The sequence below is a fragment of the Mastigoproctus giganteus genome, chromosome 9 (assembly GCF_048544385.1).
Source record: "Mastigoproctus giganteus isolate SK-2022 chromosome 9, ASM4854438v1, whole genome shotgun sequence".
NCBI classification, from domain to species: Eukaryota; Metazoa; Arthropoda; class Arachnida; order Uropygi; family Thelyphonidae; genus Mastigoproctus; species Mastigoproctus giganteus.
The window spans coordinates 178,800,772-179,089,129 of record NC_143583.1 but is presented as its reverse complement, the minus strand read 5'-3'; the positions used below and the strand labels follow the sequence as shown (position 1 = coordinate 179,089,129).

The 288,358-nt window shown below is 38.1% G+C and overlaps 1 protein-coding gene and 1 long non-coding RNA gene across 2 annotated transcripts; one reads left to right on the top strand and one right to left on the bottom strand.

Moving 5' to 3' along the window:
* Nucleotides 1–18,084: 18,084 nt before the first annotated feature.
* Nucleotides 18,085–38,724, bottom strand: LOC150080912 (uncharacterized). The gene is made up of 3 exons (XR_016547397.1): nt 38,639–38,724; nt 19,462–19,596; nt 18,085–18,194 (listed from the first exon to the last, which is right to left on the bottom strand). It is a non-coding gene; the product is annotated as an uncharacterized LOC150080912 (long non-coding RNA).
* Nucleotides 38,725–47,384: 8,660 nt separating this feature from the next.
* Nucleotides 47,385–268,238, top strand: LOC150080911 (protein spire homolog 2-like). The gene is made up of 15 exons (XM_090382155.1): nt 47,385–47,650; nt 127,928–127,962; nt 135,297–135,569; nt 153,252–153,377; nt 165,233–165,301; nt 175,057–175,218; nt 175,320–175,406; nt 183,797–183,911; nt 195,508–195,611; nt 199,787–199,883; nt 212,525–212,712; nt 232,584–232,730; nt 239,630–239,731; nt 258,962–259,098; nt 267,702–268,238. The coding sequence occupies exons 1-15, from the start codon at nt 47,389–47,391 to the stop codon at nt 267,997–267,999; spliced, it is 2,202 nt and encodes a 733-aa protein (XP_090238281.1). The 5' UTR covers nt 47,385–47,388; the 3' UTR covers nt 268,000–268,238.
* Nucleotides 268,239–288,358: the final 20,120 nt, after the last annotated feature.

The window sequence follows — 288,358 nt, the reverse complement described above, 5'->3', positions numbered from 1 at the left end:
ATAAAGAAAGCTTGGGGAGAATGATACGATGTGGCATTAACACATTTCAGTTCCTTCTCTTTTATGCATACTTAAGATCCAGTACCCCTGACGTTGGATTTCGAGGAAAAGAATTCCTTCTAACCAGCGAGATGGAGATAGCACAGTCAGGTTGATTGTTGTTCGGCAAGGTTTTGACAAGCAGGTCATATCCATTTGCGATAGGAGTAATTGCTCAGGGTTGTCTACAGTAACTTGTTTCCTGATATTTTGGTAAAAGATGTATAACCAGGTGACAGAAGATACTAACGAGTAATGACCAAATGCCACGTTTTCTTGCAAGTCCAGTTCTCTCTGGTGGTAATTGTTGTTTGGATTTTCATGCATTAGTCTAGTTGACGGAAGCGTTTTGAAACGGGAGGTCAATTCTATTATTTTTGTGGGTGGATCGGCTCGATGAATCTTGCCTTGTTTTGTTCACACTCCTTCCCAGAATGTTGAAAGTATTTGGTCATTATTACAGTCATATTGAAGGCGATATGGAATTCTTCATGGGATCCAATTTCTGTTGTGAAGTTTGTTGTCTGCTTGTATGGTCTAATTAATGGTCCGAATTCTTGCGAACCACAATCTGTTTTGAGGGAATGAACAACTGATAATCAAAAGTATCTGCCCAGCTTACCAATCTTATTTTTCTTCTTTGTGTTTTCTGTATTCCATTGTTTACGTTCTTTAGCCTTATCTCGGAGTGAATGCTGGAAATTGCCGACTGTTGTACATCGATGCCATAGACATTAGTGTTGTTGTACCACCCCAAAAGATTCGAGGAAATATATTTTTAATCGATTTCGAAATCGTTCCAACGTTGATGTCTTCTCTTGGAGTATTAGCGGGACAGACTGTAGCAAATCAGTCTAATGAAGTGGATGATTCTGAGTACGTTAACTGCATGTCTCAATTTACAATTCAGTGGATGGAAGATGAATCGCGGCTCCAAAGGACATTAATGGCGTCATCGGTGTAATCTGCTGACCACATCGCATCCTTTGGTTTCAATAATAAAGACCGCTAAATATATGATGAAGAAATGAGTTCATCGTTCGGCTTTCATTTTGGAGGTTTACGGCAAGAGAGAGAGATTGGGAAGCACGGAGTGGGGGGAGCGGGGGAACAGTGTGCAAACTGGAAATTTTTTTCCCTCTGAGGGATAAAATGAAGCCCGCGATTATGAACCGTACCTGTAACAATAAGTGACACATCTTCACGAACCACGCCCAACTAACAGCTCACCATAAAGTGTGGTCAAACGAGGGTGTTGTTTCGCAGGTGTCTCTAAATAAGTATTTCCATTAGCAACTCCACCCAGGGTCTCATTTGCCCTGATGGGATCCTCCGTGTAAAAACAGTTGCCTTTTTTTTTTTTCTCGCTCTGATGATTTCAATTATCCACAGTTCACGGTATTCATACAGTGACCACCTTGGAGTGAAATAACAGGGTACACTCCACTTGTCCCCCCCCATCTTTTAGGGCGGTAGAGTTTCTTGTCTTCCTTACCTTGGTGTGATCGACTGGCTGCACCTCCGCAAGAACGATTTACGCATGCCCTTAAGTAATATGGTAACAACGCCACCACCTTTTTTTTTTTGCAAGTGCTGCGCGTTGCTTTTCCTCCATCTCTCTCTCTCTCTCTCTCTGCCCATGCGACAGGATTGAAATCTGCCAGTAATGTGAAGAATTGCGGCTCACAATAGCTATTTGAATAATTCCAATTTCGCACGCATTCACGAGACCTGTCTATATTCGCTGACTTCTTTTTTCTTTCTCTTTTTATGTGCGCTGCTTTTGCGCTGTGGTCTTATGTTAAGGAGGAGGATGAGGAGGAGGCAAAGAATAAAATATAAAAATGCGATGCTCTTTGGATTTCAGCGACGTCACACACTTTGCCTGTGACCACAACAAATCTTTTAGCGCCTGCAGCGGCGTAGGGGAAAATGATTAAACCTGCGTCATGCTACGAACAGATGAGGGGTACTAGAAGTGGAAACAGACGCGGGCGGTGTCGGAATGTCTCCTTTGATATATTGCCAGGATGACAAGGGTGAAATATTGTGGGAGTGTGGACGAAAGGACGGATAATGAAAGACGTACACGCGCCTCGGCGTAACTCCCCTTTAGGTGCCAGATTACTCGTAGGGTACGGCGGAAGAATGGCCGAGATTTCTTTACCCTTTGCAACCGATAATTTTCCTAAAATGCCCCTTTGTGAGGAAATTGAGGTGTTTGGGACCGGACTCCTCTGTCTTGGCTTTACTGGTGTCGTCAAAGGCTGACAAGGACATTCTTTTGAGAAGGTGCCACAGGAAGCGGGATCGTGCGTGAGGAGGATAAGGAATCATCTACCACTGCGATGCCTTCCTCGTGTGTTCGTGCAAAAAATGTATCTCTGATAACTGAGGTCAGCTGGACGCTGATAGTTCAGATTGTACGTTCTGTATGTTCCTTCTTCAAAATATTTCTTTTGGCTGTTGCCAAAACCATTCTTGGATGGATTTTTTCGCCGATTCGAATATCCTTTAAATCTTTTTTCAACGGACCAAAAACATAACGTCACATGGTGACAAATCTGGATGGTGTTTAATACTCCAGAGAGCATATTTTAAAAAATAATAACGACATTCTTTATTAACTAGATACAACTTACGAACAATTTACACACTGAATAAAAATCTCAAGTTTTGAATTGGATTGGGGAACGTGTGGGCATTCGTTAAATGTTATGAAGCAATATAACTCCTTCTATCAGTTTTTTGGTCGCTTATATTTGATGCTGAAGCGCAGGCTGTTCAAAGTTTATGTACCATTCAGAATTAACATTGGCATTCAGTTTTTCAATGTATTAAAAAGTCTTAGGCTTTTAAGCGTAGCTACTCTTTATTTGGCCGGCCCTGCTGAGAATTGTAACGCGTGGACTGTGCTGTAATTGAACAACTCTCTTATTTGCTGGTACATGTCCTCTTATCTCGTTCCATCCCATCTGATTTTCTTGTAGCCACAACAAATAGTCCTTTCTCATTTTAAGAAACATTGTAGTATTCACTGATACCTTCCGAATCCATGGATATATCTGATGTAATGACATATTGAGAGAAGGCATCCTGGAGGACAGTGCAGAAGCTGGTTCACTAGTAGTTCATTGTATTGACAAACGCGTGTAAATTTTGAACCAATCAACAGTTGCATATAACTATTGTCTTTTCGATAAATGCACAGTTTTTAAAAATAATTGCGTACTGCGTAAAAAAATGGCAGCTGTTACCAATAATAAAGTGAATTCATCGTTGAAGACAGTCGCATTGCTGCTAACAAAAACAAGTCCATTATTGGCATGCGTCATCAATATATATTCCTGCATTTTCCTTTTCTGATAATCAAGGAAGAGTAGTGGTAGATGGCTTAAGTAATAAGAATGAGTTCATCAAGAAAACATTCCTCTGGGCTGAGATTAAGTAAACTTGTAGCCCTAAGATGGAGATACCAAAGTACTTTTCCGAGCCTTTCTTAACTTAAGTATGGCAAACGCTTGTTGCATTTCTTCGACACTTTCCATTAATTCCTTAATCTCGTGAAACGCCTACAGCGCTGAACAGCCTTTGCCATCCGCATTAATCACTACGGAGAATTAAAACAAACAAACAAAGAAGAAGAAAAAAAATCTTTGGCGCGTGCATGTGGGCAGCCTGGATTAGCTGCCGAACTTTTCCATTTTGTAAATGTATTTGCGAAGAAAATGGCTTGTCACAATGCGCTTCAATGAAAGCTGCACGAGGGTGGGAGGGAAGATAAAAAAAAAAAAAAGAGATCTATGTAAGCCTGCGGTTACCATGACGACATCTACAAGAAAACAACCATCTTTCTCTGACAAGATGACAGCATTAGATTCATTTTTGCGCAAAATAAACAGCAGCGTTGTTAAAGCCACAGGACGAGTTTCTGTTAGCTCTACTCTGTGGTTCGGTCTGCTTTCCGTTCTTTTGCAGACTTACAAAAAAGCTCTTTGCGTTATGCGGATAATCGAGCCAGAAGACTGGAGAAAATCACAACCATTCATTCAGATTTTATTTGCCCGAGACTTTAGAAATATGTGTTACAGAGCTTTTGGTTGTAAATCGTAACAGCACCAATAATATTAGCGATCGACGATGCTTTTTACTCATAAAAAGCGTCGTGGAAGACGCACTAGTCGACGTGTGTCTTGAAAAGATCAGTTCTATTCTTAGAAAGAAGTTGCTTCCTCTGCCACTCATTTTACTGCTGCTGACAACATTCAGCACAAGAAGACTTGAAACTTCGAGTGGTTTCTCTCTTTTTTTTATGCAGAAAACAACAAAGTTTTCTTCTGTAGTTTTTGGAATCCCTCAAGGTTCTCTTCCATCTACTTTTTTCTTCTACTCTTTGGAATCCTCTGTAACGATAAATTGGGTTTTTCCTCTTATGTACACCGAACCAGCCCAGGATATGTGCAGTTCACAGACATGGTGTACTAGTTCCTCACCATGTTGGTTACCTGAATACTCTTAAACAACCCAACCCCTTGGCATGGCATCGCAACCATGTTTTGCAAATGAAAGTTGCTGCATTTTTCTTTTTTTTGTTTGTAGGACCATGAGCTACACGAATAACAAAATATTCTCGAATGTCCTCTACCTGCTCCATAAATGCGCAGTAACATCCCTGAAAACCGAGTTCTATCTTATTTTTTGGAAACAAATCTTCTCCACCTGAGCTACTATTCAACAATATTAAGATTTCGAGATAAGAATGCATTTTTTTACTTAGATCATCTTTAACTTCTGAATTTTCTTGTCATCGCCAATCACAAATATCGCTTTCTCTGCATCCACCTACGTAGCCTAATATTTTCATTTCTCCATTATTTTTCTTCTGAGCAGCGACTAACTCTGTAAAAATCATAGACTGCTGTACCACTCCAAAAACCTCTGGAAAACTTCGAGTCTGTCCTAAGATAATTCAATGATTCTTCTCACACACCGACCTCGAAGTAGCACAGAAATCACCGTCCTTCCACACCGGGTGGAAAATGCCTGGGTTTGAAGCAATCGCGGATGGCATAGTTGGTATAATCACCATCCTCTCCACACCGGGTAAAAAAGACCTCAGTTCGAATCCTGTCAATGACATGAAGAATTTTTATGGACTTTTTTCACAACATACTTGAGTTAGTTGGGCTCAGTTGAGAGTTGGATGGCTTTTCTCCCAGAACACGCAGTTACAGACACAATATACTGACACCTATTAGTCTTAGTTGCTTTGGCGCTTAATGCACATCTTACCTAACCACACACACCCTTCCATCCTTTGTTCTCTTTCTGCTTTTTTGTAGGAGCTCAATAAAAGTGAAGTCAATTGTGGATTTCTTTAAAGACTTATTACTGGGATCTGACAGCGATGAGGAATCTGAAATAAAGAAAAAAATATAATTAATCCTGAGAATAACGCAGATGATCATGATGATAAACCTGTTTTCCAGTCCATCATCCTTGATCAGAGCCTGATAATTCTTACTTAGAGGGCAGTTCTGTGGACTGGACAAACACCCTATTCACTCTTAGAGACATAACCTCCCTCCTGGACCTAAAACTCCTAAGGGCTTTATAAAATGTTTCAGATGCCTTTTGACAAAGAAATAAGAGAAAACTCCGTGCATTTTGACTGAGTACCGTGACCCATCTAAATCAGCCAATTTTAGTGACAAAGAAATTGAATGGATGGATTTGTTTTTGTATGTCCAGGATGTATTTGAAAGACAAGACGCTTGTTCTTGAAGCGGTAATTCTATATTGGGCCAAAAACCTTTTCAAAATTAGGCTAGTTTTGGAGTCACTTGTGGTTATCTTCCAAAAAATTCCTCCGGACGCAAAGTGATGTGTAGGTGAAGAAACTGTACCTTTCATGGATAACTAGCACATGGAAACAAAAGGCAAAGAAATGAGGCGAAAAAAACAAAAAAAGTAACCAGAATACGGAACGGTACTGCCCAATGCAACCTGAGAGTCGCAAATTTTGGAAATCCAAAATTTCTTATATCACTGTATTTATTGAATCCGATGTCATTTAAAACCACATCTACTCATTCAACATAAAAAAAAAAAAACAAAACAATAATTTGGGCAGTAAAGGATATCCTGAAATTTAAGATGTACACATAGTCTGGTTTCACAGATTGGTGTCGACTTTAAACTCATCCATCAACTCGTCCATCACTTGCACGGGTGGATTGGCTGTAGATGACCAACGATTTTGGTCCATCTAGCCGCCGGACCAGTTCGCCTCTGACCACTAGAGTAGTATAGGTATCGATAACCTTTCTCGTGGAGGAAAGGGGGGGAATTATGTCCCCGCTGAACTAATATTTTTCTTCCTGTCACAAATAATACAATCACATTAAAGGAAAAAAGTTCCTATTCACGAACACCACTATCGATATTTATAGCTCACTGATTTCACTTCTGATCATTAATGAAACTAACAATCAAAAGAGAGGGAGTGATCCCTGTATTTCATCTCCCCTACTTCTAATCCCTCCCGTGCTCTAAACTCCCTTTGCCAGCCACATGTCAAAGCTGGAACCACATCTTGTCCATTTATGATTGAACAGCCACGGGACAAGCATCAGTTAATTTAATTTTGCCACCCGAAAGAAGAACGAGGGTCGGTCGCATTTCTCCCCCACCCTCGTGCTCTCCCATCATCCTGTCCCCTTTTCTCGGCCTTCTTATCTCATTTAATCCGCGCCGTAAATCCCCTACTGCTCGTCTTGATTTCCTGAGCGCTCTCTAGAGGAGATTACGCTGGCCAGCTCCATCGCTTCCTGCTTTCTGAATTATTGCCATGGTAACAAAGCAGTTGTTTCAACCGCATGATACGATACTTGAGGCGCCACGGGCGAAGTGGTCACGGATGAACCTTTCTGTGTCTCAGTGGAGTCTGCCTGCCATCATGAGATTGGTTGCTGATCGATCAATTTGTATCGAAGTGATTTCGGTACTTGCCACTGGGCGGGATTCTTCGTGGAAAAACCATAAATTCGAGTATTTGGCACGTTCCGAATTCGCAGAAGGTAAGGTGATCTAATGTGGCACTCGCATAAATAGAAAGGTCCCCATTTTCTTTGGGTAGTAACTCTAAGGAGCGTGAATGTAGAGACATAAGTCACAGAAGTGATTTAACTGCATCTAGAATGTTGTATTCCTAGACCTAGATGGAGTTCGAATTTTGTCCCTCCCAAAACGAAGATGGGAACCCTCAAGAACCCCTCATTGTAGGGCTTAGTAAACAGCGATATAACTCCACGATTTCTGTTAAAAACACAGCAATGGCGACTCTGAATAGCGAGGATTTATGAATTGGAATGTCTTTAAAGCTGAACATGTTTTCTTTCAGTTTCATTTTCCCGGCTATAAGTGCAGACTCTAATTCTACTGCGTTGGCATTTTTCTGCGTCTGTAGCTGCACTTTGGTCGCATACATTCAGAAGAAATGATGGGTCTTCCGGGCACGTGTTCATTAATTATTCGAAATCCCTTAAAGTGTCGGTTTTCGACTTAAAATCAAGAACGAGTGCTGTTTAATATACTCGAGGCATTTCGAATAATTGAATTAGTGCAGGATTAGCGCATGCAGCTTGCTTGGAAGTTGTTTGAAGCATCTCTTTGGAGCATTTTGCGAAAATCGCCAAGAAAAGGTTACCGGATCCTCATGGAGAAGAAAACACCGCTTAGAAAGAAGACTTGTTCCTTTGGCTTGAGGGGGAGATGCTGCGTTTGGGATGTCAGACAATGAATAGCTCGTGAACGCAGCGTTTGTATAAAGTAAACAACGCCAGTAACAGATAAATATTTGCTGTCCACTTAAAACTTTTTAACTTCTTTTTCCGGGAGCAGTTAAAGTGAACAGCACAAGGCTTCGGGCGTAGAGCGAATAGTTTGGTGTACGTTAAACTCTCTCTCCCTCGACGTGTTTTTATCTGGGATTTGAGAGAGAAGATGATAGAACGTCTTTTGTTGTCAAGACGTTAGTTAACTATTGTAAAGCCAGTACGCCCTCTTCGGGCCATCTAATCTTTAAGAGTTATATTTGTAATGCTGGTTGGTTGTTGTGGGGAATGTTTGGCACATCGATTACTTATATTACGCTCTACAAAATTCACGAAATATTGAACAAAATACAAGATGGACAAATGTTAAGCAATAATCGATATGTGCCTTATGATGGCGTGGTGTGATTTATTTACATCCGAAATGACACGTGGCAGTCGAGGGCTACAAAGTAAATCGTGTTTATAGGCGTAACTGATGACTACCACTGAATTCCAATGCTTATGAAGCAGTCGTTACCTGTTGACAAGTCATTGGTGTCATGGCCTGGGCGTGTGTGCCTAATTCTTCTCGACACTGGCAGCGCACGAACCTCCTATTCGACCAACGTGATATGCTCGTGGCGACTGCATTGTCACCGCACATAGGTCGTTGAGAAAGAGAGGTCAAAGGGAAATATTTCTTCATTTTTTTGTCCTTTACGTACAACAGGAAAAACCCTGATCCCAGTGTACAATAGCGCGAACCCACAAGTAGGCTTGTAAGATTCAAACAGCACAAATTTATCACTGGAAATATGAGTAACTTTAAATTAATCTCCATCGATATCGAATCAGAACTTCAGGCGCTGTCAACAATCATATCTCTTCATGTTCAGCCATCATAGAATTCAGCCAAATCCGCAGAAATCGACTTCTCTCGATCCGTCGTGACCTCCCTGAGCGGATTCCCCCCCCCCACCTTGTGGATCATCATTCTGACAAGAAGATGCCCTTCTAATACTGCTTCAAAAGAGTTCTAATAAAGTTTTGTTCCTTAAAACGGGCCAGCAGACAACACCTTCTCCAAGTGAAGATCGCGCATTATGGAGATGAAGTTTGGCCATCAGCAGCCCGAATAAACAGAAACTCTCCAGACTGCAGAATTCAGTTACCTGAACTGGGCAGCTCATAGACTTCATCTCCTCATTCGAACCACTGATATGGCAACCTGGCTTAAATTACACAGCCTTATTTAGGACCAGCGGTTTTCCTTTGTGCTGCAGATGGAGATGGGACGGATCTCAGACCCAAACCTTAGAGCATCCTAACCGTAGGAGATCGAGCGTGCAATACAGAACCTGCCTGATCCTAGGAGATCGATTTGTACAGAAGCAGATAGTGTCCATTATAAACTCAATGGATGATTACCCCACGAGGAATTAAGGACAAGACGACGTGACGTCAGCTGTTGGCCTTTCCCCTGTATCCGATCTAAACAGCAGACCCAGGGCATTGTTATCACCGATTATATTCCCGTTTTTTGATCATGATGACGGATGGGTTCCCCAGAGAAATCTGGCCCAGAGTCTCGAATTGAGACAGTACGAGGTCTACTGGAACTGGCCCACCTTCCCGTGGTGTGGACGAGCACCCCCAGAACCATCTCTCCAGGTGACTGATGCTTTTGGATAGTGGCCATAGCAACACAACAAAAGAACCACACATATCTGGCCCTTTTGCGGTGGTACTGTTCTTCACAGTGAAAGGAGCCGTCCTTTGCAAAAAAACATGTGTCCACATGCCGTTCTTGATCGGTCTTATCTGCATCCGCTTGTTTGCTTTTTAGAATTGCAATCCCAAGCATTTCCTTCGCTGGAACATTGTATATATTTTTGCGCAATGAAGCTGATTTATTTCTATAATATATTTGGAAATCACATTTTTATTTCAAAATGAATACTCTCGTGTTCATCAAAACTGCGTTGAATCAATAATCTCGATGTGTTTAGTGTGAATGTTTCGATTTACCAATCAATTCTCGTGACAGAAAGTACAGGCAATAAAAACTGCAACATAAGCAAGGCCGGTTTTACTGAGGCGCAGTTTGTCCAGGGACTCAGAAACGTTGTAATTACTGTTGGCTCAGGACTCACGCGATCTTATTTTAGGGTCTTTAAAAATCTACTAAACAGTTCCTGAGTGCCTGGATCCGGCACTGAATATAAGATAAATTGAATAGATTTGTTGTTGTTGTTTAATTAAGGGGTTTTGAGGTTGGTATTGCGTTTCTGTATGTAAGCTCAGTACCAACCTGTCAACCCAGCCCGTTTCCTCAGCAACTTCTGTGTGTTTTGCAATTACTTTAAATGTCTTTTTGGCCGGTGGTCACATAATAATGCTGGCATTAACAAGAATTCATAACACAGATTGCACACAACGTCTGGGGCAAACCATAATTCCTGAAATCGAGAACGCAACGTTGATTTAAAAAAAAAAAAAAAAAAAAAAAAAAGACGCTAGCGATCGTTTATGTTGGAATCAAACGATGTCCAAAACCTGAATTAACAGTCCCCGCATTCATCCCGCGTGACACAAAGTAATGATCCCACACGTGCCACGCCTTTGTCAGAAATTCGTTCTCCAAACCACTTGCGAAGAGATGGGAGGAAAGTGCCAAGATCGCCTTACTGTTTTTAGGGAAAGTCCACGCGAATATATCCAAAATGGAGGCGCGGGCTCTTTCTTGCCCCACGCCTTAACACAATTCCCAAAGAAACGTGGTTACTTATTGGAAAACGTACATTGTATTTGAGGCAGTTAACCTTCTGCAATGGCATCATTAAAAAAAACAGGAAAACTTAAAAAAAAAAAAAAAACACGCGAAGCATTCTGCTGCTGCGAGAATAGGTTGCAAGATGGCGCGGTTGAGCAGAAGTCGATGCGCAATATAAGTCACATATACACTAAGCTATCAAAAGTTTAGGGACACTAAGAAAAAAGAACAAGGGTTTACAGAAGATTTTAATAGGACGCGGGGCCTCCTGTAGCGGGTCTTCAAAGCACTTCGCTCTCACGTGATCTACCGAAGAAGCTTATTACTTCGTAAAGACTTAATTATTGTCAACACGGTTTGGTATTGCCCTCTAACGGCTGACTAAAGAATTACTGGGAGTCATTCATTAACGTGGATCTTCGTTGCTTGATGAAGAAACCTCGCAACGTACCCTCGCTTGTTTATTGTGAATCAATCGCCTTCCCCGTTGATACGCGAGCTGCCGACAGTCGAACTACGATCGTCTGCTCTGCCCTGCCCTCCGAACCGCTGTGGAAACGCTGTATGGGGATGGTCGTCGCTGTGACTGGGCGAACAGTGATCTACTGTCACGAGCGAGCATGGAGAGTACGAAGAGTGCAATCGCGTGCGTCTAATTATCCTTTTACGCTGTCAGATGGAAGGTGGACGTTTGAGACGCTCTTCTTCCGCGTTTGTTCGTTGGCGCCGAATGCTGACAACTCAATACGGCGTTTGGATCAGATTAAAGACGCTAACAGTGCGGGGTGTTGATCCCTCAGATTACTAGGGTGGGGTTGATTAATGATCGGGCTCATTTCTCCTAATGGCGCCTGCCATTGGCGCAAAGTTTGTCACGCGTTTTGATCGATGGAAGAAGTTGGGAATGTCGAGGTGTTGAACGATGACGGGCAGGAGGAACGCGGCGGGAGGGAGGGAGGGACGGAGCTGCGCTAAGTAAATGCACGAGGCGGTCACGTGATCGAAATTGTATAAGCCACCTCGGCGATGGAACCGAAGTGACCTCGGAGGGGCCCACTTTGTAAAGAGCCCGTCTGCTTTTATAAATTTCGTAAAAATATTCATTTTTAGTTAATTAAATAAAGAATTTCATCGCTTTAAAACAATCCAAAGGAAATAAAATGACGCGAATGCAATTCCCCACTTCGCTGTCAAAAAAAGTCGCGTGACCTTTCAATGTGTAACCCACCCTCCCGATTACGCTAAACAAACTCCGCCATTTTGCACGATCTCGTCTATTGTTGGCTTATTAGGTATCGCCCTCTAGCGGCTTACCGAACAATTATTCGTCTCATGAGTCACCGCAGTGAACCCTTTAATCAGCGCGTAAAAATGTTTTTCCTCTTCTGACAATCGTTTAAGAAATGACAGGAAGGGGTGGGGGGGGATATCCCTTTAACTTTTGTTTGCTCTTAGCGAAGGGATCCTCCGTACAGCGCAGAGTGTCCCTCTTTCTCGCTCCCCCCCATCTTTTTAGGGTGGTACAGATGATAATTATAGCGTCCGTCAGTTACAACTGTCAAAACGAATAAGGATCTGTCATCACATCGCGTGCTTCGTATCGCGGCAATAGCGAGGTGGGCGCCCATTGTTGGAACACGCGATTTGTTGCAGGGATGCACCGCGTGCCACTCACCACAATATGAAATATGCATGCGCCCATCATTTACGACGAAAGCCACAAGGCAGACGATTGGCGAAGGTGTGGTGGTGTGAGAGGGAAAGATAGAACGAGAATGTTCTCGTGGAAAATAAATTAGATTGACGAATGTACGTATCTATTTGAGTTAAGGGCCGTCTTAAGGTCCCAAAGCGTGATTTCCACGATTTTCTGTGGGGATGACCCACCGGTGTCTCAAATCTTAACCTTCTTGAACCCGTAGAAAGAACCCATCGATGATTTGAACTTAATTAAGGGGGATAAAGGGTGCAATCCACTCCAACGTTGATATTCCAAGTGCAGATTGCCCAGGCGGGTCCCTTTTGCGAGCGTGGATCATTCTACGAGTGAATGCGTTGTCAATCGATTTAAGGCAACACAGCGGGAGCTTCCACGTCCGATGTTCGTTTGGGAGTGTCGACTGCTAGGTATTTTCATCGGTCAAAAGAATAAATAAATAAATAAAAATAAAAGAATATCCCTACGCAGTTCCGGGACATTGATCTCAATCTCATTGCGGGTCCGAAAGCTGAGAGTACACGCTGCTTCAACGAGCTTATTAACATTTGTCAGACCCGATGGGACTCGTCCTCTCTTGGAGCAGTCACTCGTAGTCTGTCCAGAAATGGTCCTCTCCAATATTAGAAACATCATTCCTGATCGCGGGGCATGGGTGGATGAGTAAAAAGCTGCACCAACTGGGCCTGAGCCCTACAGACCTTTGCTACTGTGGTGCCAGAAAAAACTGGAAGCGTCTGCCCTTTGAGTGTGCCCTCTACGAAGACCTCCGAGAAAATCTCATCAACAGCACCCCAATCTCGGACGAACACTTAGAACTTATATTACAGAATCCACATTACATTCCAGCAATACAGAACTTTGCAACTAGCCTCTTCAAAAGAAGAAGAACAATGAATAGAACCCCACCGACCGCTGTTGGAGGAATGACATCAGCATTGACATAGATTTCTTTTCTGGAGCAGGCCCTCAGAGGAATCTGGCCCATCTTTTGGCAACATCAGGTAGGCTAGAGTCTCGAATCGAGACAGTACGAGCCCTATTGGAACTGGCCAACCTTCCTGTGGTGTGGACGAGTACTCAGAATCATCTGTCCAGGTGACTGATACTTCTGGGTACCCAAGTGGCCCGAACACACCCATCTACACTTCTCACATGTGTGGCCCTTTCGCAGTTCTTCACAGAGATACGAGGGATGCAGCTGGGAGTTGCCGTGAACACACTGATTGCAGGTCCTCTGTGATGGAACATTGTCTTCGTATGAAATATAGCGTGTGTCTGCTTGGACCATTATCCAAAGGGTTAAGTGACGAATTAATTTGATTTCACGCTTTGTTCAGCGCCACTATTGGCGATATCAGGAACTAATATCGCCGGCAGGTCCACACTTTTACTATTTGCAATAATCTGCGGTTGAAATTTTAATGTTATTAAAAGCACAAGAGTTTAATAATATTAAAAATCCCACAATGCACTGCGCTACGTTTCGAAGGAGTTTTTGCCGGATTACGGTAAACTTTTAACGCACGTGAAATAATTCCTTAACTAACCTTACTTAACAACCCCTCTCTACAGTTGACGCGCTAATTCTGCTGGTCTAAAAAAGGATTTCTTCATTTCTGCAGTTCCCTTTGTGTGTCTTATGATCCGAGCCACTTCTCCCCCTCACTCGCCCACCCCTCATCAGTAATTGCGCATCTTCGTTTTGTTTGCACGTGGCTTCAGTGTTTACATCTCGTTAAGGAGACACGAAGAAGTGACCGTTTCGGTCTTCCTGATTCCTTGTTTACTCTTTCCGCTAGGAGGAGGAGTGTCGGGGCTCACGGCAAATAATCACCGTGTCCAGCGTTCAGTAAACAAACACGACTCCATTTAACTTCGCACGCCTTCCTTCAAAATTGTTCCACGTTCTTTTCAAGAAAGAGAAGTTTTCCTTTTTTTTTTTTCCACAAAACATCAGAAGTATGGCACAAACACGTCGACTGCTTCTGCAGGACTCCGTGGGATTGAGGGACATCCCCCCTCCAACACGAAAGCACTTCAAAAACACTCCTTACTTGCCCAGCTGAGTACCCAGCAGTGGGCATCTTCTTTTTTCTTCTTCTTCTAGCCTTAAGAAATATTCCATTTCGTTTAGGGAAACAATGCAGTAAATACCTGAAGAAGTTCAGTGTATTTAATCCCGATAGCTGGGAAGTATTTCGTTTGATTAATGGCCACAAAAAGTGCCCACATTCCCCTCTTGATTGTAAAATCTAACAAACGATATGCTTCTTGGGCGTTTACACCTCATTACATAACGAAAGGGGAAAATATTCATGCACGTCCAAATGTTCCCATCATGCACTGCTCTAATTATCACGTGAATAAATAATGAGCGTTTATCGTATTGTGATAATACTACATAGAACAGACCACAGAGAACACATCACATCCGAATTAAGCAAAATAGACTATTAATGAAATGCAGTTGATGAATCTTGGTACCACCACTAAGACCTAGAGGCCGAATACACGATTTGAGTCCATGCAGACCACTGCTACTTGCCTGCTACCACAATTGGTGCGCATCAGAGTGGAGTAGTTTAATGAGGTCCAGAAAGTCCACGCAGCTTAACGCGTGTCATTATTCTAAGACAATGCGTAACCTTACAGTGGAAAAGATCTACAACACCCAGCCAACAGCCCTGATCTGTCGTCCCGCATCTCCCACATTTTTGGCCAGATGAAGGAGAAGGATTTTGGCCAGATGAAGGAGAAGGATTTTGGCAAGATGAAGGAGACTGCGCACATGTGTTTCCCCGTCAACCACAGGAATAATCTGGCAGGATCTAGATGGCACACGTTATTACCGTTCGTAGTGCGACTGGAGGCAGTTTCTTCCCTGGATAAATGTCCTCCTCTTCTCCGCGCACACGCCTTGGGTTCAAAGCTGGCCATGGCACCAAACAAGTTTCACAACCACTCGTTTAAATTTGAAATTTTATGTTTTCGAAGCGAGTGTGCAGTACGCGGAAGTCCTCTCTTGTTTGTTTTCCAACCACCAAACTAAACTCATCCACGCGTGTCACAAATCCTGAACAACACGCAGATGTCATTCGTTAATTTATATTTGCCTCGTATAATACAAAGAACGCCATTACTTTTAAAGTTGGAAAAATGGTCGCTGGCAGCGCTGTTTGGCACGAACAATTCTGGTGACATCGAGCAAAATTATCCCCGGTATGATTCGAAAAGCAAACAGAAATGGAGTCAGCCGAGAGGGGAAACACGGCCAGCACTCTTCTCGAATTTCCTCCTTCGTCCTCTCTTCCTTAAACATTAATCAAAATAAGTGATGACGCTTCCAAGCTTTGGTAAACATCAGAGCAAGTTTCTGCTTCGGCAAGATGACGCAGTGAAATAAAAATAAATTTGTTTATATTTCGGGACAGGGCAAGGACAGTTGACTACCGCACTAATCTACAGCAGCCAAACGCACTGTTAATAATGGACCGCGTATTTTGTGAGATCGTGCACGCTCGCACACGCGATACAAGAAATTCTGTACCTGCACTGACCACTCAGTAATCTCCTGGTCTTGCGCAACAATGTTTTTTGTGCGGTAGACTATTTATTTATTTAATACGTGCAAAATGCGCGCATGTTCTTCAGGTTTCCTAATATTTTGGTTGGTGAGTGTATACAAATATTAAAATCGTATTGATTTAAACAAAATGGAGGTATCAGCTCACTTTCCTGTTAAAAAAGGGAAGAGGATTATTTCTTCCTCCGACGATTTGATACCAAAAGAAGGAACGCCGATATATTTTCGGAGTTCTCATCTTCTCTCCGAAAGATGTCGGTCGCCGGTCGCGTGCGTTCGACTCGCTCAAATAAGCCGGCTTCCATTTACGTCGAGCGGCGGTGGTCATCACTTAGCCAAAAGTGTTTTGACCGTCTGTACGATTCTTTGGTCAAATATTGAATTTTGCTCTTGTAGAATGAGCGCGTGCCGCTGCACGAACCGCTAATGAAAAAGTTTCTTCGAGTCCATCGCACACTCCCGATAGCGTCCACATATCGAGGAAATCCTGAAAATGACGACGTTTGTTTACAGCAAATAACCTTTACTTATTAAGAAGTAGAAAAAATAAAATAAAATAAAAGAAATAGTGCGCGCGTGATTTGTTGGATTTTTCTTCATCCGCGCGCAGATTTAGTGGTAAAAGAGAGCCAAAATGACGCATTTGTGGTAAATAATTAGCTTCTTTTAATCTCCTCATCTTCCTCCCTACCTTGCGCTGCATAAAAAGAAGAAGTGGCAGCACGGAGAAGGCATTAGTTCGATCACGTAAGACGTGACACGACCAGTAGGAACGCATAAAAATTAGCGGTCGTGCGCATTCGCAGATACGCGGCATTGTCGACAGTGTATTAACTGGAATTTAGTGCCAATTAAGCAATTGGTGTATGCGGAAGAATGTGACCGGCGATGTCAGTTGCAGGCATTTCGAGACACGTTCTTCAACATCCGCGCCAGTCACGTGACCGCGCGCGAGCTCACGCCGAAACAATGAAAGTGGCGTACGGAGCGGCATAACAATTTTGTGCCGAATGTCACACTGCGAACCCACTTTTATTGAAAGCGATACTCGCTTTATGCGCGTACGCCGGGGCTTTTTATGTCGATATCAGTGGCGACACTGCGGACTGCGCCGGACGGATTTCTATCTTTTTTTTTTTGCGATCGCCAACTTGGCGCTTTCCCATAAACAACGGTTCCATAAAAGAAGGTTAACTTTTTTTTGTTGTTGTTGGTTTTTATTACGCCCAGAAGAGAAGATTTCGTAGAAACTGTTAAATATAGCTGATGGGTGCTCCGGCCCTGAGGGATGCCCGAAGCTCGGTTACATAACGTGGAGCCAAAACGATGGCTTCACCTCTAAGGGGAAGAAAAATAAACAATTTAAGTACGCTCGATATTTGATTATCGCGCCATCTGGCGTAGAAAAAGGAAAAAGTTTTATTTATATTTATTAATTATTTATTTATATTTATTTATCATTATATAAATATTTATTTATATAATGATAATATATTTATTATCATTATATGATAATAAAAAAACTAATTATTTATAATTATTATATAATGATAATAAACAATTAATGATAATAAATAATTTATAATAATTAATGATAATAAATAATAAATTATTTATTATCATTATTTATTTCTCATTAATTATTAAGTTTCAGCGAGAGCTTACGCTTTTATTTATTTATCGTTTTATTTTATTTGAAAAATGAAGACAAAAATTCAGTAAATTCAAAGTTGGTTGTAGTCGCGTTCCGCGATAATAATTAACGAAGACTAACTTTGTTTCAAGAATATGTAAAATTTTAGCGTGTCGCTGTGCTGCCATCTAGTTGTGATTATTGAAACTTTTCCACCCGAACAAATCCTGTTCTATTATTCACGAAATAATTTGATAAATTTTTATATATTTATATTGGTATGTAATTTATTATGTACATTGATATATAAATGTTTCATTTAATTAATGACTCGGTAGATTTATTGTATCCTTTTTTATTAATACATTATTTGTGAATTTAATTAACAGTGGCTTTTTTAACTGAATTTATTAAACTTTTCGAATTTTTCTATTTTAAAACGGAAATTAAAAATGGTTGCGTTTTTCTATCGGCATACCATCACGATCATTCGTCTCTGTCTTATAGAAATACACAGCACACCGTTCCTTCCGAGCATTTTCCTTTTATCTGTCTGGGGGCTCGCCCACACACTGCAGTACTTGTGCATTCTCCACCCAGTTCATTACAGTCCGTGCTCTTCTCAGGTACTGCGTGAAAAGTAAAAAAATACAATAATGTAATAATAAATAAGCGAATAAACATTTTTCTTTCCATCCACATTTAAGTTTAAAAATGAACTACTAATATCTTACATTTTGTGTCTTAAGAGTTTTGTTTAGAAAAGAATTCCTCGAAATCAGATCTCAAGAATATCCTTTTAATATATGTGAAAGAACAAATAATGTTTCGTGTTGAGGATGCACTGCTAAACATGTTAAGGGCATTATAGTCCCTTTTAAAAAGTTGCCCTCTTCATACGTATATAGTTGAAAGCAATATCCAGTCACAGCAGAATGTCCGGTGTTCACAACTGTTCTTGAAATGGGTCTGCATAAATGTCAGAAATTAGGTCACGTGATATGCCAAACACTGGGCTACTTACTCCTAAGGATCTTTTAACACATCCGTTCATGGGGATGATTGAGTTGCAATGGCACCTTTTGAGAGCTTATCTGAAGTCCACACCAGATACGTTGGCCATTTTCTGGAGGCTGTTGGTCCTGGAAATTTTGTCGGTGGAGAGGGTTTCGCTGTCAGTTCCGAGACTATCTAAAAAGGCGATGGTGTTAGCGGAAAACAACCCGTGTTGAGTTCGCTTCAGCTGCAAAGTCTGCAGGAGAATCCTGTAAGAGATCCAGGTGAATTCTCAATCATATTAATAGAATGTTTTCAGGTGTGTCTCTCCATTAGATGATATGTCCATCGAATCTACTCTGGCAGTGGGAGTTTAACTAGAGTTGCCATATTGGTGTTATTTAGAATCAGCTTCCATCGCGTCCAGAAATGGTTTTTGAAGTACTTTGCCCAACTGATGTAAGAGTGAGTATTGGATATTGAGTTGATGACAGATTCCAACAGTGCAACCGGAGAGACACACCTGGAAATATTCTGCAGGTGCACTTGAGAATTCACCTAAATTCTCAGTTTTAAATATGCAGATTATTTATTATTTTCTTAATTCGGCGAGTATTGATATGATGCAGATCATCTTTTAAAAATAATAAATTGGAGTAAATCTCTCGATCATGTTTCTCTCGTGTACCTCATTAATCATATTTATCAAACGTATCTAATTTTAACACTCCGAATATAGATCCGTGATGAATAATATTATTTCTATGCTGCGTACTTCTTGTACCCTGATCAGCAACAGTAAAGATTAAGCAGTTGAAAGCGCAGATTCTGTTTCGTGAGGCTGGACTGTCCTAAAATATTAACTGAACTGAAATATTTTATTTTGAATTTAGGACTTACCGTCATGACAGCACACCTCTTCTCCCAGACATAGAGTTGCGTTGCTGTTGGACATGGACCACGAACAGGAATACTTTGGCACACAAGTTCCCCCAATTCTTAAACATGGGTTGTCTCCATGCACGGACCTGTCACCTGAAAAAAGAAATTCGCAATGATTTTTAGCCCAACTATTTTTAGAGTTGAACGTCTTAAAGTGGTTTATAAAGACAGTTTAGTACAGTACTACGTTATTACTTTATAACTAACATTTACGTGGGTAGATGGATTTCAGGATATTCAGGGTTCCAAATCCATCTCAAACTTCCTATCAGGAAGTCTGAAACTTATTCAGTAACGAACAATTAGGGTTATTTACGCGCTGTTGGAATGTGTCTTAATGTGTCTAAACATTTTATGTTTTTCTTAATTAACGGCAATAATCAAAGGCAGATATTGTTGGGATTTCAGAGACGTGGTGTCACACAGATATAAGGAATGCAGAATTGGAATTTGGGAAGCACGATGTGTACAGAAAGGATAGACAGGACAGGAAGGGGGACGGGTTATGCTGTTAGTTAAAAAACACACAAAATCTAAGGAAGTGCATCCAATTGATGTGGGTGGACAATGCAATGTTGAGTCTGTTTGGTGTGACATAAGCACTGGGAAAGGAAAAATGAGAGTAGGTGTGTGTTATAGGCCTAATGAATCTGATGAGTATAATGAGCAAGTGTGCAGAGAAATAGAGTGGGCCAGTAAATTAGAGTGTCTTATAATGGGGGATTAATATTTCCCCGATATTGACTGGAATTTGTGAGTTGGTCACTCACACACTAGCAAGGCTTTTGTGGATTTATTGGATGATTGTTTTCTACATCAGCATGTTCGGGAGGCAACTAGAGGGAGTAATACTCTTGACCTGATACCAGTAATGATTATTCATGCATTAAGAATCTGCAGATAAAGGAACCACTAGGTGGCAGTGATTACAGTGGGATTTACTCAAAGAGGTAACTACCATCAGGGGTAAAGGGAAGGGTTTTTTCTTTCGTAAAGGCGACTACGGTGGTCTGAATCAGTACTTAAATTCTATACAGTGGGACCAATTGATGATGTTACCAACAGCAAATTCAAAATGGGAAGCATTCAAAGAACTAATCTTGGAAGCTACTAGGCTTTACATACCAACTAAGAAATATTGTTCAAGGTTTAGGCCTCAATGTATGTCAGATGAACTGATGAGGCATATGGCAGAGAAGAAACAAGCATGGGATACATACAAATTAACACATGACACAGAAGTCTATGATAGATACAGTTGATCTGTAACCAAGTTACAAAGGAGGTTAGGCAGGCGAAGGCAGATTACGAGAAATATTTGGCAAAGGATGCAAAGAAAAACAACAACAGAGTTAAAAGGAAGGAGATGAATCAGATTGGTCCATTTGATATCGATGGTTCAACTGTTGATAATCCTGCTCAGATAGCAAACAAACTGAATGAGTATTTTGCATCTACATTCACACATGAGGAGTTATTCAAGGAGGAGAGAGCCAGATGTTTATCAAATTCTAACAGGGAGTTAAATGATTTTGTAATAACTGAGAGGAAAGTGGAGGAGAAATTGTTGAAGATAAACTTAAAAAAAGGCTCCTGGGGCAGATGGAATCTATCCAGTTATATTAAAGAAGCGGCAAACGAAGTAAGCAAACCCTTAGCCATAATTATGAGAGCATCCTCGGACTCGGGGGAAGTCCTCACGGACTGGAGATGTGTAAATGTATCTCCAATTCACAAAGGGTAACACAAGTAATTACAGACCTGTTAGTTTAACTTCTCTTCCAGGGAAAATAATAGAGGCACTGGACACAGCATGGGTTTGTTAAGGAGAAGTCTTGTTTGACCAATTTGATTGGATACTATGATGTAGTCACAAAGGAACTGGATGCAAAGAATAACTTTGATATCATATATTTGGATCTTATAAAAGCCTTTGATACTGTTGCACATGGAAGACTGCTGCACAAATTGGAGAGGTATGGTATTAAGGGTAAGTTGCTGCTATGGATAAAAGGGTGGTTGAGTGGAAGAAGACAGAGTGGTAATCAATGGATACTGCTCTTCGTGGACTAATGTTATTAGTGGAGTTCCCCAGGGTTCGGTGTTGGACCCATTTGTTTTGTATATATATATCAATGATATTGATGAAAGTATATCAGGCTTAATGTCCAAGTTTGCAGATGATACAAAGGTTGGCAGGATTGTTAATGACACTAATGACAATACACTGCTGCAACAGGATCTAGAAAAGTTGAGCAGATGGGCTGAGAGGTGGCAACTGAAGTTTAACATTGACAAATGTAAAGTACTGCTATGGGTAGAAGTAACCCCAAAGAAACGTACCAACTGTGTGGTACTACACTTAGGGTGGTAGAAAATGAAAAGGACCTGGGGGTAATTGTGCAGGCAGATATGAAGTTTTCTGAGCAGGTCATGGGGTATTCTCAACGATATACAGGAATTTTGCTACCAGGGAAAAGGAGGTGATTGTCCCTCTGTATAAGGCAATGGTCAGGCGGCGCCTTGAGTACTGCATACAGGTCTGGAGGCCTCATTTTAGGAAGGATGCAGATTTGCTTGAACGTGTACAGAGAAGGGCAACAAGATTGGTGAGGGGAATGAAGGGATCCTCTTACCAAGAGAGGCTTAAGTTCTGCAAATTACAGTGGCTGGAGACTAGGCACCTGCGAGGTGATTTGATTGAGGTGTATAAGGCCTTGAATGGGTTGAGCACGTTGAATTCTGATGGGATCCTTCCACTTGTTCAGATTACGAACCTAAGGGGGCATAAATTCAAATTAAAGAAAGACAATTGTAGAATAGATGTGCAGAAATTTGCCTTTAGCCAGCGGGTGGTTAATTGCTGGAACAAACTTCCATCTGTGGTTGTGGAGGTTGATAGGTTGAATAAATTAAACGAGGAACCGGACAAACGTTTAGAGGGAATGGTTGTGTGAATTTTTTTTTTTTTTGGCTGATGCTACATAAGCTTATACGCTTGCTTTCTTCCATCACATGCTTCTATTACTATTAATATTTCCTTCCAAGTGGTCTCCTTTCGACTAAACAGCCTAATTGCAGCGATGCTCTTGCTTTTTGAAATGAGCGTAGCACTCTTCTTTCCGAATGGCTGTCAGTATCATCGTGTTTTCAGTGTGTTCCTGTCAAATAGTTTTCCTTTGAGTTGAACTTTTAGTTTAGGAAAGAAGAAGAAATGATAAGGAGCCAAATCGAGCGAGCAGTGAGGATGTGATGCTACAGGAATGCGGCATCGTTATTTTCTTATTTCCAAGCGCTATTTCCTTTTGGTATTAATCGTCTTAGCCGGAAAGGTATGATTTTAAACCGGCAACTCCAATTTTGTCCCACAGAAGAGATTAACCAAACCTTTACAACAAGCGCAATATACAGAAGACAGAAACCTTTATGCAAATAGAGAACAGACCATATCTACCGTAAACCCGCTGACAGGGTATGTACACAGGACTTCATGTTATAGACCTAGGTCTCGATTTGATATTTACTGGGAAAAGTGTCTTGGCCATCCCTTTTCCAAGTCAGGAGTGAAATCTTTGTACTACTAAGACAGTCATAATTGTCTTCGTATGTAGTGAGGAGTTGTTTCAGTCCTGTAAGGCTGTGATCCAGTATTTTGACGCAGTTGCCAAATTATCAAGATCTTTTATTACTGTGAAACGCGTGGACACTCTGCAACGTCCCTTCATTAACCATTTAGGCTATGAAGTGTACATTGTAAAGTCCTTTCAGTGTATATTATTTCTGTCCTTTCAATAATGCATTTAGAATTATGGCGCAGAATTCCTTTCCAGTGGACTATTTCTTCTCAATGTCACGTGAAAAACCAGTTGGGGACACCTGTAGTCATACAAAAAATAAAAAGTGAGGTCCGCGCTTAGCTGCACCCACGGGGGAGGATAAAATACCCCCTAGAACATTTCTTTGTATTATATAATTATGCTGTTACGTGTTGACGCCTTCGAAACCTACCAATGAGGAACGCACGAGCTCCACGCCTCAAAAACAAAATTTCTGAGTGGGTCACTGAAGCCCCCCTTTTAATAACCAATCCGCTCCTGTCACTGAGCGCATGTTCTTCGTAATCCGCAACATTTTAGGCGTCTCAGGCTACGAGGAGCCGAAGTGCCTAAGTTTATTCAAAATTAAAGTAAGTTGAACTTACAAACTTTGTAAACCATTTCAGGGAATGAATTTATTTTTGTCTGAGATATGACGAATACATTTCTACAAGTTGTAGGCTGATTTCTGCAGTGAGGAACGTGCATTGATGCCGCACGTGAAGTCACCAGTTTTTACATATACAACCATCTCACCAACTTTGAATTTAAAAGATTTCGCTGCTCAAGAGAGCCCAACAAGAGCTACAGATTTCTTATTAAAGAAGGATTCCTTCCAATAATTAAAAATATACATTTAGATATCTTCAGGTTGGTTGCAGAAACTTAACAGCTTCATTCAGTCCATTAGGCCAGCGACCTGACAGTTTATATCTTATTGTAAACATCGATACTCACCCACCGATTTTTATCGATAGTCAACCCGACTTCTTTTGAGGGAAAGGTTTAAATACGTCGATTATATTTACCTGTACGTACGTAGTAAGCCGTTGCCGCGGTAACCAGAAAAACAATCCAGAATGCAACGATCCTCCAGCGATCCGTCCTGTCCATTGCGGTTGGATGTGCACTAGAAACGCTATCAGTTGCACGAGAAACTGAATATCACCGCGCGAGCATCGCCGACCCACAAGATTAGTGTTATCGGCAAAAATTTCCTGCGATTTTCTCGGCAACTCCGTGACGCGCCTTCGCACGTTCAAAACTCCCCAGTGACGTTTGCTGGGAGTCAAAGAACCCGGGTGACTGGTAATGACACCGCTGCTCTCTAGGTGGGGCGAGGTCACAGCCTACTTCGCTCACCTTTTCCGGAATAGCAACCAGCCGAGTCGTGTCACAGATATTGAGATGCTGAGTCACACCCCAGTCGTTAACCGCGGTTCCATGGAAACGGACGCACGAGCGTAAGCATGGGTCTGGATACTTCTTCGGTTTGGTCTGGAAAGGGGCGGTCCACTCCCCCTCCTTCCCTTTAATGAAGTGACCATAAAACTTAATGAATTAAGCGTAACTCACGTCTCCCTTCACCCTCTAAGTGCGATGTCAGTTAAACGCATCATCTGATCAAAACACACCCATTTTTCATTCTTCCAGTTTTCTTACTTTCTTTCTATACCTTTCCTGTTTTCGGTGGAAAAATGGTGGATTATCTCTGTCTCCTTGTGAAAATACAAGCAGTTCTCTGAATATTACTATTAGTCTTTTCATCGTAGAAAACGTAATTGGCTCTTTCTCTGGACTCTGGTTACTGGTCCAACACTTGAGCAAATGTGTTCTTTCCAGTTCTGCAAAAATCCACCACCGGAAAATAAATAACTGTTACATATAATTGTGGTTTTATTACAAAAAAATGACTTTACAGAAGTTGGAAAAAGGTTTGGACTCATTTGGAATTTCCTATTGAGGTTCTCCGGGAGCATTGACCTTATACTTGGGTTTTACCGTACGTCTGACGAGTTCATTCACACAGTGATCACACTGATCACCACGCATACTGATCACTGTGATCAGTATGCGCGGAAATATTTTCAACGCTCGTATTGAAATCAGTTACTAGTAGTGGTGATGGATGCTGGGTTTGATAAAGGCACACTTGAGAGAGAGTATCTTTATGGAGCGTTTAATTTCAACATTTTGTGCTAGGCATTTAATAACCAACAGCGTATGTCCAGTTTTTCTTATCAAATATTTTTCGTTATTCATCTTTAATGACATTATGGTAAAGACGCTTCCGATAAAAGTCATTTTAGATAGGCTGACCATCTAGAATAATAGCATGCGCAAATTCGTTGCTGGTTGTCATGGATACAGCGTCTTCTTATTATTCTTCCAGGAGCGGTTCTTCTTACTGAGGCGGACCTTGTGTTGCTGTAGATGGAAATCCCAGCGATTATATGGGGAGTCCTAGAAAAGGAAGAGAAAATCAAGTGGAAGGATATGGGATTCCAATTACGATGTTATAAAACCGTGGTACCGTAAGCCAACTCTATAATTTTAATACGTTTTCCTTTATTGGTTTGGAAACTGTATATAATTGTAGTTTTGTAGTAGTGGGATTTTAGGGGCATCGGTGACTAATATTGCTCCATGGATACCGTCTGTAAATTGCGTGTTCTGTGGAAGATTTGCTGGATGAAAAGCCCTTTTCTTGGGTCAAAACTATGCTGCCTTCGCCTGAAACCGACTAACTCAGCTACGTTGTGAAAAAGGCCCATAAAATTCCCCAACCAACTGTTCTACTCACGATTCTACCAACTGTTCTACCCACGAGGGTGTCTAATTGGTGTTGTTGAGGGCTATTGTGTAACATAGGAGAGAAAAGTATGCTTTTTACTTGCAGCTAAGTAGTTGGGGGTTTGAAGCAGGGGTCTTATAAACGTACTATGAACTTCTCTGTGAATGGAATTTATTGCATGGAGGAGACATCCTCGTTTTAACGAAGTGTTCTTAATCTTAATTCAGAATTTAAATTTTTAACTCGAGTAGAAAACTTAAATATCGTAAGAAATTGGGAATTGATCTTTTTATAAGTGAAAGGATGTCTCTCTCGCCTGAGTTCGATTAACTCGGCTGCAGTGCGTAAAAAGGCGCGTATGACTTTGCTCGAATATGGATTCGGTTCCACTGGCGAGAGTTGGATAAGTTTTTCATCCCACAAATAGAAAAACCAGTTCAATAGTAGAACGCACGCAGTTTGGAGACACAATACACGGACATCACGATCCCAGTTGCCTTAGCAATGTTCCAAACAGAGCAACTCGCTTGTCAAAATCTTCATTTTGTTGATGTGACCTGCGTTGTTCGTCACTGGTGCTGCTCCAAACGCTCTTAAAGTCTTTTGACCTATTGGTCTTAATCAACAAAAGCTTCAAAACAGTTTCAAATCAAAGTCTGTTTTCACGAATCAGGTGCCCAGTACTGTATTTATAATCGTTCTCTTGGAGCCCTCGGCTGTTTATTTTTCCAACCACGTGCTGACATCTGGCGACGGAATATGTAACTAGATACCAAGGTCACGTGTGTTAATTAAAACCGAAGTATGAAATGAATCTAAAGCGCTTCAAAGCAATTTTTAACTGAAGTCTAAAAACCATATTATATAATATACGAGAAGAATCTTATTATAACGAACCGTATTAGAAAGGTTTTATTTATTCTTTCGGTTAGATTGGATCACCAAGGTGTGGATAGTGGTGCCCTCTAGAGCACACTTGCGCAATTAAAGTATTTCGTTTCAGCGGTAATATTTTGACAATAGTTTGTTTTCTGTTATTGAAGTGTCACGCGGTTGTATTTGTGGGAATGGAGACAAATAATTCGCGCAAGGCTTTAAATTTAGTAGATTTTCACCATTTTTGATATTTAAAATTAAAGATGCTTTATTAACCGAATTTTGAAAGTCACCAAGTTCCTCTCGCTGCTTCTATTTTTAATTACCTCAAATACTTTAACTGCTCAGGTGTGGAATAATAAATTTAAAACTTTATAATTATTGCTATCCGCCTTTAAATAACGCCTACAGCCATTTCAGAAAGTAAATAAGAGCTAATATAGGGCGCTTTTAATGTCACCCAACCAATATAATTGTATACGTCTTCAGTTATACTTGCGGGAACACCTGTGATTTCATTGACGTGTAGTTCGGAAAATTAACGACAGATGGCACCACACATCCAGCAAACTCCTTATCCAAAGGCATAGAATATCGGCGAAGGACCGTGTGGCCAAAAAGTGTCGTCGGGTTGTCTGTTTAATAGGGAATGGGGACACTTCTAGCATCTCTTTTAACGCATTATGATGTCCGCTAGTTTAACATTTTCTGTTTATTCTTTGGTGCTGCCTGGGAAGATCATAGATGTGGTGATTACTATTAAAGAAGGGGCGCAAGTTCGACCCTGAATTGCAGCGTATTTGTTGACATCGTGGAGTTTTGGCATCACAAAAACACTGAGAATTAATGGCTGGAGAGTAATTGAATTAGCTACAAACGCTTGGATGTGCAGTAACGTGTTTTGTGATTGTAAGAGGCGTCAACCGTATGCGTTGCAATATCCATTCATTCCCGATACTTTTTCCATCCACCCTCGCAATGACAAACATTGCGGAGTTGAGTATTGAAATAATAATGTTGTTCAGAATGGAGAAAACATTTGCTTTGTTTGCTACAAAGAAAAAAAAATTGCTTTCGACCGAAGAAAAAAGTGTAGAACCAACTTTTTATCTGTGTGACTATTAGCCTTAAAACAACGAACATGCCTGTCCTTAAACTATTTATTTTGAACACCCGAAAAAGTGTTTGCGCACAATTCTGTGGGTGGCCGTTCAACCCACTGACGGCTGGTCGTCTGTTATGCACTGCTGCCATCTGTCGGAAGAAGTGACAACTAGATTTGTTAGAATTAAACATTGTGGTGCTGTAAAAAGGAAATAGAAATGTTTCTAAAAGATAAAACATGGTTTAACACTTGTACATCGTAAAAATAATTTTTGGATTTTAGCTGACAGGTATTTTAAGTAGGGGTGGAAGGATAAGTTGGCATGTAGATACAGACCCAGATACTTGATTTCTGTATAGAGACGAATCGGAGTGTTGCTAATTTTCATCACTGGTGGCCTTTGGATTTGGAGCTTTCCTTTTAGAAGGACTGACTTTGTTTTTTCACTGGACATTGTTAGTTTGTGCATGGCAGCCCAGTCTTGCAGTTTTCCCAGTCCAAAGTTGACTTATACTTCCAATGTGGCTGTTGTACCAGAATGAACAACCAGTACGAGATGAAGGCCGCCGTAGCCTAGTGGTCAGGCGCGCGGGTGCATAAGTACACGTGCCTTGAATGACCGGGGTTCAAGCCCGTGACTGCTGAATACGGTGCTGTTTCTTGTATTCTGTCTATCTTGTTAACTCCTCTGACTGTTTGGTCGTCCCGGAGTATAAACAGAAAATTTATTTATTTATTTATCATCGGCAACGGCCAGGGGCTTGACCTCAGATCCATTCCCAGGAACTCGTCCAAGACAATGGACCAAAGGAATGGCCTGAGGACAGCCTCGCAGTATATTCCTGGTGACTGTTTGGTATTTGGTGGTTACCTGCACTGTTCTATTGCCAAGGAATATACTGTTATAAACTTTATACTGTTATAAAGACTGCTGGACGTCTTGGCTTGCCGAAGTCTTCGAAGTATCCTGGGCCACCATAGTCGATTGGAGGCCCAGAAAAGTCCACCATTATGGCTACAGAGTATTTAGATTCCATCTGGGTAGCTAGGGATATTAATCTGTTGATAGCATCTTCTGTATTGAAGCCTGTTTTAAATCCAATTTGATGAGGAGATGGTAATTGTTGCTTTGTGTAGTAGTTGGTGAGACGGGAGAGCAAAAGTCGTTCTTGGAGTTTAGCCAAAACAGAAAGCAGGGCTATTAGTCTATAAGAAGTCGGGATTTTAGGTGTTTTTTTCGGTTGTTTTAGGGTTAACTTAAGTGTTGCAACTTTCCAGAAGTCAGCAAGGCATCTATTAAATAAACTTAAGAGAGTTACAGAATAGTGTTCTGTGAACATTTTTACTATGTCGAACTCCAGCAAGTCCAAGCCTGGGGTTTTCTCTCTTCGTTTTGGCCAGGGCCAAATTTGTCTCCAGGGATATGAAGGGCGGTTCACTAGTATCTGATATGTATCCCCTGTTTCTGTCAATGATATCTTGTTGCTTCAGTGTCGGTGTCAACAGTTGGGTAGATATTGTCCAGTATGTTGTTGAGAGAATCAGACCAAGAGTATGTTGAGGTTCCATCCGGCCTGAGTGTGGTGTCCAAAACCTAATCTCTGGGGAGCCTGTTTATAATGATCCAGAATACAATGCCCATGGATCGCCATTTGCCACTGTGGAAACTAGAGTTTGCCATGACTTCGTACATCTGCATATTTCTTTGGAGTATGCATTTCTTATCACATGGTAAGCCTTCCGTGCTGCAGCTACCTCTCTGGGGGAAAGGTGTACTTGGACTTGTTGAAATGTCTTCCTGGTTAGGTGGACTCTTCTTCTCAGATCTTGCAAATTTGCATTCCGCCATGGGACATCGTACCTGTATTGTCTTCTACACGGGATGGAAGCATCACAGGCATTCCTGATGGCAGTTGTTACCTTGGATGTTTTAGGATTAACTTGAGTGTTGCAACTTTCCAGACGTCGGGAAGAGTTCCTTCAGCAAGGCATCTATTAAATAAACTTATAGGATAGTGAGTTATAGATAGAGAGTTATAGGATAGTGTTCTGCGAACTTTTTTGCTATGTCAACCTCCAGCAAGTCCAAGCCTGGGGTTTTACCCTCCTTCGTTTTGGCCAGGGCCAAATTCTTCATTCGTGAGTGTAATAAGGTAGTGGGATGTCTTTCGGGAGAAACTTGGCCAATTCCTTTGGAATCGGCGCCAATCTGCTTTTTTTTTTGGTGTTATATCTCACTATGTCCCTAGGAATTGTTGGTCCGTGTTCCACAGAACGAACAAGAGAGAAGGTGATAGTTCTGTGGTCTGACATTGTCCATGACTCTTGAACAGCCCGGTTGATCAGTTTACATTCAATGTCAGATTTTGCTATCATGACATCAATTGTGCTCTCCAGAGGGAACTGCTGGATGTGGAGAGGTGACCTGGACGATTCAGGATCTGCAAACCAGATGAAATGATGTAATCTTCAAGTCTAGTACCATTTCTGGTTGGCGTTCTGTCTGGAGTTAGGCTGTGCCAGAGTGCTGAGAGGCACTTAGTATTCATGCCAATCAGCAAATACCCACCTGGGAGGTGATGGAGTGCTTCCTGGATGACAGAGATTACAGTAGTAATATCCTCACCTGGGTGAGAATATAGTGAAAGAAGATATAGGGACCCGAGAGATGTCAGAATCTATGCACAGGCCCTAATGAAGGTGCATAATGGCGCGATTTTGGTTACCGTTATTTCTGGACTCCTCACAGCAATAGCTGCCCATGGATAGTCTTCAGTGCAGTGAATCATTTTATATGAAGTGGGATATCCCACGACGTTCCCAGAGTGGACGTAGGGTTCCTGCAACATCATTGCATTAGTTTGGCTTTCCTGAGCTCTGATCTTTAGCTGGTCTGCGGCTACTGTCGCTCTCTGCGCATTTAATTGCAGTAACTTGATCTCTTGCTGCCTATTTCTTGTGGGGCATCTATCCATAATTTACTCTCATTTGGTAAAGATTCTTCACTTTTTTGTATATTGAGCAGTTTGTGTCACGAATCGAATGATCGTGTGGTGCCCTAACAGCCTTGCAGTTTGTGCAGGTTGGTGACTGTTCCTTGTTGGGGCAGTCCTTAAAAACATGCCACTTTTGAGCACAGTGGCCGCAGGTGGTTTCACGCTGGTTGCAAGTATGGGACGTATGCCCAACGCAGAGACACCTGTAGCACTTAGGGACTGATATGTCTTTAAACCTATGGCTGCCCCAGCCAATATAAATTCTATTTTGCGTTTCAACAAGCTGCCACACTCTTGGGGATAGTTCAATTATCCAATCAACCATTGTCGGTGATTTTATTTTAGCTCTGTATTTGGGTTTGATGTCTTCTGCCGCAGTCTCGTCCAGTAAATACATACGCAGGTTTTTATGGTAGAGCTCTTCTTTGAGTTCCTCTGGGGTCATGTTCTGGTCTATATCGAAAAGCATAATCGATAGCCCATATTTTGGGGAGTTTCAGCTCTTAATCCATAGTTGGTCATTTCTGTGTTATTTAAGATGGTTAATAACTCATCCCTGGTACCAGTTTCAATTATGACTCCAGGGTGTCTGGTTTTCCTGATGCTCTTAATTCTGATTGTTATCATCTGGTTCTTCATATTTTTTGTTAAGGCGTATTTAACTGCATCCCTAGTTTCCAGTTGTGCATCCTCGGCTGGTTTAATTAGGATTACATGCGACTCAGGCTTCTTGGCTATCCTTTTACCTTGTACTTTTTCAGATAAACTGGTGGTTGATCGTGTTGCACCGTTCCGCAACGCCTCTGCAAGGAGCGGGGACATTGTTGCATTTGATTTTCCCGCCCCTGTGTAAGGACGTCAATTTTGGCTTGTAACCTTTCATGATCTACGTGGGGGTTTAAAACCAGTCTCCATTTTGCTGAAGATACCAATTAAATCAGACTTGATGGAAGCAGTGATCCTGCTCGAGTGCTTTGCTATATATTTCTCTAAGGATCCTCTGATTGTCCTGATCTGATCAACCGGAGAACCCGTTAATGGGGGAACTTGACGCTTGACTTTTAGGTTCTTCGCATTCTGAATTGCTGCAGGACTCATTTCCGCACTCTTCAGGTATGTCTTTAGGTGTTGGAGAATCTGTAGTCGATATCCTTCTGCTTCTCTCCTTTTTCTTGAAATTAGCCTTAGTGGGCTTGTTTATTTCTTCCCCAGCAGAGGGTGCTTCGCTCTAAAATCGTTCAATATCTTGAAAATGAACGCTTACGCGTTCATTTTCAAGATACTGTATTGAACTTCGTTATCACTCATATTGATTTCGATAGTTGCCCGGATAATTTTGGAGAGAAGCAGTCAGTTTTTCCGAATATGAGAATTTAATTTTTAATTAAAACAGGACAGAAAACGAGAATCACAAGTGCTTCAGTAACTGAAGAAAAGTGCGTTGATAATCTAAGCTGTATGGAAATAAATGGTCTATTCTTTTTCCAACCCCGTGAGCACAATCTAAATTTAACCCTTTGCTTTAGACAGGACTGACCGCAAACCGAGGGCAAAACAGATGGAAGGTGAACCGTGTAGTAGCTTTGACCTTGGCTGGAGGTTTAATTGACCAGCTATGGTCTTTGTCCTTCTGCAGGAATATACAGAATAAACACAGCACGAAGAGTTAAAAAGAGTTACTGTATGATCAATCAAAAATTGAATAAAAGTAAATTACCTTTTCACTTTTAGGCAAGCTGATTTAATCAGCATAGAGATAAGATCTTGACCGTCTTGATGATATAAAATATAACGACTGTTATTTTATTATGAACACTAAAATTTCATTAGAGGACGGAGCTAAGAAACACTGAACGTTCAACAAGCCGCGCACGCGCACGCGCACTCCCCCCCTTCCCCGAATAATTCGGACAACTCCATTTCCAATGACAGTGACACACTAGTGGAGAGAAGGTTCTGTCGAAGATATAGGTATTGATGGCAGTGGTATGCAGGGGTGGGCAGAGAGGGCATATGCCCCTCCTTAACCAAAAAGTTGAAATTAAAGGAACAGAAGGCAGGAGGCGTTCTAAAAAAAACCTCAAAAGCCTGGTAGCCATGCCTCCCCCTTTACGATGATACCTGGATACACCACTGGTGGTATGAAATATGTTCACAGCCTTCTGGGGCGCCACAAGAACAGAGTGGTGATTCAGCAAGGTTGAAAGTTGCAAGTTTGGCATTAAGGGAGCCATAACCAGAGAGTGTACAGACCATGGTGAAATTATTTCTGAGTGGACTCTAACGTGGCAATGGCGACGTTGGGGATGAACTTTAAAGTAACAAGACCTTTAGAGATAGCGGACCATCTGTCTTGCATCAAAATATTTCAACATGATTTCTCTGCCTTGGGATCCACAGTGACATTGATAGTAATACCCAGGAAGGTCACAGGGACATCGTGCCTAAAGCACAGGCCTCGGTACAGAAGAAAGAGATCGAGGGGCAGACAGCCATTAAGGACCTGCAAGGCAGGAGCAGACACAGTCCTACAGGCCCTGCACATTGCTAAAAGCATTTTACGTTGAATGCTATGAAGTTTATTCTGGACTGAAACCTTCTTAACATGCCAGAACCAGGGGGCTGCACCATAGGAAAAAATTGGTAGAAACACAGCTTTGTAATATAACCGTAGAGAGCGATAATTAAAACCCCAAGACTGTTTAGAGAGATGCAGAAGTGAGAAGGTAATTTTTTTTTTACTTTCTCTGAGAGATGTTCCAAGTGTTTAGTAAAAAGTTTACTATCAATGATCAGATCAAGAAATTTTAGAGAAGAAACCATGGACAGTGATTTGTTTTGAAGTTTTACAACAGGTGGCCATGAAATATTAAGTGAACCCTTAACTAGCATCATTTTAGTTTTCATGGAGGATATGGATATATGGATAATTTATTTATGGTGGACCATTGAGACAGATCTGACATGACTAAATTGGCAGTACTTTCAAGAGAGGCATGGGAATTGTGCTGGATCAGCAGGGTGAGATAGTCTGCGTAAGCCAATTTGGAAGTAGAAGAAATAGTTTTAAGGAGCCAATCGTCAAGAACGATGTTTCAGACGAGTGGTCCAATAACAGGGCCCTGGGGACAACCCCTAGTGACAGAGCGGGAGACGGAGTTAGACCCATAAATAATAGAAACTGCACGATTTTCAAAATAACTTCTTAGAAGGTTATAAAGAGGAAGAGGACAATCGGCAACATGTAAGCCAGCAAACAAACTAGACCACCATAACAGATCAAAGGCCGCAGAGAAATCAACAAAAATGACAAGAAAATATTTAGAGTTTGCAGAGTTAACTCAAGAAAGGAATTCAATGACTGCTTCTTCAGTGCCTCGTCCAGGTCGGAAAACATATTGATAATCCGATACAAGAGCGGTGTTAGTGAAAAGAGAAATGAGTCTTATAGCAATCAATCTTTCAAGTCTTTTGGCCAAATGTGATAACAGAGCAATAGGATGAGAGGACTTGCCACTCGGGGTGTTTAAAGGTTTAGGAATTAGTTTAAGAAGAGATGTCTCCCAGATAACAGGGAAAGAGCTTTCATTCAGACATTTGTTGAATAGAGTCAGAAGAACTGTTGGATGGAGCTTGTGGAATTGTTTGATAAAGATGCCCTGACAACCAGATTTGTTAATTTTTAGGACAGCTGTGTCCACCTCCAGCTGCATAAATGGCTGAGATTCAGAAGTAGTAGTGTAGGAGTAATTGAACTGTCTTATTTGTAGATGAGTAGTCAAGTCATCCTCTGGACAATCAGAAGGAAGTAGATTGTCCAAGATAGTGTTGATGGTGCCCTCCCAGGTGAGAGTTTCGGTGTTGTTTGCAGATACCGAACAATAAACAGCAGGAAAATATGATTTGTTCCTTGTAAGGCGATAAACGAGGCCCCATGGGTCCTGATTGCCAGTAGAAGTAATTAAGTTCTGCCAAGATTTTAATTTTACAGGTGGTGATGGTCTTGACGTATTTTCTTTTGAGAACCTAATATTCTGTTTTAAGACTTTCGACGTCAGGAGGTGGCCAGCTCCTCTGATGTCGTTGGTAAGTATGCCTAACCCAATGCACTTGCTGAGGAAGCAAAGTAAATTCCCAGTTCCACCGTGGAGTGGGATGGGAGGACTGAATTTTCTTTTTGGCTGCTTTATAACAGGCACCGCTGAGAGCATCATTAACATAGGAAGCTAATTCAGAAGCTGTCAATTGGTGGATGAAGTTTATGGTTTCAAGTGGGAAGTCACTGTTGATTGAGTCATCAAACCAGCTCCACATGATGAGTCGAAAAGAAAATCTTCTAAGGTCCTGTAGTGGAGGATTATGTTTGGGCAGAACAAGTCACAGAGAAGGTAACCTCACAATGGTCACTTGATTTACTCTCCAGTCATTAATGTTTGAAAAAACAGTGTAAGAATTAGCAGCCATGTCTACAGGGTGTCTCAAAAATATTAGTACAAATGTTTAGGGGAGGTAGGTAACATCTAAAGGAATGTGAATCCCCTAAACGTTTCTACCAATATTTTTGAGACACCCTGTATATTTGATTCGCCATTTAGTGGGCTGAAGGTATAAGGTGAGTTGGGTTTATTTAGAACAGTCATCTCATGTAAAAGGAGAAAGTCTTCTATGAGTGAACCCTTGTTATCATATCAGTATGATCAGAGTGCCATAGACTGCATTTAGCATTAACGTCTGACATTATAATAAGTTTGGCAGTACCTACCAAAGAAATAACTTGATCGACATTACACTCCAAGATGGAGTGTAAATTACTTTGACTATGTCCAATTTGGGATTGACTATGATGAAGGCTGCACATGGTTCAGCATGTTCTGGCTGAATAACCCTAAAAGAGATAGGGTTTCGGTTATTTTACCATGGAAATGGTATGGTTCTTGCAAGGCTATAATATGATATTTAATTTCATCGGTTACCTTTCGGACTTCATCGGCCAACTGTCGTGACCGCTGAGAATTCAGTTGAAGCAGGCTAAGTTCAGAGACTGATTCATCTGCAGGTGAAGAACTGGTAAAAGACAATGTATCCATAATACATTGTCTTATGACATACCTGGCTCGCAAAAGTTATGGCCATTTGGAATTGACGAAATACACCTGTAAATTTTTTGGGGATAAACTGATTACCCAATGTACTATTGACAAGGACCTTGACTTAGTTGTAAATCTGAACGACGTTTCTCCATTGTAAAGTCGTAGTAAGCCAGATTTTTATTATACAATTCTTCTATTATGTCCTCCTTACTTAGATCCCCGAGTACGTCATAGATAATTATGGAAGGGTTACCTTTTTTAGGAACACCCATAGAGATTCCTGCAGAGGACAAGGAATCAGATGTAGAGATACTAATTAAGTCCGACTTAGAGGCCGTTTCCAGAATTACGCTTTTGTTGCCTGCTAATTTGATTGATTTTATTTTGACTGTTTTAAAATTCTGTCTTCAGAGTATTAGTTACCAAGGTTTTTACATCAGTGCTGGTTTTAAACTTGCTATTCTCTAACACTGTAAGTACCATTACATTCTCGCTAGGTTTAGCTATTTGTTCCTTCAGTGTGGGTGTATTTCGGGCTACATCAGCATAAAATCTAACAGGAGGGTCTCCCTATAACAGGAGGTCCTCGTGTTGCACTTTCCTATCAGCAGGGGCCCAAACTTCTGGCTTCTGTATCTGATCTGTTTTATTTGGAGTCATTGCGGAAAAGGTTTGTATTATTTTGTCTCGAAGATTAGCTCTCATATTTATTTCATGATTCGTGGCCATCAACTTTTCATTTTCTATCAGGAGGTCTGTTGCTACTGTCTCAAGTTTGGCCCAATTGTCCATAATAGCATCTCCTGCCTTTCTAGTTACTTTGTTGGTCTCTCCCAAAACAAAGCTCTTCATATCTTTACACATTTTTGAAATCCCCTCATAAATCGAAGATGCGTCCTGAGTAATATCTAATTCTTCAACCGTTTTGTTATCTTCAGAATTTGTGGTTGTCCCAGCTTTTTGATCGGTAGATAACCACCACCAATATCTTTCTCAGGGGACGATTGTGGCATTTTGGGAGGCAATAAGGGAGAGCTGTCGTTTCCTCCCTCAGACATATCTGTAGGTTTTCTCACACCAGTATTCTTTCCATCCATACTGATTCCCTATCCAACACAAATTCAACATTTAAATAAGATATCCTGTCCTGAGAAAGAAACTTAAGTAACGGCACAGTAAAGGTGGCAGTTTGGTGTAGGGATCACACAGTATGGGATTAGACAAAAAAAAACCTGTCAATCTCATTTGTTTATTTTCAGAGCTCAAGGTCCACTTGCTGTTATCCTACGATGTGCAGGGGTGAGGATAAATGGGACGCTTTACAGACTATTGACGTCCGGTCAAGGTCACACAGCTTTGTCTGAGACGACCAATGGACAATGGCCGAACACGCTGGTAAAGCAGTTGTGGCAAAGAACATGCAGAAATTTAAACGGTACTTATCTTTTGTCCACGCTTATAATTAAATGGAAATGGTCGCATCTGGCATTTGCAGGAGTCCTTCTTGATGTAGTAGCGTTGAAAAGTAACTAAATACTGCTTCCTTAATACACAAAACGAAAAAAATAATACTGAGCACAGGTACATATAAACGTTCACATTCGTCCCCCTGGTGGGTCTCCAGTTGGTACTTGCTGATTGAAGCCTTTGTTACCCCGTAGAAGTCTCAGCCTCCGTTGGCTGAGAACGCGTCAACGAGCTTAATTCCAATCCAACAGCATCGCCGTTCCTGGATGCTATTGGACAATCTCGAGACACAATCATACACGAAAACTCCAGAACTTTCTGAGATACTCGTACTGACGCGTCTGTGACCGAGTACTGTGCCGTTCAAGTCATTAAATCTTTCGTCTTGCGCATTGATGACCTCAGTTACCGTTTGATTCAAAATCTAAGACGCTTTATAAACTGGCCACTCACTGTAAAATTATGAATTATTTTGTGTTTATTATTATTATTTTATTTTATTATTTGCACGTTTTTGTGAACCAACGAAAGCGCCTAGAATTTCATAAAATATACGAAGCTACTGACACTGGTTGCCAGCAAGACATCTGCTTTTTGACTTTTATGCATCCTAACAAAATAAAACATTATACTTAGTGCGAAGAGCAAAGAAGACAACAGAAATTATTTATTCATTCATTGAAATAATTTGTTTTTGTGTTCGATACATTAGGGTGTGCCCGGGCACAACCTATGACTGAGGAATCATAAATCCGAAAGGCAAGACAAGGTGTGTATGTCACGTGCTATCCATTTGGAAGGGTTCAAGTTCAAATCCTGTCTACCATTTAAGCGACGTTGACTACTTTAAGAACTGCTAACTCAATTATTGGTTTCTGGTAAACCTGTAGTATATTCGTGTGTTTTCATCCCTGTTTTTTAATACCCCACAAACTTATGAACTGGTTTTAGAACACAAGCAGTTTATAAATACGACATATTGATGCCCCAAACCGGGGTTACCTTGGAATTATCTCCGAAACTTTCAGAACGATAGATGGAAATGGAGAGGGCATGGAGGCGGGATGAACCCCTAATTCCAACAATCGAAAGAAGAAGAAGAAGAAGAGAGAGAGAGAGAGAGAGAGAGAGAGAGAGAGAGAGAGAGGAGAGACAGAGAGAAATACTAAAAAGAATTGATACGCGATTGTTAAAATAAAATGGTACCTTACCTTCAGTTCCACAATCCTTCTTAGTTCTAAAACTTCGTTCACGTTACTGTCAACCGTACAAGTATTTGCAAGTTAGTCGTGTTTTGAACTGAATCCATGTTTCAGTCAAAACATTTCCTTTTGCTAACGTCAGATGGTGCCACAGTCAGTCACTTCACCATGTCGGCCAGCACGAGGACAACACTTCACACCTGTCGTATCTGGGATGAAGAAGTCACACCTGTTTCGTCATGAGTACAATACTCGTATTTCGGAGAGTCATCCGTTACCGATAGTTGAATGTAGGTTAAGTGTCGCTGTTAGTGATGTTTGTGTTTATGTAGGACTTGGTATTGTTTTCCAGCCGTGTAACCCGAGGGGCAGATAAAATTCTGAGCAGTCCTGTGAAATAAGATGGCCACTATGAAAAAAGAAAAAGAAAAACAATCAAATAGTGATAATTGATTTAACATAAGCCCACACGCAGAATAATGATTTGGCTTAAACGTAATCCAACGCATTTATAAAATAAATAAATAAATAAATATATATATATATATATATATATATATATATATATCACTACAAGGAGCCAAGGGCGTACTGGCAGGTTTTGGCCCCATCCTTTTTTTTCCCAAGTCGTTTGATAATGGAAGAGAAACTAGAACAGTGGTTCTTAATCTTTTCCTGGAACACTAAATCTCATCCAGTCTTCATACGACACACCTGTCCACCCTCCCTCCTGTATTCAATGCTCATTACAGTTTTCATATTTGGTGAATTTTTTTAAGTGTAAGTCGACAATATCTCTGTTAACACCAAAACTCTTATCTGATGCTTTTTATTTCATTTGTTCTAAGGAACACTGTAATTACTAAAAATTTTAAATTGTATTATCGAAAAACAATGATATTAAGCGAGTCAGAATTATTCAATCTGAGCTTGACAATATTATCAACAGAGGTGTCCTGTTTGTGACATTTGTCTTCCCACACTTTTTGTTTACGCTGCATAGAAAATTTTATTACAAACTGAATCGTAATCTCTAAGCCTTTTTCGTCTTGAAATACTCTCAACTCTCCCCCAAGATTTTAATTGGGGAGAGTTAAGAGTATTTCAGGACGAGAGTATTAAAGTTCGGTCGCCATTTTTTTCAGATTACTTGTGCAACCGATTTATGTCATTTTGAAACAAAATGGCCCGGTTCTGGTCATTAACCAAAACCAAGCCATTTTGCTACTTCCTTCCCACCCTTTCTATCTTGAAATCATCAGCAAACTCTGTCAACTTTCCCTGTGCTCCCTAGTCAATGTCATTCAGAAAGATAAGAAACGGAATTGTTCACAGCACTGATCCTTTTAAAAGAGACTCCAATTGCTACACTGGTCCACCCTGAGAAATGTCCATAAATGGACATTTCTCAGGGTGGACGAGTGTAGCAATTGGAGTCTCTTAACGAAAGGGTTTGGAGATAACTAGACGGCTACAGTTTGAGGCTCTGTCGAGATCTTTTTGAGTAAGATCAGCGTGAGTACCCAGTTTTTGGGTGGTAGTGACCCATAGTGTTTCTATTTCATGGACTGTTTTGTTTCCGAATTCCATTGATGAATCCACGTTCCTCACAGTTACAATTCTTGAAAGAACTCCTTTGTGGATCTGCATCTTGTACATATTAATTTCCCTCACAGATTTGAGCCATGCACTGTTTCTAAAGAGGAGAGACCATTCTTGGCACCGAGAGATGAACTTCGACACGGCCTTGTTCATAGAGGACAGTCATTATGTTCTCTGGCAATCATAAACACTTTAATACGTCTATTGTACATAAGTCTTCAATTTTTTGCATATTTCTGGAATTGTCACTTCCGTTGGTCTTCTTGAGCGGGAGTCGTCTTCTGCTGATTCTCAACCCTATTTAAGCTGATAATAAATTTTATCTGCCCCTTCTGAATAGCAAAATTTTATCTGGTATTCAGACGGGGCAGAATCATCATATTCAGCTTTCACGCATTCATAAATAACTTTTGGTCCATTCCCTTCTTTAATCAAATATCTGACAATTGGCCCGATACTCCAGTTTCTTTATTTCAACGTTTTTCTTTGAGTTTACTGCTTTAAATCTTTTCTTTCTACCATGCTTCATTGTATTCAGCGGAAGACAAATAAGACAGAGACTTATACGAGAGGGATAAAACTATTTTTTAAAATAAATTAAGCATATTTATAGCTAAGGTAGATAAAACACATTTTCATATCCATTTTCTGTTCGTCGTGAGATACTATTAGTCCTTTCCCGAGACTTCTACGTGATTTCTGTTTACATAAATGAGTTGAGTTGTACCTTTGTTGGATTGTGAGCCACATTACTAACTTATGAGGATGACATTAAAATAAAGGGTTAAATGTTTTACCAAATATTTCACTATAAAGTTGGATTACTCCTGAAGATACGTTTATATCTGGATAGATATATCAGAAATAGCCTAATTGAAGCCCGAATACATGATCCCACATAAATTGTATGAGATGCATCCCGCACTGACTTTTCTAAGTATATTACAAACCCCTCCCGATAAAATCATTCAAAAGGAAACAAAAAATGCAAATGAAAACATTGAAGTATAAAGGACGAATAAAGTAGCCGAGTGGTTATTTGCTAGGTTGTATAAGTACCCCTGCTTTGAGTGACCTGAGTTCAAGTCCGTGACTGCTAAATACGGTGCTGTTTCTTGCATTTCTATCTTGTGAACTCCTCTGACAGTCTTTCCGGAGTACAAACAGAAAGTTTATTTATTTTATTGTATACGCACTCAAAAACATGAACCTTTCCTCGTCCAATGACATTTGCTAGTTTATTTCTTCAATTTATTTTGTTTGAACCAGAGATTTGTATCTGTAAATGGAAACAGGGTCAATCTCATAGATGTATCGGCACAACTTGTATACAAGTGCCGATACATGTATCTGGATATAAGTATAAGGATTTTAGAAGATAAGTTAGCATCCGTTAGCTTATCATCTAACGGATGCTAATCTGATCCTGCTAATATGATGTTTCCGGCTGTGCTGTGCAATCCAAGGTTGCACAATTTATGGGTAGGAACCTGACGGTGTTTTCCTACCTCCAAACAAGATGTGTATAATTTATTGTAAATAAATCATAATACCTTAAAATACATTTTGATTTTCTGTCGAAGAAATTTCAGCAACCGGAAAAGCATTCCGGTTGCTGAAATTCCCAAGAAAAGGTGTATAAAATGTTGAGATGGTCATTGCGGATTAAAAGTTCAAACACATTCGTAATTAACTCCTCTGACCCTATGTGATCGTCCCAGAGTATAACTAGGAAATTTAATTTTGTCTTGGATAAACTTTTGACAAAAAAGAGAGCCCAATATTGTTAATAAAAAGTGGTTCCTTAGGTCACTAAAATTTCGGCACCACTGACCTAATCCATGAATCATCATTAGTCAACCGCAGGAATTTAGAGATACTTCGATAAACGACCAAAGTACTTTTTCAAGGGTCACCGTGCGAGGGAGATTTTTTCTATAATAATTTCTTCTATAAGTAATTGATTATTTTTGCTAAAATATAGCTTCTACAACAAATTTTTGGACATTATGATATATATAACCTCTTTTATTAGTAATAATTTTTGGATATTAATGGTTGTGGACTAGTCAGACGCTGTAAAAATTTTAATCCAAAGAAAAAACATTAATGGGCTTTGCATTATGGTACAACGACCATATTACTGATTTAAATTCACATCGATTTCGAATACTGTCTCGTGTGCGTAAATGTTTAACAGCTTTTCTGACAGTTGTTCGCCCACCTTCGAGAACAGTTGCACGAGCTGTCACAATCGTGACATTTATGATCGACGCGAAAGGGCATCTGGATTTAGGCAGCGCTCTAGGTTAGTCTTCCCATCTGTAAGGATCTAGCGTAACCGAGAAACTCTTTGGTCTTGGCATGCAGAATCATCTTAAACGTTCGTAAGTTTCCTTGGCTGTTATCATTAATATAGGAGATCGAAACGAGTACAATACAACTTAATAAATTATTCCAGTTTATTTTCTCACTCTAACAGTGATTGGATGCGCACAGGATGGAACTGTGGTCCCTTAAACTAAATTATGGGCGTAGGGATATGCGAAATAATGAAACTAGGGAATAAACTTCAATCGCTTTTTATTTTATTTTAAAATAACAACGTTACCAACTTGTTAAGTATTCAAGGGATAAAACACAGAGCCTATATCTAAATTAAGTACATGATTTGATTTCATATTCATAAAAAAATATTACTGTTTACTAAAATTTGCAATATAGTTTCGTGCTTTAGATGAATATCAGGTGTACTGTTGAATAATTGCTTTATAGTCTCGGTTGAAGCAAAGCGATCAATCATTTTCTTTGTGTCAAGCCTCCATGCACGATCTTGTTCTATGGAAATTGCAGCGAAGGCGTTGGTGGGACATTGCACTTTTTAATGATCTTTCGGTCATTGCGACAAGCGCAAGTGGTCTGTGCTTATGGAGCGAATTTCTTCTTTTATATGTGATGTGGGAACATTCATTTAGTTAGAGGGAAAGTTGGTGATTACCCAAAATAATTGCTGATTGACCATTTCGGATAATCGATTTGTTCGTATAATCGGGTACAATTTGACTCTTTTTGTGTATTGATTTTCCTACTCTGTATGCTCACATTACTTTTTTTTTTTCACTAACAGTTTTGTCACTTATTAGTAATAAATAGATTTTAAATCCTACCTGGATGAAATGCTTTTATTTCAAGTACTTTAAGCGATGCTCATTTGCATGACGGAATGAACAGTGTACAGAACCAATCAACAAAATAATGTTCAATTTAGAGGGTCAGGAAATTGACAAATAACAAACCACAGTTCAATGGAGAAAATAAACAGGAGCACGAAATAAATCATGAATTGATAATCTAGAGAAAAATCATTTTTCATTGCCCTTAATAACGGCATCAGTTCAAATCCCAGAAGATGTTTTGTTCGTGAAGCTCATTCGGTTGTCCAATGACGCTCACGTTCAGCTGGATGATCAAATGTGGGGCGGCCTATTATCTGGTAAGAAACGGATAATAATGATCGCTAAGCGTTAATATTCGGCTTCAGATGGGAAACATAAATGCTAAAGAAGGGGATAATAAAATTCTCCAAGACCATGAATTATATCAAACGAGAACGGGTGACAGGTCGGGAAGAAACGAATTAAGTATAACCGTGTGGACAGTTTGAAAGTAAAAATTTAAAAAGAAAATTGATTATCGCGTGTACTGTGCTCTCACTCTTTTTTATACCACAACGTTGTTAATTGCTACAAACAAACACACTCTTCCCTCTTCTCCCCTCTAGCAATTTCCCTGAATCACTTCGCCTGCAGGACTTTAATGGCCATCGAGTCGGTGATTGTCTGAAATTTTATTTCTCCATCGCGCAGAAATAAAATGGAGATAAGAATAAGTGTGATAGATTTGAAAATGCTCATCTTTCTGGAGTATAAAAGAAAGCTACTCGCAATCACCAGCTTTGGACACGAAGAAAATTCGTGGGTCATCAAAAACATGGTCCATCCCTTTCCATAAAACGGGAGGCTGCTAGAGCACGTGGACCTCTTCAGTGTCTCAGATAAGTTGCAAAAGATGCTTCTCACTTGTCGTGGGGGTTCCAATTCTAACATAACCCCTTGGATTAATCTCCGAAAGCATTCCTGAATTGACAAGCGATGACAGTGCGCGAAGAATGTGAATATGCTGGCGTTAATGTACGATTTTTTCTCGTAGCTAAAAGGAATTTCATGTGCTTCTCTAAGACGCTTAAGGAGATAAAAAGTTGGCAGTAAAATGCATCGATCGCCATTATTACAAGTCACGTGAATTTTTTTTTTTTCCTCTCTCTGTCCAAACTTTAAGAAGAGTTGTCTAATGGCTTGAAAGAGACCCCTTTTTAATTACAGCTAAGCATCGATTAAGGCGCCTTCGAAATAGAGAAACAGATACAATTATAACTGTACTTTTGTAAAAGCTGTCTTATGTTTTGAGTCTGTAAACTTCTAAATAATATTGGAAACAGGAAATAGATTTAAATATCTTCGGCTGGGAAGTGCTTTTCTCGTTAGCCATTATGGGGGCGTTATCGAATCCTTTCCCCTTCACGAAATCGGATTCATCCCTCTTGCGTTTTGGTTGCTACGCAAATCAAGGAAGATGGCTGTCACAGTGCGGTGCTATTACGAAACATCGCTGAGTGGGCGCGCCCGTAAACCAGCCCTTGCTGACGGATCGGTGATTTTTGATGGTTGAGTTAATTGCTGATGACTGAATTGATGATTAAGCTGTTTCCAGACGAAGGATCTCCGAGGAAAACAACGAGCATTATTACACAAGAATCTGCTGATTTTGAACATCCTGCGTACAGAAACTAAAGAGAAAGAGGGGTGTTTTCAGACTTTGGACCGCTCCTTACACCACATATATTTACTTTTATTGCTCAGCAAATGTACGTCATTACTTGTTTCTTCTGTTAAAGCGATTAGGCCGGCCATTTATTTTGTGTGTGTGTTCAAAGAGGTTTTGAACTAAATTATAAATAAGCTTTAGAACGAAATTCTTAAGAGTATGTTAAAAATAATATTTGCAAAATTATACATGAATCAAAAGTCTGAAAACGTTTTTGAGGGTAGAAGGGCTAAATCAGCACTTATTGAGGGTTGGGTGAATAATTCTAAAAGAAGAAAAAAGCGAGACCAACTTGAATACCTACTCAATATTTCATCAGATATGAGAAACCAAACGAGGTGTATTATCATACGTCCCCTCCCCCGCAAGATAAAAAAAAAACATATTGTACTTTGTCTGTATTAGTCTGTGTGTGGTGGGCATCTTATACGGAGTGAAACACTTGGAATAACTCATGGGAGGGGAAGGGTAGTCTAGGCTTCCAGCTGGGGGTAAATTCACAGATACTGTAGTTTTATTTTTGGCTGCTTCAGCAAAGGCTGGGGCTACCTTGTTAATATTAATACAAGTACAATCCCTGTTAAAGAGACTTTTAAGAATTCCTCCGGTCTATGAGAGATTTGAATCCAGATTTCTCCGCTGGGTATATCCCAAAATAATGGTAGGAAAAATGAGTACATATTTCAGTTATTTCAACTTGGTTTTGCTATCACGAAGTAGTGTAATATTTACGTCGATAATTTTAATAATATTTATCAACCATAAAATTCAATTCAATTTGGCTAATCGAGAAGAAGTTCATTGAACTGACTGTATGGCAAAGCGTTGAGGATCAATGAAGAGATAGTTCAATTCACCTAAATAATCGACAGCTTTAAAATAGGATTCTTCTTGGCCAACAGAAATGCTATTGTCCAAATAGGAGTATTTCTCAGTTTGACTAGTGCCTCTAATATTTGATAATTAAACTGTTATTTTTTAGGGGAACTCAGGAAGATGACCCTCCCGAAATTTAGAAAGTTATTTTGTATCCTTCCACTACTAACCCCAAATTAAACTTCTGCATACGCCTCTTATTGATATTCTCTAAAAAAAATCTATGTTTGAGTATTTTAACACATTCATTGGAATGAAAATTTAATATTTAATCAGATTTAAACAGCGACAGATTACTTTCTTTTAACTGTCTTAAGAAGGGTGATTTTTTTGTTTGATTGAGAAATTCACGGTGGAACTGAAAACTTAAAAGCTGGCAAAATAAACGAAATGAAAATCTTTTCTTACTAAAGTTAGCGTAACGTACGCATAATTATACTTAATGTGAATTTATATTTAAGAAAAACTTGATCTTACTCCCATTTCTTTCCTATCTTTAAGGTATCGTGTCAGGAAACGTTCAAAATACCTTAATTTGTCAGTTGGAAAGTGACCATTATCGAAAGGGGTAATGGCTCAAAAATTTGCTTTTTTCTACGCAGTGTATTTTGAATGTAGGTTGAGAACCCTATCGAAGGTGCTTCCAAGTAATCTGATACACGTGTAAGGGGTGGGAGGAGACAAAACGGATTAAGCCTTCATTTCAGAGTTCGGTAATACTTCGTGAGACCCATGTAAGGGTCGAAGTTTGTATTCATTCTTCGAAACAAAACTTTAAATTCACGGTTAGTTCAGAATTTATTACAAATTGTTGTTTTTTGAATTGAGATTAAGTTGTAATTAAAAATGAGTCCAGCAATTAAGACAACACTAATTATAGTGTTTATCCCTTTGTTATTTATGTTTGCTGGAGGGTGTATAACAAGCAAATATTACGGACAGCGTATTTATCGAGCCATTTACAAAATACGCTGTAAATATCCGAAGTTGACAGTGATCGAGTCCCAGCTAAACGAACACACTTCCACGTGTGTCATCGTGATATCCCCGACACGAATTCAGACGTGTTTTGCGTTATCTGCCAAACTCGGCCAGACGCGTGTTGGTGTACAGTATCTGCGCGATATTTGCAACCAGTAGCCATTACTGCCACCCATACGCCGAACTATCGTTCCTTGGACACGAACTCTGTTCTGTCAGCTTCCAGCAAACTCATTCTGATAAGAAAATAATGAATAAATCGCCCTCCGGGGGTAGCCGTAAAGACAAGCGTATGACTAACACCGCGATAATCCGTCCCATTTCCCAGTCATCCCCACCTGCGTCATGCCGCTGCGCATTGCACCGCCGCTCTAGCTGGCGACCGTCATTTACTTTCTAGATCGCAGACGGAAGACATGGCGGACGAGGAGGAGCGGAGTGCTCCGCGTTGTGAGATTGACAGCAACGGATGTGTTCAACTTTTGTCCATTTTGCAGTCCTTCAACGCTCCGATCAGCGAAGAGCAGGCGTGGGCCGTGTGTTACCAAACCTCGAAATGTTTGCTGAAAGAATGGTACGGCGACAGCTCCTTCTGCTACACCATCACCGACACCTCTCAGATACGGATCCTCAAGGATGGAACAGTGCACAGCTCAACAGTTCGGGATGCCGATACAGGTAAGACCTTTGACCTTCACTGTACGTGGACTACCTTCCACTAGCGACAGTTTTGTGTTTCTTCGATGATATCGTTTTCAACCTTCGCTGCCTGGTTAAATAACTGGCCTTCGATCCCTTTAGCATGCACGTGTGTGCCACCTTTAGGTTTATTTTTAACGTGTCGCGAGGTTTGCGTTATATTTTTCCCCTTCTAATATCTGCAGGTGAAGACTGGAGGATTTATGTTGGTGTGACTAAATAATTACGGCGAACTGGACGAAGTACCATGACTCCAGTGTTTGTATACACACCGTGTGGATGTGCGTGATCGTACTTATGGTCTCATTTCGCTAGTATTGATCGAATTCTTCTGTTAGTGGAGATTCATTAGACTCCAAACGTCATGTTTGGCTATTACCATTTGGCCGACTGTTCTTAAAATCGGCTTGCGTGTTTTTTTCTCTAGTTCTGATGAGAACTAAAAGCAGAACTCGTTCTTAAAACTAGCAGGCGTTTTTTTTTCTGCTTTGTTTTAATAACCAGTTTGGGTTTTCCGTTTTGATATTTTAGTTGGATCGATTTCGATTAAATACGAAACTGTCTCTACCTATAAACGTAATATTGAGGAGGGTTATTGACGTCACGTGGTTTATCCCGTTTTATTTTTAAATGGTAGTAGGAGCGTGTTGTTTTTTTTTTATTTTTTTAAATAGCAATTGCTCGCTGAATCAGCTGGAACAGTCATCTTACCAAACACTATCCGCATATCGGAAGTGTGATTGCGATAAGGACTTCCTTGATAATTAACTGATCGAAATACGCACTCGGCCTTTGGAACTGCAATATTTGTTTTTATGGTGAGCAACAAGCGGAAATTCCGTAGACTGCGACACCTATGACAAGTCACAAAAAGCCGACTGAGTTTTCAGGGCTGTTCCGGATCCATCGATTGTCCTTCATATCGTGATCTGAGATTTTCATTATAATCAAGCTATGGACACTAATGCTACAAATTCTTGCCTCTCCCACCTGTACTCTATAATACCATTTAAAAAAAAAAAAAGGGTCGGGTATCCCCCTCCCTCCCCTCAGTAGCGATATGGTAGCTTGAGATATTATTTTGACAACTGAATGCTCAGATGTAGCATTTTAAATGTATTAGTAACGTTAAGTTCTCGGTTAAATGTATAAAACTGATATAGCTGGGCACTGTTCGGTTGATACCAGCTCTCACGTGTTTGATTACGTCACGTGAGCATTCTGTGATTACTGAATCCGATATTGGCTTTATGGTATCTTTTCGAATCGAAGAAGGCCAGCCACAATGTTTGGCACATTCTACCTCCATTCCTTTCCCGGTTAGCGTGTTGTGCTTTGTAAAAAAACTGTCCACGACTCATATGTGCGAAAAATTTCTCTTGGTTGTTTCTGGTAGCTTGCCAATCTTCGATCGGCCAGTCCTTTCACTTAGCTCTGATGTCACACGTACTGAACCTTTTAATAAAAATGCCTCGAAGCAAATAATGGTCTTTCTGTACGCGAACGTGACCATATTTTTGAATATCGCTGTTCAAAAGTCGGCTCATTTCTAGCAATAAACATCCCCACAGTTGAAGGCCAAGTTCAATATATTCAGGGCAACATTGTGCAATCGTCATTCACACTTCTGGTGTATAATACCTGCCATATGAGCCGCGCAAAAGGTTTGACAAGTTTAATTTCTTCCATCTCCCTCCCCATTGCAGCTTTAGAGTGCTATTAACTGGGGATGCTGTTTTAGTGTGAATGACCTCTATTACACTGACCGCCGTTCGCTTAATCCCGTTGGATGAGTGAAATAAAAACTTCGGCCGTTTCCTTATGCGTCATAAGACGTTTAATGGCTGTTAATCCTTCTAATCCGTCCATCTTCCTCCAGGTGGAGGTATAGAGGGTACACGCGTTAGGGGGGTTGTTTGGGTCTGCCGTGGGACCACCGGAAGCAGAATAACAGGAAGCGTTATTGTTTTGTCGCCAGATCTGTTACAACATCGAGCGTGAGATCGGCGGACCCGTCACCTAAAATGTGGAAGTGGCCGTGGCTAGGAATTGTCGTAAGAAACTGGTTTCGTACTCACGCGCGCACATGCACACCTGCCCGATGAACGGAGAAGGAAGCTATGAAACTGGCGGCAGGTGTGGAGGGGAGCAGTTTAAGATGTGAACTGGTCTCCGCAGATCCTTTCGGTGCCAAACTTGTTACACCACAATGGGCCAATCGGCTTGCACCGTTACGTGGTCAGAAGCATCTCGGGAAGACCAATACATCGACTCTGTTTGCCCGAAACACAATGACCTCACAGTCCTAGACTGTCACCCTTTTGAAAACACCTCCGGCTTCTTTAATTTTCTGTAGAGAAAGCAAATAAAGAAATTGCACGTTTGGATACGCTGCTTATGATACTTTAGATTCGTTCCTCCACCGTATTGACCACGCAAAGTCTTTACGATTTCAATAAGCCTCTTACGTATTTGTTAACGTTGGACTTGGATTTCTGCGGATTATAATTTTCAGGAAATACAGAGGAAGGAAGGTTGTTCCAAAGTACGGAAGTAGAAGGGATAACTGAGGGAAAAATTTGTGGTGAGTTGGAAGTGGAGCTGTGAATGGATTGTTGACAAGTTGCGGTACGGAATGACACGAAAACGTGTACCTTTTCTGTAGCATGATAATAACTACAGAGAAATATTCAGGTTTATAGCACGCTGAACATTTTCGCTGAATCTGCTCACGCAACATAATAATAATATTCAATATAGGGCATTCACATAACTGAACACCAGGAAAACAGCATTCAAGAAGGATTCTCATATCTAACATAAGACAAACTTCTCGAGTGATGTTTATAAGGAATTCTTCTGCATGCCTATCCAAGAAATAAAGGCCAGACACGCGATTTATTGCATAATTACTATTCTGGGAAGTACACAGAGAGGAGGAGTTATCCCTTCCCCCTGAATAACATTGCTGCATCCCTTTTGGTAACATACATACAGCTCTATGCTAATAGACAAGAGATGCACGCAGAGAGAGTGATGAAGATGAGTCCCATCTCTCCCGAAAATTTGAAAAGAAGTTCGTGTGTTATTTGTGATGTGCCTGGTTGCTATCGAAGCAACCATGATAGGCTCTAAAGTCGAAGTAGCCACTGAATGGGACAGTGTATTGGTTTCGTCACTGATTTAGAGATGTCTAGGTTCGAGTTCCTAGAAATTTCTTTCAATTAAGTCTTTAATTAGCCTATTTAAGGAGGGAGCTTGTTTTGAAGGTTTTTCAGCCCGCATAATATGCAGATCAGCCTATGAACACACTTATCAGCGTCTGCGTTTCGGGAAGACAATTGATTAGGGGATCATTCTGTACGCTAGTCAGGAGCCATCCATGAGACAGCTATTGTCTATCAACCTGCATGTAATATTAGACTCTTCGGCAAATTTCCCTAACGAAGCTAGAAACATTGCACCCGATTGAACGGACAGCAGTTGAAAACAGACTAAGGGAAAGAAGCATATTGAAATTTCTTTTATTCGTAATCGATAAGAAAGGCATAATAATAAAAAAAAAATAATAATCATAACTGTTTTATACTGCGTATTAGCGACGAATCTAGTTTTAGAAAACCAACACACAAATTTCCACTAACCTAATCTTTTGACAAACGAGTAATATTTGTTTTTAAAAGAAGGTTGGCTTACCTAAAATTTGAAAGAGTGTTGGCTTTCTAAAGTTGAAGTTACACTATGGCTTAACATTCTAAAATGTTAAAATTTGGTTCTAATTGCCGTTCAATTGTCAACGAGCCATTCAATAAAAATAACATAACTCTGATATCGGCAACCACGAAGCTTTGGGTAGGAAAAACAAAGGGATAAATAGCAGATCTGATTTTTCACCTCCATATTTCAGGGTTTCTTCCCTTTTGACTACATTGGACCTAATTATCTAACATTTCGCTAAACATTGTCGATCCCAATGACCCCAACCTTAGATTCCATACAAACCTGTATTCCGAAATCTGTTCTACCGACAAACTGTTCCATTCGCGAAGGCGAATGGAACAGTTTGTCGGTGGACATTTCATTGGATAATGAGGAACAACTTGTAGGTGGACATTTCATTGGATAATGAGGAGGCATATTTTCCGTTGCCACATCATCTCCAGGAGTATAAACAGAAATAATTAAATCCTATATGGCATCCAATGAATATATTTGCCTTTGGTATTTCCTTCAATTTGTTAGTGGTGATGCTACTTCAGTTCTCTCCGTGTTCTTGCTCGGCTATTCTAATTTCACACGCGCCACAGTCGCCTCTTTTGCTTCATTTCCACGGAATATTTCACTCGAGACTTCATCAATACGATTAAACAAGATGAGGGGTTGGAGGTGGTGCTGGCAAGCGCAGTTTCGCTAAATGAAGGCCGTGGCTGAGGTTTAGAGCATTCTACGAACGACGTCTTAGATTCGCGTGAGAAAGTAAATTGTTAAAGCAAACAAATCTCGGCAAGTTCTGCTCACACAAATTAAGACTTCGGAAAAAGGAATAAAGAATAAAAATGAACCTTGAGAAAATTGGTTACACAACCTAATTCGAAAGAGTGACGTTGGAATGCGTTACTTGTAGAACGTGCTGCAGAAATTTCATTAACTATTTCTTAATAAACCTAATTTGCAGTAATTCTCTCTCTCGTCATCATCAAGGGGATCTTGGAAGGAAGGAAGGGTCCAGTATTTCTTGGTTACATAACCGTAATTATAAACGGAAGGTGGAAACTTGCTCACTAATCGGATAAATTGTCAGAAACAGTACTGAAATGATGTGTCAGTGCAGATGGGATCTGTATCTAATTTTCCGCTTGGGGAAGAAACCTTATCTTGTGAAGTCTGAAGAAACTTGTTTAACATTAAAAGTAGGGTTGTTAAATGTAATTTAAATGATTATACAAAAGTATAAAAAGTAGTTTTTAATAATTATGGAGTAACTGCCCTTTGCATGAGATCAGAAGCACTTTGAAAGGTGTTTAGTATCTTGATGTGATACTTCAGTCTTATAGCTAATTATTATGACCCGTTCATCTCTTGTCATCTGTTTTAATGGGGTATTTATTCTTCCCTTCCGTCAGCAGTCCCATAAAGGTAGGTGGCAGTTTCTTCCAACAGCTAATGGGTTTTTTTTTTTATATGAAAATCCCAAGCACGAAAGGTATTAGAACCTATAGTATCACGAATGAGTTGATGGCTGAGAAGATGAAAGAAGATATTTGTTGACCTTAGACTTGAATTTTGCTGATTATAATTTTCAGGAAATACGTATGAAGGAAGGTTGTTCCAAAAAAGGGAAGTTGAAAGAATAAATGAGGAAGATAAGTTGGTTCTGTGAGTTCGAAGTTGGACAGTAAATGGATGTTGAGTGGTTGCGACACGTTTTAGGACTCCTTTGGCAGAGAGAGCGGAAATTATAGAAGCCAATTCAGAAGAACAGCGCCCATGGCAGTATCTAGAGATAGGGCATTATAGAAACAGCACGTCTATGAGACAGCGAGTGGAGAGACTCTGTTAGAGAGGAGTCTTTAATTAACCTAACTGCCCTCATTTGAATGGAATCGAGAAACCTGAGAGAGAGATTTTGGACACCATCGAAGATGTGAGATCAATATTGTATGGTAGGGCGGTTAATGAGGGCGTGTGTGTGTGTAAACGCTAAATACACATTCCCACGCTTTAGTTTATGTAGTTGCATGGTTTCCACAATTCACAAAACTGCTGGTTTTGATACAAAACTGGAGTCTCAACCTGATTATATCTGCAGGGGTATCGCTTGGAAAGACATAATAAATAGTTTGAATAATTATGCAATTTTTCTAGGACATGGCGGGAACTACTATGCATCAGGATCGGCAGCATTATAGGCACTTCATTGCCATGGAAATATATTAGAATAACTGATAGTAGGATGCGATGACAGCGAGAGAAAGCGCAGCTGGTGTTGTTAGTTGTCGGTCCAGTGGTTTCGCCACTTCTAACTAGTTTAGAGAGGCCTGGGTTCGACTCCTATCGGCTGGAGGAATTTCTGAAGTCCCCTCTTATCGAGGCTGTAGTTTAGCCAATCTCAAGCGGAGGAAATAGTTTTCAGTCCACACAACGTGCAGATCGGCCAAGACCACACCACTTCTACAGACAAAAATACAGTACAGATATGAGCTCTGGTGTCGTTGAAATAATAATTTGGATTTGTAGAGTTAGAGTAGTTTGATGAGGACATCAGGAGGAGATGGGTCAGAGTATTTTGGCGAGAACGTCAGAGAAGATGGATAGGACGTCGTTGTGCAGTTGAGCGGCCACATGGAAGCTCCGATTTATCGAACCACGATTTATTTTATGAAAGCACACGAAGTTGGCAATTTACCAAAACAGTCAACCACTTGAAAGATAATGTTTGTATCGCCTCCATGTCAGGCTAGTCTTCTTCATCAGTGATGATGCGAAGGCCTCTATTTTTTGCCTTTCTTCAAAAATATTTGCGCTTCGTGGGCTCGTGTTACATTGCTGCTAAATTTTCACACCCGAAACTAAGTTTATATTGCATAGAAATAGTTTACAGTGCTTGAATTTTTTCCTTTATTTCAGCTTAATCCACTATAAAATAGTTTTAATTTATCTAAATCTTCTTTTTTCCTCTCAGGATACTAATGTCGATTACTTCCTCATCCTAAAGTGGGAGGTTAAAACTACAACGGGACATTTTGCCAAAGATAGTCACGCACAGCCATAAAGATGCTTTGTAGTTGTCTTCATCAGCAGTGACATTTATAGTGTGCGAGTCAAAAGAAAGCCCCCCCCCCGCAAGATTTATTACAAAAATCACCGGACTCCAAGATATGGGACAGGACACTGGGGCAAACGTATTGCGGGATTAAGAACGTGTGCTCCAACACGCGCGGTAGGTGATCATTCGAAATGCTCGTGTGCGACACATGGTCTGTTCTTGTTTCATCTCGATGTCTGTGGTTGGTTGGGTATTCGATTAATATTCTCCGCTCGCAGAGGTGCCCGATGACACTTTGCTGTTGTGTCTTGGCATTGCAGTTATGGATGGAGTGTACATGTTGATTCGGACCGCTCCATTATGGAGCGCAATCCAAGATGGGCCACAAATTTGATTATTGGGTCCCTCTCCGTAGCAAAAGAGTGCAATCGTTGAACAAGTAGGCACGGTGGAAGATCATCAATTTTTCATTGTTACTTTGAGCGCGTGTTCTATCTCTGTAACGTGACTGGCATTTGCTGTTGTTGGCATCATGCCACGTGGGATCAGCCATGTTGTTTCGTTTCTCCACGATGCTCCTCTCTGTTATAAATACTTAAAATGAATGCGCGCAGTATTCTGCTGTGGCTGCAATTATGTTTGCCGCATTTCTATTAACACTGGGGTGCTGGTAGTCTCTAATTCATTCTTTGCAAAAAAAAATTCTGACAAGCGTGAAAGAATAAAGTTTTTATCCATCTTGTCTGGTCGTGTCTTTCAATATTCTGTACAGTAAACTGAGGCTGTGGTACTTTTATTTCTATTATAACTGTTAAGGTGGATTTAAACAATTATTTGTGCAAATATTTAAAAAAATTATCACGCCTAAACGTCTCTATTTTTTTAAACATCCATTGCGATTCAACTGTCAATTAAAGTGAACATTGGCAGTGTAAGGTCAATGTCTGTCAAGTGTGGAAATATTAAACCGTGTTGAGAGCTGCACCCAGAAACACAATTAATTTATTTTCGAGGTCTTCAGGTGAATCGGATGATAACGATTTGCATTTGTTACAAATACCTGATTACAAACTCCACGTCCTTTCGCGAGACGAGCTATTTCTGGAACATTAGATCAAAAATAATTCGGGGGCAATCTATCCCTTCCCCTCCCTCCCTCCACGTACAAACATCAGTTGCATTCCAAAACACTGACAAGTTAAACGATTATGTAATTCCAATCACGTTCCGTGACGTCATTACCTAAATACCTGATGATGACGTGGCCTATTATAGTAGGGTCAGAGGACAAGTGCAAGCCTCGGCCACAGCACCTGCTAGGCAGACTAGTAGTGTGGTTAGAGGGCAAAGCAGCTGGCTTGTTGCGCTCACAACTTGTCCCCGTATGGCGTGATACAAATGTTGTGTGTGTTGGTCTGTCTGTCTGTCTGTCATGGCGGTCTCCTTTATCGATACCAGTCAGGTAGGGTGGGAATATTCATCACGCCGTGCCTATCTGATCGTTTAGTTATCCCATTTATAAACTTAATTTTACACTCAGAGTACTAAAAATAAAAAAATCACGTGTACTGCTTCGAGAAGGAAACCTTTTCTTTATTAAAAATAAGTTCAGTAAAACTGATCTTTGGAATTTGTTTCTATCATATAATCCATATATGTTCCTTCCAGAAGACTCTGCAATACGAAATTGTTTTTTTTTTTTAAATTATAAGCGTTTAAAATCTGTATTGTAAATTTATTCGTATAAATCACGTGTTCGGGTAATTATTCAGTATTCATCGGTATTGTAAGCAAATAGTACACCAACACTGGAATTTAGTCACCTTAAGAAGACATAAGTTTCATAGTGAAAAAAATGCAAATGGACAGCATTCTTCAAGAAAATAAGAGGCGCCTCAACAAAAAAGATTGTCAACTCCTGTTCTTCGTTATTGCTAAGGGACAGACTTAAAACACGCAGATGTATTTATGATTTTATTATCCTAACATTTCATACAATACGTATTTACAGTGATTGCGATGAATACTTTAGCCTTCTTTTTATATTTATTGTGTGAGGGAGGGTTTTGAACAAACCCTCCCTCACACAATATCGAATTCAATTTGTAAATGGTGCCTTCGACTATTGCATCGTAATAGGACTGATAATGCCAAGTTTTCAATTCCAGCTTTAGTCAGCAAAGATGAGATGGACACAGAGCAGAAACTTACAATGCTTTTGATCTCAGGATTAGTGTTTATGCGGTTATTTACTTTGGAGCAATGACCAGAATCTTTGTTGGGACCATCAATAAATAAGTAGAGGATGTCAGAGAGAGAGAGAACTTTTGTGGAATTCACTAAGGATTTCTTTTTACTTTTGTGTGTTTATAAAATATAGATATTTCGAGTGCTGGAACAGCTGTGCTTCGACCTGGATGCAATTTATTTGAAAATGTAGTTACTGGCTTGTTTTGGAGTTTGCTGTGGCGTTGCAAATCAGTTGACACCGGAAGATCGGTTTGGGGAAAGTGTTATATGCTCTGAGTAGTTATCAGACGCTGTTAAGACTTGATTGGGGCAGAGAGCGTCCCTGGAGATAGTGATCGACTGTCTTGTTAAGCTCTTCGATTCCAGCCTGCGATTAGTTTAATTAACATCGGAGTAGAGGAGAAATAGGGTAAAGACATTGCAAGCAATTGTTAGACCTGTTTCTGCTTGACATCTTATGGGAGGTTACACTTTGGTAGCTTTGAAGTGTTTGATTATTAGGGCTTTGTTTTTGTTTAGAGCATTTCATTAGATGTGGCTTGGTGTGAAATCCTAAAATTGATTTTTGATTTTTTTTTCTTTCCTTAGATGATACCCACGGGGTATTATGAGAAATTCTTTGGTCTAGTCTTCTGTTGAATACTTGTAATTTCCAATATTGTTGGGGCTTAGTTTATTACTAAATATCATTTGAAATGACTTGTCTTTTTTGTTGTTGTTATCATTGAGCGAGAGTAGTCCTTACACCCAGGATTGTAGATTTGCTATGGTTGTCATTATAATTAGTCACTGGGTCGAAAAGATTAAAGTTCAAATATCCAGGACTGGAGAAATTGTCGAAGGTTTCTGCAACCTTGACTGTAGTTAGCCAATCTCAGGCATAGAGATTTTTTTCCCACTCTGCACAACATCGTCTGATGAATAGACTTGTATAATCATAATGACCATATGAACTGGGACAAAATTAGACGATGCACCAAAAACAGAAGTTTTACTAAAATTCATTTTCTTTCCCTCATATCCTCTCTCACACACACAAACATGGATGAGTAACCCGCAACTACACTGACCATGCCTAGAGAAATAGTGGTATCAATAAATTCAGTCACTGTTCCTCGATGGCTGAACACAGAGGGATGCGGAAGGAACTGCTGATACGTTCACGGAATAGTACGGTGAGCGTCATTTTCGTCTATTATTAGTGGAGATTTTAATGGAATCCTGAGAGGTAAGTGCAGCCTCTGTGAGATTTAAAGACTCCGGGTTAATCTTCCAATTTAGAAGTTTTGAAATGCAATTAGAACTCGTGTGCGCCTTTAAGTTTACTAAATTAGGCACCTCAGAAGTTTACTGTGCAGGGCAGCGAGCGCCGCGTATTTACAAACACCTGAGCTGCCCAATATCCATCAAATCCGTCGGTATATCCTCCTAACAAACTAACTTCCCAAAATTTCGTGCATCTCTTCTGTCGGGGTTAATCAGAAAGGTGTCTTAAGATGTTCCCTGGCGTCTGCTTCAGACAACCCGTGAAATAGAAAGCGTTCCCAGAGAACGTACTACATCGATCGTCGGAAGAGGGTACATGCCAAGAATCGTCGCTCTGCAAAGTCGACAGGGTCTCCTAGGAGACGCCGTAATTGACAATGTTTCGTTTAATCTAATACTGCACACTGTACTCTTGCGAGGCAAAGAACTCCTCATCTTCCCAGCAGGCTTCTCGCTGGTGTTCTCGTGCCATAACGCCTTACTCCAGGGTCATTGCCATCGGCAGTACACATTACGTCTTTATTGAGGAAGTTATTTCCCCCCAGCAGTTACTGAATATTCCTGCAGCATTCACAACATGCAAAGTGTAGTGGGTGCTCTTTATGCACGTGTTTCGGTAGCGGAGCTTGTCGAAACAGGAAGTGCAGACTGAGATGAAGGAAGTAGTAATAGTTTGTTATTAAGAAAAGGTAAATTGTTCGCTAACATTCAAGGCACGTCTTACGGAAACGCTTCGTGGTGCATTCCTATAGGATGCATGAAGAACGAGTGGGGCAATTTCTCTTTGACGCCAAGAAACCATTATGCAGTACTGAAATCTACTGCCTTCTTCATGTCTGTTGTTTAGCCTACAAGGAGCGATGTCCTAATAACCTCTTGTGATTAACATTGCTTCCCAGACAAAAATCCAATCTTGGTCTGACCAGTAACATTTGTCTTTTTTTTTTTTTTTTTAATATATATAATGAAACTTCGCTTTTAATTTCACATGGTACCAAAAGCGCGATTTAAAATTGAGGAAATGATAATTCTGTTCCAAAAATGACAAGTTATGTATTAGCCATATAGTAAAGTGAAGCCCAGGATTTTTTGGTCCGGGATACCAAGCGATTTCTCTGAGCTTTCATTGCGATTTCCTAAAAAGCCAATTCTAGTTCTTTTACGTTCTTGCCCTTAAGAAACCTGTTATTTAATATCAGCTCTTGTTTCAAAAGTACTGGCAGAAAGCAAAAAGAAAAGTAATCTTTCTTTGTTTTTCATAATTTTATTATTAACGCCTACCAATCTTTGCTTGATCACCCTACACACTGCTCCTGTCTCCCCAGAGCGGGGCCGGAAGCTTTGTCAAAAAGGTTAATCTACTAAGGCTGAAAGGAGCTAACATAGTTCACGACGGAAGTTATCCATCACTTGAGCCTCACGGCTCAACTTCTTCAAGGACCCACCAAACCGACTTGGCCATTGTTCCTAATAACACATTCTCAAACAAGCAGATCGACAGGTGTACTTTCTCCGTTTCTTAATCAGAAATGGAGAATGCCTGGATCACCTGAAATGGTGAAAAGACTCTGCTCTTCAGATTCTCTTGTCATCAGCCATTTTCAATCCAATGCAGGATGAAGGCCTCTCCAGCAACTTCCCAGTTCCTTCTGTTTTGTGCAATGGCCATCAATTTTACTACCCATAAACTCATGGATTTCATCTGTCCATCTCCGTTGTTGTCTTCCAGGTTTTCTTCTAGCTCCTCTTGCGTACCATTCTGTTATTTTCTTAGTCCATCTGTCATGTCTTCGAGGTATGTTTCCTGGCAAAGTCCATTTCAGTTCTTTAGTTTTGATAAGAATGTCCTTTACTTGAGTTTGCTGCCTAATCCATGTGTTTCTCTTCTTATCTAACAGTCTGATTTCCAATATAATTCGTTCCATTCTTCGCTGTGTAGTTCTCAGCTTCTCTTCCATTCTTTTTGTGAGTGCCCAAGTTTCACTTCCATAAGTCATGAGGGGAGTATACATTGGTTCATTATTTTACGTTTCAGACAAACTAGGATATTGCTCTTCAGTATGTGACTATATTTCCTGAATGCTATCCTTCCAAAATTTATTCTTCTCTTTACTTCCAGCCATTTATCATTATTACAGGTAATAACTTGTCCCAGATAAGTATATGACTCCACCTTTTCAATTACTGCTCCTTCAATCATTATTTCCCTTTCTGTGGCATACTTGCTCATAATTACTTTTGTTTTAGCCATATTCATATTTAGTCCAAAATCCTTACTAACTGTGCATAACTGATTTAAGATTTTCCTCTAATTCTTTGGGATCGTGGCTTATGACCACAATGTCATCTGCAAATCGTAAATGGTTTAGATACTCTCCATTCACATTGACTCCTTTCTGCCACCAGTCCAATCTTCTGAAAGCTTCCTCAAGGACAACAGTAAACAGCTTCGGAGATATTGTGTCTCCTTGTCGAACTCCTTTCTCGATTTTAAATTTGCTACTGTCTTTGTGTAGTCTAATAAAGGAGGTAGCACTCTCATATATTTTCTTCAAAATCATAATATATGGGGTATCTATGCCTTGTATTTCCAGTGCCCGAAACCTTGCCTTATGCTGTATGGAGTCAAATGCCCTTTCATAATCCACAAATGCCTGGCATAATAGTGTTTTATATTCATTTGCTTTCTCCATTAGCTGTGATATTACGTGAAGGTGATCCATAGTTGACAAGGTTGTCAACTATGGATTTAGAAAGAATTCTTGATTCTCATCAAGAATTCTTTCTAATCTGTTAGTAATGATCCTTGTGAACAACTTGTAGATGTGGGATAACAAGCTAATTGGTCTATAATTTCCAATTTCTGATTTATCTCCTTTCTTATGCAGCAAAACTATGATTACATTATTCCACTCCTTCGGCATCACACCTTTTCTAATGCATTTTGTGAAGAGTCTTGCCAGTTTTTGTGTCATGTCTCTTCCTCTCAATTTTAACAACTCTATGAAGAATCAGAAAGCCTAGGGCTTTCTGATTCATTTTCTTCAATGCATGTTTTACCTCATCAGGAAGGATATCGGGTATGTTGTATGTGTTACAAATTTGCGATCCATCTTCCCCACTGCTGGCATCATCTCCTCGCTCCTTGTATAATTCTCTATAGTAGTCTTCTGCTATTTGAATTATGCCTTCTCTGCTGTTTATAAGTACACCATCGCTGTTCTTCAGTTTCAGTATCATTTGTCTTTCTGTATTACTGCTCATGGCTGCTGATTTAAATCCTTTGTTTTCCTTTAATGCTTGTTCCACTTTTCTTGTGTTAAATCTTCTTATGTCCTCTCTGAGTCTCTTTCTAATGGCTTTGCATAACTCAGTGTACTCAATTTTCTCCTTGTCAGTGTTTTTCTTGATCTTCATTTGTGACCTTCGGTTCATCATGACAAGTATTTCTTGACTAAATTTTTCTTCTTTGGATTTCTTTTTCCCCTATAGGTTTCTTGGGCTTTCTGAAAGTGATAAAGTTGTAATATTCCTCGTCGATATCTTGGTCCTGAGCAGTCTGCAGAAATTCAAACTTGTTTTTAAGTTCCAGTACATACTGCTTTTACTCCTCTTCTGTTATCTCAAAGACCTTCGTATTATTTACTCGAGTCAGTTTTTTTTCCCTTTCTTTTCTTACATCAATATCGTGTGCATCTTACCATTCTGTGATAACTTCAAACATTTACCTTGTTCAGGACAGTAACATTATTCACAATATATCTTCTGTTAGTGTGGATGAAGTCGATTTCATTAGTTGTTAATCCATTTGGACTCTTCTATGTCCACTTTCTGTTCACCATTTTCTTGAAAAAAGTGTTTCTTACTGACATTCCTCGAGATCCTACAATCTTTCATTTCTTTCACCAATTCCAAAATTTCCTATAGTTTTCTCCTTTTGTCTTTTTCCAACCTTGGCATTGAAGTCCCCCATAATAATAGTGTAGTGGGTTTTCTGCTCATCTAGAAGACTCAATTTCGGTGTACATTTCTTCAACCTCTTCATCATCACGGCTCGATGTTGGTGCATAAATCATAACCGCAACTTGTACCTCTTAGAAATCCTGAGTATTAGTCTTGACACACACCCTTGGTGACGTACTTTTAAATTTCAAAATGCTGTTTTTTATATCTTTATGGACCAGAAAGCCAACTCCACCTTCGCTCCTTTCACTGTTTCCATTGGTGTACAGCAAATTTCCACTTTATAAATGGTTAATTTCTTCTTGTTTCAGCCAAACCGGTGATATTCCAATTCACATTTTCTAATTCCTTTTCCAGCTCTAATATCCTATCTTCACCGATGAGTGATCTTACATTTTAACAGGCCAAGTTCAGTTTCCGTGCATGGCAGCCTGGTTGTCCTCAGAGATTCTTAGCACCCTCTGCTTCCACTCTGATCCTCTCGCTGCCGTAAGAGGGAGAGTGAAAGCTGCTGGGGACTGAGGGCCATTTGTATTGTTGTGCTCTCATGCTGGAGGGTTTGGTCTTTTCCTCTTCACGCTGACCAGGCGTCTTGAAGAGAACCACTCTACACGTTCGTTGCCACCTAAGTTAAGTAACAGGGCTTACTATCGAGGTGTGCATGAGTGGATTTTAGGGAGGCAGGCCAACCGGACTTTCCTAAATCATTCTGAAATAGAATGATATTGTATCCATCAATGTTTTAGACTGAACGTCTGATAACACACAGAATACCTGTTCCCCTCTAAGCCATGATTCTCTTATAGAGACTATGAACTACAGACACTCTGAAGCCTTAGAATTTTCAAACCTGCAGGTATTTCTGTCAGAGTTACTCCACATGCCACTCTAAAGGCGTCGTGTCTGAATGGCACTTTTCCGTTAACGTTTCCGAAGAAGAAGAAGAATTAGGCTAAGAACTACAAGAACAGAAAGTTTTACAGGTAAAACTTTCTGTTCAAAAATCAAGGAAGCCGGTGATCTAGTACCTACATGTAGTGTTATATTGATCTTTTCTACACCAATCCTTCCAACTACAGTTAACTCTGTATACCTGAACTGCCATATACGACCTTATGTCCTTAATCCTGACCAGACTAGAAAAAGCAAAACTTTGAAAGGTGCAATATGGCATCAGAAGCCGATGTTTGATACTTAGTGTGCTCTAACTGGATCAGAAGACACACGGACAGCCTACACGACACAAACACCCTAAGGGTAGTTTCCAAACTGTAAGGGTAACTTCCAGCTTATTCGAAAGTCTACGAAACATGGGAAACAAAATGCAAAAGTATAAAATGGTTTCCAAAGAATCAAGGAAACAAGTTTTACTCCTTGTAGCCAAATACATATCGGAAAGAACTCAAATTAAAGTATCTATACCACCAGACACATCTATCTTCGATTGGGTTCGGGTTGTTCTGGCAACTCCGCAGTAATCCTTCAAAGAAACGTCAAAGATCAAGAAAATAAAACCGCAGTCATGGTACCATCAATTACTACTCCAACCCTTTCAGATACGGAGAGATTGAAAAACACCCTAGGTCGCGTAAGACTTTAACCACAGACATCGAAATCGATGACACCACCAAAGTTGACGAAATCATCTTAGAAATAAATGCAGGGGGGGGATATGAATACTCCAAGTCCCATATTTCCGAGAAAGGATAAACCAAAATTGGAACGCTATAAACAGAACGGCCCAAAAAAAAAAAAAAAAAACAAGTCAGATACACCTTTCCCCTCCTAAGCGAATAATAGACCAGTTCATTCAATGGATCTGGATCTGTAGAGTAGCAATATTGACGCAATATAGTAATATTAAACTGAAATGTAGCAGTATTCACGATTTGATAAATCAGTAGTATTCAAACGAATCTCTCCACACAAGTAACGCTTTCAATTGGAAACTACACTGTACAGGCATCTTAGGATCTCCACCCATAGTTCACACGGTGGCGTAGCTATATTGGTTGACGCTGAAACCCCTTCCAGATGTATTTGGAAGCAGCTGCAGAACGCCTTGCTTTTGGAATAACACCTATTCTTGTGTCCATTTATATCTCACTAAATCAGACGTATTCACTGACTGAAGTGAATAATGTTATCCTACAACTGCCAACTCCTTTCTGTGTGTTGGGTGATTTTAATCAGCATCACCAGTATTGGGGGTCATTACAGACAGACAACCGGGGACGCATAATAGAGTTCTTTATTGAAAAGCATAATCCACGCTGCTCAACACATGCTCCCACATACATACATTTTTCGACAGTTTCAACCTCTGCTATACACCCCGATATGCACCGCACATTATTTCCAGACTTTGATTGGAGAATTTTAGACAATCCATTAAACAATGACCATTTCCTATAATCTGTAAGCTATGCACACGGCGAAACTTACCAAGAAGCGGTCGAACAAAATGGAAATTCTCTGAAACTGACGGGTATAAAATGATGCATCGAGCATTACACTGAAATGATCAATATCATCCAGCATCAATCTGTAGATGACGCCGTTGAACACATTACGAAATAGATATTAGCGGCGGCTGCTACGGAATCCTTCGATTATTCTTCGCGATGTCATGGGAGTTGACCGATACTCCTTTCTTCACCTGTACACCGAACCATAATCTAATCCCGACTGGACTGCGACCTGTATACAACTCAGCTCGAAAATTAGCATTGCAATAGCTCAATCCAAATGCCCTTAGAATAGCTTTAAGTGCTTTCCGAACGTCACCAGTTCAGAGTTTATATATCGTTGCACACGAACCTCCATTAGGAGACAGATACGTTCGGACTCTGCCCTCTCATCCTATTTGGCTTTAGTTCTTTATTCTGGCTTTGGTGAACCACTACAGGAATAAAACAAATGAAAATAAACCCTCTAGAATTAGATTGAAAAATCTAATGCAGAATTTGAGTGTCCCACTAGACAATATCCGCCCAGACATCGTCTCCAAATAAGTACTGATGGATCGAAATCTGATACGCGTGTAGGCGCCGCAATGGCTCTACAAACCTGAATTATGGCCGAATCTCTTTCATCTAGTTGCAGGGTTTACATCATCGAACATAATTCAATCAAAATGGCTGTTGAACATGTCAGCAACATGCCTAATCAAGGGATAATACATACTGATTCATTGGATGCAGTAACTGCGTTACAACACAAATACTACTACTACTTTTACCCATTTTGAAAGAAATCAGAACACAGTTGATAAATCTCACAAAATGAAAAAGAGCAGTAAGGTTCTACTGGATTCCTGGGCATCCTGGAACCTAGGGAAACAAGAAGGCAGATCGAGCAGCAAAAAAAATCCACTCAGCCCTTAGTTCCTTATATAGAGTATTATACCCATTATACAACAGGGGTATATTGACCAATTGACAGCAATTAACTCGTAACTTCTATGAAATAAAGAAAATGCCACAAAACGAACTCTAGGTCCCGGTTAAATTGACGAGAGGAGGTTGACCTTGCAAGGAGACGCGTTGGGCATACTTATCACCCAACTTCACAGTTGACAGGTTCGCCGTTCTCATTGTCCCTACGTACTGACAGTGAAATACATCCTTCTTGGCTGTCTCCACAATCAAGCTGCTCGACTCCCCAATTTTAGGTCTCTTCTAACCCAGCGTAATTCTTGGGTGCTGAATCATTCTCAGTGATGAAGAAAACCTGTCCGACTTATTTAGTTTTCTAAAGTAGATTTGTTTATATCAACATCTAGTCTTTAGCTGAGCCTTCTTGCGTATCTTATACTCCTTATGGATAATCCGACTGACCTTTAAATTTCCCCAAGCTGTCAGCCTCAATCATCCATGAAGCAACTTATGATCCAATAATCAACAACTCACCGGCTAAAAGAAAACTTTCTACAATCCAGTCTAAATCTCTTTTCCGTAATTTGAATTTTTGTGGCCTTTATTCTGGAATATTTATAATTTAGTTCCCATTCATTTTACTACCCCATTTGGAGCATTATATACCCATCAGATCCTCCCCTCCCCCAAGTGATCAAACTCTGTAGCCCACATTCAACGTTTTTATGAACTCCCTTTTGCAGATCTTACTAAGCGCATCGTCCGTCTTTGAACTTTTACAAGAAACTCGATGTCTTATTGATTTTTGGCGGTATCTTCATATTTGGACACGTATTCCAAGTGCAGTGCCCCGTACAGTAGGAATATGACCACCTTATTTGTACCCTATATTCGATAAATCATTAGTAGGAGGACCCCATGGACTCTTTTTGTGGCTCGCTGCGTGGAGGCCTTCACGTCTACCGGAATCGTAATTCCCAGAGGTGAAAAAAGATTTTTTCCTCCTCTGCTGTCTCTAACTCAACTTCTCATTAGATCCTTAAGAGTTATTTTTGGCTATTTCCCAAGTCACTTTGCAGCATTGAAACGTAGATTTCACTTCTATGAACCATCTCTGAAGTCTATCCAAGGCATTGGTCATTAACCACTCTCTCGATCTTTATCTTTTTTAAAATTGTGCGCTACATTTTGGGCACTTTTGAAATTAAATTTTTTTGTAAGTATTTTTACGTATCATTCTAAATGGATGCATTATGAAATTGAGGATCGAAAGAGAATAGATATTTTTAGGGAGGGATTGTAAAAGCAGATGGAATAAAGGGGCAGGAGATCCTGCCCTTCCTTTGAATTTGTGATCCCTTGGCGAAACATTTCCCAACTTCGATAATTAATAAATGCGATGGAAAGTAATTTACAACCACTTTATTAAGGAGTGCTGAACACATGACAATGTAGTGTTTTTTTGGATGTTTTTTCAGGTACCAAAATTTAAGCAGCATCATTATGGCATTGTAGGTCATTATAGAAGCCACTGGCGGTCATTTCATTTCTATTCAATCGTCTCCATGACAACACATCCATGCACGCACCATCGGACGGATTGGATGAGTAGATTATAAAAACGATTGAAAGGGAAATACAAAAGGTGGAGGGGGAAAAAACGAGGAACGATGCAGCAGCAGCAACAACAACAAAAAAAAAAAAAGAGTAAGACTAGTGAAAATCGATTTTCATAAGCTAGGTTAAGAAAGTCATAAGGCAGCGGGAAATTCTCCACCGGAAAAAAGTATCACAAATTCGATCCGAGGTTTCTTTCCGAAGCACAACAAAAGCTGTCCTGCTCGGCATTTGCAGAAGCTGGGGGACATAAATTCGATGTTTTCTGATCTGCGGAGACGATACTTCTGTCGGGCTGAGCACTGCTTTAAACGCAGCTGTGTTTGCGATGTGCTTCCGCCCCTTTGATCTGAGGCCGCACGAATGTCCATCAAGCGGAGACGAAATGTGTTTTCAATTACTGCAGTACGTTTCACCCTGGGAAGCCTGACCCGTTTACCGTTGTATTGTCTCATTGTAACCTCGTAGATAGCGGAGTACAGCGACTGATAAAGCCTCGTGCTGCACTTCTGCCTCTGTAAAACACTCGCTCGTATTTGGCGTTGAGAAATGACCATGTTTGCCCGCTAAGCGTTGCTCACAAATCCAACAAGAAACTTTGAAGGGAACACTGAAAAAATTTTTCGAATTATAGAGATATAAAATGGACAAGGCAAATTTCTGCTGGTCTCGTCTTTTGTGCTGTTCGATTGTCTTCTCTCTTTTTTCAGCATAAATGCGCTTGTCCAGGTCAGACGATTCCAGTGTGCGCATAAGGGATGGTCGGTTACATTCTGCTGTTATGCACACAAAATTCGGCTTCTGTTTTCCCACCTAAATACAAAATGAACTTCCAGAAACTAAAAGCGTGTTACTGAATCTTAAGGTGATCCTTAATGACAATAAGCCGATTCGCACTGTACTATACAGTAAACCACCCCTTCAGTCTTTCATCAGCAACACTTTGCGCGTTCACATGAAAAGGGAGCCGTCAATGTTGTCAACTTAATCTAAAATTTTGCTTATTTGCACACAAAATGTCACATTGTAAAGCTGTAATGATAATTGCTGCTGAGGAGTCAGACTATTCCATACTGAAATAATCTGACTCTGCAGTAGCCATTATGATTGACACGCGAGTTTCCCTACCCTACCACCAGGAGTAGTAGAATTAGGGAAACTCGCGTGTGCATTTGATCTTTCTACTGTGACTTGTTCGCTGACTGTTACTTTTTCTTGTCGGATTGCTGGATCGATGTCTGCAGTCCTTCATATTCGCTTTTCACGAGCGTGTTAGTGGTTTCCACAGATTAATTAATGGCCTATGAATGTCAAAAAATTGCCCAAGTCACACGTGATGTCGTCTGAATTGTTATGGACTCCCGCTTTTGTGCTGCGGGCTTCGTACACGTGTATCGCAAATGGCAGAATTCCACATGTCGAGGGGCATCGCATAATTATCCGTTTATGTTCTAAGGTGGCCACACAGGGTCGTATTGGCTCGAACCATGATCAACTGAAACACCCCAGCGTTCCCCACTTGGCTGTACATCATGCCCGAATGTTTTGACACGAGACACAAACAGGAGGCGAATCAAAAAGTTTTTCCAGCGAAGAGTATGACCAAAAGAGGCCATTTAGAAAATATAAATATCTTTATGAATTACGCCCGTACGTTGACCCAACTGTGGTCTCTGTATAGACAACTATTAGCTGTAATCTGAGTAGTCTATTTTGTGAAAATCATCAAATCGACACAAATTCTAGCCATAGTTAGATACAGTGAAAATGTATTATGGATTAACCCTTCACAGCGTGAATTTGCACTCACAAAATCAGGTGATAAAAGAAACACGCATCACTTGTTTGTTCCCTCTCGGAGTTATTTTTATTAATACCTTTTAATTGAGAGAGGTCTCGATTTAACGTTGAATTCGAGGCTTGTTTTGGAATCAATTCGTGATTTGAACTCTATGTTACAGAGATATCCTTTTATTATGAAGATATTCTCTTGACCCCACTACCGTTTCTCATTTATTGACTGCATTTTAAGAATTTGTAGTAAGAAAATTGCACTGCTGTGTTTGTGCCTCTTGAATGAAAGAAAAAATAAAATTGTTGACAGAAATAAGACGTTCCAAATAAGGATCTCTGATGAAGATATTGCAAATGATCCCTCGAAGAATTAGTAAATTCTTAAATTCTCATTTTCAGTAAATTCATAATGCAACGAGCACCATTTTGAAGTCCATGTCGTCCCTCACAGGACTTCAATGTCACTGCAAAATGTCTTGTCGCACCACCAAATTATGCTGCACATCACGTGCCTTAACTACCCAAGTGGTGTCCATCCTGTAGCACGAGGGAATTATTCCCACGCCGACCTGACCAGAGATACAGAAGCATTTACAGACTGCATACCAATGAAGCACTTTTCATTTGGGCTCTTTTGTTCGCACCTGTGTCTCGCATCCTTGGGTTTTTGTCGATACAAAAAGAGTCGCGTTACAAAAATAACTGCAGACACGAATGCCCAGCGATTAGCCATATGTACAATACGAACTAATACTCTCAAGCAATGTTTAGCTGCTCCACCCACAGCATTCGTTATCGGTTATAGTCCGATTAAAGATAGCTCCATAGAGGAAACGTGGCTTGCGCACTCCATTTCTGTGTACGGAGATAGCGACCACATTCCTGCAACTGATGATCCTGGTGTTGCGTACTTTGATTGCTACTCACTGACGTCATTTCCACCGGTTTCAGCTTGTTGGTTGTAGAATACGACAAAGAATTTCCTCTTTCCGTGGCATAATCCTTCCTATTTGTTAACAATAGTTAACGGGTTCACGCAGTCAAAATTGACAACCCCCGCCCCCAATTCTACTACATTACCAGGAAAGATGCAGACGTCCTTAGATGTATTGTATAAGCTCAAATTCCATACTCTGCGAATATATTATGTCGTACAAAAGTCAGGTTGAGGAGGGGGATTGATAATAAGAGATTCTGCGAAACCAACTTGACCACTTAACGCTGAAAAATATTCTGTAAACATTTATTGGCCTTTAATTTTTAAATGTCAATTTTGTCTCAAGTTTCGCTATCAGTCCTGAGTTTTGTATTTATAAAAGTATCTCGTGAGATGAACTAAGTCATATATTTACACACTTAGCGTGTCATCTCCGTTTGTATCTTCTTCAGGGTACCATGGATGAACACCTGCTATTGGGTTCAAATAAAGTGATAACCCTATTCACTAAAATAATCCACTAATTTGATACCATTAACATAACTGAGAATTTTAATTATCACACCGGTGGACAATAATCGCCTTCAGTTATGCACATCCCAGAGAGGTCGAAGATGATTTGTTAAATTGCCCTCTTCCACGATTGCGCAATATTGATTGCGCAATTATTGATATTCGGCTATAAATTCACAGCACCATTATTTATTTTATTTAATGCTACCACAATAAAAAAGGGCATACTTAAACTTAACGGAAAGAGTTACATCTGTTCAACATGGCTGCCTGTAGTTTTTGGACACAGTTCCTCATAAATGTTCTCAGCTTCTCGAACTATTGACTGTTGTCGATAGTTAGAGACCCGTGCTTATTACTAAATATTTATCCCTTAAGAATCTCACAAAGTAATCACAGTGTGTAAAACCGCAGAGAGTCGTGGCCATTCGATGGAATCTGGCTGGCCAAGAATTGGCTGACAATTATTGCATAGCGAGCTGCCACTTCATCCTGCATAAAAAAGCAATACGAAAAATTGATTTTGGACTGCTTTGATGGAATGATTTTTGCCTTTTAGCAGTCTCAGATTCCTGTTACGGGACCCTCAAAGAAAACAAGGTCCGAGAGCACCTCCTTTCCAGCCTGGATTGTCAGGCCAGGAGCGTTTAAATCCTTGTTAAAGAATAAATGGGAATGTTAAGAGAGTAGTAAGCAGAGTTCTTAAATCAACAGTTTTTTATTTAGTTTAAATGTGGCTTCATCAATCCACAAAACATTGTCAACGATATTTTGGCTTGTAAACACTCATGGCCAAAAACCGCTTGATTCCAACCTTCTATCAGGGTTCTTCTCATTCAAACTTTCTAGTAACATGAAATGATAAACCTTGTATTTAAGTTCATTAATGATTCTGTTTAAAATTGTTTTAAGTTCCACACTTCGCCTAGCCGACCGGGCTAGCCGAGTGGGTAAAGTACCTGCCCGGCAACCCAAAGGTCGCGGGTTCGATTCTCGCCTCGGGCTTGGATCAAAGTACTGCAAAAACCTTGGGAGGTGCAATATGGCCACAGAAGCCGATGCGCCAACAACTACCAAATCAAAAAAAAAAAAAAAAAAAAAAACCACACTTCGCCTTCTTTGAGTTTTTCGGACTTCTTTAAATATCCTCTCTTACAAGTTCTAAACTGATAGATGTCTTTGAGATAGAAATTCAACCTAGATTTTGATAGATTTATAGATAGATAGATTTAGATTGTGCACTGTTCCCGCTTCAGCAGACTTCTTCACAATTTGCTCTATGGTCCTTATTGTGGATGGCTTATGTCCACTTGAACTGGTGTGCAACTTCTGCAGCATTTTCATATTTTGCATGCCACTTTACAATTTCAATCCTCTTTCATTGTTAAGCTTATGGCACTTTTCATATGTTCAACTTATTTTGGAACGATAAAAAAGATTATAAAACTATTTTTCAAATAACTTATATATATATTTACATCAGCAGTTATTCAAAACAGTTTTCTTACTTATGGATTACCCTGTGTTTTGAAATTACAGCTTATTGGAAGGTTATTTTTTTTTTAGACTGAAATTTTAAAGTTTGTTTGAGAACAGTTTTTTTTTAGTCTAGTGCTAAGTTGCTGCTGTCTGGCTAGTTGGTCATCTTTTGCTTCCTAACTCTTTTTTTTGGATCGGGTAGGTGGTGTAGTTCATGGTTAGATCATTTGGCTTGCCATAAAAAGTATTACACAAATAGGCTAAATGCGTGTGGATGCAGTCACGGGAGTAGAGGTTATACGGAAGTTACTGCTGTGAGGATGGCGACTCCTTTTCCTTCCCTCTACCAATCCCATAAATTCTCAGCCAACCATGTCTGTTAGTACTTAAAGTTGCCCTCTGGTCACTAAGCTAGTTTCTTTTAGGCAGAGAATATCAGAAAAGACGCGAATAGTTTTCAGCCTTGGGCAATTTGTTTCAGAGACTTCTCAAATTTTGAGAAAAAGTTGCAACCAATGACCACCTTCCCTGGGTTACTGTTGTGGTTGTTCGGCTGTCTACTGTCTGGTAAGGATTTGGTTCCAGACTAGATTTTTTACTAACGATATGAAGTCTTATATTATCCACTCCTGGATGACAGGTCAGAATGAATAAGGCGTATCTGGATGCCTACTTCTGAATTTAAAATAGGCAAAGAGCTTTTATTAGATGGTCATAGTTAACCTCTTGATATCATGCAGATCACTTAATTCAGTGGGCGTGTCACTAAAGAACTCGTGAGCTTGAGTAACGCTGCTTATGTTGCCCTCCCAATTTTAATGCTGGGATGAAAGAGAAACTGTTCTGTACTTTCGGAAGCAGTTTACTCCCAGCCTATCAGAAGCTCTGTCTTTCCGATCATTTCCTGTTGCAAGCAGCGACCTAATTTCTGTACGTGCAGTCAGGGTCGCCGCGATATAGGAGGCAATGAAGGAACCGCTTCAGGCGCAACTTTTAGGGGGTAAATTTTACACGGAAGAAAGGTCAAGGGGGAGTCAAATTTAAAATTCGCTTCAGGCATAGAAATCGTTGCCTCGCAAACAGCCACCCTGTATAAGGAATGTATTGCTTTCTGTTATTTTTTTCGAGAATCGTTAAAAAAAAGGAAGTAAAAGAAACTGGGATAGGTGAAGATACCCATTCATTCCTCATCAGTTCTTTTTTCCATACGATTACTGATTTGCCATTTGAAATCCATTTCAATTGTGACCTTGTACACTCGTTCAGATGAATAGCAGAACGCTGCATCTGCTCTCCTGGAAGAGAGGCGTGTAGTGTGGTGCCTGGTTGCCAATGACAGTAATAGCCTCTATTAAGATCTGTAGCTTCTTTTGCTGAATACATGTACTCATTTTTAGGTACACGAGCTGATTTTCATATTTCAGAAATGACATGCTTAACTCATCTTCAACACGATTATTCTTGTTATTTATACCAACTCTTTTGCACCCTATATGTAGAGACAATCTCGTTCCAGTGCGGCCAAGTTTGCGTATGCACTTAAATATTTAAGTCAACCATGTTTTTCTGTTTGTTTTTAACAGACTTCCCCCCTCCTCCATCGATTTCTCGACTCTACTAGAACTCAATTGCATCTGCTTACTTCTGGTTATCCGCAATTGCTAAATATATCTGTGTTGGTTATTAAATTTCTATAAGTTTACTAAGGTTGGTGGACTCTGAGCTTAAGTCGTTATTTAAAGTAAAGGAAAACTTGTGTTATTGGCAGAACTCCAATTCTGGGAACCCGAACAGTTTATTACTAACGCTAAGCTTTGCTTTTAACAGAAAGAAAAAAAAAAAAAAATGATTCAAACTGACATCGGAAACATTATCCTCTAAGAAAATGTATTCAAAGAATTGAGGTTTGAATCTGAAAAAAAAACAAATCAGTATGGTAAACTGGTGGTTGAAAGGTGTAATAACATTTATGGTTTGTTCTTATCCTCAAAGGGACTTAGCCGATGTCCTTCCACTCCTGTTTGGAATGGAATGAGGAAGAAAAGATTTTTCCAACAAGCATGCTTTCAGCGATGCGAGAAAATATCTGGGTCAAGACATTAAAAACAGTACTGCAACAAAATAAAATATCCGAATAAAAATCCCACTTGACACTATTGTAATGCTAGACAACAGGAGGATGGGGAAAGGAGAACCAGGCGGTAAGAAATGGTCACCAAGTTTGCGATTTCTGGTACCCAGATGACAGCTTATATCAACTGGATACTTGGTTATTAGTGAAGAAAAAATCAAGGTGATAGATGAATATTGTTAGCCACTCTAGTGGACGGTTCAATAAGTGAGAATATAATAACGGTGGAAGTTGAATCTCTCCCAGCAGATCCAAAAAAATCGAAGCCAACTGGAGCTGTGAACATTCAGATTACCAGGAAAATTGCTGAACGTTTGGAAAGTTAGATTGGAGAAAGTCGAGGACAAGAAGTAATAAAATTCATATTGAGCATTAATGGAGGAAATATATATAACCTTAACTGAGCGCTGATCAGATAGTACAATCCACCATCGACAAACCTTGAAGCCCCTTTCGTTAGCTGGTGATTGGTCTATAGATCCGTTTTAACATTGATTACATACCACATATGAGAAAGGAAAAATCGGAGCTTTGCTCAGTCGAAATGTGACTTTGGCATCTTTCCGATTTGTAATACAATTAGAGCATAGCATTATGATACTTGTAGAAATGTCGAATAGAAATTCTAATTGTCTTGAGTGATTTTAAATTTCGCATTTCATTTTTATGGAAGTATTCTAACTCAAATTTCGCCAAATGGCCTATTATGCATCCGTGAGACAGAAAGCTGGAAGAAGAAATCTTGTTAATGCTTACGAAACACGCCTAAATAAATAAATAAATAAATAAACAAACAGAATGACGCTGGTACATTTCTCGTTAAATAGATCCGACGTATACCACACCTGGTTTATTTGGAAATTAGGCAAGGGGAAGACTACCTTTCTTACCGGAGGTAAATGCAGTTAGATATGCGATCTGTAAAAGCACGCGTGTCTAACTGCATTTACTCGTATATGTTGATATACGAGAGGATTCAAACAGATTTGTATTCACCCAGAAGTAGTTGCGATAGAAGGTTGAAACAAACACCATGTTTTGCACCTAGTCACCAGACAAAATGACACACTTTTGCCACTTCTCAATACACTTCCGCACGCCAGTTTTGTAGAAGTCCTCTGGCTGTCCTTCAAACCTCGACTCGGCAGCTGACATCACCTCATCAGCAGCAAAGTGTTTTTACACAAAGGAAGGATTTCAGGGGCAGGAAAGAGGAAGAAATCAGAGGGTGCAAGGTCGGGAGAATAAGCAGGATGCGACAATACTTAAAACCCACATTTGTGGGCACACCTTACTGCAGCGTGCGAGGAATGCGCAGAGGCATTGTCGTGGAGCAGACACACACACCTTTTGATAGCTTTTCCCGTCTTTTTTTCTCTTACAGCAGCATGTAGCTTTATGTAGAATAATACTTCACCGTTACACAGCCTTTTGAAGGTAATCTATTAGTATTACACCATGCTGATCCCCAAAAAAATTGACATTATCACCTTGCCAGCAGTTGGTTACATCTTTTGCCTTTTTTTTTTTTTTTTTTGGGAGGTGGTGATTCTTCATGCTTCCATTGTTTTCGACATTTGTTTGGTTCGGGATAATAGTAATGGATTCAAGTTTCATCCATGATAAGTGAAAAAAGCTCCTTGTTTTTCATGGTACATCGACAACATTTCATGTGCACATTATGCTCTTTCTTCCTTCTGGTACAGGGTCAGAAGTCTAGGAATCCATCTAGTAGACACTTTACTCATATGCAACCGTTGATGGAAGTTCTCCACAGACCCCACACTACTTTGCTAATACGGCATTCTACCAGGATTAATGCCTCAATTTTTACAACACTTTCTTTTACTGCAGTTGCCAGGAGTTCTGGGATTTCTTTGATACGCGCTGAGGTTCTTCCACATTTGAATTGTTTGAACCACTGTGCGACAACCCTGTAACCTGGACAGTGTTCTTCATAAACAGTGACCATTTCTGCGTGGGTGTTTTGGGTGTTTTCTCTTGCAGAAAGAGGAACTGAATCACTGAGTTGTATTCCACTTTACCCAATGTGACACTTCATTCAGCGCTGCAAAGGAAAAAAAATGAATTGTCAGATGAAAACTAAAGTTTGTGTGGTTGCTATAGAGATTTCAAAAGGTGTCAAACGAAAAAAAAAAAAACTCTTCTTTCTATCACAACTACTACTGAATGAATACAATTGTTTTTTGAACTCCCTTCGTAATGTTAGTGTAATGTCGTGTTTTGACACAATATTGGTATTTTTCTCAGCGCTGTGTTATTTGCATATTGAAAATAAAGTTATGTTGAAACTAATCTTTGCATCACAGAGCACAACGTACTAAGAAAAAAACATTGTTCTCTAAAGCACGTTGTGATGATTCATTACCCGAGATGTCTTGAAACTCTCAAGGAGCTGATGAACTAGTCACACAATTTTACCTAAACACCACCGATTCCAGATTTATTTGGACTGCTTTGGTTGTCTTCTGAAGTCCCTTCAATCGTGATCATCTTTACAGATCTGTCTCTGTGCAGCACCAGCTTTTTGTGTGTAAAATCCTTCGAGAGTTGTTACGAACTTTTTCTTTCTTTTGACTGATAGTATAAAAATATTCCAATGTACTTAGACATTTAATTTTAGTTTCAGCTGGTATTCTATAAATAGGTTATTATTAGTCTCTCGGAACTTGTCGATGACTTGTAAACAGATAGATAAATGGATGAGAATGATATTAATTGACAACTCTGTCAGGTGTGAATTAATAAGTTAAAAAATTGGTTCCGACTGCTTAGTATTTTCATGACAAAGATTCCGTTGACAGATGTTTATTGTAGAATTGTTATGAACACATACACACACACACGAAAATAGTAATAACAATCAAAAATTAAAAGGAAGGCTGTCCAGAATCTTTATCCGACAAACTTTCTGTAATCACAGTCGGACATCTGAAGAGTTGATAATATTCAGGTCGGATGAAACCTGTTGGTTAGCACAAACCTCTTACTACCGACCAATAATGTTGGTGTCGCTCTGAGGTTGGTTTGTGGAATCCTCCGTGAACCCAGTTCCCAGAAATTCAGAGTTTCGATCATTGCAGCGAATATCTTGACCGGCGTTCCGTAATCAGTCTTTTAATTCCAAGGGAATGCGTCATCGAAGTTATTCTCTGTTGGGGAGGGATGTGCATCTACTGGAAACCCATAGCACGAGCCAATACTCGTCAACGTAGATTTTAACTGTGGTCGAAGGCCGAAATTTCGGTTCCATATGAGATGGAAGAGTGTGTGGCTGAATAAATGAAGTTTCTAATGAGTTCTGGATCGTTCACATGCAACTGTTGTTGTTGTTGTTGTTGTTGTTTGGCATCCATTTGAGATCTTGACACACCCGATATAATTGGGTGCGTCAAGATCTCAGACACCAACTGTATGTGAAAAATCCCAGTAAGTTTGCAGTTTCCGAGATGCACCTACCGGCGCCTCTGGAACCGACCATCATTCTCGCACACGTATCCCTATGTATCTGCCCACCCACTTTATATCGCGTGGTACGAACCCCTAATGCTGTTACTGAAGGAGTTCCATTTCTCGAAAAGGGTAGGCGTACTTAATACAGTGGCCACTCAGTATACATCGTAATCGCTAGTATTTGAAGCCGAGCGGTCCATCCACTTCTGAGTAGTCGATGGAAATGTAAGACTACGATGGAGTAGAAATCGAACACCTTCGAAACAGTTTTGTATGACGTCAGTCATCAAGTTACTGATCACACTTGCGCAACGCACCAAGATGGTATTCATAACCAATTTCTTCATATTACGGAATCATGTGACCAAGGAATTGATCACATGATCCCAACTGCGCCAAGTACGTTCTGTTTATGTTCTGGGATGATCATTATGGCAAGAGAACTAACTTGGTTGTAAATTGGGTTGGGGGATCGGTTAAAAATGACTGCAATCTCAGCCCCTCTCCCCAAGTTTTTACTTTTCAATTTTATCTCTTATCGGCTGGTCCTTCGTGCATTACTCTTTCGCTCTACACACAAAATCGGGACAAATCAACTTCAAATGCAAAAACAACGGCTCAGATTTTGTTCGCATCCAGTAAATGCGCGTGTAAGCAGCCCAGCGTTTAGTTGGCCATTGCGGTCACGTGGTTTGCTTCCTATTTGGCAGCTGTTTGCCAGTTCGGCGATAATCGGCGCTCCTTTTGCGCATTAATTTAATGAAACGCCGAACTGCGTAGAAAACGACGTCCGCGCAATTTGTTGTTCTCAACCTCGTACCGCTGCCGAAAACTAAAGAACAGTAGTCGTTCACCCCCACCTCCCGATTCCCCATTGCTTCTCTCCGTTAGCTCGCACCGAACGAACTCGGCACTTTGCGACACCGGCGTGCAACTCGAAATGCATCTATCGATCTACACTTGGCCTTGCGTGCCATTTCGCGGCCGTGCGTGAGCCAAACATGTGACCAGAGCATACCTCCCGGTTTTTTTTCCTTCGCTCTTTCTCCATTTGCCTTTTATATTCCTCCACTTCCGGTATCGCGTCTCTCCGAGCCGGTTTAGTGAGAAAAGTGGGACGCTACCTGCATTTTCGAATCGGAATTAGTTTGGGCGAATTTTAGCCGGTTGCTAGGGGCAACGGCTGTTCACGTAAATACCGTCTGTTCTCGCAGAGCAGGAAACCATGGTACGAGAGGGTGCATCCACCGCGTATCTGAAAAGGGCAGTTTAGAGAACGAGCTCTTAGAAAGCCATCGACGCACTTCCCCTCGTTGGATCGCAACAAATGGTCTGCCACGACCCCTCTTAGACCACAGATTTACTTTTGCAGATCGAATGGTATTTCGAGCCGATGCACTCATCCGATCGCATACAACGGGACCACCAGAGGGCGTTGCCGTTACTTCTGGAACGAGCGCATCCATCAAATGAAGATGGTTTGGGCCTTCAATGGTTTTGAAGATTGTGCGTGACCTCGATTGCGCTCCCAGTAGCTTGACCTTCTTAGAACTGGCACCAAAACAACTAGAAGGTTGTTCATTCCTGTTTAATCTGTTTGTGTGACGTACTGGTTTATGAATAGGTTTATGTATTCGATTATTTTAGTCTTGGGTAATCGACTGATTCAACTGAATATTCAGTTGAATCTTCGTCACGAGAAAAACGAAAGAACGTGTAGTTACTATCAAATGAAGGAAGAAATGACAACTGGAACAGCTGTTTAATAACTAGTCGTCAGTGCTGGCCAGACTAACCAATAAAATGGCTCGACAGCTGTATTTTGTCTGAGCTACGGACCTGCATTAAACTTTGGGTGCGGCTTTTGCGACCTTGACGGTAAAGACCGATATTCGCGCAGGTTGGCACAATGCCACCTGAGGATTTGGTGCCTCACTCAGGTGGGGAAAAGGAAGGTGTTTTACTCTGTCACAAGGATTCTTTCCTTCGTTATACTGTTTTGAGACTTTCCTTTTAGAATTCACAGCTCTGCGACAAGGATTGGGACACGTCTTTCAAATACTTATCCTCCAGTGTTTTTTTTTATATGTGGCAACTTTTTATTGTTTTTCTATGGAGGGAGGAGGGGGAGAATCATTTGGCTTAGTCAGAAGATGGAATGTTCAGAAGTTCTCGTACATTTTTATCCAGTAGATCTGGTAACTGCGATGGCTATGGTATGTGAGAAAGTTCGGTCTCATGCTCCTCAAATCAATGGGTGACCACCTGTGCTCTGTGGATTTGGAGCATTCTCATCCTGAAAGAGCTCTCTTCGCGAAAGAAATGCTTGACCATTGGATGAAGATGATCACTCGGGTTAAATAGCGACTGGCTTCTAACGGAATGAGTACACTCCAACCATGCCACGAGAAAGCACCCTACAACATTACAAAACCGCCAGAACCCTTAACAGTAGTAAACAAGCAATTAGAGTTGTAAGCTTCCTGCGCTTGGCGCCACACGCGCACTCGTCCATCTGCCGCAAACAAAGTGTACGAGGATTCGTCGGACCACATCACATTACTCCACTGCGCAAGAGTCCACTGCTTATGCTCTTTGCACCACCAGACACGACGATGTGCGTTGTCAGGTGTGATGAGTGTCTTGTGAAGTGCAACTCAACCGTGATATCCAGCTCAATGGAGTTTTCAACATCAAGTTTTTGACGAAACTGGCCTCTGGCGTCCTGCCTTGATCAGCTGTTAATAATAATAATTTTATTTGTCCCTTTTTGTTTCGCATGATGGGAGGGAGAAGCTTGAAGGCTTTTTATGTGTGTTTCCTTTAGAACATAGATACACGTGACAGTATAATTATGCTGATCTGAAATTACAACAGATATACTATTAATAAATTAGAAAATTAATCTTCATTTAAATAAAGGAAAAAATTCAGACACTTCCTTCTGAAATCTTGGAGGATTGAGGACAATGAAAGTTATCCACATGCGTAATGTGGTTTACAAGACTGATTAAATTGAGTATTTTTACAATTAAAATAATGAAGTATCTACAATTTGAAATTTCGAAATTTTTCATTTATATTATTTAAATTTTGATGATACATTTGTTTGAAATTATTAAAATTTCAGGAGTTGGTTGGAAGGTAATTTTGATTCAGTCATCCATACGTAGTGTTCAATCATAGTTTATTGAACCTGTTTAGTGAATTGACATTTATGTGAAGGTTGTTCCAGGTTTTAGCGGCTCTATATTTTGTTTTTTCTGTCCAATGACTTTTCTAAAAAGCAGAATCTTGAGGTCTGCTTGCGTGTGTGTTTTTTTTTTTTTTTTTGTTGTAGGCTATTTCTTCTTCTGTTATGAAAAAGGGGACTGAAGAGGAACGAAGTCTGGTGTTTTCTTCAGAGCACTGTAGACAAAGACAGCCTCAGCTTTGTGAAGCAGTTGGTAGATGTTGAGGAGTTACTTCCTTGTGTCCGATGCTCACTGACCCCTTCCAGGAAGGCTTAAAATTGACGTACTTTTAGGTGTGTTTCAAAGGAGAGAATCTTGCAAGAGTTGACTCTTGCAAGATTCTCTTTGCAGGTGGTTTCCCAAGAGATTATTCATAGGTGAGGGGGAGTTGAATTAAGGATAGAAAGACGGGTCTGAGAAATTGTCTACCCAGGAAGATGCTTGGACATGGATACCTGCAAGTGACGAAGTCTAACTGCGTATGGTTATTATTTGCAAGCTAGATTACTGCTTAGATTACTGTTCAACCGTATTCCTAGAAATTGTTTCATTCACTTTCTCGAGATGATGCTTTTCTTTATACACTAGCTTGAAATCGATATTTAGCGGTTTGTTTTTAGTTCTGAAGACCATATTTGGATTTTTCAGGATTAATAATCAGCTGATTTTTATGAAGCCAAGTGTGCAGTGTGGAGAACAAAAACAGATTTTGAGTTGGAGCTGGTTAGGCTTTTCATCTGTGAGAAGAATGGAAATATTATGAGCATACGTGGGTAGGTGGAAGAACATAGAGAAATTCATTGATGAAAAGGATAAATAATAAGTTAGCCTTACGAGGAATTCCACTGGAGAAATAACAAATGTCTGAATATGAATGGTTTGTTTTTACAACAAATGGACATAAGGTAATCTTTCAAGGAGGTTAATTTTTTCCTCTCAAGCCAAGCTTGTTGAGGAGCAGATTATAATTTATGCAATCGAGAACTTTAGATAACTCTAGGAACAGTGCTATTGCAAAGTGGACATTTTCAAGGTTCAGTGACCAGGAGCAAAAGCGAACAATTGCCAGTTCAGTGGATCGTTTTGAACGGTAGGCATACTGTTGTTGGTGAATTTTTTCCGAATAGTTTTGCTGAAATGAGAGCTATTGGATGAAAGTTGTTGACAGTGTTGTTATAATGCTCCCTTTGGAATGGGGAAAATTACTGCTTTTTCAAACTGAGGGAAATTTGCCAGATTCAAAGGAGAAATTAAATATGTATTTAAGCGTTAACAGATTTTAGATAAGGATCTTTTTAAGCACAAAAGCCGATTATATCATCAAAGCCAGGAGCCCCCTTTTCTTTTAACATTATGACTTGCTCGCCGGTTTCGCTTTGCACATCTCACTAATGCGCGAATACCCCTATCCTGGAGTATGCGGTTTCGCCCACTGTGGCCTTTCACAGATGGTGTCTTACCTTTAGATTCCATACAAACATGACCTTGGAAACTATTCCTAGTGAAACATTAGCAAGTTCCGGTAACTTAGTGACCGAAGCTTCGGTCAAGCGCGCTCCAACAATCATGCTCCTTTCGAAATCACTTAGGTCTTTTATTGACAACACAGTACCAATGATTACATGCAGTTAGGCGAGGTTTGCCTTTGCAGACATGACGCTTACGTGTACATATGTATGTAATTGAACATATGTATGTAAAGGCCTATTCCAATGTTGGATAACTGTTTCCAGCAGCGCTATCTGGCAAGAGTAAAATAATTTAAGTACAAGTCATGAAGGGTTTCATTAGTTCAGAACATTTCATGACTATGTAAAGCTTTCAAAAAGTAAGCACGGATTTATTGGCTTAAGTTTTACAGTGCTGTGTGTTTTGATTATAAAAGCATTGCTTGGACCACCCATTCAATCAAATGCTAATTATGATCATAATGGATTCGTCTTCTTTCGCAATTAAACTCCTCAGAAGTGTTGACATTAATGATATGCTGTGTCCTTGTAAATGGGACGTTATGATATGCTACGTCTCTGTAACTTGATGGTAAGATCGTTTATAATGTATAGTTAATTTTCCAAAATCAATCCCCTGATTTCAGTTAAGGCAAATGGACCATTGGAAATTGTTTCCGGAATGGTGCAATAAAAAGAACACAAAGCGAAGGAGCTCAAAAATCGTTTTATTTTTATTCAAGTTAATTACCACTTGATTGAATGCACTTATTACACCGTCCTAAAAGTTTCTGAAAAGAGTCGGCGAAAGCGTCCAAAGAGATGATCAGTTAGGCGGTTTTCTTTATATCCTCAACATCTTGAAATCTCTTTCCTTTCCCTGGAGGGCAGTTTTCACCTTTTGGGAAAGTAGTAGTAGTCCGCTGGTATTAGATAAGGAGAGAGTAAGGTGAACGGTTGATCTGTAAATGCCATGTTTTGTCAGAAATATCTTCACAAGTGTGGGATGGGGGGGTGGCATTGTGTGCGACAAGAACCAGCTGCCTTTCTCTGGACAGCTGCCTTCTCTGGATCCGAGAAATGCGCTTCAGTAGTCTTTTCGACACCTTCCTGCATTGATTCACTCCCCTTCATATAAAAATTCCTTGTGAATCGCATTGTTTGTCGAAAAACATGATTATTATCATTTTGATATTGGCTTGACAAGTCTAGATGAAGTCGCTCATGAATGAAGACACTCTTCGTTGCTTCTGCTCGTCCGCGAGGCTGTGCGGTGCAAATTTTTCAGACACCTTCCTTTCCCTTAAATCTGCGTGCAGAATTTGACGAATCATCTTATTCATATCCAACTGACCAGCCATCATTCTGAGGGCAACCAAGGATCTCTTGCCACAATTTCCCGAACTTTTGCAACTCTGTCCTCATTTTGAGAGGTTGAGGGACTCCCACTTCTTGGGTCATCGCGAACATCCTCACGTCCAACTTTGAACCGCATATACCATTCATACTTGCAACCAGTCAGCCTACTGGACAGTCTCTGTATCACCATCTGTTGAAGGAAGTTTGAATTACAACATACCACTTCAGTTTATTTTCAAACTCATTGGACATGACCGCAACAGCACCAGTGCGTAATTTTATTGCCACACCTCGCAATATCAGTTGGGCCGTGAGTGGGAACAGCAGTTTTGTTTCTTAAATATTACTTCGTTACAGTTTTCTGACTTTTGAATAGACTTGATAAAAATTGATTGTTGAAAGCCATTTTAAAAACTGATCACTGGAACTTCCACACACATTTTTCCACATGATTCTACTATAGAAGGGGGAAAGGGGGCATTACCTCATTAATATCTAAACTTTCAAATGAACAGTCGATTTTTTCCAAGCATACTTCTAAGTCAGAAAACGGTGGCATATTTCAAAGTTGCACACGTGTTTGATAAAAGAAATTTGAAAGTGCAGAGTTAAGAGGAGGAGATATTGCGTGTAGCATCTCTTTAAGTTTCTGCATTAAGCTGCTACCGCGTTGTCGATAAGATTAATAACTGCCAGCGAATATGGCAGAAAGGAGACTAAGTCCACTTCAGCACATCTGAAAGTTAAGTTGATGACAGATCTTCGAGTCTGTGACTACGTTTTTATTGCAACTTGACGAGGCATAGATGTGTCAGATACTTTATGGCTTGGTAATAGTCAGGGTGGTGTTCAGAGAAGAAAGAGTTTACGATAAGAAATGTCTTGTACACTCTTCCTACAAAAAATAACGCGAAGTATTCGAAGAGAATGCTTCTTTACTCCATATTCACCAAATCATCATGTTTATTATCCACCGGGCCAATTCTCTGTACTCAAATTATTAACTGCTAGAATTGTAGTAACTGAATAATGAAATGAGGAGTTTCTCGATGAACTTCTTCCTGGATTTTACATAGGAATTTAAGATGGTGAATCAAGAACTATAGAAAATGCGTTGTGGAAATAATTATGCCTCTTCTTAAAGTGGAGTGTTTCCATTCACAATGGGTCTCCTTAGCCTACAAGTTATTTTTTGGTACGAATTTTTTTTCCGCCATAAAGTGCGGTTCAAGGTGTCTTGGTCAGTTAAGCCTCGGGCTGTCATGCACTCCCGTACTCCATCCATCCATGTCCTCCTAGGTCTTTCTCTTTTCCTTCTTCCAGGAAGTGTCCATTCCAGGAGAGCCTTTGGATATCTGGTTTCTTGCATCCGTTTTACAAGTCCATACCATGTTAAACGCTTTTCTTTGATAGTGTCAATAATGTTCTTTTTTCACTTCCATTTTCTCTCCTATGTCTTCATTCCTTTTTATGTCTCTTCTAGAAGTTCTTGCTTTCTGCCGTCTGAAATTCTTTTATTGATCTCTGCTTGGGATGATCCATCACTTTACTTTACTTCACTACGCTGGGTCGCGAAAACAACAGCTGCTCCACACCTGGTAAAAAGACGCATCGTATCAAACCTATACCCGACAATACTGTATGCTTCAGAGGTATGAGTTTCGGCTGCCGAATCTCAACATTAAAAGAATATTCTCTGACGAATTTTGGCTTCTAAAATGGGCCAACACCAAACTCCACCTTCCCCCAGCTCTCAGAGCTGCACAGTTAGTAGGCGCCCTTCAACTGCGCAGACTCCGATCCTACATCGGAGAAAGAAGGCTGCTGTTCACCATCAAGATGGCCACCGGTAAAATTACAGAGCCGAACTCCTAGGATCACTGCTCTTGGCGCATTCCTCCTCCTTATCTCAGGTCTTCAGCACAGCTACTAGCAAACCAAAACTGGTTAGCACTAACCGGCAGATTCATGCCAAAGCAAATGCTGCCCTCACTGCAAACGATCGACAGAGACCTGCAAAAGGTGGTCAACAACAAAAAATACAGAATGGGAATCCTCGTGGAACTGAAAAAGTAGAACTGTGCTTTGTTGTCTTCTAATAATCTGGATTTATGTTTTTCTCATTGTGTATCTTTTGTAAATATGTATTGTAAACCCCTGGCAACCGTGACAGGACAAATTGTCTGTATATCATGCTGAAATTAAAGATTCTATTGTATACTTTGTAAGACTGATCCCAAATATCTGCAATAAGGCCTCTAAGGTTGGGATTATTCATACCACAAATTTAAACATATACACCATCCGTTTATAACTGATTTAATAGTAAAAAAAAATAAAATGATACAAAAGACTGTAAAATAATATTTACAAAAAACTAATTTACAACAAAAATAAAATAAAATACATTAAAATATAAATTTAAAAGCGATAAAAACACTATTGAAGCTTTCGGAGGTGTCTGCCTCCTTCCTCAGTAATAATGAAATTTAAGCGACACATCCTTTAAGTACCAGGTTCACGGCACACTTGGATGACCAGGCGCATACTCGGTATTCCTTTCACTTGTACCAGGACCGGAAGTGGTCTGGGGACGTGGAAAACTAAAACGTTTATCTCTGGCAAAAACCACCGCCTCAAAAAGGGGGTGAAGCCTAACTCCCCTGTCTCTGTTCATGCTACTGTTGCCAGAGGATCCAATCCACAGACTTTCTAGCCACTTGCGGTCCCAGAATCTATGCGCCCGGTCAAGGATGACAGCGTTGTCGGGGGAGATCTGGTGTTGTTTTCCCAATAGTGCTCGGCAATGGCGGATTTATTGAGCTCTGCGGTCAGTATCGCTCTTGAATGTTCCCCCAGCCGGTCCTTGAGAATGGGCATATCTCATATACGGCCCCACTACTAGAATCCCTAGTAATGGGGTCTCATTCTCACGAAAAAAAAAAAAAAAAAAATCCTTCCAAGTGCATAGTCGAGGTGAGTAAGATCCCATTACTAGGGATTCTAGTAGTGGGGTCGTATATGAGATCACATGCCCGGATTGTGGGGAACGTTACGTGGGGGAGACAGGACGGCGTCTCAAGGACCGTCTGGGGGAACATTCACGAGCGATACGGACCGCAGAGCTCAATAAATCTGCCATTGCCGAGCACTATTGGGAAAAACAACACCAGATCTCCCCCGACAACGCTGTCATCCTTGACCGGGCGCATAGATTCTGAGACCACAAGTGGCTAGAAAGTCTGTGGATTGGATGCTCTGGCAACAGTAGCATGAACAGAGACAGGGGAGTTAGGCTTCACCCCCTTTTTGAGGCGGTGGTTTTTGCCAGAGATAAACGTTTTAGTTTTCCACGTCCCCAGACCACTTCCGGTTTTCTGGTACAAGTGAAAGGAATACCGAGTATGCGCCTGGTCATCCACGTGTGCCGTGAACCTGGTACTTAAGGATGTGTCGCTTAAATTTCATTATTACTGAGGAAGGAGGCAGACACCTCCAAAAGCTTCAATAGTGTTTTTATCGCTTTTAAATTTATATTTTAATGTATTTTATTTTATTTTTGTTGTAAATTAGTTTTTTGTAAATATTATTTTACAGTCTTTTGTATCATTTTATTTTTTTTTACTATTAAATCAGTTATAAACGGTTGGTGTATATGTTTAAATTTGTGATCCCAAATATTTGAATTTATTGACTTGTTTGATTTTTAAAACCTATATTTAGAAAGTGTCCTGATCCTGAAGACAACCATTTCAGTCTTGCTAAAATTGATTTTCAGACTCCATCGTTTATATCCCTCAAAGAATTTGACATGCATAGTCTGCTTCTTCTAAGTCTTGTGCTATCACCACCTGATCATCTGCAAAAAGTAAATTGTGAATATAGATGCTCTTATTGATCGGCAATCCCATTTTATTGCATTTTTTGACCAGGATCTTAGGCAGATGTCGATGTAAATTTTGAAAAGTGTTGGTGACATGCAACAGCTTTGTAATAAGCCTTTTGAAATGTGTAATTCGGGTGACAAAGCTGATTCCACTTTAATCCTGCATCTACTATTCCTGTAAATTGTCTTAATAATGTTAATCAGTTGTCCATCAATATTTGCCTCTTTCAGTGCTTCCCATAAGAGTTTTCTTGGAACACTATGATATGCCTTTTCAAGATCAAAGATTTTTTTTTCTTTTCGATTGGCCTTTTTCAAGGATCTGTCGTACTGTTCAGATATGGTCTATACATGACCTCCCGGATGAAAAACCACTTTGTATTTTTGACACCTCGATTCGGGCTTCTAAATGGTTCCTGGTCCATTTTACAAGAATCTTTAACAGCGGATTCAGGACGCATATTCCTCTGTAATTTGAACAGCTTTTCCAATCAACCTCCTTATAAATTGAAGGAACATATCCTGTTGTCATTTCTTTCGGTATTTCTTCTCCTCTCAGTATACCATTTAAAAGTTTTTGTATCAAAACAGCCACTCTTCTTCCTCCGCATTTCAGAAGTTCCATGTAAACTCCTCCAGGTCCAGATGATTTACCATTCATTCCCTCCTTTAGTAAGAGGTCCACTTCCCTAACAAAATTTTAAGTCCGAGTCTTCTACACCAAAATCCTCCACAGTCTTAACTTTTCTCAGTCTACTTTTAAAAGTCCTTCATAGTACTTCATCCAATCTTTCAAAGGTATTAATTGCAAACCAGCGTTGTTAATTTTATTTTGTTTTCTCAAGTGTTTAAGGACCTTCCACGATTCCGCTGATCGCCTGAAGCCCAATTTGTAGAAGTTGGTTGTCACTTCCTTTCCCACTCTTCATTTTTTGCTTCTATTACCAACCGATTGGCTATTTTCTTCTTTACAACATAAATGTTCCTATATGCATCATTCCTTTCACCCAGCCATTTCTGATATGCAAGTTTCTTTTTCTCTACAGCAGCTCTTACTTTCTCTGTAATCCAGGTCTGTTTTTGTCCTTGGCTCTTCTTTTTGCCTAGAATTTCATGACCTATATATATATTTTTTACAATATTTTTTTAAATATTCGTAGATTTCTTCAGTATTACCTTTTATCTCTATGTTAATTTCAGCATCTAATCTTTTTCCAATCAACCTCCTTTTCTAATGCTGTCGTCCTGAAGTAGTTCAATGTGTTAAATTGATCCACTTGTAGCATTTCTCCTTCCCCCATTGGTTGTCCACTCTTATTTTCTTCATCCAGTTCCACCTCAGTGTTGCTTTAACAAGAAAATGGTCAGATCCACATTCAGCTCCTCTATAAACTCTGACATCTTTCAATACATCTGTACCTCAATGTTTTGAAACAATGTGATCTATAACCGATCTCATTTGTCTAGTCTCCTGCGACCAAATATATTTATGGATATCCTTGTTTTGGAAAAATGTGTTGTTTATTCTCAAGTCGAACTGTTCACAAAGATTGAATAGTCTATCTGTGTCGTTCCTCTCTTTCTCTCCGAATCTTCCAATAACTTTGCTATTTTGTTCAGTTCCTACTCTTGTATTGAAATCTCCTATTAAAAATATCTCTTGGTTCTTAGGGATTTTTTCAATTAGTTCTCTCAGATCCTCCCAAAATTTATCCTTCATGGTTATCAGCCGTGTCATTAGTCGGGTCATATATTCCCAAAATACATATTTCTCTCCCATACATAATTCCAATGAGATCATTCTTTCATTAATAAATTGCCAGTTTTTGATGTTATGTCTCAATTTCTTTTTAAAAGCAATAAACTCCTGCGCTTGCTCTTTCACTCTATTGACTCCACTCCAAAAATGGTAGTATTCTTCCATTATTTCCTCTCAACATCCCTTTGTCTCCGATAACACAACGATGTCTAAATTGAATTTTTGCAGTTCACCCAGAAGGAAGAAAGTTTCTTTTAGTTGAAAGACCTTGATTTCCATTCCAGCATCCCAAAATCATTGTCCTTTTCTGTTTGCCGAGTCGTTTTCCGAGAGTGCAGTCCGTTTTCATTTCCACTTGTAGGTCGTTTAGCATTTGTGTATTTTTTACACTGAACGAGGAGCTAGCCCGTTGCAGCAACCCCCAACCTGGAGTACCAGGGTACCGCCCACTTAGCTCTCCGGGTCACCGGGACACGCAAGCCCCCCCCCCCACTACTGCGACAAGGTGGTGAAATAATTATGGATTTATTCAATTATATCAATAAAACTTTTTTTTATAAATGATCGTTATTGATATACCAACAGATATACGGGGTCCCATGATAAATTTTCGGTTTATACTCCTTGACGGCTACATAGCGACTATAGTAGAGATAATTTCTTTAGGCGAGTCACCGTCGTCACTAGTTATTCCCCAGCTCAATCAATTCCACCCCTTCTCATTGAAAAATTGTTGGTCTAAGAGATGCTGCAAATTATGTGCTCTTCACCCACAAAATTTGCAGCATCGACTGCTTAATTAAGCAATCGATGCTGCAAATTACTTACTTAAGCAGCTAACTAATGATGTTAACCGCCTCTGTAATTTCTCTACACTATAGTGGGCTAGCACATTCGTTAATTAATGCTCTTCTGCACCACGTGGGAAAGGCCTTGATTCGAATCTTGTCGTTAAGGGAGGAATTTTTGAGCTTTTTACACACCGTGGCCGAATTATTTGGTCTGGAGAGAATTTTGGTGGTGTCATCCCTGGGAAGCTCGGGTTTTTCGTCCGACAAACAGGAAAACCTACCGAAGAATACGAGAAAATACAGGCACGATATATTGTGACACCTCGTGGCCTTAACTGCCTGCCTGCCTTAGTGTTTAACACAGCGAAAAAAGCGTGCGCAACTCTGTGCATGCTGATTTCTCATCTACGGTTATGGCCACTTAATACTCGGTCCAATCAGTGCATTCAAGAGTAAATTGATTTCCATCGCCAATTTGTGTAACCACCAGTTTTTTTTTTTTAACTAAATGAAGCTGGTATTTAATAAGTTATTAATTACTCAGTATGCTGTTATAATCTGCTATGACGCAATTCCTTGTGTTGCTAAAAGTAACTGGACAACACTAATATTTCAAAGAATCCTTTTGGTCTTTTCCTCCAACAGAGCAGTCATCCAATCTCCTGATTGGACGTATTGACATGGTCCGAAGCCGACGTTCCAGTTCATCCTAAATGAAGTTTTTGTATGCTCTGTCTTCAAACCAAATTACTATAGGTTGCTCAGTATGACGTGAAGGAACCAGTCTGCACTGGTTCCTTCATGTTATACTGAGGACGTCATACTTCACGTCAAATCTGCACTGCCCTGACCTGGCGCTACGGTATAGGAGGGAAATTGTCTAATATGTCAATGTATCCGCATGGCGTTCGTTGTTCCAAGAACGACGACCAACGATACAAGGGCAAACCACGAGAAAGAACTCCAGACGGTCATAGCACCTCTGCCAGATTTCATTGCTGGGGCGACACATGCTGGTAAATAACATCTGGACATTCGCCAGATTCAAAAGCGCCCATTGGGAAACCGTGTAGTCTGATCAGGAACCAACTACGATAGAATGAGCGCATTGCGTGCTGCGATGTTTGGCTTGTGTGCTGTGTCTCTTCAGCACATGTAAAATCCGTCTTTGTACTAATATCATTCCTCTACCCCTCTCCGATCTCCTGCTGACAGCTTTCGATGAGAATTAACGGGATCTCATCTGAGTACCAACCAACCGATCTCTTTTGTCAATTTCTGGGATCTATCCAAACAATTTTCTGAAATACCACGGACCGGATGTATTTCATCCGGTCCGTGGTATTTCCGTGGTATTTCAGACCTCTCGATGGCAATATAGCGTACCATTTACTCATACACGCAAGTATGCTTGCAATGGTACCTAATAAAGTAATTTTGCGATCTGGCGCTATTGGTGTAGATGGGTACAGTCAGCCTGCAAACAGTGTGGCAGTCATGGTCAGCGGTATTTCTGGACACCTGCACTCGTGTCCAGGTATACGGAATCATCGAGCCACACAGTTTGGTTTGCGTTGAAAGAAGGCTTGTAGCTTGGCAACTCGGTCAATGCTTGCAATTATTGTTAGACCCATCGAGTTTTATTGCGAGTTCGCAAGGATGCTACAATCAGTGAAGAATTATGTGATTACAGCTCCTTTTATGAATATTTGTTTTAAATTTGAAAACAATAAAAATTATAGGGTTGGCTACAATTTTTACTCTTTCAGAAATGAAAGCGTAAATTGTAGCCAACCTATTTATACGACGAGATGGCCCTGATATTTGACGTCTTTAAGAAAAAGTAACAGTAACTGAAAATAACAGTTGCCCACACTGCCACTGAAACTGTGTTTTAGTAACTCACCATTTTGCGAAGCCTCTTAAACCTCTGACAAGAATTCGGTCGAAATTTCCAAGATGTTTTATGCAATTGAGCAAGGATTTACAGATTAGAATCTGAATGATTGTGCACTTTCAATATATACACGTGTATATGAGCCAGAATTTAATTTTTAATAACAAAGCCAGAATTCTTAAATGCTTGATTTAAAAGCAACTGGGATTTAAAACCCAAAAGAGAAGAGATGCTCCATGATGAATCGCAGTAAAAAAACTTGTATATTTGAAGGAATGTCCCTTGGAGACACGAATTAATGATAAAAATAAAAAAATAGGCGTCCTTCCTTTAATGGCATTCATTGGCAGTGACATCGTCATGTCCTGTTAAGCAGTGCTATCGCTGTTTGACAGGCGTCATTTGGAGTGCACGTGAGAGATTGATGGTTTCAGTAGGATGCTTTCAGGGCATGGAAATGAAGCATAAACTGCTCGGATACATTTTACTTCATTCCGCAGCTGCTTTCGTCATTAACAACGTTTCTGGAAAGACGGCAATGGAGTTTTGCTTGGACCGAGGTTTCGCACCCGACAGGGCAACCAGCATTAGCAGACGGACGCGTCTCCCTGTTTTCCTGCCCAGCTGTTGTTCCACCCCTCCATCCTGTCTACCTCCAGCTGCATCATGGGAGCGCCAGGATCGATAGAGGCTGCTGTAGAGGAATGCAGCCTTCCTCTCTAATCGATTTGTTCCTGAACTTCACGACCCTCGCTTCGGGATGAAGGGGGAGGGGTGGGGAAGGGGTTGATGCGATCGCAAGGCAGACCTCTCGATGATTAGAAGTGCCGATCCCATTCTTTATTGAATTTAATGACCTTAAAGTGTTGACTTATTCAGGACTTCGTTGCGTTCGTCGAAGGTGAGGAACGGTTACCTTCACGAGGGAATTTCGCACCCTGAATCGTTATAATTGTGAGATCAACAAGGTCGAGATACAGTATTTTCAGAAAGAATTAACTGGAATCACGAAGCGATAATGTGCGAAGGTGTAGGAAGGAATCTATTATGCATTACCAAAACACTTCTTGAACTTTGTTCACGATATCAGTCTCTAATTTTACATCTGCAAAGATAAAAGAGGAATCGTGTTTATGATATTACTCAAATTTGATTAATTAAATTTTAAATGGGAGATTAAGTAATCGATGTTTTTACGCTAATGACTGACACTAACTGTTAAGATGTTATTAGCACAACGATAAAATTTTTAATTTTTACAACATATGAAAAAAGTTTTTTAAAATCTCACTCAATATTAAAAAAAAATGAAAACTTGAACCATGTGATTTAATGCTCGTGTGTCTTCAATATTCAGTGAGTCGGCTATTTTCTATTCCATACGGCAGACTGCTAATCGTGACAACCTTTCCTGTACCACGAAGGTCATAAATAATTTTTAATTATCTTCAGCTTTGATAAGGATTGTTCTCTGACTCAACGGCTGTGGTAGGAACTGCTCCCATGGTAATGTTTGACGACAGATTGTTTTCGTTGGGATAATTAAGAGCAGTAATGGATGTTTCGGTGACATATTTGGAAAAGTCTCTGATAAGCTACAATTTCGTGAAGGCCTCTCCAAATAAGTCACCAGCTGCGCAGTGAGATTGTGGTTTTGAGTTTGATTGAACTCTATACTTGTTTTTTAATGCCTTTTTAAAGTAATTCCATTCCATCGGCTTTGTGTCAACTTTTGTCTGACATTTGAGATTCAAGTCCATTACCATCTTTTGATTATTCATTCTCATTCGGGCTACAATTTTTGAAAAAAAAAAGCTTTTGTATTTTCGTGGTTCCCTCAAGGATGAGTGAAACGTTGGGCACATGTAAAAACGTTGGGCAACCCATAAGTGAATGGCGTTGATGAAAGTGCTTATCCGACTAGAGAAATGATTACTTCCGCTCTTTGATCCCTTTATGTTTCGCATGATATCAGTTTTACGACTGAGTGCATCACAGGAATATAACGAAGAATCTTAAATCTGAACCAGAAACAAAAGTTAACAACACGGTGCTTTTTACGACCTGAATAAATGAATTCTTAACTTTGAAATCAGTATTTTGTGCGATTCCACTGACTGTACGAGATGGGTTATCTGGCACATAGAGTAGGTCTGTTTTTAGTGAAAGAGTTAATCTTCGTAATGTGTGAGCTTTATCTGCGTCCCCACGAGAATTTTTAAAACCGGCAAAAGCATTAGACCTTAGGATCCACCTCAGTACCCTTTAAATTTTCAGTTTTATGATCTGACGTCGTGGGCAACTGACAAATCGACTTTCAGAACAAGCATACCTCTTACAGAAAATATACACATCTTCTCGTTCTGAATCCGTGGGTGATGTCTTATCAAGGTCTATTCAAGTAGAGCTCAAGCGCATAATCTTAGGTGGAGATGTCAAGACTTCCCCGGATTTTTCCCCAATTTTTTTCATCCTGCACACCAACTCTGAACACACGAAAATTATAACCAACGATACATTGACACCTCGTAGTCTGAATTTCTTGAATACAATCCAGAAAAAACTCGCGATCCAACCTAACTCATTCGTAGTTATTTATTAATAGAGTGTGTGGATGATTCCGCCAGACGATTTTTATTTTTTTTTTTATGAGTACTGAAACCGGGATAAAACATGAGTCTGACTCCTCTGATTGCGTTTCCTTTCATTTATAACATGCTCGATATTGTTGGTCTCTGAACAAAACAGAATTTAACAAATTATTTAAAATGGTAGATCCCAATAAAATATATTTTTGTCAAAAAACCCTTCTCTCTCTACGAAGTTTCGGTTTCTGATCATTTATAGGTCCCGGCTCCATGTCCAAATTGCTATTTGTCCCTATTTGTTTTATGAGAGGTGGAAATTAACCCTTAAATATCTAAACCGATACGTGGATGATGACACGACGGCTTTACCCATTCCTTTTACTTTGTTTCTAAAGTAATTTGTATATTGTTTTCGAAGTTACTGATGAATTAACTAACCTTCAACGTCGTTCACCAAGTATACTCTGTACCTTATGAAATTTCTTACGAAGTTCCTGTCAAATAAAGGTCAATTTGTCTACCGCTCAGCCTTCATTTTTAAACTTAAAGAATGCTTCTTACATTCTCCGTTAATTCTGTTTTATATTAGAACTATTATTTGACCACTCGGCTATGGTGACCATAATTTTATTTCTTTTTTGTCGGATTTTCTCTGATTGCTTTATTTAATGTTAAACTAGTGGGCTTCGCCCTCTGATTGCCAACCTCCGCGCACGCTTTTCTACGTAAAATGTAGAGGTATGACGGAGTAAGTCAAATCTTTTCTATGTAAAAGACGCACCTGTCTAAACGCACTGATCGATATCTAATCAGAAAATGACCCATGTAATTATTTACCTGTCCATTTGTAGTGACGTAAGTTCGCCGCCCACTTGTACCACATGACCGGCATCCCTCTTCTCCCATTGGCTACCCCACCACGCGGCATTCTCAAGGTCGAATAAATATCACTATATAATTATTTACCAGCGTTTACATAGGTCACTTAGGAAAAGGGCATTTTGCTTCGGGTTCCATAATGCATGAGGAATATTGTTGCATCCGAAAGAGCAGGACTAAAATATTTACAAACTATACAAATATTTAAAATATTTACAAAATACAAAACTATTTACAAATATACAAAACTATATCGGGTCCCTTCATCAGCTGACATTATAATGGAACATCAAATGATGCCGGGCATGGTCATGTATTACAGAGTGAAGCACGTGCACGAGGTTGGTGAACGTTATGGAGGCAGTCGTATTTCAACGGAAGACAATGTAATTATTTACTCGCGCATTTGTATTGACGTAATTATATTACGTCAATACAAATGCGTCAATACAAATACCCCGCCCTCTTCTCCCATTGGCTCGAATAAATATTACTAGGAGGAAAACCTTTTTACTGTATAGAGAGATATTCATCTGCAATATGGATAATATTATCCCTTAGGACAGTTCCTCGTTGAAAGAAGTTGCCTTTTGCTAACGCAATAAACAAATACTTCTCTTGATGAATCCTAAAAGCAAAAGAGGTTTTAGAGAGGGTGGGCGTGAAAACACAGCTATTTTCAGTATAGTATATTTGACATCATTAAGTATGTCTACTTGAATAATATTTGATCTGCTGTTCCTATATTTTCTGATTATCCTTCAAGATTTCCCGAGAGATGATGCTGTTTTGCACAACTGTGCAGTCATGGAAACACGCCTGAAGAAAATCTACTGGGAAGAAACATGAAAATTAATGCGATAGTGTTACACAAATAATAATAAAAGCTAACTTGAAATATATACAGAAGGTTTTTTACACTTCCACCTATTCAGATTCGTATCCCGTGGGATGCCAATTTGAACTAATCTCATTTGTTAAAAGTGTATTTTATACCTAACTTTCGGCTGTTTCAGATATCTAAAATTATTTCTGCTCTATTTTGCTCTACGTTATTCAAATTTAAATGTCAGTTTTTGTTATTGATGGATAGATGCACGCTTGCTTTTAATAAATATTGCTCCAACATCGTGGACCACATTGCACGATGCTTTTCACTCGGTCACAATTAGTAGTAAGTGAGGCGTCGTTAAGCGAGTAGCTTCACTTAACATTACCTTACTTTACAGCATCTCAGAAATGTCTAGTCTTCAGAGAGAATGAAAATAATCCACATTTGGGCTTTTGTCACCTAATATTTCTCGACGAAAGTAAGTTCATCTCCCTCATCAATTTTAAGTCAAATTTGCTTTTCATTTATTTATTTATTTATTTTTGTTACATTTCGGTGTCAAGATTTAAACACCTAGATCCAAACAACAAAATCTCACTCCACTTTTCTTTCCAGAAACATGGGAAGATGTGTGTCGATTTTGCCTCGTGGTGCTAACTGTCGGATGACTATTTTGGATAATCGAAGTTCCACTATTAGAGAGAGAGAGAGAAAGAAAGAAAGAAACTCTGAGCAATCTATTAAAAACAACTGATTTTGTTTTTATGGTGAAAGAAGTTTATATATGTGTGCTTAGATAATTTTAATCTTTTTTAAAATTAAAGAGATTAAAATTATAATCGTTCGTTTCAGGTAAATAAGATGCCATTCTTTACTGTTTTGAGAACGGTGATGTTCAAATCCCATGTTGATCTTGTTTTAACGGTAGCGAAGGCAACAAATAAATCACTCTAATTAACGGATGCCGTGGCTCCGAAATCACTGCGCTATAACGACTTTTTCCTCTCCAAAAGTACCTTCCACCACTGGTTAGATGACATTCGGATGATAAATGGGCACACCGTGACACTTTTTAAAAACCAGATTCGTTCGACAATGGTAATTAGATGCGCAATATTTAAATCCGATAGTTTGCTTGGTTTAACAACGGTGGTGATAGTAATTAGGGACAAAAAAGGACAAAATTGGGTAAATAAGAGATTTTCTCCCAATAATCATTCTGTTGGAAGCAAATGGATTTGTGTTCAAATGTTGCTGCAAGTGGAGAACAACGTTTTAGTCCTCTGCAAAGGTCACGCATGTACTTGCGTGTTTCCCATTTCTTTGCTGAGTGCAAATCCTCCACATCTCATTCCGCCCCTCCCGAGTCTAAACATGGCGTTCTGCCGCCGTCGAATCCCATCACATAAATGACACAACTCGTCAATTCTGGACCGGAGAGCTTTTGTAACCTTGAGAAAGCAGTCACGAGATTGCCGGATACACACCCTGGTTAGCGGGCAAGTCTCCGTAGCACGACAGCAGCGGAAACTCTGTAAAAGATCGGCTACCACTGAAAAGTTGGCTTCAAGGACTCGACACTGATTTCCCATCAGGTGTGGCAGAGCGGCACACGCGACGTCTGCCTCTTACACATCCTCTAAACTAAACCGCAGTCAGTCGGAGGAATGGTAATTTGCATTTCCCGAGAACGATGAGGGAAGGGGAAAGTGAGACATTTTACAAAGGTTGTTGTCAAGCCAAATTTTGGAGTGATGAAGCTGAAGATTCTTTGCTTAGGCGGGGATGTTGTAAGCGAATTTGTTTGTCTTACGTCTACCAAAGTCTGATTATTTTAAATCGACGGAGTAGCTTCTTAAAACATGGTAACACGAATCCCTCTGTAGGACAGATTTCCATTAGTTTTTAGCTCAAAATGATTCCTCTGAAGAAAGAGTTAAGGTTTCATCCTAGTCCTGAGATTTCGTGCCCTTTGTACCAATAATTCCGATTCCACATACAGTGCTTAGGAACTGACCAAAGTGGCGCCTTGTACGAGCTTTTCCATTATTATTTCCAAGGGTATTTTTAGCTCATCGTTCAATAAGAAAGTCACTGCCAAAAGAGGAAAAGTTTGAATAATTAAAAACAAACTCGGAAGGACCTCAGATAAGCCACGATGTTGAAACAGAGCCAGTTATTGGCAGTGATGACCGTTGTCTTCAAACCCCCCGGAGGAATGAACTACATCAGTCTTTTTATTTCTTTCTGGCTTGTTACCAAAAGAAATCCCAGGGTGGTGTCATAACTTTTGTGTGGTGATGTTGGAGGGTAAATTATTCACATCTTTATCCACGAACGCTTGAAATATCCTTTTTTTCTCTCTTTCGTTTTTAAAACTCCATTTATTAGTCGCTCCTTCCAAATGCTAAATCCGCCCCTTCCACTCGGTGAAGATTAAGTCAGTTTACGACTACCTCTCTTATTTAATTAAGTTGTGACTCTTTAATTTTAAATTGGATTGATGGAATTAAATCTTTATTTTTAAAATTAACCTGGTGGAAATTAAACCATCAGCCTTCTGGTTATTTTCTTTTTAAAAGATAGGACACGTTGTAGCTGGTGGCAGCAACGTGACTTGAAATAAAAGGTAGGAAAAATGAGTCTCTACAATATTCGTTCCAAGCGAAATAGTACGATGGTAAGAGCCGTAATACACAGGACTAGAAATGAAGAGAATGTCACTGCTTTCAGTTGGCCATCGGATTTTCATCCCAGAAGGGTTAAGTGTTGTTAAATAGATATTATGTCGACGATTCCTGCTATAATAACACAGACACGAGCAGAGGTTTAAAAAAAGAGGAATATAGAGAAAGAAAAAGTCAGAAAACACGAAAAACTTCGAATCTTTCCTTTCGCAGTCGACGAGCACAATGGCTGCGACACACCCCACGCACGTTGCCATGGTTACAGCATCAAACGATTTCTCCACCGAAATTCCATAAATTTTTGCCGTTTCCTGAGAAAGAAACTGCGCCGGGAGATTTATAAAGAAGTCTTCTTTGCTTCCAGGACAACAAGATTACTCCAGGAAGGAGGCTTTAGTTGGAAGACGTTTCGCTTGTCTCCGTTATGAATATTTCACGCAAGTTTCTTCGAAAATCGCGTACACACAACACACTCGCCTCTCTTTTCCAGAGGATGCGTGCAGACACATCAATTCAGCAAATTACAATAACTGATTGCATTGGGGTTGTGGTGCACGCACCTCTTTTCACTTTTACAAGGTAGTGGATTAAGATCGGAAGAAGATTCGCAACACTGACGGAATATCAATAGACTGCGAGTGAAATACAAAATTGCTGCATATCGGAATAGCTTTTTGCATTGCTTAAAGGGATAGGCTGGATCGTCATTAGTCAGATCGTAACCTGCAGAGATTCATTTTCCAATGAATTTAAAATCCCTGAGAGAATTTCTACACGGGTCTTCTCCCCAGGTGCATAACATCCCTCGACTCTAAGGCGAAGATACAAAAATGGACTCGTACTGACGGTAAATATGTTTGCCGGGAGAGGCCACTTTCTTCATGAACGGGTGGGTGGTGGACAGCGAAAAACTGTATGAAGCCGAGGGTCACTTCGTCCCTCTCTGACCAATCGATTTCTCCTTCATCAAATGTTGCCTCTAGTACGAGACTTGCCACCATCTCGCAAAGCTTTCTTGAGAGAAAGAACTGTTGTCTGGTAAACCTTAAAATGTTCATCTTGTCCTAAAACTCTCATTGCATCCTTTTTTCTTTCTCATTACGTATTAACTTAAAGGTGCAAAGCAGTAAGTTTTTCTTTATACCTTACACATTTTTATTTGATCAATTTCAAAAGGTTAACTGACCTCGTCTTCAATTGCCTCTATTTCAAAACAGAATAATTGAGAACACTTGAAAGTTGAGGAATGTTCCCAAATGTTTCTCCATAAAAATACTAAAGTAAAAATGCTTTTTTTTAGCTTAGTTGTAACATCAAATATGTAAATAAACATTTTGGGTTACTTTCGGTCTGACGAAAAAGATTCGAGATTCATCTGTCAAGCAATTTCTTTTCTATTATCTCCTCGTACGGAGAGGGGTTCCCTCAAGTATGGCACCACTGAACCCATCTCTGTGCATTACCTTTCATGATGAGAGGCTTGTGAGCAGCAGCTCGCATGTAGAAACCCCAATTAATATTATGCACTGTATAAAGCATCCACCCTGATAACTGCTCTTCTACATTTCCTGGTAATTTCGCTGATTTTCTGGTAATTTTGGACGTGGAGAGTATGACCAAATGTTCGAATATCCTTTTTTAAAATATAGTTTCCACGGCAGAGACATAACAGCTCCTTTAAGCCCATGTAAACACAAAATAATACAATGACTGAACCAATTCTGTTCAGAATTCATCGCTGTCTTAAGGCCAGTTTGTGAAACTTCAAAAAATTGTACACCTTGCAGCAATTTTGTTCATGGTCAGCAGAGGGACTTGAGACAGTTTCGGTTTCAACCCCATAGCAACGTAACCAAGCTGTTTCGAGTGAGTGTGATCACCGACCCACAATGTTCTCGTAATGAATAAGTGCATTTTATCAAGATGCGCAATTATTCAGCGATGTTTAAGGAAGTGCTGCTTGTACCATTAAATCTTATGTAAAAAACTGGAGGTGAGGAGACAACATTTATTATTCCCTTTTCTTGCATGGAGTGCGTTCTTTCCTCCGTCCCCTCCCCCTAATCTCGCTCGCCCATGTGCAAACGTGATATTATCTAAACGAGAGAAAGATAGAACGCCATGCTCATTAAGAATCGTGGTTATTGCACCAATTACGGCAAACAATTTATTTCCAGATTGAGGAACGTCCCAATTATGCATAATTGGGTTTGCAAGCATCCGGTAGCCAGTAGCCGGTAACCTGAGAGATACGCGAACAAGATTCGTGTGGTAACTAGTCAGCTGACCGCTTTCCTCACGTTAATAGTTTAAAGTACCTTGAGGGATCTGGCCGTGGATTAATTTCCACAGCACTCTGCAGAATGCCAGTGGATCGTTATAAGGCCACGATAGACGTCCAGGGATTCATTAAAGCAGCATCACGTGAGCTCAACTTCCGCTGGAGTCAAGTCGATGGTTTCTTGTCGCTGTTAGCACTAATCTAGAACATTAACAGTTGGTGACTTTACTAACGTATCATGGGAGCTGTCCCTCTCTCTGTCACACAGAAACGACGTAACTGCCTTTCTAGGTGCTTATTCTGTGCCAGTTGCATCGTTTCCTCCCTGTCAATTTAACATCGTTGTTCAGTGAATAACTCAATGCTAATTTCCATAAACAAATTGAATTCACTCTCTTCGCAGTTTAATCTTTGAAATTGAGCTCTTTAATCCATTCCCACATTAACGCTGTGGGCGTGGATCATTAGCCTACTTCTACAGCGAACCTGCAAATCTCGTCTTCATCTCTGTCAGTTACAGAGGATACCAACCGTGCTAATCGGTGTTCCGCGGCACGATTGCCACCTTTCTTCCTGTCCAGGTGTCAGCGAAGGCTTATAAGCGGAATGTCCTTCTTATCCTCGTGCTGTGCTTCACGTGTTCTCTCTCGTCAGAAAACTCCCTTGAGGCTAATATGCTATTCCAACGACACCCATCAGTTTCCAACTGCTTGAAACAGTGAGGCAAAAACACCACAGATCAGATTTAGTGGTCGTAATCCCCCTGACAGTGTGTAACCACTATGCAGTTGGAGATAAAACGCGGCTTTCCAAGCACGTTGAGTTGGCGTTAGTAGCTTGCTTGTTTTAAGTTCCTCTAGTAGTTTCTTCCTTTTTCTTAGATTTCCAAAAGAAAACATTTCTGTTTTATATGCCTTATATAACCAGTAGAAGAACGGTGGTTTCCGTTTGGAAAAATGGAAGAAAAATAACTCGAAGTATTGTTATGGCATTCATAAACAAAATAGCTGTTTGTGTCCTTGAAAACATTTTCATTGGATTTCACTGTTGAATCAGAGAAATGATTGCACAAAAAAAAAAAAAAAAAAAAACTTCATAAAAATAATGGAAATAAATTATATTATTTTTAACATTTTTTTTTTTTTTAGAATATTTTTAACAAATCAGACGATCAGAGATTTTCATCCCATTTCGAACGAAGGCTCATTACATTATTTCATTCGTTTCGGATGAAATAATTTAATGAGACTTTTCAGACTTGTAGAGTGAGTTATAACACACCTTTCTTATCCTTTGAGAAAACTGGCAGACCTAAGTTAATTACAGCACTGTTTGCAGTTACACCTTAAATGCTCCATCTTATGAAAAGGAAAGGACTAGGTATTTCATTCGACGATTCAAGGAGACTGGAAATTTAAAGGACAAACCACGATGAGGACGACTGCGTGTATAAGCAGAAGACAAGACCATAACACTAATTTCTAGACGCAATCGACGACTTACTGCACTTTAAATCATAGCCGAGTCCGATAGGAACAGAGAAACTCCTGCATCTACATCCACTGTAAAAACTCCGTCTTAAACAAGCAGGACTTCATAGTCGTGTGGTGATCCGAAAACTCTTATTGAAACCTGAAAATCGAAAGAAACGATTGGCTTGGGCTAAGAGCCATCAACATTGGACAATTAAAGAGAAGAAAAACGTACTGCTGATGGAAGAACCTAAACTTGGAATTTTTGGATCCAGGTGCAGAGTTTGTGAATCGATCAGCATAAGAAAAAAAAAACCAAAAAAGGCGCCACATTTGTTGAGTGCCTAAAGTCAACATGGTGGTTCCTTCATATCTGATACGATGGTGGTTCCTTCATGATCTGAGGCTGCTTCTATTTTTCAGGAATGGGCGCCATCGTCACGATTGAGGTATTTTAAGAAAAGAAGGCTATACGTACAAACGTCCTTGAACATAATGCAACGTCCTCTGGGCTTCGACTTTGTGGAACAAATTTTATATTGCAACAGGAGAATGACCCGAAGAAAAGCTCTATGCTGAGCAGGGACTTTCTAGCAACTAAACAACGAAGTGGTGGGGGGGGGGGGGGCATTGCAAATTATGGTGTTGCCATCCCAATCGCCTGACTTAAACCCAATACAGTTTTTATGGATCATCTGGTCCGTAAAATCTGCCCATCTTCACACAATTTATGGAAAACCTTGCGGATCGCTTGGAATAACGTTAGTCAAGACATTTTATTAAATTAATCGCCAGAAATGCTACTTTTGTGTGGCAGTGATAAAATCTCGTAGAGGATACTTTTATGAAAAATCAGTAGCGCTGTTAATATTAATCATATTTCAATATTTTTTTTTCTGTAAATATTGAAATGCTTTGTAATGTGTTTTCTATGTATATTAAACCTTACGTTGTCATGGCTAATTTCAAAAAAAATTAACGATAAATGTTGTCATACTTTGTGATTCAAAACTTTTAGATGGGTGTGTACATAAGATGCGAGCTGTCGTAATGACGGATTTTCAACAGGACTGTCGAATTTCCAACATGCACATTCTTCATTTATTTATAGTAACTCTTATCTGTTAAATTTTAATGAAGTCAACGTTTCTTCTTTAAAGGAACTGTAAAAATTTGTCGAAACTGCGTCACTGTTTCAAAGTGAACTGAAAACATAAAAAAAAAAAACACAAGTGGATAAAAATTCTGATTTGAGGGAAATTTAATATGCGCCTGCCTTCGGGAACTGATATTCGAATCAAATCTATAAAACACACGCGTGTACCACCGTGTATATTCACAATGCGCGTTAGATAATTAAAACTGAATTTAATGAAAACTGTTTGCGAGTTGTTGAGAGAAACAGTTAAACTCAATTAAAAATGAAGACGCAGTTTGTACAGCGAAGAAGATCGCTTTAATTTCCACACGTGCGTGGGAAGCGCAATTAATCTCGATATCTGCCATGGCCGATTGCTTCAGACACTTGCCTGCTCCAAAGAATTCCTTGTTTTTGCCGCGAAATCTCCGCTTGTAGATCGGATACTTTATTCCTCAGCACCCTCCATTACTGTGTCATCGTTCTGCCACCTTCAAAGGTATGCTTTCCTTTAGAACTTCTATGCCGTTGACCTCTCCCAAGCGTCTAAAGCTAATCAATCACGCGGGCTGGCTTTCGATCCTTTTCTCCATTTCCCTCATCTCGTCGCCATGGCGACAAACGACTGAGATTCTCGGCCATTGGAAATGGAGTGAGATAGGAACCCAGTCACCAGCGTGTCGACTCGCTGGCAAATGGAGTTTTGGAGATCGCAAAAACGACGCCAGTTCGGAAGACGTCTTTCGCATATCGTTTGGCTCAATTTTTATCCGCTTGTGTGGGTGGCGCACGTGTCTGTATTAGCACCCAACGCTGAAACTAAATGCATCACACCCCCATTTCTGCGACTGATAAAGAAATCGCAGAGACTGTTCGCTTTCTGGATTGTAATCGAAGAGGAGATCCCGGCTATGGAACAGTCAAAGAAATAATAATAAAAACAAGTTGCATCGCTAAGTGTTTAAATAAATTAAAAAAGAAACACGCATATCTTTATCTAATTACACACTACTGGTTTAAACTGTTATCATCGTGCGTTTAATATTCTGATTTACAATGTCAATCAGTCCTTTGCGCAAACGCATAAATTATTCAATTTCGTATTTAAAAATGAACTCGGTAAATTCTGATTAAATTAGGTTAAGATCATAAACTCGATTTCTGATTGAGATTTTTGGGATGATTTGTTTGTAGACATATTTGAGGCCAACATCGTGAATTTCAAGTTTTGATAATATACGATATTGTGTATGTTAGTCATCAATCTGCGTAATGCAGCATGGTGTAGAGTTTGACATTTCGTAGTAAACCACAAGCACGGAAGTTCGTGGTAGGTAATGTGTGCCATTAGTGTGATGAGTCAATACCACGTTGCCGGATACCTCGTGAAAACTCGACCCATGCGTCTGCATATTGAATGTCCATCAGGAATATTATTCGAAGATTCCTGTTTCTGGAACCACGAAACATTTTCAGGTGCGTAAAGCGTCTGTTATCTTCTGTGTTCGTCCGTCCACATGTAACAAGTAGATTCCTAGTGGATGAATTTTCATAAAATAAAAATAAGAGTACAAAGTACGGATATTCGAGCATTTCTCGAGAAGAAAAACTGAGACCGACACCAGATTTTCAAAACATATTCTATTAATCCCTGAAAAGGATTCACCAAATCACTCAAAGCAGGTGTATTTATGCACGCGACCACTCGGCTACAACAGCACAATAATTGAAAGCGCTCGAAATGTAACCCAATGCGCACATTACCTAACTTCTTTGTAATCTTCCTGTAGCTAGGTTTAATTAAATATTAACTTTAACCTTTCCTCGCACATTAAGAACACTTCCTTAACTTCTTCACGAGTACATTCACACTATACTATTGATCACAGTGTCATCTGGAGTACTGGATCAAGCCTCTGTTTTCGTGTGTGTGCATCTGACAATGCTTTAAAGGAAGACTGGAGTGAATTATCAGCTACCCACTACCATAACGTGTCCATATTATTAATTTCATGAGTGAGCATCCATTTTCCTAAATTCTGGTGTCCTACTCCTTCTGAGAGTTTAGTGTACGTCAGTGAAGTACTGTGTTAACAGCAGACTGCTGTACAAATGAGTTCTTTCATTTATATTTAGTTGTACTCTTTCTGGAGGTTATCAGTCAATTGTTTTCCACCGAGTTTCTCCCTCTCGATTTTTATGGAGACCTAAATGCAAGTGGGACTACACAATTGGTATTCAGCCATTGTTAGAACCAGAGTTTGATTCCCTTCTACGATATCTCCAATTACGTAGAGAGCACCCAAACCAGCGTACTTCACTCTCGCGCTATTGATTATCATTTGATGTCCTCCTAAATGCGTGTATGTGCGCGTGTAAAGACACAAATCCCCATTTCACACATTGTTCATGCACGAGAATGACCCTCCATGAAATACGACAACCTTCAACAGACACCAGAACTCCGAACACGATCTTCTCGTTGGACTATTCCGAAAGCCAGTCACGATCCAGCAAATACTTGGTGGTCGTAACATTTCAGCCGATAAATAACGGGTCGATGGTGCAGTGTGAAGTCGTATGGGCATCGGGAATGTTTTATCGCCCACTTTTACTGTCTTCCTCCCTCAGCGTACACATTCGATCTTAGTCTTTTTGTCTGCAGCGTAGCATAAATCCTCCTGGATAGTAGTGGCAAGGGAAAAGATTAGACGATGGAGCAGCCTTCGGTAAACATTAAGTTAATGACATCCACCTAATTTAAACATCCGAGCAGTCTCAGTCACTTATCCTTTCTTAACCCTCCCCTTGGAGCTGGTGAGGGGACGATAAATTTAAATTTTGTTGATCGGAATCGTGACTAGTTAACATCGTGTGGGAGGTTAAAGCACGGCCGGCCGTTTAACTCAATGAGGAAACAAGGAAATGACATCCGCACTTGGGATGCCTCGAAATAAATGTAAATCGTTATAATGAGCGCCGCGTGGCTAAATTATTCTCAGTAAATTTTGAATGTCGTGATTGTCTGCATGCTGGAGATTTTAAACGATGATGTTGTAAAGGGACAAGGCTCCAGAGGTGATTACTCAAAGGGAAAATTAAGTCCAATCGTTAATCCTTTTGTATTGCTTGTTAATTGTACGTTGCAAAGATGTAATTCTTTGTGTTCACCTGTAGAAGAAAATAATTTAACTCCTGGATCGATGTGCGTTTTTACATTGCTTCTTTAATATTCGTTGAAGATTAGTATTTTTTGGACTAATTTCTCTTTTCAATTACTCATTAAAAGTATGGACCTTGCGATTTGTGTGCGCCACGCTCTTTTATGATGAATTGCTGTTTTCTTTTTTGTAGTTCAAGTAAGAATCAATTAAGTGTGGAAGAAAGTAAAATGTAGATCTCGAACAGCGATGTTATTCCTGGTTTTGAAACTGTAGTGACAGTGGAGAGAAGTTTCGGTGTGTGACATTGGTAAAGTTAATCGATTAAATGTTAAGAGGGGATCGAAGCCTTGTAGGGATTGAAAGGTCCCGCTTGGAATGGTTCGGACATGTCAAGAGGATGGATGAGAGGCGTTTGCCAAGAAGAATGTTTGGTTTGCAACTAAAGGACAAAAGACCAAGGGGGAGACCAAGAATGAGGTGGAAGGACATGATAAAGACCGATGTCATTAAGAGAAGAGGAAACGGGAGCGAAATCAATGAAGGAGAGCAGTTCGTGGACAGGACATGGTGACGAGTCTTCTTACGCCGACCCATGGAACGATGATAGATGATGATGAAGTAGGCCTTGTAATTAATTCGTGTGAAGTAGTAAAAATGTAGGATGTGTAGGCTTGGAAAATGATGGACATGAATTTATTCCAGAATTACAGCTTTGCTTTTACAAGCGAACTTTAAAAAAGTATTCTGCTCCATGGATTAATTTGAAATGAACCACTCCTTTACCACGTGGTTAATGTGATTTAATTTAAGTGCCTGACTTGATTCCTAAAATAATTACAAAGGTGACATTTCAGTATCTTTCCGGATCCTGTCATCAAACTATACGGAACTGAAATAAGAGGAACATAAATTTGTGACTAAAATTGTATATCGTAATTTTATTAATTTTACGAATAATTAATTAAACTTTCATTTATTTGGGACTGTTATTATCTGTACTAAAATTGCAACCTTGTTAAAAGGTTCAGAATGTAAATTTTAAATATGCCCCGTGTTCCTCTTATTTTGGTCCTGTACGGTCCGATTCTGGGTTCCGGTAACGATCGTGAAAAGGTCACCTTGTAATAAGTTTAAGAATTAGCTCTTTTTATTTTAATTATCCAAGTGGTACAAGGGTGGCTCATTTCAAAATTATTTCATAGACAACACTACGTCATTTCTAAATTGAATTGTATTCTGCTCCCTTTTAACTCAAGTTTTTTTAATAAAAATATTTATTAAAAATTGTTTAGCATTCTTCTGTTTCTGAACACAATATTTGATGTTCAGGAAGGTACTACAGTGAATGATGGACGAATTGTTTGCTGAGGTCTATGGATTCAGAGTTTACATTTGATTACATTTAGTGTATATTTAACCTTTTGTGACTAAACAGACAGATTACGGTGGAAGCCATTGCAATGGCTTCTGCCTGTTCGACGTAAAATGCGCAAATGGCCTGCAGTGTTTCTCCGTTAGCCCTGTTTCTGCCATTCAGAAAAGATGTACTGGAACAATGCAATCAATAGCGCATTAGGAGTATCGAATGCCCAACCCGATTTGAATGATTTACAACGTGAAACGAAAGTGGAATGTTGTGTACAGTGACCATGAAGTAACCTTCCATCTTCCCGAACTAAACCGAGTTCTTTGGGGATTAAGAACAAGCCAATTCCTTCGAGGATCGCATTATTTCTTTCTGTTAGACACGTGGAAAAAAGATTTTTCAAAAACTGCTCTTCCCGCACGACTGGCTTTTAATCCACGTGATAGTTTTCCCGTTGAATGAATTGATGCCTCCACTGATTCCACTCATTCAAGCGTCTAATGTATTAATGACTGCAGCCATCTTTTCGCCCACTATTTTTCACTTTCTTTTTTAATTCCCAAACAGTTTTTTACAAGCCGCACTCCTCCATACACGAAAACAGTAATCAAAGAGGAGTTTACACATCTTACGTGCACCGTATTTAGCTTTTAATGCCACACCAACGTGTACTTGGTGTGCCACTCAGAGCTAATGGAGGCGGCTGTTAGCTAACAATGATCCATGCGTTCACTAGTGCGTGTATCGTCACGTGGTTTGCTCTGTGAATACGTATCCACGCCGCATTGTTAATCACAATGAATGGTTCAACGTTCTAAGTGAGGTGAAGACAAAGCTTTTCATGGCCTCTGGCTGCTGTCTTCTGCAGTTTAGCAAGCCTGTCCATCTGAGCGCTGGAGGAGGTTATTCACTGGAGAGTAAAGGCATCTTCCTTCCTTTCCCCTCGCCGTATCTGCTCTCTCGCGGAAGTAGATACGAAAAGTATTTTGGGCTTATTCGAAGAGTAATGTATACGCTTTTAATGGATGAGAGATTGCATTGATAGTTGAGACAGCGGTTACAGCAGTTTAGTAGGGCAAAACTCAATTTTATTATTTTCTCTACTTTCTGCGACCAGAAGCCGGCTGAAATAACTGACATCATTTGGGATTATTGGCTAAATTGCGGGCATATCAGCAGGAACAGGATCGTGGATCTCGGTTCGTCTTATTTTTGGATATCAATTTTAAGGGATTTTCTTCCTTTAACACTGCCGAAGAATGCAACTGTCTCGGCCCACACAGAAACGTTGCGAAGTATCCTGGAGGGAAAATTGAAATAGAGATATGTGGAGGTGATGATTGTAGTGGTAATGGCAGCATCCCGATAATATAATGGCGTATTTTTGTACTGTAGTATGACCTCTTCTTTCCAGTAGCTGCTCTTCGTAATTTCCTGGATTACATCGCTGCGGATGGAACTTCGGGTTAATGGCCTGGTATTCTTCCAATTATACGATATGAAAATATATTCCAAAAGGTATGTTGTGACTGTTTTGCCTCCATTGAAGAGATTTTTTAAAAATTCCGTTAATTTATTCATGTAAAGTTCTTGTAGCTGGTTGAAGATTCGAAATTTCTCTTCTCCAGAGCATTGCGTAAATGCTCACTGGGATTCAGGTCTGGAGACCTCGGTAGTTCACTCTATTCGAGAGATATCCTTACTTTGAAGAAAGTCCTCCGACAGTTCCACTCTTCTGAGGAGAGCATTATTTCCATTAGGATCTACCACACCCGTAAAAGTCAGATGGTTATGCATCTTCGTACATACAGTAGTGTCCTAGGCTAGAAACCCCTTCTCTGTCGATGGAAATGGAAGGTTTATGGATTTTCTTCATATCTTGGCCATATTAGTCGGTCTCGGGAAAATTTCATGGCATTTTCACAAGGAGACCTGAGTTTTTCCATCCTGGAAAACAGACAAACCGACCATTGAATACCAGCAGCTCACAGATACAATGTATTGAAGCTTCATGACCTCAGTTGTATCGGAATATAAGATAACCTAACCTAACGAAACCATGCTATACCTAATAAACGGATAGTTAGGTTAATTTGAATATATATTTTAATATTTCTGTGGATTATTCATTATGGTAACGTTAATATCGTGGCAGTATTGATATTAGTGTTACCATAATGGATCAGTAAACATTACATCTGGCGGATAAAATCTAGTTTACCATTTTTTGGAAATTAATTACGTGGCAATTCTAATTAGAGATATTCGATGCGTTAGCGTCATTAGGTCAAATTAATTCGCGGAACATTTATAAGTTGTCTTCTAACCCTAAGGAATCTCTTTCATCAGTGACTTCTAATCCGGTGGCTTTCCGACTCGTGCCTCAACTCCCATCTCACCATTGTCACTTCTCTTCACGAGCGTAATGCGACGTCCCTCAGTCTTCGAATCTGACAATAATTGCCTGCGTTGAGTAATGATGTGGTAATGATAAAGTGTGCCCGTTAATGTAATGAAAGTTTGACAGTTCTGGAGATTCTAAATCTTTTTGTTTTGCCCGTGGTTTTCGCCTTGGAAAAGATACGCTGTTTTGTTTTTCAGCTGGAACGTAAGAGCACCCCAGTGCAAGTAATCTTTAAGAATCGGAAGGCTAAGAAGGCGATATATAGGCCGTTAGTCACTGAAAACAAACTGTGGTGGTTTAACAGAGAACAACGCGAATATTCACTGCGGCAGAAACTGTCAAAGAAAACAATTGACTACCTCGTAGAAGAACCATAGCTTTGTTGCGCATGAGTGGTTGCAGTAGCAGTGACTTTGCAAATTTTGTTATTGCGCTTGAAGGAAAACTGAATATTTAGGGTTTAACAAGCTGTTGCATGGGATATAGCAGATGGTCACGAGTAATGGAGTTATCCTCGGTGAAATATGTCCACGAGGAGTAAATTTCCTATCAACAAAAATATTGATCAGAAATAGTCGCCCATTTCTACAGAGACAGATTTAAACCTTCGTATATCCCAATTTGGACACTCGATAAGTATGCTCTCGCATATCTCTTTTTGATACACCATCCATGACAAATAATTCAGTGAAATTCATTGTTTGCTCTAAAGAATTTAAAATCGTGTTGACTTTACGTTGGCAGTGGCTTATCTAAATGCTGTATCTCTGAAGGTATGGGGTTGTTAATGTATATTGGTATGACTGAACACATCGAACGGCTCAATGAACTTGAGCCGATCGATGTGTTCATCATCTTCAGATGGTATACGATGTGTTCAAATGAGTTATAGAATTCGTAGATGTATTATATTCCAAGGCATATAAAGATAGTATTGAATTTCCAAGGTCATTAAGTGTGCGTCCATCGTGTTAATTGGCGAGCAGAAGTCACTGACATTAATCAGAAGAATTTTCTCGCTTTCCTCTTACTTTCTTAGACCGAGAAGATTAATCACGTGTAATGTCACCTACAGTGGCTCAGGTCATTCCAACAGCGAGATCAGAAAGGGCAGTAACCTTGGCAACGGTCATTCTAAGGACAAAGACACACTAGGTCGCTCATTAACATCGATACCCAACAGCTGTGTCTTGTAAGCGGGAGAGAAACCAAAGACAAATAATTGTACTTGGAGGGAAGAAAGAGGGAAGGAGAGAAAAGAAAGAAAGGCAGCTGATTAGCTCTAGTTTAATGTTGACGTGACTGTCAGTAGACCATGTAGGAGAAGTTGTTCGGGGCTGCTTCCTTTACCCCTTGTAACCCCGGGGTTGTGAAGATAAAAGAACTCAGATGAGGAAGTGTACTTATAGCAAGCATCGATGACCCCATCGGTTCCAGAGAAAGCAAGAATAAATTCTCGGTGCATTTTGAACTGAAATTATGCAAAGTGCACTCTGCACTACTTGCCTTTCAACTGGTATTTGAGGAAAGACGAAAATTGTGCCACAGTCCAGAAAAAGGCGCTGCTTGTATGATGTGACCCACTGTTGTTAGTTTATGGATGCATTAGGTAGTGTGGCCACTGCACCTTAGACTCGCTGCTTTGGACACACACAGCGAAGATTAACACCTGCAAACTAAAAAAAAAAACCAAAAAAGCTGCTATTTTAAATGGCAATCTTCTTCAATAAGAAGCTAGTGATTTTATTACAACCAATCCTTGTGAAGCACACTTGTTATTCCAACGATACCTCTTTCAAGCCTCGAACACATTCTGAAGGTTTATTTTATTTTTTATTTTTTTTGTCTGGGTGGGGATTGCTAAATATTTTCCTTCGCCAACTGCGTCGTAATGGAGTTAGGCGTTTCTACTTAGGCAGTGGGGAAACAGAAAAACCTCCAGACTCGCTCAGATTGCTAGACAGGGAGGATTGTCTTTGCATTGTCATAACGTGACATCTTTCGAAGTCTTCTCCCACCTTTAGAGTAATTCGCAGTCATTCGCGTTTACTGTTACGATCTGGTAATTAATTAGGTATTTCATTCATAGACAAAACAGGTCAGCGGTCGACATGTGTTTATGGCATCCATTTTCTTAAACATTGGCGTATCTCCTACTTAACTTAATGGCTTCGCTACAAGTCAGCAGCAATTTGACTCCACCCCTGTTAATAGCGTGGGTAGAGAGGCGAGTAGGTAGTTGGGTTACTTGAAGGATTTTTGCGTAGTTGAGAAACGTGTAACAGTAATATATCCGTGGTGGGTGAAGATCGGCACCTTATGGAGTTCGATTTTCGTAGTGGACAGTGACTTTTTCTCCCCCTCGCCTTGTGGCATTTCTCCCCTCCAAATACCTTTCAGGACAAATGGGCTCTTCTCCTAATCTCTTTCCTTATGTAACCCCCTCCCCCAGATTCCAGTCCCTTTGATTAGCGTAATGGTTTTTATCCTACACAAAACATCTTCTCTTCCTCCAATGGAACCCGGAAAAAAAATAAAAAACACTTCTGCACTCCAGCACTAGAGGCTACATGAATCATTTTTTACGTCTTCCCATCAGTTGCTGGGACATGGAGACGCCAAGGTGTCTGACACACTTTTTAAAATTCTATTTATCGTAACTAGGAGAATAGGAATCTTGGTTTATCTCAATTGAAATGCATTATTCTGACTCTAATCTTTAATAAGAGCAGGTAAAGGGCTGAACTTCAACTGCTGTTTTATCATTAACTTGTTTTTTTTTAGGATTCACACGGGGTAAAGTTAACTCATCTTTAATTCAAGTGATGTTTGTTTAAAAAAAAGATAGTATTCAGTCTTAGTTTGGGGAGCAAATTTGTAAATTTTAGACAAAGTCTCACATATATTTTGATATCAGTTGTGTATCACGGGTTGTTATAAAATATGCGCAATTTTTCTCGTCAGCATTTAGGACAGCTCTGAGTAGATGTGAACTGTTGAAAAATAGCCCTTACTGAATTAACCTTTCGAGTTAGCCGTAGCTGCCACCTTCCCTCTATTTTATATTCTTGTTTTGGCCATTGGAATACGTAATAAATTATCTAAGATGATGTACTGGGAATGTACCGACCATAACTTATTAACCTTCCCTCCCACTACCTTTCTAACCCATATACTGTCTTTCCTGAAGCACAGAGGAGACAAAGCTTCAAACGTATCAAGGGCCAGGACAATAGTCAAGGACGTAACCTACATCTGGCTGCTCCCAAATCACTCGCACGCTAGCGAGCTCGTGATATTTAGACGATGAACCTCTGACTCCCATATGTAAGCAGTTATTAAGTATGAAGGCGGATAAATGCTGAACTGATAGGACAAGAGATGGGCACATTGCCCATCGAAGTCAATTTGCGACACACGTTAAAGTGAACAGGACTGCAGCATGCAAGGAACTTGCAGTATGTTAGAGTGATGAAGATAATCGATTTCATATACATTAAGGTGTACACAATCACTCTATACCAACTCCTAACATTAATTGCATTTGCAAAATTTAATAAGGGAAACAGGTAGAGACTGTTTGGATGTTCTTGTCGGTGGGAAAATTTCTCACGGATCTTTAAATTTGCTTATTGCAGATCTCCTAGTTATGCAATCGTGCTTCGGGCAGCGTTTACACCAGTGATATAAAGCATTTTAGCAAATTATTAAGACCCAATTTATTGTCTAATAAAGGTTTCATTAATTTTTTATATATGCGTATACACACTCGTCTTATGGACGTGACACTGCTATACTCACTAGCCAAAAAATTGAACCTTTCCAATTGGCGTAGAGAAATAATTAGTACTTATGCAAATATAAGTTGTCACATGGTATCAGATTGATATTGTACGCTTTCTTGGGGTTTCTTAATCGATCCAGCCAAGGAGAAGGAGAGTGATTAGTTCCGATTTTCAGAAAGATGTTATTGTTCGAGCATCTTTAGCAGGGGCCGCAATAGAGAAAACAAATGAAATCAGCGATGTGTCGAAAGTAACAGCTCAAGAGTGCAAGATTAATACGTGGAAGACGAAAGGAGATTCGTCTGTGCGGCGGGAGTTGAAGAATATGGGATGTGGTCATCATGTGCCTTTACGAAAGCACTTCTTTCTGGACTGTGGAACAGTGACAAAAGATCATGTGGTCCGAATCTCGAGTTACACTTCCTTGCAACGATGGTATGGTGAAAGTGTAGCGTGAACATGAAGCCGCACATCTAGACTCTTGTGTCCACCACTCAAGCGGTTGGAGGTGGTATCACGGTATGGGTTATGTTCTTTTGGTACTGACTGGGTCCGCTATACCATTAGATGGTCATGTTGCCTCCAACGAACCAACAACCATGTAATCTTTTAATTATTTCCAGACATTTCAGTGGATTCTTTTACGCCGACAACGAACTATCCACGGTTCAAAATCTGAACGGTTTTGAGGAACACTCACAAGATTTCCAACCTCTACCTTGGCCGCCTAATTCTCAAGATCTGAATCAAATTGAAAATGTCTGGGATGTGTTGGAAAAGGCAGTTTAGTTTGGCAGTTGAATGGTGGACCATTCTTCCACCAAATATCTTGGTGGAAGAATGGTCAAATCAGGAGCTGGACTCCCTCAGACACCTACTGGAATCGATGCCACGACGTGTACGGGATCTAATTCGGGCAAAAGTTGGTGAATAAAGGTTTCTAATTTTTTTTTTTTTTTTTTTTTTTTGGCCAGTGAGTGTAGTATTCTGCTGCATGACTGCAAAACGAACATCGATCCAGCATTTTTCAGTGTAGACAATGAAAATTCCGAGTCAAATTTGAACACTCCTCCTCGTAATATTATTAAGTTTGTGTGTACTGTACTGAGATGTTCACAATTATAAACGTTTGTAAACATCATGATACGTGTCAGCGCAATGCAGCAGATGATAATAACTAGTGACAATTTCTCTTAAGAAATTATTTGAAGGTCCTTGTATCCTGGAAAGTCAGATTACGTTTGTAGTAAGGATATGACTTTTTAAAAGTTATTCAGAACCGCCGAATTCGTGTTCAGAATTTCCAGGAGCAAACTTGGCGACTATTATGCAGGAGCAACTGCGAAAGTTTTTTTTGTTGTTGTTCTTTGTAAATTACTACTTAAAGTCTGTCCCATTTTATTCGCTGCCACCTTAATAAGGCGAATTATAGAGCAATTGAGAAAAAAGATACTCTTGGGAAAAAAAAAAATCAGCCCAAAAATTTTATGAGAAGAGTGATCAATTTGTCAGCGTGGACATCGATGCCACGTCTTCCGAAGATATAAGGTTTTCTCTATTGATCACGTGAGTTAATCATATTATTATCCATCCACTTTTTATTGCAATTTTCTAGTTAAAAATAAGATCGATTATGCAAAGAAAACTATTCGAATTCAATGTTAGAAAGTTGAAAGACTTTAAAAAGCGAACTGAACCCCAAAAATGTCAGAACGAATTCAAGATTCGGATATGCGCGCTCAAAGAATTAAATATAAAGAAACGTTGGATAGTTATTAAGCCAGTTATTTTCTGGTAATTAAGGGGAACAAATATTATATTCTTTAGATTGATTATTTGAGCGAGGTCTGGAGACATCGCGTGACATTTGTACCCCTTCATACATAAGAAGTTAGTAGAACATCCTTGAAACTGTAGTGAACACTCCATTAATATAAGATAATTACAATTTGGTGATTCTATTACTTTAATCGATTTATTCTTGACTGAGTTTAATTATTACTTGGTATAGTTTAAACCTAATTTTCTCAGATTCCATTCTTTCATGTTGGGGAACATTTGCACTTGCAGGGAATCGTGTATAATATCGCATCCACTTAAAGAAACGCGCACCTCCTTGGTATCCAAGTGTTAATGCTACCAACTTTTTATTATATTCAGAACGAACAGCAAATATCTTGCAAAGAAATATTTTGGCTTCACAGAGCGTTAAACAGGGAAACACAATTTATTTTGAGAATTTCTTTTTTCATCCCTCTTGAATTGAATGTTTCCATCTGTTTACTTGTCCCGAATGCATGCAAAAGGGCAATGGCGATGCCTTGTCGCTAGTTGAAAGTAAAACTGTGAGAATTGGGTTCTGTCGTACAGTCGTGTACTTCGCTTTCCCCCCTATCGATCAACCCTCATCCCCTCTCAGGCTCAAACTGTAATCGCAAAGCAAATATTTTACTGTCACAAAGAAAAATATTGGCGATTGCACGGATAGAATCTCTGATGCCTTCGAGGATAGTAAAGACTTTCCAAAGAAATGGCGTAGCAGTAAACGACTTCCCGGACAGACAGATACGCACCATTTTATTCTTTCCTCAAATAATCCCAAGGACTAAAAATTCTTCCTCGAGAGATTTTTTTCCGATTTGACTCGTCTCTCGCTTTCACTCTTAAACCGAGCCATTTTCTTCAACGTAAGTTTAGTATTCGTCTCATTTCGTGTCTGGGAAAGAAAATCGTCCCCCGTAGCGAGGTAAACATGACGTCAAAAACAAACTCATTTCTCGCAGAATCGCGAATAGTTTGATGACACAGTGAGATTGCTTCCATGCAGTCCACCTGCAAAAACACACACTTTTTTTATTTATTTATTATTTCTATTTTATGCTTTATCGCCGTTACTCTATTTTAATATCTCTGTGCACGTGACAGCATTGTCCTTTAGAATTTGCGCGAGTGCTATCTGAAATCAGAGTAAGCAAACCATGTTTCACACGCACTCTGTCCAATCCATTGAGGCACAAATTATTAAAATTACACTGCTTAGGAGAATAGATCTCTTAAGAACCGTTAGGCCTAACTGTTTTGAAACCTTTTTCACAATTCACTTCCTTGCTTAATGCATTTTCAAAGATCCACATCTAAAATCCTTTTTAAAAACTCCCTATATCTATGTTTTATCTATTATTAGAGAGTTTATTTGTATAAAAATGCAGAGGGATCAATCCAAAAGACAGGAAGCATAGGAAAGATGATATTAAACGATGATGATATTTTTAAGATATAGTTTAAGATGATATTAAACGATACGAATGCAGTAAGGAGAAGTTACATCGTATATTTACGTTCCGAACTCAAGGTTATCCACAAAATTACTTAATAGTGATGCAGCAATGAATATCAACAACGCGTGGCTAAAAGGTGGAGATGGCCTTGCAGCTGTGTTGTTTTCTCGTTGATTGCTACTTTTAGAAAGGATAATTTGTAATCCAGTGATGGAAATATGCAAAACCCTCATGGGAAGGAATCCCTTGAGGGTTTTGCATATCCTAGAACGTGCTAGGGATTCCTTCCCATGAGGATTTTGCATGCATCTCCCCCAAAACATGGAAAGATCTGTGTTTATTTCTTGTACTGCATGTTAACATGGCCTCGCTAGCAGCCACCTTATCGCTTAAGAAAGATTGTTTCCGATCTAAAACTTCTACGTAGGATGGCAAGGAGATGGCCAATTTTAAAATTTCATTGAACGAAAAGAATTCTTGTGAGTTCCAGGAAAAAATCCCAACTTACCCGGTCAGAGCTTATTTGTTGCTGTCATCATTAATTCTACGTGCCTGTTACATTTTTAAAGATTCTGGGCATCGGTATCACACCGCCTGCTGCTGAGAAATGGTGTAGCAATGCATTTCGAAGTAGACGTGATTTGAATTCGTATCTAAGAAGTGAAAGGTCTCTCTCTCTCTAATAAATGCTAAATGTTCCTACTAGAAACACGCTGATGTGCAAAAAACTTTAAAATTAAAACAATGCTTATCATAAACGTTTTATGATATAAAACTGCTCTTTTGCCAATAGTTGAGTACTGCACTCGTTTCAGTGTATTGTGTAATTTTTACTTAAGAATCCACACACATAAATAAGATATTTCTTTGTCTTATAAGATGCTTGCAGAACTCTTGTCCTTTAATCTGTTTCCGCTGCCAGCATTACTTAAACTGCATAGCTAATGCAATGGTCTTAATTCTCACAGCAGAACAAACTTTCTTTTGCAATGAGTTGCCGTGGTATTTCACTACTTTCTAACCGATGGCTTCTCCAAAAAGATAAGACTGCTTTCACAGACTGTTTCAGGACTAACTGGTCCTTTCCTTCATCAGATAGCAGGTTGTCTCAATTGACAACACGCAGACAAAAACAGTTGTAAAGTTGTTTGATATAAGCCGCCATACTATATACGAAATGTTTTCAAGTTGTGAAAGCATTGCAATATTAGGGCAACTCGTTACAAAAGCAAGTTTGTTCTCCTGTGAGAATTAAGACCATTGTATTATCCATGCAGTTTAAATCCTTCTGGTCACAGAAACAGATGAAAGGACAAGATAGTCATAAATGTTTACTGATTAATAAGTTCAGTTGTTGTGCCTAATATTCATTGCAATGTGTTCCCGTAAAACTGCTCAACTACTAGATACACCCATCTAAAATCCGGCACCTTTCAGGCCTCAAAGGTACCGAATTTTAAATATTCACTATATAAATAAACAACACCTTAACTGCTTCAACGCATTTCTTTTTATATCCAACTTAGACTGACCAGTCTGTGGCCAGGGTTGCCTTGTCTTTTTTCTGGAAATTCCCTTTTTAAGTCCATCAAACATCAATCGACCACAGAATAATATACGACTCAATATGCAACTAAGACCCAACAACTTAGATTTCCACAAGTTGTAAAGATCCCGATTAATTAGAATCCGGATAATCGAGAATCTACTGTACTTTTCGCACCTTGTCTAATTCAGCGAAGACATTTTTCACATCTGTTAACGACTGTTTATAAAATTGCGACTAACCTAGCTTAATTAGAATCCTATTTTGCAGTTACACTTTCGAAGCGCCATCTTAGAAAAGTGTTTGAATAAATTTGGGTTTACTATTAAAATAAAGAAAGCAATTTTGAATGTAATTGTTTTACAATTAGAATAGAAAGCCCCCATAACAAAAAAGATCATTAAAAAGTGACAGCGACATTACTTATGAAAGACAAATTTTACACAGGCGATGCGCAGGAGCCACTTTCGTCCACGAGCTGACTGTAGCGTTAATTATGCTTTCATTTGCTGATCATGTTCGTAATGTTCCATGCTCTGTATCCGACAGGTAGTGGGACTTAAAGCGTAATAACGGAGAATCTGCCCTAGTTCAACATCCGTTACCCAAATAAAACTTGTTTCCATAAAAGTGAAAACACTAACCGATGGTGACCTGTTATTCTTATTCCACTGCCTTATTGTTATTACTCCATCGGTGTGCACCAACCAGCAAGTGACGGATATCCACTGGTGCATCACCCATGAACTTCCACCCAATTTTTGTCTCGGGTTTCCTAGTGGAACGTGATCCCAAGGCTGAGAGAGCTGGAGAAAGGTGGAATGTTTCAACTGGTTCCACTTTTAGAGTTCTAGACAGAAAACAGTTTCGGTACAGTACACGCAGAAGGTCAAAACAAAGCCGCCCTTAAATATTCTGAAATAATAGTTTTTATTAATTGTAAACGCAGTATTGAGGCTAAGGAATGCCTTTGAGAATATGTACATGCGTATTGGATAATACAGTGTGACCCAAAAGTCAGGGAATCTAGATATTTATTTATTGCACACGATATAAAAGAAGTAGAAAATCTTTTGGAAAGATGGCTGAAGCAGCCTCATCCATTGCAACATTTCTTGGAAGTAACCTTCCTGCCACTCTGTCATTTGGTTGATGATGATAATAATAAATAGCTTCCAAAATTCGCAGACAACTTTTAGAATAAGAGTGTGAAGGCTCCACTTAATGTTTTAGCTGTTAATGTAACCTGAGAAGCAAAACTGTTTCATCTGTGTAAAGTACACTACCGTCCAAAAAAGTATACGTATACCCCTGTTTTTATAGTGTACAAAGGACGCTTATGACCCGCACGTGATGGCATATTCAGCTGAGCTGATTGATTTCGAGATGGGTGTTTATTATTAAATGTCACATTACTGGCTTGTTTATTCGTGCAGTTGCTAACAGATTACCCCATCCAAACTTGATTGTCAGTGATGTTGTGGGGGTGGGGTTTGAAAGATGTTATTTTTATTTATTGAAAATCCTATTGCTCAAAGGGGCCTACAATTATATTATATTATGTTATATATTTTTTTTTTTTTTTTATATCCCCTTATTTTAACCCCTCCCACTTTAACACCTGACTTGATTGATTTCAGAAAATTCCCAGACTCACGGGGACCCCAAATATATTAAGGTATTCTTCCACTGGACTGGCTGAGTTTAGAAATGACAGACACACACACAAGAATGTAGAATATACAAATTTGTTTATTATTGTCATATTATATATAAGAAAATTACAATAACCTTTAACAGAATACAGTATTTAGTTTGACACTTGTTATTTTACTAATTTTTAAATGTGTATATATCTTGTAATTTACAGTCAACCTTGTTATCAAAAGAACTACTAAATCCTAATACTTATATATATCTACATATATATATATATATATCATTGTGTCTCTTCATGTTGCTCTACAAAGATTTCAGTAGGTCCGGGCATTTATTACCCCTCACAACGCACAATCTGTCTCTTTGCTCCTTAACAGTCCGTGTAAGTCAATAAACCACCATCAGCCAATGAACAGACAAAAATATAATTTCATAAGTGCTCGTTTCCCAACTTATTAGGGAATACATATATATTCATTCAAGAATCCTTCCTTGCAAACATGTCAACAGTCAACAATATCCAACCAATTTACTTAGTTACCTTTCCGTTCAATTAATCCACTAATTCACAATTAGGGCTAGATGCTCATTTAATTGTTTACCTGTTTAATCATTTTCTACCCCAAATAAGTCATACTCACAGCAATTTAACATTCACAATAATTCAAGGACAAAATTTTTACTTCCTACTACAGATTAACTTACTCTTAAATTGCATTACTCTGATCTCTATACTAAATTGAATTATCACTCCTTAAGTATTACACTCGTTCAAATATATATATATATATAGTTAGTACTTTGACATTCTCTCTTAAAATTTATAGCGTCCTCCTAGAGTCCTTTTCATTATTAAATTAGTTCCCCTTTTTACAAATTATTCTCAGTACTTATTCTAGCACTTACGCAATGGTCTGGTATTCCTCCCTGCTCGGTCTCTCTTCCTATCTGCTCGGGGTGAGGACTGGAAAGCGAAAGGTTGCTCATCCGGGGAACACAGTAATCTATCCTGGGTTTCTCTACCGGGTACTGCACGGCTGAAGATAATACCGGATCTTATCTCCTTTCTTCCTCCATCTGCGTTGCGTCCGAGGACTGGGATACCTTCCGGGTCGACTAGTCACTCAACTGCTCAATCGAGAAATTTGCCTCTAGGGCGTTTCACCATTCTTCCTCCATAGACTGCATTAACTTCTTCAAGGGAACGATACTTCCGACTCTAGACTTTCACAAAATAAATTCTTATAATAAATTCTCCCACTACAGCTTCCATCTCCCCAGGACTGCTTCCACCACCCAACTTAGATCACGACTCCTCTTCTCACTCTCTTCACCACAAGAACTCCTCTCCGAATGCTCCCAGTATCAATTTTTTTTTTCCTTCTCTCCTTTCTCTCAAAATTCCCACCGCTTTCTTCCTGGCCAATCGTTGACTTCCCCATCCTTTCCTACGTGATCCTATTCGTCTCCCTTCATTTCCGTGGGCGTGTTTCTTTTTCCTAGTGTGACCGAACTTCCGTTAGTCTGGAAATTACTGGTACATTCTAGAAATTAAACGTAAGTTCCGGTCAGCTAAGAGAGTTTCAGGCTTTCTTTGTGACCTCACCCCCATTACTACGTCGCCCACACCTGTTAGAGGTCGAACCGTGAAATTTATTAATAGGGCCACTTCCGCACTCAGTGCCCTTTCTATAGAGTATATGCTCCTGTCTTAAGTGGGATTTGTTTCGGTCCATTATAATTACTTTTACTGACTCGCTTAAGGAATTCTTTACAACCGAGATTTAACTAACTGGGAGTGTTTGGACTAACCTTCGAATTTCAGTGTTTCTTAACAAATGATACTTGACTGAAACTAACTATATTCGCCACAATTAATTCTTCCAATATTTAACAAACTTTATAATTTATTGTAAGGCTGGGTCCTTACAATGTTATCATGAAAATGTAAGCACGACAGTACCACGTACAAGAAGACCACAGAAGCTCACTCTGTGTGATCACAGAGTACTCAGAAGGAGCACTACGACAGTCTTCTCAGATATTCCTCATCAATAAAGAGTTTAAAGCATCGATGGGTGGAGTTATAGTGTGGGACTGTTTCTCATATTATGTCCTAAAACCTTTGGTGGTTTGTGGGGAACTATGAACGTCGACGCCTACGTTACATTTTGAACTCTATGATGTGGCAGTTCTTTGATACAAACCCATGTTTGTTTCAACTAGATGACTCATGCTATATAGCCTTCAAGAGTGGTTCATGGCCATAAATGTGAACATGAAGGTCACACCAACACATCCTACATCGGTAGCTCAACTGGTCACTGTTCTGCAGGAGGAATGGATGACTATACACGCTGCAGTATATCGTTCGTTGGTGGAAAGTCTATCCTGGAGGGTGGAGTGTGTCACAGTGGCCAAGGGGAATCCTACGCCCTTTTGAAGTGAATAGCAGTGACGTCAGTATGAAACCGACGGGTGTCTGCGTACCTTTTTTAAAGGTAGTGCACACGATCTCCAAATAGTCTGAAGACTAAGCAAATTCTCATTTCAACAAGATGTTTTTTGTATCTTATTTGTTTTATATGCAGTAAATAAATACTTTGGGCTTCCTCTTTTTTGGATCGTCCTGTATGATTAAATTGCGCAGCTCCTAGAGGAACACTTTAATTATAGTAAATAAAATAGTGGAAAAAAAAAATAGATTAAATTGAAGATAAAATTTTGCAGATAAAGAAGGGAGAGTGAGAGATTTGTTGATATCGTATTATTTGAGATTTATCTTGTAATATTTTCTTTCGCCCCGTTTTTGCTTTTAATAACTTTTTTCGGAAGATTTCCTTTTCCTGTTAAATCGTTCACTAATTTCTCCAAGGCTGCTCATATTTCTTTATTTTACGCATATTTTGGTGCGGAAATTTCGCTAACGTTAAAAATAAAAGAAGCGCGCTTCTTATCCCAGGGATTTAGAAGGAGAAGGAAGAGAAGAGATTGTAGGATGCCACGAGCGTGTGTGTAATAGATAAGAAAAGTTCGATAATTTGGGATATTGCGCGTTGTTTTTCTTCGGGGATTTATGCTTGATCGTGTTTTAAATTGCAGTAAACTTCGAGAAAGGCGAAAAAGTGGGGAGGAACGTACCAAAATTTTACACAAAATTCTTTTAACAAATGGATTAGTTAATGCTTTGGGTTCACGCATCATACCATGCTCCCAGCCTACAAACCAGCCGTAAATTAACTGCCCATCAGTAGCTTCCCCACTGGCGTACAGCCACTTCATTTTTTCGTGAATGACCCCATTAGCAGCTGAGACAGCAAATCATGTCGCTGCCAACGATGGTCCTTAACTTAAAGAACGTGCTCTCAAGACCAAGGACTTATCATGACGTTTCTCGCCTTAGTGGGTCAAATCGTTGATAGATTACTGGTTGTTCTTTTGCCTCGAGAATATGGGTGGCATTGTTTAAGGGCACGTTTTATTACGATGGGTAGACGAGATAATCGTAATATACGCGAGATGCGATGCTTGTACAGCTTTAGAATTATGTGCGCACGAGCAGTTTTAAAGAACTTTTTGCCATCTTATTTTAAGATGGCACATCGAAATAAAAACATTCCTCCCAGCCCTTGACAGGATACTTAGGTATTCTTCCCCACCCCCAACTCCCGCATTCTGTATTGGCTTGAATCGGACTGTAAGACAAATGAAGGAATAGACTGACACAATCGTGATTTCATAGCACAGATTCAGTAGCGTAGCTGCCCTTTTTCGGGCCCGGAGGCAAAGAAAATGTTCGGGCCCCTATTTAATTAATGAAAATTACAAAAACAGGAGACAGCCAAAGACGCCGGGCCCCTAATGGGCCCTGGCCTGGAGGCAATTGCCTTGCCTGCCTACATGGTAGCCACGCCACAGCACAGAGAAGGCCAAAATTGTCCTGAGAATCGTAGTGGGAAATTCCTCAGAGTATTTTGATTGCATGAATTTTGAAATTTCATTTTTATCACTTTGGATTTTATTTATCTCGAAATATGAAGACAACCGATTCAAATGTTAGATCTCGGTGTGCTTTCAGTTTTCGTAACAGATCTTTCTCACGTGCTCTGTTATCATGTTCTGATGGATGTATCATCTCTTGCTGATCCGTCATCTTTGGCATTTCTATCTCTGAAGTGTTATACAAAATCATTGGATTTCCCCCTTTCTTTTCCCAGGAATTTTTCAAGCCAAGAGAGCAAATGTGTCGTTCTTTCACTATTAGTAGTTTGTTTTGATAATAGCTGTGATCTCGTTATTCTCTTCGTCCTTAGGTGACGGGTGCAGTTAGAGTTATGTTTTTCACATACTGGAAGCGCTTCTGGCCAAACTATTGCCTAATTCATCACAAGAACCTGTCGGCCTGTCTCGCACCAGCTGTTATTTCTAGATCGTTTCATCAAATGTTGATTGCTTTGCAGATCAAATGCTATAGCTTAGGGCGACCTCTTGTCTATGGTTTCTGGTTGAGACGTTTCAGCTCTCCGATACAATGCTGACACCCTAAGACCCTGAGAAACAATATCTTTTATGTTTTTTAAGGAGATCAAAATACCAGTTGTGCACACTAGCCTTGAAAGTGGCACTGCAATATACTGTATCGCTCGTTTTTGCCTATTGAAATCACCATCAGATATCCTATTTCTGTTTATGGGCGACTTCTCCTATCTGTCTGATGCGGGAGGGACTCCTCTCCCTCTATTGGCTTCACGACAACTCGAAGGGGCCTCTTCAACTGGATTTTCGACAATTAATCTCCGAAACAGATGAACTCCCTGACAACTGCGATAGTTAATCATCGATAGCTGTACTTAGAAACGGTAGGTCACTAGCTCGACGGCCTCTTTACCCCTAGTGCTCTTAGGGGGGGTGACATCTGGCGTCAGTTGGACCATTCACTACAGTACACCTTGTAGAAAAAGTAGAGTTAAATAAGAGTAGCTTCCGCAATGTTCCTCCGGAGTTTAAGAACCTGTAAGAGTCGAACTCTAATCACTTTGGAAGGAGAATAGGAGAGTTCGAATAGTCTGGTTCGTGATTGTTTTTTAATCAGAGTATTATTTAATGATTTATTTATACCCTTTGGCTTATTAACGTCAAAAAGAAAAATATATAAATAAACGAACCTCTAAAACACACGCAAATTACAGACGGCTACATGTCTCTAAGGGGTAAAACAGAAATGGGCTGGACGTTTAGTCCCAAATCCACCTATGTAAGAATATTAATAGAAATAGTCTTTATAGCATTGATTTCTGACAGTTCTGTTGCCGCAGATTTATTTCTAACTGATTAAACAGTTTAATGTTAAAGTAATAGTTCAGAATTCATTTCTCAATTTCCTCATCAGTGGTCCTTTAGAAATCTTCAGAACATGCGTCATTATGTCCGTATTTACTCGTGCACAAAAGCTTCAAAGGCTTATTGTAACAGGAGTATGTTTTGTGGCGGCTAACAATGCTTATCCATTGAAGTAAACTTTTAAGTAATAATGCTATTTGAATGGCGAGGAATAAGCCTCAATTATAAAATGCAATTCCTGAATATCGCGTGATATATGAAGTTAATCAGTTCTTGCAGATTCATTAGTTTACAAAGTTGAACGAGGGGGCTGTCGCCACGCAGTTATCGCCCGACTATGGCCATAAACACCGACGAACGTACACCGTCCAGGTTTTATCACGGCTATTGATCAACTTTCATGATCGCCCTCCAGTTCAAATAAACGACATTTTTAATCGGTGCCACATGCTTTCTCTGTAATGGGCTAGGCTATTACAAGCTTTAACAAGAAATGATTGCTGCAAATGCCTTAGAGACCTTTCACAGAGATGGCGCTGCTGTTGTGCGCAGTTTGTTTTCGGCTCTACATTTTGTTGATAAAGGCAGTCGAGGAAACAACAAAAAATATTTTTCTTCCAGTTGATGACTAAAAGTGATCACTTCTTCGGGTTGGAACTTGCTTGGTTAAATTCGTTTGAGTAAATTGTGTGTGTGTGTTATCCAATTAAGGGATGAAGCCGGACTGCGGATGCCAAGGATACCCTATGCCCCCGACTGAGAGCTCAGTAAGTTTCTTTTGCTTTTGATGCGATTTGAAATGGGACTAGCTTAACACCAAAGTAAAAAGTCGAGTTCCAAATCGTGGTTGTTTTAGTCTCAATATCCTGGTCGATTGTTGCATTAGCTGCAGGTTTACAGGAGTGGTCTGTGTTCTTTCTCAACAGAAATTTCCCAAAATGTTTTTCGTTTATTTGAGCAACGATGAGCGTTTTCTCTCTGTAAAGTATGCACAGTACGTCAACCGAACTGGGCACATTTTTCATCCAGCCTGTAAGGCTTCGACGATTCCAGTTATTTTGGTGGTTCTCTGAAGGAACTACACCCGTGTCCTTTAAGTATTAGGGATAATTGGTCTGTACCTAAAATAAGTGGTCTGCGAAATTAATAAATTTGCGATAGACAAGTTTCCATAACTCCTGTCCTTTGTACCAGCATGTGAGATGCGGAAGCAGACATAAGGAGATGGGGATGGAAGAACAGGGTGGCAGATAATAAGAGAAAAAGGGGAGACCGTACAAGGAATCGCATTACAAAGAAAGGGGAAACGAAGGCGAAATGGTCTCGTATTTTTAAATGTCTTCGAAGCGGCACGTGCTTGCATTCGTGCGTCGTCCCACTGGTATTTTTGTTAGGGTTGTTATGCCCGTTGATGACTACTTTACAAGTATCGTGATGCGTGTAATTAAACAGACAGGGGGGGCCTCGCAGGCCGTAGCCCGTTGTGTGACCGCTCCGCAATCCATGAATTACATTTCTCTTTTTTCATTTATGCTCGTTTTTCATTCCGTGGTAGCCGTGTACGAGGTGGAACAACTCTTGCGTTCATGCCGCTTCCTTCTTCGTGATTGCTAAGTGCAGACGGAATTGTTTCGCCACTTTCTTCCCTCCCACCTTCAATCCCCACCCGCGTTGTTAGTTTCACTGCAATGTCAGTGCGAGAATGACTACCTTTTACTCAAGGAATTGGATTCCAGAACTTCAGTTAAGTCTAAGGTGTTTCAGTTATCTTAATGGCCTTCGATCGCACAAAGAAATGAATGCAGTTGATTCTTTTTTGTTTGTTTGTTTTTTTTTTTCTTGTAGTGCATGTGCGAGCGTTTCCTGTTACTGATTTTCTTTCTTTCTTTTCCCTTAGGGCAAAGGCGACCTTTGGCAAATTCGGAATTTGAGGTGAGTTTAAAGTATATTAAGTATAGTTGGTGTAAATCTTGTTTTGCTGAGGTTTAGTAAAATGTCTTCGAGGCAGACGCTTGCAAACTTTATATATTTTATTTAATATGGAAATTTAGAAGTAAATTTCCATATTAAATCCCATCTGAATTTATCTGCCGTAGCCAAGTGGTCAAATGCGAGGGTGTAGCAGTACACGCAATCGTGTTGCCCGTGCTTCTAGTCCATTTGACTGCTAAATACGGTAATCTTCTGCCTCCTTTTTAATACTGTCAATCTTGTGAACTCTTTTGATTCTGTGTGGGCGTTTAAAGAGAATTTTTTATAGTATTTTATGTTTTCAACTGCTTAAATAAAGCTGTTTCGATTTTAAATGTACGCGTTATAGGTCATGACACTTGAACTTCATAATCTTGCAATAAATATTGGGTGGGCTTTTGCTGTTATTTCAATTGTAAGAGCGATATAGTAGTTGAAGTTTGGGGTTACAAAAAACGTTGGAGCTTTAAAGGGAGAATAATTTTTAATAGAATTACAGTCATGTTAAGAAATTTTAAAATTGGCTTCATCTATTTCACATACGCGATGGGCAGTTAGCTTAACCTTTGGAAAATCACCCTTTTACTTATAATTTTGAAGTTGCTGAATTAAATGAACAATATTAGCCGAGTCTTCGGTTCGGCCTCGTAACTTTCTAAAGCCAGAGTTGAATTTTCTCTAATGGAAGGCAATTACTTCACGGTAATTAGAATTTCTGCTGGAGTTCTTTATAATGCGCGTAATATCAGACCAGCCGAGAGACCCAAATCCCATTAATCCTTCTTTTTCAGGGTTTTTTAAAATTCCCTGTATTTATTTTGTGGCATCATATTTAAGACGTTGAAGTACTGAATAATAATAAGAAAAAAAGGAAAAAAAATAGTCCGCTGCTGTATCCTGCGACATTACCATATGGTAGGGCATGGCTTTAGAACATAATGTCGTTCATTATTACAAAACATCACGTGATCCCCTTGCCATTAGCTTCCCGCAATTTTCTTGCAGCTCGATTGAAAACACGACCCACGTACTCAACCTTTACGTGTAATATCTCCAGCGTTGTTAAGAAAGACCAAAGATCGGAGTGTTTCATGATTGTTACATAATACATTAAGGATACGCATGATCAGATGAATCTGCCATCGAGTTGGAGAAAAGACTTAAACCAGCTGTTCTGTAGAATTCTATATTAATCTGTCGACTGACCAATACTGATGGAAAGAAGACACCCTTTGTGTCCTTGTATTTCCCATCAGTCTCAGATGTAGGTCATTGCGATGGGAAGCACGCGCTTCTGGATTTAGTAACGGATGGAGTGTCCTCATTAATACTAATAACAGGTCTTGTCACTCTTCAGATTTATCACGTATGCGGGGTCTTTGGAAGAATCGGAAAGGCTTTCTAGAATTGTTTCTTCTCAAAAGTGCCCATTAAGTCTCGAGGATTCAGACAAACTTGAGGATATTGAGAAGAAATAAAAAGAAGGAATATTTAGCTTTATGAAAAAACTTACTTGCGACAATATCCAGTTCATATTGAGATGGTAAACAACGATCATTTTTCTTTTCGCATACCAGGTTGCAATGCGAAATTTGATTATAAGATCGATCTTGGATTGTAAGCATAGATTGCAAATATTTATCCAAGTAGAAAAGAGTCTGTAAGAGGATCTAATGATTTATTGTTAGTTAACGTTTTATAAAATAAAAATGAAAGAATTTTTTTTTTTTGTAATTTGTTCTAAAAATTTAAATAAAATATTTCAGTATTTGTTGTTTAAAAATTGGTCCACTGTAAATGATGGATGGTAAGTAAATAAATATTTGCCAATGCAGGATTATGTGGAGAAATCAATCTGACTCAGCGAGAGTTTTCTGATCAAATGGAGTTTCAGAAAAAATGTTTTAAATATTCTTTGTATTTTATGCTATAAGTAGAGAGACCTTCTAAGCGCAAAAAGTGTTTTTATCATTTCAGTTCGAATCGACTTAGTTTTATTAATGAATTTTTCAATGAGCAAACCATACTGGATGGGAAACTCCAGAGGGAGGAAACAACGTGTGGGGGGCGGAAACTGGATATGATGGTATAAAAGTCAGGAAACCCATGAAATATCATAATTTCAAGTGTGTGCTGACTTTTATCCCACCGTATATATGCACACTGATGATCACTGAATTATAACCACCTACCTAATAATGTGTTGGGCAATCGTTCGTACTGATAACAGCCGCTATTCGCCTAGGTATTGACTCCAATAGATGTCTGAAGACAGCTGCAGCCATGCTGCCTGCAAGGCTTTCCACAGTTTGGTATAGATGACGATTGGGTGTCCATAAGCCTCACTTATGTTTTGGAATTTGGAGGCCAAAAAAAGATGGGTTATATCTTCACTGTGTGTGTGTGTGTTCCTCGAACAACTCCTGTACAGTGCAGGCCCGATAACACGGCCTATAGGTCCTATTTCTTGGCAGCAAAACGTGCCCTAAGCCACCGCCACCTGCCTGGATAGTAGGCACAATGGGTCATGGATTCGTGTTGCTTGCGCCACATACACGTTGTCCATCAGCACGTTGCACCAAGTATTTCGACTCATCCGACCAGCATATTCATTTCCAATCTTCCAGTTTCTTTCCAACCAGCGTGTTGTTGAGACCACAGCATTCGCTGTCGACGATGATCAGCGGTGAGGAGAAAGTGTTTTTCTTGGAGTTGTCTGCTGCAAAAACCCCATACATCTGTGTGGCGCATCATCATTTGGGATAGTGTTTTTGCAGTCCCCATATCGTATTGCGATGTGACCTGCCGTTTAGTCTGTACAACGCGCTGTACCTTCGCTTACTACAAACATCCACCTTGCGTAATCCTTTACAGTTCTGTCGGCGGGAGGTGGTTTGACCCGTTCGACACCATTCTTTGTACACCTTAACCACAGGGGGCCGTGAGCAGCCGATAAGACATGCCGTTTCCGATAACGAAGCACCCGACGCACGCGCTCCCAAAATCATGCCCTCTTGAAACTCCGTGATGTCTTTACTACTCCCATAACTGCTACTTTGTCAGTTTGACTTGCACGACGAGATGCAAATTACCGCTGCTCTAGCGTAGGAAGCTGTTTATACTGCGAGCTATGCCGAATCCATTATGAGGTGTTCTTAATTCAGTGATCACTAAGTGTATATAGTAACGTATACATATAATATTCGCTGTTATGGAAGATGTTTGGCCTTCTGCGCCTGGGGTTCTCAGGGGCATTTAAAATACATTATCTTATGTTAGGTTGTTATGGCAATGAGAGGACGAACGTTACAATCGTTATATCCAAAGGGAGATGATATTCTTAAACTGGATTATAATTAATTAAATTGAATTATAAATGAATCAAATCTTTACATCGTGAACATTGTTTAAAATATAAACACTAGAATTACAGAATGGCTGATTGACAATTAGAGATGTCTTAGGAGATAATAATAAAAACGTGTATTTGATAAGGAATACCTAAAACCATCTTAAAGTTCTGTACAGGGGAATCTCTTCATCTTTTGTTTCGCAGTTCTTCAGGAACTTATTATTTCTCGGCAAGTGCACGTACCTGAGATGCGAGGGAGGACATGTTGCAATGCAGCTACGGCTTCACGTTACATCTCCGCTGTTGCCCTGGTTACAAAATTGGGCGGAGAACATTACTGATTCGTCCTGCCTAATGGATTGTCGATTTAACCAAATATTACCAAAGAAATGCGTTTGTTTCTCTTTCTCCCCTGCCAGAAAGCCACCTCCTGAGGGTGTAGCGTGCTGGAACCTGTAATTTCCTTCTGGCTTATCGTAGTTGACCATCAAGTGTGGCACAACACGGGGTTCGTGTTCGCACCACTAGGAATGTAAGACAAATTACCGCTATCTGGACAGGTGCATTGGAGACATTAGGGACTTATCGGGGCAAAAACTACAATCTGATACAGGGCAAGTGTTTGAAGAACTCTGTGTGTGTCCATTGTTTAGTATACAGTGTTCCCATTCGTGTGTCCTTGGATACAGTCGTTACCACGTAGCACAGCTTCCGAAACAATGGGGAGACCGGAAGTGTATAATTGTCTAAATGTCACGGCCCCATCCAGCTTCACCTCCTCGCTTTAAATGGAAAGTTAGATTAACAGACCTTTGCAGTCTGAAAAAAAAAAAAATTCTCGGAAACCGGGTTAAGGAGAATGCAACTGGCATGTAGATGGCGCTGATTAGTCAACGGATATCTCTTATGGCGTGCGAAATGACACCTGTATGCCTGACAAGAGAGAGAGAGAGAGAGAGAGAGAGAGAGAGAGAGAGAGAGAGAGAGAGATATGCGTGCGACTTGTGGGGATTTATTCCCCCCACCGATCTATAATAATGATTTGTTGTATGAGAAGGAAAAAAGGGGGAAAAAATCGAACCACTATGAAAAAGCTGTGCCGTTTAAAATGACAGATCTGTGTACTAGTAAGTGTTACCATGGAAATATGGCATTGTTGGGTTTGTTCGATCACTAACAGAACAGTGCATTCCATAGTATGTACAGCACTAAAATAAAAAAAAATAATAAAAACTGTTACGTGACCAATTATTTTTCTTCAAGTCCCAATCAGTATAAATGTTTGGCTCGAATTATGCGACAGAACTTTAATCCGATCTTCAGCAGAAAAAAAAGATGAAACATTTCCATCCATTCTGAAGCTGGTTCTGAACATTGTAAAGATGCTGCGATCGTTTGCCATTAATGCTCATTTTAATCTCTCTAACATTGTTCGACATATCGTTTGCCGTTTATGCCAACAATACGTTATTCAACTGTTGCTATGGCAACGCTCTGACAATATTTTAACCCGTATCGCCTCATTGTTAAGCTATCAATAGAGGACTTTATTCATTGTTGACTTTACTTAACGTGGGATGAAATAAATGTTTGCAGATTGAACAACTGGCCAAAAGTATCCAATCTGAGTCCTGTTTAGCTTCTTAGTTGCGTTGTTTTGATTTAGGAACTGCCCAAAGTTAAACGGAAACTAAATGTGCGCAATGTTTGCTTAGTTGGCATTGCTTTTGGCACGTAAGAAAATGAAGGATAAGACCTCAGTGTCTGATATAAGTTTCCCTCGCTGAGTGGTTCCCGTGGGCTCTCTGCCAATTAAGACGAGATGAAAAGGATTCGCAACAATCGAACTGGGCGGATTTCCAAGAGACCTTCGTAATATCTGTGGACGTCGTTTATTGACACGCTTTAAGAAGCAAATAATTATCTCTTTCTTCTTGTAGACATTTTCTCCTTAGAAAACAGAAATGTCTCTTTCCTAAGTTTAAACAACGAAGAAAATTAAGGCAAATGTGAGGAGAGAATAGAGATGGTTATTTTGGGTTCACTTATTTAAGATAATTTTATCTTACAGGGTAAATCGCTACTTTAAACAGAGTTAATCCTAAGGGATGGGACCCCCCGTGGTTACTTAGACAACAGAAATTAGATCGATACTGGGGTGTTCATTGCCGAGTTATTTGGAAGGCGACCTACTCGATTTTATTTTTATTTTAGAATTCTGAAAGGCAAACCCTGACCTTCTTTATATAAAGTTCTGCAGAGCCGTCCCTAGCTCATTCGGTGATCGGGGAAACAGTTCTTTCTGCGTCCCCTACAACTTAAAATTTAATTTTTGTGCCGCCGTCGTCCCATTACTGTGTGGAAAAGACTTGAGTTCGATTTCTGTCGATGACGTGAGGGATTATTATGGACCTTTTTCACAACGTGGCTGAGTCAGTCGGTCTCAGGCGAGGGTAGCATGATTTTTTCTTTCGGAAACTCGGGTTTTTCATCCAGCAAACAGAAAATCGACCTCAGAACACACGCAATTTACAGACAGAGCAATATGGCCTCATTAGCTGATGCTCCTAAAACCCTACGACAACAACAAGCAGAAGTGCTCCTGGGATGACGCACTGTTCGCTCATGCCTTGGCACGTCCATCGTGGCTGGTCCATTTTGTGTAGATCAGCTGGCCTTGACAGTTTCCTTTTGAAAATATTCGGCAGTAGTGTACTGAACTTGGATGCCTTATAGCTTGTAGACCGCGCAAAACTGGATATCTTTCTGGCTTAATGCTCGCCCTATTGCTTCTTCAATAAAAAATAAATCCCTTGAAGAACGTTATTTGAAATTGTGTTTATTTTACTAAATGAGAGAGAGAGAGAGAGAGAAATCTGTTTCAATTTAATTTATAATCATCTGAAACAGGAGAATACGTATTTAGTGGTTTAGAGTTGTCCTTTCGGTTTTTTTTATATTTTGTAGGTGTAATTGCATAAATGTGTTATGCGTCTGTTGTCTTCACCATCGTTGCTTCTAGTGAATGGATTTTATATTTGGACCTCATAAAAAGATTTGTCGAGTCTTCCCAAATTTCATTAAAATTCGACAAATAGAAATCCAACAATTTAATTTTTTCATACATATCACATAGGCTATCCATATACCGCGCATTGTAGCTGAGATACTTTTGATATTATGTTTGCTACAATTTGCTGGTTGGAGGAATGAATGGGCCATGTGGCGGATGCGCTGAAACGAAATTTTCTTGGTTTGCTCATAAAAGTTGGTACTTTTTGCACTTTTTTGTTGTTGTAAATCATTTATTACCCTGAAATATCCCCTTACACTTTGAGAACCTATGATCTACTGTTACTTCAGAAGTCAAAACCGGTGTCCCTCTTTTGATGCTGTTTATTTAATTAATTATAATAATTACCGAATTAATTATTATCCTACAGCACTTTCTTAAGTATCTTGCGCTTTATTTTTATGTCATACCTACAGGCAATGGCACGTATTAAAGTAAATAATCGAGACAGTGGGGGAATGTGCTGTTGATTTTTAGTGTAAGACTGAGGCAACTTGCGATGATTTGCTTCACAATACGGGGTGTCATATTACTGAGAAATGGTAGCCGTTGAACGCAATTCCAACACATTATTACTTTCCACATTATAAGTACACAAATGCATCTTCAATTCACGATCGATTAAGTAGCAGAAGGTCCCATATCTACCCTAAGGAGGGGATGAATATAAATGCCATAGTAAACAAAACATCTCGTGTAACTGTATACTGAAATGTAAAGTATAGTAGACCCCATTTAAAGATACTTTTCTTTTCGAGTCCCATAAGGTGTTGGGGGGGGGGGGACTCGATTTTCAGCCTCACCACTGTTCATGATCCCTGTAAAAATGGCTTGTCATACAGTGCTATTGTTATACTCTGTTTTTAACAGCTTGTGGAATCACTTGGCTTGGCCATCTTCCGTGCTCTGGACTATGGTCTGTGCGAGAACGAAGAAAGGACACTCTCGTCCCCACTTGAACTCCTTATTGATCAGATGACCTCCGAAGAGACGGATGATGAAGACAAAGACACAGGCTCGGGCGATGAGGCAGGTTCTCAGACTGCGGACGACGAAGGGATTGTCAGAGACTCGGGCGAGGATGAGATAATCGACACCGTAGAGAAGATCCGGAAAGGGATGACTCTACAGATGGTGATGGAGGTGAGCATTTCTCATGCACTTGTTTTTTAATGCGATATTATTATAACATTATTATTCTTTTATGAGTTTTTTTTCTTTTTTGAAATAAATTTTGAATTTTTTTTATTGCTTTCTTTCTAATACAGAAGAAAAGTGAATTCCCTCCTGGGAGGAGGGGGAATTTCACTACCAAGGGTAAAATTCTTAAGGAAATAGCAGCACTAGAATCTCTCTCGCTCGCGCACACATACACAGATAGTTTTGTACGTAGCCATTGTTTTTATTTTTTACACTATTCTTTCTGATCCTGATTCCTTCGAGACAGTGAATTAGACAGAATTCATCACGATAAGGGAGTATATTGCACATGGGCAGAATTTTGTTCTTCGTAACGTTGAAATATTTCGTTCTTTTGAGCGATGTAGTTAATGATGGCTCTCCTTCGTGAGTTCTTGTTACAGCACGTTTCAGCTACTGACAAGCTCTAGGCGTCGTTAATGATTTCCCACCAGGCTTTGAATGAATGAGTGGTAGTGCGGTGTTGCCATCTTTCTTTTCCTTCCGCGCGCAGTTTCCAACGGTTGACTTGGGTTGACCCACTTGCTCTGTTAACGATTGGACATCTCTGCAATGCGACATTCTGTTATAATATATCTTTTAAAGAGGTTTAGGTCTTTTCTTCGTCCCGTTCTACTTCAAACTGTCTGCTCCTGAGCGCGATGTCCACTTTTATATGTCTCAAAAACCAGTGCTGCCATCTACTCTCCATGTGACCTCTGCATCGAACTACTGCATTTCGAATTTGTATTTAGAAAATTTGGACATTTTTCTTGAGACGACAGTTTTCGATCGATCAATTTACAGAAGTATTTGTGGAATCCAAATTGATTTTCTCATTCATTCATTCACCTCAGGTAGCACGACGAAAAACAGTTGAGGTAAATTCCGTAAGTATTTTTATTTAGTACGAGAATGAAGTTATTTTAACTGGCTTCTTTCAAACCCAGCAAGTAGTAGTCGGTAATTACAGAACCTTCTTTAATGGTGCTCTAATTTAAAATTTTTTTCTAATTTTTTAATAGAAGACAACTTGTACATTATGCTGTTGATCTCTCTCGGGTTCGGATGTCATCTTAATATGATGCTTTGATGTCGCCTCATTACAACTAAACTACATTCGATTTCTTTCCCCTTCAGTGGAAAACCAATTCGCGAACCTATTTCCACCCCTTTCCTTCCCGACGAAGGAACCATCCCCAGTCTACTTAGAGAAACATATATTACTGCTCTCTTCAAAAAAAGAAACCGTAACATTCCGGAGATTACCGACCCATTCATTAATTAAATGCTTTGGCCAAGATTATTGAGCTCTTTGTTCACAATCAACAGCATTTAAAAATGCCTTCCATGAATGCCGCCATGGTTTGTTCCCTGGAAGGTCTACTACTGCCAACTTTTAACGCTTGATACCGAACTTAAAAAAGCCTAAATGCCAATAAATAGATGGATGTAATTTACATCGATCTAGCCAAAACCTTTGATTCGATCCCCATTTTAGCACTCATGAGAACACTTAGCAATATTGTATTTGTTATTGGAGTTGAAGCTATAATAAATACATCCACTTATCAATGGAAATTTATCTTTTCATTGATGTCTTACACAATTAACAAGTTGTTTATGACGCATATTAGAATATTCGTATCCTAACAGCCCTTTCACACGGCCTACCTCCACCTGAGATGTATAGGAAACAATGGGCCCTTTCAGACAGGCCACAACCAGTGGCACCATTGTTTCCCATTACATGTGGAGTTCGGTGTATGGAAGTTGGTCGTGTGAAAGGGCTGTAACGTTGGTGTAATAGAATGACAGCCATATTACACCGAATTACTGGCTTGACAACTCATCAGTGCATAGTCTACATTCCATTCTGTCTGCGGCACATTTTTCGAAAATCAAGTATTAGACGAACCAACAACTGTGAACCTAGTTAACAGTCCGTGGAGACGCACAGAGAAATTTCGTCTTATATGCTCTCTGACCACATTAACTGGCCTTTATTTTATTTAATTTCATATCTTTTTTGTTTGTTTTATTTAGCTTCTGAGTTATTCCAATATTATGGAGAAAAGATGATGACACTAGAGGCGTACGCAGAGGAAGATGAGGATCAGGGAAATATAAATATTTGGAAAAGACTTCTCATTTCCATTTTTTTCAGTTTGCGGGACCTTGAAAGAACTGTGCTTGCCCTAATAATGAATTCTCTCCCCGCGAAATAATTTTTATCAATTATCTCCCAATAAATGAGTAAAATTTCTAAATGTGCACCTTCAAGAGAAAGTTTCACTTTGAAATTCCGAATACTGTACTCCTGTTAGCATTTGGATGTTGCCTAGAGGGTGATGTAACTCTACTCGAATAAATAATAATGGTCCAATTTACTCAACATACATGCGTCAACCTGAAGCTGGAGCCATGGGCCCGAAAATGCTAAACAGATCCGTAAAGAATACAACAGAAAAATACCTCCCAAGAGAAATGAAGAGCAAGAACATGGAATGCACAAGGGCTATGTTTTCATTTTTGACTTATTAAAAATAGATGCTGAGAAATATGCGGTTAGAAAGAAATACAGCGAACAAAGGATGGAATTTTTTTTTTTTTTTACAAAATAACGGTATGGCGAAATAGGCAACTCAGAACAATAAATCGAACTAAGAACGCAATAAAACTAGCTCCCAATTATAAAACGAAGTTTAGAACTTTGTATTTCAAACTCAGCATCATAGTCTAAAGAGATCAATGGTAAGGGCTTTGTCTTTTGTCTAAAATATGGATGTGAACCCGAATTAAAATGTCATATGCTGTAAAGTAAAGCACAAGCTTCTGATTTTCCATGAGACAAACAAGATATACAAAAGTTCAATATACTTTCCATTGATATTCGAAACATTGAGTTTGCTTTTCCTTTGTATACTCGAAATTGAGTAATTTGTTACCGACAGAAAACAGACATGCAGTATGCGAATCAAAGTATAAAGGCGCCAAGAAGAAAAACTTGTGCCAGCTCAGATGGCTTGTCAACTTTACCAGACCAGAGTTCATTGTGAATAAGTATAGCAAATTTTTTTTTTCTCGAAAAACTAAGGGCCTGAAAATATAGTCCATTATAGTCCTCAACTGGTTATTCCTACACATTTGAGTTTTTATGTATAGGAAGACCACATTATGAAGAATGTTTTAATTTTTAGTGTGACGGTGAGTAGCGCTATCTGTGGAATAAAAGTACGTGCTTTCGCCCTATGATTGTTCCACCATTACATCGTTAACCTTTGCAGAGAAGAGGTTCTGATTAGTGTGGTGATGAGGTTTTTGACCGGGCACTAACGAGATGTTTGTAAATATCATGCTCCCTGATGTTCACGAGGTGATCACTGACATAGAGACTCGGATATCTTTCGCCCACACTGATGACTAACACCAAACTCAACAGGCGGATCCTAAGTGATTCATACTCCCCCCACTTCTCCACCTCCCGCTGATTCCCTCCTCTCTCCCACGTCACTTTCCCAGTGCTCCAAAACCTTTCACCTGTATATAGAGTTTGCCCTCACCCTTCAAACTTTCACTCTTACTGATACACTGAAAGCCCATTTATATGACAGATGGCGTAGAACTTTCGGCCTACTTCTCCGACCTCCCTTTCTCACCAACATAATCGTTGGCTTCACACACGGTGACTCCCGACGCCCATAACGGTGAAAGAGCGATCCACCCCAGAGACTGTCTGCATCTGTTTGCGAAGTATCCGACACACCCACCTGCCGTTCCAGCTCCTTGCTTTTTCTCTCTCGTTTCACATTTAAGCTAACAGTCTCCATTTTATCTTCTTCATGAGTTTTTTTTCCACTCCATTCGCCCACTTTTTCGTTTATTTTTCTTTCTGCCCCATCTTTTCCATTTCATCTTTACTTCCAGCTCCGTCTATTGATTTTCCTGTAAATATCGCCCCTCCCTCCCTCCCTAATCAGCAAGCTGTTAACTCTATATCACAGACTTTGGTGATGGTTTCGCTTATTATCTCGGGATGATGATGGAAAACTCGTATATTACGTAGGCCGCGTCATAACGCCCGACTGGCCAAGCTCTCTGATAACTGTTTTCAGGTCATTCCAAAAGGGATGCTATCGTCCCTCGCTCGTCATTAAGGGACTGTTCATCCGAAACACCTGGCTGAAAAGCTGCGTTACTTTCCTTCATAAATTTGCTCTCGCGCAAAACCTCGTTGTCATAGCAACAGTTAACAAGGCGTGAATGTGGGCCGAGAATAGATCATTTCCTATAGATGTATTTACGCAATAATCAGGGATACGAATATAAATCTCTGGGAATTGGTCCCTTGATGGCTCTATCGTAACCCGCGTTGGTCCCGAATGAGTTCATTTGGTTGCTGATTGTTTTAACGAGTTCTCCAGAGAGAGATTCTTGCTTCACTTCATGCGATCTTATTTTCTTGTTTATAGCCGAAGGATCGCGTAATGCGAATTTGCTTGGGTTTCTTTGCAGTATTTTTCTTTTTTTTAATTTTTTTCTTCTATTTTTCTTTTTTCCCTTTTTTTTATTTTTGAGTATTTTTTTTTTCCGAACTTCATTGAATTCATCTGTGGTCATCAGTAATTTTTTTCTTTATTTAATATCGATAAATCATATAACATTGATCGAGAGCTAAAAATAAACTTGCATTTCTTTAGGTCTATCCAAAAGAAACAAATACTGTCCTCATATAATAAAAATAGTGCGATTCAGATTCCCAATTTTTTGTTTGATCAAGATGGCGAGTGACATCCACGACATCGAACCCACATAAGATATTAAATTAAATATTCTATTTTAAAAACCTGGCAAGCGAACACAAAATGGAATCCTAAAATCATTAGGATAGAAAGAAAGTATTCTTTATAAGTTAAACTATACGGGTATATAGTCTATTTTTTATTCTTATTCGAGTTTATTGTGCGTATAGTTCTTTGTGGAAATTGGGACCAAAGCGAGAGATTCAGTGATTAAATCCAGAGATGTTGGATGCTTGCGTGTATCGTAGGTTGGTTCTTATTGCCCGTGTAGTACTGGTCTAATAGGCAGTCGAAAATCCACGAGTATAGTTGTCTATTTGCGGTTGCAAACACGACTCAGTGTTTCCATTGGACTTTTTTGCAATTATCTTTGTGAGCCACTACTCAAGTCACTAGAAGTGTGCTTTGAATACACAAACGGGCATTGAGAGCGAGGTCATATGTGGCATTTCCAAGACTTTTTAGTAAATTCTCAATCTAATCACGAAGAGGAAAAACGTTATTTGGAAATGTTTGATGTAGCTGTTCTTCAAGATATATTTTTAATCAGTCTGTCTCTTTCCTTGACACCTCAACATTTCTGGCTAGTTCAAAAAAAAAAAAAAAAATACAAGCAACTTTTCTCCAGCATTTTATCTAGAATATTCTTTTTACTGTCTCGTGGGTCTATGTTCGTCGTGATTAAATTTAGATGGTATATTTCTGCTGCCATTAAAACATCCCTAATTAACCACAATGTGTATGTGTATTCCTCTTGCATTCGGTTTTAACTTATACCTACACTATGTATATAAAGTGCTTAGCATACCTACAGTACATAATGTGCCTTTCATGAATCATAGATAAGAAGACCTGTTCTATATAAATGTCTCGCGGGCAACATGTTGCCCGCACGGCATTTAAAAGTATGTCCTTCGCCGCATATCTTCTGAAGCTCACGAAAAAAAAACATTTTTCCATTACTACAGGTAATTATGTTTATTTTTATACTGGGGTATGTTTTTGTTTGTATGAAGATTAGTAATGCTCACTGACCGATATTGAATGATACTATGTGCGATAGCGATAAAATTCGGTTTATATTTGTCATCAGATTTCTAAATCTTTTTTTTTGTTCTGTAAAATATTTTAATTTATATTTAGATTTATTTCATTTTGTTTGAACAATATTGATATGTTGGACGAAAATGTATATTGTTATTTTTTTTTTTTTTTGTCTCAGATAAAAATTAATATTTATGATATAATTACTGTTTCGGACATACTGTGATCATGTTGAGGATAGCACATGTTGAGATACTTATGCACGTCATAAGTATCTCAACTTTTAAGATTTATGTATTTTTTTTTTTTTTTTCTTCATTGGAATATTTATTAACTGCTACTACTTTGGCCTGATGATCCGTATTTCAGTAGTTATGTAACATTCGTTTAGCTGGATTAGCTGCCCCGCATGTGGTGCCATCTATCGGATAGCTTGATACCTTATAGAATATATACTGTCATTTAACAATGCGCAGTAGCAAAGTGGTGAAGTTCCAGTAATACTGTACCAAATCATAAATATTTTGGTGTAGGAAATGATAGTGATCTTCGTGAATACTGTGGTTACTTGACATCGATTCATGACTAGTGGCATTAAAGCCAGGATCGCGAAAACAAGGTGCATGGCTAGGTTTAAGGTCTTCACCGAATGTGGGGTCCCAAAAACTCGCCATGCACCGGCGTCCCAGGATATCGTTGCGTAATCCCGAGAATGGGCTCTTTCTCCGTTTTCATTAGCGAAGGGGGAGAAGTTCTGTCAGGATGGCCGGACGGCCTAAAGCAATGGTCAGGCTACACCTTGAGTATACAGGTCTGGAAGCCTCATTTTAGAAAGGATGTACAGTTACTAGAACGAATACACAGAAGGGCAACAAGAATGGTGAGAGGAACAAAGGGGTTCTCTTACCAGGAGAGGTTTAAATTCTGTAAGTTGCAGCATCTGGAGACTATGCACCTGCGAGGTGATCTGATTGAGGTGTATAAAGCCTTGAATGGTTTGAGCAGGCATCGGTGCTGATGGGATGCTTCCGCTTGCTCAGATTAAGAACCTGAGGGGGCATAGATTCAAATTGAGGAAAGACAGTTGCAGAATAGATGTGCGGAAGTTTGCCTTTAGTAAGCGGGTAGTTGATTGCGGAAATAGACTTCCATCTGTTGTGGAAGTTGATAGCTTAAATAAATTTAAGGCAGAGCTAGACAAACATTTGGAGTGACCGGATGGGAAAGGGTTTTTTTTGGCTGATGCTCTATAAGCTTGCTTTCTTGCATCACATGCCTCAACTAATTCTAACTAACCCATTAGTATGTCTAAGGCGCCCAAACTTAAGGGTTATGCCTTCCATCGAATGTCGTTGTGATTTCTGGTCCACATATGTGGGCTTGGGTTCGAATCACACGCCTGACAAAATGCTCTGTTCCTTTAAAAAGGCCTGACGTAGCCGAGTGGTCAGGGGTGAGAGTGCAGTAGCACGCGCTCTTTGAGTGGACTGGGGTTCAAGCCTGTGATTGCTAAATACGATTAAAGTTTGTATTGACGATTTATGTAAACTCCACTGACCTGGTGGTCGTGCCGGCGTATAAACAAGAACACGCCTTTTACAAAGTACAGTATTTGGGCAAGAAATATTAACTTTGGTTTATTCCTAGCTAAAATCCAAGAAAAGCAGAAACACCTATGAGAAGTATAGTAATTATTTGAGGGCTCACCTTTTATGTAATTGCAAATTCTTTTCTCAGAAATGTTTCAATGGAAATATTTTCAGGTTTCGCAAATCATGCCTGTTAAAGAGAAAAAATAATAATTATAAAACTGGCCAAAGAAAGCAAATGAATATGCTTTTCCCCTGAGACTTTTAAGAAGGTTGCTTCCATATTCTTCCGCCCCATTCTTTTATCACTATTAAATAAAGAATGAAAAAAAATATATAGAATGTGAAACGAGGCAATTAGTAAAATAAAATGTCCCTTCAAAGATGATTCAAGAAATATGTTTTGCACTTAGTACAGAACAAAGTATGAGCGAAAATAGTCTTCCTAAAAAATTAATAGTTAAAAACACTTCCAGTCACAAAGCAAATATGGCACGGTTTCTGAAATTACCTTTGGACTTCTGTAATCGGACTAAGATTGATGGCGAGTATTCCTTTGGAAAGCAAGTCCGTAATCCTGGGGATTTTATACAGGCTATATGCGCTGGTTTCCCTATTGCTTTCCGTGCCTTTCAAGGCCAGTTTGCCTCTTGGGATCAGGAAGGGAGAGGGAAGAGAATAGCTTGCAGCGGAAAACCCAGCACCTCCGACCAAATCAGTTTGCTTGCTTTGATTGGTTTGGTTATTTCCCGGACATATCAACTGCTTTGGTTTTAAAGCTAGTTTTTTGGTATGTTTACGGGTAAATTTGCATGGTGCGTGTGGTTCTTCTTGACTATAGTGATTTCCAGGGTCGACTCGAGGGTATGTGCCCCTAGGCCAGTTTGGTTTCAGCGCCTGATCTTTTTTTTTTTTTAATTTTAAAGCTTTATAAATTTTACAAAAGGGGCATGTCGTAATAGAACATATTTAAAAAATCTTACATAAAATTTAATTTACAAACTTTTATTTACAAAGGGTATATAACAACAATAAATTATTCGAAAACTAAACAAAAAAATTCTTGAATTTTTTTTGTATTAAAATTTTTAGAATTAAAATTATACTTATAAAATAGGCGTATAAACAATAATACATATAATAATTTTGCAAAAACAAAGCAAAAAAAATCTTAAAGTATATAAGCTGTGTCTATAAGTATAAGAATAATTATTGAAAATCGTAGCACAAAACAATTTTTTAACTTTTTTTTTAGCTTTTACTGTCGCAAAATTTGTGATCAATTCTTCCATATCAAGTTCTTTTAAAATATGTCGTTCAATCGATAATATTGTTAAACTGTCTAATCTTTCCCGACTCAGTTCTCAAATGAGTTTTAACTCCTTTCCGAGCTAGCCACAGCGACAGGCAACGTTAGGAAAATGCGGATAGCAATGAATAGGTTTGGTAAGGAAGACGTTAATTGCTGAACACAAATGAATTGGAGAATTTTCGCGGGTTTGATGCGAAAAGTAAAATAGGCGCCCCAAAAATAAAAATTTTGATCAAAACGGAGACCCATGCAATACGGCGCCTGGTAAGAAAAATCAAGTAGGCAAACCAAAAACAAAAAAATGCTAAAAATGACGCTCCTTGCAGTACGGCTTTTGGGGGACACTGCTCGTACCACCAACGCTTCCACTCTCTGGTCATCTTTAATACTATTACTTTTTTTTACGATGTTGGCGCCCCAAAGCCATTGCGCCCCTAGGCCGGTGCCTTTGTGCCAAAGCCTAGAGCCGGCCCAGGTGGTTTCGCTACTTGTGACTCATTTGGCGAGATCTGGATTTAAGTACTGTGATAGAGTGAAGGAATTTCTAGAGGCATCTTCAATTGTGGCTGCAGTTATCAGGCAGCGGGAATAGGATTTTTTTCTGTGAGTTATTCCGTGTCTTTCAGCCGCACAACATGCATATTGGCCCGTAAACACACACTTCTACAGATATAATTGCACATGTCACAATATGGTCTAGGTCGCTGATACGCCTGAAACTCAACAACGAGCATGGTTTGCGAACTGAAAAACCAAGAATAACTCATTGGAAAGAGAACCTTCTTACTCCGCCTGACTTCGGATAATTAGTCTCAAAGAAGCCTTTGCGAATTTATCTAGGTTTCCATGGGATTCGAACCTAGACTTCTCCAAACGAAATACAAGGAGCTGACTTACTGTCACGGAGGGCTCAAATTAGTGTAAAACTGAGTTACTCATTGACGAGAGGGGACATATCTTCTATAAGGCCTCTGCGTGGTGGTAGTTGCACATTACAAAATAAATATTGGCATTATACTTATTTTCTTCGGAAGTGCAGTTTATTTGTAGATCTAGGGAAAATCAAAGCAATAGCCTCATAATAAGAGAGACAAATTCCATCTACGAAGGATTGTCTTTTATCGTGAAAGTTTTCATAATAAAATTATTGCTAGAGGGTGAGCCAAAAAAGAAAAAATATATATATATATTTCAAAATTCATTAAAAAATAAGTCAATTTTTTTCATCACCTTTCCGGTTTTTTTTTGTTTTTTTTTTACATCGATAAAATTTTTCAAAATGTCTTTCATCATCTCCTACATGCAATGATGGAAGACATTTTGAAAAAGTTATCCGAGTTATTTCGGGTTTTCAGAATCGGTAAGTATCTATAAAAGTTCAGGTTCAGTACTGATTTTTTTTTTTTTAACGTAGAATACGTTGTATCGGAGGACCATCGACATATAGAATGGACTTACCATCATGCGGTTTGATCTGTTCACGGCTTAGATAAAGAGAGTAAAACCGTGGTGCACATACCGCTCTTTTTTTACGTCTTTTGATTAGTCAACTACACTTTTTTTAGTCAACTACACATCTTAATTATTATTACATTAATATAAACTTAACTTAAATATTTTAATATAAAAATAATTATAAAAACAAAATAATACATACTGGGTCGCTGCCAGCTGATAGTGTATTCAGTTATATAAAATAATCTCGCATCTGTTTAATTTTTTTTTTATTTTTGTTGATTCTCTATTATTTTACAATAATTATATCTCAAAAAATATTTTTACAGACCTTCAAAATGAACAAAAAACCATCTGGTTACCAATATAGAAAACGAAAAGCTGAAAAAGACAATGTTTTGAAAAAACAAGAAGGTGCTTTCTTAAAATACTTATGTCAAGAAGATCATCAAAAAGAAAATGTTGAAACTCTCAATACAATATCTTGAGGAGACAAGATATTGTATTAAGAAACAACAACTGAAGAGGTTAAATCTTCATCAACTGTTTCGAATATTGTCGAGGTCGATTCCGAAGCTGAATGTTCGGCTTGTTGGTACTGAAGAAATCAATTTTCAAAATTTAAGTTATGATGATCCAGCAACTTGGAGTAAATTAAAGATTTTAAATGTTGATAAATTATGTCAACTGTTAGTTGAACATGGACCAAAACAAATTTATAATTTCGACTTTCCAAAAGATAACAACAGTCGAAGATTTTTCAACAACAACACTATACTCGAAAGTTATCGGCGAGACATTACAACCTTCGTGGTTAATGTATTCGAAACCACAGATTCTGCGTTTTGCTTTTGTTGCTTGTTATTTAATCTGGAAAAATATTTCGTAATTATAAATGCTCATGAGAAAACCCAAAGGCATGTCGAAAATTATCATAAATGGAAAGAACTGGAGATAAGAATTAAAAAAAACATACAACCATTGATGAACAGAACTTAAAGAGTTATTAAAAAAAAAAGAAGAAAAACATCGGTTGCAAGTTCTAGAACGACTGTTTACATTAGTTCAAACATTGGCTGTACAGAATTTGTCTTTTCGAGGAACAAATGAAACATTATTTGCTCATGAAAATGGAAATTTTTTTGAAATTCGTTGAATTCTTAGCGAAATTTGACCCGATTTTGAATGAATATTTGAGAAAAATAAAAGATTAAGAAACATATGTGTATTATCTCGGAAAAGATGTGCAAAATGAAATAATAAAGATTATTTCTGATGCTGTAAAGAAAAAATTTTTCTTTACAGCATCAGAAATAATCTTACAAATCCCAAAAAAATTTTTGGGATTTGTAGACATACAAAGTACTACTGGAGAAAGTATGGCAAATGAAATAATACGTTTTTTAGAGAATTTATCTTTACCTATCCAGAATCTACGAAGTCAAGGATACAACGCCAGCAATATGAACGGAGATATAAAAGGTGTGCAACGACGAATTTTAAATATAAATCCAAGAGCAACATATGTACCAGTTCACATTCACTGAATTTAGTAGTGAATTGTACTGCTAATAGTTTAGATGCCACTGTATTTTTCGATACAATACATCGTTTGTTTGTATATTTTTCCGGCTCGACTCGTTGATGGGAATACTTGAAAAAGCACATAACTAATTTTACTCTTAAACCAGTCTGTGACACACGATGGGAAAGTTGAATTGAGTCACTGAAACCTTTGAGATATAATTTGTCCGGTGTTTGCGATGCATTGGAAGAGATATCTCAAGATGATCGTTTATCGGGGTTAAATGGCAATACTATGAAAGTAGAAGCAAATGGACTTCTTAAAAATTTACGAAATTTAAATTTATTGCATCTTTAATTATATGGTATAATATACTTTTTGAAATAAATGTGACAAGTAAACAACTTCAGAATAAAAGCACCGATATGAGTGGTGCCATGAATTGTATAAATGACACAAAAAAAAATTCTTAATGAGGATTCGAAATGATGATGAGTTTGAAAAATTGTTGGTTGAAGCGATAAAAGTTGCTGAGATTTTAGGTGTACCGCCTAACTTTGAAGAAGAACAAAAAACAGTTCAACTTAGAAATAAGAAGCAATTTATGTACGAGCAAGAGGATCAACCTATTAGCGATTTTAAACAAAAATTTAAGATTGATTTTTATTTTTAAGTCATTGACATCGCTATTGCAGCTGTGGATGATAAATTCAAACACATGTCTGTATTAAATGAAAATTTTGGTGTTCTTATAAATATATACGAATTGCAAAAAATTTCTTCTGAAGAGGTGCTTTAAAAATGTTTAATTTTAGAAAGATACCTTACGCACAATAATTCTCGAGATATCGATGGAACAGATTTAAGTAACGAATTGCAAGTAATAGCAAGACGAATTTCCGAAACACTTCGGCAATTGATGTCCTCTCATATATATGTCAACGTAAATTAGAAAACAGTGTTCCAAATTTATTTATCGCGTTGCGCATATTCGCAACATTGCCAGTATCAGTAGCCAGTTCAGAAAGGAGTTTTTCAAAATTGAAATTGATAAAAGCATAAACTCGATCGACCATGGCTCAAGAAAGACTGACTGGTCTGGCAATAATATCAATTGAACACGAAATTGCAGCTAATCTGGACGTCGATATATTATTTCAAACATTCGCAAGAGCAAAAGCACGAAAAATTAATTTCTCATAATAAATATTAAATTGCAATATGTATTTAACTTTAACTGTAAATGTATTATTAAGTACGTTAATGAATTATTGATGTTTAAAATACGAGTTAATGAAAATTATTGAAAAAACGTTTTTCCTTTTTTGTGCAATTTAAATACTGTTTGATTAATTTTTTAAAAAATCGATAATTTTTTTTTTATATCAAATTTATTTATATTTGGCTATGTTATGTTTGGCTATGCATGTGAATATGTAAGTACGTATTGATAAGGAGCGCATGAATTTTTCTTTGCCTAGGGGCGCCGGGTACCCTTGTACTGGCCCTGAATATTGCCCATGAATCCATTTGGTACAGTTCTCCCCAAACGAGTGTTTTGTTAATTCATTAATCCATCTAGATGAATATGACATTCAACTTAAAATTGCCTTCCACTCATATTACATTTTCTTTTTTCATTGCATATATGCCTACTATAGATAAATAAAATAAGTTTTCGTATTATACTCTGGAACGACCACACGGTCAGAGGAGTTTACAAGCAGTCACGCGCTTTGAGTGACCGTGGCTTTGCGCTTGAACCACAATCACTCAAAACACGTGTAGTTTTCACTCTGACTCCTGGCCACTCGGCTACGAGGTCTATGAGGATGGTTCAGAAAAGGTCCATATTCAAAATGCAGAAACCAGGCGCTTTAAGCCTCTTTCTGTATAGACACCAGACAGAGATCTTTTTCTCTCTGTCTGGTATCTATACAAAATTAGAGCCCTTTTGGCGAATAATACAACGATTTCAGAGACCCATTCTCAGAAATCGTTACATTATTCTTCAGGAAAATGACGAATAAATGAAAAAGTCCATTCCAGGACTTCAAGGATGAAAAGAGAAAAATCTGAAAATGACTTTGATAGATGCGTCAAAGTTTTGCAAAGCTACTTTGTCGATTCTGCCATATGCTGTCCATTTTCCAATTATATGGACCAATTATTGCTACTTCCTCTGCTTGATATCGGTTAACTGCGCCCCGGTTAAAGAGGTCTTTGGGATTTCCTCCATTTCCGATGAGATTCGAGTGAGTGGCAAAATCATTAAAACTGTTGTTTAATGATTTTGCCCGATCCCCTTGAACACATCTTGAGAGGATAGTCTTGTAATAGTGTCATGAAGCTACTATATATATTACTCTAAAAGGTGTGACTATTAATTGATGAGGCTGTTGCAATAAAATAAATATAATTAAATATTTTGCACCTTACAGGTTATCCCCTTCAAAATAATTGCCTTAGGCTTGCACACACGCTATTACTTACGTTTCTTCCAAGCACAGAAACATTTCTGAAAGTCACCTTCTGTAATACTTTTTAACACTTCAGTTGTATTTTTCTGAATGTCGCAATGGACTGAAAATGGTTCCCTTAAGTACACACAGGGCCGGCGATAAGGCTGATAAGCAGAGTATAGAGGCGCCGAAATTCAAAATTTTTATTATAATAATATTTAATAAAAGTATCACAAGTGTTCAAATACACAAGGGCCAAATTGGAAATCTCAGCTAACCGTGCAATAGACATCCTACAGGACTGGACTGTTAACAATAATCTCCGTATATCACGGACCAAAATAAGCTCAATGCTGCTAAAAGGGACCCTGGATATAAGGAAACTTCCCCAAATCCAGATTCAAGGAACTACCATAAAGCTGACCACGGAATTAAAACATCCCGGCGTTGTGCTGGATAAAAACCTGTCATATACATTGCACCTGACCCATATCCAGAGGAAAATCAGGAGTTACTCTGCACTGTTTGCGAGAGTCTCCCGCAAAGACTGGGGCTTGTGCAGGAGGACCCTCGGGTTTTTCTACAAAGCAGTCTTTTTGCCGGCTATTTCGTATGCTGTTGGTGTATGGTTTCGCAATGCCACCACTGTGGTAAACAAAAGAAATTGGAAACTACACAGCGATATATACTTCTCACCATTTCGAGAGCTGTCAGCACCCACGCACTCCAAGCCCTGACAGGGGGCCCTTCTCCTAGATCTGAAGATCATCCGCCGTGGGATGCTCCAACTTTCAAAGGGCAGAAGTGTCACCTGCCTCGATTTCACGACAGATCCTGCAAATGTCTCTAAAATTGAAAAGAAACGCCTCTCCACATATCTCCAGCAGGCCTGGCAGACTCGCTGCCAGACATCAACTAAAGGAGAAATTACCAAGAAATTTATACCCAACATACAAGTGGTTTACTCCAAACTATCCTCCTTGGCTCTCCCCGGGACTTCTTACTTCCTATCTGCTTACTGGATGGGATAAACTACAAGGCTTCGGACTCACCGACACCCCCTCTGTGCTACTGTGGCCAGCGTGAAACGTGGGGACACTTAATGTATGACTACTGTCTATACGAAGATCTTCGCTGCCGACTTATTACGCACATCCACTTTTCACTGCAAGACCAGGAACATCTCGTCCTAATCGAAGAGAACATCTACAAAGCATTTACCCAGTTTGCTCAGGACCTCTTCACAAGAAGACGGACACAGCCACAACTGCAACAATAACCAATCAATTGTGCATCCTGCATCACTCACTGGACTCTGGCAAACCACCAGCGAACAGCAAGCCTCTCCCTGCCTACAAATGGTCCCCGATCACACACCTCAACAGAAACAACTCCACGGACTTACACCATGGGCAGGAGTCAACCCCATGCATGTACATAAATCCTGGAGAAGACATCATCCCATGAATGACTATCGACAAATCCTGGACGGGACACCATCCCATGAAAGACTTCACATCAACCCTGGATGGGACATAAATCGTGGACGGGACATCAACCAAAAAACTGCTGTCCTAAAATCCTGGATGGGACATCATCCCACAAAAGACTATCCATGATTCTGGATGGGACACCATCCCATGATGACTTTTGAAACTCGCTATACGCCTCTTGGCGATCTGAGCCGGGTGCCCTTGTCTGGCTCACTTTCACTCCTTTTCCCTGGCGGGGGGGGGGAGGAGATGGCATCTACGTTTCCTTTTCTCGCCGCCGCCTCTCTTCCTCCTCCCCGTGGTGCATGGGCTGCCGCACAGGCCACTCCTGGGGATGGCTTCTATATTGTCCTCATATTTCTGACTTTTTTCCCCAGCTTTCAGTCTCTCTTCCCCACTTTACCTTCACACAAGCGTACGTCCCACACAGTGGAAATTAGAAATATCCAAATTCAAATCGCTCACGACCCATTCTAGCTTAATTCTCCCTTTCCCCCCCCACATAGGCCCTAGCCATTGAAATCTCAGGAAATTAGGTAGCAGGGCCTGCCAGAGTACCATTTAAAATACTGGTGTACCTGGTCTGCCTTCGCGGAGCCAAGTGTGGGCAACGGTGGGATCCAACGGCTAAATGACCAGATAAACAACGGTATACGACACTACACATATACAAAATCCATACACTTTTAAACCTCTGGCATTGACTGTTCTGTTTCACACCCACAATGTATACTACGCGGAGATGGGGGAAACCCCTGGTGCCGTTTGACCCCAAACACACTTTTAAATATATTTCTACCTAGGGCAGCGTTTGAGTACACACACTTTTCAGTTTAGGAAAGAGAAAAAAAAGTCACAAGGAGCATGGTTGCATGTTCAAAGACAGATTTTTTTTTTTTTTTTTTCTTGGCCAGAAACTGGCGAACAAGAGGGCGCATTGTGCGCTGGATCATTGTCTTGACGGTGTATCCACCCATCCTTCCACAATTCAGGTCTCTTCCTTAAAATTTTTTACGCAGTCTGGCGGATTGTTTTGTCTTCCATTGCATTGACTCTTTTAGTTTCTGGGTCGTACTGGAACAGCCAAATTCCGTTGAAAGTAATTACAGTATTGAGAGTCTGGATGTTCAGTTTTTTTTTAAACATCTTCACCAACTTGGAATCTTCTCATTCTTTGATCTTCATTCAGAAATTGTGGCACCAATTGGGCACACACTTTTCTTATACCTAAATTTTCAGTTAAAATTTGTCTGTTTCTTTATCCATACCGATTCCGATGCAACTATTCTAATGGTTAAATGACGACCACTTCTAATCAATGTCTTTACGCGGTCCACATTCTCATCAGTGTTTATGTGTAGCGGAGGGTCGTTTATTGTCTTCCACATTCTCTCTTCCTTCTAAAATCTTTTATGCCATTCAAACACGCGAGCTCTTGACATAGTATTTTCCCCATAAACTTGACGTAATAGCACAACGTTCAGTTGGTGTCTTCTTTAGTTAAAAAAACTGAGATTGATTCGTTGTTCGATTCTTTTGTTTTTCATTTTGTTTGTGTTGTTTGTAAGCAAACTGCAAAAACAGAAGGTAATGAAAACCTGCCTCACTGCAAAGCAAATGTGTGTTGAAACGTGATTTGACAAGCAACTAGGGAAAGGTTTAAGGTCAACTGCTGTGGCGCTTATTGTGTAGTGGCTGTGCGCGCAGTCTTATTATTTTAATCACATCTCGCATTAGAGTCAAACCTTTTATTTCTGTATAATGAGAGCATGCAGAATATTCTATAATGATTTTATATACAGTTCAGAAAAAGTTTCAAAACTTTTGAAATTACTATGAACATGTTATTGACTTCAAGGTGTCAGATTATTTATTGTATTAATACTGTTTGACAATTTTAAAGTGAAATACACGAAGTATTTTTGCTTTTCAAAGTGTAAATTCCTTCTTTCTTTTTTTTCCAGAGATGTGCAACCCACTTAGCCAGTCCGGGTCAAGCTGATGTCCACTACAAAGCTGTATGTAGGGCGCTGGTCGCTGAAGGCTTGGAACTATCGACTTTCTTAGAGAAAATCGCTAATGGAACCAAGGTATATTTAATAATGGCAAAGTTACTATTATTGATGTGTTGCCCATTAGGAAATGCCACGTAGAAGTTTAGTTTCTGCTTACTAAGATGTTTCTCTCTCAACAATGTCGCCGAGAGAATGAAAAAACATATTTAAAATTAAGGAGTCATTATCGTCACAAAATGTGAGTGATGAAAATCTCTCGTCTGGACTATAGATCAATTCAAGATGAAACAAGCAGGAAGTTAAATCTGCTCCTTAAGCATCGTGGATTCATATCTCATTCAAAGATACGTGCTTAGTGCCTTAATAAATAAACAGAAGCGTGCGTTAAGAACCACAGAGCTGAATACAGCACACCCCAGAATGTCAGAATTTATATGTCCCAAGTCACGTCATTAGTACAGAAACAAGTGGCTCTTTTCCTCCACTGTACCTAGTGAACGAACAACACAAACCGGTACGAGATGAAAATTAAACCAAGACGTGACCTAACAAGCAATTGGTCTAACTGCATCGTGTTATACCAAAAACTAAGATGCTGTTATCAAATAGAAATCTAAAAAACGCATTAAAATAACGTAATATCTAGTTAAGCCCATTCCTTAAAATTTACCCGCAATATCAAAATGAATAAATAAACTAGAACTTAAAATGGACATTATCCATACTTGTTTCTACTTTGTGGGTCGGCAAAATGAAAAACATGGAGTTACGTGTAAGGATCGATGTGTTTAAATTCACTCTACTAATCAAGTATTAAATAATAGAACATAGAAAGCATCGAAAAATAATTTTGTGTATTTTACTGTTACCTGGTGAACCCTGAAAAATTAATATTGGTAAAAATACTTTTGATATATAGGTATATTTTAAAAAAAAAACATATTGGTAAACGAAATTTTTTCTTGGTTTATTATTTTTACATTGTTTTTAAGTTGTCTGATAGTAAGACAATAAACAGTATATAGTAATGAGCTTTAATATATTTGAATTGAAGAAGATATATATAACCAAAGTTTCTACTTTAACACACTTATGGATCATATATGTACGGTATATCCGATATGATTTATAAGTGTGTATTTATAATAATATAGAATAATAATAAAGAAAGTTGAAACTCGGATTTAAGAAGACTATCGGAAAACACGCTGCATATAACCTCTGGTGAGTATGGGCTTGGCACACCCTGGGGCCTGAGCTGGATATCATCATTCTTCTCTTTCTTCCTTGGTGATTCCCTTCTACTTCTTGTTCTCTCTCTCTCTCTCTCTCTCAGGGTAATTCAGAATTGTCTTTTTTTTTGGCTAGTGCAGCATAAGCCTCAGACTTCCTTGCACTATATGCTAATAATAATAAAAACAGAAAATACATCTTTTTTCTGTTTATACTCCGGCACGACAACCAAGTCAGTAGAGTTTGCAATAAATCGTCAATACAATATTTATCGTATCTAGTAGTCACGGGCTCGAACCCCGGTCCACTCAAGGAACGCGTGCTATGCACTCTCGCTCCTGACCACTCGGCTACGTCAGGCCTCCTCACAGCAGAACAAACTTGTCTTTGCAACGCATTGAAAAGTCAAACAGATTGCCTATCCAAAAGGTTAATCGGCCATTTGTTTAAAATATGAGACTGTTGCTGGTGGGGAACACACACAAAACAGTTATAAAGTTGTTTGATGTGAGGCGGCATGGTATGCGAAATCAGTTTTCAAAGTTGTAATACATATAGCTTAATCCTGAAAGTAGTGCAAAAGATTGCACTACTTTCAGGAGATAGCTTTTAGGAGAAACCAAAAAAAAAAAAAATTTTTTTTTTTTTTTTTTGTTGAGAATTAAGACCACTGTGTGTTAGCCACGCAGTTGAAATTCTGCTGGACCCAAATACATATGAATAGACAAAACCACCATTATGTTTAGAGATATAAATAGATTCAGTTGTTCGTGCTTGACAGTTATTGAAATATGCTCTTTAAAACCACTCAACTACTATATATTTGTTATACCGTATACCTCTCTAAAATCAGAAAAATTGTAAAGTCGGCACCTTCCAAAATCTGGCATCCCAGCTCTCGAGGATGCCAGTTTATTAAGAGTTTACTGAATTAGGTTGAAATTTTTATGATGTTGAGGGGGATGGGATTTAAGAGACGTGACTTCTCTAAAAGTACAAAATGTAAAAACACAAGACATTATTTTTTTATGAGTGTAGAAACATTTTCAAAGTTGATAGTTTTTTTATCATTGATCATCATCATCCTGCAGAGGCCTTCATCCACTGCAGGATGAAGGCCTCTCCAGCAACTTTCCAGTTCCTTCTGTTTTGAGCACTGGCCATCCATTTACTACCCAAAAACTCACGAATTTCATCTATCCCTCTCCGCCTTTGTCTTCCAGGTTTTCTTCTAGCTCCTCTTGGGTACCATTCTGTTATTTTCTTAGTCCATCTGTCATCATGTCTTCGAGCTATGTGTCCTGCCGAAAACAATTTTAGTTTTGGTAAGAATGTCCTTTACTTGAGTTTGCTGTCTAATTCATGTGTTTCTCTTCTTATCTAACAGTCTGATTTCCAATATAATTCGTTCCATTCTTCACTGTGTAGTTCTCAGCGTCTCTTCTATTCTTTTGGTGAGTGCCCAAGTTTCACTTCTATAAGTCATGGTGGGAATGCGAAATATATACATTGGTTCATTATTTTACGTTTCAGACAAACTGGGATATTGCTCTTCAGTATGTGACTATATTTCCTGAATGCAATCCATCCAAAATTTATTCTTCTCTTGACTTCCAGCCATTTATCATTATTACAGCTAATAACTTGTCCCAGATAAGTATATGACTCCATCTTTTCAATTACTGCTCCTTCAATCATTATTTCCCTTTCTGTGGCATACTTGTTCATCATTACTTTTATTTTAGCCATATTCATCTTTAGTCCAAAATCCTTACTAACTGTGCATAACTGATTAAGATTTCCTCTAATTCTTTGGGATCGTGGCTTATGACCACAATGTCATCTGCAAATCGTAAATGGTTTAGGTATTCTCCGTTCACATTGACTCCTTTCTGCGACCAGTCTAATCTTCTGAAAGCTTCCTCAAGGACAGCAGTAAACAGCTTCGGAGATATTGTGTCTCCTTGTCGAACTCCTTTCTCGATTTTAAATTTCCTACTGTCTTTGTCTAGTCTAATAAAGGAGGTAGCACTCTCATATATTTTTCTTCAAAATCATAATATATGGGGTATCTATGCCTTCTTTCCAGTGCCCGAAACATTGCCTTATGCTGTAAGGAGTCAAATGCCTTTTCATAATCCACAAATGCCAGGCATAATGGTGTTTTTTATTCATTTGCTTTCTCCATTAGCTGTGATATTACGTGAAGGTGATCCATAGTTGAGAATCCTGTCCTAAAACCAGCTTGCTCTTTCGGTTGATTCTCATCAAGTATTCTTTCTAATCTGTTAGTAATGACCCTTGTGAACAACTTGTAGATGTGGGATTGGTCTATAATTTCCAATTTCTGATTTATCTCCTTTCTTATGCAGAAAAAAACTATGATTGCATTATTCCACTGCTTAGGCGTCACATCTTTTCTAATGCACTTTGTGAAGAGCCTTGCCAGTTTTTGTGTTATGTCTCTTCCTCCCAATTTTAACAACTCTACAGTAACTTCATCTTCCCCCGGGGCTTTCTGATTCTTCATTTTCTTCAATGCATGTTCTACCTCATCAGGAAGAATATCGGGTATGTCATATATGTTGCTACTTTGCAATCCATCTTCCCCACTGCTGGCATCATTCCCTCGCTCCTAGTATAATTCTCTATAGTAGTCTTCTGCTATTTGAATTATGCCTTCTCTGCTGTTTATAAGTACACCATCGCTATTCTTCAGTTTCAGTATCATCTGTCTTTCTGTATTACTGCTCATGGCTGCTGATTTAAATCCTTTGTTTTCCCTTAATGTTTGTTCTACTTTTCTTGTGTTAAATCTTCTTATGTCCTCTATGAGTCTCTTTCTAATGGCTTTGCATAACTCAGTATACTCAATTTTCTGCCTGTCAGTGTTTTTCTTGCTCTTCATTTGTCGTCTTTGGTTCATCATGACAAGTGTTTCTTGACTAATTTTTTCTTCTTTGGATTTCTTTTTCCCTATAGGTTTCTTGGACTTTATCACTTTTAAAAAGTTGTAGTATTCCTCGTCGATATCTTGGTCCTGAGCAGTCTGCAGAAGCTCAAACTTGTTCTTAAGTTCCAGTACATACTGCTTTTTCTCCTCCTCCTCTGTTATCTCAAAGACCTTTGTATTATTTACTCCGAGTCAGTTTTTTCCTTTCTTTTCCTACATCTATATCAAGTGTACATCTTACCATTCTGTAATCACTTCCAACGTTTACCTTATTCAGGATGGTAACATCATTCACAATATATCTTCTGTTAGTGAGCATGAAGTGGATTTCATTAGTTGTTAATCCGACTCTTCCATGTCCACTTTCTGTTCACACTTTTCTTGAAAAAAGTGTTCATTACTGACAGTCCTTGAGATTCTACAAATTCCATAAGTCTTTCACCTCTTTTATTTCTATCACCAATTCCAAAATTTCCTATAGTTCCTCTTTCTGCACTGGTTTTCCCTTTTCCAACTTTAGCATCGAAGTCCCCCATAATAATAGTGTAGTGGGTTTTCTGCTCATCTAGAAGACTCAATTTCGGTATACATTTCTTCAACCTCTTCATCATCATGGCTCGATGTTAGTGTATAAATCATTATAATCTTTAGCGCTGTACCTCTTAGAAATCTTGAGTATTAATCTTGACACCCTTGGTGATGTACTTTTGAATTCCAAAATGTTGTTTTTAAAATCCTTATGGACCAGAAACCCAACTCCACCTTCACTCCTTTCACTGTTTCCATTGGTGTACAGCAGATTTCCACTTGATAAACTTATAAGTGATTCAATTCTTCTTCTTGTTTCAGCCAAACCGATGATATTCAAATTCACATTTTCTAATTCTTTTTCCAGTTCTAATATCCTGTCTTCACCGATGAGTGATCTTACGTTATAACAGGCCAAGTTCATTTTCCGTGCATGGCAGCCAGATATTCTTAGTACCCTCTGCTTCCACTCTGATCCTCTCGCTGCCATAAGAGGGAGAGTGAAAGCTGCTGGGGACTGAGGGCCATTTCTTTTGCATGCTTGGAGGGTTTGGTCTTTTCCTCTTCACGCTGACCAGGCGTCTTGAAGAGAACCACTCTACACGTTCGTTGCCACCTAAGTGATGTAACAGGGCTTACCATCGAGGAGGTGTGCATGAGTGGATTTTAGGGAGGCAGGCCAACCGGACTTCTCCTAAATCTTCTGTAATAGAGAGATATTGGATCCATCAGTGTTTTAGGCTGAGTGTCTGATAACACACAGGATACCTGTTCCCCTCTAAGCCCCTATCATTGATCATATTTGTACTATCATTATTTATCATTTTCGTTGATACATGTCAAGAAAACATTTTTTTAATTTTTTATAATGATATTATAAGGTTTTTAATTTTAAGATCATACTGCAATGACAGTGCCATTCCATTAACTGCAAGCTTCTTTTTAAACATACTAATGCTCATTGATTCAACTGAACCAAATCGAAGGTAGGACAGAAGGGAAAACGAACTGGCAATTGTTTCAGCAAAGAATTGGAACAGTTGCAGGGATAGTTTCTCCAGTGACCATGTATGATTTGCTGGATACTAAAAAGAAAATTCGACATATGTTTGAATGAGATATGAGAGCGAATTTTAGAGTGGTACTTCGCTTTTGGCTGTTTATACGAATACGACTACGTTATGTAACATTTATTATTTTTAGCATCGGTTGTCATTATAATTAATTAATTAATCAGTAATATATACAAGTACATGTTTGTTGTTGTGGCTCTTTCCTATTATCAGCCAGCCTTTGTTGGTTATAATTCCGCAATAATCTTAGCTGTGTGGAATTAATCTGTTGTCTGTGTGCCTAAGGAAGCCGCTCTTTATTGGAGAGAATAACCAACGCTTCGGCAAAGCATATATTTTCCAAGATGTACCCACACTGGGCACTTCTGTCTCTTCACTCTCAGCTGTTCTAAAGTAGTGTCAAACTATTCACCTGCGCACACAAGTGCTGCATGACTAGCCACATAGCTGTAATTTGTAAGAGCAATTCTCGCTAAGTTACGAAGTTTACTGAATAACAAATAGCACTTATAAAGAAAAATGTCACTCCCCCCTTTTTTTTTCAATCGATTCTTAAATGAGGTATATGCAATGAAGTGAAAACAATTGCTTTTATATATTATTATCAAGTTAGTAATTAATTAATTAATTTTAATCACACGAGAAAAATGAGCATGTAAGAAATGAAAATCGCATGCGCCTGAAAGGTAACGTACAGCATGCATTGCATAACTTGTTTAAACAAAACCTTCGGGATATATAAATGGAAGTATGTTTCGGATGTTTGGGCATTAGTCGATAAGAAAAATTCAGATAAACACCAGTATTTTATCGTAGGTTCAGTTAGTTCCTCGGAAAGTATTAGGATCAATTCGATAGTTCTCTTCTCTCCCACAAAAATCGATATTGGTTTCGGATATTCGAGCATTATTCGAGAAGATAAAATTGGATCGATACAAATCAGCATATGTTTCATTGATTCCTGGGGTAAACTCTTAAAGGCTGAATGCGAACACAGACTATAAATCCGCCCCCCCCCACAGAAATCTATATGTTCGTGAAAGTATGTTTCGAGCATTACTCAAGAGAAAAAGTTCGATCGACACCAAATTTTCAGCATGTGTTTCTTGGAGGTATTGTTTTAATATCGATATTAGTTGTAGCAAAATGATGAAAGGAAGCAAGATTATATTGCATCAGCAAAAAAAAAAAAAAAAAACTACTCACTTTATCTCCATCCTTCCTAATTTTGTCTCGCCCTTCTATCTAGAGTTATAGCCGCGAAGGCTAGTTATACATGGGACTAATAAAAGATAGGGGCTCACATCTGGTGAGTATGAGCTTGGCACACCCAGGGTCCTGAGCTGGATATCTTCTCTTTCTTGGTGATTCCCTTCTACTTTTCCTCTCTCTCTCTCTCTCTCACAGGGTAACTCGGAAATTGTTTTTTAATATTTAAATAAAAATATTTTTATTTTATTAAAATAATTCATCCCTAAAATCTACACATCTAAGTTTTTAATCTGAAAGTGTTAAAAATAAAAAGAAACAACCAAGAAAACTGGGAAACCATTAAAGAATTGTTACTTATTCCAAAATTCATTATTATTATTATTATTATTATTATTAGTCATATGGTGCAAGGAAGCCTGAGGCTTATGCTGCACCAGCCAAAAAAAAAATTCCCCGAGTTACCCTGAGAGAGAGAGAGAGAGAGAGAGAGAGAGAGAGAGAGAGAGAGAGAGAGAGAAAATCAGAAGTAGAAAGGAATCACCAAGAAAGAGAAGAATGATGATATCCAGCCCAGGACCCTGGGTGTGCCAAGCCCATACTCACCAGATGTGAGCCACTGGGGTTATTTTGGACTTGCAAGGCCAATTAACCATTGGGTCATGGTTCATAGGAGCCTTTTGCCTTAAACGTTTTTATAGAAATTTAACACTTCATCCGCTGTGGAATGCGGGGACCAGGTGCAGTTGTGCATAAAAAAAAAAAAAAAAAAAAAAAAAAATTGTGAAGGTCTGATGAAGAGGAGACGAAAGAGTATGGTCTCGCTTCTTATCCCAACAAAAGTCAACCATGCCTAATCCATACACGATATATGCCGGTAATAAATGCAAATTAAACCAGAGGTACCCAAAGTGTGTGGGCACACTTGGTTTTACGAAGCCCTTTTTAAATGAAATATAAAGAAACCATCCCACTAATACGATATGAAAGTATTTTATTTCAGTATTTGAAATTAAATGTATTGAAGTATATATTGTATAAATTTATAAAAGTATGTACATGCACTCATAGCTAAATTTTGTCAGAGCTGTTTATTTGTGCTTATTTTGAAAAGTAAGTGAATATTATGAAATATTTTAAGGGGGAGTATAATTTTTTTTTTCACAAGGGTTAAAAGTTTAAGGGTTAAAAGTAATACATGAGCCAATAAAGTCTACCAACACAGCACGCTGTGTTGGTAGACTTTATTGGCTCATGTATTTCATGCACTTATGGCAATACCAGCTTCTAAGGAAGATAATCTTAGCAGCACTCCCTATAAATCATTGTGGCATTCTTTTTTTTAAATTTACACACACAACACAAAGGATGCCATTATTTATTTGTTCGTTTAGAAACATAACAGTGCTTACTTTATTTGGTTTTTTTTTTTTTTTTTTTGGTTAATTTCGGGCTTGCAGTGGCAAAGCTATAAATTCTTCCAACTGCCAGATTGCTGAGCAGTGAACTTCAAAACCATACTAAATGCGGTATCCAAGTTGACTCCTCTTCCCGTTTCCTGTGGTGGCACACTTGGCGGTAAGCAGCGGCATAATGAGGTTATATGTTGGCTAGGGTAAATGCAATATATTTGTCCCAAAATAAATAGTGCCATCCCACTAATATAAACTGACTGGTGCAAGTGCCCTCTCCAGGGCACTTGCATTTAAAGGGCCATGTTACTATGCCACTGACGTAACGTAGTTTCACTACTGCAAACAGTGATAAATTTACGTTAAAAAAAAAAGTAATGTATCTATAAAGCACCATTTATAAATATATCAATTTGTGTGTTGTGACAAAACAGTATTTTATTCTGATATTTGTATTTCACATTAAATTAGGTACTATTGAACATAGTGGACGTAGTGTTGAGGGTAAGGTGCCACTGGTGGTTTCCCACAACTGCACAGTTAGTACTCTCGTGAAGATTACAGATTCTATAGATGCCAGAAGTGTGAGTGATGTGTGGTTTGTGTCGTGTAGTGTGGTGGTATGTTGTTCTGTTGTTCTTCTGGCACTTGGCCACAGGGGCCCCTGTTGGGACCCCATGTTACAATCCCTGGCCAACGGGGAAGCGGCCAGGTCAGTAGGATTATTCTCTGGCTAGCCTCTACCACGTTCGTCTGAGCTTCCTGACAGAGGCCAAGTTTGGGGGAAAAAAGGTTTTTATTAGAAAAGAGCACGGGGAATATAGTGAAGGTGGGTCAGAATGTGGGAATAAAGTACAGGTAGGCCTGTACTTTATTCCCACAGTAGAGGGTCCACCAAATAATGGTGAGGGGAAGTGGGTTGAAAAGTCACAGGGGCAGGTGTCCCTGTGTGAGCACCATTGTCCACACTTAGATGGTGATCCTGTTGGGTTGCCAGCAGCAATGGATTCTCTGAGAATCCCGCGCTCACCGATACTATTGAACATTATTATTATTTTAACAACCAGACTACAGTTCTGGCAAGGAACCGTAGTCTGGCTGTTAAAATAATAATAATCTTAAAGTGTGCCCCTGTTAATATTCAAAGATATTCTTATCCAGTTACATTACTTAGTAAAGTGAAATGCATAATACATCAGATTCTATTCATTAAAGCTGTATATCCACTTCATAATGCAAGCATACTTCTGAACTCATAATATTATTGTGTTTACTAGATTTAACAAGTTCTCTAATCATACATTTACTTGACAACCATGAAAAAAATGGTACTGGGTCACTATTACTTCACAGACTAATTAATTAATTATACATATTAATCTTCTCAGCTCTGCTGTAGTAAAAATTGTATGTGTTACTTTAAGTAAAGTATGTGTATATGTTACCTTAATTCAAATTTTCAAAAATATTTTTTACCAAATTAAAGATATGAGTAATATAAAGGTTAAAAATAAGGTTTCAATTTAACATTTAGTGGTTAATTTATTTAATCGGTAAATTCTCTTCCTGGTGACTTGTTTTTTATTTATATTTCTCATTTACATCCCTTTGTTCAATTTTTAACATCAACAAAGTACTTCATATAACCCTCCACTGTACATACTCCTTTATGCTTATCTTCTGTATGTTCTACTATATATACACTTTTTTTGTTTATCTTCTCCATGTTTGTAGTTTTAAAGTGGCACTTTAAATAAAGAAGATAAGCATAAAACAGCGAATCTGCTATCCGAGGCACACTTGGAAATTATTTGATCTGGAATTAGTAAACTCCAAAATAGTGAAGGAAAACTTGAAAAAATTGAAAATCAAATTTCAGGTACTTTAAAGAAATGTCACATGATACTCATACATCATATTTTGCCAAATTAAAATGTGGACTCAATAATGACTGTAGATTGTTTGATAGATATTACTGAAGAAATGCACAAATATTGGATGCAAACAGCCCAAATAAGTGGCATTTGAAGCTTCTCACAGTATACCAAATGGATTTGTCACTGCACAGACTTTTCTGTAGAAAGCATCTTAATGGGAATGAAATTCTACGTGAATGGCTACTGTATTCATCAGCCACTGGTAATGTATATTGCTTTGTTTGTTAGCTATTCAATTCGAATTCAATAACAATGGTTTCAGTGACAGAAACTTGTCTACTGATATTTCTCATCACAAAAACAGTTCTTGTCATTGAGATGCACCACTGGTCTGGTGCACAAGACAATAAAATATTGGTAACCTAGATGATAATATGCTTTAGATTCAGGCTGATAAAGAATGGGAATATTGCTGTAATGTTTCTCCAAAGAGTTATTGCAGTTATACAGTTTTTAGCAGAATGTGGATTAGCACTTTGGAGTTGTGATGAATTGCTGAGATTCCAACAGAATGTCAATATTTTAGCCATTCTGTAAGTAAATTTGATTGTTTAAGCAACTGCATTTCTACTTATGGGGTGGGGGAATTGTCATATATAATGGCCTGACCCATTATCTGAATAACATTTCTACAGATTGTCTTCAACAATCAGTGGAAAAGTTATTCAGATAATGGATGACAGGCCAATATATACTTCTGGAAGAGAGATCAAAGAAGCCATTATATACTTCTGGAAGAGAGATCAAAGAAGCCATTATATACTTCTGGAAGAGAGATCAAAGAAGCCAAGTATTTTTATATAGAAGCCAAGTATACGAAATTTAACACTTCATCCTATGTGGAATGCAGGGACCGGGTGCAGTTGTGCATAAAAAAAAATTGTGAAGGTCTGATGAGGAGGAGGAGATTGTTTCTGTCCATTCAACTGCAGGTTTAAGCTATATTGCTGGATGTGATGCTTTGTTGTGGTGTCAAATCATCTCATGAAGTGACAGAGATTTGTAACATTTCTAGCTTTAGGAAGTCACACAGGGAAGCACTTACATGGCAAGTGGTCAAAAGCAAGGGAATTTTAATACCACACCTTTCAGTTGACTGTGGTTCATGACCATGTGTTTGCTAAATACAGTGATATTCTTGTATTCTCTTTGTCTTGTGAACTGCTCCAACCCACTGGCCATCTTGGAGTGTAAACAGAATTTATTTAATTAATTTTTTTAAAGAACTTTACTCAGTTTATCACAAGTGTGGGTTTATTACTATTATACTAGCATTATCACATATCCTGGTGTAGTATTCAGGTTTAGGGCTATAGAACTAATTCACCTTTTTTTTTTTTTTTTTAACTAAAATTATGCCTTGGACTAGAGCAGCAAAGCAGGGTACCTTTATCTCTAATTCTGATGTTATTCTGATCAGATCTCTGATTTCCTACCTAGGCCTTTTAACTGAGCCATTATACATGTGTACAGCATTCTTGTATACTCTTTTGTTTTCTGAATTTTAACTGTGTCATCTCTATCCTAGAGTCCTAGCATCGTTTGCATAATAATGATAAACATTCCAATAATTTTAATTTTGTAGGAATTGCGGCAGTCCATAGAACCAACCGAAATTGATTCAGGCCTAGATCAGCTACAATATCAAGACTGGGTGAGTTGTATTTCTTTCAATATACAGTGTAATCATGATTAAAGTTCCTTGTTCTGAGGCCTCTGACAATGGCAGCACAAACATATGCAAATGCATTAATTTTTCATATTGTTAAGCAGACTTACAGCAGGAAAAGGTACTCCATGGAACTGTACATTACTCTCCATACTTTGAAAACATTATCAGTGATGGCAACCATATCACTTAAGAGACATAATTGTCATCGTTTATTAAAATTTATGCATTTCTTGCAAATTGTGTGAGAATTGTAGCAGTGCAAATTACAAGAATTGAAGCAATATAAAATGAAAGAATCGTTGAGGCAGTGTCCTAAAACAAAAATTCCCAACCATTTTCTCTTCACATATACTTTGGTAATAATTGTAGGTTTTTCACTGAATCCCTTTTAATAGTTAATAAAATTTTGAAATAAACTCATTTAGCAAATTCAATTTAATAAAAATAATGCTTGTAACATAATATATAACATGTTTACAAAAAATTAGAATTGCAATATTTACATCAGTTTTTAATTAGTTGTACAATATTAGTATTACAATGTGAAAAGAATGCAAAGAATAAAACCTTTAGATTAGCCAGAAAATAAAATAAATAAATATAAATTCCGAATCACTTGTATTATTCAATGTGTCAGAAAGTTCTCATTCAGTTCCATCTTGAATATCTCTAAACTCACATCTGGTGAGTGTTTGCTTAGCACACCCAGGGTCCTGAGCTGGATATCATCATTCTTCTCTTTCTTGATGATTCCCTTCTACTTCTCTCTCTCTCTCTCTCTCTCTCTTTCTCTTCTTCAGGGTAACTCAAATTTTTTTTTGGCTGGTGCAGCATAAGCCTCAGGCTTCCTTTCACCATATGGCTAATAATAATAACTCTTTGCTTTGGCTACATTGGAAGGTAAGTTATTCCAGTTGTCTATACAGTAAGTTGCTTAAAGGTAAACATCATGAGATCCAGTCTTTTGTTACTTCTTAAGATTCTATATATCTTAAGATTGTTACTTTTTAAAATTCTACATATCTTGAGGAGAGTAACAGAAGATTGGATTCCAGTGAGAAGATGCTCCTCTCCAGCAGCATAACTAGGATTTCTGATGCCTGGGACCAAATATCAGAAATGTGCCTTTGCTTTTCATTTCTTTTTACATTATAAAATAGTAATTTAATAATCATTAAATTATAAAACAAAATATTATCAAATTATTATCGAAAAACCATATTTATATATCAATATCAGTCATTTTTTTAATGACGACTTTTACAATAACTGAATTATAAATTGTTATTGTAAAAGTCGTCATTAACTTCATTTATTGCCTACATTCGGCAACTGTAGCCAAGACCATATTCATCATATCCCACTTATGCTGCTTCCTCCCTCATTTGTATTATTGATTAACTTTGGGCCCTTATACACTTAAATCAGATCTTGATAAGACATCCAGTTGTCAAACTGGACATCTTAGGGAGATATTCTTTTACCACATCTTCCAAGTTGTACTTTATGAACATCATTTATCACTCCTTACCAATCTGGTCACCCTCTCTAGAAGTTTTTTGTTTTTTTAGATATAACTTCCACATTTGAAAATGATATTTGAAGTGTGGTCTACTCTTTGCCTCCAGCCATCACTCCAACCTTTGGAGAGGTAGGCCCCACAATGCAACTTTTGCTCTTTTTTTTTTTTTGCTGTGAAATTCAAACTTGGATCCCACCACATTGGTGGTCTGCTGTCATAACCACTGGGCTGATTGCACCTTTAATAATCCAGAAACTCAACCAGCCTTTGAACCAAACTTTCTAGTATGATTGGAAGCAGAGAATTTAGCTAAATATATCATTGGCTCTCGGTTTTTTTCAGAAGGATCTATGCAACAGGCCTGAGACATGCTCTGAGCCATGTCCTTTCATATAATAGGGTTATTCTAGAACCACATTTCTCTAGATGGCTTTAGACAGCTGTGCTTATGCATTATTCTGCTCCTCCACATATGTGAACAGTATAAAGGAATTTTTTCAAACAAACTTCATCAGTGGTAGAGTGCTGAGTAATGGGGGGGTGGAGTACACTAGTCATTGATACTTCCAAATGCCATGGCCAGCTTGTTCTTCCTTTGACTTGGTTGAACCTCTGCCTTTTGGCTTTGGGATTATTTGAAGGACTGAATCTAACATGCTGACATTCATATCCATGGAGACAGAGGTAATTTGTGGTGTTTTAGCACTCCAGACAAGGTGCTAGTAATAGCCACAGAACTTAATTTTTATTTATTTGTGAAAGCAGAGCATTTACTGAACATTTTAAAGACTAGATAATTGCTCTCCTTTTCATACGAAATTGAAAATGAAGGCAATTCTTGGTTCTCTGATAAATTTTATTATTACAAATACATTCATGCACCTTTATTGCTTAAATAGTGTGCTTGAAAACAACATCTTGGGTGAGAGCCTGGATTATCTGTAGCTTGGATTGGCTCTGCTTGCAGACTTTAAAAGCAATGGTATATGATATGTGTTGAACATCATTGTTTTGAAATTGAGCAACAACCTTTACTTTTCCCTCTGGTGGTGACAAACTCACCACCAGAGGAAAAGTAAATTGCATCTGTTCCTTAGGTCAGCAGAGGCTTCAGGAGTACAGGAACTTTATATATAGCCACCTTGTACTTACGCTTTGTGTGTCTGTCTGTCTTAGTCGATTTTTTAAAATTTTGTATTATTGCTATATTTATTACAGGCACAAAAAAAATATCTGTCCATCCATCCCCATCTAATCATTTGCTTAATCCTTCCTTAAATTTATTCAAAGTCCTTTTACAACACTGGGTGGAAGTTTATTCCAATAATCAATTACTCTCTGGCAAGAAACCATTTCTACATATTGTTCTTCAACCATCCTTTTCTAATTTAAATTTTTGTTCCTTATATGTCATCTAAGAAAGAGTAAGGATAACCTCAATTACCATTTTGCAGCCCATCTGCTTAATTTATCCAGATCTTGTTGGAATAACATACCCTGACTGTTGTCATTAACTACCCTGCACACTTTTGTATCATCAGCAAACTGAAAGAAGCATTAAACTTGATATGCCTTCATCAATAAATATTAAAAATGAGTAAGGGGGGTCCACTGATAACTTTGAAGTCCATGAAGAACAGTAGTCATTAATAACCTCTATCCATAGCAGTAACCTGCCCTAATGCCACATTGCTCCAGTTTGTAGAGAAGATGTTCATGTGGAAAAGTATCGAAAGCTTTACTAAAGTTTTTAAGTGTATAACTGTCAAAGTTATTATAAGTTTATAAGAGACTGATGCCCAGTAACACTCCACAATTTGAAAGACAGCAGTTAATCTTCATATTGTCAGTGTTATACTAAAATAATTAGGCGCCTCCGTAGCCAGGTGGGAAGGAGCAGCAGTGCGTAGCACATGCTTCTTGATTAGACCGGGGTTCGAGCCCGTCACCACCAAATACGGAGGATGCGGAAAGGTCAGGGAATGACCACCGCATATCCCGGAGCAATATGGCCTTAAGTTGCTAATGCTCCTAAAAACTAAATAACAAACAAACAAACTAAAATAATTATGGACTTCTATATATGACTTGCTTGCATGTTTTAAAATTAATAACTTTAGGACTTAAGTGTTGGTTCCCCATTTGCTCATTTGATATGGACTTTGGAGAACCCATTGTTTCAAGTATTTGAGTATCATGTGTATAGGGGAGGTACGATGGGTGCTCACACATCAATTAGTATATGAGTGCATAGCAACCTTATTTTAGTGTCACAGATATTATTTGCATCTTCCGTGCTTTAACTTAATAATCAGTCAGCTCCCTGGATTGAATATGTTGCAACCTTTTTTTATACCACTCTTGCAAACACACTTTCTATCACTCTGTCTGGTCTGAGATAGTAGGCCCCGAGTGCCAAGCGATAGTGACAAGCGATTTTCTCAGTGATCTATAGAGTGCCCTTATTAAAGAAAACGTTTTATTTGATTTCTAGTGTCTTTTTCTATTTAATTTACTTCCAGTTGTTCTGTGCTTAAAGTATTAAGTAAGAACACAGAAAGGAAAACAACCTTTCTTTATTTAGTATATATTTTACTAATAACAAAGAACTAACTTCTACAACCGCTTGGTCACTGGTGGCACCGCTCCTGCCTCCACGTGGCGGGGCCGGTAACCTGGGGGATAAGACAACCCCCGGGGCTAAAAGGAGCAGAGATGGAAACAAGTGATTTTCCACGCTTAGAGCCGAAGAGCTCTCAATTAAATGAAACACATGACACTGACCATGACTCCTCTATCTCAAAGAGAATGAAGAAAGACACTGGCAGACAGGAATTACCAGCCTTCCTGATTATACATTCTCTGTCAACGCAACCTGTCGGCAAGCTCTCCCCCTTCACCATTCAGAGATGCCTAGAACATGCTGCAGGTTCACCAAAAATGGTGAAACGTCTTCAATCTGGAGATTTGTTAATAGAGACCACCAATTCTAGACATTCTGAGCTACTACTACGTCTGACAACCTTGAGTGGAATCCCAGTTCAAATCACACCACACACCACCCTCAATTCTTCAAAGGGAGTGATCACTGAATGGGATTTATTGAACGTCCCCGAAGATGAAATAGTTCAAGAACTTAAAGAACAAAACGTCACTCAAGCAAAAAGGATCATGATCCGAAAAGATGGCAATTTAGTCCCTACCCGGAGTATAATTTTAACATTCAGTTCTCCAAATCTACCATCTTCAGTCAAGGCAGGATATTTAAACTGTCGCGTTCGGCCCTATATCCCGAACCCTCTAAGATGTTTCAAATGCCAGAAATTTGGCCATTCCCAGATAGCATGCCGTGGAGATGCAACTTGTGCAAACTGTGGGTGTAAAACTCATACACAAACAGAATGTAAGGCACCAACTCCACAGTGTCCGAATTGCAAAGGCAACCATCCCGCTTATTCCAAAGACTGCGACCTCTGGAAGTTGGGGAAAAAAATACAAAAATATAAAATTGAAAATAAGGTTTCCTATCAAGAGGCAAGAAAACAAGTAAAATTAAGTATGCCGAAACACACCTATGCTACTGCTACACACAGTACCTTTTATGACAAGGTTTTGGCGCATTATAGCCATAGTTGCTGATGCGCCAATAAAACTCAACCAACCAACCAACCAGCTACACACAGTCACCAATCAGTAGCATGTCAGACTGAAGTGACCATTCCTCCAGACACATCGATCTCCAACTGGGCTCGGTTAGTCCTATCCAATGAACACCCATCTCCACCAAACGTAGTAGACCAATGCAGTAATACACCACTAACAGTTCCATCCCAGAGACCTCCCCGTTCTCAAACAGTAGATAATTCACAGCAACCAGATCCTGTTGAGGCAAAGCAATCTCATATACCAAGCATGGACACTGATGACATAACTAATCAGGATCTGCTGGAAATACATGCAAATGGAGATATGGAAGAAATTAATGACTCAGAACGCCCTACTTTTTTAAGAAAAGAAAAATTAAAACTCGAAAGAGGTAAACAAGCCACCCACAAAAAACAGACAGACTCAACTTCCACCCACAGAACTAAATAATGGAACAGATCATACAGTGGAATTGCAGAGGTTTTCGCAGCAGTATTGACGATATTTATGAATTAATTCACCATTTCAAACCCGCTGCTATGTGCTTACAAGAAACCAATTTAACACCACAAGTCTCCGTTTCAGTCAAAAATTATACCATCTTCAGAAAAGATCGATCTGAAACTAACAGTCCTCATGGAGGAGTAGCTGTTCTTGTGGAATCAAGAGTCCCCTCCAGGCAGATTCCTTTGAAAACACCATTAGAAGCTGTTGCAACCCGTATAGTTATCGGTATTACATTGACAGTGGTCTCGATATATCTTCCGCCAAACCATTTATGCACATTTCAGGATCTGGAAAACCTTATTTCTCAATTACCATCTCCAATCTGTCTATTAGGCGATTTTAATGGACATCATCCATTGTGGGGTTCACTGGTCTCAGATGGACGTGGCGAACTTATTGAAATGCTACTTGATAGAGAGAATCTGACACTGTTGAACACTGGCTTACCCACCTACATCCATTTTCCTACTGGGTCAAGCACTGCTATCGATCTCTCAATCTGCTCTCCGATCCTGTTCCCAACCATAGAATGGACAGTACACGACAATCCTCTAAACAGCGATCACTTTCCGCTGATTTGTAGCATTCAATCCACCCATTTCAAACAAACGCAAACAAAAACTCAATGGAAATTTTCCAAAGCAAACTGGACAAAATTTACCAATCATGTATCTTTTGATGAGGATGTCATTACGTCTTTTCCTATTGACGCTGCCACCGAATATATTACAAAGCAGATACTAACAGCTGCAACAACAGCCATCCCAAAGTCTCAAATAAGAAACCATCGGCATACCAATCACTGGTGGAATGGTGATTGCAATAAAGCGAAAAAGGAAAAAAATGCAGCATGGAATACCTTCCGCAAATATCCCACCACTGCCAACCTTATTAACTACAAGAAACTGAGAGCCAAAGCTCGTTTCATTCGGCGAAAGGCCAAAAAAGATTCATGGGTAAAATTCGCCTCCTCAATCAACAAAGATACTGATACCCGAATAATCTGGGAAAAAATAAAGAAGCTAAGTGGAAAATATCATGTACCACCTTCTCCTATTATTAACTGGAATGGGAAGGAGATCTCCTCTCCTGGAGAGATTGCCAATGCCTTAGGAACTGTGTTCTGTGAATTATCTGCCTCAAGTGCATATCAACAGTCTTTCCAAAAAATTAAAGCCGGAATAGAGAAAAGGAAACTGAACTTCAAAGCTAACTGCCATTTACCCTATAACCAGCCACTAACAATTTCTGAACTGAAAGAAGTTTTGTATACCTCAAGAAACAGTGCTCCTGGCCCTGACGGAATTTACTATATAATGCTTCAACATCTCAATCAGAAATCACTATCTTTATTGCTTAAACTTTACAATCGGATATAGGCGCCTCCGTAGCCAGGTGGGAAGGAGCAGCAGTGCGTAGCACACGCTTCTTGATTAGACCGGGGTTCGAGCCCGTCACCACCAAATACGGAGGATGCGGAAAGGTCACGAAATGACCACCGCATATCCCGGAGCAATATGGCCTTAGTTGCTAATGCTCCTAAAAACCAAATAACAAACAAACAAACAATCGGATATTCTCAGAACATATATTCCCGACCTCCTGGCAACATTCTTATATAATAGCTATACCGAAACCTGGAAAAGATCACTCGATTCCGCACAATTATAGACCAATTTCTCTTACCAGCTGCTTGAGTAAGGCTTTGGAAAAAATGGTTCACCATCGTCTCACATGGTATCTTGAATCCCGAAACATAATCAGTAATAATCAGTTTGGTTTTCGAAAGAACAGATCATCCCTAGACCTCATGACCAAAGCCGAATCCAACATAAGAAATGCATTCATCAGAAATCAACATCTCGTCATGATATGCCTTGACATAGAGAAGGCTTTCGATACCACATGGCGATACGGCATCCTAAGAGATCTCCATTCTATTCATATGAGAGGGCACTTACCATATTTTATTCAAAGCTTTCTTCGACATAGGTCTTTCCAAGTTAAGTACCGGCAGGTTTTATCTCAAACATATATACAAGAAGAAGGAGTCCCACAGGGCTCTGTTCTTAGTGCCACTCTGTTCTCACTACGAATAAACAATATTACAAACTGCATTCCAAACACAGTTGACTCATATCTCTATGCGGATGACCTTACCATATCCTGCCATTCCCAGAATATGAACTATATCGAGAGGCATCTACAAATATCCATAAACAACATTGAATTATGGATGGCACAAAATGGATACAGACTGTCAAGCCACAAATCAACAGCCATACATTTCTGCACAAAGCACAGAATGCATCCTGAACCCGAGTTGCACTTGGCCAATCACCCTATACCAATCGTGAACAGTATTCGGCTCCTAGGGCTAATTTTCGATAAGAAATTAAATTTTCAGGAGCACATAAAATATCTAAGAACCTCATGCGCAAGGAAAATGAATATACTCCGGGTAATCTCCAGTACATCTTGGGGTGCAGATCGCTGTACCCTGCTCCACTTATATAAGTCACTAATTAGATCTCGGTTAGACTACGGAGCACCTGTTTATGACTCAGCTAGGGAAAGCACCTTAGCGCGTCTTGCGCCCATCCAACATTCGTCTCTTAGGTTAGCCCTAGGTGCATACAGAACATCACCGGTTCAAAGTCTTTACGTTGAAGCTCACGAACCTCCACTTAGCATCAGAAGAAAAATGTTACTGATGAATTACTCAGCTAAAATTAAAAGCTTGCCTACTCATCCTGTTTGGCCACTCCTGCATGATCCTCTGTGGAAAACTCACTATAGAAATAAACCCAGAACAATTCAGCCTGCTGGTATCAGACTGCAGATTTTAGCAGAAAGCTGGAACATCCAATTCGATAATATCCTCAGAGAATCAAACGATCCAGATCCCCCATGGTCTACTCTCACATTTTCTTCTCATGAATACCTTGAGCAATGGGGAAAAAGTTCCATAGCAAATATTAACATCCAACAACTACATGATGCTCATACACAAAAGTACCCTGAATTCACCAAGATCTATACTGATGGTTCAAAGTCTGACAATCAAGTGGGTGCAGCTGCTGTCTTCCCTAATTCAACTATCTCATTTTCACTTCCAGTCGAATGTAGCAGTTATACCGCAGAGCTTCATGCCATCAAGCTTGCTCTTGAAAACATCTCACTGCTGTCAATAAATAAAAGTATAATATATACCGATTCACAAAGTGCTATTACAGCTTTGAAAGGTATTTCCTTACCCTCCAATCCTTTATTAAAACTCATAAAACATAAGCTGATGCTGCTTCATGAGCATAAACAAACTGTTATCTTTTCTTGGGTCCCAGGCCACAGTGGTATCCTAGGAAATGAATATGCAGATGATGCTGCAAAGCATCCTTCTAATATAGCCTCAACAAATGATCTAGTCCCATATCTTGATTACAGACACAAAATTCAGAAAACATGCATGGAACAATGGACACTTCTGTGGAAAATGCAAACAAACAACAAGCTATTTCAAATAAAATCTGAACCACAATTATGGACTTCTAGCTTTCGTAAAAATAGAAAAGAAGAAGTAATCTTAGCCAGAATCCGAATAGGTCACACTCACCTCACACATCTCTATTTGCTTACAGGGAATGATCCTCCTCAATGTGCAAACTGCTCACAGCCACTTACAGTAAAACATATACTAGTCGAATGTAGCTTGTTTAACAATGCCCGACTAATGGCTTTTAGTTCCATCTCAGATCAGCAACAACCTTTGTCTCTCAATAACATCATAGGCAAAGAAGCAAATCTCTCTGAATTATTTCTCTATTTAAAACAAATTAAAGTGTATGATCGTTTTTAACTGCTGTACAAGCAGTTCCCGTATGTAAAAGAAATTTATTTGGGAGGTGCAATATGGCCTAAGTTGCCCTTGCACCAAAAAAACACCACAACAACAACAACAACAACAACAACTGAGATAGTAATAACTTTTACGGTTGTTAGTCTCCAACTATCTTTTCTGCAGTATTTCTAATGGAGGCGAGGTTAATGCAATTGTTTTCTTTAGGCATACTTATGGATGCAAGTGATTAGAGAATTGAGACTGGGAGTAAAGCTAAAGAAAGTAGATGTGGATCCAAATCCAGCACCAATTGAATATGAGCTTACACCATATGAAATGCTGCTTGATGATATTCGATCTCGACGGTACAAACTTAATAAAGTAATGGTAAGGAGATAACCAGCTTTTAATTTATTATCTTATTTGCAATGTTTTAATTTCATATTAAAATACAAGAAAGAGAAAAATTATTTGTCTAATTTTTATAGGTTAATGGAGATCTTCCACCCCGTATAAAGAAAGATGCTCATGCTCTTATTTTAGAGTTCATCCGTTCCAGACCACCGCTTGTACCTGTAAGTATTCAAAGAAATATTAATAAGCTTAAGGCTAGTGTAATAAGTTTAGAATTATTCATATAAATACAAAACAGCTAATATCAAGACTGTAATGATATTATCACTGGCCCTGTAATGGTAAGGTTATGACATATGGTATTATGCTTTATTATTGCTATTTTTTTGTGTTACATGATTGACGAACCTGCATTAAATTTCGTGATACTTTTCTTTGAAGTTTACACTATAAGCACATTAGAATGGAATTTAATATGCATTAACATTAGTTATGTGGCCAAACTTTCAAAGTGCTTCTTCATTAATGATCAATAAATAGAGCCTTAAGCCTGTTTAATACTAGCCTCTATGGATATAGAGGTGAAATTTGTACTCCACCTTCCATAAAAAAAAAAAAAATTATTTAAAAAATTCCATCTGCTGTAGTCATCAGTACCTTTTAAAGGAAATTCCAAAGGCCTGATCAGTAGTAATAAACTTCATTTCAGTTCAGCAGCTGTGGACAGTTACATGATAGAAGTGCCCTCTGGGGTGATTTCTACCTCATGTCTTCATTTGTGTAACTTTTTGCAAACAGACTTTAGGGATGTTTTCATGTAGCAAATTGTTTCCATTGACACTTTTCTTTTTAGTGATGAGAACTGCTTCCAGGTGTGTGGAAGATGTAGAGACTAAGGAATGGAGTGGTGAGTAAACTATGCCCATCCCTGGGATTACTCTATGTAGAATAGGTATGCTAGCACCATTCTGTCATTTATGTTCAGAAGTTCATAGTGCTGGCTTTATGCGCTAGATGATACTTAAGTCTTTATTGGTGATTATTTTTCCGACTTTCTTCCATCTGATTGGACAAAGGAATAAATCTATATCATTTGGCACATGACATGGTATGCATTTGGTTGCATTTGATGTGTTGTTTTTATAATTTTTTCAAAAAAAGTTGAAAAAATAAGCACAAATAAAGCCCTTAAATATCAACTTGTGGATCTTAAACAGGTGCTATTAAGGACAGCACTGTGATCTGAATATAAGTGGCATATCTATTTTATATAGAAATAAAAATGGACTGTTGGTTGGAACGGGCTTAGTCTGCCCATCCCACCCATTTCTTGGTTTTTACATTTTCTGCACACTTGTAAGCAGGTTTCATCACTGCAATGAGGAGTGTCAATGCAAATGATTGTCTGCTTGGCAGTATGCATCCCTAAGTCTGTTCATAAAAAATTATACAACTTACACTGTGGTTGGCAAAAAGCTGAGATGTTAAATGGGACGAAACCTACGAGGGACATTCAGTAAGTTATCTACCTAAGATACTTCCCATAGTTATATTTCAATGAGTCATGATTTATCATATTCCTACATATCTCACCTTGAATCATACTAATTTTGATCCCACTATGTTTTTAGGTTGTGCTGTTGTAACAGAAAGAAGGAAAGATAACTGTATATAACTGTAAAAATTATGTATTTGCTGAAATTGGACATTATTCAGTCATCAAGTTTCTCACCAAAGAAGGAAATGGGCCAAAGGCCATTCATGAAAGGATGGTGGCTGTGTATGGCAACAGTGAACCTTGAAAGTATCAGGTGAAATTCTGGTCAAAACAATTCAAGTGGGATAGACAGTCCATCAAAGATGATCCACATCCAGGAAGGCCTGTGACAACAACCACTCCAGAGAAATGCAAAGCTATGGAAACCCTTGTGGTGAATGACAGATGCTTAAAGATGTTCTCTCAGATATATCATATTCCCAAATCTCTAGGGAATATGATATATCTGAGAGAACAGTTATAACCATCCTCCATGAACTGGAGGATGATTATAACTCCGGAGATGACTAAGGTCAGTGCAAGGTGGGTTCCCAGATTTCTGACCCCTGTGCAGAAGAAATTCAGAATACTGTGTTGTGAGAAGAATTTAGAGCTTTATTATTATTATTATTATTATCCATACAGTGCAAGGAAGCCTGAGGCTTATGCTGCACTGACCAAAAAAAAAATTGAGAGAGAGAAAGGAATCACCAAGAAAGAGAAGAATGATGATATCCAGCTCAGGACCCTGGGTGTGCCAAGCCCATATTCACTAGATGTGAGTCCGTGAGGAAAAGAGTGGGTATAAACATGGGGAACTCAGAAATTAGATGAGAAGACAGAATGCCATCTACTATCACACATAGTGAGCAGTCATAGAGGAGAAACATGGAAAGTATCCTGAAAACACTGTCATCGCCAAAATTGTTATGGGTGATGAAACGTGGGTTCACCAATAGAATCCTGAGACCAAGCAAGAATCAATGCAATAGAAGCCCAAGGGTTCTCCCACACCCAATAAATTTTGGAGACAACCTTCAGCTGCCAAGATTATGGCCACCATATTTTGGGATGCTGAGGAAATTTTGTATACATTCACTACTTGAAACACAAGCAGATAGTCACTGGGGAGTCATATGCATCCCTACTGTACAACTTAAGGGATGTTATAAAGGAAAAATGCTGTGAAAAATTTTCCAGAGGTGTGCTGCTTCTTCGGGACAATGCAGCAGTGCACAGGTCACATGCTGTTGCTGCTGCTTTGAGACACTGGCTTTACAGAACTTACCCATCCACCTTACAGACCAGATCTGGCCCCCAGTGACTATTTCCTGTTTTGACATCTCAAGAAAAACTTACATGGACATCACTTTGCTGATGATAATGAACTGAAGTCTGTTGTTTCTGGTTTTTTGATGGACAGCACAAAGAATTTCGTCTGGTATTTCTTCATTGCTAACAAAATGGAACAATGTATTGATGTTCAGGGGAGTTACACTGAAAAATAAAACCTGATTTTTGCTTCTATATCTTTCCTTCATAGATAAGTAGATAATTTATTGAATGCCTCTCATTAAAAAAAAAAAAAAAAAAAAAAGGATGTTCAAGAAAATGAAGCAGAAGCCTTTATGGAATATGATTTACCTACCCTGTGGAAATTTTTAGTAATTCTGAGTCAAAAATGTGAGGAGGTAGAGCAGCATTGTCAAACTGTACACTTCGTAATACTGGATACGGTCTCAAGAAACCAAAGATGAAATATTTAGTGACTTTTATTAGTTAGTGAACTATACAAACTGGATATTTATGTGGCATTGTTGAGAGCAGTAGCTGCAGAAAGTCTTACAAGAAAGACAGAGTGCATTCTGTTTTCAGGTATTATGTGAAATCTTCAGGTATTACGTGAAAGTTTGTGCAATTTATGGGATGTCTAGCAAATGTTTGAGAACATGTAGGGGTGAGTAAAACATTATTAATAATCGGTCATTTCTATTAATGTATTTTAACACTCTCACAGTCTACACTACTCTGCAGTGTTAAAGACTCTTGCTGGCCTGATCTGAATGGTCATTATTTGCTGGCAATATTAATTCTGTGATGGCTGGGAGACTTTTTTTTTTTTTTTATTCTGTTAGTTAATAGTTAAAGATATAGGAAAGCAGTTAATAATTTGCAGTTAAAATATATTTGGTTAAAATGTATTGTATTTACAAGAAAAATGAACGTTGCAAGCTGCCAACATCACAAGGACAGATTGTTTATACAGGGATGGGATACACTTAAATAGAAAAGATGCAAGAATATTTGCTGATGCTATCGAGACAGTATTAGGTTGGTCGGAAAACTGTTAGCTTGGGGGGGGGGATTCACAGGCTAATAGATTAACAGTAACCACTGGCAGAGGTGGAAGTGATTCTTGCACTACTTCTATTGGAATGAGCAGCAGCCTAGAAAGCAAGTTGCTGTGAGTCATCACGAAACAAGTAAATACATGGGCTGTGTTAGGGTAACTAGTAGTAAGAACCATGTATACTTGCATATACACCAATGCTAGGAGTATATTAAATAAATTTGATGAATTTGAAGTGCTGGTCAAGACATCAAAGGTGAATATTGTTGGGATATCAGAGATGTGGTGTCACATAGATATAAACAGTGCAGAATTGGAATTTGGGGAGTACAATGTAGTAGTAGTAGTAGTGGCATGTGATGCAAGAAAGCAACTGTATGAGCTTATGCAGCATCAGCCAAAAAAAAAATAATAAAATAAAATAAAAAAATCACACCATTCCCTCCAAATGCCTGTCCAGTTCCTCCTTAAATTTATTTAACCTGTCAACTTCCACAACGACAGATGGAAGTTTGTTCCAGCAATTAACCAGAAAGGGAGGAGGGTTATGCTGTTAGTTAAGAAATGTATAAAATCTAATGCAATGCATCTAGTTGACATTGGTGGACAGTGCAAGTTTGGTGTGCAAGTTTGAGTCAGTTTGGTGTGACAAGCACTGGGAAAGCAAAAATGATGGTAGGAGTGTGTTATAAGCCTAATGACCCTGATGAGTACAGTGAACGACTGTACAGAGAAATAGTATGCCAGTAAGTTCTGTAATGTCTTACAATGGAGGTTTTAACTTCCCAGTTATTGAGTGGAACTTGTGGGTTGGTCACATGCACACTAGCAAGACTTTTGTGGATTTATTGGATGATTGTTTTCTACAGCAGTATGTTCGAGAGGCAACCAGAGGGAGTAATACTCTTGATCTGATTATCAGTAATGATTATTCTTGCATTAAGAATTTGCAGATAAAGGAGCCACTAGGTAGCAGTGATCACAGTGTACTGACATGGGATTTACTTAAAGATGTAACTACCATTGGGGGTAAAGGGAACAGTGTTTTTTTCTTTCATAAAGGTGACTATAGTGGTCTCAGACAGTTTTTAAATTATATTCAGTTGGACCAACTGATGATCTTACCAACAGCAAATTCTAAATAGAAAGCATTCAAGGAATTAATCTTGGAAGCTACTAAGCTTTTCCTACCAACTGAGAAATACTGTTTAAGATTTAAGCCTAAATGGATGTCAGATGAACTAATGAGACTCATGGCAGAGAAGAAAAATGCATGGGATGCATACAAATTATCAGGTGACACAGAAGCCTATGGTAGATATAAGCTAGTCTGTAATAAAATCACAAAGGTGGTTTGGCAAGCGAAGGCAGATTATGAGAAATCTTTGGCAAAGGATGCAAAGAATGCCTTGAATGGATTGAGCAGGCTTAATGCTGAGGGGATTCTTCCTCTTGCCCAGGTTACAAACCTGAGGGGGCGTAGGTTCAAACTGAGGAAAGACAGTTGTAGAATAGATATGTGAAAGTTTGCCTTTAGCCAGTGGGTAGTTGATTGCTGGAACACGCTTCCATCTGTTGTTGTGGAAGTTTAAATAAAAGTGGACAGCTTAAATAAATTCAAGGCAGAACTAGACAAACATTTGGAATGAATGGATCAGTGAAATGGGAAGGGTTTTTTTTTTTTGGTTGCTGTATAAGCTTGCTTTCTTGCATCATGTGCCTCTACTAATGCTAAAGAAAAACAGCAAAGAGTTGTTTACTTATGTAACTCTAGAAGGGAGGGGATGAATTAGATTGGTCCACTTGATATCGATGGTTCGACTTTTGATGACCTGCTTGGGTAGCTGACAAATTGAGCATTTTCCATCCACAGGAATTCTGTAGGGAAGTGGAGGACAGAAGCTAATTAAACTCTTACAGGGAGCTAAATGATTTTGTAATAACTGAGAGCAAAGTGGAGGAGAAATTGTTGAAGTTGAACATAAGAAAGACACCTGGGATGGATGGGATCTATCCAGTTATTAAAGTATATTGAAGGAGGCGGCAAAGGAAGTAAGCAAACCCTTAGCCGTAATTATGAGAGCATCCTTGGACTCAGGGGAGGTCCCCACAGACTGGAGAAGTGCAAATGTATCCCCAAAGGAGGATCAAAGGGCGACAAGTAATTACAGACCTATTAGTTTAACTTCTGCTCCGGTAAAAATAATGGAGCCACTGGTTAAAGAAGCATTGCAGGATGATCTAGACAAGCCTGCAGTAATAATTCAGACACAGCATGAGTTTAAGGGGAAGTCTTGTCTGATCAATTTGAGTGGATACTACAATGTGGTCACAAAGAAACTGGATGCAAAAAATAATTTTTATATCAAATACCTGGATTTCAGGAAAGCTTTTGATACCTTTGCACTTGGAAGACTACTGTACAAACTGGAGAAATATGGCATTAAGGGCAAGTTGCTGCAATTGATAAAAGTATGGTTGAATGGGAGAAAACAGAGAGTGATAATCATTGGATACTGCTCTTCATGGACTAATGTTATTAGTCCATGAAGTGGAGTCCCCCAGGATTCAGTGTTGGGCCAATTGTTGTTTTGTATATTTATCAGTGATATTGATGAAGGTATATCAGGCTTCATGTCAAAGTTTGCAGATGATACAATGATTGGTGGAATTGTTATTGATAGTAATGAGAGTATTCCACTGCAACAGGATCTAGAAAAGTTGGGCAGATGAGATGAGAAGTGGCAACTGAAGTTTAACATTGACAAATACAAAGTACTGCATATGGATAGCAGTAACCCCAGAGAAATGTATTAACTGTGTGGTGCCACTCAGGGTAGTAGAGAATGAAAGAGACCTGGAGGTAATTGTGCAGTCAGATATGAAATTTTCTGAGCAGTGCAGACAGGCAGCCAGAGCTGGTCATGGGGTCTTATAAATGATATATAGAAATTTTGCTACCAGGGAAAAGGAGGTGATTATCCCTTTGTATAAAGCAATGATTTGCCGTGCCTTGAGTACTAGATCTGTAAGCAAGGCATACAGGTCTGGAGGCCTCATTTTAGAAAGAGTGTAGAGTTGCCAGAACCAGTACAGAGAAAGGTAACAAGATTGGTGAGGGGAATCAGGGGGTTTTCTTACTGAGAAAGGTTTAAGTTCTGCAAATTGCAGCATCTGGAGACTAGGCACCTGCAAAGTGATCTGATTGAGATGTATAAGTCCTTGAATGGTTTGTGCAGGCTCATTTCCAATGGAATTCTTCTTCTTGCTAAGATTACGAACCAGAGGGGTGTAAACTCAAATTGATGAAAGATAGTTGTGTGGAAATTTGCCTTTGTCCAGCATTTAGTTGATTGCTGGAACAAACTTCCATCTGTCATTGTGGAAGGTGATAACTTAAATAAATTGAAGGAAGAACTAGATAAAGTTTTGGAGTGAATGGATGGGTGAAAAGGGAAGGTTTTTTTTTTTTTTTTTTGCTGATGCTTTTTAAGCTTGCTTTCTTGCATCATATGCCTCTGCTAATGGCAATGATTGAGAGTTCTCATACCAGCAGCTTCAAAATAATCTTCCCATATTGCATTCTTGCAAAAGACATGTCTCCTATTGTCTGAAGATCTATGATGTTATTTCCTTTGACTGTCTTATTATTTTCTCTTTTTATGATACTTACTGAAGCCTATGACAGCAGTATAAACTGTAATACAGAAAGGTAGCTTTGTGAGTGCTTACAGGTAGCAGTGCAGACAGGCACTGGGATGGATGGGTCAACTGTAATACAGAAAGATAGCCTATCTCTCTGTATTATAGTTGACCTGCTGTTGTTGGTTTCAGTAAAAGTAAGTTGAGAATGGGGCTCTTCACCTGCTCAATTTGTTTGATTTTATGTTTTTAATTAATTAAAGTTGCATTTTTAATTATATATTTTTGTTTCAATAAAATTTTGGTTTTTATTTTATTTGTTTTTGGTCGAGGCAATATTGTTTTAGTATGTTTAACCCTGATGCCTGAGGCCTTTTTTCTAATAGTGATCAGGTGGTAATGGGTCGAAATAGAAAATTTATGAAACAGAACATTGTTAATAAACTATCTTATTTTTAATAATCAAGTATGTACCTGACATACTTGATTACTGATGTGCAATGAATTGGAATGGTGTTTTGGTGCAACCTGTTCCATTCTGTGCCTGAGTGGTGATGGATAGTGTCAGCAGGGCTTGGAACTTCAATTTTTTTTTGTAATTGACATCACTAGGATGGAAATATTGTCTGATGGAAGGGGAGTTGTTAGAAGATTCAATCAAGTTACCCAATCCAATTGCCCACAAGAGCAGATCCAGGGAAAGTAATAGAGGTAATCCGCCTTCCCTACACACACACACACACACGAAAGTTGGATTTTCCTAGTTATTACCTACCCAGAACCAGAATATGAAGGCTAGATCTACCTATGTCATCCATTCCATTGAGCTGTATTGAAAGGGAATGTGAGATGCTGATAGGCGCAATTCATTCCACTCTGGTAGTTAATAACCTTTACACGTTATTTTTTGGCTTGAAATAATCAAGTTCCAACAAAATATCTCATTTAATGCTTTTGGCTCTGGTGTCTTAGTTAGGGAGAGCTCCATTATCTTCAGGTAAGAGACACTGGAATTTGCCACTGTTTATCAGAATTCCTCAAATAACTTGCATTCAATTCAATCATATATTTTCTTCTTCCAGGCTTCAAACCGAAAACTGAAACCTGCTCCACCAAGACAACCAACAATTTATGAAAAGCTAATGGCATCCATCAAGCAAGAACATAAATTAAAGCCTGTGAGGTGTGGCACTACAGGTTGGTAATTTAGTTACTTTATACAAATGTTCGTTGAAACCTGTTGTGGGGAATATTTGATCTGTGTTGGATGAAACAAAGTAGAATAAAATAACATAAATGTAACAATTTTTGAAAATTTTACTTAAAAATTAAATAAATAATAACCTAGACATTATTCAAAGTCCAGTGCTTTTGAGTGTTGCTTTGAGTATCGTATATAACCATGGGAAACTTTGCTGTGTCACATGTTACAGAATGTTCCAATGGAAGAGTAAATAAAGGAAGGAACACTGAGATGGGTATCTCTTATTGATTGTTCCTGATTGAATCACAACTACTGTTATTTGAACTGCACATAAGTGGATAGCTTTTTCTTTTTTCTTTTTTTTGTTGTTGTTAAGACTGTGATACCAGAAATTCCATTTAAAATGTTGTATGCTCGCCTAAAGAGAGTTTTCAGATCATTATGTTCTCAGCCTTAAGTTAAAAAAGAAATGGTTTGTCTTAAAAGTTTATATAATTACAGTTTGATAACATAATCATAATTTTCTAATCATAACTCTTGGTTATGATTAGGAAGTAGTGAGACACATCACTGAGGAATTTGATTTGATGGACATAGGAAAGTGTGCTGTTTTAGGAAGCCATGGCAGAGATTCCTGTGGTCATATTTACACATTTCGGTTAATGTGTAATTGTATTTGGGTTTAATTGTATTAATCCTATTAATACAATTTCCACTATAACTGTTTATTTTTCTCTTTTTAACTTAAGGCATTGAATGTGATTAAGGTTTCTCACAGTGAGAGATTTGCTGAAATCGTTATGGTTCCTTCCTTTACTCTTCTGTCGGAACATTCTGTAATCCTCCCACAGTTAGTTGATGATCTGTGGCTTTACTACCAACAGACCTGTGCAGTATTAACTATCAAAAATCTGGCAAGGGTTAAAATGCCAATATTACTGGATTTTTGAGATCCTGTGTTTAAATGACTTAGTTCAAGATAATGTATGTCGAGAATCATTTTATAGAATAAGTGATCAGTATTACACCTCATCTAATTTAAAGAATTAGAACAGGGAGGTATGAAACTTCCTAAATAGATAGACAAAATCAGGTATTCATTTCATTGACATTAGTATTGTACTTTTTTTTTTTTTTTTAACTCTAATTGCTGATTGAAGTATATGAAACTACCAAATGAACCAATAGGAATAAGAATATTGCAGTTTTTAGTTTTGATGGTAAGAGTGCTCTTCCCCTTCTATAAATGCTTTCTCCTACATGGTACTATATGCTGAATGTTAATTAGTAAGGCTCAGAGCCCAATTGCTGTGTACACTTTTGGACAACTGGAGGTCTAGGAAACTTTGTGACCTTAATTATGAATTTGACAGTTTCTTTTCTGATAATTCCCTCTCCTGCCCGAATTGCACAGTTCCACTGCTGTTGATGTTATTCATTATATGAGAATGTGGAAGTAGATTACTTATATATTTTAATCAAATGCCTTTAGTAATATAATTTATTATAATAAAATGAATTAGGTCATTGTAATCACATCCACTTATAAGGAACACCTTAAAAATTTTGCTGAACACATTTTTGTGTCATCAAAAATTTGTTAAAAAAATCTGAAATTGGTGTAATCTTAAATTGGTTTTACATATCTTGTCTACATGTCTTGTCTTAGTCAGTTAACACTGATCAAGACACCTTGAACTGCACTTTGTGGCAGGAAATAATTCCTACTAAAAAATAACTTGTAGGCTTTGGAAACACTCCTCTTGAAGAAGAAGATATCTTGGCTACATATTACAAGGTGGGTATTGAAAAGTTCACTGCCTCACTATAAAGCAGACAGCTCACACCAATGGTTGTTTATTATTTTTCAGTATAGTCTTCTCAAAGCTGCACACTATTCCAATGATGCCAAAATGGTCTGCACAGCTGTGAGGAGACTGTATTGAAAAATAATATGTTCCCACTCACATATTGCTGATATATGAGTATGAGTGAGAACATTGTCTTGGAGAAACAAGATGCCTTTTGTGAGCATTCATTTTCTTTTAGACTAAATACCAATTTGTAATTTATATAATAGGTTAGTATAGTATATTCCTATTACAATTTGAGCTGTTGGAACATAGTCTGCCATTATTATTATTCCTTTGGAAATCCCAAAAGATTGCCCCATCTATGTTTCCAGCCAATGGAATTGTTTTTGCCGCCTTTGGAGGCAGTGAATTCAGGTATTTCCATTGTTTGGACTGCTTATTTGACTAAGGCTGACAGTGACAGAGCCATGTTTTGTCTATGGTTACAATTCTTGCCAAAAATTTTCCAGATCTGCCTTGTAACAGACCAGTAACTCTGAGGAATTCTTTGCACTGATCAAATTTTCCATTAGATGCAAAAAGCCACAGAACCTATCTTTATTATTATTATAATAAAGCCTTTGATAAACCCAATTTTAAATTCTGTTACCGATTATTATTATTTTTTTATTTATTTATTTTTTTATCATGCTGTACTCTGTAAATGGTTCTTAATTTGTTCAACGTAGCAACATATGTCTGGCATTATGATTTGTCGTTTGTCCATAATATCCATTAAATCACACCATTCTTATCTCAGAAGGCTTTGGTCATTTTCCAGCCAGTAAGCTATCTTGAACTTTTTGTACAGGAAAATTGGATGAAGCTCCCAACTAGATTACCCAGTGAGTGATGTCGTCCATTGATTTCTGGCTGAAAGTGGTATATCTACATTTTATTGCCAATGACACTCCATGAAAGGCAGTCCTCCCCACCTGCTGTATTCTGTCAGCAAATTATATGCAATTTCATAAAGAAGCAGGATACTATTTAAACACAGGTATTGAAATAGTACTTTTCTAAGACAAACATTTTCTAACAAATGCTTATCTGAGATCGTTATACCCCTTATTTTATAGCAGTCTCGTACTTTCACATTCCCCAGAGTTTTGAGCTTGCTTTTGACTGTAAATATCAATGAGGGATATTTCTTCATCCACCATTTTTGGTGGGGTTTCTATGGACCTTTTACTATAACCAATTAAGGAACCTTTTACATTTACTCCCTTTTTTCTCATGTTCATGTGTGGGAAAAACTTCTTATCTCTGTTCTTTGTTTTTTATTGAGCTGTTTATGAGAAAACTAGTGCTTTCTCATAAACAGCTTTCACCCATCTTACACCATCAGTGGCTTTGTTACATATCCTTTTATAATATTCACACAAATCAGAATAGTATGATTGCCTGTAACTGTCCTATGCTTGTTTCTCTTGCTAAATCAAACTTAACCTCACCCATCATTCATTTTGGCATCTTACGTTCATGGAATTTGACCACTGAGATATACATTTGTGGCTTCAAGGATAAATCCCTTGAACATTTCCTGTAGCATGTTTGTATCTGACACCATGCAGTAGTCGCTCATTAATTGAGCCAAAGAAATATCTTATTCCATTATAGTTCCCCCATCCCCTCAAATTGAATCTCATATTGTTACCTTTGACTACATACTTTCTTTAGATACAATCCATTTTTTTGTATTATGGTCACTGCCTGCTGTTGATTTCCCCACTGTCAAGTTTTTGATACAGTTAGGCTCCTTAGTGAGAACTAGACCTAGGTTATTAGAGCCCTTGTACCCTCTTGAAAATGCTCGGATAAGTAGCAGACATCCAGTTTGTTCAAAAAACTGTTACCATTTAACTTTAAATGATTCACAGTTTTGAGAACCTTCAAGTCTTGAGAACCTTACAAGCAATCAAATGTGATAAGAAACTTTTCTGCCACAGTTATCTGCCATTTTATGGCAGCCATCTAGATGCACTTTTCTCCAATATCATAAATGAATTTGACAAATATTGTCATAAATCTACCTTGATTTATGATGATAATCTAGTCTTCTCCACTGGTGAAGCATTACTTATTCAAGGCAGTGCAATATCAGGCAACTCATTGTGAAGGTATGTACAATATGAGATATAATAAAAACTGTGTCATTTTGCCATTTTTAGTAATTCACTACGTATAAACATGATGCTAATGCACTAACCTGTTACGTTTGATGATAATCTACTTATTAAAAGGGATATGGCTGCTTATCAAGGTGAAACAGAGATCCATTGAAAAGTCACTTCTTTAATTCTCTTGAGATATATAGCTAACATAAGGCTTGGTTAAAAGTGATTGGTCTGGAAATTTTTGTGTTTTTTTTATTTATTTAGTTTTTGCTGCTTTTGCATGCTAGTTGAACTGGATTTTTTTCTGCTTGAAACATTCTTTTCACAAAGAACACAGAAGACAGTACTGCTATCCATAGTAAAATCTTCTCCATGATTGGCAATTCACAATTTCAAAAGTCTAGCAGCAGATTTGATTTTTGGAATTTTGAACAAAATGCTTCAACTGCGTATTCTGTTTTTTTTTTTTTTTATACCAAAACTGGACTGATCTGATTGTCATAACAATCATAATATATGAAAAATGGACAATTGTATTACATATACAGTAATACTTGGATCAAAGGTTCCCAAAGTTTTATACCTTGTCCCCCCCTCTCTCAAGAAAATATTTAAGAAATTTAATTTCCCTCCTTCCACAATAAGTGCAAATAAACAGATTTGACATAAATTTATCTTAAGATTATTCATACTTACTCTTATAAATTAATATATACCTTAGTACATTTAATCTCAATTGAAATGAAATATGCTTCATACACTTATATTAATGGGATGGCTGCAACTACCTTTTGAAACACAAGTTATCATACCAAAGTTAGAGTTTTGAAATGGCTACTCTTAAGGTTGAGGCTCTCGCAGTTTGAATTAGATGATATTGTATGTTAACTAAACTACATCAACCAAGCAAAGGATTTTAAAAAAATTTTTCCATTTTTCATTAAAAAGTGTAACTGTCTTCCTCATTTTTGAAACAGTTGTTTAACACGCTAACTGCATCGTACATGCATGTGCATCATGGGGTTTTTTTAATCCACTTGGAGGGGAAACTACCTGGCATTACAATAATTTTCTTCCAATTTAACAGAAGGAAAAGCAGATATTTTAGCAACCTTTTCCGGCAGCTGACTAATTCAGACAGAAGAAAGTCAAAAATGTCTCTACCTTCCCCAACCAGATTGACTGAATCCTGAAATGTTCAATCATGTAATCCCAGGTTAAAAAAAAATCCTCAGAAAAGCATACAGCAAAAATGCTAAAATCAAATTGGTGTGGGCAAAGTAAAGTATTTTATATTACATGATTTTATTGTTTTCTTTCTGTCCTCTTCACCTTTTTATGTACACATTTCTGCTGTCAATAAACAATGCTGAACAGCTGAGTTATTGTTTCTTCGGTTATTATTATTGATTAAACTGGGTCCTGTAATGATCACAATAAGCAGTGTTGACCATATATTTTTTGGTAATGCAGATATAAAGAAAGCAGAAATTGAAAATAAAAATTATTATATTAAAATTGAAAATATTATTACATCTTTTGGGATATTTTGAAAATATTATATTCCATTGCCTTAATGATAAAAATCAGAAATTAAATTAATAATTAATGTGGGTTTTTGTAGTAAATTAATCATTTTTGAAATTGTCATATTATCAATGGTTTTATGCAGATTCTACACTTTCCGCTTGTATGCAAAATCCCCACAATCATTTAATTTTCCTTTGCTTTGTTCTAAAAAAACTTGAGGCAGTCGGTTTTTTTTTTATATCAATGAGAAAGATAATGTGGCAGTCATTACAACCCAAAACTGCGAACCTCTTAATTCTCAAGGTTGCCAGTTTTGAAACTTTCTGGTCTTTCGGTATAAAATATCTCTTTAAAATAGCAATTTTTCTATTTTAAAGAGAAAAAGAGGGGGGGGGGGGCTTTTCCCTTGTTTTCTAGTACCAATCTTGGTTTGTTCATTTGAAGTAGTGCAGTGCCAAGGCAACTTATATAATAAAAATGGCTGTATTTGGATACCCCTAAATCTAAACTAGGAATAAGACATATAGACGGTATATCTACACTTTATCAAGAATGAAGGAAAACAATTTAAAAAATTTTTTTAAAATTTATTATTATATATTTTTTATAGTATGATGTGAGCAATACATGAAGGAACCATTTTTTATAAATGTTGAGTTTCACCAGGTTATTGAAATGTGTTACTTTTTTTTTAAATTTCTTTACATCAATTAGTTTTTGATGTATAATTTGTGTCTTGGAACTCATATATTACGTTGATTCATGGTGTTGTGCAAATATGCTTGAAATATTCAAACCAATATTTTGCATCTACATTCACACATTAAGGTTTGAAAATGGTAGAAGGTTATCAAATTGTAGCAGGGTGCTTAATGACTTTGAAATAACTGAGAGCAAAGGGGAGGAGAAATTGTTGAAGTTAAACATAAGAAAGGCACCTGGGGTGGTGGGATCTATCCAGTTATATTAAAGGAGGCAGAAAAGCAACCAAGCAAACCCTTAGCCATAATTATGAGAGAATCCTTGGACTCGGGGGAGGTTCCCACGGACTGGAGATGTGCAAATGTATCCCCAATTCACAAAGGGAGATTGAAGAGTGACACGAGTAATTACAGACCAGTTAGTTTAACTTCTGTTCTGGGTAAAATATTGGAGTCACTGGTTAAAGATGCATTGCAGGATTATCTAGACAAGACTGCAGCAATAATTCAGACACAGCATGGGTTTGTTAAGAGAAAGTCTTGTCTGACAAATTTGATAGGATATTATGATGTGGTTATAAAGGAACTGGATGCAAAAAATAATTTTGATATCATATATTTGGGTTTCAGGAAAGCTTTTGACACTTGCGCATATTGTACAAATTGGAGCAGAATGGTATTAAGGGTAAGTTGCTACAATGGATAAAAGGATGGTTGAGTGGGAGAAGACAGAGGGTGGTAATCAATGGGTGCTGCTCTTCGTGGACTAAAGTTATTAGTGGAATCCCACAGGGTTCGGTATTGGGTCCACTGTTGTTTTGTATATTTATCAATGATATTGACGAAGGTATATCAGGATTAGTTTCGAAGTTTGCAGATGATACAAAGGTTGGCAGGGTTGTTAATGACAGTAATGGCAGTGTGCTACTGCAACAGGATCTAGAAAATTTGGGAAGATGGGCTAAGAAGTGGCAACTGAAGTTTAACCTTCACAAATGCAAAGTACTTCATATAGGTAGAAGTAATTCCAGATAAACGTACCAACTGTGTGGTACTACACTTAAGGTAGTAGAAAATGAAAAAGACCTGGGAGTAATTGTGCAGTCAGATATGAAGTTTTCTGAGCAATGCAAGACAGGCTGCCAGGGCAGGTCATGGAGTTTTGTCAATGATATATAGGAATTTTGCTAGCAGGGAAAAGGAGGTGATTGTCCCTCTGTATAAGGCAATGGTCAGGCCACGCCTTGAGTACTGCGTACAGATCTGGAGGCCTCATTTTAGGAAGGATGTAGATTTGCTTGAGTGTGTACAGAGAAGGGCAACAAGGTTGGTGAGGGGAATGAAGGGATCTTCTTACCAAGAGAGGCTTAAGTTCTGTAAATTGCGGTGGCTAGAGACTAGGCACCTGCATGGTGATCTGATTGAGGTGTATAAGGCCTTGAATGGGTTGAGCACGCTGAATTCTGATGGGATCTTTCCACTTGTTCAGATTATGAACCTAAGGGGGCATAAATTCAAATTAAGAAAAGACAGATGTAGAATAGATGTGTGGAAATTTGCCTTTAGCCAGTGGGTGGTTAATTGCTGGAATAAATTTCCATCTGTCATTGTGGAAGTTGATAGGTAAAATAAATTTGAGGAGGAACTGGACAGGCATTTGGAGGGAATGGTGTGTTTTTTTTTTTTTTTTTTTGGCTGATGCTGCATAAGCTCATACACTTGCTTTCTTGCATCACATGCCACTACTACTACCACCACCACCAATGTGAAGTGTAATTTTTCCTAAATAAACAGGGTATTAATAGTTCTCATTACAAACTAAATTTTTATTGTATTGGCAATGTTGTGCTTTCCCGACATCATTTCCATAGCAGTGCAATGACTGATCCAATTTTCTCCTTTTGAAAAGTCTCTAAGTTCAGTAATCTTCATCTGTTGATTAATCTTCCACTGTAATCTGTCAACTGGCAGATTACAGTGGGAAGAGTTAAAATATAGTGCTTTTCCCTTTATTTTTTAGTTGCATCAGCATAAATTCTAAATCAAACCAATCCAGCTCAAAAAAAAAAAAAAGCATCAGGCATCTCATTGCAGATTACAAGTTGCCTCACTCATTCTCTTAAAATAAATAGTATCTCCCATGAAGAAAGATATACTGCTATTTATTTACCTAGAGACTTTCATGAATTACTGTCCCTTCTTTCAGTAAGCAACTAGGTGTCCATAGTGGCAACCCAGCCGTGACAAGTTCCATAATATGAGAAATACTATAAGATAGCTTAACAGTGGATATACACTGAAGAGCGGGTTCGATTCCCGCCTCGGGCTTGGATCAAAGTACTGCAAAAACTTTGGGAGGTGCATTATGGCCACAGAAGCCTATGCGCCAACAACAACCAAAAAAAAAAAAAAAACACCGATGAGCCAAAACATTAGACCACTGAGTCGTTATGCAAATTGAAGCAACTGCAGGTTAACTACGGCGCGTGCTTGAGTTGGGGAACGGTATAAAAAACAGCTGATACTGAGCTCCATTAATCAATGTTACTCTTGTTCTTCAGGTGGGAAAGGCAGCGGACTTTAGCAAGTTTCACAAAGGCCAAATTGTAATGTCCAGATGACTGGGTCAGAGTACATCCGAAATGGCGCGGCTGGTGGGGTGCTCACGGTCAGCCGTGGTTAGTACCTACTGAAAGTGGTCTGAGGATGAAAGTGGTCCACGAACCACCAGCAAGGTGTTGGACAACCACCGCTCATCGATGTCAAGGTGAGTGAAGGCCCTCCTGGATGGTACGTGGCAACAGAAGGATGACTGTGGCACAACTCGCCAGTAATTGGAATGCTGGTGATAGGAGTAATATGTCACAACACACAGTACATCAAACCCTGCTGAAAATGAGGCTACGTAGCTGCAGGCCGCTCAGAGTGCCCATGCTAACAACAGTTCACCGGCGACAGCACCTACAATGGGCACGCGAGCATTGAAACTGAACCTTGAGTGATTGGAAGAAGGTCGTCTGGTCCGATAAATCACGTTTCCTGTTGCACTATGTGGCCGGGTACGTGTGCATCATTTACCTGGGGAAGTGATAGCCTCTGGATGCACCATGGGACGAAAACAAGCTGATGACGGCGGTGTCATGTTTTGGGCGATGTTCTGCTGGGATACTCTCTGTCCAGCCACCCATGTGCCGGGCACTCTGACATCTACCACCTACCTAAACATGATTTAGGTAGGTGGTAGATATACCCTTTCATGGCAACGGTCTTCCTCTCTGGCGGTGCCATCTTTCAGCAGGATAATGTGCCATGCCACACCACCCGGATTGTTCGAGACTGGTTTGCGAAACATGAAGTAGACTTCAGCTATTGTGCTGGCCTCCAAATTCCCCAGACATCAATCCCATCAAGCATCTGTAGTTTGTGTTGGAACAGCAACTCCAATCTGCAGCGTCTCTACCATGGACCTTTCAGGAGTTAAAGGATCTGCTGGTTACATGTTGGTACCAGATACCACAAGACATATTCATATTTAGAAATCTTGTAGCATCACTGGGTATTAGCTGTTTTGGCTGCATGTGGAGGACCAACATCTGTTAGATAGGTGGTCATAATGTTTTGGCTCATCGGTGTATATAAATGATGCTTTTAGCGCTAGACTTATACTGAATTATGTATGTGACATTTGCAGTTGATGTATAAAGTTATTGCAACTACAGTAGAGCGTTGAAAATCTGAAATGTCAATAATCCACACAAGCCAGCATTTTTTTTTTTTTATTTGTATGCTGGTGTCATAAAATAATTGCAGTAAGCAACGTTATTGTGATGATGTTTGCAAATTGAATTTTGATTCTATTAAATGGCAATTGTAATAAGTGAAAATCAGAGGAATATTATCCACATAAAGATATAAAGCACAAATATATAATGAAGATATAAAGCACAAATATATAATGAAGATATAAAGCACAAATTTATACCTTTATTTTACGTTACCAATGAACCGAATTAAATGATACATGAAAATCGGAAGAATATTATCCTACAGGTTAGCAAAATAAAAATAAATTTTTGCTTATGTAACATAGCTTAATTAACATACATACAGTACTAACTAAACATAACACCTTGTAATCTGATATTTCTGTTCATTGACGTTTTCTTTTTTTTGGGTTGTAAAATCTAAAACAGTAAAAAAAGATGTGTCAATTAATAACATGGCATGCAGAAATTGCAACTAACACAGTACAAGCAAGTGAGATACGGAGTAAAATGTTTACGAAATTTAGATACAGAAATGAAGAGATTCTGAATATATGCAGAGTTTTATTTTACCATACTGAAGTTATAGTCTTCTTGTTTTAAAAGGAAGCAGAAATTTTTAACAATTAAATCGAAGATTGAGATTTTAAACAGACTTTCAAAGGGACAAAGTGGGTCTTCGTTAACAAGATTTTATGAGGTTGGAAAGTCACCCATAACAGAAATTAAAAATGACAAGAAAAAAATTTTAAAGTTCGCATCGAAACTTGATTCAGATGATGGTGCAAAAAAAAAAAAAAAAAAGAAAAACTATGAGAACAGCTAATGACCCATCCCCGAATATGCTGTTTGTTGTTGTAGTTGGGTTCTAGGAGCATCAGGCATCAGTGGCTAAGGCCATATTGTTCCATGTATACTGTCTGTAAATTGCATGTTCTGTAGTCAGTTTTCTGTTTGCTGGATGAAAAACCTGAGTTTCAGATGAAAGCCATGTTACCCTCACCCGGACCAACTAACTCAGACTCAGAGAGAAAGTCCCATAAAAATTCTTCTCATCATTTACAGGTATTTTACTTAGGTATTTTAACTTAGGTATTTTACACACCCAGGATGGTAGTGTAAAATACCTGAGTGTTTAGTACAGGGGAAGAGGACGATGATTCTACCAACTGTGCTACTCTCGAGGACTAGGTACGAGCAACAAGCTGAATGCTGTCCAACTCAACTACTCTTGCTGAAAAGAGAGAGAGATCTGAAAACAAAGGAACAAAGTTTGAAAATGGTGCAACAAAAAATAATAAATTATTTTCATTAAGGGCTTATACATATATGTTATTGTGGCTGAAAGTTCCATTTGTTTTGTTACCAATGAATAAAAATACGTAAATACTGCTTAGTATTTTTATTTCTAAACTTACTAAACTTTTTTTTTTTTCTCCAGAACTGTATTTTCAATAAGTTCAAAAATCCGAACCAATCGGAAGTCCAAACTACCCCCAATTAGTTTGGAATATTGATGCTGTACTGTATTTTGTATTGCATCATTATGAGTATACCACGTTTGTGGCTTTAATTTGATATCATATACAAAAATTTATGTCCTTAATTTTAATATTATTTCTAGTGGAAACATCGAGAACAAAATTACAAGATGATGATGACACTCCACAACCTCGAAGGCGTCTAATTAAGCCAAATCTCACACTTAGGCTCAGTCCCAATTTTGATGTAAGTATAATTATTTTTCCTGCTACAAAGCTTTAAAAATTGTTATAAAAAAAATTATTATTATAATTAAACATTCATTAAAAGAGCAATATTAGCAAAGTATTGCAATAGAGTAGAAATTCAAATCTTGCAACTCTGGCTTTACATGACAGTAGAGGTTTCGTCACTTTTCATTCAATTGAAGCTGAGGTTCAAATCCCATTGGAGACCGAGGAATTCTTAAAGACCTCTTCCAATGGAACTGGCAACTGATTTCAAGCAGGATTTTTCCTTGTGGATTAAGAGTTGTTTCCACCAACGCAACATGCAAATCATTCTAATACATATACTGCAATATGGCCATAGACACATTGGCTTCTGTGCCAAGGAAAATAATGGAGTCAGTTATGCATCAGTTGTTATTTTTAGAGCAGTAATGTACATCAGTTGGATGATCAAAGAAGAATGCAAGATTATCTTGATAGGAATGCAATTATATGGCAATAATGAGCTGCTTCGTTAAGGGAAGATCCTGCCTTAAAAACACAAAAGCATTGTACATCTCATTGTGTATTGATCTGATTGCCTACTATATCATGCTAACAAAGGAATTGAATGCAAAAAATAATTTTGAAATCTTATACTTAGATTTCTCATTGAAGAAAGGAGACTGATAATCATGATAACGATTCTGACCGGTCTCATCACATCTCCTTCATTCTGGGATCTCTGTGGCTGGTGGATTCCGCCTGCCCAGCTCAGAGCCACCCCAACAATTTGCCCTCTTCACTCACGCCTCCACTTATCAGATCACTTCCTACCCTACCAGATGCTCAGAATAATCCAGGGCAGCGATGCCAACTTACAGAAATTTGCTGTTAACCGACACTATAGGCAGAGGATTCTGGGTCCCCTACATCCCATGCCCTCCAATCACTCAGCATAGACAGAAGGCGTCCTCGAAACCATCTGGTCATGCAAATTCACCCCAGGTTCCCTCCGCTAAGGAATAGTCAGCGGTCTGGACAGTCTGCAAAATGAAAAGCCTTCTTCTTTAATGCCCTGGTTAATTACTGAGCATACTGAGGAAGGAGCCAGTAGTATGTGCATCAACTGCCTCTATTCATGCTGTTCTCTCCCATGAGCTTGCGAAGACGACTTTCAAGTGTCATTTTGTTAATTTAATTTAAATGTTATGTTACACCAGTATTTATTTAATGTAATTTTATGTAATGTAATTTTTATGTCATCTTAATATTTTATGTAACCTAATGCCATTATGGAAGTCATTGTATTGTCTTATTAACGTTATATGTTATTTCATTTAAATGTCCTATATCACCTAATGGCAATTTATTTCTGTAATATATCTGCTTGTTATCATCTCTATAAGTGTTAATCCCTGGCCTTTTGGCCGTGAAGGGACATTGCAACACTATCCAGTCATGTAACTGTTGCGAGTGAAGGTAGTGCAATAAAAGATTTTCTCTCTCTTTCTGTTTAAGGCCTTAAATGGATTAATAAATTAAATGTGGATGGTATCCTGATTCTTGCTTGGAAAATACAACATAATGGGGCATAAACATATGCACACATTTAAAATTTTGCCCATTGCACAGTTTTTAAACTGGAAAATGGAAGTGGCTAATAGTTTCAACTTTGTTTTTTGAATTTTTTTAAAATTTTCTGAAGAATTAATATATATTTTTTGAAAATGAAAGGTGTAAAGAAACAATTTAAGTATTTAACTTTTTATTAAAAACTTAAAAATTACAATAAGTATTGTGATCCATTAAGAAAAGAAACTATTATTATATTGTAATCAGAATTAAAAAAAAAAGAAAGAAAAAATTAAAACGAATGCTTACACATCAGGTGTAGCACCACCTTGTTTTTTGTTTTTACAGGTGAAACCACCACTGAAGGATTAACCTTTTGTGGTCCAGCATTATTTCTGCCATCTTCCCATTCTGGAACCACCTTAAAAATGAAAAAAATTGAATACTGAATATGAGCTCATTAAAAATTATTTATTTTTTAGTTTATGTGAGTTATATAAACCGATTGATAAGACATTATAGAAACATTTTAGACATTTTAAATATTTACTATTTATATGAATTCAGTGTGGTATTTCTTGAAACATTCAGCAGGATGCAGTCTTGGTATTCTGAAGCATGTCTCATAATACTAAACTGTTACTTTTCTTCCACTGTTTATACTTTCTTCTTTATAGATTTTTCATTTAGTCCCATGTTAATAATCACACCAAAAAAAGTTTGTTTCATTAAAATTTTCTTCAAACAAAGAATCAATAAAAAAAAACAGCTGAAAATATTCAAGTTTAGTTTTAGAATATTTGAATTACTCAAAAGAAATCCACAGTTCTAAACAGTAAAGGGAAAATGTTTGAATGAAACATTATTTACCTTGCTTGTTTCCAATTTTTCACTCCAGCATAGGTTGACAGGTCGTCATCAATTTCTTAATCACTGCTCTGCTACAAGATATAATGTATCATGGTGCATGCGACATGACATTGGACCACAAAGGGTTAAGGAAGGATTGGATAGTATACAGTAAACCCCACACTTCACATGGCATTTCAAATGCCATGTGAAATCACAATGCCCCACATTGGCATTTCACAAATACCACAATCTATAATGTGGTATTTGTGAAATGCCACAAATACCGAAAACGCGAATACTGAGTAATGGCTCCCATAGTAATAAAGGGGTTCCGTTCCAAAGTATGAAATATATAAGAAAAACTAGTCTAAAATTTTCTCTATGTATGTATTATATGTACCTTCATAATATGACTATGTACATAGACAGTACATAGTGAAATGCAAGCATAAGGCATCGAAATGAAAATAAGAAACAATTTAATATTAAATCTAATATTTATTAGAAATTTCAAACAAATCTTTCAATCCAGCGCCTTTGCTATAGCTTAAAAACTTATCCCACCAGTTCTATCAACAGTTTCGCTAAAGTGTTGATAAAGGTGTTTTGCCCTTTCACGACTGATGAAAAGGGGAATTTTATTTTGAGTTCGGTCTTCTATCCACAGATTTAAAGCTTTTTCCATTTTTTCTAATTTAACATCACGAGTTACAGAGCAAATTTTTGAAGCAATTAGCGCGTTTTCACGGACACTACGGCGGATTTTTTCTTCCGATTTCTTGATTGATCGTACCGTTGACTCATTGATTTTATAATGTTTTGCCACTGAGGAGACACTTTCACCATTAGAAATTTTGTCTAATAACTCAATTTTATTCGCTAATGTCATCACCTTCTTTGATCTTTTCACATTTCTCTTGTTATTCGTAGCCATATTTTTGTAGGAGTTAGAAAGAACTTGTCCACAATAAAGTCACTTTCTTCCGTTAACACACTCAAAAAAGTCTGTTTTACACTGCAAAACGGTAGATTTATCACTTTTGCAAGCATATCAATTTATAAATTGATAAATTTATTCAGTTTATAAGCATATAAATTAAAAGCAAATGACGAAACCCATGACAAGTGCATAGCACATACTGAATAAGGATTAGCAAGAAACATCCACGCTTGTGATTTTGTCACTCCTCTCCTCCCACCCACTGAGCGCTGTTTTGACTGGGAAAGATGATTTTAGCCACACCCATGTTTTTTTATGGTGGAAAATGTTCACGGCAATTTAAAATTCACATTTTTTTAGGTTTCATTTTATATTAAATCAGCGACCGCGAATACAGATACCGCGAATAGCGGGGGTTTACTGTATTACTATATATTTAAAATTGGCCAAAAAATAATTTCCACCTTGTGGTGGGACTTTTTTTTTTTGTTGATTCTGTATAAGCTTGCTTCCTTGCATTATTTACCACTAATGATATGGATACAAATGAGGTTGGCATTTCTGTAATCTGACAACTGTATGAGTGAGAAACAGAGCACATGCCATTGATTATTAGATTCGTGGGATGGCATCGCATCATGTGGCATGACGAGTTATGGTCCATAAAGTTGCATTCAACAAATGGAAAATTTTTGTAATATCTGAGATGCACTTATACTAATCTGACTTTCACCTTGCATTCTGTATAGTATTATTTATCTGATAAAGAAATAATATAGTGTATATATTGTCATTTATCATTAACCTTTTTTTTTGCTATGCTGTACGTATTATTTCTTTAACAGGATGATGATCTGGATGACTTGCCAGTTACTCCTAATGAACAGCTAACATCACTTCCACCAGTTCCAACACAAACTTCCAGGTTTTCTTGGCATACAGGTAAATATAACATATAACCCTGTAGCAGGCATGGTAGAAAGTCATGTAAGTAGGCATGCAGCACACAAATTGAGTGCTGCATGCTATAGCATTACATGCAGCACTCAATTTGTGGAGGAAGGTAGTGCGAAAAAGTTTAAAATGGTGCACCTTAAAATGCTTCATTCTGACACTACATATGATAAAAAGAATAAATTTTTTTTGAATTGAAAAGCAAACAGAATTGAAGCTGAAATCAAAACTGTCCAGAAAAATTGTGGAAGTGGCTGCACAGCACATTTTGCACACTGAAAGGACAGAAGGACAGAATTCACGAGATACTTGGTTCCTGGTCAACGCAACACTGTCACCCCCCTCTCTAGTGGACAAATCCACCACTTGATAAGTATAATAGGTACACTGCATTCATCTAGACAGTAATTCGATGTCAGTATTGATAAATGTCATGAGTTAACCAACTTTGAAAGAGGGATGATAGTGGAAGCTTGACGCATGGATCACTCTATTGTGGCGTTGGTACAGAAATTGCACTATTCTCATTTAACAGTATCAAAAGTGTATCGGCAATACACCATTTCCGGAATAATATCTCATCGTGGACAGCACTGGGTGGAGAAAGGTGGTGGATGAATTTGGCCCTCACATTGTTTCAGCCAACCAGAGAGCGACAGTGGCACAAATCACCACCAACTTCAATGAAGGAGGTGCCAGAAACATCTCCACCAAGACCATCAGGCGATCAATAGGTTATGGGAACCGCTGACCCACCAGAATCCCATTGCTAACACCACAACACAGGACTCTATGCCTCAACTGGACAAAAGAATGTCGGCACTGGACCTTGGATGATTGGAGAGGGGTCTCCTGGTCCGATGAGTCCCATTTTCAGTTATTTCGAGCAGACGGGGGGGGGGTAAGTATCTGGCGGAAACTGCACGAAGCTATGCATCCATCATGTCAACAAGGAACTGTTCAGGCAGGTGGATGGTCGGTATTGGTCTGGGGTGTTCAACTGACACACATTGGAACCTCTTTTACATCGAGATGCATCTGTGAATGGTCCAGGTTACATGTCCATCCTGTCAGACCATCTGCATCCCTTCATGGTCATCATGCACCCACAGGGCAATGGACTCTTCCAGCAGGACAATGAGCCTCCCCACAGAACCGTGGTGACTAGAACGTGGTTCGAAGAGCATTCTGCAGATTTTACCATCATGGAATGGGCTCCCCATTCAGCGGACAACATGAACCCTGTGGAGCATCTTTAGGATACTGTGGAAAGGTCCGTTCGAGCTTTGGGTCATCCACCCAGGAATGTGACAGAATTATGGACAGCAGTGCAGCAAGCATGGATGGAAATACCTGTGGAATGCGTTTGTGAACTAGTGGACTCAATGCCTCGCCGTGTGACTACCCTTATCCAGGTCAAAGATGGGCCTACCTGTTACTATGTAGGTATTCCATGATTTCTGTCCACTCAGTGTACATCAACATTGATTTTTTTTTTTTTTTTTTTAATGGCTGTACTTTTCCAGTTAAAAATAATAATCAGTGATGCAAGTAAAAATTGAAAGGATTATTGGACAGTTGTTAAATTTGCACAACATAATTCTAATAGATGGTTTTAATATTCAGATTTAAGGGAAGAGTGTGCATTGCTGCCTGCTACAGGGTTTGCATTATGAATATATAGTAATGTTAAGTTTATAAAAATGAGAGCAGTATTGATGGAATTTGCTAGTTACGCTAAAAATTATTCTGTATTCCTAGACTTGTTTATGAATTTGAATATGTTTACTAATTCTCTTATATTTTTGCATGAATTAATATCTGGATGTTAATGCATATTTACAAATAACTATTGAAACTAACAATGTGTGCTGAAACCTTTTAATCTTTATGAGAGTCTCAGTGGGACACTCTCCACCAGTTTTTTGTGGGCCTTCTCCTATATTTTCTGCCAATTGGGCCTTCAAAGCAGCAACCTGTTCAGCTCTGTTTCTTGGACAGTCTTTTTTCACACACACCTCATAATCCAATTCATCCCAGCGGTTCACTATAGGATTGAAGTCAGGGCTCTGGTCTTGCCAGTCCATCTTTTTGATACCCATGTCTTCAAACCAGTCCATCACAATGTGAGTAGTATGACATCGAGCCCTGTCTGCTGATACAGGTATGGGCCTTCCCTAACGTGCTACCGCAGTGCATTATTGTCCAGGATTTATAGATAGATTTCAACATTCATGATTTTGTCCAAAACTATGAAAAAGAGCCCCAGACTCATGCTGCCTCAATCAAACTCAATTGTCAAACTCAATACAGTCCAGCAGGTAGCCCTTTCTCTGAATATTTGCTGCACCAAATATGACTGTCAGACTGGTAGACCCTGTACTATAATGTCACTCCAAGCACAACTTTCCATTGGTCTATGGTCTAAGAATGGTGGGCCTCGGATGGTGTCTGACATTAGTCAGGGTAATTAAAGTCTTGTGGGCAGCTGCACAGCCATGGTAACCCATATCATGCAGCATCCTACACATTTTACTGGTGCTGATGTGTCCCAGTCATCTCACTGAGGACCATTGTGTGTGTGTCTTGACACCAACCTGTGTTCCAAGAAGATTATCCTTTAGGCTATCCTGTCATGTTCTATCAGCTTTGGAGGTTTTCTGGGTCAATAGTCAGCTTCTATTTGTGCTTACCAATCATCAACATAGGGATCTTCAGTGCTGTCAAAATGTCACATATAGATGTGACATTTCAACAGCAGTGTCACATTACTTACTATTATTTGCACGCTGGAAGTATGTTAATTCCATCAATTACAGCATTTTACATTCACACTCATGCTACTGTCTTCTTGAAACCTTATGAGCATATTTATAGTTGTCTGACGCATGGTGCTTGGGTAGAACGTGGCCAGCTATCAGCAATGGAGGGGTGTCTGGATGTAAATGATAGGGAAGTGTATTTTCTAATGTTTGCTTATTTCTGATTTTATACATGCACTGTATTAAAGGAATAGGCCACTTGCTAATACAAAATGAAAAAAAAATAATAATAATAATGTATTAAAAGAATAAACTATCATAAGGTGAAGTGTTTATTTGATATAAGTCAACTTGGAGATGAATTTAAAATCATTCGGTGATGTTAAAGCAAGCAACAGGACAGATTACCAAACCCCGTATATTTATAATGCCTGTGTCTATGGATTCAAGTGAAAAACCCTGTTGGCGGAGTTCTCCAAAACACCTATACACTGTTGTTGTTGTTGTTATTTGGTTTTTAGGAGCATTAGCAACTAAGGCCATGTTGCTCCGGGGATATGCGGTGGCCATTTCCTGACCTTTCCGCATCCTCCATATTTGGTGGTCACGTATTTGGTCGAATCCCGGTTTGATCGAGAAGCGTGTGCTACGCACTGCTGCTCCTGCCCACCTGGCTACGGAGGCGCTTATACACTGTACATGTTATAAAATGCACATGGTCTTTTATTTGTGATCTACAGAATTTTGCTAGTAGTGACAAGGAGGTAATTAATCCTTAATATAGATCCTTAGCGAGGTCATACTTTAGTATTGTTCAATACTGTATCAGGATCCCAAAAAAGAAGGAATGAAGTTGATAACAGAAAATAAAAAACAGAATATAGAGGGCAGTATGAGCATTGCAAAGCAACTAGCACACACTACACGCATTAGAAATAAAACTGTAAAAATAGTAATAGATAATAGGAAAAAGAAGGAAAGAAAAAGAATAGAAAAGAATATTTTTTGTTGTCAACTTCATTCTTTTTCTTTGATGGTAATCTGGTCTAGCAGTGTTTGCTTAAACTTTTCTGTTATTGCTGTTGCTGCATCAGGGCCTCTGTGATGTGATTTTATTGCTTTGGCAGGCTGGCATTTTAGTTAATGTCTGTCTCCGACTGTTGCATTAATTTGCATCATGTTCATAATGCAGTAATTTTCGTGGCTGTTGTATCCAGGGGCCCTCTGACAAGATTGGATGCAATGGTTGTCTGTGCTTGTTCCTATATATAATATAATATTGTTATTATATATATATATATTTATTTTATTTTTTTTTTTTTTTGCTGGTGCAGCATAAGCCATAGGCTTCCTTGCACCATGGGCCATTACTAATACTAATGGCTTCTATAGGTTACACAACATGTTGTTGGATATTGCTTTATGCAGGCACTTGTGTTCATGGTCATCAATTCCTTTTCTTTTCATCTTGGTAGAGTGAAAAGTAAAAATAAATCCATACATAATAAAGCAAAGGGGGAATCAAGATAAAGGGTATTGCAAAATGAATGCTCCAAAAATAATTTAGAAAAAGCCAATTAATAAAATACCAAATAACAAAAATTTAATATGCCAATTAATTCAAATTTAGTGGTCCTGAAGATAGGTCCAAATTACATAAAATATCACTGAAAATAAGAGATCAAAATCAACTGTAACACATGAGCAACAAAATGAAAATAAATAAAATAGACTGACCATTATGCCCCATCTCCATGGAGGACCATGAGGCTAATAATGGTCAGGGAATCATTGCATTTCAAACATTAAATAAATCTATGCATCGCTGAACCAATACACCAATCAAACCACAAATACAATGGATTTGAATAATATAATGGTGGCCTTATTCAATGAAAAATTATAATAGAACAGATTCTAGCAACAGATTCTAGTAGGCAGAATTTTCTGCCTACACAAAAGCTCGCAACAATTGTAAAGCAGTTATTAATCAGTCAAAACTAGAGTTTGAACAGGCTAAGAGTAGAAAACTTGTTTCTTGCCATAATGGTAGCCGAGCATTCTGGTCTCTTGCCAAAGCTATTGGCTGCAACTTTTGCCCATCGCTGCTGCCACCTCTGTCCAAACCAGATGGTTCTGTTGTCACTTCAGCCAAGGATAAAGCTGACCTGCTAGCATCCAATTTTTCTTCCAGCTCATGTATTAATGATCTTGGTAAAACACCTCCCACCATTCCCAACACGCTCCATTCAATGCCTCCTGTGGTCTTCCGTTAAAAGGATATCAGAAGGATTTTGATGAATCTTGATGCTAAGAAAGCTCCAGGTCCTGATGGTATTTCTCCACTTGTTCTCAAAACTTGTGCTCCTGAACTTACTCCTATTCTTTGCCACCTTTTTTCACTTTCTTATTCCAAAGGTGTTTTTCCTTCTGCTTGGAAATTTGCTCATATCCAGCCAGTTCCTAAAAAGGGTGACAAATCCCTCCCATCCAATTATCGTCCCATTGCAATTACTTCTACACTTTCTAAAGTAATGGAGAAATCAATTAACTGCCAACTCTTAAACTACCTAGAAACCTTCCGTCTGATCAACGATCGCCAGTATGGATTCCGTCAGTGTCGATCCACTGGTGATATTCTGGCTTATGTTACCCATTTATGGACTAATTCAATGGAAAGGTTCGGTGAAACCCAAGTAGTTGCTCTTGACATCTCAAAGGCTTTTGATTGTGTTTGGCATAAAGGTCTTCTATACAAGCTTCCATCTTATGGTTTGCCAACTGTTTTTGGTAATTGGTTATCCAATTTTCTCTCTGATCGCTCACTGAGGGTGATGGTAGATGGCTCTCTGTCTTCTAACTTCTCCACTAATGCCGGTGTCCCCCAAGGTTCAGTTCTTTCCCCCACTCTTTTCCTCTTGTGTATCAATGACCTTCTCCCATTGACTGGAAATCCTATCCATAGTTTTGCCGATGATACACATTGCATTCAACTTTCCATTTTGAGAAATCTTGTCCTGCTCAATCAGCTTCAACTTCTGGAAAATCTGCTACCAATTCCTTAAATGCCGATCTTCAGGAAATTCTCCAGTGAGGCAAAGACAAGTTAGTTAATTTCAACCCTTCTAAAACTCAGTCTTGTCTTATATCTCGCAAAAAGGATTCTTCCGCTCCTATGCTTATCTTCAGTGACACTCCGATTTCTAGGCAAAATGATATATCTCTTTTGGGGATTACCCTGACTTCTAATCTCTCTTGGCACAAGCACATTACAAATATTGCTTCCTCTGCATCTAAAAAACTCGGTTTTCTCTTTCGCTCTCGGCGTTACTTTTCTTCCAAACAGCTGCTCATTCTGTATAAATCGCAAATCCGCCCTGCCATGGAATATTGTTCCCACATCTGGGGTGGTGCCCCCAAAACCTCTCTCAGACTTCTTGATTCCATTCAGAAGAGGGCAATTAGGTTAATTAATGATTCATCTCTAACAGAATCTCTCCACTCGCTTTCTCATAGACGTACTGTTTCTGATGCATGCCTCTTCTACAGATACTTCCATAGGCACTGTTCTTCTGAATTGGTGTCTATAATTCCTGCTCTCTCTTTCAAAACAGTCCGAACACGTGCCGCCACCAGCCAACATCCATTTACTGTCCAACTTCAAACCCACAGAACCAACTTTTCATCTTCCTCATTTATTCATTCAACTGCCGTTTTCTGGAACAATCTTCCTTCATACGTATTTCCTGAAAATTACAATCTACAGAAGTTCAAGTCCAATGTCAACAAATATCTTCTTTCGTCTTCTCAACCTCCAACCCAAGCACGGTACTAAGTACTATAGGTTCTAATACCTCTCGTGTTTGGGGTTCACATAAAAAAAAAAAAAAAAAAAAAAAAAAATAGCACTCATTTGGCAGCACCATGCCACTGACAAAGTCACTGTTAAATAAGAATATATATGCAGAAAAAATTAAGCTATAGATGGCAGGGTGAGCACTGCATTAGCATATCGACTACTAACCATGTAACATAGATTAAAAACTTTAACTAAATATGCAAAAAAATAGAAAAACATAAAAAATCGATAAGAGAATAGAAATAAAATTAGTACAGCAAACATTGGTGACTGCAATGAATTATCCACTAAGTTGCTTATAACGATTTAAATAAAAATAAATGAAACAAATGCCAGTAGCATGGCAAAAAGCATTATTAGCCAGTAGAGCAAAAAGTAATATTGTATACAGTAATACCCCGACTTACGCTACCCCGACTTACGCGAACTCGGAGTTACGCGGTTCTTGATTTTTTTCGTTTGGCAACGCTGCCGCCCACTATCTTCAAGGTCGTTTTCCATATGTTATCGATATACGGTGCGACGGCGGAGAATGAGAGCGAAAGATGAACAAAATTCAACTTTGCTGCTTTTATGTTTTTTATATCAGTGAAGGGGAAACACATTTCACCATAATAACGTAAAAACCAACACAATTCCAGCTATCGGTATAATCGCAAATGCAATTAGATCGAGTTTACTACCAGTTTATAACAGATTTCACTAGCAGAAACGCAACTGGATTTTTATTGTTTTATGGTAGTAACCCCTAGAAATGTGAGGTGTTAATAGTGTATCTCTGCCTTTATGGTGTTGTTTATTCAGTTGCTACATGCGCGCAGCTTTGTTTATGCGTATCAAGCGTGCCTCCTCGTTTTGTAATTGTGCTTTATTCCCTAAAAATGAGTAAAATACTTAATTAAAAGGTATGAAAAGGAAGCGTCCTGGTGAAGACACTGCAGATTCAGAGAGAAAAAGAAAAGCAATTATCGATAAACAGAGGCGGACTGGATCAAAAATTCTTAACCGGGAAAATTTATAGCGGCCTCACACTATGGTTTATGGCCAAAATCACACTGGCCCACCGAGGTTTCCCCGGTAAGGCTTATGGCCAGTCGGCCTCTCTCGATAGAGAAAAAATATGAAATTGTGAAACGCTTTGAGCGAAATGAAAGACCATGTGATATTGCACGTGCTACAGGCCTAAATGAAGCAACGGCGAAAAGCACATGACAATTGCAAACTTGACAGGTTGAAAATTGAAAAGGGCTCAATTGTAAAGGGCTTAAAAATTTTAGAAAACATAGACTCCAACGAAGAACGCGTTATAGCTACAAAGCAAGGAATAAAAAAAATTATTAGCTTGCTACGAAGAAATTCTGCGTGAAAAAAAGAACGCGCTGTGTCGTCAGACGAATTTGTTAGATTTTATGAAGCCATCGACATCGAAATAACTTTTTTACGTAAGTCATTTGTTTTTTTAATACATATTTTGTATTAATATGTATAAAGAACTGCAATTTTATTAATATTTTTCTTCTAAACTAGTGTTTTTGTTAGTCCTTGGTCCCAATTAAGCAAAATTTATATGTATTTATATGCAAAGTTGTACCCCGACTTACGCGAATTCGACTTACGCGATTTTCGTCGGACCCACCTATCGCGTAACTTCGGGGTATTACTGTATTCTATTAATCTGTGTATATATATATATATATATATATATATATATATATATACAGGTAACCCTTGTATAACACAGTAGTTTGGTTCCTACAAAATCTTGTGTAATGTGAAACCATGTTATATATGACTAAGAACCAGTACAAAAAGGGGGTTACGTTCCAAAACTAACAAAAAACACGCCATTTTTTTTAAAAAATTTTTTTATAACTATTGGAAACTTAATTTTTATAGTAGTAATAACTTAATATTTTAACTTTATTTTTATAATAGTAGTAACTTAAATAATATCTGTCTTACCTTACAAACTGTGAAACTTATATGTGAGATAATGTACATTCATTTAAAATTCTTCCTCTTCATCGCTGCTAAGCACAATCTCTTCTGCCTTCCTCTTTATCGCTGCTAAGGACAATCTCTTCTGCAGCATCTAGATTTCGTGTACTTTGTGCTCTCTTTACAAGTGTCGAAGTCAATTATTTTTTATGGTCTCAAACAAGCACAAGCTCAATAGCGCAGATCTCCAAACAAAATACAATGGCCTCTGCTTTAAATGATACGTGGAAATCGGAAGAATATTTTCCAGTTAGCAAAATAAAAATAAATTTATGCTTACATGCATAGCTTAATTAATACGTTCCTACAGAATCTGTTAATATGTACATACATACTAATTGATATTTCTGTTCACTGACTTTTTTTTTTTGTAAAATTTAAAACAATAAAAATGATAAGCAATTAATAACAAAGAACACGGCATGCACAAATTGCAACAAATGCACAAGTGAGATATGGAGTAAAGAGTTTCTGAAAATTTATGTTTTTTGTATGAGTGAATATTTCATGGAAGGGGAAACACATTTCACCATAATAACGTGAAAACCCACAGAATTCCAGCTATCTGTACTATAGCAAATGCAAAAAGATTGAGTTTTCTGTTAGTGTAATCAATTTTAATTGATTACACTAACAGAAAAGATCAATAAATCAAAAACTGCAAATTGTTTTTGTTTTATGGTAGTGACCTCCAGAAATGTGCTTTAGAAAAATACCATGAGAAGGCGATAAAAACTAGCAAGTCAACAGCAGGGATTCACAAAAAGGAATGGAAACGTTGAAAATTACATCTAATATAATAGCAGGATTTTCCCTGCACAAAAGCTCAAAAATACTGTGTTATGTGAGATTTCCAATAATTCTCAAACTGTGTTAGAGCGAAACCTTTTATTCTAGAAGTACCGTGTTATTCGGGGGTTTCCTGTATATATATGTTATAGTAGTGTATTAGTAATCATTTGTGTCATACATATAAATGTCTCAAAAACATAAAACCTTCAATCACTACTGAAATATTGACAATAGAGAAAAACCAACGACACTATTGGAATTTCTTCTTGAATAAAAAACAGTTAAAAGTTAAATATGAACAATTTTTTTTTTTTTTTTTTGTATGTGTGATGCAATCAACCTTTAATCATGTTTGAGCTAAACTCTATCAAGACAGCACTGCAAGCTCTGATGGCATCTATCCTCATGATTGAAAACTTAAATGCCTACTGTTACACATTCTTACAGTTGTAAGAATGGGCTGAAAAGTTATGCCTCTTATTGCATAACTTTTGAAGAAATAGAGATAAATCAAAAAGAAAAAACATGCTTGTAAATTCAAAAGTTCCATTTAATTAGGTTTATAATTTTACTGCATAACTTAATATCTCCTGCCTAACTTAATAAATTTTGTCTGGGGGCCTAACAGGTTTTGAACATTCAAGTAAAATTCTTTTTGCCACTTCATCTCTTCATGGCTGCTTTAACTTCATTAACCATATCTGTTGCCTTGAAGATATTCTTTAAACTTTGGAATCAAAAAACCTGCTTATGGCCAAATCTGGGCTATAATCTGTGAGGATATGAAATAAATTCATATTCCAGCAACAAAGTTCTTGCCAGTGTTGTACAGCTGCAGTGAGAATGCGCCCAATCATGTTTAAGCAACATATTTCCAGGCCTTACTGTTTTTTCAGCTTATCTAGAGTTTGCCTCTGAATCTCTGCTATATCTTTGCAGGAAACACACTTCTCAGTTATATTTATTTATTTATAAAAAGCAGAATGGTCTTCAGAATTAAATGATGAATCTGGTGGACAGGATAATTGGATTACATCTCGGAAGTCTCTTTAAGTAAAGTGTCACATTTCCCAAAGCATATGACATGGGCAGTATTTTTTCAAAAACCTTTCAAAAAAAGTCATTGGCATTCATTCATTGCACAGTCTAACCTTAGACTGTGCAATGATCTGTGGTAGGAACTAAAGTTTGCTTGTGAACTGTAGGAAACCCTCTTACATATTATGGCTATTTCTTTTGACAGTGGGATAAAAATATTATGCTAGTACAAATATCAAACAATTACATATAACCCATTTGTGAATGGGCTACATGCAATTTACATTTCACTTTCACAATTTTACCAAATTATATAAGGTAGACTTCAAAACAAATACTAAAGTTGATGCAGCTGTAATTCTCCCAGGTGCCAAATTCTCACTGGAATGCAGTATGCATTCTACAGAATTATACACCTTGCTTTTAGTCTTGTAAAAAAAAATTATAAACTTGTACATTCACAAACCATTAAATATGTTGACTTGTTAAGTTCTATGCATGCTCTTCTAATTAGCCAACATTGCAGAAACTCAGAACCACATTAATACAGCTTCATAGCCATAGTCATATGTTTATGGATCCTTGATCATTTAGGCATGAAATTTTTACAGGAAATGAATTTTCAGATTATAATGTCAAAAATATCACTCCTGTCTTGCTTCCCATATTATTTGATTCTCTATTTCTCTTTAAGAAACACAAGTATTTTATAAGAACTAAAATCAGTACAATATCACCAAAGTTCCCAGTATATATACACTGTTGCAAAGTGGTATATGGATAAAAATAGCATGCATTTCTCTTAATTATAAAAAAAATTCTGGTGGTACAATAAAGTTATATTTTTTTCTTATTAGTACTCAAGTTAAAATAAGTTGGAAACCCTTGTGTTATATCATTGTCTTTTGTGAAACTGAAAATTATCTGAGCTGAAAATTTTGTTCTGTTTGTTTCACATGTTTGTTTCTCTAGATGGGGGATGCCTTGGAAAAACTGTTTTCCAAGGTATCCCAGATTTTTTTGTGTATAGATGGTAAAAATGTAATGTTTGTTTTTCCCATTGGTAAAGAAATGCTGACTTGAATTTTTTGTGGATACATCAATTAAAACAAACATTTGTTCTGATCTGTAGAAACACTCTGATAGTCAGGGAATATGTGTTTTAGTACATCATGTTGTTAGTGATCTTTATTCACTACTTAATTAGAGATGGACTGATGAACCTGAATAACCTTTTGCCAATTACACATACTTCCTGTTTCTTCAGATTGCATAATAATATTATAAATGTTGTTGCTATAAAGCATGTCATAAACCTGACATTGTGTATAAAATTCATTTTTGTGTTTCTATACAACCATATCATCATTCTTCTCTTTCTTGGTAATTCTCTTTTACTTTCTCTCTCTCTCTGTCTCTCTCTCTCTCTCTCTCTCTCTCTCTCTCTCTCTCTCTCTCTCTCTCTCTCTCAGGGTAACTTGGGAATTTTCTTTTGGCTGGTGCAGCATAAGTGTCAGGCTTCCTTGCACCATATAGCTAATAATAAATTTACATTAGAATAAAATGTTTTAAAACTATAAAATGTCATTTTGAATAAATGTATTAGTATATTAGAACAATAAATGTATTAGTATATTAGAAAAATTAATGTATTAGTAGTATAATGGCTATCTTCCACCTTACCACGTGTCTTCTTGCTCCATACTGAACATCCACCTAAACTTGATCTGACTCTGGATAAGAGCTCTCTTATCAAAAGTTCTCTGATTGCTTTCAAAGAGCTCTTGATAAGAAGCATGCCTCCCCTCTTCTCCCCTTTAATCCTCCATATGCCTCCTGAACATGTTATGCTCACCATAATAAAATTTTTCATTCCCTATTTCTGGATGATGTCTCCATTATGCCTCTTTTATCATCATCATTGATTGACTTGATCAAAAGTTTAAATTCGTTTAATTTATTTACAATACTCCAGGCATTACTATATGAACACATTAAATTATTTCTTTCAAACAAGTGTATCACTGTATTCCCCCTATGTGTAGAGAGAGAGTGCTCAAAAAATTTCAGGATTTTTTTATTTTAATTTAAAGCCATTTATACTGAAATATTGCTCTAACAGCTCATAAAATGAATATTTTAAAGTTGCATTAGAAAAATAAACTTTCTGAATAATTCAGATTCTAGACATACTAATCTGGAGCGTCGCCACACCATAAGTGTATGTGAATCTCCCACCAGGCCATTTATTCCTCCGTTACATTGTCATTCACATGGTGTTGGTCCACTGATATCTCCATCATCTCTGAAACCTTCATCAACTCTTCAATTTACCTCTAGTCATGGTGCCTTCAATAGTTGGACACCTGTAAGTTAAATTTTACCTTATTAATTAATGCATATAAAAATATAAATTGTGGCTTGTGTAAAATTTTATATTATAGCTTATACATTAATGTTCTTTATTGCTGTTTATTAAGTTAAAGGGAAAATGTTTGTATTGCTTAGCTTACAGAAATCATTGAAAGAAAGCTATATATGGACAAATTTCAATAAAGATTATTAGTTTCAATAGAAATTCTGAACTTTTAAATCCTGAAACAACTCTAAATCAGTTGTTCCATGGATAATATTCTTATATTATAGTTAATTATCCTTGTCAATCTGAGTTATATCCAACCCTGTAATGACAAGGTCCATCTGGTGGTACCATGTTGACTTTCAGTTACAATTGAGTACATAGAAACTCTTATCACCAAATTTAGGCTATTTAACCAATAGCACTTAATGTTTTCTAAATTACTTAATGTATACCTAGCATAACTTATATTATGTGGCATTAACTTGCTGATTAATTACTAAAGTCCTGTCATTAAACTGTCAATCAATGGACACTGCTCTTCATGGACTAATGTTATTATAGGAGTCCCTCAGAGTTCAGTGTTGGGTCCATTGTTGTTTTCTGTATTTATTAATGATATTGATGATGGTATATCAGGCTTAATGTCCAAGTTTGCAGATGATGCAAAGGTTGGCAGGGTTGTGTATCAACTGTGTGGTACTACACTGACAGTGGTAGAGAATGAAAAGGACCTGAGGTAATTGTGCAGGCAGATATGAAGTTTTCTGAGCAGTGCAGATGGTCTGCAAGAGTAGCTCATGGTGTCTTGTCAATGATATACAGGAATTTTTCTAGCAGGGATAAGGAGGCAATATCCCCTTGTATAAGGCAATGGTCAGGCCACACCTTGAGTACTGTATACAGGTCTGGAAGCCTCATTTTAGGAAGGATGTAGAGCTGCTGGAGCAAGTGCAGAGAAGGGCAACAAGGTTAGTGAATGGAACAAAGGGTTGCTCTTATGAAGAAAGGCAAATTATAGTGTCTGGAGACTAGGCACCTGCGAGGTGATCTGATGGAGGCGTATAGACACAGGGGCTTACATCTAGTGAGTATGGGCTCGGCACACCCAGGGTCCTGAGCTGGATACCATCATTCTTCTTTTTCCTGGTGATTCCCTTCTACTTCTGACTCTTGCTCTCTCTTTCTCAGGGTAACTCAAATTTTTTTTTTGGCTGGTGCAGCATAAGCCTCAGGCTTCCTTGTGCCATATGGCTAATAATAATAATAATAATAATAAAGCAGCCCTGAATGGTTTGAGCATGCTCAATGCTGATGGAATGCTTCCTCGTGCTCAGAATAAATCGCCTGAGAGGACATAAATTCAAATTGAGGAATCACAGTTGTAGGATAGATGTGCGGAAGTTTGCCTTTAGCCAGCATGTCGTTGATTGCTGGAACAAACTTCCATCTATCGTTGTAGAAGTTGATAGCTTAAATAGATTCAAGGCAGAACTAGACAAATTTGGAGTGAGTGGATGAGTGAAATTAGAAGATTTGGTTTTTTTTTTTTTTTGGCTGATGCTATATAAGCTTGCTTTCTTGCATCATGTGCCTTTGCTAATGCTAACTATCCTGTTTTAAATTTAGGTAAACTTTCAACCACCATAAGAATAGGAAGTTTATTCCAACAGCCAGTCACTCTTTGAATGAAGAAAAATTTTTGTACGTCTATTCTGCAATTAACCCTCTCAATTTAAATTTATCCCCCCTTATTATATGTCATACGATTCAGTGTAATGATGTCTTCAGCAAATCCCTAAGTATATCTCAATCAGGTCTCCCCATAGATGGTTTTTTTTTCTCAAACATTGTAATTCTTATCAAGACACTTGAGAGAGCTCAAGTGTCTTGATAAGAATACCCCTTTTTGCCCAATCTTTGTAATCATGTTGTATCAATCTTTCCACTTTTCTCTGTCCCTTCTCAACAAGTGCACATCTTTCCTAAATTATGGTTCCCAAGCCTGTGCTCAGTGTTCAAGGTGTGGTGTAATGATTGCATTGTACAGTAGAATAATCAGTACAGCAGAGACTTTGTACCTCAGCAAAAAAACTTCTGAAAAATTGCAGCTGAGGTGCAATTATATGTCAGCTGCAAATTTTCAGCCCAACCCAATTAATTTGTCCAGTTCTTGTTGAAGTAGCATACCCTGATTGCTGTTATTAACTGCGCTACTCACCATTGTATCATCAGTAGAATTAAACATTAAACTAAAATACCATTAATCAATATCATTAATAAATATTAGAAACTATAAATGTTCCCAGCACAAGTCCTGTGGGACCCTGCTCACGACATTAGTCCATGAAGAGTAGTAGCTATTTATAACTGCTGTCTCCTAACACTCAATCATTACTTTATCCATAGCTTACTCCTAACGTTGCATTGCTTCAATTTTTACAAAGTTGTTCATGTGTGACTTTATCAAAAGCTTTATTGAAATATAAATGAATGCCGTCAGAATTACTTTTTTACATCAAACTTCTTGTAGCTAATCAGATTAGTTAGACATGACCTCTCCTTAACAAAGTTATGCTGATTCTGTTGTTATTCCGGTTTGTCCAGATGATTTTATAATATATCCTTAACTGAGGCACAGAAATTCAAACTCAGGTCTGTTGTTACGTATTTGACCATTTGGGCCTTATCTGTTAATAGCAGAGGCATTTGCACTTCTCCAGTCTGTAGGAACCTCAGTATAATTGGATAGATTTCCTCAATTTCTGGTGCCCTGTTCACTTTTACTCGTAATTTTTCTTCTAGTTCCATTTCAGTTATCATTTAAAAAGTTCCTCCCATGTGAATGTAGATGCAAATATATACTCAGTTTATCAGCATCCAGTTCAGGAGCATTGTGACTGTTACCATATATATATCAGGTGAGCAAATATTGTTGATTCACTTCCTTTCCTTTTACTACTACCATAAGCAAAGAATTCCTTGTTACTGTTCTTTGTATTCTTATTTAAGGACATCTCATAATCTATCTTAGCATGCCTAAATCCCATGAGTAATTTTATTACAGACTTAATTTATATTTAATGCAGAACGAATAAGGATTCCATGATAGTTTATAATCATCCCATACATCTCTCTTCTCTGCCATAAAGGTTATCAGTTCTTTTTGGAATCCATTTTGGTCTCCTCAGTGACAGTATAGAGTAGTGATTTCACTGCTTATCACTAATTTGGAATGATAAGTTGTCTATATTTGGGTCCCATTGTCAATCAGAGGAATTATTCTGGGTTTTTCAGACTTACAACATGCAAATTGGGTCATGAACACATGCTTTATAGACACAACATAATGTGGCCTTAGATGCTATGCAGTACATGCAGTTCTCGCTTTACGAGTTTTTTTTTCCCAAGTATCAACAAAATCGAAAATATGAACATTAATTGCAAAAATTGAATGTTGAACATTCATAAATACCACATTCCAAACCACGTACTTAGCTATACAATACAATACAGTGTACCCCACTTTACGATATTAATCAGTTCCAGAGACACCATCGTATCTTTAAAATATCGTAATGTGAACCCAATAACACATTGTTTTTTGGTAATTTGTTTCAAGATCTCAGAAGTTGAAATTTTCGCTGTATAACTAAGCTATTTATCTCTCTAAAATGTAATTTTTAAGGTCACGAGCATGACCTTAAGGCCATATAAAAGGTTGCGAGCGTGGTTTGTAAATTGTATTAGTTACCAATTCAAATCATTAAAATGCACAACCCTTTCATCGTTATCATATGTTCCGTTATAAGAATCAACTTTAAACGTTTTGTGATATTTTTCTAAAGCACATTTCTGGAGGTCATGACCATAAAACAATAAAAACAATTTTCACTTTCCAGTTTATTGGGCTTTTCTGTTACTGCAAGCAATTATAAATGGGTAGTGAACTCTATCTTCTTGCATTTGCGAAAATACCGATAGCTGGAATTGTTTGGATTTTTACGTTATTATGGTGAAATGTATTTCACCTTTACTGAAATCTTCAATCATATATAAAACATAGTATTAAATTTTCAGAATTTTCTCTTCATTTCTTTTATTTTAAGCTTCGTAAACTTGTTACTCCACGCGAATCGTGTTATTTGCAATTTGTGTGTGCCTTTAAAAAAAGTTATGCATGCAATCACGAAATTTATAATTAAAAGAGAAGATTATCTTGGAAACATGCCTCTTGAAACATTTCTGAAGAAGATGACTCCTTGTGCAACAAACTAATGAGTGCTGAGCCAATAATGAGTGATCAACGAGTGTGCATTTAGTTGATGATGATGAAGAATAAACATTCTTTAACATTTGTAAGTCGTAAATAATTTCTCTATTATTATAACTTGCTTGATTTTACAGGCTAACGTTTTCATTTCTTTTGATAAATCAATAATTGTTTAAACATAAACTAATTAGCTAACTAATTTCATTGTTGAGAACGTAACCCCTATTTTTAACCTTATGTCTATGGGAAAAAAAAATTCCCGCTTTAAGAGTTTTTGCTTTACAAGCACATGCTAGGAATGAATTAACTCAAAGTCGAGAACTACCTGTATATAAATTGTAACAAAAACAATTCATTTTGGTCTATCTTTAGCAATACCATTTTGTGGTATAAAAGAGAGATCTTTAGAGTTTCCATAATAACTTCTTGAACACTTCCCATTTAACATTTGTTTTGTATTTTTAAAAATTACTAGTTAGACTCACTTTTGAAAACAAAAATCCTCCTTTCTTTTGACAGTAGTTATTTTTTTGAATAAAACTCACATTAATATACTGTGATCATTGTTTGCAGTGGTTACTTTATTTGAAGATTCTTAATATTTCATGAATGCTTACTGATAACCAGATTGAAAATATTTCTTTCCCTTGTGGCATTTTAATCATGCTGTTGCAGAAAGCAGTAATCCAGCAAACCCAGAAAAGTCCTACTTTTAGGTGAGAGACCAACCCAGGTGGGTTGGTCACTTACCTTATAAATCAATCATTGGTCTCTCACATGGTAGTTCCAGTCAGTCTTAGGAAACTTAGTCCTCCCATAATAAGACATTATGATTTTGCTACTTACTATGCTTATAAAGATGCTGTTCATCTTTACAAGCATACTTATCATCTGGTCTATAAATGTACTCTTGTTCTCATTTTTATTTTCCCAATATGTATGTCACACTACATTGATTCAACATAATTATCTACAGATGCTCATCTTAAATCTGTATGCTTGGTTATTAAATGCACAGCTCTTTTTCTATTGTGTATCTTTCTTGTATGCATTGTATTTGCCGTATTCAAATTCTGCATTTGCAAATAAAACTGGAATATCAGAGTGACACCATGTTTCTGATATTCCTGTTACATCCTCATTTGTAGACTTAACTAGTACCTCAATTTCATCAAATTTATTAATTATACTCCTAACATTAATAAACAAGCATGACAGTGTCTTTTTTATGTTCATTGTAACCATAATATAACCATGCATTTGTAATTGTAACCTTATAGTTGTTTATGTCTGCTTTCTTCAGGAATTTTCCAGTTGGATTTTAGATTAGTATTAGCATTCTCTGGACAACTGTTCAGTAATTCTTCCAGTACTTTCCCACAGTCTCATTTCTTAAAGTCAGTTCCAGTTCTAATTATATTAGTGTTATTAGAACTCACAGTAGGCTGATTTCCAAATCAATATATATCTCTCTAGGACAGTTGAAAGCAGTACAAGAATCTAATATACTTCTTAACTGCTAATTAATGTCCTTCTATGTTAACAGTTTTTTGAGATACCTTAGTCTACTTCAGCATTGGCAAATATTTTTCCACCTCTTCTCTTCAAGTATTTAGAAAGGCAACCACTTCTCTTAAGTATTAACAAGTTCAGGTAAACAAAGGCAAGTATTAACAAGTGCATGTCATACTGAAACAAATATTACCCTATGAACCCTCTAGTCTCTCTAGGCTGGAATTGGTTGACAAGATGTGGGATATAAATTCTCACCCTCCTATCATGCTTATGTAAAATTCTTAATCTCATTTGAGAACCAAAACTGTTTGAAATCATTTAAAATATATTATTATACCTGTGCATAACAATATATTTTCTTCCCTTAACTATCCTCTACTACCCCATAAAGCTCTCAGCTGCCCAACTGAATGCCAGAACTCACTCCTGTGCATCAGGCAACACAGCGGCAATTTCCAAGGCAGAATGCTCTAGTTCCACAGGAGCTAGTTATTGTCAGGGAGACAGGGAATATATTATGTAAAAAGATAGGTGGAACAGGACCAGAGTATGTCTGCCAGGGGCAAAAGTTGATGACTTTGTAGAGCAGATATCATCTTTTAAGGACACAAAAAAAAAGGTGATATTGTTGTACATGTTGGCACTAATGACCTTAAGGGTAAGAGATCTGCAGATTTACTTAACAAGTACAGGTCAATGTTGAAAAAAAGTTGCGAGTTAGTGTTAAATTTGAAAGTGCCTGCAATTCTGCCCAGACACGATAGGAGGGAGTATATGATGAGAGCCTTTTCAATCATTCAGCTCTGGAGAGAGACTGTGCAAGGTTCATGGGGTAGAATTTTTTTTCAGCATGGTCTGTGCTTGCTAACAGGAGAGACTGCTTCTACAGGGATGAGATACACTTAAATAGAAAGGGTGCAAGAATATTTGCTGATGCTATTGAGGCAGTGTTAGGTGGGTTGGAAGACTGCTAGCTTGGGGGGCGGGGATTCACAGACTAAAAGATTAACAGTAGCTGCAGGCAGAGACAAAAGTGATTCTCGCACTGCTTCTATTGTAATGAGCAGCAGCCTAGAGAGCAAGTTGTTGGGGATTTCAAGAGCTGCTAGGAGTAATCATGGAACTAGTAAATACATGGGCTGTGTTAGGGTAACTAAGAGTAAGAACAGGTGCATGTATACTTGCATGTACACCAATGCTAGAAGTGTAGTAAATAAATTTGATGAATTTGAAGTGCTGATCAAGACATCAAAATAAAGCCAGATATTGTTGGGATATCAGAGACATGGTGTCACACAGATATAAGCAATGCAGAATTGGAATTTGGGGAGTACAATGTGTACAGAAAGGATAGACAGGGTAGGAAAGAAGGAGGGGTTATGCTGTAGTTAAGAAACACAAAATCTAAGAAAGTGCGTCTGGGTGGACAGTGCAATGTTGAGTCAGTTTGATGCGACATAAAAACTGGGAAAGGAAAAATGAGAGTAGGAGTGTGTTATAGGCTTAATGACTCTGATGAGTACAACGAACAATTGTGCAGAGAAATAGAGTGGGTCAGTAAATCAGAATGTCTTGTAATGGGGAAGTTTCCAGATATTGACTGGAACTTGTTGGTTGGTCACTTGCATGTTATCAAGACTTTTGTAGATTATTGGAGGATTGTTTTCTACATCAACATGTTCAAGGGGGAACCAGAGGGAGTAATACTCTAGATCAGATTATCAGTAGTGATTATTCATGAATTAAGAATTTGCAGATAAAGGAACCATGAGGTGACAGTGATCACAGTGCGCTGATGTGGGATTTACTTAAAGATGTAACTACCATTAAGGGTAAAGAGAAGGCATTTTAATTTCGTAAAGGTGACTGCAGTGGTCTCAGACAGTTTTTAAATTCTATACAGTGTGATAAACTGATGATGCTAAAAACAGCAAATTCTAAATGAGAAGCCTTCAAGGAATTAATCTTGGAAGCTACTAGGCTTTTCATACCAACTAAGAAATACTGTTCAAAATTTAGACCAAAATGGATGTCAGATGAACTAATAATGAGACTCATTGCAGAGAAGAAAAATGCATGGGATGCATATAAATTGGCCCCGGGTGCCAAGCGATTGTGACTGAGCGATTTATCTGTACTTCCAGTGCGATTTCTAGAAAGCGATTTACAGTTCCTTTTTGTCCTTATCGTTAAAAAATCTATTCATTTTATAACAGCTCTCGTAACAAAAGTCCCTGTACAGAGCAAGGAAGGAAAGCCACCTTTCTTTTTTCTCATAGTATATTACTAATACCTACTAATCTTCGCTTGGTCACACCAGGCACTGCTCCTGCCTCCCCGTGGCGGGGCCGGAAATCTTGGCAGAAAAGTCTCTCTGCCAAGGGCTAAAAGGAGCAAAGATGGACCATACCAACACTGACTCTTGTGGGATCAATGCCCCATCACATTCTAGAGAGCAGGAAGATTACAACCCTTCCTTTGCTAAGAGACAAAAGAAGGATACAGACCAGAATATCTGGCCTCATTTCCTCATTATACATTCTTTGACTGACCAGCCAGTCAGCAAGCTTTCTCCTTTTCTGATTCAGAAAAGTTTAGAGAACGTCGCTGGCTCACCAAAAATGGTTCGCAGACTAAAATCAGGTGACCTGCTTGTTGAAACAACACAATCCAAGCATTCTGACAAGCTACTTAAATTGAAAACACTTGGAGGAACTCCTATAGAAGTGTCACCTCATGCCACCTTAAACTACTCAAAAGGAGTTATAACAGAATGGGATCTTTTACATGTATCCGAGGAAGAAATTAAACAAGAGCTTTCAGAACAAAATGTTATTCAGGTAAAAAGAATACTAATCAAAAAGGATGGTTCACTACTTCCAACCAGAAACATTATACTAACTTTCAACTTGCCAAATCCACCAACATCTGTAAAAGCCGGATACTTGAACTGTCATGTCCGACCATATATACCGAACCCAATCAGATGTTATAAATGTCAAAAATTTGGACATTCACAGACAGTATGTCGAGGGACTGCTGTATGTGCTTCATGTGGATCTAAAGACCATACCCATACCGAATGTTCTGCACAAATCTTACAGTGTCCAAACTGTAGAGGCAATCATTCCGCTTACTCCAAAGACTGTGAAACATGGAAAAAAGAAAAAATGATTCAGAAGTATAAAACCGAGCACAAAGTCTCCTACCCTGAGGCAAAGAAACAAATATCACCAACTACAATAACACGCTCATATGCAGCAACTGTCCAACAGCATAAACAGATAACTGTTGTCACCACCACTACCACTTCAGTTCAAACCAACGTTACAATCCCTCCAAACATCTCTATTTCTGATTGGGCTCGCTCAATCCTAGCTCCATCGGCAAAATAATCTTCAATTTCAACTTCTAATCAAGCCATAAATACGCCTGTTACAATTCCTCCAATGCCTTCCACGTCACGGCCAACCATAAATACTAAAAACATAGATATAGATGACAAACTTCCTGTCCATGATCATATGGATACATGTGAAAAAGAAGTCCCGGAAGAACCAATCTTAGAGATACATGCTGAGGAAGAGATGGATGTTCGCCCAATCTTTCCCAGAAAAGAGAAAAAGCCTGAGCGATCCAAGCAAACACCTACTCGTAAAAAGTCAGAAACAAATACAACTACAAAGCCAATATAATGCGCACAATAATACAGTGGAATTGTCGAGGTTTCCGCAGTAACATTGATGACATTCGCAGCCTAATCGACAAATATCACCCTGTAGGTATATGTCTTCAAGAAACTAACCTAACTCCCCAAGTAAATACAGCAGTGAACCGTTACGGTACCTATAGACAAGACCGATGCCTTTCCTGTGGAGCTCATGGTGGAGTGGCAATTCTAATTGACTCCAAAATTCCATGTAAACGCCTCCAACTACAAACATCTTTGGAAGCAGTTGCAGTACGAGTCTCAATCCAGTTTACTTTTTCACTGGTCTCACTCTACCTTTCCCCAAATCAAGAGTATGCATATTCAGACCTAGAAGCATTAGTAACCCAGCTACCACCCCCGGTCTGTATCATGGGAGATTTAAACGGACACCATCCCATGTGGGGATCCCGTCACCAAGACAAACGGGGTAAATTGATTGAGAAATTATTGGAAGAGCAAAATCTCTCTCTCCTTAATACTGGAATTGAGACATACATCCATTTGCCCACTGGAACAGCCTCTGCAATTGACATTTCCATATGTTCACCTGTCCTATATCCACTGATTGAATGGACAATCTTGAAAAATCCTCTTAATAGTGACCATTTTCCAGTGGTCTGCAAAATATTAATAAATGATGTTACACATCACGATGGTGAAAAAAGATGGAGGTTTCATAAAGCTGACTGGACAAAATATAAAACAATCGCAGCAATGGATGAACAAATAATCACCACTCAGCCCATAGACAATGCTACAGCTCATGTCACAAACCAAATTTTAATAGCAGCTGAAGCTACAGTTCCTCGGTCATCTGGAAAATATCATAAACACGACACAGCGTGGTGGAATGAAGAATGCAGGATAGCCAAAAGAGAGAAGAATAAGGCTTGGAATCTCTTCCGAAAGTATCCCATTTCCATCAACCTCATAAATTTTAAGAAAGCTAGAGCCAGAGCTAGATATATCCAGCGTAAAAGTAGAAAGGATTCATGGATACGATTCGCCTCCACAATTAATAAAAATACAGATACCCGTGTCATATGGAACAAAATCAGAAGACTTAATGGGAAATTTCTTTCAGTTCCAACTCCACTAATAATCTGGAATGGACAGGAAATAACTAACTCCAAGGAAATCGCAAACTTACTTGCAACTACTTTTGCAAATATATCAGCAGTATCGGCATATACCCCATCCTTTCAGACAACGAAAACTGTAGCTGAAAAATACAGACTAAACTTTAATACCAGACAACAACTCCCATATAACCAACCTTTCAACATAGAAGAATTGCAAAAAGCTCTGGCTAAGTCTAGGAAGAGTGCAGCAGGACCTGATGGAGTTCACTATGAAATGATCCAACAACTTAATCAAAAATCCCTAAAGGCTTTGCTTATGCTATACAACAGAATTTACATGGAAAACTACTATCCAAATTCCTGGCTTCACTCCACTGTAATTGCCTTTCCTAAACCTGGCAAAGATCATACGATTCCCACAAGTTATCGTCCAATAGCACTAACAAGTTGCCTTGGGAAAATCCTTGAGAGAATGGTGAACAACAGATTAACCTGGTTTTTAGAAACATATAATGTACTTAACATAAATCAATACGGTTTTCGTAAAAATAGATCTTCTCTAGATCCCATGATAAAAGCAGAAGCAAATATCCGAAATGCTTTTCTAAGGAATGAGCATCTAATAATGATCAGTCTCGACATAGAAAAGGCCTTTGATACTACCTGGCGATACGGCGTTCTTAAAGATCTCCACAGCATTGGTTTGCGAGGCAACTTACCGCTCTTAGTAAAAAATTTCCTGAAAGTCAGAACCTTCCAAGTAAAATATCAAAATAATCTGTCACAAATATATTCTCAGGAAGAAGGAGTTCCTCAGGGCTCAGTACTGAGTGCAACCTTGTTTTCAATCAAAATAAATTCTATTACAAAAGACTTGCCAAAAACAGTGGAAACATTCCTATATGCAGATGATGTTACTATTTCGTGCCATTCACAAAACATGAAAATGATTGAAAGGCAGTTACAAAGCGCAGTAAAAAAAATAGAATTATGGACTAAAAACAATGGCTATAGAATATCACAACAAAAAACAATGGCTATACATTTCTGTAGAAAGCGAAAAATGCACCCAGATCCAGAAATAAGACTAGAAAACCAGCTGATACCGCTAGCAAATAGTATATGTTTCCTTGGCCTCATTCTAGATAAAAAACTTAACTTTTTGGATCACATCAAATGCCTCCGAATAACCTGTCAAAAAAAACTAAATATCCTCAAAGTTCTTTCTGCAATGAAGTGGGGAGCTGATCGGTTCACACTACTTCACCTATACCATGCTATAATCAGATCAAGACTAGACTATGGAGCCCCTGTGTATAGTTCTTGTAGACCAAGTGTCATCAAATGGCTCGATTCCATACATCATAGTGCCTTACGAATCTCCTTAGGGGCATACAGAACATCACCAGTCCAAAGTTTATATGCAGAGGCCCACGAACCCTCACTATATCTCCGGAGGCAAATGCTGCTATTAAACTATGCAATTAAAATCCGAAGTCTTCCTCATCATCCTACTTGGCAGTATCTTTTTAACCCACAGTGGGAAATTCTCTACAACAATAAACCTACAGTAAATAAACCAGCTGGAATACGACTAAAAGAAATAGTTTCAAAATGGGGCCTAAGTTTTGACAACATACATGAGGATAATAGGATAAGTATTCCACCATGGTTCACTTTCACGCCTAACTGTGACACTTATTTCCAACAATGGGGAAAAAGCACTCTTGCAAATGTCAACATAAAACAGATGCATGCAGCCCACTCATCACAGTTCCCTGAATACCTTCATATATATACAGATGGCTCTAAAACAGACACCAAAGTTGGTGCTGCAGTGGTATTTCCACAGACTGTTATCTCACAGCAACTCCCAAACCAATGCAGCAGCTATTCTGCCGAGCTATTCACCATACTAATGGCCTTAAAATACATAGCAACTTCCCCGCATCTGAAACATCTCATATACACAGATTCATTGAGTGCAATACACGCTCTGCAACAAAGGCAGACTCCATCGCATCCCATTCTTCATCAGATACAAACTCATCTTGTGAAACTCAAAAGTAAAATGAGGCAAGTAAAATTCTGTTGGATTCCAGGACATACAGGCATTGAAGGTAATGAAAGAGCCGATAGAGCAGCAAAGAATCCTACAAACACAGACCTAAAGCTTTACAAAGTTCCACATTTCGATTACAGGCCTATTATAAAAAAAATTCTCCATACTCAGTGGTCACAAATGTGGCAAAATGAATCAAATAATAAACTGTTTCAAATAAAACATGAACTTCAGCCATGGAAATCGAGTCTTCGTAAAAATCGGCACGAAGAAGTCATTTTAACGAGACTGCGCATTGGACATACTCATCTCACGCACTTTCACTTACTCACCAAAGCAAACCCCCCAGAATGTTTTCACTGTTCTTGTCAACTCACTGTAAAACATTTCCTCATAGAATGTCCACAATACCACATGGCGCGACAGTCAGCCTTCCATCTCCCTATAAATTTCCAAGATCCTCTGACTTTATCACAAATCCTAGGCGATAACTCCAACATTGAAAATATATTCACTTATTTAAAATTAATAGGATATTTTGACCAGATATAAATCACATTTAAGAAATATAAACTTCCTTGTCACATAAACATTAATAGATAGGCGCAATATGGCCAAAGTTGCTTTTGCGCCAAAAAACCCTACAACAACAACAACAGCATATAAATTAAGGTGACACAGAAGCCTGTGGCAGATATAAGCTAGTCTGTAATCAAGTCACAAAGGAGGTTACGCAAATGAAGGCTGATTACGAGAAATCCTTGGCAAAGGATGCAAAGAAAAACAAGAAAGATTTCTTTATTTATGTACACTCTAGAAGGAAAATTGGTCCACTTGATGTTTGTGGTTCGACTGTTGATGATTCTGCTCAGATAGCTTACAAACTGAATGAGTATTTTGCATCTACATTCACACATGAGGAGTTATTAAGGTTTGAAAATGCTAGAAGTTATCAAAATTGTACCAAGGTGTTTAATGATTTTGTAATAACGGAGAGCAAAGTGGAGGAGAAATTGTTGAAGTTAAACATAAGAAAGGCACTTGGTTAGATTGGATCTACCCAGTTATATTAAAGGAGGCATCAAAGCAACTAAGCAAACCCTTAGCCATAATTATGAAGCATCCTTGGACTCAGGGGAGGTTCCCATGGACTGGAGATGTGCAAATGTATCCCCAATTCACAAAGGGGGTAGGCGCCTCCGTGGCCAGGTGGGAAGGAGCAGCAGTGCATAGCACACGCTTCTTGATTAGACCGGGGTTCGAGCCCGTCACCACCAAATACGGAGGATGCAGAAAGGTCAGGGAATGACCACCGCATATCCCAGAGCAATATGGCCTTAGTTGCTAAATGCTCCTAAAAACCAAATAACAACAAACAAACAAAGGAGGCTCAAAGGGTGACACAAATAATTATAGACTTGTTAGTTTAACTTCTGTTCTGGGGAAAATAATGGAGTCACTGGTTAAAGAAGTGATGCAGGATCACCTAGACAAGACGGCAGTAATAGTTCCGACATAGCATGGGTTTGTTAAGGGGAAGTCTTGTCTGACCAATTTGATTGGATACTATGATGTGGTCGCAAAGGAACTGAATGCAAAAAATAATTTTGTTATCATACACTTGGATTTTAGGAAAGCTTTTGATACTGTTGCTGCAATGGGTAAAGGGATGGACAAGGAGTTGATTATCCCTTTGTATAAGGCAATGGTCAGGCCATCTTGAGTACTGAATACAGGTCTGGAGGCCTCATTTTAGGAAAGATGTAGAGTTGCTATAATGAGTACGGAGAAGGGCAACACAATTGGTGAAAGGAACAAAGGAGTGCTCTTACCAAGAGTCTTTAAGTTCTGCAAGTTGCAGTATCTGGAGACTAGACAACTGCAAGGTGATCTGATTGAGGTGTATAAGGCCATGAATGGTTTGAGCAGGCTCAGTGCTGATGAGATACTTCCGCTTGCTCAGATTAAGAACCTGAGGGGGCATAGATTCAAATTGAGGGAAGACAGTTATAGAATAGATGTGCAGAAGTTTGCCTTTAGCCAGCAGGTAGTTGATTGCTGGAACAGACTTCCATCTGTTATTGTGTAAGTTGATAGCTTAAATAAATATAAGGTTCAACTAAACAGACATTTGGATTGACCTGATGAGTGAAATGGGGGAGGGTTTTTTTTTTTTTTTTTTGCTGATGTTATATAAGCTTGTTTTCTTGGGGAGTACAATTCTTGGGGAATGCATCATATGCCTCAACTAATGCTATAGCAGGTACATTTTGGTATCTTGGTAACCAGAAAAAAAACTTAAAAATGAAAATATCTGTTAAATTTGTGAGCATGAATTTCAGCAGACTTTAACCATGCACTGGATGCATCAATTTATTTTTATCCACACATGTTCAAAAAAACCCTCCATTTTATAACCTTAAGACTCAGCATGAAATAATTCACAGTTGTTCACCTTTATTTTAAGTCATTTTTTTATATATTTGAGAATGGATATTTTTAATTATATTTAAAATAAAGTGCCCTGCACTTTAGGCATGTGCTTTAGACATGTTTTTGTAACATGTTTTTTAACATCTGCAGCCTGCTTTTGTGTGTTTTCTTCACTCTCAGCAAACAAAACTTAAAAGAAACAAAAATTTAAAAACCCACATCCTTGACCTATTGGATAGTAGCCAGATGCATGGAATTTTAGCATGTTCAATGACTGGACATGACAGATGCCACAATTTTTAAATTCTTGTTTTGTAACACTTGAAAATTATATTCAAGAACAGGCTTAAAAAAGCCTTAAAAACCATTTTATTTTATTTTTATAGCCAAACTTCTTCAATAAACAAAGTAGTTAATAGCCCAAACAACATGAAAATCGGCCTATGACCAGACTCCTGCATTAAAAATAAATATATATATATATATATATATATATATATATATATGGATACGAGTGACCAGCTCCACTACCATTAAAATAATAACTTGAATTTATCAAATATGTAGTGTCAGAATTATTTTAAATGTTATACAGGCCTGTTTTCTGGGCATCAATGTTATGCAAGGTTAAGCCTCTTGACTATCAGTGTTACCTGATAGTCAAGATTGTCTGCCTTGGTGATTGTCTAGTGGTACTGTAATTAGACATTTGACCTTGTATGTCCTAAAATTCCTCTCAAAGTCGTGTTAAGGGGAACTTGCAACTTGAGTCATGCATTGTGACTAACTCACTCCAAGATCCCCTTATATATTATAGTCAGATCTCGGAATGCTGCAAATAAATATTATGGTTCCTTTACTATGGATCTTTTACTAAGGATAACATGTAGCAAGAGAATAAGTCAGAGGCAAAGATACTTAAACAAAACATTATTTATTCACTACTAAATTAACAAAGATGTACAGTAGATACTAAGTACACAATAACTTCTCTCTCTTATTAAACTAGAGATAAACAGTAGAATATGCACTTAAGACTAATGGTACAAAACAAGCTAATGGTACAGGTTTGAAAATATGTTAGTGTTCTTCGTGTAGTCCTCCTTTGAAATTGCTCATACTCTAGGATCCACTTCTCATCTTACAAGAGTATATACAATAGGTGTATATGTATATACAATACTGTACCACATCAATGTATAATAATCTGGGTTTGAGGAATTGCATTAATACAAATGGATCTACCTTTTATGTTACACTCTAATTAGTAAGGTATTGTCTCTTATATCAGTAAATGTTCCTAACAAGGAGAGGTACTTCTGTATTATAAAATTACGGTAAAAAGTGATGGACTTACCAGTAAGTCAGTAAGTTCACTATCTTGGTCCAGTTGTAGCTGATTCAATGTCTGCATATCTCTTTCTCTCTCTCTCATCACATTCTTCTGGTTGTATCAGCTAGGAAATCTATGGGTAAGCAATACTTCAGGGAAAACAGCAGGATCGCCTTCTTTAGTCTGTAGGGAAGGTTCTTGTCATGAGCATGATTCTTAAATCTTGGGACAAGGTCAGGCAGGCAGTTGATTAAGGAAGAGGCGATCGATCAGGGAAAAGAGGTTCCCCTAAGTCTCTGTTAGTCGTCAACAGCAACAGTCACTGTCCTTTGTCACTCACCTGAATATATATAGGTCTCCCTCCCTATGCTTACACCATGCTCTCATTGGCTAGGATGCTCATTTAGTGGAGGAACTAATTCCCAGGGACTGATATTAGGGGACAAAATACAACTAAAAAGGAACTTCATCGATGGGAAAAATGAATCTCATATCTAGTTGGGGTAAAAATACCAAATATCCCAGCAGGTGACAACTGGGCTCGGAAGTCTGATTTCCTGCAAAAGGAATCACTTGACGCAGTCGGCTTACTGCTATGAGATTCAGATTACACCTTGAAGTCTATTTTGGAATTACATTAGTCATTCCTCTCTGAAGAAGACTATCCAATTTCTCTTCGTCTTGTGCCTATTCTATCTATCAAGCTGTTCACCAGCTAATAGAATAATGGCAACTCACTGTGTTGTGACCCACATAACAAAGATGGGATAGAGTTACAGATCCTGTCCTTTACCTAGTGAACATCATCAGTTGCAGTGTTGAGTTTCGTACTAGATATGTAATACAGTAGTGGAAAAAGTATGGGAAAGCAATAGCCTTCTAAGGCAAATGTAATGTGAAAATTCAGCCATTTTCACATAAACTATTTCTTGCTTTTTCTTCCAAAAAACTGGTTCATGATCAGTGTGCTATGACTAAAGTGACCATATATACCAGTTTCCAAATGCTTTTTACAGTGTCCTGAAGGCGCCTCCGGAGACAGGTGGGCAGGAGCAGCAGTGCATAGCACACGATTAGACCAGGGTTCGAGCCCGTGACTACCAAATACAGAGGTTGCAGAAAGGTCAGTGAATGACCACTGCATATCCGAATGACCATGAGCAATATGGCCTTAGTTGCTAATGCTCCTAAAAACCAAATAACAACAACAAGTTTCCTGAAAGACAGCATATGATGATGCAAGAACCCAAAATAAAGCATAGCCATCAGCACTGATGGTCCACAATGCAGAATAATATATTAGATGGTACTTTTACTTTTGTGATGGCCGCCCGGGCTAGCCGAGTGGGTAAAGTACCTGCCCGGCAACCCAAAGGTCGCGGGTTCGATTCCCGCCTCGGGCTTGGATCAAAGTACTGCAAAAACCTTGGGAGGTGCAATATGGCCACAGAAGCCGATGCGCCAACAACTACCAAATCAAAAAAAAAAAAAAAAAATCAACTTTTGTGATGTTTATTTAAATGAATATTTTAAATAGAAAGTAAATCTAAACAAATAAATTTTGTCAACTGCTCTGTGCCTCAGCATAGTTTCTTTGCTCATTCTTAATTAGCCACCGGTCACATAATTAAGTTTCTTAACTTAAGAATGAATAAATGATTTAAAGGAGGACTAAATTATCATCATTTATGGCTCCCAAAGAGTAGTTCAAATTCAATAATGATTTACAGAAAAAGTTTGGTTTTATTAAGAAAATAAGACTTAAAATATGAACATGAAATACAGTGCAGTACTTGTGGCACAAGATTTGCTAATGCTCATGGCCCTATAGACAGTTGTAATGCAATTGCATTGTTGATATTTTCCATATATATCAGTTCTTTTTTGGTTAAGATGCAGTGTTCAGTATCAGTAAACAGTTGTAGGGCTTCTTTTTTATTTATTTTTATTTATTTATTTTTTTCCCCTTACCACTTTTCGTGGAATGGAGGTTTTGATTTTTCACTTTTGAATTTGGATATATCATTAAACATTATAACGAAGTGTCCCAATTACTTTATGCTGTGCACATCTGTTGGTGTAAAAATTTTCAGTGTGCCTGCTAGAGAAATAAAATGATAATTTCTCTATGATATTATAAAGCAGGGATGGCAAATAGGTTTTAGCTAGCCTGCCAAAATAAGTAAAAAGCTTGGCTGAGGAAAATTATGGTAGAAAAAATGTGCCAGTTGAAGACTATTTTCATGATTGTGAAAGACAAAAAATATTATTTAAAAGTATAATATTGGTTAAAATTAAATCAGCCAGAGGATGGGAATGGAGAGGTGAAATGGGAAATATGGGCTGTTTTTTTTCCCTGATGCTGTATAACCTTGCTTTCCTGCATAATTTTCTGGTACTACTATTAATAAAAATATCAATATGTTAAGGCTAATCGTGTTTTATTTCATAAACAGTAAAATGCCTGAGATATATGAACAAACCAAGCATTTATTACATATGAAAGTTACATTAATTGACCTACTTGTTTCAATTTGATAATTTGTGATAGCTCATAAAAAACTAATTCAGACAAATCCTAAGCCTTAGCACCAAGTGCTCATCATTAAGGCTTGGGCTTATTTTCAACTTAGAGACAAATACCATTATCCACAGTTCTGTAAAAATATATTAGCAAATTAGGCAGAAAAACCTTGGACAATTGTGAATCAGCATTTGTCTTCAGTGGGAGCATAATGACCCTTCTGATCAAAAATCAAATTCAGTAATATGTAAAAATTTTATTTTATTTTATTTCCACTACTCTGTTGAAATGTTGTTTCCCTTCAGTCCTATAGTATTTAATCAAAACTGTTCCAATTGTTCATTTAAAAACCAGAAATTTAGTAGTTTTGAAACAAATAGTTCTTAAAAGTACCACCTTGTGACATTGTACTGTGCAATGAAATGTGATGACATACTAGTTTTTAATTGGGTGCCTGCTATAAATATTTACTTAAATTCTGGGACAGTGGTATTGGTAGCATTTGAAAAATTACAGAATCAGTAAATGTATATTTTAGTGCACTTGCATCATTTATACACAGCCAATTATAGATTAGCAAATTTGCAATAGCGGCATCATTTAAGTTACATCTCATATTGTGAATACCTTCACAACGAGTTGCCATGACATTGCACTACTTCGAATAAGTAACAACGTCATGGCAACTCGTCGTGAAGGTATTCACAATATGAGATGTAACTTAAATGATGCCACTATTGCAAATTTGCTAATCTATAATTGGCTGTGTATAAATGATGCAAGTGCACTAAAATATACATAGTCTAACTCTTTCGCAACTTGAGGCATAAGCCCTTAATGCATTAGAGAATCAGTAAATCTATTACTGGATTAAAAATAGTTATATTTGTATATTTTTTACTTATATATTCATATAGAGTAATGATTTGCATTTTTCTCACAATAGCCATCCCAATGGAAAAGGTCACTTCAGTATCTGTCGCTTACTCTGGAAGAGGTAATTCACATCCGAAATGTTCTTACCAAAGCAGAGCTAGATACTTACATTTCAACGGCATCTCATTCACTTTATGAGGATATAAAGAAAGGAAAGGTTTGTCTGTATGAGTTAAAGTACTTCATTCTTTTGTTCAAAAATAGGTGGAATATTCAAAATGTTCAGTGAAATACTCTTATTTAAATATGAGTGTTTTACTGAAAAAAAAACAGTATTAAATAGATAGTGGTTTTTTTTTTTTTTTGTTTCTATAAAATTAAAGAATAAATTTTTATCAGCTGATAGCAAATACTATTTTTTGTATATACATGGATATATATCATTAAAAAAAATTAAATGTGAATTGTTCATTGGTAAAACTAACCTTTGAAATATAAGGCCTAAAAGAAACCCAATACTTACTTTATATATTATTATTATTTATTTATTTTTTGATCAAATATTTTGTGTAGGTATGTTGGGCAAAGCTTCTTTAATAAACATTGGCTAAACACTAACTCAGAGGTTCTCAAACTTGCATCTCCATTGGGCATGCAGCATATTCTGGAAGGGACAAGTGAACACAGACAAAAACACATAGCTGAATAATTTTGAAAACCATAAAGCATTCACTGATTAATAGGAGAAAATGTATCAGAAAATTAATAGGAGAAACTGAATTGAATAAAGGATTATAAACCATCTGTATACATACTCAAGTGTTGTCAAATTATAAGAATATGATAACTCTCTTCTCAAACTGCAAAATATCTTGACATATTTCTCAACACAATACCTCTCTGTAATCCTGAAAATAGGTCAATGAGCACCACTTTGAGAACACGTGCATTCATTGCTTAAAGTATTGAAAGGTCGCTTAACATATTTAATGAAATTACTTAGGTGGTTTATGAAAGTACATGAAGCATGTAAGGTAATTGCCATAATTTCAATTTATGGGCCTTTATGTTTTGGAATCATTTATAGCAGTGAAAAATTTATCTTCATTTGTTTACTATTCCCTCTCAGAGCTGGTGTTATACAGAAGTATAACAGAGAAATTAGACTTCTGTGCATTATTTAGATGAACATGCTTTTTCTTTTTACTTTATAGTGAAGAAACAGGGCACAGATGAGCACTTAATACAGTAGTATAATAGTAAGCATATGCATAAACAGTTTGAGATGCTTGGTGATGGTTGCTTTGGTTCACGAGTTACCCATTTTACCCTATTTCATGAGCACAGTCAACTTTTTTTTTCATCCATTAAATCTAGGTCCATAACTAGAGAGTTTACTATATTCCTGAATTTTATAGTTTTAGCTTTTGTTCTAGAATTGGAGAAGTATGACTGTCAAAAAATCTCAAAACAAGTATGATTGTGAATGAGTGCATCAACCATTTATGTTCAATGAACTCTTTCATAAAAAATTGGTGGATATGTCTCCTTCAGGAAAAAAAATGTTGAAATGAAGATTAATATTAAAAATGCACTGTGAGTTTGGAGTTGAACATTGAATTAATGTTGACAAGTTGAAGCACATGTTCAGTTGGGTTTGGGAGGCAGAATTACACATGGCAGTTTTTTGAAGAGTGTAGCCCATGTTAATACGTACAGAAAAGGCATGAAGCAGAAACTGAATGCCTGTGTGATTGAAAATGGAGGGAGTTTGTAAGCGACCAGCAATTAATTAACCTTGACTGCCTCATTTAGCAGCATCAGAGAGATTAAAGTGGCGCAGAAGCCTACAGCAGATATAAGCTAGTTGGTAATCGTCACAAAGGAGGTTAGGCAAGTGAAGGTAGATTAGGAGAAATCATTGGCAAAGGATGCTAAGAAAAGCAGCAAGGGCTTCTTTAGTTATATAAACTCTAGAGGGAAGGGGATGAATCAGATTGGTCCATTGATATTGATGGTTCGACTATTGATGATCCTGCTCAGATAGCTGATAATCTGAATGAGTATTTTGCATCTTCATTCACACATGAGGAGTTATTAAGGGAGGAAAATGCCAGAAGTTTATAAAACTGTAACAGGGCGCTTAATGATTTTGTAATAACTGAAAGAAAAGTGGAAGAGAAATTGTTGAAGTTAAACATAAGAAAGGCACCTGGGGTGGTTGGAATCTATCTAGTTATATTAAAGGAGGCAACAAAGGTGGTAAGCAAACCCTTAGGCATAATTATGAGAGCATCCTTGGACTCAGGGGAAATTTCCATGGACTGGAGATGTACAAATGTACCCCTGATTCACAAAGGGGGATTTAAGGGGGACATGAGTATACCAGTTAGTTTCATAATTCACAAAGGAGGATCAAAGGGCGACAAGTAATTGCAGACCTATTTCTGGGGAAAATAATGGAGTCATTGGTTAAAGATGCATTACAGGATCATCTAGACAAGACTGCAGTAATAATTAAGACATGGCATGGGTTTGTTAAGGGAAAGTCTTGTCTGACAAATTTAATCAGATACTATGATGTGGTTACAAAGGAACTAAATGCAAAAAATAATTTTGATATCATATACTTGAATTTCAGGAAAGCTTTTGACACTGTTGCGCATGCAGGACTACTATACAAATTGAAGCAATATGGTGGTATTAAGGGTAAGTTGTTGATACAATGGATAAAAGGGTGGTTGAGTGGGAGAAGACAGAGTGATAATCAATGAACACTGCTCTTCGTGAACTAATGTTATTAGTGGAGCCCCACGGTTCGGTGTTGGGCAATATTTATCAATGATATTGATGAAGGTATATCAGGCTAAATGTCGAAGTTTGCAGATGATACAAAGGTTGTCAGGGTTGTTAATGACAGTAATGGCAATGTGCTAGTGCAGCAGGATCTAAAAAATTTGGGCGGATGGGCTGAGAAGGGGCAACTGAAGATTAACATTGACAAATCTAATGCAAAGTACTGCATATGGGTAGAAGTAACCCCAGAGAAACGTACCAACTGTGTGGTACTAAACTTAAGGTGGTAGAAAATGAAAAAGATCTGGGATTAATTGTCCAGTCAGATAAGAAGTTTTCTGAGCAATGCAGAAAGAGTCCCAGAGAAGGATATTGGGTATTGTCAATGATATACAGGAATTTTGCTAGTAGGAAAAAGGTTATTATCCCTTTGTATAAGGCAATGGTCAGGCCACTGATTGAGTACTGCTTACAGGTCTTGAGGTCCCATTTTAGGAAGGATGTAGAGCTGCTGAAATGAGTACAGAGAAGGGGAACAAGATTGACGAGGGGAACGAAGGGGTGCTCTTACCAAGAAAGACTTGGTAAGAGGATCCCTTCGAATGTGAAAAGTTCTGCAAATTGCAGCAGCTGGAGACTGAGCACCCGCAAGGTGATCTGATCGAGGTGTATAAGGCCTTGAATGGGTTGAGCACACTGAATTCTGATGGGATTCTTCCACTTGCTCAGTTTAAAAACCTGAGGGGGCATAAATTCAAGTTGAGGAAAGACAGTTGTAGAATAGATGTGCGGAAATATTCCTTTAGCCAGTGGGTAGTTCATTGCTGAACCAGACTTCCATCTGTTGTGAAAGTTGATAGCTTAAACAAATTCAAGGAGGAACTGGATGAACTTTTAGAGGGAATGGATGTTTGAAATTGTTTCTTTTTTTTGGCTGATGCTACATAAGCTCATACGCTTGCTTTCTTGCTTCACATGCTTCCATTACTACTACTACTACATTCCATTGTTGCCCTTCTCTGTACTCATTCCAGCAGCTCTACATCCTTCCTAAAATGAGACCTCCAGACCTGTACGCAGTACTCAAGGTGTGGCCTTACCATTGCCTTATACAAGGGAATAATCACCTCCTTTTCCCTGCTAGAAAAATTCCTGTATATCATTGACAATACACCATGAGCTATTCTTGCAGATCATCTGCACTGCTCAGAAAACTTCATATCTGACTTCACAATTAGCCCCAGGTCCTTTTAATTCTCTACCACCCTCAGTGTAGTACCACACAGTTGATACATTACTCTGGAGTTACTGCTACCCATATAACAGTACTTTACATTTGTCAATATTAAACTTCAGTTGCCACCTCTCAGCCCATCTGCTCAACTTTTCTAGATCCTGTTGCAGCAGCATACCATCGTTAGTGTTATTAACAACCCTGCCAACCTTCATATCATCTGAAAACTTAGACATTAAGCCTGATATACCATCATCTGTATTATTAATAAATACAGAAAACAACAATGGACCCAACACTGAACCCTGGGGGACTCCACTAATAACATTACTCCATGAAGATGATTGTCCATTGATTACCATTCTGTCTTCTCCCAATCAACCATCCCTTTATCCATAGCAGCAATATGCCTCCAGTGCCACACTGCTTCCATTTGTGCAGCAGTATTCCATGTGCAAGAGTATCAAAAGCCTTTCTAAGATCCAAGTATATGATGACAAAATTATTCTTTGAATCCAGTTCAAATACTGCTTCGATTTGTACAGTAGTCCTCCATGCACAACAGTGTCAAAAGCTTTCATTAAATATAAATATATGATATCAAAATTATTTTTTGCATCCAGTTCTTTTGTGCTATTACTGCTGGCTTGTCTAGGTGATCCTGCATCACTTCTTTAACCAGTGACTCCATTATTTTCCCTGGAACAGAAGTTAAACTAGCAGGTCTGTAATTACTTGTGTCACCCTTTGATCCTCCTTTATGAATCAGGGTCACATTTGCACATCTCCAATCCATTAGTACCTCACATGAGTCCAAGGAAGCTCTCATAATTATGGCTAAGGGTTTGCTTACTTCCTTTTGCTGCCTCCTTTAATATAACTGAATAGATCTCATCCACCCTAGGTGTCTTCATTATGTTTATCTTCAACAATTTTTCCTCCACTTTGCTCTGTGTTATTACAAAATCATTTATCTCACTCTGCCAGAGTTTAATACACCTCTGGCATTCCCTAAATAATTCCCCATGTGTAAATATTAGATGCAAAATACTCATTCAGTTTGTTAGCTACTTGAAGGACCATCGATATCAAGTGGACAAATCTGATTTATCCCCTTCCTTCTAGAGTTAACATAAGTAAAGAACTCTTTGCTGTTTTTCTTTGCATCTTTTGCCAAAGATTTCTCGTAATATGCATTTGCCTGCCTAACCTCCTTTGTGACTTGATTACAGACCAGCTTATATCTACCATAGGCTTCACTGTTACCTGTTAATTTATATGTATCCTATGCATTTTCCATCTCTACCACATGTCTCATTAGTTCATCTGACATCCATTTCGGCCTAATCCTTGAACAGTATTTCTTTTGTTGGTATGAAAAGCCTAAGTCATACCAAAGGAAGTTAGAAGTCAGGGTATCACCAATAAAGATTTGCAATCGTGTCTAAAAATCTGAGTGGTATCAAAAGTGAACATGAGAGCAGCAGACGTTTTTGGAAGAAATAAGACAGAATTGAGTTTTAGAAGGATTAAAGTTAATGACGTTTACTTTATCCCATTGGAGAATTAACCATAGATCAGTATTCAAGGAATTGGTGATGAATGTTGAAGGAGTTGAAGCTGTGTGTTTAGAATAATGTTTTTCAAAATGGGAAATGTAGTGTACCATCATCAGCAGAAGTGTGGACAGAATTTCTAGTCAGTGGAAGAAAATTATTAATATACAGAGGAAAAGAATGGAGGAACACTGGCATTAGTAGAGAAGTTTGAAGGGAGTGCCATCTGCCATCACCTGCAATTAGTGTTCAGAGAGAGAAGAAAAGTAATGTTTGACTTCTGTATTTTGCAATTAGGTAACCAGTTTGGTTACCCAATCGCAAAACTGTTGAAAGATAAAAAAAAAAAGACATCTGGGGTGGATGAGATCCTATCCACTTATATTAAAGGAGGCATGCAAACCTTAGCATAATTATGCGAGCAACTTTGGATTCAGGGGAGGGCTGGGGATGTACAAATTGTCCCCAGTTCACAAAGGGGAATTAAAAGATGATAGCTGAACTTCTGCTCCAGGAAAAATAACGCAGTCAATGGTTAAAGAAATAATGTAGCACCATCTAGAGTCAATGCTGTACAAATTGGAGCATAGTGGCAATAAGAGAAAGTTACTGCTGTGGATAAAGAGATGGTTGAGTGGGAGAAGACAGAGTCATAATTGTGTTTTCTGTAAATTTTATAATTTCATTTTAACTCTCTAATTTCTTTTTTTTGATTTGTTACCTCTCCTTTATGTAAAGACCCTGTTGGTCTCCTGGTACTCAGACTGAGATTATTAAAAATGTTTATTATTATAAACGTTTTCATAAAATTTCCTTTTTTCTTTTTGTCATGTTGCATTGTAATACCATCTAAATTAATGTACATTGCTAGATTGTAAATAATTTTTTTTTTTTTTTTTATAAACCACTACTACTACTTGAAAAAATGTATATATGATTAATAATTATAATTCAGACTAAGCCCCCCCCCATACAAATTAGTAAGGTTTTACTGTATTTGGCATGGCAAGTATTTTTGTTGTATTGACGTATTAACTTTTACTCAGCTTGATATATGCCACCATACTGCTGTTTGGTTCTTCTATGGATTTTACTACTTCACCATCTAAAAAAATGTACTACTGAACACTGCTTTATCTTTGTGCAATGTTGTAAGGGAGTCACCACTTTTATTGGCCTTGTGGTCCTCCTTGAGAACCACAAGGCCAATAATGGTCAGGGAATCGGTGCATTTCAACCGCTAGAAAAATCAGCGCAACAGTTTTGACATGCTACTGGCATTAATTTTGATTTAATATCAGTTATACATTGAGTATCATGTGCATTTTGCTGCCTCTAATGATAGCTCTATATTTAATTTCTTAATTACCATTTTTTATTTTTTAACTACTTCATTATGTGAGTGTGCGCGCATTTTTATTATTTTTTTTAAATGACAATTAACAATATTTATTCAATCATAGTTTATTAAAATAGTATATGCAGTGTTTTTAATCCTAGTGATTTTTATTGTTTTTTGATTTTATTTAGATATGTTTTACATGTAAGAAAACCAGATTCTGTTTTTTTGGATCTCGTGGTGTCAAATGCCATCTGTGTGCAAGAATTGTCTGCGACAAATGCTCAACTAAAGTAAGTAAATCTGTTACTTATATGTAGAAAAGTTTTTTTCTTGTAAACATGAAATAGCAGAGTATTTTCTACATATTTTTTGGAGTGGGAACGAGATTAGCTCAGTGCAGGCAAATATTTTATGGCTCTAGCCAATAGAGAAGTTTTTTCCTTAAATTTTTATCATTTTATTGACTAAATTGGCATATTAATTTATTTTCTAGAAGTAGCTTTATATTCCTAGTTATGATACTTAGTTTATTTCAAACCTAGATAGATTTTATGGGTTGTTACGTAGTATCGGTAAAACTGGTACCGTTTGAAACTTGCCGCCATTGTGTAGTATTGGTACGGAATAGCATTACGTGTATCTTGAACTTGATAGCAAAAGGCATAATGTAAAACTAGATAGCATAATATGTAACACTGTAGTAGGAATCTGTTAGTTTAGTATAGTATTGGCAATTATTCAATTAAATTTATAAATCCTTTTAATTTTTATTGTTAATTAAATTGTATTTAAATGGAAATCATGCCCCAGACTAGAGCAGCAAAGCAACTTGCGCAAAGTAGCGAATGTGCTGTGGTTCACAGGAGTACCATAGGGGACAATTCTCCAATTCATCACAATCTAAAAAAATGTGACATGTTTGCTGATCTCTCTCTCTCGAACAGGACATGATCTTTCCATGGAGGATGTCTTTGTGTGTGCTAGGTGCAGAGAATGTGAAGAAATTAGGATGCCCATCAGAACACTAACTCAGAATTCTGATGGGAGTCAATGAGAGTTTGAAGAGTCGGGTGGATGCCCTCGAAGGAGTTCAAATGGAGGGGGCATCAAGTTCTCAGCTGCCCAATTCAATACCAGAGCACATTCTTATGCACCAGGCAACACAGCAGCAACCTTTAGGGCAGAATGTGCTGGTCGCACAGGAGCTAGTTATTGTTGGTGACTCAATTGTCACAGAAATGGGAAATATATTGTGCAAAAGGGGCAAGAGTTGATGACGTAGAGAAGATATCATCTTTTAAGGCACAAAAGGTGATATCATTGTACACATTGGCACTAATGACAATAATTGTACGACATCTGTGGATTTACTAAGCAAGTACAGGTCAATGCTGAAAAAAAATTGCAATTTAGACTTAAATTTAAAATTGTCTGCAATCCTGCCCTCCCTCCTGACATGATAGGAGGGAGTATATGATGAGGGACTTGACAACCAATTCGGCCCTGGAGAGATTGTGCAGGGCTCGTGGGGTAGAATTTTTCTCAGTGTGGTCTGCTTGTTGGCAGGAGAGATTGCTTCTACGGGGATGGGATACACTTAAATAGAAGGGGTGCAAGAATATTTGCTGATGTTATCGAGGCAATGTTAGGCAGGTCGGAAAACTGCTAGCTTGGGGGGAAATTCACAGACTAATAGATTAACAGTAGTCACAGGCAGAGGTGGAAATGATTCTTGCACTGCTTCTATTGGAATGAGCAGCAGCCCAGAAAGCCAGTTGCTAGGGATTTCAGGAACTGCTGGGGGTCATGAAACAAGTAAATACATGGGCTGTGTTAGAGTAACTAAGAGTACACCAATGCTAGGAGTATAGTAAATAAATTTGATGAATTTGAAGTGCTGGTTAAGATATCCAAGGTGTATATTGTTGGAATATATGAGACATGGTGCCACTCAGATATAAGGGATGCAGAATTGGAATTTGGAGAGTAAAATGTGTACAGAAAGGATAGGACGGGAGGAGGGGTTATGCTGTTTACATAGATGGGCTTTACATAGATGGACAGTGCAAGGTTGAGTCAGTTTGGTGTGACAAAACACTGGGAAAGCAAAAATGAATGTAGAAGTTTGTTATAGGCCTAATAATTCTGATGAGTATAATGAACAATTACACAGAGAAATTGTGGGCCAGTAAATCAGTGTCTTATAATGGGGGATTTTAACTTCCCAGATATAGACCTGGAACTTGTGGATTGGTTCTCGCACACTGGCAAGGCTTTTGTAGATTTATTGGATGATTGTTTTCTACAGCAGCATGTTTGAGAGGCAACAAGAGTGATACTCACTCTTGATCTGATTATCAACAGTGTTTATTCATGCATTAAGAATTTACATATAAAGGAACCACTAGATGGCAGTGATCACAGTATACTGATGTGAGATTTACTTAGAGATTAACCACCATCAGGGGTAAAGGGAAGGGTTTTTGCTTTCGTAAAGGCAACTACAGTGGTCTGAGAGATTTTTTTTAGGTTCTATACAGTGAGACCAACTTGAGGATATTACCGACAGCAAATTCTAAATGGGAAGCATTCAAGGAAGTAAAATTTGGAAGCTGCTAGGCTTTTTGTTCCAACTAAGAAATACTGCTCTAGGTTTAGACCCAAATAGATGCTAGATGGACTAATGAGATTCGTGGCAGAGAAGAAAAATGCATGGGATGCACATAAATTGTCAGGTGACACAGAAGCCTATGGTAGATACAAGCTATTCTGTAATCAAGTCACAAAGGAGGTTAGGCAAGCGAAGGCAGATTATGAAAAATCTTTGGCAAAGGATGCGAAGAAAAACAGCAAAGCCCTCTTTACTTATATAAACTCTAAAAGGAAGGGGAATCAGATTGGTCCACTTGATATCAATGTTTTGACTGTAGATGATCATTCTCAGATAGTTGCCAACTAAATGAGTATTTTGCATCTACATTCACACACAAGGAATTATTCAAGGAGGAGAGGGCCAGATGTTTATCAAACTCTAACAGGGAGTTAAATGATTTTGTAATAAGAGCAAAGTGGAAGAGAAATCGTTGAAGTTAAACATAAGAAAGGTCCCTGGGGTATATGGGATCAATCCACTTATATTAAAGAAGGTGGCAAAGGAAGTAAGAAAACCCTTAGGTCACCTCAAAGGGTGACACGAGTAATTACAGACCTGTCAGTTTGACTTCTGTTCTAGGGAAAATAATGGAGTTACTGGTTAAAGAAGCATTGCAGGATCATCTAGACAAGGCAGAAGTAACAATTCAGACACAGCATAGGTTTGTCAAGGGAAGTCTTGTCTGGCCAATTTGATTGATCAGACAAGATTTTTGGATGCTAAAAATAATTTTGATATCATATTCTCGACTTCAGGAAAGCTTTTGACACTGTTGCACATGGAGGACTACTATACAAATTGGAACAGTATGGCTTATTAAGGGCAAGTTGCTACGATGGATGAAAGAGTGGTTGAGTGAGAGAAGACAGAGTGGTAATCAACGGACACTGCTCTTCGTGGACTAATGTTATTAGTGGTGTTCCTCGTGGTTCGGTGTTGGGCCCATTGTTTTGTATATTTATCAATGATATTGATGAAGGTATATATCAAGCTTAATGTCGGAATTTGCAGATGAAACAAAGGTTGCCAGGGTTGTTAATAACAGTAGACAGTATGCTGCTGCAACAGGATCTGGGAAAGTTGGGTAGATGGGCTGAGAAGTGGCAACCGAAGTTTAACATTGACAAATGCAAAGTACTGCATATGGAGAGCAGTAACCCAAAAGAAATGTACCGACTATGTGGTGTTACACGCTGGGTAGTGGAGAATGAAACAGACCTGGGGGTAATTGTTAGTCAGATATGAAGTTTTCTGAGCAATGCAGACAAGCTGCCAGAGCAGGTCAAGGGGTTTTGTCAATGATATACAGGAATTTTGCTAGTAGAGAAAAGGAGGTGATTATTCCTTTGTATAAGGCAATGGTCAGGCTACACCTTGAGTACTGTATACAGGTCTGGAGGCCTAATTTTAGGAAGGATGTAAAGTCGCCAGATCGAGTACAAAGAATGGCAACAAGATTGGTGAGAGGAACAAAGGAGTGCACTTATGCAGCAAGGCTTAAGTTCTGCAAGTTGCAGCATCTGGGGACTAGGCACCTGCAAGGTGATCTGATTAAAGTGAATAAAGCCTTGAATTGGTTGAACAGGCTCAATTCTGATAGGATTCTTCTGCTTGCTCAGATTATGAACATGAGGGGGCAAAAATTCAAATTAGGGAAAAACAGATGTTAGAATAGATGTGCAGAAATTTGCCTTTAGCCAGTGCCAGCGGGTAGTTGATTGCTGGAACAAACTTCCATATGTTGTTGTGGAAGTTGATAGCTTAAATAAATTTAAGGAGAAACTGGACAAACTTTTAGAGGGAATGGATATGTGAAAATTTTTTTTTGTTTTGGCTGATGCTACATAAGCTCATATGCTTGCCTTCTCGCATCATGTGCCTCTACTACTACTATTAATCTTAGGTAACTATGTAATTACCTAAGATTAATATATTTTTTCTATTGTAAAGGTAATTCAAACTTAATACTTTAGAATCACTTATTTGTAATTGTAATATATTCAAATTTGTAACCTTTTCTATTTTCTGTTCTCCAAACAGCATGGTCTGATGATGGGTATCGGTAAGACGCCCGAAATGTCAACTTAATGTATAGTAGCTTAGACGAATAGTCTAATAAACTATATTATTCATTTCACATGGTGTTATGAGTGGTATTAAATATAGTAATAATCTTAATGGAAAACAACCATGTAATGTCCTTCTCTAACTATATTAGTTCAAGCACGTTAGTTTTATCTATTTATTATTATTATTTTTTTATTTTGCTTTTATTTCACTATAAGAAAATGACCAAAGCAAACATACCAACACCATTCAAAGAATACCTACCCTATGCATTCATGCAAAATGTAAAGCACATGTTATTAAAATGATGAAAATAGATCCATCTGGATCTATATGAACAGTAGCCAAATCATGATTTAAAAAAAATCATTTTAGAAATCACACAATGCTAATGTAGATGAGTGCTTATTTGCATATAAAACCAAAACAAAATTATTGTATAAGTGTCAAATGCAGACAAATCAATTTTTGGACCAATGTGTCTGCCTGAATTTTTATGGACATGTCAGGAAAGTGGTTAAATAAGTGGGAGAGTAGCCTTCTGGCAATGTAATTTGTTTGAAAGTAGTATAGTACATAATACAGTTACGCACTGTACTACTGTTGTTACTTGCAATAGTTTAACTTTGTTTTAGCTTTTCTACACTGATGTGCAAAACTTAAGGACCAGTCAGGTTTTCACCTGTAGCTTCTCGTAGGAGTGGCCATGATATGGAAAAAGCATACCAAAGGAACCTTGTGAGGTACAGAAATGATGAAGGAAACAACACTGACACAACAATGGAAACAAAACGGTACAGAGGGACTTTATTCAAAAATGACAACATAGCACTGGCAGCCATAATACAGATGCATTACTGTCAAAGATGGAACAAAGGGAAGAGGTGGTTCTCAGTAGGAGATATGGCCACCCCTAATGTCGATGCAGGCTTTGCACTGCCTGTCCATACATAGAACAATGTTGATAAGTTCTTGCAGTAACATCATCCATTCCTCTGTCAGCAGCATCTCAGCTGGTGAACGTGAACATTTTTTGGTGAGTGTGGATGTACCACTAGGCATCTCCCCAGAGCATCCCATATGTGTTTGATGGGATTTAGATCGGAGGAAATGGGCAGGCCAATTCATACGAACAATGTCCTCACTTTCCCAAAGCATATCAACTGCTACAGTGTGATGGGGTGTGGCATTATCATCCATAAACATGAACTCGGGGGCCAATGGCACCTCGGAACAGATGCACATGGGGAAGGATTGCCTCAGTACAGTAGCGTGCATCGGTTACAGTACAGCCTTCCAGTATCTGGAGTTGTGTACATCCATCCAAGATAAAGCCTCCCCAGACGAGAACACCTCGACAGCCATATCGATCCCTTTCAGTGATGTTTGTGGGGTGATACCATGTGCCAACCTCTCGCCAGATTAGCTGATGTCCAGAATTGCTGCTGAGACTGAATCTACTCTCATCAGTAAAGAGTACTTTACCCCATTGCGCTGCTGTCCAGTCCTTGTGTTTGATGCACCACTGTAAACGGTGTCTCCGATGGGCAGGTGTGTTAAAGGGACACAGTGTACTGGCCATCGGACAAACAGTTCACCTTTGTGGAGTCGCCTGGCCACAGTAAACTGCACTATCCTGCATCCTGTGCAGCTGGTTTGCAATGGATCCCACTGTCTGATGTCGGTTCCTGTTGGCCTGTAGGAGTATATAGCAGTCATCATTGGGCATTGTTTTTCGTGGATGACTATCACTGGTCCTTCGAACAGCTGTACCAGTCGTTCTGAAGGCCGACCACGCATGTGAGACGATGCTATGGGCGATACCAAACTCTGCAGCCACACTCCTCTCACTTTGACCTTCCTCGAGCTTGCCAATTGTTCGACCCTGGGGCAAAGTCATCCAGATGTTGTCTACTGGCCATTTCGTTGTCTGTAGCACTGTATGAAGCCAATTGAATGTCTGTAACAATTGGGCTCACTATTCGGTAATTTGCACATAACTGCTGCTTTTATCTGTTTATGACAAATGTAAAGTACTACATATGGGAAACAGCAACCCCAGAGCAACGTATCAACTCTGTGGTACTACACTGACAGTGGTAGAGAATGAAATGGACTTGGGGGTGGTTGTGCAGGCAGATATGAAGTTCTCTGAGCAGTGCAGACGGGCTGCAAGAGTAGCTCATGGAGTATTGTCAATGATATACAGGAATTTTTCCAGCAGGGATAAGGAGGTGATTATTCCATTGTATAAGGCAATGGTCAGGCCACACCTAGAGTACTGTATACAGGTCTGGAGGCCTCATTTCAAGAAGGATGTAGAGCTGCTGGAACGAGTACAGAGAAGGGCAACAAGATTAGTGAATGGAACAAAGGGGTGCTCTTACGAAGAAAGGCTTAAGTTTTGCAAATTACAGTGTCTGGAGACTAGGCACCAGCGAGGTGATCTGATAGAGGTGTATAAAGCCTTGAATGGTTTAAGCATGCTCAATGCTGATGGGATTCTTCCTCTGGCTCGGAAGAATCACCTGAGAGGGCATAAATTCAAATTGAGGAAAGGCAGATGTAGGATAGACGTGCGGAAATTTGCCTTTAGCCAGCGGGTGGTTGGTTGGTGGAACAGACTTCCATCCCTTGTGGTGGAGGTTGATAGCCTAAATAAGTTTAAGGCTCAGCTGGACAGGTATTTTGAACGAACAGAGGGGTGAAGTGGAAGTGGGTTTTTTTTTTGGCTGATGCTGCATAAGCTTGCTTTCTTGCATCAAATGCCTCTGCTAATGCTAATGCTATGTGAGCCCTGTCATCACGATTGAAATTTTTGCATGTGCACCAGCTTTCTACTGAATGGCCACAGTTATGCAAATCGTCGCAGGCTGTTTCGTTTGATGTTGTGGTTGTAACCTTTAGAAATAGTTTTGGTCCTTAAGTTTTGCACACCAGTATTGTACTCATAATACAGTAACTGTACTACAGTTACAATGTTGCGAGTACTAAGGCCATTGCGGTATTCACTGCAGTTTAAAATCTGCTTGCCAAAACGACGAGAAGTGGACAAAAATAGGCCAAGTGCTTTTACATATATAAAATTATTTCCCCTTTCAAAATGTCCAGTTGATGAACCAACACCAGAAGTTTCATAGTAATTTCATAAAATCTGTTGAAAAATCTCCTGTTTAATAATACAACATTTTCTATAGTAGATAATGACTGTGTTTGCATTTTGAATCGCCACAGTCCTCTAGACTTCTTTGTTAAGTATTAAGCAGCATAGAGAAAAATACACATGAGTGAACGTTTCTGTGTCTGATGCTTCATGTATGAGTCCGAAAACAAAAAATTCTGAATCCCTTATTACTAATTACCTCTGCGGAGATAGGGAAAACCCCTGGTACCATTTGATAAGAACACACTTTACACTTCGCTAATTACCATTAAGTTGCAAAATCTTGACCTTGTTCCAGGGCTGGATTTAGGTATTGTGGGGCTCCTAAGCACAAATTTTTTTTGGAGCCCCCCCCCCCCAAAGTTTAATTTTAAAAAATCTAAAAATACACTTATTATTATCTCTTAATATAAATACATATGCGACAAAGAAAAAATTTACTTACAAAGTTAAAAATATATATTATATTTCCGATTTAAATACATTCATTCACATCAAAATTATTATAAAATTTTTTTTCTACTTTTGACGGTGGAAAATTGGTCGATTATATCGTTGAAGCAAAGAGTTTGCAGCTTATCGTGTTCCATACCCAGAATGCTTAAGTCGACTAATTTTTCCTGAGACATTTTCCGGAGTACAGTTTCGAACATGTAGTGATGGACGTCATTGGATCTTGAAGAGATTTAGATACTTTATGGAATTCATCTAAAATGTATTTCCAGAGCTTCAACGTAAAAACAAATTCCAAAGTCTCCATTTTATCAGCTATAGATGCAGCTTCATGTAGCATTTCTCCTTTCTCATCTTCATTTTCAGAAATGCTACGTAACGTATCAGCAATATCCTCTAAGCTTTGATCAATAGCTGAAACAGCTTCAGAATGACAATTCCATCTTGTGTCGGAAAGTCGTTTGAGCTTTAACACCTTGCAACCTATAGATTTCTTTAGAAGTGCCCAGCGATGTGTGGAATCTGAATAAAATTTGTAAATTTCTTGAACTGTAGAGAAAAAGTTCACCGCTTCCAAGTATGAATCAACCGCAGCACGTCCAACCAAATTCAACGAATGAGCTGAGCATGGAATATAACTTGCGTATTCGTTTATTTTGCATAGTTTCGCCTGCTTACCCTTGTAACGTCCAGACATGTTGGCCGCATTGTCGTAAGACTGTCCTCTACAATTGTTAAAATCAATTCTACACTTTTCTAAATATTCTAAAGTTGTATTTGCCAACATTTCCCTACTGTGTCCTTGTAATTCTAAAAACGTCAAAAATCTTTCAACTGGCTTTCCACTATCAGGTGACACATATCGAATAATAACTGTCAGCTGATCGACATGCGATAAATCTGGTGTTGAATCAACCGACAGACTAAAGTATCGTGCTAGTTTCGTATTTTCCAAAATTGATTGTCGAACTTTTTGAGCCATAATATGGATGATTTCATCACAAATGCTTTTGGATAAATAAGACGTGTTTCCCGACCCACAATTATTATACTTCTCGATGTGATGTTTGAGAAATGGATCAAAACTAGCAACTAACTCTAACAATCCGAGATAGTTTCCATTATTAAGTGATCCAAACATTTCACTGGTGCCACGAAAAGCTAGACCTCTTTCCAATAATGTACAAATAACAGCTATTACTCTACGTAAAACTTCTTTCCAGTAGCTTTTTTCATTTTCAATATGATTAGAAGGGACCTTTCTAATCATATTTCTGCCTGCTTTTTGTTGTCGAGATAAAAATGTGAATAAGGCATTTCTATGCTGCTCTGAATTTTCATGGTGTCTAATGACATTAGGATTCCGCCAATCGTAAAATCCAAGCCCTGCTGATGAACTCGTATTCGGAAAGAATAATTTACATACAAAGCAATATAGGTGACCAGTTGTCGGAGAATATATGAGCCATGTTCTGTTGAAAGTTTCTCCGTTTGCCTTCGTACCAACGAAAATATTCTTTGTACGATACCTTGTAGTATTTTGAAAAACTCGTCGCGATTTCTCGAATGGTCCCTCCCAATGCGCACAGTCTGTCGGACCCTTTTCTATCCAAAACTCAATATCAGTTTCAGACAGTTCATTGCAAAGACCAAGGTCATTAGATTTAATATTACAATATTGCTTGTCGATGTTGGATTCAAAATTCTCGCTGTCTGAAGCAGTCTCAGTAGAGTCTTGGGTATTTTCAGTCACATCTAAGTCGTCGTTTGCCATATATTTATGTGGTGATTCGGTACCGTTATTAGAAAAATGCCTTGTATCTGCCGAAGAAGAATTACTGATATCAGCGTTAATATCTGACAAGATATCTTCATTTAGACTTTCTTCCGGAAAAAAACTGGTAATTTTAGGAAGTTTGTTCATTCATTCTTCTTCATCCCTTTTCTTCTTCCATTTTTCTTCCTCTTCATTTTTAATCTGTTTATCAAATCGAATATAACGTATTTAATTAATTGAAGTATTTCACACATTAATACATTAATTTTAAAATTAACATTTGAATTACTTTTATTTTTTTAATTAAAAAGTAATTAAAAGTTTTGAATAAATCTATTTATAAATCGCTTCTCGATAGTGAATTTTTAATTTAGAATCATCATTAATGTGAATAAATAAGTCTTTAATCTTTGAAATGTAACTAATATTGTAAATTACTTACTTGATAAGAACTTATTAATAATATAAATGAGATAGAATACAAGGTTAACAGACATGTTTAGGTAGATGTGAAGTAAAATAAATAGTTCATGTTATTAAACAGAATATTTAAGTTAATTTTATGGAATAAAATTAGTCAATTTATACAACATTTATATCGTTAAAATAATGGAAATTGCAGTATTTCAATATATTATACTTGGAAAAAACTCTATCAATCAGTATATTAAAATTATTGTATATTCTGTTGTTTACAAAACGAGATATTAGATACTGTAGATTAATACTAAACAATGATTAGGCTTGTTTTATTTATGACATAGTTTATGAACATCAGATACTAAGATATAATAAAGAAAAGAAACTAACCTGTTTCAATGTATTTGATAGAAATGTAAATAAATTCAGATGCAAAGACGTCCATAAATTATAACAGACAAGCTGTTAGTTAGGTTATAAAACTCAACGAGAAACTAACATAGGTGACTGGCAACCTGCCTTAACTATAGCAGTTCCTAGTAGCGCCACAAGGACACTACCAAACCTTTCCATGCAGCCACGGATCAGTGGCATTTCTAGTTACTTTTTGTTTTAGATGCTAAGCTACCACCAAATTGTTATGTCGGGAGCTAAGTCTTGTAATTTTTCCAAATAAAATCTAAAGTAATCGACATCTTTTCGTGGGAAATTATGGGATTTTTTCCGGGGCCCCTAAGCTACTACTTATTTTGCTTATACATAAATCCGGCCCTGCCTTGTTCACAGATATCAGTAGACAATCCCATGGTGATCTAGATAAATTTATCAATGTGGTTAGAGTTCAGTAAAAACTTGTGTGTCTGAAGTGAAACTTGACACTGTGTAGTCAGTTTTGATACTGCTTAGACAAATGGTCAACTCTAAAAATTAAAATTTCTGATTCTTTGGTGGTTTACTAGATTCAACCATTTTCCAAAAATAGCTGGAAAATGGGTGGTGCCAGAAGGGCAGAGTGGCTGAAGTAAAGTAAGGTGGATGGCAATTTTCACAGGAGCCAACAGCAAATTTTAAGTCATAAACTAATAGGCATAACATAAGTGATTGAAACAGGATCAAATTTATTGGGAATTACTAGGCAAAAGTCCTGCCCAGTAATTCCCATTACCTGCCAGTCTAAGTAATCCTGATGACAGACAATGGATTACCAGATTCAGAAGGTTCAACTATATAACATATTCTGTTCGTTTTATTATTATTGTTTTTATATAAAAATATATTCCCCAAATGCTATTACTGAGCTTGCACAATTATTTTGCAATTGATTCCTTAGTATTGCACTACTTTCAAACAATCATAATACTATTTTTAAAGAACACTATTTTTAAACAAACATAAGAACTGCGTAGCCATGTGTTTTTCATAATATTCATTAAGTATTCATCAAATAAATATTTAATGAACATTCTTTTCTAATAATGTCTAATCCAAAAGCATCAAACACAATATCTAAAGAAACAGTTGGTATTTTCAGTTAAAGATACAAATCTATAGATTATATTGTAAAGATTTGTATTGTCACAAATATAGTTCACAAATGCTTATCATCAAAATAAAATTATGAACTTTAACAATATATGTTACACTCAAGTGCAAGTAAATATGAGTTTACTTGCACCTGTGAGCCTTTTCTTAATGGCAAAAAGCATTTCTAAAACTTTGTTTATTGTTATTAAAGTCGGTAATCAATGAGATATTTTCTTTGCAGCTGATATCCATCAAGAAATGAACTGTTGTAACACTTTATACACCTTAATAAGTATTATAATAAATAAGCAAATTACAAGCTTATTTCAAGCTTGTAATTTGCTTATTTAAGTTCTTAATTACAAGTTCTTGTTCATATTTAATAAACAAAGGGGGAAGTGTTTGTGCTCAGTTCTTTTTATGAAATTCATTGCATCCTCCAGTTAAGCGTGTATAGTCCTTCATATTCAGTCATTTATGGATAGGGATCCATAGAGTGTAGTAAGTGCAGTGATATTCAGGGTTCAAAAGCTTTGCAGTACTACTACTTATACTATTTCACAAAGCACTGATTTTTCGTCTCATTAATTTTATTTTGCCAGATATCCAGGGGCAAAGGTTGATGACGTTGTAGAGCGAATATCATCTTTTAAGGGCACAAAAGGTGATATAGTTGTACACGTTGGCACTAATAATATTAAGAGTAGGAGACCGGCAGAATTACTTAACAAGTACAGGTCACTGTTGAACAAAAGCCGAGAATTAGGGTTGAATTTGAAAGTGTCTGCAATTCTGCCCAGACACGATAGGAGGGAGTATATGATGAGAGCCTTGTCGATCAATTCGGCCCTGGAAAGATTGTGCAAGGCTCAAGGGGTAGAATTTTTTTCAGCCTGGACTGTACTTGTTAACAGGAGAGATTGCTTCTACAGGGATGGGATACACTTAAATAGAAAGGGTGCAAGAATATTTGCTGATGCTATCGAGGCAGTGTTAGGTGGGTCGGAAAACTGCTAGCTTGGGGGCAGACAAAGACCAATAGATTGACAGTAGCCACTGGCAGAGGTGAAAGAGATTCTTGCACTGCTTCTATTAGAATGAGCAGAAGCCTGAAAAACAAGATGCATGGTATTTCAGAGACTGCTGGGAGCCATTGTGGTACAAGTAAACACATGGGTTGTGTTAGGGTCGCTAAGAATAGAAACAGGTGCAGGTATACTTGCGTGTACACCAATGCTAGGAGTTTAGTAAATAAATTTGATGAATTTGAGGTATTGCTCAAAACATCGAAGGCAGATATTGTTGGGATATCAGAGACGTGGTGTCACACAGATATAAGGGATGCGGAACTGCAATTTGGGGAGTATAACGTCTACAGAAAGGATAGACAGGATAGGAAGGGGGGAGGTGTTATGCTATTAGTTAAGAAACACATAAAAACCAAGGAAGTGAAGCCAGTCGACATCGCTGGACAGTGCAGTGTGGAGTCAGTTTGGTGTGACATAAACATTGGGAGATCAAAATTGAGAGTAGGAGTGTGCTATAGGCCTAATGACTCTGATGAGTATAATAAGGAACTGTACAGGGAAATAGAATGGGCCAGTAAATCAGAGTGTCTTATAATGGGAGATTTTAATTTCCCAGATATTGACTGGAATTTGGGGGCTGGATACTCACACACTAGCAGGGCTTTTGTGGATTTATTGGATGATTGTTTTCTACATCAGCATGTTCGGGAGGCAACTAGAGGGAGCAATACTCTTGATTTGATTATCAGCAGTGATTCTTCATGCATTAAGAATCTGCAGATAAATGAACCACTAGGTGGCAGTGATCACAGTGTGCTGAAGTGGGATTTACTCAAAGAGGTAACTACCATTAGGGGTAAAGGGAAGGGTTATTGCTTCCGTAAAGGCGACTACGATGGACTGAGACAGTATTTAAATTCTATACAGTGGGACCAACTGATGATGTTACCAACAGCAAATTCAAAATGGGAAGCATTCAAAGAACTTATCTTGGAAGCTACTAGGCTTTACATACCAACTAAGAAATATTGTTCAAGGTTTAGGCCAAAATGGATGTCAGATGAACTAATGAGGCATATGGCAGAGAAGAAAAATGCATGGGATACTTACAAATTAACACATGACACAGAAGCCTATGATAGATACAAGTTGATATGCAACCAAGTTACAAAGGAGGTTAGGCAGGCGAAGGCAGATTACGAGAAATCCTTGGCAAGGGATGCAAAGAAAAACAGCAAAGAGTTCTTTACTTATGTAAACTCTAGAAGGAGAGGGATGAATCAGATTGGTCCACTTGATATTGATGGGTCAAGTGTTGATGATCCTGCTCAGGTAGCTAACAAACTAAATGAATATTTTGCATCGACATTCACACATGAGGAGTTATTCAGCGAGGGGAATGCCAGAGGTGTATTCAACTCTAGCAGTAAGTTACAGAATCTTGAAATAACTGGGAGTAAAGTGGAGGAGAAACTGTTGAAGATAAACACAAGAAAGGCACCCGGGGTGGATGGGATCTATCCAGTTATATTAAAGGAGGCAGCAAAGGAAGTAAGCAAACCCTTAGCCATAATTATGAGAGCTTCCTTGGACTCAGGGGAGGTACCCATAGACTGGAAATGTGCAAATGTGACCCCAATTCACAAAGAAGGATCAAAGGCTGACACAAGTAATTATAGACCTGTGAGCTTAACTTCTGTTCCAGGAAAATTAATGGAGGCACTGGTTAAAGAAGCACTGCAGGATCATTTAGACAAGACTTCAGTTATAGCTCAGACACAGCATGGTTTTGTTAAGGGGAAGTCTTGCCTGACCAACTTGATTGGATACTATGATGCAGTCACAAAAGAACTGGATGCAGGGAATAACTTTGATATTATATACTTGGATCTTAGAAAGGCTTTTGATACTGTTGCACATGGAAGACTGCTACACAAATTGGAGCAGTGTGACATTGGAGGCAAATTACTGCTATGGATAAAGGGGTAGTTGAGGGGGAGAAGACAGAGAGTGGTAATCAATGGACACTGCTCATCGTGGACTGATGTTATTAGTGGAGTCCCTCAGGGCTCAGTGTTGGGTCCATTATTGTTTTCTGTATTTATAAATGATATTGATGATGGTATATCGGGATTAATGTCCAAGTTTGCAGACGATACAAAGGTTGGCAGGGTTGTCAAGGACACTACTGACACTATGCTGCTGCAACAGGATCTGGAAAGGTTGAGCAGATGGGCTGAGAGGTGGCAAATGAAGTTTAACATTGACAAATGTAAAGTACTACACATGGGAAACAGCAACCCCAGAGCAACGTATCAACTCTGTGGTACAACACTGACAGTGGTAGAGAATGAAAGGGACTTGGGGGTGGTTGTGCAGGCAGATATGAAGTTCTCTGAGCAGTGCAGACGGGCTGCAAGAGTAGCTCATGGAGTATTGTCAATGATATACAGGAATTTTTCCAGCAGGGATAAGGAGGTGATTATTCCATTGTATAAGGCGATGGTCAGGCCACACCTAGAGTACTGTATACAGGTCTGGAGGCCTCATTTCAAGAAGGATGTAGAGCTGCTGGAACGAGTACAGAGAAGGGCAACAAGATTAGTGAATGGAACAAAGGGGTGCTCTTACGAAGAACGGCTTAAGTTTTGCAAATTACAGTGTCTGGAGACTAGGCACCAGCGAGGTGATCCGATAGAGGTGTATAAAGCCTTGAATGGTTTAAGCATGCTCAATGCTGATGGGATTCTTCCTCTAGCTCAGAATAATCACCTGAGAGGGCATAAATTCAAATTGAGGAAAGACAGATGTAGGATAGACGTGCGGAAATTTGCCTTTAGCCAGCGGGTGGTTGGTTGGTGGAACAGACTTCCATCCCTTGTGGTGGAGGTTGATAGCCTAAATAAGTTTAAGGCTCAGCTGGACAGGTATTTTGAATGAACGGAGGGGTGAAGTGGAAGTGGTTTTTTTTTTTTTTTTTTTTTTTTTGGCTGATGCTGCATAAGCTTGCTTTCTTGCATCAAATGCCTCTACTAATGCTAAATGCTAATGCTAATCCGGATAAGAATGTCTTGTTTGGAATATTATTATTAATATGGCCATATATAATGCAAGGAAGCCTATCTCACCAGGCATATTACCCATTTTGCCTATCTCACCAGGCATATTACCCATCTTTGGACCCTTTCAAGAAGCTTGTCTTTTTTTTTAAGTGTAATACAGTATTCCAAGTGTGGTCTAACACTAGCCTTATATACTGAGTGATCACTGAATTATGACCACCCCTATGAAAACTTGAATGCGACCCGTTGACCACATGAGGTAAGAGTGCGCACAGTTAGTCGACCTATGTAGCATAGATAAGGTTTCAGTAGGCAGTAAAATTCCGAGCATGATGGGTAAAAGGAAGAATTTATTGAACTTTGATAAAGGATAGATTGTGGGAGCTTGACGAGCTGGTGTCTCGATTTCCCAAACGGCTGAATTGGTGGGGTGTTCGAGAGCCGCCATTATTAAAGTGTACCAGGACTGACATCAAAATGGTCAAACAATGACCCAACAGCAAAACTGCAAAGGTCAGCGACAGGTTGATGTTAGAGGTGAGCACCGGGTCCAATGATGCAAACAGGTGCAGCACTGTTGACTACCCAATACAACATGGGCCAACCGGAACAATATCTGGCATGACCGTGCATCACACGCTCGCACATATGGGCTATACCAGCAGAAAACCCCTATGGCATCCTCTCCTAACCAAGGTTCATCGGCGTAAAAGACTCGCCTGGTGCAAAAAGCATGCAAGTTGGACATTAGAAGACTGGAAGAAGGTGTGCTGGTTGGATGATTCACATTATTTACTCCACACCATGGATGGTCGTGTACGGATTTGGCGTCAACAACATGAGGCTCTTCATCCATCATGCATGATATCGAAAGTGCAGGCCGGTGGAGGCAGTTGTATGGTGTGGGGCATGTTTCACTGGTAGGAACTTGGACACCTAATGTATGTGGAACAACGTATCACTGGTCTCCGCTATCGTCAACTGCTTGCTGACTGTGTACACCCAGCTAAGTTACACTTTTTCCAGAATGGCGATGGTGTCCTCCAAGGTGATAATGTGCCGAGCCATTGGGCACTTGGTGTTGCAGGAATGGTTTGAGGAACACAGTTCTGACTTCCAGCATATCGATTGGCCTCCGAACTCCCCCAATATCAATCTTATAGAGCACTTGTGTGACACTATGGAAAGGCATATAAGGCATCTGAATACACCAACCACCTCCATACCTGCATTGCTGACCGCATTACACACAGCCTGGTTGGCCATACCTCCCAAACACTTCCAACATCTTGTTAAATCAATGCTATGTCAGATAGCTGTTGTACTGAGGGTAAAAGGAGGACCTACAAAGTATTAGATAAGTGCTCATAATTCAGTGATCACTCAGTGTATAATGGGATTATGACGTCCTTATCTTTGCTAGCAAATGTTTGACAAATCATCAATAGGACACCGTGGGCTTTCCTTACAACCTCTCTACAGTGTTTGGAGAACTTCGTGTGTCTAACCATATTGTAACTCCCAAGTCCCTTTCTTTCACTACTGACTTTAGTTCACCTCCACCAAGTGTATAAGTTATTTTGAGGTTGCTGTTCCCCAGGTGTAAGACCTTGTGTTTTGCTGAATTAAAGCATAGCTGCCACTTTTCTGACCATCCCTGAAGTCTGTCTAGGTCATTCTGAAGAAGCTCTGCTTGGCTGCGATTATTAACTACTCTACTGATATTTATGTCATCTGCAAATTTAGACATCATGCCGTCTATTCCTTCATCAATGTCATTTAAGAAAATCAAAAACAACAGTGGTCACAATGCTGATCCTTGGGGAACCCCACTTCTTACATTAACCCAATATGAAGAATAACCATTTATCACAACCCTGAAGCCATCCTACTATCCATCTAAGGTTTTTCCTTGTGATTCCACACTGTTCCAGCTTATAAAGTAACCACTCATGTGGGACTGAATCAAATGCTTTGCTGAAATCTAAATAAACAATATCAAAATTATTATTCCCTAAATCCAGCTCCTGAGTGATCCTGTCAAAATAGCTAACCAGATTTTTTAAACATCCCTTTAAAAAACCATGCTGTGTTATCCTTCAGAATTCCATTTCTATCTAAATGATCCTGAATTCCATGATTTTCCCTATTACTGAAGTTAGACTGACTGGTCAGTAATTTCCCATTCACTCTTAGAACTGCCTTTATGTATTGGCAATTAACACTAATACATTAACCATTTGACTATTGCATTGTTTGAAAAATAAAGGAATAACCAAAGATATATTTAAAAAAGTTGGATTTCTATCTGTCTGATTTTAATGAAATTTGGAATGGCTCAGCAAAAAGAACCCCAGGGGTTTACATATGGTGAATATGGGCTTGGCACACCCAGGGTCCTGAGCTGAATATCATCATTCTTCTTTTTCTTGGTGATTCCTTTCTACTTCTGACTCTTGTGTTCTCTCTCTCTCTCTCTCTCTCTCTCTCTCTCTCTCTCTCTCTCTCTCTCTCTCTCTCTCTCTCTCTCTCTCTCTCTCTCTCAGGGTAATTTAGAATTTTTTTTTGGCTGGTGCAGCATAAGCCTCAGGCTTCCTTGCACGATATGGCTAATAATAATAATAAAATGTTACATAAAAGAGCCACATTTAAGGGCTCACATATATACAGTCATTGGAAATCAAGTTGTTACCTATGGATGGATATGCCAAAGCTAATGTGTACTTATGCATTTGTGAACACCCCTAACATGATGAAAAGATATTACTTTGGCACCTCAGACATTCACTGAACAGTGCAAATTTCCAGAGCCTGGATGAGGTATTTCTGCACTGGAAACAACTAATATATTAAGTGTGCCCAAAGCTGTTATTCAGAAGTGTTTTCCCCTCCCCAAAAAATATATCTTATGAATTACATCATTATATTTTTAAACCCTTATGTTCCTTCCAACTTTATATGTAAAAGCTGGTGCCTTGGTTGCTATAGTTTAAACAAAGCTCTGCTAATAGCATCTTAGACATAGATTTTTAGAAATGTTTCCATGACCTGCTCAAGCAGTGGAATTGATATATAACTGTGGAAGATTCCTATTTAAATACAATCTTCTTTAAATAATCATCTAGTAAAAGTATTTTTCTACTTCCAATCTAAGAACTTTATTGTCACATTGCATACAGCAATTTCTTTGTCATTTTATTATTATGTTACTTAATAGTCAGCCTTTGAAGTGACAAAAATAATCAAAATGTTCAGAGCTTATTGGTGACTACTAGCAATTAAAAGATAGTTTCTTTGATTTGTTTTATTTTTGCATTTGTTTTGAACTGTGTTTTTTGAACTGCATTTATTGAACTGTTTGGTTATATTTCAGATATATGTCCCTATTGGCCACTTTGCAGCTATCCCAGTCCATATGCTCAGTCCAAGCTCTACAACAAGCCCTCCAGAAGAAGAAAAGCCATTCAGTAACTATCTGCAAAGATTTGCTGACAGATTTTCTTTCCCAAGGTAGTTACAAATGTTGAAGGGCACTAGATATATTACCATATGGAGGGAATACTGAAATATCTGCTTTCTAGTAAAGAAATTTTAAAGGAATAATTATCACTGAACTAAAATATACAGTAGAATTCCAGTTATTTCATAGCTCTAACTTCAAGAATTTTTTTTTTACATAATTGTACTGTTGTGTTTATTCTTATAAAATGCTATCATTTTTTGAATACACAATACCCTCCCCCCACCGATAGTTAATTTTTTCATTTTAAGATAATTTTAAATACACTCTATTTACAGTATAAAAGGGAAGTAGGAAAACATTTGAGAGAAAATTAAGTAATTTGTATTTATCATTTACATATTAAGTATATATTATGACATAATATCAACTTTCAAATGTATATATTTTAAATAAACTTCAAATGCTGTATGTATGCTTGTACAGCTTGAAAATAATTGTCAGTATTTTGCACTGTCATGCACCCCCCCCAAGGAGACTGTTTCTTCTTCAAACATATCAATGATATGAAGAGCATTAAATGCTTCATGGGTTATTGATTTTTATGGTGTATGTCTGGCTTCATTTCTGCTTAATGAATGATTAATGAAGAAACAGCTTCCTCATCTATTAAAAATGGTAACCTGGATAGTTAAAAAAACAACCAACAGCTATGCAGTTCATGCTTTTTCTTTAGTTATGTTCATTGACATTAAAATGTCCAAAGAATATATTAGAGTTTAATGAACATACAGGGAACTTCTGCTTGTGGAAAGTTAAATCAAGGGTCTATTATACAAATAAAAATTTAAAGAACAGGGTGTGTTAAAAAAAAAACTAAGAAGCTCCACGTATCTGTGAGAAAAGACTGGGTAGATGACTCCAGGGTTGTGATAAATGGTTATTCTTCATAATGGGTTAATGTAAGAAGTGGGGTTCCCCAAGGATCAATATTGGGACCACTGCTGTCTTTGATTTTCTTAAATGACATTGATGAAGGAATAGACGGCATGATATCTAAATTTGCAGATGACGTAAATATCAGTAGAGTAGTTAATAATCGCAGCCAAGCAGTGCTTCTTCAGAATGACCTAGATAGACTTCAGGGATGGTCAGAAAAGTGGCAGCTATGCTTTAATTCAGCAAAACACAAGGTCTTACACCTGGGGAACAGCAACCTCAAAATAACTTATACACTTGGTTGAGGTGAACTAAAGTCAGTAGTGAAAGAAAGGGACTTGGGAGTTACAATGAGGTAAGAGTGCGTGCAGTTAGTCGACCTACATAGCATAGATAAGGTATCAGTAGTTCAGTAGGTAGTAAAATTAAGAACATGATGGGTAAAAGGAAGGATTTATTAAACTTTGATAAAGGACAGTAGTTGAATCAACTGATAATTGAGATTCTGTCAGAAAAAGTACATGGGGTTTGGCAGACTGCAAGTGGAAATGGACACCGTTGAGATTAGAATTGAGACCACGTCTATTTGTGAAATGAATTAGGAAGTGCTTGGGAGGTTTAGATCGTTTCACAGATAAGCTTGCTCTATTAGTTTGACAATTCATGGTGTATTCAATAGTAAAAAAAAGTGGGTGGGACATGCTGTGTGAAGTAATGAAATTTTGGATATGGCATACACGTGGTAAGAATATACACAGATCCTTGACATAATGTGGCCTCGACAATGCTCCCTGCATACACAATACTCGGACTCCCTCCAGTCACTATCTGGCAGAGTAGAGGTAGCAAGATTATACACTAGCTGATCCGGAAGCCTCCTAGAGAGTTACCAATAGATTCGGTCCGGTGTACTAACTAGCAGCCAGCCTGCGAACACCGTTTTAGAGCTGTACCCTCGAAATGCAAGGAATATTGGATCTCGCCACGATGTTCATCATAACCTCAAAAGTCATCAATCATACTGCATAATGGAAGAGATAGGGAAGGGTTGACCGGAACTAAGATCTAGAGACTAAACATGGGTTCACCACTTCAAGCCTCCAATAGAATATTGGAGGCTTGAAGTGGTGGAACCCATGTTGAAGAATAGCGATGGTGTACTTATAAACAGCAGAGAAGGCATAATTCAAATAGCAGAAGACTACTATAGAGAATTATACAAGGAGCGAGGGAATGATGCCAGCAGTGAGGAAGATGGATTGCAAAGTAGCAACACATGCGACATACCCGATATTCTTCCTGATGAGGTAGAACATGCATTGAAGAAAATGAAGAATCAGAAAGCCCCGGGGGAAGATGAAGTTACTGTAGAGTTGTTAAAATTGGGAGGAAGAGACATAACACAAAAACTGTCAAGGCTCTTCACAAAGTGCATTAGAAAAGGTGTGACGCCTAAGCAGTGGAATAATGCAATCATATTTTTGCTGCATAAGAAAGGAGATAAATCAGAAATTGGAAATTATAGACCAATTAGCTTGTTATCCCACATCTACAACTTGTTCACAAGGGTCATTACTAACAGATTAGAAAGAATACTTGATGAGAATCAACCAAAAGAGCAAGCTGGCTTTAGGACAGGATTCTCAACTATGGATCACTTTCACGTAATATCACAGCTAATGGAGAAAGCAAATGAATATAAAACACCATTATGCCTGGCATTTGTGGATTATGAAAAGGCCTTTGACTCCATACAGTATAAGGCAATGTTTCGGGCACTGGAAAGACAAGGCATAGATACCCCATATATTATGATTTTGAAGAAAATATATGAGAGTGCTACCTCTTTTATTAGACTAGACAAAGACAGTAGGAAATTTAAAATCAAGAAAGGAGTTCGAGGCACAATATCTCCGAAGCTGTTTACTGCTGCCCTTGAGGAAGCTTTCAGAAGATTAGACTGGTCGCAGAAAGGATCAATGTGAACGGAGAGTACCTAAACCATTTACGATTTGCAGATGACATTGTGGTCATAAGCCACGATCCCAAAGAATTAGAGGAAAATTTTAAATCAGTTATGCACAGTTAGTAAGGATTTTGGACTAAAGATGAATATGGCTAAAACAAAAGTAATGATGAACAAGTATGCCACAGAAAGGGAAATAATGATTGAAGGAGCAGTAATTGAAAAGGTGGAGTCATATACTTATCTGAGACAAGTTATTAGCTGTAATAATGATAAATGGCTGGAAGTCAAGAGAAGAATAAATTTTGGATGGATAGCATTCAGGAAATATAGTTACATACTGAAGAGCAATATCCCAGTTTGTCTGAAATGTAAAATAATGAACCAATGTATACTCCCCACCATGACTTATGGAAGTGAAACTTGGGCACTCACCAAAAGAATGGAAGAGGAGCTGAGAACTACACAGCGAAGAATGGAATGAATTATATTGGGAATCAGACTGTTAGATAAGAAGAGAAACACATGGATTAGGCAGCAAACTCAAGTAAAGGACATTCTTATCAAAACTAAAGAATTAAAATGGTCTTGGGCAGGACACATAACTCAAAGACATGATGGCAGATGGACTAAGAAAATAACAGAATAGTACCCAAGAGGAGCTAGAAGAAAACCTGGAAGACAAAGGCGGAGATGGATAGATGAAATTCGTGAGTTTGTGGTAGTAAATGGATGGCCAGTGCTCAAAACAGAAGGAACTGGAAAGTTGCTGGAGAGGCCTTAATCCTGCAGTGGATTGAAAATGGCTGATGATGATGATGAAAGGACAGATTGTGGGAGCTCGACGAGCTGGTGTCTCGATTTCCCAAACTGCTGAATTGGTGGGGTGTTCGAGAGTCGCCATTATTAAAGTGTACCAGGACTGACATCAAAATGGTCAAACAATGACCTAACGGCAAAACTGCAAAGGTCAGCGACAGGTTGATGTTAGACCGTGCCACTTCTGTATGACACCAACTACACTGATGTGATGCATAAAAATTCTGTTTTTAAAAAAATCTAGAAATTGATTATGATATAAATTTTTAGTTTCAAAGCTGCAAAATTCACCATTACATAAATGATGATAAATACATGTCCATATAATACCAACCACACTGACATTATGCATAAAGGCTACAGAATTCACTGTTACTCGCCGACCAGGCTAGCCGAGTGGGTAAAGTACCTACCCGGCAACCCAAAGGTCGCGGGTTCGATTCCCGCCTCGGGCTTGGATCAAAGTACTGCAAAAACCTTGGGAGGCGCAATATGGCCACACAAGCCGATGTGCCAACAACTACCAAATCAAAAAAAAAAAAAAAAATCACTGTTACATAAATGGTAAATTTTGTATACCTCATATCAGTTTGGGTGGTATTACAAGCATGCCTTTTTAAATTAACTCTTCTTTAATTCATAATGCTTTATATAAGTAAGCTCATGATTTTATTATATTCATATAATAGTTTTATTTATTTTAATTAAATGTGCCAGTTTTTTTGAGATTAAGGAAAAAATAGAAGAGGATTTTCAGATAACTGTGATTCTACTGTATTAGACATTTAATATTTTGTTATTTACTGAAAAATGCATATAGCTTTCAGCCTCGAAAGATAAACTACTGAATAATATTGTCCTAACGTTTTTTATTTAAAATTTTTTTAATTTATTGGTGGGCATGATAACAGAAGTTTCCAAAGTTAGATGAGAAAGTATACCCTGTGTGCCTGGAAAATATTTTTTTTAAAATAAATAAATACTAACAAGATATTTTTTCCTTTCTGTACAGTTCATAGTTGCATTAACCTTAAAGATAAATTAATGAGAAATATTCTATTGATTCATGTTATGAGTCTCTAATTTTAGGGACTAAAATTAGACTCATTATCCCATGCAACTAAGGTTATTTTCTTATTCATCATGCCATCTTATTCATCTGAAGAACATAAAATATTGTTTATAAACAGAAATTAACACTTGAACTCTATTTAGTAGCTTTGGAAAATTCATGCCACAATATTGTTCAATATGTCCTCCACCTTTATCAATATTGTATGTCAGTGTGAGGTTGCAAAGAATATGCTCCAATGTTGTGTTTTAAAAAAAGTTTTACTTGTTTTGAATAGTTTTTATGACCATAACAAGCAGAAATATATGCACATGTTTCAAATTTTGTGCACTTAAAGAGGTTTTTTTTTACTTTTAAACTGGAAAATGGAAGAGATAAGTGACTGGTGTTTAATGTCCAAAATGTGGTTTTTTTTTTTTTTTTTTTTTGTAATTTTCATCAGAACTAATAATTATTTTAAATAAAAGGTGTAAAACACATAGCATGTTTTAAAATTTTTAATATTTTCATTAAAACTTAAAAAGGATACATACAATAAGTAGTGCAATCCATTAGGAAAAGATGAGATATTGGTACTGTTTCAGAAAAATTCAAAAATACCCAAAACATTCCAAAAAATAAAAAGAAATTGGGCACCTGTCTGGTGACTTGCCACCATTTTTATTTAGTACATTTTGTGTACTACTACCAGCACTGCTAGGTAAAAACAAATCATTTACAACTGTACTTTGATATTTGTAAATGCATTATGCATGTCTGCATCTTTTTAGATTTTAAAGTGGCATAATTTGTACATGGGTGCAGTCACTCAAAGACTTCAGTTGCACACAACACCAAGAATGTATTTCAATTGGTTGAATGTATTTTGAAACACCACCACAATTCACTGGATAAAATTCTAGACATGTTCTGAGAAACCTGCAAACCATTGTGGCTGCTCAGGTCACCAGATTTAACCACTCCACTTTTTTTTTTTTTGTAAGGATAGCTAAATGAGGAAGTGTTCGGAAATAAATCTTACAACTATTGAGGACATGAAGGACAACATATTGAGAGATATATTGCAGCAATTCGCTTGTCTGTTGGTATTGTTCATGGGCACTTCCACAGCATCTCAGAGTTGAATCCTGTGTGTCAGTGTGCTTTCTGTTTATTCCAGGCGTTTTCTAGGGAAATATTCATTGCTTCATATGTTCGCTACTTAGGGGTATTAAGAAATAGTTTGATATTAGTAAATGGGAATGACTGGATTGTTTCAATTGATATGATATTTTATTAATAGAAACAAATGGATTAATTAGGAAAAAATTATAATTAACAGCCATTTCATTTAAATTTTAGAGCTCATTTTGATCTCATTTGGCTAATACTGAAATGAGATTATTGTTGTAATATATATGAAGTTTATTATTTTAAAAAAAACTTGTTTTTTAAATTTAGTAAGCAACCCAAAGATAGAAACTGAATTTAAAAATGTACATAATTTAAAAAAAAATAAGTGATCTTATGAAAATTTAATAATCACTAAAACAAATTTTTGTTTTAGTGATTATTAAATTTTCATAAGATCACTTATTTTTTTGAAAATTATGTACATTTTTAAATTCAGTTTCTATCTTTGGGACGCTTTTATCCCTCCAGTGACAGAGACTGACTTTCAACCTTCAAGGTTTGGCACATGTGCTTGCATTAAAGATTTTCTACAACTCAACTTAATTTTTAATATTGTTTTAATATAAATAGTGTCACCAAAAAGATTGAACCACTGTTTATTTTAAAGTTAAAGTACCATCATTAAGGCAATTACTGTCTTGATTTTTAAATAAATAGCAGATATGCCTTTCTAGTGATGCTATTTTTATTAAAACAATATTAGCAATTTAGGTTGACTCGTAGATACACTGGTGGTCAAAGAAAGTGCATCACCACTTAGAATTGCAATTGTTGTCCAAATAACGTCAATATATGGCAATATTTCCTACATATTGCATCAGATAAGATTGACATGCATAGGTGATGATGTAATAATTCATAAGCTGTTACTTTCAGCTATATAAGCACGCACTACAAGAATTGCAGTCATTCCTTGCTTGTGTTAGGATGGCAAGTTATGTGCAGTTGACGCCATGAAGAAAGAGTGCTATTGTTGCTTTACGTGAGGAAGGAGGGTGCCTCCGTACCCAGGCGGGAAGGAGCAGCAGCAGTGCGTAGCACACGCTTCTTGATTAGACCGGGGTTCGAGCCCGTCACCACCAAATACGGAGGATGCGGAAAGGTCAGGGAATGACCACCGCATATTCCCAGAGCAATATGGCCTTAGTTGCTAATGCTCCTAAAAACCAAATAACAAACTAACGTGAGGAAAGATGTTCTTCCCATCATATTGCTTATAGAGTGTCTTGTAATCAGTCAACAGTGAGTAGATTTTTTTCCAAACTCAAGAATACTGGTTCTGCTGATAGGAAAAAAGTAACTGGACGCAGACGAGTGTCTATGCCAAAACAGGAGGGACCGCGTTTTGAAGCGCTTGTGCCTTAAAAACCATAAAGCTTCTTCGTCTGAGCTGAAAAGAGAATGGGAAGAACATACAGGAGTGGTAGCAAGTGCAGTAACAGTCAGAAGATGCCTCTTCAAAAATGGACTTGTAGCCTGTCATCATAAGAAGCCCCTCCTCACACAAAAAAAAAAAAAAAAAAAAAAAAGGCCTGATTAATTTGGTGTAAGGAGCATGTAAAATGGACCCCTGAGCAGTGGAAATCAGTTATTTTCTCGGATGAGAAGAAATTCAAACTGCAGGGCTCCAATGAGAGACAAATGATTTGCTGTAGATGTGGTGAAGCATACCATCCAGACTGATGGTGTGTACAGTGAAATTCCCTACCAGCCAAATGATATAGGGGTGCATTTTGTATCGCAGAGTAGGTCACCTGCAGTTTATAAAAGGTTCCGTAAATGCCAATGGATACCTGGCTGTATTAGAAGGCCAATTGCTGCCAGCCATTGGAGACCATTTCAACCTGCCAAGTAACTGAATCTTTCAGGGCAACTCTGCTCCTTGTCATCAGGCGAAAAGTGTAAGTAGGCACTTCTGTAGTTACTTTAGCTTCATTTCTGCATTAGAGGTTCGACAGTAATGTGTTTGCATTTCTTACAGGTGAAAAACTGGTTGGAAGAACGGTCCATTACAACTCTTAGCTGGCCAGGAAAGAGCTCGGACCTGAATCCTATAGAGAACTGTTGGCATGCATCGTGCGGCATCTGCAGTTTCCAGAAAGAAACCAAAGATCAAATTCGTGTTTGGAACCAAGAACCGTCAGCTGATTATCTTCAGAAATTGATCTTGTCAATGCCTTGACAGTGTGCTGCTGTCATCAGGACCAGAGGCGGTTCCATTAGTTTGCACCTGGTGGACTTTTCATTTTGTTTTCCATTTAAAATGATAAACTAAAGCAAACTGAGGGCTTCTGATAAAATTTCAGCCATAATTGTCATGTTTACCAAAACTATTGTATAAAGGTTGCAAATGCTCATTTTGGAATATTTTGAGAGCACCTGTCAAATACTAATAAGCTTTGCCTTAACTATTAACAAATATCTTTTGTTTATATTTTTATTTGTGATAATGCTAGTCATTAATGTAATGCCATCGCGAAAAAGGGTTAGAAATGTGAAATTCCTAGGTGATGCACTTTCTTTGTATATGAGCACAAGCTGTGAAGACCAAAAATCAGTCTCTGTTAGTGGGACCAAAGTGTATCAAAGCTAGAAATAGAGTTCAGAAATTTTACAGTTTTAAAATTATTTCAATGTCTGCATTGAAATATAACCTTAAAACATTTACTATTGTTTTATTGTAGCCCTGTGAATGGAGCTAAAATTGCCACACGAAAGTCCAAGTTTTCACCACCTGATATTGTACCACCAAAATCCTATAAATCAGGAATTCAGCACTCTAAATCCATCCATATTATTTGCAGAGAAGATTCAGGCAAAGTAAGATGGGCCCCTTTCCGTAAACCACAGTTAATGAAGTGGAAGACAATTAGTGAAGAGAGAGAGGTTTCCCATGATGGCCTGCCAATGAATGTGTGTCGAGAATGTAAGAGGATGGTGCAGCACATCATTTTTGCAAACAACAGTTTAGAACTCCATTAAGTTATTTGTATTTGTAATATTTGTAAATAGTGTGGTCACAGCTGAACATTTAAATTCAGTCTAGCACCCATGACTAATGAACTTCCTGGTATTCATGCATTTGTTTGGCAGTTGTATATTAAGTGTGCTATTTTGTTACCCCATTAAGAAGAAATTACTGAGTAAATATTTGCTAAATGTAAATGGTGAGTTACTTTAGCTACTATGAAACTATACCAACTATCTATATAGGGGATATTTCATAATTGCCTATCATGAGTAATTCACAGGTATTAACAATAGCCTTGTATGTAAATATTTATTTTCATTATCTCACTACAAACAGCAGCGTGTCTTATAATAATCATTTATAATAAATAACATCATTTCTTATCAGGAATAAAGAAGAATATTTCTAGCATTTTAAAAAATATGTTTGAGAGCTAATATTAAGCATCTTGGTTTTTAATGAAGTTCTTCTGCTAAATAAAATTCAAGGAAATAAACTAAGAATTTTTACCTTCTCTATTGAGAATATGTATTTTTTTATATTATATCAATGATTTTTATCTAATTTATGTTAGTAGCTAAGCTATTTAAGATAGCAATAGGAACTTTAAAATACTTTTAACAAAGTTTAGAAGAATTGTTTTAAAAATCCTCTAAAGTAATATTTTGGATAATAACTTATTCCTTTACCAAATATAATGAAGGACAAAGATATTGTGAAATGAACCAAATATTCCTCTTAATAAATTAGGTTTTTCATTTAATTAACATTTTCATGACATTTTATTTTAATCAGTTAAGTCAATTGACAATCTGTTCAGAGATAACTGTTAAAATTTACCACTTTACTATTTTTGTTTAGTTTTTAGTAAAAAGCATTACTGTCTATGTTTTAATAAAGTTATTGTGGAAATTTAAAAACCAAGAAGGAACTGATTTGCAAGACAAGATACTAACATGCAAGCTCAAAATTTTCATTTCTAGTTTGTACAAATAGAAAAGGTTTGCTGTTCAAACATTTGAAGTCGTCTTCACTAATAGAAACACACACATTATCATATGATAATTGTGGTAATGGGAAGCATTAGCACAGTTTTTTTTTTTTTTTTTTTTTTTTTTTTGTATATATATATATTGTTCTAATTCATATTTGCTTAGCTTCTCATGTTAATGACTTCTTAATATTTGACTGTTTGAATTTTTGAAACTGTTTCTTCTGTTCATTATATGTTGCAAAAGTTTTATTCATGTGAATATCAATACTTTTATAAATAAATTACACAGATTTTCCTACATTTTGAACTTGCCAGAGTGATTTAAATTTTATTGAGGATAGAAGTTTTACATTAGCTACAGTGTGTTCCAAAAGATTATAATACACCTTGGAAGAACCAACTGTGGTGTTAAACATTGTATGAAGCCACTTTATAATGGTGGTCTTTATATGATCATGCCAATACACATCAGTCCCTCCTTCCAGCAGATGCATTTGTCTACCAAGAATAATGTTTGTTACAGCAAAAAAAAAAAAAAAAAAAAAAAAGGGAAATCCCTTATATCCAGTCCATCTATCTTGAAAACTCCATCAAAAAACTGCAATGGTAAAAAATTGTCCTCTTCAGTGTTATACATAATTTTGGCACACACTGTACATATATACTGTATATTGTATAGATTGTATGATCATAACTTAAGATTAAGTACTGTAAAATTTTACACCAAAATAAATCATCAAAATATGTAAGTAAATTCTGTAAAACATTTCTGTATATTTGTACATTGAAATGTAAGCACCTAAAATTGGCACTTTCCCGTCATACCATTTTTGCCAAAATTTTTAATCATGCTTGTACACTTTGTCAAATAAATCTGTGATATTGTTAATATAATTTTAAATCGTGTTGATCCGAAATTTGTTAAGCAGACTTTATACAAACAAATTAAATGAGGGGGAAAAAATGAAGAAATTGTGAAGTTATGCTGTCTCCATAGATAAGTAATTATCTTGATAGAAACTTCCTAATTAAGTGAGGTACCTGATTTCAGCAATGCACGGTTTCTCAATGTATATAGGCAATATTTTTTATGATTTTTTTTTTTTTTTTTTGTTATAAACATTTTCATGAATAAAAACAAATTATAAAAGCTGCATTTACTAAGTTTCAGCTTGTGTTAAAATAAAATCGAAATTATACCAAAATGTAAGTACAAAACTAACTGTGGTCATGTTTGTTTGTTGTCCAGGCTAATAGTTCTAGCAGCTATTGAAATGACTGTAATATTTAGACATTGCTTAGTGCTGCAGTGTTTGATATGAATCTCCTACAGAATATTGTTCTTGATCCAACTGTTAGTCTTTTACTCCACTGAATTGTTTGCCCATTTATATGCACCAGCCTTGAATTTTGTTATTGTAAATATGGTGTTAATGTAAATAGAACTGGTAAACCCTTCCTTGTACAAACCAAAAACATTTCTCCTGTAAGAATTACGTAATAAAATTTCGCCATATTCATGAAATATCAGAGTTGAATTATTTCAGAATGTATATACTTTATTTCATTATAACAGTAAAGAAATAATTTCATATTAAAGTTTAAGGAGTAAAGAAATATGTGGAGGTCCTATAGTCTGGAAACTTTATTAGACAGTTGGTCAGACAACTTGAGTAATCGAATTAGCGGGTCTCAACTACTCAAGTTGTCCAATTAAAGTTTAAGTTGAGAAAGATGATCTGGAGAAAGAAAGAAAGATCTGGAGATTTTTTTTTTTTTTTTTTTTTTTTTTTCTCTTAATTCTGGTTCTATTTGCATGGCTGCATAATCTTCCATAACCAGGATGAATAGAAACAGTGTAGAAATGTTGTAACTGCTAAATTTGAAATTTATTAAAACCAATACAAAAATCACAATAAAACCTATTTAGACTTTAATAATTCAGAATACATGTTTTGTGTATGTGTTTTATTCAGGATGGAGAGTTTCCTGAACAAGAATCTAATAATATGATTCTTAGTTTTTTTTTTTTTTTTCCAAAATGTTTCACAATCACCCTGTAGAAGAAGCAAAGCCCACATTCAGAAGGAAAAAGAAACTGAAAATGAAAACATTAACATGTTAATTGCCATGATATTAATAAAAAAATATATATATTCTTAGGAGACCAACTCTTATCTATTATTTTTTTAAAAATATTAAAAGGCATTGTTAAAGAAAAATATGAGTGCATTTATTAATTAAACTTAGTATTTTATTGTTAATTTCTGAGACTCACCATGTTTGTCTCACAGCTAAATTTAAATAAATTTTGTAGCAGTAGGCTGTGAGGCACAAATGCTGTGTCAGTTTTGCCATAGTTTCTATGAGGGCGAACAAGCATGGTTACATAAGCTTCTGGATGAATTTTTACCCAATGATTATAATTAATTTAATTTTTTATGCATTTAAAATAAATGTTAAATTTTTGCCAATAAAGATAAAAATAAAAGAAAAATTTTCTGTTTATACTCCAGCACAACAACCAAGTCAGTAAAGTTTAAATAAATCGTCAACATAGCCCAGTGGTCAGGAGCGAGAGTGCATAGCATGCATTCCTTGAGTGGACTGGGGTTCGAGCCCGTGACTACTAAATACGATAAATATTTGTATTGGCGATTTATTGTAAACTTTACTGACTTAAATATAGTTGTTGTGCTGGAGTATAAACAGAAAATTTATTTTTTTTATTTTTATAATACACTGTATTCAGTGTAGTACCCAGGTTTTTCCTTGAAGGGGAGCAAAGGTGACAAAATAGGTGCTTTCACTGTATGTTTGTAATATGGTCTATTTCCCTGTCAAGAAATTATGCACCCTTTCATAGGAGCCATTTAAGGCAAAAATGTTGCAGGGGGAGTAACCCCCACCATAGGTATGCTACTGACTTTATCACATAAAAAAAACCTTTTGATGTGTATAGTAGTGGGATGTGTATATCTACTTTATATATCCTTCAAATATACCATGACCTATCAAAATGAATTTTGGTCTTCCAGGTAAATAAATAAATTTTTTGTTTATACTCTGGGATGACCAAACGGTCAGAGGAGTCCGCATGATAGATTGAATACAAGAAACAGCACCGTATTCAGTAGTCACGGGCTTAAACCCCTGTCACTCAAGGCACGTGTACTTATGCACCCACACGCCTGACCACTAGGCTACAGCAGTGCAGTGTAGATTAATTTTACTTTAAAGAATGTGCTGTTTGTGATGCTATGGTAGAGTTATGGTGCTTGAACAATAAAATGAACTGTGATATAAATATATCATGCAGCCTAATGCTTAAAGAAAGTAAGATACAAATGCAGCATCTCGTGGCAATTAATGTGTTAAGGTATTGTTATTGTTGGACAGTGCCACCTGCACATCCTTTTGTGCTGAAATTTTATCAAGAAATAATGACAATATCAGTTGGCTTTTAACTCCTGATACAACAGCCCTCATACAGCTGATCTAGAGGTCAACAGAGCTGTAAATATCAATATCAGAGGAAGTTAATTAGTTAAGGTTGTTTTTTTTTTTGGCAATTCCAAGAGTTGGAAATATTAAAAAAAAAAAAAAAAAAAAAAAAGACAATAGCCAGTATTAAAAATTATAACAAAATGTTATTTACAAGTGGGTTGCAAGTTGGAATTAAATAAAGAAAGCATAATATGATGGTAAATGCATGATGGCCAACATTCTTATTGAATTTAGACAGAATCAAAGATGAAGAATGTAAGAATATTAATTTGGGGAATGCAAGAATGTGGCTATAAGTAGATGAAACCAGATATCATATGATAATGGAAGAAAAAATAGCAGCACTTCAAGGGAGAAAAATCTAAGTGAAGTGAAGAGGAAGAAGAAAATGTAGAAGTTAAATTAAACAAAGGCAGAGGCTGCCTCAGTACACCTAGCATTCAGCTACCATACATTCCATACTGACATGATTTGTCCAATATATATATATATATATATATATATATATATATATATATATAGTCAGCTCTGCTATAACATAGTAAGTGTTCCTAAAAATCACTGTTATGGTATTTCGTGCATTAAAAACAACAGGACTTATGGGAAAAATTAGGGATGGGGCAGAGCACCCAAAAAAAAATATTCAGTCTGGTAAGTAAAACTGTAAAAAAAAAAAAAAAAAAATTGGAAACCCAATAATATTGCTAACACAGGTTTAAACATCTTAAATTTCTAATAAATAAATAAATATTGCAGTAAATATAGCACTTTACCTTAACAAGATATGAAGTTTGTTTGATTGATATTTTTGTTCACTGACTTTTTTTTTTTTTTTTGCGTTGCAAAATTTAAAACAGTAAAAATGGCATGCACAAAAGAGAAGATTCTGAAAATTTATTTGTTTTTTATATGATTGAAAAGGAAGGGAAAACATCTCACCATAACATAAAAACCCACAGGATTCCAGCTATCGGTATTATTTCAAATGCAATAAGATCGAATTTATTACCCGTTTATAAATAGACTGCACTGACAGAAAAGCCCAACGAACCAAGAACTGCAAATTGTTTTTATTGTTTTATGGTAGTGACCTCCAGAAATGTGCTCCTCCGCTCGCTCTATCCCACCTCACGAAATTTCTGTTTGAACAGAAAATCTTGTGAATACAGCAAATGACAAGTTTGGTAACAGTGTCTCCGACCAATACAATTACGGTAAATGGGAAATATAGCTCTCATACGTTTGACATTTTTTAAGCTTCGTAAACTTGTATGTATTGCTGCAAGGTCACTGCATTCAGCTTAGTGCTGGGTTTTATGTTCACCTGGTGTTAATTGCAGATGAAATCGTGCATGAGCCAACACGAAAATTGCATTATAGTTGCATTGTTCCCTAAAATATAAATCGCGTTGGAGCAAATTCGCATTGCAAAAATGTGCATTAAATCAGAACTGACTGTATCTGTAGTTATCTCTTTATGCACATGATATGGCTAAACAACTACAATAATTGTATACTCCTCTGATTACTATTAACATCACAAAGTATGTATAGAAAACAAAGGTAAATGATGCAGGAAGGCAAGCTTATACTGCATCAGCAAAAAAAAAAAAATTCCCATATCGCCTGTCCACCCTTCTAACAATTTATCTATTTCTTCCTTGAATTCATTTAAACTACCCACCTCTACAATACCAGGTAGAAGCTTGTTCCAACAATCAACTACCCACTGGCTGAATACAAATTATCACACATTTGTCTTGAAACAGAGACAAATGTGAAAGCATTCCATCAACATTTAGCTTACACAACTTATTCAAAACCTTAAACTCCCCAGTCAGATCTCCTTACAGGTGTCTAGTCTCCAAACACTATACTTTGCAGAACTAAAGCCATTCCTGGTAAGAGCACTCTTATTCCCCTCACTAATCTTGTTGCTCTTCTCTACACGTGTTCCAACAGAGCCACATCCTTCCACAAATGAGGCTCTCAGACCTGTATGCGGTACTCAAGATGTGGACTAACCATTGCCTTATACAATGGGATAATCACCTTATCCCTGTTGGCAAAATTCCTGTCTCCTTATCCCTGTTGGTGGCCTGTCTACATTGCTCAAAGAACTTCACATCTAATTGCACAATTATCCCCAGATTTTTTTGTTCTTCATCACCCTGAGTGTGGTTTCCCAAAGTTGGTATGTTAAATCTCTCAGATTACTGCTAACCATGTAAAGTACCTTGCATTTTTTAAAGTTAAACTTCAATCTACGTAATTTAAGTAATTTTTCTAGATCTTATAGTAGCATACCCCGATTATTGTGATTAACTACCCTGACAACCTTTGTACTACCTGCAAACTTAGACATTAAGCCTAATATGTCTTCATCATTAATAAATACAGGGTAGTCATAAAGTCCTGCACTGGTTTTAAATTTTAATAACTAAAGTTATACAAATGATAGAACCATTTAGTAAAACTTATATTGAAAGTTCAAAGATTACATCGATAAAATTATATATAATAATTTCATCCATGTAAATCTGATTTTTCTTTTGTTGCATTTATATTTTATCAATTTCTCTTTTACTTGCAGATATTGAATGACCCCAAATGGTGACAATTGAAGAAAAAGTCAATTGCATGCTTTGGCTTGCAGAGTTTAAATCAATAACAGCTGTGAGAAGAAAGTTCACTACTCATTATAAAAGAGATGCACCCCATAAAAAGTCAATAAGTAGGTGGATGAAAAATTTTAAAGAAACTAGATCAGTTAACGATAACCCATGATCTGGGAGAGCCCGTATGATGGTGGCCATGTTGAAGTGTGATAATTAAAAACTGCATTAAGAATAAAACTTTAAGACATGAACTTTCATATAATTTTTACTAAATAGTTCTATTATTTGTATAACTTTAGTTATTAAAATTTAAAACCGGTGCAGGAGTTTGACCACCCTGTATAGAAAACAACACTGTACCCAGCACTGAACCCTGGAGGACTGCACTAATAATATTAGTCCAAGAAGATCAATGCCTGTTGATAACTATTCTGTCTTCTCTTTTGGTGTCATTTGACAGTTACAAGTGCATTGCTGCTTTTATTATTTATTCTCAGGTTTTATAGTTTTAGTGGAGCAATAACTTGAAGTACTTTTTACGGCATGGTTAAGATAAGTGAAAAGAGAAAACAAAGTGAGGATGCTGCTGGAACTGGTGGGGTGAAAAAGAAACATCTGTCAATTAAGGGGTCTTTTTCACCTTTAAGCAGTATTATTCGAGAAAGGAAGCAATAAACAATTTTGGAGAGGTGGGGGTGTAAGTTCCTTATGACAGTGAAGAATATTGCTGAAAGTTATCAAATAATCTGCTATGAAGGGTTAATGGAAAAACTTTGCCTCCAACTCGTATGTGACTGCAAAGTTTTCCAAAAAATGAAAGAACATAAAGGAAATTTTAGATGTGAAACAATCTGGAAGTAGATGTGAATGAGTTGCTGTAATAATTATAGAGAATTATAGAAACAGGATGTTTTGAAAATAAAGTAGGACCTGGGTAGGTTTGATTAACTTCATCTTGGAAAAAAAAGCTCCCTTCAGTGCTGGCCACCGATACTAGCAATGTTACAAGAAAAGCGGATCCTAAAATTTTCCCTTCTCTATTGTTCCAACTTTGTTTTGATGTTCTATCAGACATTCTTTTTTTTAGCAGTGAATTCTTGTTAGCTCAAATTCAGGCCAATTTCCAATTCAATCTCCAACTTTTGTTGAATTGTCTAAAAGCCAGGACAATCCCAGACATGAGTAGTGACCCAATCTTATGTTTAGCATACCTAGCCTGTTATTGTTCACCTTATGTGATAACAGCCCTACTGTGGGGAAAGGGGGGGGGGATTTGGTCCCATTAAGTGTGGCTATCTACAGTATCAGTTTCCTTGTTTTCCTCCATTCACAAGGATTTAATGGTTTAGCTTCACTTTTATTTCAGGTGCTCCTCAGAATTCCATGGGAAGGAAGTAAAGTTGGTTCTAAGGTACATTTTTTTTATGTTTGCTGACTCTTCGTTTTGTGTCTCTAAACTTTACTCATGTCATAACTTTTCCCACAAACTTTCCAAGATGTGCAATGAAATGTTGCTTGCCAACCCATTATAATTGCTCTCAATTTTTGTGGTTGTGGTTGAAAACAGTGATCTGCTCAGAGGGTTGTAATGCCCTTAGCCAACTTTGCTTTGGTGTCCACACCTCTGTCCCATTCATATAAGCTGAAAAAGGTTTTCAGTTCAAAAAATAAATTTTTTGATAATAAATTAAAATAAATCTCTTGATAATTTAATTGTTTATTTCATTCAGTTCATTTTATTAAAACCTTAAAAATAAAAAATATAAATTGTTAATTTAACAAGTAGCATGAATTATTATGTACTTGTTAAATATTCTGCTTCAAAGATTAACTTTTTGAGCCTTAACAGCTGTAAATCTTTGGATCATTTCATCCACATCTAAACTTGGTGATGCCATGTTCATTTAATAAGTTTGCCAATTCATCCAACCAACCTTGCATTGTTGTGGAACAGAGGTAGGTTTGATTAACTTCATCTTGGAAAAAAAAGCTCCCTTCAGTGCTGGCCACCGATACTAGCAATGTTACAAGAAAAGTGGATCCTAAAATTTTCCCTTCTCTATTGTTCCAACTTTGTTTTGATGTTCTATCAGACATTCTTTTTTTTCGCAGTGAATTCTTGTTAGCTCAAATTCAGGCCAATTTCCAATTCAATCTCCAACTTTTGTTGGATTGTCTAAAAGGTATTTACATAATGTGTTCTGCAATTTTAAGGTATTCAATTGATTTTGAAAGCACAGGGACATCTTGTGACATATTCAAATTTATCTCTTAAAGTAGTCCCCAACCTTTTTGTGCCCATGTGTGCATATTTGAGAGTACATGGGAGAGTGGGGGGCAAAAAAAAAATTAACTTAACCCATTTTTGCGCATATAAAGATACAGACACCAAATACACAAAGCAACAGGTTTAATGATACGAGAAACTATCCAGTCAAAATATAGATATTTTATTACTTAAGTTGTTGTTGTTTTGGTTTTTAGGAGCATTAGCAACTAAGGCCATATTGCTCCTGGGATATACGGTGGTCATTCCCTGACCTTTCCGCATCCTCCGTATTTGGTGGTCACGGGCTCGAACCCCGGTCTAATCAAGAAGCTTGTGCTACGCACTGCTGCTCCTGCCCACCTGGCTACGGAGGTGCCATTACTCAAGTGGGAAACTTAGTGTGATCTGTGGTACTGTATGTCATCACTAGTTATTCAAATTTGGGGATGTAGGATGATGTTCCTGCTTACAAACATTCATGGCGCCTCCGTAGCCAGGTGGGCAGGAGCAGCAGTGCGTAGCACGCGCTGCTTGATTAGACCGGGGTTTGAGCCCGTGACCACCAAATGGCCTTAGTTGCTAATGCTCCTAAAAACCAAATAACAATAAAAAAAACATTCATCAAGATGGATATCAGTAAGTCGTGATCTGTGCTTGATTTTTGTTTGTAGTTGAAAACAGTGATCTGCACAAGTGGGACAAAAACAAGATTTTACCTTGTAATGACACTTTTCTCAGCCAACCAAATTCCAGAAGTTCTCGTGTTGTGTAGGATTTCAGAATAACATTGTTTTGAAGGTCCAAAAGCTCCAGTTTTTCCACCCTTGCTTGTCTTCCAATAGATGCAGCAGCTTCTGTACCCACTTTTTTGCTAGTAAAAGGATTTACAGGGAATAAAAAAAATCCTAAAAAAAAATTACCACAGGTTCTCTGATGGTCAATTGATCACATGTACCTTGCTAGTGGACATTCATGTGCTATGTATTAAGTCTTCATTACAACCCTTCTCTGAAAATATGGGCACCCAAAAAAGACATGTGGCCACCATGTTGGCGACCACTGTCTTAGAGAGCTTTGTGGGGGATATTTATTTGGCCAAAAATGTCATAATTTTTTTCAACAGTCAGAAAACGTGTTTCACATTTGGATCCTAATTGCCCATATAGCAGGGGTGGCCAACAAGTCGATCGCGATCTACCAGTCGATCGTGACTTTAATTTCAGTCGATCACGACGAATTTTAAATATATATAAAAAATAGATTAGTCAAAATCTAAATGTTATTATTATTATGTACCCTGCTGCATACGCTTATTACAAATCCTTCAATCACGTATCTACTCTTGTCATTGAGCAGCCGCTAGGCTTGTCTAGTGAAAATTCACTGTTACACTGTGGAGTATAGTGTGTGTCGAATTCTTATTTAGCTTATTTAAATCTCCGGCCTCCACAGAGTACTGTGATACACAAACGGAGTATACAACGCGGAGATGGGGAAATCCCCTGGTACCGTCAGATAGCTAACACGTTACCATTTTGTGGAACACATATTTTACGTCTTACAAATCCAAATGAAAATTCAGGAACGTCACTTAATTTGGTAATTGGGAGGCAATAACGTAAAAGCTTTACTCTGGCTTTTCAATAAAATAATTTAATTTTTATCAGGAAGTTTGTGCTTTCTTCAACTTAAAGCAAAATAACGATAGTTATTTAATCGCTATAAAATACATTCGGGAAACAGCAATCCATCAGCGTTGTATACAAACTTGCTAGGACCTCAACATACGAAAAACGGCCTCCGTAGCCGAGTGGGCAGGAGCGGGGGTGCAGTAGCACACGCTCTTTGAGTAGACTGGGGTTCAAACCCCCTGACTGCTCAATACGGTCGATCTGCCAACCCGCACTGGACCAGCGTGGCAGATTATGGTCCATTTCCCTCAACATGAATTGTTGAGGAGGCTTCCATCCTGCAGTGGGTTGATAATGGCTGCACTTTACTTTACTTTACAACATACGATTGCACTGGAACTTAGTATACAAAACTATGAAAATAATAAATTATCATGACGAAAGGCTTCTGGAACTGCCAGTCTTGTATTTGCCATTCTTGCTGGAGATTGTTTCCATGACAAAGAGCTTAAAAGTAAGAAAAATAATAAACTACTGTTAAATAGGATAATGCTTTTGTCGATGCAAGCAATGAGTACTGCGATCGTGAATTAAGATCGGTTTAATTTTCCTTAAAAAATAAAACGCTGCTTTGTTTGCCTCTAGGTATGTCATGAAGTATGCATTCGCTTGATTGATTTAGCGATCGTGTGAATGCTGCTAACCATAAAAGAAACGCGTACTTTTGCTTTCAGCTTACTTTTTCTTGTTCAAGAAGAAATAAAACCTGGGAATGGTAACTTTCCAAAACAAGCACCGCGTTATATCAATAGAATCACGTGACTATCTTGTTTGATGTTTAGGTCTTTTATCAACCTGTCGGGTTGATAAAACGGAGTTAAGCAAATACTACTGCAGTTTTTCACTGAAATTAAATGCGTTTTACCCCTTTAATGTTTCTAGAAATACAGATAAATTGCATTCAAGAAGAAACTGAAATATGACACGAAATTTGTCATGTGCATGTGCTAATAAGTAAACTATCTTTCTGTCCGATTCTGAAGCAGGCATTTTTTAAAATAACTTTTTAACCGAAAGTGAAATTTGGAATACGTGACGAATAAAGAAATTTATGTATACAGTATTATTATTATTACACAACGGACACTTCCTAATAGAGGATGGGCAATGACAACTCTTAGGCTGACTCACTTTTTATATAGCACTATTTATCTCCCCCACTAATCACTAATCACTACTGAATTCTTGCTATATACACCTCTCCCACCCTGGAAAAAAAAGCGATTACGTGAAATGTGACTGGCAAAATGTCAGAATGATTCTATTTCAGGTATAGGTAATACCACAGAGAAGTACTCTGTGGGTAGTGCCATAGTACAGATCCGCTGTTGAATTGGTAAACACTGTCCGCATTTGTCACAACTGCATAGTTTAATATTTCGTTCAAATTTATGATTTTGCTAGCAAAGAAAGAACGAAGTACTACCATCTACATCAAAGAATGCAAGAGGGAAAAGTTTACATAGTCAGGGTAAAAACATTATATTTAATTTCCCTCCAGGGGGCTCGCATCTAATGAGTATGGGCTTGGCACACCCAGGGTCCTGAACTGGATATCATCATTCTTCTCTTTCTTGGTGATTCCCTTCTACTTCTGACTCTTGTTTACTCTCTCACACAGGGTAACTCGGATTTTTTTTTTTGGCTGGAACAAAAGCTTCAGGCTTGCCAGTTACAGAAGCAACAAAGCGTGCAAGTTTTGGAAAGAATCATTCAAAAATTAAGAGGAAAGGGAAGGATAAGAAGAATCCCACTTTAATTTCCGAAAAAGCGAACTAAATTAAACCGTGGACAACTTCGATCAAGAAGTTGAGGCGAATTATCCAAGATTTTTGCACAAATAAAGTTCCAACAATACCTAAATTAATTATCAGTTCTGAAAGAGAAATTAAATTTTACTTTTAAAAGAGAATCTCTTCGAAACATTCTTCACAAAATCGGATTTTCTTGGAAAAAATCTCAACGCAAAGGAAAACTTTTAATGGGGAAAAAAAACGAAATTAAACAAGATATTTGCGACTTAGAAGAGAAATAGGTCTACCGTTTATATTGAAACTTGGATTTTTAGCAATTTGACATTCAGTAAATACTGGCAATGTCAAAATGTTTGCGGTTTCTACCAATCGGAAATGCTTCTAAACGACTTACTGTTTTATGTGCAGGTGGAGAAATGTGATTTATTCCTAATTCAAATTTAGTGTACAAAGCAAACACAACAAGGGAGATTATCACGGTCAGATGAATTCGATAATTTTTGAAAAATGCGCATCAGATAAACTGTTACCCAATTTACTTGAAAAGGCTCTCGTTATTATAAACAAGCACCCTACAACTAAACAAATCTAACTCATCTTTCAGAAAGCAGGAAATAATGGATTGACTTTCCCGGAATAATATTGCTTTCAATGATTATCTTAGAAAAGTTGAAATTTTAGATTTGGCAAAACGCCGTCCTCCAACTCAAAGTAAGATATATATATATATATATTTTATTTATGTTTGAACAAAAAGAATTCCTAGTTTTAAGACTGCCTTCGTACCACTGTGATAATAATGCCATTGAATATGCATGGGCAGATTTAAAAAAAAATATTAGAAATTTTAATATTACTGGGGATATATTTATTGATAGTTTGTTAGAATTAACTTCGAATCGGCGAATAAACTTGGAAAATTAGTGCGATCCTCTAATAATATTAATTGAGGACAATGAAGAATATACAAGTTATACGTATAGTCCAGACGAAATCGTTCATAAATGGCACTATTTATGAACTTACTACTCCTTCTGTGGATGAACTAGACGAATAAAAAAAAAAAAGGAAGTTAATTTTTTAACGCCGTTGAAGATACTGCTATTCTGTTTCTATTTATGAGAAATTCAATGTTTGTAAACCTGAGAAGCACACTGAATTTTTGTTAAATAAGTAAATAAATAAATATGATCTTTATTGTAAGGTGCGCAGGTACCATGCCAGGGGTTGTAATACTAATACTAAAAACAAAGTAAACAGTAGTAATGAAATGTCTGCTTTATACTGAATCAGTAATATATATATATTAATATACAGTGTGTCTCAAAAATATTGGTACAAACGTTTAGGGGAGGTAGGTAACATCTAAAGGAATGTGAATCGCATAGGAACCCATAACCAAAAACGTCACGTAAGTCGGTACACGGCGCTGTTCATCAGTTCGCGAGAGGGAAAATTTCTGGTTTACTCATTCACGCAGTAATCGCCGCACGAAGAGCATGCATCGATATACGAACTGTGAGCTGGCAGACATGCACCTAGTGTATGGATTAGCAGAGGGCCCACACGGTGTGCTCCCCCATCCGGCACAACTTCGCTTCGCAATAAATGTGTGGGCAGGTATGGTCGGTGACTGCTTAGTCGGCCCATACCTGTTACCATCCCGCATGAACTCCGCTAAATATCGGATCTTTCTTGAACAAGTTTTACCAGGGTTACTTGACGATGTTCCAGCAAATGCGAGACGCAACATTTGGTTTCAACATGACGGGGCGCCTGCCCATTATTGTTTTTAGGAATTACCTGGTCTTGGCGCATTATAGCCTTAGTTGCTAATGCGCCAATAAAATCCAAACCAAACAAACAAAGCCTGCCCATTATGGAAGATTTGAACAGGCGTTTTGGGTGTCGATGGATTGGCCGTGGTGTACCCGTTGCCTGGCCCCCACGCTCACCTGATTTATCGAGCCTTGATTTCTTTCTGTGGGGGCCCTCAAATCTATCGTGTATGAATCGCCTGTGGAGACGGAAATGGATCTCGTGGCGAGACTCGTCTGCGCTGCTGCTACTGTCAAAGAAACTCCAGGTGTGTTCGAGCGTGTCCGTCAATCCATGCTGCGTCGGTGTCACGCATGCATCGCGTCTCGTGGTGGAACCTTCGAGCATCTGGTGTAACATTATGAAATGCATCCATCTCGCACACCATTGTTAATATTATGTGAAATAAATGTTTGCCACTAATTACTACTGTCTTGTGCCTCTGCTAATACTTTCCCATGACGTTTCCGGTTATGGGTTTCCTATGCGATTCACATTCCTTTAGATGTACCTACTTCCCCTAAACGTTTGTACTAATATTTTTGAGACACCTTGTATATGTACAGTTTTGAACATCATTTAAAATATTCGCGCATTTAACATAATCACCCTTTTTCAGCAAGTCGACTATGCCAACTTGGTCATGTGCACATGAATTCAGGGTCACATTTCATGCTGTCGGACAGTAAGAAAATGTGAATGACTGAATATGTGTGAATGAGAATGGTTGAGTGTTGTGGTGAATGGGAAACTGAGTTGAGTTGAGTGAGTGAACAAACAAACGTGTGGATGAATAAATGACTGTGCATTATTGGATGAACGTTGAAGTGCACGAGTGAAAATAAGTGTATGAGAGAATGACTGACCGACACTAATAAAATGAACTGAATGAAAGAACACAAGTATGTACTAATATATAGCATAAAAGGAACTTTTATCACATATTAAGGTAAAATAAATGTGTGAATGACTATCATTTTGACCAATTACTTTAACTAGTTTTCCTCTCATATAGGCTAGATTGTTTAAAGGTCTTTAGTTATTGATATGTGTGAAAATAGCAGAATTTTCACCATAAATCTGCCTTTGAAGGCTATTGGCTGTATGACGTAGCCCAGTGGTCAGGAGCGAGGGTGCATAGCACGCGTTCCTTGAGTGGACCGGGGTTCAAGCCCGTGACCACTAAATACGATAAATATTTGTATTGACGATTTATTGTAAACTCTACTGACTTGGTTGTCGTGCCGGAGTATAAACAGAAAATTTATTTATTTTTACATGTAGTGCGAAACTCAACCCAGTGACTAATACCATTCTTTTCTTTTCTCCTCCACGAGTAGGGCTTACAATACCGAGATTCCGGTCATTTTTTTTTTTTTTTCCGGTATTCAAATCCCGGTATTGATACATAAATTTATTCACATAAAGGTTATAGAATCGACAACAATAAATCATTAATACTGCTGAATTTGCAAATGAGGGATTGCTATGCACAGTACAAATGCAACGGAAACCTGAAAACGTCATGAAATTGTAAGACAAAATCTTACAAATATATTTCTCTTAGTAAGTATAGCATAGTGTGTGTGTGTGGAAGTAAAGCACTTAAAGAATAACGAAAACATCATTACGGAAATATTTCCATTAGTAGCAGTAGGCCCGGTAGTGCAATTAGGGAATATGGTGAACAGTGATATGGCAGGTGCTGAAGGGTTAAAATTAAAAGCTTCTGAACAGTAGTTTAATCTTCTATTACACCGCTACTTGAGGATGCGACACTTAGTGCATTTTGGGAAAGGGTGTCGGTATGGAGCAGTTCAAAGGTATTGTAAACAGGTGATCTTGAGGTAAAAAATGAAAGCGTTTCGTTGTGGGAAAAATATTGTTTTTCCCACCAAAGGAAGAAGAGTGAGTTTAAATTACTTTTTTATACTCAAGGTTATGCGCAAACCCCATAGGAGGTTTGCACATAAGCTTGAGTATAAAAAAAGTAGTACAAGGGGCGATTGTAACTTGCAATCAGTTCAATAAATAAATAAATGAGAAGGAAAAAATAAATAAGGTACTCGCACCAAAAGAGGGGTTTGTGGTTGTTGTTCGGAGGGGTTGCAGACTTCCAGTGGTAGTTCTGGGTTCAGTTCGGATCCTGTGCTGGGAGTGTCCAGCTGTATAGTGGAGAGTTCCGCCGGGCATGTTCCTGTGCTAGAAGTTAATCTGGAAGCTGTGTAACAAGCCAGTCAGATAGTGCCCTGGCTTCTACTACTGCTGTGGTAATTTTCTTCAGTATTAACAGAGAACCGTTCTCGAAATCCCGAAATAAGACAGTATTGGAAGAGCTATACAGCAGAGATCAACTAAGAAGAGAGAGAGACATCACTGCACTCCGTGGAAGGAACCTGCACAAAGGAATCCCACCGTGAAAGAGAAGGAAGGTAAGTCCTCTGAATTGTGTTGTTTTGGAAATGGTACTTAGATAAAGTGGGAGATTATTTTAGAGTAAGGTTGAAGAAACACGAGAAATAAGGAAACGTTTAGTATTGAGTTGGTTTATTGGTTGAAGTTGTAAAGAAAATTGATATTGCTAAATTAAGAGAGATTACATGGAATTGTTAGCATTAAGTTAGCGACTTATGGTGAAGAGAATTGATATTGATGTTTAAGAGAAATATGAGGAAGTGATTAAGGTTGAATTAGTTTAGTGTTTGAAGCTGTAGAGAGAGCTGAGATTGTTAATTGAGAGAAATTTTATGGAAATGATAGCATGTATTAACAGATTAAATGTAAATGAACACCAGTTATGTAGGTTTGTATGATAAATGACTTGTTTTATATTTGTGTCATTGCTCTTGAGAAACCCCAGGGGCTCACATCTGGTGAGTATGGGCTTGGCACACCCAGGGTCCTGAGCTGGATATCATCATTCTTCTCTTTCTTGGTGATTCCCTTTTGACTGTCTCTCTCTCTTAGGGTAACTTGGGAATTTTTTTTTGGCTGGTGCAGCATAAGCCTCAGGCTTTCTTGCACCATAAGCTAATAATAATAATAACTGACAGCTCACATATAATATATATATGCTCGTGTGGGGGGGGAGGGATATCCCTCAGCTCCTGTAAATTCTCATTTTTTAACGCAATCAGGTAGCTTGTGGGGCTTAGTGTTTGAGGGGAGCTGCTGTACGAATATCATAACGATGGCCAATGACGGAGATAAAAGGTACAGGGAAATAAAAATTAATAAATAAATAAATAAATACCCCCCCCCCACAACTTAGATTTGGTTTCCTCACCAAGCTTAACTGTCAGGCCCTTTCTTTCGTTAATATGGATATAATATAATTAAAAAAGTCAAAAAGGAAATATTTATTTTTGATAAAAAGGAAATAAGATTTTTTGAAGATGAGGGAATAAGGGGGAGGTTAAATTGCAACTCGTCTACGACTACCTCAGCACAGAATCCAAACGAATGTTTTCTGCCGCTAATTAAATATGTACCAAAATTAGATCCAATTCGGACAGTAGTGCGGATGCTTATTTTTTTTTTGTTTTTAGAATAACTATATGTTTAATCATTTTTGCTAGAATATTTATTATTGTAATAAAATTTTTTGATTTAAAACTTGAATTCATATAATTACTTGTTTTTACCTTACTTTATTGCACCTAATTGTCATCAAAATTTATTGCGAAAAATGTTTTTTTTTTTTTTTTTTTTTTTTGGAATACCGGTATCCCGGTTTCATAATTTAAAAATACAGAAATACCGGTATTAAGATTTTGACCGTTATTGTGAGTTCTACGGGCCACGAGTGTACATCTCGTCGGCGCCACACCAGGTAGGGACGGTAATTGTAATCCTATCCCACCTTTATTCGTTGGGTCACTGCACAGTAAGATGTCGTCATGATCAGGTATTAACGAACCTGTGGATGTATTATGCGGAAAACGAAGATAAATTTGAAGATCTTCATCGGAGAAGGAGAGGTAATGACAATTAAAATTAGACTTTAGGGTGAAACCGGAATCTCATAGCTGTGGAGTCTATAGTTGTCAGGTAATTAGTGCTGCGAGAAATCGGACTTGAGAGTTCAGTGGTGGCACACCGAACTTTCGCCCGACTAGATATGAGTTTCATTTTCACATCCTTGGAGTTCCTTTTTCGTTGTATCCTGTCTCCAAAAAATTAACCCTGGGAATTCGACCCCCCACTAAATGAACGTTCTGGCCAATAGAAGCATAACAAGAGTTTAAAGAGGGGGGGGGGCTGTATATTGAGATGAGAGACAAACAACCGGGACTTCAACTTAGACTTCCACCTCGTCTTTTTCTCCTGACCGATCACTCCCCCCCATAAGTCTTCCCGGCAGAAGAGGTAGCAGAAAGAGTAATTCTAGCACGGAAGCAGGGATTCTACTGGTAAGTTCCATATATTCTCACCCCAACTTTATAACACGGTAGTTGAACCATGAATGAAAGCGTCAGACTTCCATCACTTTCCCCCAATTTGATGTAGACTAATAAGAAACAATCCTCCTCGTTAGGAACGCTTACTGATGAAGTATCACTCTTACAACACTTTATTAACGAGAATACAAGTGAAGCACAGGCTAATCCACTAGCATTAATGTAATCTCTCTAGCTTAGACTGTTACATATATCAGCAAATCAGCAAATCAGCAAATGACTCTCGCATTGACTTCTTTGACAACTCCCAATCACTGATGAACTCCATCCACAAGTTTGCCTCTTCACTTAAACTGCAAAGTGACTAGCTCACATCTAATTATTGTAGCTTTTTATTTGTTATATTATTTTTCTATTCTCTAACGGATTAATTATTACTTGTTTTACCGGTAACTTAATACAATCCTCTTTTGTACATATGCTTTATTGTTTGAATTTGTATCAGTGTTTATCGTCCTGTAGGATTTCACATTATTGTTATTATGTTTATTGATCTGATCTCAGATACACTGTTAATGGTTACCTGTTGTGTATCTTTTTATTAATAAAATAAAATAAAATAAAATATGCACCTACACACTTGAACCGAAAGATGAGCGTTGTTACCAGCAGTTTGAACTGTGGATTACATGAAGAACACGAACCTAATTTTAAACATGTGCCAATTTTAAACATGTATCTAATTTAGTGTGAGAAAGAGGACATTCTGTCCCGTATATAATATATATATCTTCGTAAAAGTAGTAGTGAATAAATCATGTTTTGTTTAAGTATCTTGCCTCTGACCTATCCTCTTGCCGCACGCTAACCTTAGTAAAAGAAGCATAATATTTATTTGCGGCATTCCGAGTCCTGACTATAATATATGAGGGTCTTGGAGTGAAATAAACACAACGCATGGCCCAAGCTGCAGGTTGTCCTTATCATGACGTTGATAAGGACTTCAGGGTATACGAGGTCAAATGTCCAATTATATAATTATTAAACCAATAGACAATAACCTAAGTATGTAGGCGTTTTCTGGGACATCTTTAATTAAGATTCAGGAGCAGCCAAACCAGCCCTGGAACTTAGGCAGTGCATAAGGCATCTTAGATAGACCTCCTTCCCCAGTGCTAAAGAGATGATGAATGAATGAACAAACTAAAAAAATTGTAAAAGGGTAAAAATATAAAATGTGTTGTCTATAAAATATAACAAAAAATTTTAAATGTAAGAAAAAAACAAAAAGTAAACTTGTGTGAATGAAAGTTTTTATT

Excerpts from the sequence above, each read along its gene's own strand:
- LOC150080911 (XM_090382155.1), top strand. The coding sequence starts at position 47,389 with ATGGCGGACGAGGAGGAGCGGAGTGCTCCGCGTTGTGAGATTGACAGC. Across the intron at positions 183,912-195,507 it reads TGTGAGGTGTGGCACTACAG|TGGAAACATCGAGAACAAAA; the intron begins GTTGGTAATTTA and ends TATTATTTCTAG. Across the intron at positions 259,099-267,701 it reads GACAGATTTTCTTTCCCAAG|CCCTGTGAATGGAGCTAAAA; the intron begins GTAGTTACAAAT and ends GTTTTATTGTAG.